This window comes from Melopsittacus undulatus, chromosome 2, assembly GCF_012275295.1.
Source record: "Melopsittacus undulatus isolate bMelUnd1 chromosome 2, bMelUnd1.mat.Z, whole genome shotgun sequence".
Taxonomy (NCBI): Eukaryota; Metazoa; Chordata; class Aves; order Psittaciformes; family Psittaculidae; genus Melopsittacus; species Melopsittacus undulatus.
In genome coordinates this window covers 90,999,572-91,287,929 of record NC_047528.1, presented here as the reverse complement: position 1 = coordinate 91,287,929, position 288,358 = coordinate 90,999,572, and the positions used below count along the sequence as shown (strand labels likewise).

The 288,358-nt window shown below is 40.8% G+C and overlaps 2 protein-coding genes and 1 long non-coding RNA gene across 6 annotated transcripts; 1 reads left to right on the top strand and 2 right to left on the bottom strand.

Annotated features, from left to right (window-relative positions):
* Nucleotides 1-60,113: 60,113 nt before the first annotated feature.
* On the top strand, nt 60,114-62,641 carry KCNJ15 (potassium inwardly rectifying channel subfamily J member 15). The gene is made up of 2 exons (XM_005151681.4): nt 60,114-60,248; nt 60,591-62,641. The coding sequence occupies exons 1-2, from the start codon at nt 60,181-60,183 to the stop codon at nt 61,735-61,737; spliced, it is 1,215 nt and encodes a 404-aa protein (XP_005151738.3). The 5' UTR covers nt 60,114-60,180; the 3' UTR covers nt 61,738-62,641.
* A 35,207-nt stretch (nt 62,642-97,848) lies between these two features.
* ERG (ETS transcription factor ERG) lies at nt 97,849-241,758 on the bottom strand. Of its 4 annotated transcripts, XM_034074582.1 has the most exons (11): nt 240,702-240,763; nt 202,984-203,071; nt 128,453-128,670; nt 114,512-114,663; nt 111,741-111,944; nt 110,709-110,789; nt 108,530-108,601; nt 103,667-103,735; nt 103,247-103,303; nt 101,309-101,356; nt 97,849-98,516 (listed from the first exon to the last, which is right to left on the bottom strand). In XM_034074582.1, exons 2-11 carry the CDS (start codon nt 203,020-203,022, stop codon nt 97,996-97,998), a joined length of 1,461 nt encoding a protein of 486 aa, XP_033930473.1. In that variant the 5' UTR covers nt 203,023-203,071; nt 240,702-240,763; the 3' UTR covers nt 97,849-97,995. The 4 variants fall into 4 exon arrangements, with proteins under 4 accessions (XP_033930473.1, XP_033930476.1, XP_033930474.1 ...); XM_034074585.1 differs by lacking the exons at nt 202,984-203,071; nt 240,702-240,763 and adding an exon at nt 241,607-241,758; XM_034074583.1 differs by lacking the exons at nt 202,984-203,071; nt 240,702-240,763 and adding an exon at nt 159,019-159,186.
* A 2,827-nt stretch (nt 241,759-244,585) lies between these two features.
* Nucleotides 244,586-271,923, bottom strand: LOC115946941 (uncharacterized). Its single transcript, XR_004080951.2, has 3 exons — nt 271,864-271,923; nt 248,384-248,556; nt 244,586-245,014 (listed from the first exon to the last, which is right to left on the bottom strand). It is a non-coding gene; the product is annotated as an uncharacterized lncRNA (long non-coding RNA).
* Nucleotides 271,924-288,358: the final 16,435 nt, after the last annotated feature.

Genomic DNA, 288,358 nt, shown 5'->3' with positions numbered 1-288,358 from the left:
TTTCAGACAGATGGTGACATTTTCATTCATTATATTTCTAATTTTTCTAAGGAGTTGACTACACAATTAAAAAAGTCAAACCAATCACAGTGGGCTTGGGGCACAAATATTTCTGATAAAAAGAACATACCTAAAAGCTCCTGACTTTAGAAGAAATATGCATATAAATATTTAGAAAACATTTGGAAGAAATATGGAAATATGGAGCAAAATATGAAATTAGAAAATATTTAGGAGAAACATGCATATGAAGAGTGATTATGCTTTTAAGTGTATAAAGCCAATATTACCATCATAATAGAGATCACAGAATCATTTACGTTAGAAAAGGCCTTTAAAATCATTGAGTCCAACCGTTAACCTAGCACTGTCAAGTCCATCACTAATCCATGTCCCTCAGTGCCACATCTACACATCTTGTAAATACCTGCAGGGATGGTGATTCCACCCCTTCCTGGGGAGCTTGTTCCAATGCTTGACAACCCTTTCAGTGAAGACATTTTTTCAAATACCCAACCTAAACCTCCCCTGGCACAACTTGTGACTGTTTCACCTCATCCTACTGCTTTTTACCTGGGAAAGGAGTCTGACACCCATCTCTCTACTAGCTCCTTTCAGGTAGTGGTAGAGAATTAAAGGTCTCCCTGAGCCTCCTTTTCTCCAAGCTAAATAATCCCAACTTTGTTGTCCTTCTCTGGACCTGCTGCAGCACGTTGATGTCTTTCTTGTAGTGAGGGTCCCAGAACTGAGCACAGTATCGAAGCTGCAGCCTCACCAGTGCCAAGTACAGTGGGACAATCGCTTTGTTAGTCCTGTTGGCCGCACTATTTCTGATAAAAGCCAGGATGCCATTTGCTCTTCTTGGTCACCTGGGCATGTTGTCAGCTTTTATTCAGTCAGCTGCCGACAAACAAACACTCCCAGGTCCTTTTCTGCAGGGCACAGCCCCAGATTCCCGCAGAAGAAAGAGTTTTTTTAAAGCAGATGTTCTTTGAGCAATGATGTTAGTGATATACTAGCTGTCATGGTTTAAACCAAGCCGCAAAGCTAGTGCACTCACTCCCCCCCCTTGTTCCCCCAACTCCCAGAGAGTTAGGAAGGAGAATCCAAAGAATGTAGCTCTCATGGGTTGAGATAAGAACGTGTCCTGTCTCTCCTTCCTCCTGGCCTCCCCTCCTCCCTGGCAGAGCATGAGGCTCAGAAAGTCCTTGGCCAGAGTAAATATTTGACCAGTCTGAAAGTCAAAACACAGCACAGCACCAGCTACCAAGAAGGAGAAAAAATGACTGCTACTGCTGAACCCAGGACACTAGCACAGAGTAGATTTGCCAGGATTTCAAATTCAGATAGCCCCTCAAGGTTGTAATCTCAATGGGTATATATTTCTCTTCATACCAAATCCATTGGATCCCTGCTGGAGTCAGTAGAAGTGATGAAAAATTTTAACACTAAGCTGGCAGAATAACCTTCCACCTCTCCCAGGGGTGTGAGCCTGTGGGAACATCATGCTGACAACATGCTCCATATCTGTTGTGGCCTTGAGATTACAACTGGAAAATGACTTGCTGCTGTGTGAGCTTTTTCTCCTCTGCACTTGAAAACATGTAAGCCTCACATGTGAGAAATTGCAGGAGGACAACCTCATTTGTGTGGGAGATGCGCATCAGAGTCACACAAAGCCACAGGGCCCTGGATGTGCTTGACATCCCAGGTGCTGGTGGAAACAATAGCACAGAGGTGTAGGAAGAACATGCCTGAGGAAAGAGGATCTGCCAAGCGGCACATGAAAAAATTAAACACAGGCCCTGAGGCTTTCAGCCTGATGTTTCAGCAACTCACCTGTGGCTTTTCATTAAGCTGTCTGCAGACATCTGAGCTTTGGATAGTGCTTGTTTGTCATCACGATATTTTTGTTGTAACTCTCAACACTCAATCTGCAAGAACAGAGTCTGGGGGTACTAGGGTTCTGCATAGTATGCACTCCTTAAATTAGTGGTAATACTATGATACCAAAATACTTTTATCCAGTATTTCAGTTCAATATTTTGCATCTATCTTGCTTCTCTGTCATTCTAGCCATGTAATGGTCATGAGGAAAATTACAGTATAAAATTGCATTTGATTAACATTATTATGGCATCTGTATTATTCCTTGTGTTCATTTTATTAGGGACAATTGGTCTAACTCAAATACTGTTAAGGTTAATTTCAATGGGTATGATGTATTGACTTGTTATCATCTTATTCACCTTCCAGTGCAAGAGCTATCTTCCACTGTAAACCAACCTAATCTCATCTCTGACACATTTTCCCAATTAGAGCAGCTGCAGTGATTCCAGAAAAGTGCTGCAGAAACAGATGAGTTCCCTAGGAACAAATCTGGCTGTCTTTCACCAGCTATTGGGCTGATGCCTGGTGTTTCTTCTGGTGCATTTGCCTCAAAAAAAGTTCAGATATTTTATTCTGCTACTTAAGAAGTGCCCAGGGAGTGAATCAGGGTGAGTAATTTAGGAACAGTACCAAAATCCATTGAATAAGATGAGGTCTGTGTGTGTATCTATCTTCTATCTGTCTGTCTGTCTCTCTCACATCAGAACCCCTTCACTCTCCTGAGAAGGACTGCTATTGAAGAGTAGTCTAGTGTGGCAGCACTAGGGATTTGTTTCTATATATGTTATCCTACTTGACGGTAATTTCAATTCTGTTTCAAGTATTTTGCACCATCTTCTTTTCTGTTAGTAGAGCTGTACTTCACTGATACCCAAAGCATGTAAATAATATGGTAGAGAGTTAGGCACACAGTGCATTGGTTCCTAAGAATGTCCTCCAAAACATATCCATTGGCTCTAGGATAGTGCTGTCTACCAGTCACAGCTGAGCTGCAGGTACTTTAACAAACCTGGTTAAGTAAAGGAAGGTTCCTTAGCCCTCCTGGCAATAAGCAAACAGACTAGCTGCTGCAGACCCAGTTTTGACAAGCTACTCTTGTTGCTCCAAACACATCAGATTGGACATTTATTTCAAAATTCAGATAGTACAGCTTCTAGTAAGTTGTAGCACAGGAGACTTGGAGAGATCTGTTGCAACTGATATTTTGTTCATTACACTAATCACAATCTAAACTATATATCTTGCACATGTTAAAATGTGATTAGCAGATGGAATTTTTTGGAGTCTATAAATACCTTGTTTTGCTACTGTTTGACTTGATGATTTAACCCATAAGTATGAGAAATCTTAAGAAAATTGCTATTAGGATTGAAAAGATTGCCCTAATCAGGAAGTACAACTGAAAATAAATGTGCCGAAATACTGTGAGAACAACACTGTCCCTGGGTGATCATTTACAGCAGTAAAAGTGTTTTGGAAGGGATGTTTGCAGGGAAGATACTCCAATTCAGCTAGTCTTTTGATTTTGTGTTTTGGGTTGTTTTTTTTTTTTTTTTGTGGTATCCTGGAGCAGAAATTTATGTTGGCCAATTAAATATTTGCTGTCTTTAGTTGTTAGATGCTAGAACGATGGTCTAGGAGCCGTGCAAGTCCAGGAGGGTTAGATAACGCCACGGGAGCCGGAGATGTCTGCGGGACGGAGATGCCATCTAGTGGAAACAGCTGCTGGATCTCCGCAGGAGGAGGGTGCGGGCAGTCATCGGCCACCTTCTACGACCGTCGGGATGTGCCGACCGCTGAGCCTCAGTGACACGCACCCCTGGGATGGGGACACATCGCGACACCGGACTGGGTCCCCCAAGTACCAAAGCCTTTGATAAGCTAGTAAAAAATGAGTGATTTGTGCTTTCCTTGATTCCTGAACTGCTGACAGTTGTACTGGAAGCCGGTTCTACTCAGGGTGCTTGAAACCTGGGGCTGAGAGGGAAATCCTGCTGTGGAAAATGCTTGGTAAGCCGAACCTCAGACACAAGGAAGTCCTTCTTTCCATCCCTCTCCTCCGTTGTCCCTCTAGGCTCATCATAAGAAAACAGGTTCAACAGGAACCTACAAGTACCCCGTTTGCACAGGAAAGGTTATAGGCAGCACATGTCTGTATCATCCAATGGATTGACGTATGGAGATGATCAAGCTGACTGTGAAGGAGCCATATTCTGACCCTAAAGTGGGGGAGATGAGGGGCAGATTTTAGCTTTACATCAATATCTCAGTATGGCACTTTCTTTCTTTTTTTTTTTTTTTTTTTTTTATTCTTAGCAAAGCAAGTTAAGAGCTGATGATTTGAGACCTGCAAGATTAAATTAATCCACATACAACACAGAAAGTACTGAGGATATAGCTCCTTATTCTGCTGCACTGGTCAGGGTGCAGGAGGAGATGCTGCAGTACCCCAGTGGGCAGCAGAGATGTGGAAGTGGTGAGATGAGATAGGAGGTGCCACTGGATGGCTCCAAAGCTAGGATGAAGTGCCTTGGAGTTCAGCTTTTCCCTTGCCATTCCCTAACCAGATCAATCTCTGGGAGGCTGCTTTTTCAACTTCGGTTTAGAGCAACACAGTTTTGCTCTGGATTACTCATGAGCACCTTGACAATGCCTGGAGATGCAAGATGTGAGAGTTGGTCTTGATGACAGGATCATTTTCATGTGTTTTTTGACCATTAAACAGGACCAATGTTCACTCCCAATAGCAAAAGACAATACCGAGGGTCACTGCACCAGAAGTCATCGAGGGCTTTGAAAATCCAGAGCATCATGTATAGATTTAGTCTTTATTCTTAATGCACAACTATGAATGAAGGGATTATCATGTCCTTAAAACTTCTTGATGAAACCACATATTTGGAGAACAGAATGTGAGTTGCTAGCTCCTGAGATCACTTTGCAGATGTATAATTTAAGAATGAAAAATCTTGCTCACCCATCCAGCCAGTTCCTTTTCTTTTTTTTTTTTTTTTTCCCTTCCTTTTCCCTGTTGCTGCTCTTCTCTCATCTATAGCTACTCGAGTGCCTGGTCCCAAAGCAGTGCTAGAGCAGCTCTTGTTATTGGCGAAGCCTGATCGTTTTGTCTATCGAGAGCTTAAATGTGCTGACTTGAGTTGCAGAAACACCTGGATTCAGGGAAACTGGCCTGGCTCTGTTGTTTAATGCAAGAGGCAGATCTACAAGATCCTTGTGTGGCACTGGGGGCCCCATGTGACTTCTTCTGTGAGGCCGTTACACTGGAAACAGTCCGTTTCAGCAGGACTGTACCTCCCTATGCTGTATAGGGAGGGCCTTGGTACCAAGCTACTCACCTGTGGGAGTCAGAAACTAAAAATATTAATAGCATTTTGTGTCTTCGGGATGGCAAAGTTACTTGTAGATCTTGGCCTTTTTGTTCTCAGGTTGATCAAAACTACCTCTGCAATTGAATATATTTGGATGATGGAAGATCTTTCAGCTCCTTGGAGTGCCATTTGTACTAACAAAATTTTGCAAAAGTCATCCATCGCTGTACATACCAGAACATCTCCATTGTGGTAAAACCATAGCCCGTAAGGTGCGGGAACTGCTTCTTCCATGGTTGTGCTCCAAAGATTCCTGGTGTTTCATATGATGCTGATAATGTCTGTTGAGCATGAATAAGATGCCCTGTTGCATGAGACAGTGGTTGCAGCCTAAGATCTCTTTGCTCTGTTTTCTGCTATAGCTGAGCCTATATTACCAATGGTACAAGCAAAACTCCAGAAACCAGCTGCACCACAGAATGATGTGTGGCTGACATGGGTTGTCAGCAACTGGCTTCTTCACAGTTGGCACAGAAGAAATGTTTAACTGTTAGCATGAGGGAGACTGAAAAGTAGTAATGGCACTAAGTACTGTTCTGATAGGCAAGTCTGCAGAAGTGGTGAAAATTATTTCCATCCCACTGATTCAAGCAACCGAGTCACTGTCAACACTAGTTGAAAACAAAATGCCTGGGAGATATTCAAACTGGGCAGAAAAGGGGATTTCTGATGCTGACCTCCTTGTCAACAACCTGCTGGTTGTTTTCCTAGAGCCTAGACATTGTGGGGTTTTTCCAGTTCTCAGTTAAGAGCTTTGTTTTGTTCAGTGCCTGCTGCAGTTCACTCTGCAGCAGACTCCTTCTGTGTAAGAGGTATTATTTACACTTCACTCTTTGTCTGGACAGCAGGGACTGTTTCTCTCAGCTGCTTTGTTTGTTTTTGCAATATCACAGCTCTTCTTTATTCCTTCTGTGGCCATTTCTTTGGTCGTCTTCCTTCTCTGCTGAAAACATACCGATGCTTGGCCTGGCCATAAACTTGCCAAGATGTTTTTCAGGTCATTTAAGAGACAATCATTAGCACTTTGTGTACAGAGGGAGAAAAAGATAACAAAAAAAAGAAATTAATGTTGCCTCTTCTTCTCCTTTCTAGAAACATTAGAGTATAAATAGAAGAAAGGAATTTTCATTATTATTATTGTTAATACTATTATTTTTGTTGTTATTGTTATTACTACTCAAAAAATACAGCAATAAATTCTAAGGTGATGCTGACAAAAAACAGAAAAGTCTTCAAAATTATTGCAAAGCCAAAATGCTCTGAAGCCTAAGTCATGTGTATGATTCTGTCCAGTATGTCCAGCTGGGCCAGTAGAAGAGCTATATAAGAGAGGTAGAAGGTAGAAGAGCTGTCATGAGATAGTCTTTTGAATCCTTAGGAAAAGACCCTGAGAGCAAAGTAGTAGTAATAATAACACCACCCATAAGACACTGTCAAATTCTCTGTCAAAACAGGCTGTTTTGAACCAGAAGATGCACATGGACGCTTAGATTTTCATGAATCTGGATGTTTTCAGCAGCAGCTGTTTTGCTCTTATTGCACTGCACTCCATGATGTTGACACAGACTAATGCTCTTCACCAACTGGTGGCCCATACATTTCTACACCCACTGCTGATTAGTTAAGTCTTGTTTTACTGTCACCATGGCTTATATAAACTTCAAAAACTACCAAATTCTTTTTCTCAGTATCACAGCTTGCTCTCATACTTTGAATCTTTCTCATAGAGGTGAACAGTGCTATCTCAGCACTCTGGGTAGATTGTCTTACCTTACAGACTTTGCTTTGATAAAAGTAACTTCCTCTCTGACAAGAGCTCTGTCAGTGGTTACAACAGCAATTCAGATTCTGCCAGCCCTAAAATAGCAAGAAAAGCGGTTTGGTGGTGCACATAATATTTTCATCATCACTCTGTTTCATGTACATTAACAAGTAGGGAAAGAAAACATGGTAAACTGATTTTATTTATCAGATAGAAAAGCAATTTGTGATTAGCAGAGAATTCCTGGGGAGAGGGGGGAGGGAATGTGAAACTTTATTGAAAACAACAGCGAGTTTTGCTTTGCTTGCTTCAGATTTGTTAATGATGCTGTTAGTACTACCAGAGCCAAATGCCACTGACTTGAAAACCATGGACGGGTGTAATCCACAGTGGAAAGAAACAGCAGTACTCCCCCATTTGGGGTACAACAACTTTTCATACCTCTGCTTTGTATAACTGTGGAAAGTCACTTAACTGCATCTAGATAGACTGGTGTTTTGGGGGAACCACTTCAGGCTGCAGTGAGAAATAACTGTTCTGAGATTTGAAAACCATCCTGTTGGTACTTCTGTATCCTCTCTGATCATTGTAGAGTGTGTTTATGCATGAAGGATGTACATTATGTGTATGTCTATGTGTACATGTGTTTTTTCCATTATAAATTCTTAAGAATGGATGCAAGAAATAATCTTATCCTCCAGCTACTAGTCAATGCAGAAGGAGGGAATGTTTATGGAAATAGTGGGTTCTTCAGTTTCCAGATATTTTGACTAAAAAGGTAAGGAAAAAAGTGCTTTTGTTAAAATAGGAATCTTTCAGCTCTCCACAAGATTACACAAACTTTTATGCTTGCTATAGAAAGATGAATCAGTAGCTAGCTTTTAAAAAGAAAAATAATAGGAATACTTCATTCATCTGACTCGTTCTTATTTCTGCTTTGTCATCAGAGCTAATAGAGGAGGATGTTGGGAGGTCCAAGTGCTGCTTTTGGTTCCCTGTTCTGCATAGAGTGTGTAATTTCTAGCATAGTTTGCCACCTCAGAAATGGAATAGCAGTGCTTTAAGAGCCTCTCCTCACAAGAATTCCTTAGTAGCCTTAGCCGTAGCTGCTAAACAGGATTTTCTCTGGTTCTTACCCAGTAGTTGAAGGTCTTAATAAAACCTCAACTCTGCATGTATATATATGCATGCTGCATTATAAGTCTTTCCTCATAAAACATACCACTCTTTTTCTGTGACTGTATAGAAGTCTGCCTCTGATAGGAGACACAGCAGACTTTTTTTGTTGTTGCAGGACTTGTTCCAAATCTCAGTAAACCAGTGGAAACTTAGGCTGGGATCTATATATCTGGGAGAAGAGCAGATCCAGGTAGTTAATTACTCCATCTCTGCTGGGTTAACCAAGAGAGACAGCCATTTTAAACACAATGTTTACAGCATGGATGGCCAGCTAGCCAGGTTTGCAAATATTGGAGGGACATATACTGGAATCTGCTAAGTTGCATGGAATCTACCTCTTTTTATCTATACTGAAAAGTCAAAGAGTTTCAGTATGCTGAAGCATGTAAAATTCATTTCCAGTTACAACAGACTTCTCTTCAGAAACTTATCTTTCATGTGAAGAAAAAATCACTGAAATTAAACTAGATGTTCAAGCTAAAAAGACGCAAAAACAATCCCTTCAAATCTAGTTTGAGTGTCACTCCTGGTATGTAATTCACTCTTGTTGTAAACCCTTCTGTAGCATTAAATTTGTGGGGTGTATTTTTGCATTAGTTCACTACCCATGTCTTTCTATAGAGTCCTCATTTCTACCAGTAAATTGAAAAGTGCCATGGAGCAGTCTCAGATGCTGCAAATTTGTCTCCTATTCAGTATGACTTTTAGAGCAGTCTCCAATACGGTTTTAGTTTAGACAGATAAGGCTTTCCCAAATGTCTCTTGGTCCTCTTTTGGAAGTTAGCATGTCCCAGAGGCAATTTCTGATAAATAGTTTGCATATAGCTGAGTTGGCAGAGAGGCTGAAATTTCATTTAAACGCATGTAGCTTTTCCTTGCCTTTTACCTTTGGTTCCGGAGAATGGTCCTGAGCACTTTCAATTTATCAGCATCCATATAGCAAGTGTTCTACATATACTTATGTTCACCTTCTTGAAATAAGAGCAGTATGACTGTTGACTTTAAATTCTACATTTGCTACTAAAATTGGCCATTTTTGACTAAACTTGCTCTGTGTAGAATTGCCCTTGCCATTTGGATTCACACATGAAGATAAAGACTTGTTTGCTAATCAGGATGGCTTGAAGTTAACACTGGGTCAGCTTCTGTCTAGTGCATTTGCTTAATGCAGTGTATTTTTATAGAAAGCAGGCAGGACCACACAAACTGTATGCCTCAATAGAAATGGTTCTCTGAGGAACAAAGCAATGATGACCCTGATTCAGGAACTGTCTTCCTGCACCACACCCAAACCTTCCCTTCCCACCAATGCAAGAAACCCCTTTATGCATCTGGGTTTCTTAGAGAAGAGTGGTTGCTTACTGTAGCTTTGATCTCTTTGGTTAACCAGACACGAATGCAGACCTTTCCATGAGGGGAATATCTGCTTCTCACTCATAAATATTTCTCATTTTCTCTCTCTCATAGTCTGCTAGTGCTCTGGGCATTTTAAGCTAAGGGAAAGATTAAATTGGGTTGAGCCTTTGCTTAAGCATAACTCATGCTTTATTTGACTGCAGTGCATGTGAAGGCATGCCTGCCTCTTCACAGGATCAAGCTCTTAGCATGGGAATATGGGCAAGACACTTGATTCTCTGTGTTTAGTCAACTGTGACCAGACTGATGCCTGCTTCATGGGTCTTAAAAATGAATGTTTACAGTCCTCCTTCCAGAAGTTTACTACTAATTTTGGAGAGAGGTGGATTATAGCTACACTTAGAACAACACAAATAATAATGGTGGATTACTAACTAGGACCATTTCACTTTAGGTAGAGACATTATATAATTCACAGAAGGAGGATTCCCATTCTTTTAAGGTGGTACAGTCAGCTTGGTTTTATAATCTTCTTCACAGGGGAGAAGATGGGAGTTCTCTCTCTTTGCCTGCCTTTGAGTTCTCCAAACTGCTTTGAAAGGGTAATAACTTACTTGATTTGCCCCAACATTTATTCCTCTATTTTTGCAATTTAATCTTTGCAAAGCTTTAAAATTTCAAGGTGAAATTTTTACAAGGTGAGTCCCATTCCACCTCGCTTTTGCCAACTACCATTCAAGCTTCTAGACGAGGCTTGTAAACTGGCAATGAGGCAGAGGTCTAAATTAGGAAGAGTCAATTGCCCCTTGGAGCTTCCTGTCTTCACAGAATCTGGAGAGAGCAAAGATCACCAGTTTGAGCAGTTAATTAGATATTTTAGGTAATATGAATCCTAGCCTGGTAGGAACTGTGAGGGGAAATTTTTAGGTGTACTCATTTACTCATTGCTAGGATGGTGATACATACCCATGCTTCAACTTTCGTAAATGTTCATAGAACTGTCTGCTCTTCAGAGATGCTAAATAATGGTACTCTTCTCTGTAAATAAAGACTGGATCACAGTTTGAAGACTAGCTGTCTGATTTACTGAATTCTACTTTTCAGTTTAGGTTCCTAGCAAGTGAAAGGAAGGTTTGGGATTTTGGTTGAAATAACAGCAAGCTTGGCAACAGCAGGATCATTATGAGTGCCCTGAGCTTTGTAGTTGTCCACCCTTGAACATGAGATCTAGGACTTGGGCCAGGAGCGTTTTATGTCCACATCTTTACCTTCATCTGTGGAGCAGAATAAGTAGGATGCAGAACTCTGAGTCCTTGCAGGTGAACATGAGCTCGGGTATGAATCTTTCTCATTTCTGGAATCTGTTCTTATTGAAGAATTTCAACACTTTCATTCCTGTCTGTAATCTGAATCTATGATGGAGTGAAAATGATTTTTTTTTTCCAGCTGATTGTAATATCAGTCTATGAAAGTACCATTCAACAATAAGTTACTGTAATTGCTTGCTGGCAATGAAAGCTTGATTTCCTTAGATATCTATTTTTAATATCTGAGATAGCCAACTTACTTAAGAAGTCTCAGTTTGTGCTAATTATGGTATTAATTTCAAAACAAAAATTGTTTAGTGTTTGCCTTTGAAATCAAGGAATTATACAGCACCACAGCCTCATTGATCAAGATAGAACTGCCCAGTTGAATACAGCATTTAAAATAACAAAATAGCCTACTGTTTCTCTGGTTTTCCTATGAATTATTTGTGCTTCTGGAGGAGATTAAGTGGAAACCTTAAGTAATTAGTATTATTCATTCCCTGTCTAAAGCTGAAATTATCTCTCTGAGTTTGCTACCCAGGCTGTGATTTAGCAAGTCATTTAAGAATGTTGCTAACATTTAGATATGCAAGAAAGAAGTTGTTTATTGACTGAAGTCCTCACTAATTCTGGACTTTATACCATAGAGACTACTGAAGAATTCTAGCTAGTTTTCATCAAAGAAAGCCACAGTATTATTTTATTTCAATTTAGGTATATATAATAGCAGGATAATGACCAAAATGAAGATGTTCCTTCATCATCTAGGGAAATCATAAATTGTACATCATTCAGATACAGTTCTAGCTAAAACAGTTGAAAGAAAGTGAGCTATAGGTCTTCAAGAAATAGTGACATGAAACCGGGACAAAAAAAGATGAGAAAATACTGGAAAGGAAATTTTAACTTAAACATATCGTAGACAAAAAAAACCAAACCTGAGAAAATTCTAAACAGGTGCACACTGCATTAAAAAAGCACTTGATAAATGCTTAACTGAGGGAAATTAGCTTTGCTATTAAAAAGGAATTTTTTGCCAAATTCAGTAACTATTCTTAGCGTGGAAGTGACAGTTCTCTGAGCAGCAGAGCAATCACTTTTCCTAATATACAGACAGTAAACAAAGGAAACACATCTGAATCTGTGACCCTGGCCCTAAAACTTTGTCCCTCTCCCAATATCATTAATCTGCCCTTTACTAATTTCAGGAAGTGGTAACATTTGGTAAAGAGTTTTACACGTTAGTCAGAACATGCAACTGCCAGACATGCTCCGGGATAAACATGATTCACTGAACATCCAGAAGGTGGCACAGATGTAGCAAGCCTGGTGTGGGGAAGCCTTTAAATGCCATTACACAGGACATTGTATGCTTGTACTCGGCAGGGCCACACTAGCAAATACCAATACACAGAAAGAAAGGATAGAGTAACCAGTTAGTGAGGAAAAGTGTAAGGACTTTGACTTGCACGGCTACCGGCAGACTCAGTGAGGGGATGGAGCCTATAGAAAGCAAAGGGCAGCCAGGTGGCTGGAGGAGGCTGCAAGGGGTGGAAGGGGATGAGGCAAAATTTAGGTTGACTGTAAGGAAAACAGAAGTTTTTCTTTAAAAAGTAGCAAAGGTTTCTGTCCTTCATGGTTTTTTTGTACACCCACAAATGTAGTTCTTTAACTTATGGGGCAAACAAGGGAATAGGAGATAGTTTTGTGGCAAAAGACTGGCTACATGTCTATAAAACTGCTTTCTGCTCTGACTGTGGAAGCAGGGATAAGTCACCCAGGGTTAGTCATACGGTAGGACAAATACCACAGCCTAGGTTGCCCCCAAAGACTCTCTCCATTGAAGCCTGTTCTTGGAAATGCCGTTATTTCTTACAAAAACGTTCCCTTTGTGCTTAGAGGTCCTGTGCAGTCTTGACAGGTCTGAGCACTTATCCCATGGCTAAGCCCTGCTGGCATTCACAGGTGGGCTGTTTCCAAACTCAACTCACCTGTGATCTGCTTGATCCAACAGGCCTTCCTATTACATCCCTCTCACATTGGGATTCAGCCAAAACCTGGCTGCCAGGAAGCTGCTCATTTTGTATCTAATACCTCAAAGCCAACCACAATGAGACATTTGATTTGGAATGGTCTGCTGGGATATAGGAAAACATCAGGAAAATGAAGCTTTCTCCACAGAAATACAATGTTAGTAAAAAATTATTGACCAGCTCTCCTGATACATGGTGTCAAAGACCCCAACCTTTGTTATGACCTGTAACACTTCTTGTGGTAAATAGTTAAAAATACCTAGTGATTGAAGGGGAGCCAGTTTAGTTTAAGGTGATAATTATAATTCTTGTGAAGAATAAAACAGAAAGAAGAAAGCAGATAGTTTCTTCTCCAGTCCTTTAGCAGCAAATCTCCTGTTCTGAAAAACTATTTCCTTGTTGGTGACTCGAGCATCACCTTAAAGCACAGTAGGAGTATTTCTAAAAAGCATAGTTTCATTTTCAATCTAGGATACCACTGTCAGATTCCCCTTCTAAAATCAAAGTGTATAGTGTCTTTCTCTAATACTAATACTGAAGTTTTCAGTATGGGATCAATCTATCTGTTAGTGACGCTACTTCTTGTTACAGAAGAGATTATAGATTCTGAACTGAGAATAAAGAATTGTTTATAATTAGGGTTGCAAAACCTGTTTCTATATTCAGGAGGCATAAATGCAGTGTTTGTTTCATGGAAGAGGAAACAAATTTCCACTTCTTTGTCCAAATGGCACAGAGCTGGCAGTTCTGGAGATAATTAACCACAAGTAATGAATAAAGTCTTTCTAATTCTAAGGTTACATTGTACTTCTTGCTTTTTTGTTTCTTTGTCCAGGATTCTTATGCATAAAAGACTCTTCAGTTCATTATCTTGGAGCTAGCATAAAACTAAATGCCAGTAAGTTATTTTAAAGATGTAATTATGAAATAAAACGTAATTAATGGCCATGTTCCAGCAAATCATATAGCTTCTTCCATGTAAATATAAACATCTGGCCTTATAAACATCTTGGGCTGATATATAGCATTCCCATCATATTCTGGCTTAGACCAAATGCTTTGAGTTTACTTTGGTGTTTACTGCTTGAATGACTGGGAGGAGCATGGTTCCCTCTCCTGTCTTTACAAGCTTTTCCCCTAATGTTTATTGACTTGTTATATTAAGGTTTAATCATAACTAAGTGTTGGTTTAGAGTTCTCCTGAATCATGCCTTCAACCAACCTATGGATAAATTGCATATGTGCAAAATGTCTCCATAACTACTCATTCAGGTAGTTAACTGAATCCTCAGCATGGTAGGATTCACATAGCTTCAGGACAAGAAGAACCACGTTTGCTCTACTGCTCATGGATAACTGACTTGGGATAGCTTGAAAAAAGCTAGTCAGAAATAACATGACAAAAAACTATCTATAATCTTTAGCAAAGTCACAATCTCTATCTAGCCAGATCTGCCTCACTCTTCCCATAAGTAAAGGAATGAGGATGTGTTAAGTAGTAAGGAAAAGAAGCCATGAGGAAAAAATTAAAGCTAACTTTTTCCACAGCCTCTAAAAGATGTTATCGAAGTAAGTGCTAAATGTCAGCAAAGTGATGTCAGCATCACTGCTAATATAGTTACCATTCAACTGTAAACCCCGAAAGCTTTCAGTTTCTGCAATAACTAGAACACACAGAGAAATAAATGGAAATACAAGGTAACAGGATTAATTTCAGACAGATAGTTGGCTGTCTAGGCCCCTCCCCACCTTCCAGTAAGGTAGAAGGTAATACAGCCAGCCCCTTTCTCACCCTCCTTAGAAACAGAGATTTAGCACAGGATAGGGAATAATGAGTTTCTAAAGCCAGTCCTACATCCCTCTGAGGTCGTGCATGTGAGGGGACATGGCACTATACAGGAACTCCAGCAGATTGGGTTGTCCAGTCATTAACTGCCTATTCCCATGCTAAGTTTTGGAGCTGTGAGGATAAGCTTGTTGAAGCTTAGACAGCACTTTATGCAGCAAATAATTATCTCTGCTATCCATTAGCTTTGTGAAAACAGAAATAACTCTGCCAACAGAGACCTGTTTTATAATCACAACTTTTTGACTGAGTTTGCATGCCTCGGTGCTCAGTTAACCACAAACCTCCAGTAAACTCATTTTTTTTACTAACATTAACAAAGTATTTAATTTTAGCTTTCTGCCTTTCTGTAGGCTAATCTTTTCTGTCTGAAAAGTCACTTCATAAAGCTAAACTCCCTTGCTTTGCAAGTCTCTTTTCTTTTGGTTTGTTTTCTAAATCTCCTATTGCTCGTAGGACTTACCAGTATGTAGTCTATACAAAAACTCCTAAAACACAGGATCTGAATTTTAACCTGCATGAAAATTAAACACAGTCTCCTCCTCAAACAGTCTTTAAGACTAAAACAGAGTATTAACTTGCTGCAGAGTTTAGAAACACATGCTCTTTTCCAATCACTTAATTCAGAGATGGCTTGATATATTTTAAACTTTGGCAAAACTTTATGTTTACTGCTTGCCAAAATGCTACAAATACTCTCCTGATAGTGAGTGGAATGTTGCTCACCCTTTGAAGTAATTTATTGTTATAAATTGTTATAAATAAACCACTGACTCAGCATTTCTAAAGAAAGAAGGAATCCCCAAAATTTAACCATTTCAAGTGGAACATTTGCAATGGCAAATAACTACCTTGGGAGCTTGGGTACATACCTGAGGAGTCAATGGCTGGAGAAGACAGCTAAACAGATGAAACTGCAACTTCAAAGGCTAACAAGAAGTGGAAAGCCCAGAGATGACCCCAGGACTAATTCAAAAGGGTAATTCTCTTATGAAAATTGTCATAGTGGAAAAGGACTATTGGTGGGTGCTCTGAGCTGTATGGGCATTTTAGATCATCTCAGGAGCATGCTGAGGGTGTTGCACATTGAGGGTGGTGCACAAAGATAAACAAAAGTAGAACAAATTAGCCATAGACACCCTGTCAATTAAAGAAATTGCTGCCACAGTTAAACCAAATAAAAGAGAGCTGCAGGCAGGTCAAGATGCTGTTCAGGAGGAGCCAGATGAAGAGACATCAGTCTTGAGGATTTGCAGACTGCAGACTTGCAGACTCTTATAGCCTGTGACTTGCAGTGGCAATACTATATAGTACAGGACTACATGGTTACAGTTCAGGGAGAGTCAGGTTTGCCCAGGTCCTGTTAGAAGTGCTCAGCACCATCTAAGCTCAGAGGTGGGGAAAGGAAAATTCCCCAAAGGTGGTAGGTACACAGTCATCCTCTTTCATGCAGCAGTAGGAAGAAGCAGAGTGTATGTCAATGTACTGGTTTCTTGAACACAAAATAAAGGGCTTTTAAAACTTCTTGGAGCAGCATTCTGAAAGCAGAGAAAGAAGGGCTTTGGTAGCCCCTTGTTTATTAAACACTACTGGCTTTTGGCTTACAAGGATCACTGGGAGCATGCTTTTGTTGTGCTGAGCAGCCTCAATCTCTTCAGACCCAGCACACAGAGGAGGTGCTGATATCACATCTTCACTGCAAAGTCTGTTCCCAGATGTCATCAGCCACCTTCCAACATTTTTATTTCCCTTTCCTTCCACCAGGATCTGAGTACCACAGCTACCTCCCCACAGATTTCTTTTTAGATTCCCACATGCACCTCTAACACATTCAAATTAATTTGTTTTCTACAGCTTGGGAGGCCCAGATATGGATAAATATGTAACGATGAATTGATGCCCACATAGCATTTAGGCATATATTGCTATAGAGTTAGCTTCTGTGGAGAGGGTCACAGGCTTCTGTGTATTGTTGAACAAGACGATACATTAAGTACACATGAAGTACCTGCTCAGATCTGATGCTGAACCAAGACCTTAATTGGCTTAAAATCTACATCTCAGTCTTGAACCTTTTTATCTACAAGAAAACCCTTTGGCTGTAATGAGACGAATCATTGCACCCGGAGTTCAATTGTGCTTACTGCAGTCAAATAATATAACAATCACCAGTCATGAGGGCACAGTTGCCTCTGGTTAAACCAGTAACAGTTGTGAATGATCATGCATATCCAAGCAGTTATACTAAAATAGAACAGAATCTGGTTCAAATTCAGCTCCTTTGGGGAAAATATAAACAGGAGAGAGAGCTGGGAGCTGAACCTATGGACTAGAAGGGCCAGAAGAGGGTTCCTGGGTAGGAAATATGGCTGAAGGGACATTGCCAGATGAGTGGCTAGCTTTCACACACTTATGCAGTCCCAGAAATTAGGGGACCCTTCAGGAAAAAAACTCCTGAAAATCTATTTCTTGGCTGTCAAGAATGAACTGACAGAGACTAAAAAGTGGGGCTGCAGAATCAGTGTCTTCTGAGTACTAAAGTACTTCTGAGATAGCATTCAGGATTCAAGGTTATTTGACTTTTTATATAAATGCATATTTTGGTACAGCAAGTGTATTTGACAAAATTTAGATTAAGATATAATGGATTTGGGTAGTATTAAAATGCATCAGTATCAGGAAGATTAATAAAGTTTTAAAAAGCAAAAGAGGCTGAATTTTGCCAGGGTCGTATATACCTATGCATACAATTATAAATGCAGAAACTCTTATCCCATAGAATGGATGATAGAAGAGGTAGCAGATGTCTGTCTTGCAAAGTTTATTTTCAACCTGGCAATGATGCTTTTCACTTCATGAATTATTGCAGTGTGGAGTTTTCTTTTGTTGTTAGAGCACTGTCCTGGTTCTTCCCAGAAGAAATGTTGTATCAGGAGTATTAAACAAATGTTGTGCACCTATAGAGGAAATTATCTGTAGTCTGTTAACTTCTGTTCTCAGGCATGGCATAAGGGCAGTCAGGCCCTTATATGACTTCTTTCTTCACACTCCTCTTTGTCAACTGTACACTAAGGAAAGGGAAATAACTTTCAAGCACAAACTGAATTTAAGAATACTTTAAAAACTGTAGTGCAGTCCAGTTAAGGAAAGCTTTCTGAGCATGCACAACTATTAGGGAAGAAAGTTCCTGAAATGAAGCACTATTGCAGATTGCAGGAAACTAAATGTGAAATGTAAACTCTAAATGGAACTGAAAAGAACCCAAACCTGTGAAAACACCCAGTCAAAGCACTCAGACAACTTTATCTGGGCTCCCTCTGGTGCTACTTTAAGCAAGAAAACAGAGCCCTTGGGCAACTTTATCCAGGCATCACTACAAAGTCTTGTTTCATTAGTAATGGTCTAGTGTCAATACTGCAGCATGGGGAAAGCATCCCCTGGGAAAAGGCATAGGGCTCTTTTAAGATTTGCTGTGTGGTATTTTCACCCTGAGTCTCCCACAGCCTTAGCTTCATTAAATCTACTGAAATGTTTGTTTCATTGGGGTCTGCACAGGGCACCTGAGGTTTCTTCATACTGCCTTGGCATACAATATATATATATAGTAGCCATATCCTGGGATATAATAGGTTGGAAGGAGCTGAAGTGCAGCTGCTGTCCAACACTCCCTCTTTGGAGGTAGACAACTATTATTGTGAACAGAGGGAAAAGTAATCTTAGTTCCCGAGCCCTTCCTCCTCTCTTCTCACAGTTCACAGCCTTACTGGCCTCTCCAACTTTTCAGTGAGATGAATTCACTGCTTTTCTATTTAGCTTCAGATAGGGGTCTCAGTTGCCTGCCTTCTGTCTATTTCCTCCTGCCAGTTTCCTTTCTCTCCAGTATGCCATTGGATTAACCCTCTTTTAGTTTCTAATACCTTCTGTAAAAGAAAAGGAACATGAGTTGCATTTGTCCCTCTCACATACTCATAGTGTTCAATACTGGCATTAAGTTTACAGCTCCACACTCATTGTCCAAATAAAGAGGGCCCACCAGCCTTGAATTCCTTATGAGTTAGCTCCTGGAAAATTAAGCTGCAGGAAGTTTATAATCAAAAAGCACAAAATTCTCTTTACTTTCCATATACTAAAGAGGAAAAAAGGGGGGGGATTTTTCCTTCTGTTTTGTTTTAAATGTCCCAGTGTGTGAACACATCAGTTACTCCAGGCACAAGTTGAAAGGGGGGTTGAAAACACAAAAGCTATAATGGATGTCTAGACTTAGAATCACTCCCAACACCTTAATGTTACTGCCCATTTATGGGAAAAAAATGGGTATGTCCTCATTCATTCAGCAGCACATTCCTCCACATTTTCTCTTATTTGTTTTACTCCACACAAATGAAGCTCTCTAGCCACTTTACAGACATATAATTAGACAGTTCCCTTCCTTTAAAACATTTTCATTGAGGTGTCTCAAAAGGCATAGGACTAGGTCATGATTTTTATAGAAAGAAAAAAGGATTGACCACAAGGAGCAAATTAAAGCAATAGTTAAAAAATGAACTGCTAATTCAACCACATCTTCAATGGAAAATTCATATTACAATGAAAACACCAGCATATTTCTTTCCCCTTTGTGAGTTTAACTTGGAAAGCCACCACAGCTTTAAAACTGGATGAAAAGCAAAGAGTTTTGGAGTGAGAATTTCTAGCATCTGTTTTACTATGGCAGCACTACAAGGAAAAAAGCCCTTCTGTTAAAGATAACTGAGGATGTTTGTCTCAGTTTTCTGACCTTGATCTTCATGTTGACACTGAGAAAATCTGATCACTATAGCCTAATTTAGTTTTACTTAGTACAAATTATACTTTTACACTTTCTAATTATTTCTGGTGTTATTTGAGAGACATTTCCAGGACCATGGTATGACAGTCAGGTCTTGCTTTTTTTTGCAAAATGTTACAGGATGTATGGCTTGAAAGCTGTCAAATTAAATAAAAATTATGCTGCAGTTTAAACTGGCAATTACATTCCCCAACTCTCTTGCCTGGTGCTAATTTATTCTGAGATAAAGGTCTGATTCAGCACCTTCTGCTGCAGCAGAGCTTGCTCACCACTGAGTTGAAAGGCCATTCATTCGGCCCCTATGATGATGGGTAGATCCCAATGTCTTTATTCATTCCGGCATGTCAGTGAATGAGCCACTGAACAGAATTTGTCCCTATGCATTTATAAGAAGCTGGTTAGGTCCTCAGTTAACCTCCGGTCCTCTAATTGCTGACGAATGATGTAGGAACTGTCAGGGCAACTACTTAAGGGTAGGAATTAATTCTCTGATTATTGAACAACTGACTTAGTGTACATTTTCAGGATTTTTCTCACTAGGAATGGTTAAAAAGTAGCAGAATACAGTTCATACATAGTAGAAACCTTACTGATGTGTTAAACTTTATGGCAGATTCTGTTCTTGAACCAAAGATGTAACACGCAGTGGTTCCCTCTGCATTGCAGGCAGCTTTTATAATCGGAGATTGCTGGTGTTCTGACAAAGAAGGTCTGAATCTCAGCCCTTGTGATATCAGAAGTGATTTGTTATGTGCTTTCATTTGTGATTTTTACCATTAGCACAACGTCTTCCAGAAAATGAGCATAGATTTTGCTCTTTGGAAAGCATAGTGTAGTTGTATCAGTAAAAATATTGTAAGAAAATTTCAGTATACTGAAGCCTCCTTTGGGTTCTCAAGTTTGCCTGCTACAGTCTCACAATGGCACTGAGTTCTTGTTTTCACAAGAAGCAGAAGGAAGGGACTTTATAGCAGCCACTGGAGTTGATTGATCAGAGTGTCTTTATACTATAGCTGTAGTCTCATTAAATGTAATTATAGCTGATAACAATTGCCCAGTGACAGTGACAAGGAGAAGACAAGCAAATAGAGTTTTATTTGATAAAGGAGTCAACTGAGTAATCAATTTTAAATGGAAGTTATCTATTGAAAAAGCAATGACAGTTGTTTAAATACAAATAAGAAAGAATCAATTTCTCTACATATAAAACCCATCTTGATCAACTGAGACTCACCAACCACTCATGAATCTGACCATCACAAAATAAGTACCAGCAAATCAATTCCCTGGCAATCCATTTCCCTTCGCCAGTACAGGTGCCTTAACAAAAAGACTCATATTTGAAGTGACAGGGTTGTAAACACTGGTTTAGTGATTCTTAATCTCAACTAGGCTGGTAATTCTGGTCAGACACACATCTTATTAGAAACATAGCTCTGGTTCTGCACAGCATTTTCCTGCTGTAACCAGTTCAGTCCTGAGTTCCCGTCTAGGCTAATGGGGGATTAGGTAATTACTTTACATATGCTGCCACAAGGTAAATATTCACATCTGTGTTAAGATCAGAACATTTGTGACACACTGACAATCAGCCCCCCTCACAAGATGCACCTGTGCGACATTATGTTAGCACATGACAGTTTGCTTTCCAACAGCCAGATTGTATAGAACTAGGGAAATACATAGGTTCAGTGTTCAGCCTGCTTCTGTGTGGTCTAGGATTACTACTTCTGTGACTAAGGAGAACCGTTCAGCTATCCCACTTCTTGGGGGAGAATAAAAATCATCCCATAGCTGTATAAACCTTGTGCACCATCTCTAACCACTGCAAAAGCCTGGCCTAGTTCCCATGAAAATAGTACGTGACTGTGCACAGAAGAGATCCACAAAAGGTTCCTTCTGAGTGTCTGTGGTCCCAAGGGTTAAATGTGGGATGCTTCATAAGCTATCCAATAAATCAGGGGAAAGCAACGAAGTAGGAAGCCCTGCCCCCAGCTGAACTTCAGCAGTTTCTAATGCTACTCAAGTACTTCAGTAAAGGATGTAGATGGCATCAGACTTCCAGATTTTAGGCGATTTGTCCAAGAAGAATATAAAAGACTAGGGCCTCCTACTTTCTCCTGTTGCTTTATCCTTGGTTTATCAGAGAGCATGTGAAAGTATGCTTATGGGGACTCTTCCGAGCTGTCTAACATCAGTAACAAGCACGATCTGAGTTTTGCTTATACACAGAAAGCCAGGTTGCTATCTGCAAACTAGGTGAATGACCTGCTTCAAGCTCCCTTTTACAACTGTTTGCCAAGCAGAACAGTGCAAAGGTAGATCTTGCCCCACCTTGTACTGTGGGAAGTGTGAGACACTTTCCTTTTCACTTCTTTACCCATTCAGACAGTTTTCACAAAAATCAGGCAAAACAGCAACTGAGTCATCTAAGTCCTATGCAGAAGATCTAACAGGACCACAAGGATCAGTCAGTGGGCCTGCATTATGGTGTGAGAATCTGCCACCATCCCCTCCCCTTACCATGCTGTTACTCCAGCCTGGAACCCCAGATGCAGTGATTGCCAGGATGTCTGTGGCATCTTGCTTGGATCTGCCTGGGAGAGACATCACAAGTGCCAAAGGAGGCAGAAGGAGATGAAAACCTGTACAAACATGTAGTGTATGAAATTCTACAGTTGCCGTGCTTTGACCTTATCTCTTTCTTCCACTCACATCTCCCTAACCATGACTGAAGACAGCTTTGCTGCCAAACCATTTTTGTTGTAACTTTAATTTTTATGTTACTGAGACAAAAAATCAGCATACATCAATGTAGACAGTGATATGCTTCATACTCATATTCTGCTTAATATACTTGAGGCACAAAATCTTGAAACTTCAACAAATTCCAAATTCTGCTGGCCCTGGCAGACCACAAACTCCCTGCTTGTCTGTTTCCTAAGAGAAGACTGTTTAGGTAGATCTAAAAAGTCATAAAGGTCTCCCTTTTGTTAGCTTTGACACCTGAAAATCACAGGCGTTTGTCATTTGATTTTCCAAGTTATGGTACTCTGTACCTTGTTGTGTTTCCATAGAACTGTAAACAGCGATCAGATGTTTCCAATAAAATGATTAGTTTTTGTCTCAGAGGTTGTAGAGTCAGGTTTGACTATTGCACTGCAGTAAAACAAAGATAAGTGTTCATCTCGGTTCTGCTAACTAGATAGCAAAATGCATCAGTGTTTGTTGAGGAGCCTGCAAGCTCTGAGAAAAGCAGCATGCTGGAATAGTTTGAGTCCAGCATTTAGTCCATGTACCTGTACTCTTGTGTGTGAATGTTTATGCAGATATGTGTTGGGAGTGGTTTACTTCAGTGTATTGAAGTTATGCATGTTGGACATAGAGAAAAATTGCATAGAAATGTAAATGACAGTGGAGAAATGCAGGCTGGAAAATCTGTGTATTTTCTACAGGTGTAAAAGCAGAATTCAGGTTTATTTTCCCCTTACTATAATTTCTGTGGTAAATTGTTAGTCCATTTAATTTACAATACTCTAAAGAAATGCCAGTGGCCTATTTCCCTAATCAAAGTGAATCAAAAATAAAGTGATACAATATACTTGGAGTTCTAATATCAAGGATAAAACCACTAAAACTTTACAAAGGATCAACCTTGTAAACAACCCGTGCTTTAAGTATTTAATTTGTCTGCTTAGTACAGAGGCAACATCTGTTTTCAGTGAGATGCAGCTTTTTTGTTGTGGGTTTTTTTTTCTTTTCCCTAACTCAGCAGCTGGGATAAATGAAATAGTAGTCAAAGACCAAATTAACAGTTTGAGGGCCACGAGTCTGCTGGAATAAGGGGGACAGTGACAGGATGAATTGTAACCTCCAGATGTCCTGATAATAACTCCCAGGCATATGGTCTCATAATGTGGTATGTATTATGCTTATGTTCCACAGTAGACTGCTCCATCTCAGACAAGGTTCTTGCAGGGCTGCTAATTCTTGTGTTATCCCTTTACTCTCACAGTACTGCAAAAAGGAGATGAGCGAAGGAAAGGTTCCTCTGAAGCTACCGCACATTACCAGTGCTGGCAGCTTCTGACAATACATGGGCCACAGTATTGCGATAGGAATAAACCTGCCTTACTCCACTCTGTAACTGGAGAGCCAAGCATTTTGGCCTCAAGTCACGTTCTTAAGCTTCTCCCTGGATTCCAGCTTCCAAAATACCAAAGTATAAATTCTCTTCTTTCTTCTTTGCTCTCCAGCTCTCTAGCTCACCACCTCAACCTTCTCCAGCAGCTGAGAGCAAGGAAGCTGCAGAAGCAATCAGGAACAGGTCTGACAAGAAGAAATGACAAACCCTCAGTAACGGCAGGGTGGAATAGAGGTGAGAGGAGCTTCTCAATCCCAACTGACTGCTGACACACTCAGGAGATGCCATTGAGGAGTCCCTGTCTGATGAGGAAGGTGAGGAGGAGGGACCAGGAATAAATGGACTGGTGTGGAAAGGTATTTTTGGGTGCATGGATGAGTGGAGAGACTGAGAGGCTGGCATGACTGACAACAAGGAATAGTGTAATGAGTTTAAATTGTCTTTATTGTAAAAAAAAAATAATCAGGTTTTTAATCATCTCAATTGAAATATTCAAGCTTTTACCACAACAGATAGACCTGACTAGAAACAGGGCTTTGTCACAGCTGGAATAACCAAGTCTCTCTGTTTAAGTTCCCTTTCTAGTGCTGCATTTTCTGCTAGAGGGTCTGAACATTTCTTACACTTAGGTCTTAGTTGTAAAAAAAAAACAACTGAATGGAATCAAAAATAATGCCTGGAATAGTCTTCATTTCCCAATCTCAATGGCTCTGTGCCACTGCAGAGTACTTGTTGCTGGTTTTCACCTCAGGGAGGGTAATTTGCTTTAACAGTGGCACACTGAAATGCAGTTGAAGTGCATCATTCCCACCCCCCATACTCCCACTTGCCCTACAGTTTGCAATACGTCATACAGAACCCACAGGATGAGCCCATCCATGCAGAGTGCAGCCTGGTTCGAAGTGAAAGGATCAGCCTGAAAGGAGCTAGAACATTTTGGATGAGAAGTCCTGTATAAATGCAAGATGATAGTGCTGATAGTATTAACTACCTTTTAGTTATGCATTGGAGGGGTAGAGATGGCTGAATGACAGTATCTGCAGTAATAGCTTTGCACAGAGGTCACTTAGAGATAAAGTGGGAGTTAATTCAAAACAGAATTTTAGACTTTGCCTTTTTCCCCCTCTTTGAAGGAAATGAGAGGTGACACAATTGGATTAGATACACATTCTAGTCTTTTTTCAGAAACCAGGATATTATTTACTGAAAAGATTGTAATAGTTCCAAGCTGATAAATGTAGTACATTGTTTTTGGCATGAATATCAATTCTTAAACCAAATACTATTTACCAGAAATCATGTAGAAGCTCCTCTGGACTCCCAACAGTCTATTAGGTAAATATGGGTTTTGTAGTACTGTAGGAAAATGTACATTTTTACAGAAGCTTTTCAAAGTTTGGCAACACCATCCAGTCCAACCTTCTTTATTCTATGATAAAGCTCTTGAGATTCATTTTCTAAGACTCAGTTGCCAAAGTCCACAATACTCCACCTACACTTAACATGATGGCAGGAGAGTGAGGGAGATAGAGATGTACTTTGATTGGCAAACTTATTAGAAATGGAAATACAAAAATATGAGTCTAGAGTGACGTAGTTCCAGAAACCAGGGAGAATCAAAAGACACTTTTCTTCTCCAATACCATAGTATATGGGATCACAGGAGATGAAAGTGGCCTGGTCTGCCAAAGAAAGCGTGAAAAGCTCTGTTCCAGAAAGTACTTCTGCTCCTGTGTGCACACATGCACGCAAGAAACCTATGCTATTTAGTACAAGTGTCTGTATACAAATTCAGGTTTCATTTGCACTCAGGTATCAGTGTAGATATAGATAGAGGGTACAATTATTTTAATTTAATTGGCTTTCATTTCAAAAACTGCTGGCAACAGGTACAGAAGCTTTTTTGAGATGGACCACTTCTCTTAAACCTCTTTCTAGCAGTCAGCTAGTTTCATCTTTGCTAGAGATCTGTGAAATATTTTACTTGTTGTGAAACTAGAAATAAGGAAGGATTCACCTGCTTTGGAGTGTGTGCCCAAAATCAAAACTGGCAGGACATCTTGTAATGTGTTGCATCCAAATGCTGTCTCGCCAATGCTGGAATTAAATTGTCTCAGTTTTGATAGCTCCAGATTCCTGGAGGTTCAATTTATTGGAAATCCAGAGCCCTTTCCATGGCCTAGGCCTGATGGCCTAGCTCCAGAAAAAAAATCAGTGTGTCTCAATTTATTCTTCAGGACAGAGTATGAGTCTTTTTGGCCAGCTTACTTTGTCCAGCAGGAAGGAGAGCCACATCAGGGCCTACAGGACCAGATGCTGCCCTCTTGCCGTTCAAAGCAAGTCTGTCTCCACCATCCAGATGGGAACCTGGGGCTGTTCTCTGAGAAAGACACACCTGTGTAGATCTGTAAGCTTCTTGCATGGAGTCTATGTCATCACCTCCACCAAGCCCCTGGCTCTGTATCATCTATCTATGTTATTCATGTTATCCATGTTATTCACTGGAAGCCTTATGGCTTCAGTCAAGGTAGAGTGCTTTCCTGCTTCTGTTCACCTGTGGAAAGCACCTCAAACTCCCTGTGTCCAAGTACAGGACTGTGTTAAAGGATAGCTCTTGAATGAAGCTCTCTCAAGTTGTTTTTTGGTGACTTTTCAGGCCACTGACTTGCAAGGATGAAGGAATCTCACTACACATCAGCTGGGATATCTTCAAGAAAGTGATATAAAACAAACCAAAGGAAGGTATTGAAAAGTACACATAGTTAATGGCAGTCTAGATGAGCAATAAAATAAGGCAATATGGGGAAAATGTAAACAAGCCTAGGCTGAACGGTAACAAAAAAAGTAAAAGTATCTTGCAGAAAATTGAGCAAATCACTCTGAGGCTGGACAAGGAGGGAAAGATCTGAGGGAAGATAAGCAAGGCACAGAAGCAATGTGCTAAAGGTTAATTTCTGTGGAAATGCAGTTGGACCAAGAATACCAGCAATTGCGGGGCGATGGAGGGAGAAAGAAGAGTGGTGAGCTACATACGACACACCACAAAGGTGAAGTAAATAGGAAGGAAATATTTTTAACCCTGCAATACAAACACAGTAGACATGTTTGAAAGGGCTCAGCTCCTTAATCAGAAACTCTGCTCCAAGAAAAGAGTTAAAAGCAGGTGTCCTCCAAGAAGAGATAAATAGCACAGTTGCCCTTTTAGGGCCAAATATTTTCCAAAGCAGAAAAAAAATCTGAAAAGGTATATTAGAACAAGTGGAGGTTCAAGGTAGCTGAATGACAAAAATAGCTGAATGAACCCTGAGGAAAAGAGTTCCTTTCATTCCAAGCAATCCAGAGGCTCATTGTCCCGATGAAATCAATTGTCAACAGGCTGCAGTTAGCTGCAGAGTAGAGGGAAGAGACAGTGTGACTTCAAATCAGGCTATGTTGTATGGTCAAGGTATCAGTACTCAGGCAGTACATGGAAAATTAAGGAAGAGTGGAGGCATTCCACTGTGGTTCCACTGTCAACTGTTTCTGGTGGATTCATTTTAACATTCAGCTGAGAAATATTGTGGAAAGTAGAAGAAACATAGGAGCTCCGCATAAATACACTGGTAAAAGCTATGCTTGAACTCCTAAACAGCATTGCCATAAGGATTTATAGAGGTTAAGCAACTACTTTGCATAAATTTTTATGGAATGACAAAAGACTGTGAATTCACCATCACTCTTTTTGCCTTTAATTGGGTATTATATGTATTAGAGAACAAAGCCACCAATGGTCTGATGTTAGGGTCCATATGCAGGTGCAGTTGTGTATCTGACAGGTATTCTTACATAGCATATAAAACTGGAGGAAGTATTTAACAGTAATTGTCGTGTATTAGCTGCAGCTAGATAAAACGAAGCTATAAAACAAACAGATTATCTTGTACACCTTGCAAACTTAATTTTTATTAGTCATTCTATTGTGTTTCAGATTAAAAGTATTGCAATAAAGTGTAATATTTAATGACAACTACAAATGTATCAAGACAGTGCACAAACAGTATTTTTTTGCGGACTGAACAATGTAGTCAACAAAAGTATATAATCAGGCACTCAAAAGTTGAAGTTGAAACAATTGTAGATGTAAAGTGCAATCATTTGAAGACAAATGAGGAAACTGGAAGGAGGGTGGGAGGTGAAATCAAGGCATGGGAACAACTGAACTTGAAAAGATTATGATGGTGGGAATACTGCAGAAATCAAACAGATAACAGAACACCAGAGATTGTAATGCAAATACAGCCTAGGTCAGTTCAATAAAAAGCAGACTGAACGGGTTGGCCCGCATGGGTTCAGTTAAGTGGGCTGGCGTCCTATGCAGGGAGGTAGCCAAACTGAACTCAGAGGAACAAGTCCTCTGACAAGGACAAGAGGCAGTACTGCTCTCTGTTCCTGGTGTCTGCTGAAAGCCTAGGAGATGCAAAGAAAGAAGGCATTTAAAGAGATCATTAATGGTTGCCTGCAAAGGTTTTGATGCATAAATTAAGATTTAAATATAACTTATCTTTGGTATTCTGTACACCGGTTGTGATGCTTTACTGTAGTTGTCCTATCCGTAGAAAGCTTATCTCAGATTTTCATACAGCTTGTACCTTAAAATCTCTGCTTGAAAGCCCTGTAAGATCAAACCATGGGAGATTAACTTACAGCTGAATATTAATCAACAGTTCAGCAGTATTAAAGACCATATTGCAACCAAATTCCTTCTGCCTGCAATTTGGCACCAAATGAAACTATAATCAGAGGGTGTGCATCCTCACAAAGTAAACCTGCATTTGTACTCCCAGGGACCTTTGGACAGCTCTAGTCTTTATGGTGGCCTTTAGGGAGACTGGCTTTTCCTGTCTGCATGGTATCTTTCAGACATATTTTCCGTGAATGATAAAATCAGGAGAATGCAAGAGGCTATATGAGGCCACCTGGGTGCTTTGTCTTACTAGCAGAATCGTTTTTTGTCTTGGGACTCTTTTTGGCTTTGAGCGCTGTTAGTCTCTACCTTAATGCATTGTCTTGGGTCTTAAAATTTGGGAGTGTTTTCAACCATGAGTACCTGTAGTTTAGTCTATATCCATGTTGCAAGTCTCCTTCAAGTGTCCTGCTTTTGAAAAATGCAGAGCATCTGATGCCCTTGGCACTGACTTATCAAGCCTTTTAGAAAACCAGTTGACATGACAATGGATGGAAATGAACAACTTTTTGCTTTTAGTGAACTGCTTAAGAAAAACAAATGTCCCATCTAAGAGACACTCAAAGGGAGGAAACAAACCCAATCTGTTAAGTGGCTTGCCACTTTCCCTTGTCTTGAAGACTGTTTAACACCACTTTTCAATAGCTGTCTCTGAAAAACAAGCTACAAATAGGTTAATGTTGGCAATTGTCATTGAACAAGACCTGCTCAGTTCAGTCTCCCAGTTAAAGCTCTTCTCATACCTGCTGCCATCTGCAAGCCTGAGCAGCCCTTGCAAACATTAAAATCAGGAAAGCTCTGATTTTTTTTCATGCTTTTAATTTTCTGTTTTACATGATGGATGGTAGGATTTATTATAGCTCAGAGGAGCAAAGCAGTTGTTATAAAATCTGCCTCAGACAACCTGTACTGTCAATGGCCGAAAGCTAATAGCCATGATCCCTGAAAAGATTTTGCTCAGACTTTCTGAAAGAATTCACCTTTGGGGCAGGGAGCAAGGATGGAAAAATGTAGTCCCAAAGGTCAACATTTTGCAATGCTTAGGGCATATGAAAATAGGAGGTTGCGATGGAAACGATGGTGCAATCACAGTCACAATAGGTGCGGCCAGCACCCCTCTGCCATCTTCTCACGAAACAATAATTTTCTTCTTCTGTAACACCATGGGTTATATTTTACTTTTTCTCAAAGCTGAATTCCATAGATAAATGATGACAACTATGCTTTCTACAGAATTTGATCTTAAAGTTGAGTCTTTTTAGTACTGTGTGGACAAATGTTTGCACTTTGCTTCTGGAAGACCATTATCCTAATCTTTTTGTAGTAGAGATGCCATGATCTATGTTAGTGATAGTAAAGCCTCAGGATAGTGTTCGTGCATATGCTCTGTATTGCAAACTCTGTCCCCTTCCCTTTATTGCTCACTTTTTTTCAGACTTTCAATAGTAACATTCTATCAACCTCAATAGCTGTCTGTAGGCTCACTTCATAATCCTCTTTGATAGTTTGGCAAAAGTACACACTTCAGTACCTTTTCTTCAATGTAGAAGTTATTTTCCAGGAAGACACATTTAAAATGCACAAAGGAACTTGTTTAATTTGTTCTGATTTTTTTAGTACTGATACCTGAGAAGCTAGCTACTCTGGGCATTTGAAACAGGTAATGGTAATGCCACATTTTTATCCCAAATTGTCACAAGCTCGTACAATTCAAACAAATCCTGTGAAGAAAGTCCAGAATGGGCTTTTATTGCTGCTCATGAAAATAATTTTCCAAGTAAATGAATCCATTATTTATCAAATTACTCCAAAGCAGAGCTGCATTAAAATATCACTGTTTTAAGGGTAAGAAAAAAAGCTAACCTACCTGCTGGAGATTACTAAGAAATGTATTTGAGAATTAGAGACTGTGGTCTTTTGGTAGAGAATTCAGAGTAGACCCTGCAGGTTCAGTGACCACAGTAAACTGAAATCTGACTGAAAGAAATTTCCCTTCCCCTTGCTGTCTTCCAAAGTGTGTTATTGAAGATATGTGACAGGATATAGCTAGGAGGTACTGAATATACAAGCTTCTCTTGGACTGAGTAATGTTCTTTGTGCCACAGAAAACACATCAATAGAAGGAGAGATCCAATGGCTGAGAAGCTGGGGCTTTTCTGCATTTCCCAGAACAGTTTCTGGTCATCCTGGCTTTAACTAGGGAATTTTACACTTGAGAAGAAGCCACAGGAACACCAAGGGGACTGATAATCATGGCTCAAGTGGAGGAAAAGGTTAGATCAGAGAAAGCTGCCTCCCTTTCTCATGGTGGTTCTCATATCCGATTCTTTCAGCCCTGCTTCTCACAGCATTCCCTGGAACAGCTGTTCTGGACCATAACCGTTGGCCATTTCTTAGGCCAGATATTCTGCTCGTACCTGAGAGCAATTTTCAGGATTGGGTCCTGCAGAGCATGGTTCCATGTCTGTGGGTTCTATCTTACTGCAGCAAAACCAGTGTTAACGCTATGACCTGAGAAACCTGGAGAGCTGTCTGCTCATTTTCTCATAAGAATGAGCATGGAAGTGCTCTTGCCTGCTGGGGTTTTATGAGCAATATGAGCCAATTGTCCCCATGTTGAGATTTAAGCACCCTGGTGGCTCATGATGTAGCAAACTGAGCATGCACCCAGTGCAGAGTTTCAGAAAGCAAGGACATCTGGCCTAGTTCCAGGAATCTGAGGTGAATTTTGGCTTCTCTGGACATTTTGACCAGATTGGCAGGGGAGGGGAAATTAAAATCCCTCTTGGATCTGAAGCCCATTGTCATTTTCTCTCTGGTGTGGAAAGTCAGATTGGATTTGAAGTCCTGCTTGTGAACCTGCTCCCACTCTGGGCTAGAATCAAACTGGACAATGCTCATTTCCACAGCTGGGGAAAAGACAGCCAAATGTGCCTGGGAATTCGATGCTTTTCTCAGGAGGCTTTTTTTTCTCCAGAGGTTACTGCTAATACTTTTGTCGTCATAGAATAGTTAGGGTTGGAAAGGACCTTAGATCACCTAGTTCCAACCCCCTTACCATGGGCAGGGACACCTCACAATAAACTGTATCACCCAAGACTCCCTCCAGCATGGCCTTGAGCACTGCCAGGGATGGAGCACTCACAACTTCCTTGGGCAACCCATTCCACTACCTCACCACCCTCACAGTAAAGAACTTCACCCTTAGATCCAATCTAAACTTCCCCTGTTTAAGTTTCAACCCATTACCCCTTGTCCTGTCACTACAGTCCCTAATGAATAGTCCCTCACCAGCATCTCTGTAGGCCCCCTTCAGATACTGGAAGGCTGCTATGAGGTCTCCACGCAGCCTTCTTTTCTCCAGCCTGAACAGCCCCAACTTTCTCAGCCTATCTTCATACAGGAGGTGCTCCAGTCCTTGATCATCCTCATGGCCCTCCTCTGGACTTGTTCCAACAGCTCCATGTCCTTTTTTAAGTTGAAGACACCAGAACTGCACACAATACTCCAAGTGAGGTGTCACAAGAGCAGAGGGGCAGGATCATGTCCTTGGACCTGCTGGTCACGCTCCTTTTGATGCAGCCCAGGATACGGTTGGCTTTCTGGGCTGTGAGTTCACACTGAAGCCGGCTCATGTTCATTTTCTCATCGACCAACACCCCCAAGTCTTTCTCTGCAGGGCTGCTCTGAATCTCTTCTTTACCCAACCTGTAGCTGTGCCTGGGATTGCTCTGACGCAGGTGTAGGACGTTGTACTTGGCATGGTTAAACTACATGAAGCTGGCATCAGCCCACCTCACAAGCGTGTCAAGGTCCCTCTGGATGGCATTCCTTCCCTCCAGTGTATCAACTGAACCACACAGCTTGGTGTCATTGGCAAACTTGCTGAGGGCACACTCAATCCCACTGTCCATGTCACTGACAAAGATGTTGAGCATCTTGGGTAACATGCAGTATCTTGATACTTCTGTCATCAAGAAGAAACACCTCTGGGCAGGAGCTTAAATTTGGAAACTGAGGTTTGCCATCATAGTACTTCCATCCTTAGCAGGACAGCAGCCTAGCTGAGGCTCTGACACCTTGAGCCATTCCAATAAAGTACAACCATCTTCCCTAATGTGAACAGATAAGGCACATCTTGGCAACTGCAGTCTTCTCGAATACAAATTACTTGGGATGATGTTGAAGCTTTTGAAAACACTAACTACTGTGGTAACAGGGTTTCCACAAAGGTCACTGCTTGCTTCACTGAGAGCAAAGCTGACTGCTCCTCAGCCAGATTCTTCTGTGTGAGGGTCGTCAAGTGGAGTAAAATGCTGTTCCAATTATATGCTTTTCATGTGCACAAATCTCCCTTAGAATGACAGTGCCAGCCACAACCTCTCATAATGCAAAGAACATATGGTGGACACCTTGTATACAAACCACATCTTTAAATCACAACAGGGTAGGTAGTGTGTTGTGAATTCCTTGGTGAGACCACTGTTGCAGTGTAAATTAAAACGTGAAAAAAAGAAAGAAAATGAAAAAATGTCCATCAACTGCCTTAAGAGCATAGGCAGTGAGAGCATGGTTTCTGATTTCTTTGGAGTGAGAAGGCTCCCGTGTCCATTAGCACTCACCTGTTTGGAGAATGGCATTTCCTACAACACCTTCAGGTCCAATGTTTTTCCTGATCTCATGGGAATGTGTGTAACAAATTTTAGCCCTTCAATTCTTTTTTCACCCAGAACTTCATAAATAAGAAGTAGCTGAACTGTTTGCTTTACAGTTTAGATTAATATTGTAATGCACAGGAGAAAATACAAAAAAAAAAAAAAAGAAGGGGGACTATTTTAAGACAAATAAAACATACAGTCAAGAAAGTGCAAAGTATAATGTCTCTTATTTAAGGTTTGGAAAGTATGTATTTAAATTGCACTTCAGAAATCTTCTAGTAATCTTATGAACAAGAATATAATTTTTAGTTAGTTTCTTACTTTTAAAACAGAATTATTTTATGTGCACAGCATTATGGGTATTTTACCATTTTTAATGAATGGAATTTTAATCCTGGAAGTGCCTCATTCTGAATGACTAGGTATAATTCAAATAATGCTTGACAAAATGGTATTTGAGCTTAGTTCTGCACTGATTGTAATATTTTGTTATTGTTAGTACAAAGTGGGTACTTCTCTTGCCCTGGTTTTATAGTATTCACTTTCAAATCAAGACGCCTTTTGAAGTAAGGAGTCCATGGGCAACTTAGACAACATTCTTACTAGCTTTCCACTAACACTTCTACTAACTGAAGGCCTTATTATTGATGCAATTTTTCTAAAGCCTACAATAAAACAAAAAAAAAAATAGATTGTGTATATTAAGGTGGAAAGCCAGCTGGTACATGCAGAAAGAAGTGTTTGGGCTTCAGGACTGAAATGGTTGCAGAATCCAGAGCACCATGAATCATGGCAGAATAGTTCTGGCCTCCAGCCAGCAGAACTGAACACTTTACCAAACTGTTTTGACTTGGAGGGTGCACTAAAAATACATGCCCTATTACAAGAGATAAATTTTTGTGCTTTTCCTTCCCACCTTTATTGTATTTGTCATGAAATGCTTCTAAGGTTTGGCTGTGCTAATATCACAGTGTTACAGAGTGAGCCTGTGTCCTGAGAGACATGTATGCAACAGTGCTTAGGCACCAGTGTGATTTCTCTGGGAGCTGTGCTCCTCACTGCATCCAAGGATCTGGGCATGAGTAGACAAAGTTCACCTTTACACAGATATCTAGGTGCATAAAATAGGTGTTTAGTCCATAAAATAGCAGTTCACAGGAGACAACTCTGTTGAGAACATCTTGAACATATTTTGTGCAAGGTCCATTTCTAGTCTTGCATCTGGTTTTATATAACAATCCTAATTTATTTATAACCTCTTTCTGATTTTTAACTCATCAATTTGGGGTTCACAGGAATGGAGAAAGAGAGGTAAGGCTCGAAGTGTCACTGTGGCTTTCCTCATTCCCACTGCACACATCCTAATGAGCTGAGGGTCACATTACACATGAGAAGCCCAAAGCAGTTTTACAGTAAAAGAATTGATTTTTGGATCTAGGATAAGCTGGAGGTACAGATCTGACTAACTTTTCTGCCAGGGATTCTTGTTTTATTATCTTTTCTCCTAACAACTCTATCCAGAACCAACATAAGAACTGAAAATACCCTGAGAAAGCCCCTTACCATCATGTGATTTCCTGCTCAGCTTTGTTGATTTGAAGAAGTTTGGGTAAGTATTTCAATTCATCTAGCCCAAACTTTTGATCTTTTACCTGTTGTCACTGTAAAGACACAGATTTATGAGCTTTGGTACTAAGATGAAGCTGAAGAAACACTTGAGGTTATGCTTTTTGGAGGGCATAAACTAATAAATTAGTTTCTCCTTTTATCCTGCCTCAGCAGCAGTGTGGGAACAGTCCGGGAGCATGTGTGCACCCACCAGAAAATGGTGTTTAAATACTTTACTTGTAGTAGAGAAGAAGTAAGAGCTGAGCATAGAGGCTGATTACCTGTGGGCTCTGCTAAATGGATGAATGTAAAACTGTGGTCAAATAAAGCTGGGAAATGCTTATACAATTTAAATTCCACCCTCAGCTATGATGATCTGTCTTCTGGAATGGGATAGGGATCCACAGGGTATGAGTAAATCAGCACAGGAATCAAAAATGGAACTGCAGTGTGTTTTACACAGTGTGAAATGCATAATTTAGAGCACATCCTTGTATTGCACTCTCCCAACAGCCCCTTACACTATAGCTGAGTCTATGGGCACCAAGTTGCCACAAGTGCTGATTTAGGGGATGTGTGGGACTAGCACATTAGAATATTCATATTCAGTTATGAATATGAATATTTCCCAAACTTTGACAGAAGAAGAAAGGCATAATTGAAGATTTTTAATAATGCGTATTTCTGTTACAGGGAAACATAATTGAACTGGATAGTGATAAAGAATTTCTAATATAGGTGCTTCATCCCCTGACCTGGCAGAGGGTTCTGCAAAGAAAGAGCTTGTCTGAAAGCAGAAAAAGACGTTCACAATCATTTTTTATATATGTGCATAACATATATATATAATGAAAACTGAGAGGAGCTGTTGTCACCTCCTTCATTGTAAATATAGAGAGATACCAGTGCAACAGGTTCATGGATTTGGTGAACAATCCAAGAAGTGTGAAATTCTTTAGTCTCTGACAAAGAGAAAAAAAATCACATCTAACTGCTGTCCTTTTCAATGTAAAACAGCTGCTACCTACTGGCTCTCATTGAATGCCTACATACTTGACCACTTGACAGCAGAATTCCAGCCTCTAGTTTCTTATGGTCACATATCACAATATTATTAATGACTGTTAATGGCATTTAAATGTCTGTTTACCAGTACTGCAAAGGAAAGATTTTGCTTTTGCTAGTGTGCTCTCCATGAATGTGAGCTGGGCAGAATTTTGTTAGTAAACCCCTCCCCATGTGTTGGTCTCCTCTTTCTCCCAAGTAAAAGAGAATGAATTTCACCTGGCATCAGTTAGACCATGGCATGTCCCTGCAGGTGATGCTGAACTAGAGGTGTACTGGACTAGCTTGCTGAGATATGCAATTCCTGGAAGCAGATTCCTTGGGAATGTGGACACAGAATAATGATACCCAAGGGCTATTACCTTAGTCTTTCTAATGTTGCAGTGACTTCTTTTTCACTGCTGCTGTTTGTGCTCAGTTCTGGGAATCCCATCAAATACCATAGTGGTACTGATGGCAGTGTACATGCTTTCCAGATAGCAAACATCCATACCTCTTCCTCACTGTGTTCAAAGTACCAGGCTTCTCCCAGTTCACATCACCACTATCTGTGATTTCTGCATCTAGGAAATAACAGCAGAAAGGCACTGAATAAAACTCAGAATAAGTCATCAAAGGAAAAGCATTTTGTGGTTAAACAGACTGGAAGCTCTGGTGGTCAGGGATTTCAGCTGTGTCCGTGGCTGCTACAGTTCAGTGTGGTACAATCATCGCAAGAACTTATTTCAGACGAATTTCAGCCTTCCTTTGCCAACAGGAAAGGAGTAATCTATAGTGTTGACTTTTTATTCTTCTTTTTTTCTTAACATTATACAACCACAAGGTAACCTTATTTATTCAGGCAATAAGGCCTTTAAGGACTTTGATCAGCCTGGCTAAAGTTTCTTCAAAGATTAACTGACATTCTTTAAAAGTACATCAGTTTCCTCTTAGGCAGGTATTTGCTTACCACGTAACTGGGTGTCGAGTGCTATGTAGCTATAAAGTTTGCTGGGCTCAGCTGTAGATTTCCTTAACACATACTGCTGACATCACTGAGTCTCCTCTCAGACTATTTTTTTTACTCTCTCTCTTTCCCCCTCCCTCCTTCTCCTCCCTCCCTCCCTTCCTCCAGTTTCTTTATTCAGGTAATTCCAACTCAGGCTTATTCCAACTTGTTTTTTGCTGACAGTGACGGAAGGGAGACTCTCTGAGGGTTGTGTTTTGTTGTGTTTTGGTTTGTTTTTTTTTTCTTAAACCATGCACACATGCCTTATTGAAAAGACATTCAACCTTTTGTGAAAAAGATTGTTTGACTTGTCATGACGATAACATCTAGTAAGGAATCTGAACATTGCTCTTTTACAGGTAAGAGGTATTTGTCAAAAAATGCATACATGCTTAACAGTGCTTTGGAAACTGTGTAGAACTGATAACTAATGAGTTGGGATTTTTCCTATTTTTCTCTTATTTTAGTAATTTAAGAATTTAGAAACTGCTGTAAAAGAATGGTGTTTATGTCTTCTTGTGAACCTTAAGATACAGGAGTTCAGTTGTGGATAAAGAAAAAGCTGTCATGGTTTGGTCTTTCCACTGATGCAAGCTACTAAATGTGAGGTTTATAATGTATGTGGCTGATATTTTTCTAAGTTGGGAAAGGGGGCAGATACTGAACCTGTCTTTGTAAATGTCTGCCAGACAGAAACTGTTTCTTCTAGAAAGCATATCTTTCAGTCAGCTCGTGTTCTTTTTTTTTCAAATCAGTAATCAGTTTTCATTGACATAGTGGGAAAACTTGCCTAAAACTTTATCCAGTCCCTGTTACCTATCTGTATAAGACAATATTATGTAAGTTTTCTGTGGTAGATGTAAAGAATGTAAACATGTCTGAGTTGGAGAACATTATGCATTTTCTTCCAACTTTTGCATGTGTCTTCATATTACTTGTTTACAACAGGTTTGGCTTATCCTCAGTAATCAGTCTGAGTCTGTAGTGCAAATTTCCCTCTACTTCAGTGTAGCTCATTTTTGCCTTCCTTTTCTATTTTCACATAGGAATCATGCTGTAAGGAGATTTACAGATAAGTTCCTTTTTATTCCATGACGTGCTGTTCATAAAAAAGGAATGAAGCTGGCTTGCCTTTGTGAACCAGGAGTATCCACATTACTTTTTAACTAACCTTGTTTCCTCACTTGCCTTTGGCTATATTGTATTTAGAGACGTTTCTAGGGTCTTTCTGTTCCCAGTGCCTATGATCAGCACCTATTTGCCAAGCATACTATCTGTGTTCTCCTGTGATATTATTACCTGTGATTTCTTTCTTTTTTTTTTTTTTTTAAATTGGGGAGGAAAGGGGGCAATTTGCTATTACAGAAATGTCTTCTTTATTTCCTTGGTTGTAAAATGTCACCATGCTCTCTGCACTCTCTAACAATCAGCTTATAGGAGGGGGGAAACAAGCCTGGAATGTAACATAGTGCTGGTTGTACAGTACAGACTGGCATTGCTTTTGTAAAGCAGAGTGTAGACGAGACCAAAAACTTCCCCAAGAATTTCATCCAGTAAATGAGGCATGGCCTAGAGACAAAAACAGCAGCAGATGACTTGGGCTTCAGTCTTCCAACATACACACAATACTTCAGTCCTGTTACTTTTTATAGAATTTCAAATGAAAACAAATAATTCTTTTTTATCCTGGCTTCTCATGCAACGAAACAAACAAGCCATCATCCCGCAGTCGTGTTTCGAGCTGAAATTTTTGTTTGTCTAGGTTTCATTCAAGCATTTTGGAATATTATTCCCTCTTCCTCTGCTGTTTCTCTCTCCTAAGACACATAGTTCACATGGACAGGCTGTATTCTTTGGGAACAGGTAGAGACCAAAGCTGTGAAGTACCATGCAGTACTTGAGGAAACTGGCCAAGAAAAACAGAAACTTAACTGTTTTGGATGCAGAACCCCAGGACATTTTAAAATAAATTTTGATTCACTTTGCTTCCAGGAAAAACAAAGCAGACTATGGGATGGGTTTTTTCCTTGGATTATTTTTCCCCCCCTTTCTGATGGAGGGAAAAGTCATTGCCTTATTGGCTGTATTGTGAAAATTAGAAACAAAAATATTGGTTGGAGTGTCAAAGACTTAAAGTCAACCTTTTTAGTCCAAATGAATTCACTAAATGTTAAATATCTGAAAGCTGCCATCCTGCTGAGCTGTCCATAACCCCTTCCTATGGGAGAACAGTCATGACTTACTTGAATGAGTTACTAAAGCCTTGAGGATATTTTAGCAGTCCATGTGTTTGTGCCATTAATATGGTAAATAGCTTGATGTTAAGCATGTGCATGCTCTTGAGGTAAATGGTACAGCTGAAAAAATAGCTCCCTTGTATTGGTTGGGCATGAATTGAAATGCCTGCTCATTCTATAACTTAGCTAGCCTGAATGGTGTGAAATACACATGGAAAGCAGCCAAAACCAGTGGATACATTACTAATTGGGATGGAGAAAGGAAGAAAAATGGCAAATAAGAACCATAGCATCTTTCCCTCTTCCTAAGCATATAAAATTCTTTTTGTATTACCAGCACACTCTGAGGTTCACAGCAAGTTAGAGGTCACGGTCAGGAGGAAAAAGAACAAGCAATGACATGAATGCTCTAAGTATTATTATCCTTTACTGGACAAAATAAATGCCTGGACATAAAGAGAGTAGACATATTTTTGGGTTAAAGCATCTACAGTCATTTTTACCCATGGGGGAGAAAGGTGGCAAATTTCATCAGCCAGTAGAACCCTTTGTGAACCCTGGCCTGCCTTTGGTTAAAGGTTGAAACTGAACTGCTGGGTCATAGTTTGGACCCAGAATGTGTCTCAGGGAAGTTCCATGGACTGTTCAGATTCCCTGTGTTTGCAGGGCACCCTTGGAGATAATGGGAAACATTGTAAGCTTTTGGTCATCCATGCTTGAGAATCTCCTTGGCCTCCTTGCTGAGGAGATATGGCTCACTTTGCAGGTGCTGGTGGCGATAATTTGATAATTTTGATCTAGGCATTTTGTTACTTGCAAAGTCCTTTCCTTCCCTGCACTTTGTCTGCTGAAGTACAAGGGCCAGCTGCCTTTCTGTTTTGTCCCAGGGGGGCTTCTTTAAGTAATGCCTTTCTTTCATTTGGTTCAAACTAACCCCTGCAATTTGACCTTCAGGGCAGACTGCATTTTAGCTACCTTTAAAGGTAGAGGGAAAGTCTAAGGCTTGGGAACTGCAGCTTGGTACTTTTAGAACCACACTTGACTCCTTTCTGGTTTGTTTTTCTCATGGAGATTGTCAGCTACGTTTGTCCATGCTTAGACAGCCTAAGTAAGCCACCTTCTCTTTGTAAATCAAAAGTGATAAAGTTTTGACTGGAACAATAGTGTGGCCTGATTAGATTAATTTAATCTCTAGTGCTTTAACTAAGGTGATTCACTTTTGGTTAGATCATAGCTTGCAGGATACCTATCTGGTTTTACATTATGAACATTTTCTTATCTACAGTTAGCATTCTTGCATTGAGGCTACATGATAAAAATATTAATCTGTTTAATAAATTACTGTAATCTGTGATGAAGAAATGCATATAACAGTACACCTACTTAGATGACTTAAAAGGTTTATTCTTAGCATGAACTCATCAGGAAATAAAGGAAAAATATATTATGATCAAAATGTCTCCTTATCCTCACTAGAACTACAAAGCCTGACAAAACCATATAATAAAATAGATATTCACAACACTTTAACCATTTGATAAATTCATCCTGCTTAAATTATTATTTCAGTCAATATTTTCCAAGGAAAATGTCAACCAGAAAAGTGTTTCTGAATTTTTCTGACCTTATCTGTAAAGATCCCTTTAAGTGCCCTCTTGGTTTCTGCTCAGCAGTGATCCCACTCAAAGCTGCCTACCCTTACCCCGGAAACTTCCATGCTAGCTGTCCTCTTCTGAACCCCCTCCATCCTCTCACTGAAGCAAACAGGCTTCAGTTTCCTGCTGCCTTATCCAGAAATAATGTTTCCTGAAAGTTTCCTTCCTCAAACACTTCAACACCAAACCTATCAACAGGCCCCTCTCTGCAATAAACAGCCAAACCACAACTCTGTGCACTACAGCAATGAATAGAAGGACTGAGGGAACAGAAATAAGGATGTGCTTTCTGTGACTTTCACAGCATTTAAGCAAGGTTGGGCTTCATTCACACACCAAATGTACATCAGCATAGGGGAGGAGGTGTTCAGAGTGATACAGAGCACTTGAAATTCTGATTTTTTTTTTTAAGCAAATGACAAAATGTTCTCACAACAATGCAAAAGGTTAAAAAGAAAAAAATAAACTTTTAAGGTAACACTTTATTTTATTTTCCACATTGAGTTTCATTAACTGGTACACCGGGTGGCCTCTATAGTCCATGCTGGTTGGTCTCCTCTCTGTTCCTACATTAACGGTTTTAGATCACAACTTCTCTTTCCCTAAGATTAGGCAGAAAGTCATCTGTTACAAGGGATTCCATTTATGAGTTATGAATTAACACAGTGAACATCAGCTCATGTGTGCTGGCCTTCAATATGTTCATTACCTGTTGTGAAATATGCTATGGTAAAAGGTGCTGAAAGCCCTTGTCAAGGCACAGAAAAAAAGCCAAAGACTGAGATGGCCTTCTTCCATTAGACTAGAAGTGAATGAATGCAACTCAGGCGAGTGTGGGAAAGCTAACAGTGCAATTTTTATCTATGTATAATGGGCAAATAAAAGGCTTCAGGTCTGGTTCATATTCCCACTGTTGCCTTTTTATACTGCCATGGGAACTGTAGAAGCCTGAAAGAGCTCTTCAGCTGGTGGCATCACACCATGAACTCCAAGTTGAAGTCCATTTGGTTTCATCTGTGAGAACAGATTTTAACAAGCAAAATACATAGTATTATGCCATAATTCAGTTAGTTTTGCAGCGGTCTAAAGGGCTGCTATCCTGCCAGAAATCCTAAAAATGTATGCTATTTTAATTGATAAATTTGCTATGCCTTTGCTAACTATGCCAACACACTTAAGACTATGAGTCTTACTCCTGGTCCTCAGTACAGATGACAACATTATCAGTACTTCAGCTCAAGTCTTGAGGATTTTCTGGTTCTGGAAGTTTGTTCCTACTCTGTTCTATTGTTGCAGTTTAAAAAAATCCAAGAACCCCCAAAACCAAACCAACAAAAAGCAAACCCCTAAAATATGTACTGAACCTTAAATATATACTTCTAGAACAGAAAATGTCTAAAATTTAGTGTAATATTTATTGTTAGCAAATTTCCCTTCGCTTTGTAAGGTCTCAGGTGATAAGGAACAGAAAAACCTATTTTAAAACCATTTCTTAGTGTTTATATACAGAAATCCAAGTAATTAGTAAAGCAATCCCAGTGATGTATCTTCTATTGCCCCTTTGGTGTGGGGTTCTGCCTTTGCAGATATATTTTTGGTTTAAAAGCAGTGCAAATGTAAGAGGGGTCACCATGCCTTTAAATGGTACATTGCTTCTTTAGATCTTAAAAATAATGATTACATAATCAAGGAAAAGTTTTTGTTTCTGACTGGTTTTTATGACCTTGTGAAACCACCCAAGCTGTCTCATAAAGACTGACTGTCATAGAAATCAATGACCTTTGTGTTCTCACTACAAACTTTGATTTAAGCATGTTTTTAATAATACATGCTATATGAGCTCAAACATTAACACTGAAATCTGCAAAAAAGCTGGGAGAAGGACCAGATCCTCATTCCCCAACCTCAGAAGAAAACAATGATCAAAGTTTCAGAATTTGTTGAGTTTCTAAAACCCCAGGTGCTATTAATAGAAACTACTTTTGATCTTCAGCTTTGCTCAGCTTAAAACAACACATGCTATTGAATGGCTCTGGTTTAGCTTTCTTTTTTGACTTATTATTAGCTCCATCTCACTGAATGTCAGGTTAGGCATGGTGAAAAGCAGAGGTAGATTTGCACTGTACTGTGAAAAGGGGAACTTTCTAAAGAAGTGGAGGTGACAAAGATGTAAGATGAGGGTTGTTTGCAAGCAGGTGCAGATGTAATTTTTTTTTATATGTGCATAGGTAAAAACATCACAAATAAGGAAGCCTTTCATAGCACAGGCATGATGCATCCATGCTTTGGTAAGGGGCATGGTGGCAGTATATGTGTTGATGACACACACAAACAAGGTGAGCTCTGGCAGGTAATGTCATAGGCAAGAACATGTAAAACAGGGAAACAGAGCAGACTTATCTTGTATCTTGTTTTATGTTCCTAGATAACTTACTTTTTCATAACAACCTTATTCATCTGCTTCAGTGCATAATTTACATTCTTTTACAGTAACCAAATTATCCTTACGATGGAAAGAGTACATCATGTTGTGTAATCTTACCTTGGATTCCACACTGCATAACATCTTCTATGGGTTTTAACCTGAAAGGCTTAATCAGTACAGGTCAGGCTGACATATTTATTTAAGATATTCCAACTTAGAATACACATATGTACTAGATAATTTACATGTGTAAACCTCATGTTTCCAGGAAGAGTGGGGGTCCCTTCATCACATACACTGGAACAGCTGATTACCATGCAAGCAATAAACATGGCACCTCTCAGAAGAACTGGTGTTGTTATACAGGTGCAAGAATAAGATAATCTCAGCTGTCTAAAAGTTAAAGATCTGGTCTCAGTCCATCAGGCACTGCAAGGAGATAGGCACCAAAAGGCATCAGAAGAAGAAGAGGCAAACTTAGTATGTGGAGGTGTCTAGCTCTCTCCACTGACTTTGATGCCTTAGAAGACTAGCTCAGACTAGACAGAAACCTTTTAGAGAACTAATGTGAACAGAGAGGAATTTTAACCTAATGAATCTAATTGGCCTTGCAGTGCATGTACCTTTAGAAATTGCTCAGTTTTGGTAAATGCGTGGCAGCCAAGTCAGAACTACTATCTTACAGGGAGGTTTCCAGATGTCTAGCATTCCCATGCAAATTTTAAGAAAAGCCTCTCCAAATTTCTGTCAGACAAAACTCACGGTTACATTAAAGAAGCATCATTCAAGGTATATAAGGTATGTAGTAGGTTTGCCTAGTAGGTAGACTTTGGCCGTGCTGGGAAAGGAGTGACTCCAAGAAAACAGATCAATTGTTATCAAAGCTGATATTGAACATAGCTTATAATCAGAACGAATTATTTCTCACCATGCTGCAGGTCCCCAACACACTTTGCAGTCAGATGAATAAACAAAATCATTTTAGATCTGTTTTAAATGATTTCAGATATAACAGCAAGTGAGACAATATGCAACATAGAGGAACTTGCTAGGTGAACACAGAAACGAGCAGATGTCTGTTGAAGTTGTAATGTATCTCAAAACAGGTGTATTTTCCATATTTGATTGAAAGCTTGTGCAGGGGAGAATTAAATGTATGTCAAATGGAAGCTAATTTGGAATGGCATAAGAGAAGTCTTAAACATGAAGGGAGCAAAAAATCAGGGGGAATAAGCATTGATGAGAAAGAGGAACGAGATGGAACAGAGAGCAAACTAAAGAAAAGCTATGGAGGCCAGGCACTAGCTGTGGAAAGGTTAGGCTCTGAGCTTTGTGGGTATGAAGTAATGAAAGTAAAGAAATTTGCATTAATGAAGAAGAAAATTATGGTCAAAATAGTAAAAAGGAAATAAGATTTTAACCCTAGAAGTTTGAGTAATTTGTCCATGGCATGTAAGAAGAGGGCTGTGAACAAAAGACACATTGGGAAACAATGAAATTCTCGATATGAAGAAAAGATTAATTTTGGACAATGCTGTGGGATCAAGCTGACTGCAGACAAGAAGTCTGAACTATAGAGCAAGTGGAGCAGAGGAAATCCCTTCATAAAGGATATTTCTTTTTGGGAAAGACAGGGTTTGACAGCATGTCACCAGAGCAGTGAATGAAGAATTTTTCTGCATTGCCATTAAACTGTCATCTGACTGGTGGAGTCACAGTCTCTGGGACTTTCAGCAATGGCATTATCTTAACCCCAATTTGAAATTTGCTGCAGCAATTTGATATATTCATAGTCCTGCTTAGCTACTTTTTGCAACCACTTCTCTTTAGCAACTGTCTACAAAATATTAATTATGTTCAATAGCACTAAAATAGCATATAACCAGCACTAAAATAACATAAGCATCTACTAGGTCTAGTTTCACATTTCCCATCACGTGTGTTTTTCAATGAAAATGGTAGCTTTATTAAATTAAATATTACAGGAAAAGTACAGAGGGTTAGAGATCAAAAAGGTTGATTTTTCCACTGGAAGAATGATCTTTTGTGGGATATGCAGCTGATTTCTTCATACCCCAGTTTCTTTTTATGCCTGGACTTCTCAGGCAGACTATATTTCCATTTATGTATCAAGCATTATAACAAGGCGACAGAAAGTAATTGGGGAATGGTGGTATTTTTTTGTTCTCATAAATCAGGCTGCTTGGAAAACATCAAAGCAACTTCAGAAATTCACGGCATCTGTAAAACTTACAAAAAACAAGGTACAAAGTTGCTGAATATTGTAGAATATTAAAAATAAGTTTGCGGTACTCTGAATGGAGTTGGAAACTATTCTCAGCAGAACATGAACAATGTTCTATTCAGTCTAATTACCTCCAGTGATCAAAGCTAGACCTTCCCAAGTTCCCAACTGTAAAAGATTGTGGAGCTTTTGAGACGACATGGAATCATGAAGGAACAGTCATAAAGATAAGGTATGTGTAAATAAACAAGCAAAATTACCTCCTTTGAGTATAAGGAAATGTAGTAACTTTGAAAAACAGCATGAGCTTTTTTTCTTGTTTGGGCACATTCTCACTGCTTTTTTTTTACAGCCTGTCGCAGCATAAAACCACAAAGCTTTTATGGAGGTTCCCAAGAAACTATAGGACAAAGAGAAAAATGACTAGTGATGAAAATCACAGTTATGTCCCCAGAGTCCACCAATGGGGACAGGCACCACTTCTGCTGTATTCTCTTAGAGGAGCAGTAGCTCTTTGCACAAGCTTCACTTGTCACCAAACCAGCCAGGAAACTTGTGTGGTCTTTAGTTACAGAAGGCTGAGATTTTTCAGCCAAAAGTCTTATGGGCTGAAAATGCAGGTTTAAGTCAGATAAAAATGAAATGTATTAACATGAACAAGACAGAACAGCTTTGACTGAAAAGTCTGAAAACAATTTTGAAAAGTAAAAAATATTATTTAGACTTTCTGGAAGCATGTTGCTGTGATCTGTCACTGCAAGCACTGTTGTGTTCCTCACTTGATTTAAATTAGACACACACACACATGTCTATGCAAACCTCAAAGCAAAATGAAAGGTTTAGTTTTGGTTTGAACAAACAGCATTGTCAGTCCAGAATGATTACTTTTTCCTAATATTGCCAGAAAATTTGAATCTTTTTTTCTTTTTTTTTGTTTGTTTTGATATTTTTGGTTTGGCAAGAGAATCAAAAAACATTGATGTGCACCAGTACATTCATGCTATTTCCTCCCTTTCAGAAGCCACAGTCTTTGCAGCAGACTGAGGGGTCTGTGTCATGGAAATTGGCAGGGACTGAGTAATTTGGGAAAGCCATGAGGAAAACAAATATTCTTTTCCCCCTTATTCCTTGGGAGTTTATCTGGAAGACATATAATCCTGGGCTGTGTAACCTTCCAGTCAAGAACTCAGGAAACAGCTTTTTCTTAAAAAAAGTATTTTTTTATTCCAATTTTTGCAATATAAGTTTCTGTGCAACAATAATATTTTGTTGATAAAAATGATAAATAATTAACGTAGCATATTTTTATTTCCATCCCCTCACAAAGAATGGATACAAAACAGCCCACATGTTTAAATCCATGGGCTAATTTCAGCTTAACTTGGCAGGTGAACAGAGGCTTCAGAAATTACGTTCCAACAAGCCTCATGAAACCAGGTGGCTCTGTAAGTCAGAAAGACTTTATTAATGCCTTCACTGAGAAGAGGAAATCAAGGGGGACCAGCCTTAACCAGGCATCAGAGAATCCCCACAGAGGCAAGTGCATTGGAAAAGGCTTTTCACAGAGCTTGTATGTTGTTACAGCCCTGAGATTCAACCTGGAGATGCAACAGCATGAGGGAACAGAGCTTTACTATTTTCTTCCCCATGGCCTGGGGGCTCCTGCTACCCCATGAGCTATAGTGGCAGCCCTTGTAGGAGGGAGGATGCAAAAAGGGGTGGAAATGGGTTGTCCTGCAGCCTTCCCTCTGCCAGGTTGATGCAGGTGGCAACAGAGGAGCCCTTTGCTCTCAGTCCACCACCTTTCACCAAGATGCTTATAGCCTGAAATAACTTATTAGAGGGAGCATAAAATGACACAGCTGAAAGCCATCATTTCCATTAAAACTCCCCAAAGTTTCTATCCATTAAGCTTTGAATTTTTTTATCCCTCTCATAAAATATCAATGCATTCAAGAGTGGTTATAAAGCACTTCATATAAACAGAATGGAAACACATAACAGCCAGAAGCTTTTGCTACTTTTAGTTTATAGTTGTTAATTTTTAAATCTCCTTAGCAGTCCATAAATACAGCTGAGTCCCAAGCAAGCAGTGAGGCTTGGATCCCATGTATCTCCACCCATGGACAGAAACAGAGTATTGCCATAGACAGCTCTGTTCCCATAGACTCTCTCCCATTTCTGCTCTGAAATAACAGGTATAACTAAATTCCTCTGGATGTTTTTCCTCCCTCTCCTCTGCACGCTTTCCCCCTCCTCCCCCCCAAAATGTGCAGAAGTGGAAAAAAGGGCATTTTTCCATTCATTGCACGAAGAGTATGAAAGCTTGGCACATAAGGGAGCTATGTACTGGAATTTGGGTGGGTCTAGGAAAAAGCACAGACTTCAGTGGAAAACATATATGGGTGTGTGTATATGTGTGAGAAAAAGCCTTTTAAACCTTAAATTAACCACATCCATGGACTGGTCAAGAAAAAAAAAAAAAAAAGTTGCCCTGAAATAAAACTGATGGGCAGTACTGAGAATCACAGAATCCCAAGGGTTGGAAGGGACCTCAAAAGATCATCTAGTCCAACCCCCCTGCAAGAGCAGGGTAACCTACAGTACATCACACAGGAGCTTGTCCAGGCAGGCCTTGAATATCTCCAATGTAGGAGACTCCACAAGCCCCCTGGGCAACCTGTTCCAGTGCTCTGTCACTCTTACAGTAAAGAAGTTCTTCCTGATGTTAACGTGGAACCTCCTCTGCTCCAGTTTACACCCATTGTCCCTGGTCCTGTCACTGGATATCACTGAAAAAAGCCTAGCTCCATCATCCTGACACCCACCCTTTAAATATTTGTAAACACTGATGAGGTCACCCCTCAGTCTCCTCTTCTCCAAGCTAAAGAGACCCAGCTCCCTCAGCCTCTCCTCATAAGGGAGGTGTTCCACTCCCTTCATCATCTTTGTGGCTCTGCGCTGGACTCTTTCAAGCGATTCCTTGTCCTTCTTGAACTGAGGGGCCCAGAACTGGATGCAATATTCCAGATGCAGCCTCACCAAGGCAGAGTAGAGGGGGAGGAGAACCTCTTTTGCCCTACTAACCACACCCTTTCTAATGCACCCTAGGATGCCATTTGCCTTCTTGGCCACAAGGGCACATTGCTGGCTCATGGTCATCCTCCTATCCACCAGGACCCCCAGGTCCCTTTCCCCTTCACTCCTTTCCAGCAGGTCAACCCCCAACCTGTACTGGTACATGGGGTTCTTCCCCAGATGCAAGACTCTACACTTGCCCTTGTTGAATTTCATCAAGTTTCTCCCCTCCCAACTCTCCAGCCTGTCCAGGTCTCGCTGAATGGCAACACAGCCTTCTGGTGTGTCAGCCACTCCTCCCAGTTTAGTGTCATCAGTGAACTTACTGAGGGTACACTCAGTTCCCTCATCCAGGTTGTTGATGAAAATATTAAACAGCACTGGTCCCAGCACCGACCCCTGAGGGACTCCACTAGTCACAGACCTCCAGCTAGATTCTGTGCCATTGACCACAACTCTCTGCCTTCTTTCTTTCAATCAGTTCTTGATCCACCTCACTACCTGATCATCAAGCCCACACTTCCTTAGCTTATCTATGAGAACGCTGTGGGAGACAGTATCAAATGCCTTACTGAAATCAAGAAAAACCACATCTACTGCTCTACCATCATCCCTCCACCTAGTTACTTCCTCATAGAAGGCTATAAGGTTGATCAAACATGAGTTCCCCCTGGTAAAACCATGTTGGCTGTTCTTAATGACCCCTCATCCTTGATATGCCTAGAGATGGCATCAAGAATAAGTTGTTCCATCACCTTTCCAGGGACAGAGGTAAGGCTGACCAGTCTAGAATTACCTGGGTCCTCCTTCTTGCCCTTCTTATAGACTGGTGTGACATTTGCCTTCCTCTAATCCTCAGGCACCTCTCCCGTTTCCCACGACTTACCAAAGATGATGGAGAGTGGCCTAGCAATGACCTCTGCCAGCTCCCTCAGCACCCGTGGGTGTATTCCATCTGGATCCATCAATTTATAGATGTCCAGATTGCATAGCTGATCCCTAACCCAATCCTCATCTACCAAAGCAAACTCCTCCTTTGTCCTGACTCCTTCTGGGGCTACAGGAATCTGGGGCCCCCGGGGAGAGTCTGCAGGAGTAAAGACAGAGGCAAAGAAGGCATTCAGCACCTCTGCCTTCTTTATATCCTCTGTCTCCAGGGCACCCACCTCATTCAGCAGTGGGGTATATAGCAACAGAATAAAGCAACCCTACCTACACCACTATGAAAGCATCCCTAGTGCTTTTAATTTGTCCCTGACTGCTTAAGAAAGGCAGGTGGAATGCCCTGGTTTATACACCAGTGCAGCATTTTAATGGTTTACAGCACCTCTGTGACCATTTCTATCCCCCTGGGAGATGTGGACACCCGCTGCAAGGCTGATGAGAAGACAGTGCTTGATAAGTGTCCGCAACAGAGCTGGGCCTGGAATGGGGCCAGGGATGGATAGGAGATAAGGATAGGGACAGGGGGTGTAAGCGCCAGGATGACACAAGGGTCTTCCTGGGGATTGTGTTGTGACCATTTTGGCAGTGCTTTGTCAAAGCTCAAGGGGAGTCTTGACTGGGCAAGGACTTTACTCTGAGACCATAGCCACAGGTTGTGGTTACTGGTCATTGTGGATGTGTCCAAGACTCGTTGTTTGAGAAAAGTGTCTTGTGTCATGATCTAGAGCCTTTTTTAAGGGTAACAGTGGAACAAAGGGAAACATATGTAAATGAAGATGCATTCACAACTGACTAGATACACAAAAATTTCTCACATTGATACTTGATATTTGCAGCTGCTTGACCATTACAGAATAAGCAACATATCATTTATGAAAATACACATACCATAAAGTAACACTTTTAGTAGTAAAAATGGACCTATGATACATATATGTTTGCCTGCAAAATATCATGTTCTGATTTTATTGGTCGCTATTGATTTTTCCTTCCAGCATTTACAAGTTTAAACATTTTGTTTCTGTCAAGTATCTACAAAATATTTGCTTGATAGGAAGAAGAACTTGCTCTCTGTTTATCAGACCTGGACAATCAAGGGAAATAGGTGCTTGGTGCAGTTTGAAATCTTTGTAGTGCAGAGAAAATGGAGTAGGAATGAACATTTTAAGGGCTGTTGTTGCCCTTAAAGAGAATACTGGCCATACTCTGTCACTCACAATAAATTAATTCATTATTAAAAAGTAAGTAAAAAAATCTATATACTGTGCCAGTAGCATCCTCTGTGTTTTGCCTAAGAGATAAAGACATCAAATTTAAAAGTCATTAGGTTCGGGGGGAGAGAAGACACAGGCTGCATTTTGTCAGCAAGGAAGAAGACTCCCTCTTTGAAAACATTTTGCATGGTATGAACTTGTTCACACAGGTAGGGCAATTCTTCATAACCAAATAACTTCCTGAGAAAATCACCTTGTAACAAGTTTTAAGATGAAACCGTGACAAACCTATCCTTCTTTCTTGGAAATGAGCTTTGTGGAATTGCAAATATCACAAAGCCAAGCTCACTGCTATGTCTTGGCCATGCAGAAAAGCTATAAATTTGGCTTATTTAGCAGATGACTCTGCATTTATTGTTACTCTGCATTAATGAAGCAGCACTAAGCAGCTACACTAGATAGGTAATACAGAACCAAAAACTGTCATAGAGAAGAGAGCTACTATTGTAAGAGGGTCCATATTCCTGCTGGGTTAAGGTGTGCTGTTTCCTCAGTTAGATTTGATTCTGTCTGCATTAAGCACTAAAGGTGCTTAATGTACAAAAGGTTACCGATATAAAGACATTTAAATAAAATGCTTTTTTCCCTTGCCTGTTTCCTGGCCTTTTGCAGCCCTTCCATTATTTTCAATGCTATTGAGGCTTTTATATATTTAAAAGGTGCATTTTTTTTAATGGAAAATTCTTTTCACAGACAGGTATTTCAGTTTTGAGAATTAGTGACTGCATAGAGATAGAAAACTATAAATAGAGATAGAAAACTATAAAAACTATATTTTAGCAGTGTTTGGGAATGTGTACATACAGTGGGATATTTCTGGGATACTGTCACTCCTCCACCAGGATAGTATCTTGTGGCATGGGCTAAAGGAGTGTGTGACTTACAGGAAATGCAGCTTTCGTATGGAGAGAGCACATTAAAAAGTCTGCCACAGCAGAAGCCTGACACCCTGCAGGGAGCCTCAACTCACAGCCACACCTACTCTGAGCTGTGAGAGCCCCAGTGTGCAATGACTAATTAAAAAACAAAACCCAGCTTGACTGAGTTACAGTGTATGCATCATGCAATGAATTGGCATCACAAATGGTAATTAACAAGACAGCCGCTAGCCACTGGATGTATTCATACTGTATGCTTGGCATACAGGTAGGAGATGATGTCCCTGCTCATCAGTGAGACAAGGCTGGAGTTGGGACTTGGTATCCAATGTTGGGTTTGAGGCTCAGAGTATCTGTAGTCTAAGAAAGAAAAGAGAGGCACAAACCACTCTAAATGATGATTTGAATGATTTGAAGCATCACACTGCTGCCTGATAAATACCTTCCATGTACCAGCCACAGTTGCTGAGAAACAATGAGAAGAAGAGGCCCTGGGGAAGGCAGACTGCAGATGTTTTAGCTGGCTTTTGTGAACTATCAGCAAAGGGCTAACTTTTCTCCCTGCCTCTTGCATAACCCTGACTAGGCACACTACTATTCATTTTAAGCCACCTGCTGACAATTCAAATTAAAAATCTAGCGGAAGTGTCTGCTTCTGGTTTTGTTTGCTTGTTTATTTTTAAATTAAACCAGATTTTTATTAGACCAAGAAATGAGCAAAAAGCAAACAAACACTAAAAGAATCCAGACAAGCTTTTTGTTCCACTAACCCTTCTTCAGGTCTGAAACAAAAGCAGCAGATTTCAAATGAATTGCAGATTAGCAAACCAGTTGCAATAAGTTTAGCATTATTATTATTATTATTATTACTATTATTCAGTGGTACAGTGGGTGTCTGGCTGCTTGTGAAATGATGGGTGAGTACTGGGGAGGTTAAAAACAAGGTTCTGTCCTTTACCTGCTGTGAAAGAAAGGAAAATAAGGATACAGCCAACCTATACTGAGCAGGCAACAACTGTCTCAGTAAATTTAGGCAGCAGCTCACTACAGTATGTTTATGCTCTCCTTCCTTCCCTATGAGTCCCTTCCCTATGAACTTTGTTGGGCTTAACCTGAGCAGAAGATGGGTTCAGAATCATTACTTTCTATATTGTTATAAAAGCTGCCACCATCTGACTAAAATGCTAGAAGGAAATGCAGCCACCCTTTGGTTGTGTATAGAAACACGAAACTGTCTTGGAACATGACCCCAAGAGGTCAGATTATAACCAGGTGATTTATATGAGGCAGTATATAAATAAGCATAAAGAGAGGTAAAATATGCCTCTGGGCAAACGACTCAATCCATTTGAGCCCCAGCCCTGAAATTAGAGACAGGAGCAGTGCAGCCTCTTTGAGTGCTTTTGCCCAGCTGGTGCTTCCCTGGAAGCAGTGCTCCCACAGGGCAGCCTCTCCTCACACCGGGCGGTGTGGGGAAGGTGGTGGGAGCTGTGAGAAAGCACACTCTCACAGCAGCCGCAGCAGCCGGCTGGCAAAAGACCCATTCCCAAAAAGGGAATTAAGTACTTAAGTAGGACTTAGGTAAGCCTTAGTTGACTAAATGGAAAACTATTTTGCAGAAAATTCCTGCCCAGCTTCTGTTTTGAGCTGGAAATGCTCCATGTGTACATGTGTCTCCGTTTCTGACCCTCATGTTGCTGGGGCACCCAACAGTTCTGCTTTTGGCCATGCCGCAAAGCACCCTGAAAGACACCAAAAGGATTGTGCCTAAGCATTCCTTGGCTTCTCTTCAACCTTCTCCCAATAAACCCCCTTCTCTAACTTCTCTACCTCCTTCCTCCTTCTTGAACTCTGTGGCTGCTACCACTTCTGTTCCCAAATCTGACCACTGAAGGTGGAGGTGAGACTTCTCCCTGTATTTGAGGCAATTTGTTCACATATTTTCACCCCTCAGGGGAGTTCACTAATAAGGAACTGGGGAGATAGGGAAGTGAGACTCTTCACTTCACACTGAAGCTAAATCAGTGTATGGACAAGGATTTATAAGACCAGAAAGCAAGAAAGAGTTGATATTACCATATAGCCAAGCTATTAGGGTTTTCATCTGACCATGGAGAGTATGCCTCTGCACCAAAAATCCTTTATGTGTTTATACTCACTTGCTGAAGGAAAAGACACAAAAACTGTCTTAACATGGATGCAGAAACATCCCAAAACATATTTTAGTAACTTTGATTTTGGAAATTGCTATTTTGTTTGCTATTAGGTAAACAAATAAAGTATATTCACTTGTGACCAGTCTTGAGGAAAAAGCTCAGCCCAAAGGTTTTAAGCCTTGCAAAATCATTGGGAACAAGAGTCATATAATGAAGAGGTCAGGAATATCACATCCCTGGAAACAGTCATATAACAAAGAGGTCAGGAATAGGTGCTGCGAACCTATGTAAGATACTTGCAGCACATAAAAGAGTGTGCAGTCTTGTGAGAAACAACTTTGCTGCCACAGCTACACATTCTGATGGTGGTGGTGTAAGCACAACTAGTTTGTGATTCACACAAGTAAGCACAACTAGATCTTGTGATTCACAGAGAATGGGGAAGAGGAGAACCTTGGGATACTAAGCAAAATGGGGGAAAACAGATGAATGAAATATACCCCTGTAGGAAAAAGAAATACCTCCAGAAGAAAGACAGGATGTAGCTTCTGAAAGCCCCTAAAGGCATCCTAGAATGGAAGAGTGAAGAATTAGTGGCAATGACTACAAAACAGGACAACGGTGGATGTTTAGCTCTAATGGCCTTAACATTGAGTGCTAAAGTTGATTGGGATAGGACACCACTCCCGTCATCCCTTAGCTCAGTTCCTTCTCTTTGGTGCTGCTGAGATGTTTGCTTGTGCCAGAGGCCTACTATGAGGGGTCACCAATGTTCCTACAACAGGTCAAAGCTGTAAATGAAAGTGGAAGTGCGGCATATGAGCTTGATAAGCATAATGCAACAATAATGTCCCTTTCAGCCTTGCAGAGTAGTTCTGGCACCCAGCTTCCCAGAAACAGAAAGGACAGGCTCTCAAGCATCTGTTTAGACTTGCCCATGTAGAAAGAGCCAGAAAAGGTGTGCACTGCAAGAACAAGGAAAGGGTTAGTGAGTGGGAAAAGCATCACAGCAGAGGCAGGTTTTAAATGCTTAACTGTGCTAATGAAGTGTTTGAGAGACTGAAAAGAGTTTGAAACAACGATATGCCAGAAAGAGAGGCATTCAAAAGTACTGAATGTTGCACTGCTGAAGAAAAAGAACAGATTTCTGGGGAATCTTTCTCTCTTTTCCAGCAGCACTGTATATATCCTATTACTGTATATACCCTATTACTGTATATATCCTATTACTGTATATACCCTATTACTGTATATACCCTATATACCCTATTGCTGAAGGGAAGTTTCAGAAACTGATCCATTTACTTACTCCTTTCTGAAGGAAGACTTTGGGGTACATAGAAGTTCCCAAACTGAAGGCTCTGCACAGCCAAGTCCCCTGTTCATCTACATAGCCCAGGACAGAGACTGGCTGGCATGTTTTTGAGAGGATGAATGTCACATTTGCAGTGTGCTAGCTGTCCAGACACTGTGCTTTTTGTCCACTTGGAGGCCTGATCCAGAGAACTGTGAAATCACTGGCAGCTTACCCGTTAACCTCAGTAAGCTTTGAGTCATCTTTTGCCTTCTCTGCCTGCTTGGTTGTTTTTCTACTTGCTTGCATCAGTGTAGTTTCCAAGGCTCATCTACACAAATCAATAGTTACTGCAAAGCCTTACCCTTGGAAATAACAAGATTGCTGTACAACTCTCCCTCAGAAACAGTGCACCATGAGACTTCTTCAGCTTTAATTTATCTTCCATGGCCAGATATCAGGCAAGCAGCCTAAGAGACATAAATATGGATTTGGGTTTTCACTTCCTTAACACTGGTCTGTAAATGGCTGTTGCGCTGGCTCAGCTGTGAGTGATGACAAAGACACAGCTGGCTCCCACGCTGCACCACACTGCTTGCCCCCACCTCTGGTGCAGTCAGTTCAGCAGCTCCTGGGCACTACCTTGCCTGAAGGCTCACCCATGCCCCTGCCTTCACCTGTTCCTGGGTGCCCAAGCCCAGAGAGAGTCACCATTCACAGGGCTACCCTGCCTTGACTGGTAGCTCTGTGATGAGATGGGGAGATAAAGGCACAGCCTTGGGAGCTGGTTTTGATTTGAGGGGTTATTTACAGCTCTGTTGGCTCAGTCCTTTTGTGAAAGAAAATAAAAAGGTGTTAATTTAGTTTTTAAAGGCAGCATATTTCACAATATGACTGACTGCCAGACTGCCTATCAGCACTCTGAACGCTGATCAGTCCTAGTGCTTGCTTGAGGACTTTTTAAGTCCTGGGTAGTAGTGTCCGGCTGTATGGCTGTAAGCTGCAGCTGGTGGCAGAAGTGAAGCACCCTTTTGCAACCACTGCTTCCCTCCCTCTATCTCTGCTCTCTCCTTTTGTATTCCATAACCCAGCTACAGAAGATGATTTTGCTGGTTGACAATTGCTCGGCATAACCTGGTGTGTAGCCCAGAGGGAGGACGATGTTCATGCTAGGCAGAGTACTGAGAATTCAGGAGGTACTTTTATAACCTACTGAACCACATCAGACCTAAGAAAGATGTGAAGATTATGTACTCCTTTTCAATGTTTTTTTTCCTCAACCTGTGTTATATTTTTAATGCCAAGCCTGCTAGTGGCTTATGCTGGTTGAAAAACAGTTCAAGTTTTGCCCCTGTGTCAGAGTGCCAGTGAAGCGTGCATGAGGGTTTGCTCAAGTGGCAAAGCATATCTGATCTGAAAAAAAACAAACAGCTGAGGCCATTTGAACAAGTCATGCTCCTGTACACTTTTAATCAGTTGTGTCTGCCAAAAGAGGACTTGCACAGGCAAATCTGGCTTCATGCAACAGGAACATTTTTGTGTGAAAGCAAGCTGGCTTTAACTTCTTGATAATGTAGTCTCTGGAAACAGTGTTAATGTGCTTGTTATATCCCTGGCTGCTGGAATTACCTTAATACCAAGATACTCATGGTTGGTGGTGTGGTATGTAGCTCTACATTTTGTTGACTTTGTCTGCACTAAACTTCCTTACCAGTGTGTGCTCTGATGGGGAGTCTCCTTTGACTGTTTCAGAGGCTGGTGAGGAAGGGAGGTAATTTGTAGTACATTAAAGTGATACACAAGTCTGAGACAATTTGATTTTCTTCTTTCTTGAAGTACCTGCTTCCTTAACTGTATTTCAGTTCACTTTTATTTGCAGTTACAGTTTGAGCAGGGCTTTTTTTTACAGTACTAAAAATTACTTTGTCACTATAAAATCAGTTAGCTAATGGACAGTAGATTTTTTTTTTATTAAAAAAGATGTATACTACTATTATTATTCAGGCTTGTTTGCTTCTACTAATTTACTGTGGTAGACATTCTTTCTGATTTAGAGGGAGAGGAGTAGAAATCAAACCAACCAAAATCTTTTGTCTGGGGAGCTGGGGATAGTTGTCAGAGCACAGAGCATCTGAGGTGCCTATATAAGGTATAAGATGGGAAATAGTAATGAAGGTGTTATAATACGGATTTTATACACACGGACACCCACAAATCATTAGTGTGGGATATTGTACTGTTCACAGGAAGCAGTGGGGCAGTGGAGGGCAGGGGAGATCCCTTCTTTGAAGGGTTCCACTGCTAGTTTCATGAGAGTTTCTTCCCCAAAGATGACTGCTGCTGGCTGCTGCCAGTGATAAGGGGTGGGAGCAAAAGCAATGCTGCTCCAAGATGGAGTGACAGATCCTGTCTTCCCATATCAATGTGGCAGACAAGAAGGGAAGTATTTCTGCAGGGAAAGGAAACAAAGATTAATTTCCCTGGAGAGGAAAAGAGCACTAGAGGAATTTGGGATCACACGGGAAAAAGTGATGTAAGAAAAAAAAATAGGAAGCAAATCAACACAAAAAATACCCTACCACCAAAAAAAGCATCAGAAATTGGCTGTGATCCATTTCAGGAAATCACTGTAAAGCTGAGTAACGTTGTCACATACAGAAATACAAATCAGGGGAGGACACAAAAGATGACAGCAGAGCTCTGATGCAGCTTCTTCCATCTATGGCAGACTCCAAAACTAGCAGCTCTGCCATGCTGACCTCACACGTGGAGATCCACTTTACACAAGGGGACAATTAAAAGGCACAGTGAGAAATGGCTTTGGTTGTGAGCTGAAACACAGCCTGGAGCATGCCAGACATTGCCTAGGGCTGCAGCAGGACTTTATTTCTCAGGTTAAGCCTGAAATGGCAAATTTTGCAGCTATCCCTCTGTTGGTGTAGCCCAGGGAAGACACTGTGCCTTGCAACTACCTTCCTACCTCCCATCTGGTGGGGTGAACTCTTCTGCTATGGCATTTCAGTATGTCTGTGATAAGTATCCTCTACCAGGTATGGAAATTTGGCTTGCTGCAGTGTCAGGATTTTCTCATTTCAGGGCTCCTGGACAGGGAATAACGTATTTCAGGACAGAGCAGAGGCAGGGGCAAGAACTCTTATAAGACCCCTGTGTGGGTTGAAACTGTGAACCTGGCTGGTGCTGTAGATTAGCGGTGTAGTGTATGCATACCAAGTCCAGCATATAAAAGAAGTATCAGTGCCACAGTGCATTTGGGCCAGAGCTGCTGTGCACAGCATGTGTATCCCAAATATGCCAAATTTTTTACACATATGTTGACCACTTGTGCAGAAGCTAAGGTTTCTTGGGCATCGTAGAGCTATGGTGAACATGGTGTGCAGTGTCCATGTGCCCCTCATCTTAGGCCACCCCTGACCCTGACCAGGTAAGTCTGCTCTTTGCCAAGCCAGTGAGCCTTGTCCCTGCCCCACCAGCTTAAGCCCACCAGCTGGAGCACTGAGGAGGGAAGGTGGAGCCTTGGCTGTCTCCATCCTCGTTGCCTCCAGAGGAGGAGGAGTCAGCAGCCCTGGGGAGCTGCTCCCAGGAGCAGGCGTCCAGGTAGGCTGCACAGGGGGATGGGATGGGGATGTGTCCCCGGTGCTGGAATGGAGAAGTCAGCTATCTCCTGGCCTAGCAATTTGTGGCAGGGAAATTTATTCTGACAACATAATGTTTTGTGCCTGGAAGTAATGGCTAAAAGGAAGTGTGCTTGAGAGGAAGGAGTGTAGTTATTTTGGGACAGATTTTTGCACACATTTTGTACCCATGGCTTATCCAGGGTGAAGTTCAGTGTGGGGAATAGAGCCTCTTCACTGAGTGGCATGGATTTTCCTAAGAGAGTTCCCATTAGAAGTTGCATGTATTTACCACTCACTGACAGTAGCGCTTGATTTTGTATTTGCCTGAAGAGCAGTTGCATGTATGCTCCTTCCCATCCCTACCCCTCCCACCCCCCCATTTCCTCCCGTTGTTCTTTTTCAGATCACTTGAAGGTTTTTTCCTGTTTATTATCCGGACATGCTGTGCACTGTGTGTTGATTTGACTGTCACATAAGGAATCTCCTACTGGGATCACTGATGCATTCCTTTCTTTTATATATATACATATATATAGATGACACTGGCTCCTAGGCTGTGGAAGAGAAATGTTGGTGATTAAATCAAAATTAGAATGAGCTTCAGGTGTTAACTGGAGTTGAGTTTAATTACTCTTTCCCAGAAAACCAGCAACAGTGTGATGGGTATAGTCATAAACAAAAATTCTCCTTAATTGACATAACAGGAAAAGTACTTTAGTGAGCAATTATGCTGATGTCCTGGATTGGCACATGTGTGTACCACAAATATATCTTGTACTTCCTGCAAAATTCTTTTAAGTAGCTATAAGGAAGACATTCTTTTTTTTTTTTTCCTTTTTTTTTTCAGTGGTTCATGAAAACGAATCACTTACTTAAGGCTCTTTTTGAGGAAAACAATGGAACAAAACAATGCTTTTTGTGCAACCTGCCAAAGCACAAAGGATGCATGGGATTTTTTTTTCTTTGTTGTTTTTGTCAGCAGGAAGTTTTGTTGTTGGAAACGATTATAACATGTACTGTCCTTGTGCTATGTAATCACTGTCTGGTCCTACAAGCTGAGTCCTGTTACTTGCCTCATCAAACTGGCAGAGGCACCATTCTGCTTCACTCCATGGGCTTTGTTCAATCCTGAGTGTCCGCACACTTAGTCTCCATCTGGACTGATGCACAGTAAACAAACTTCAGGAATCGGGTGGTTCAATGATTGCTGGGTTTGTGCAGGTCAGGGCCCACGGCTAGAATGCTGACTTTGTGAATTGCCTCCTTTTTTTTTTTTTTCTTTAGACAGCTTAAAATAGTATTTTGTACTGTAGAGTTCAAACAGCTTCAAAGCGTTTTCAGGTGTAAATATTCCTTTCCAAAACTCGACTTTGATATGTTCAGGTCTGCTTTGTTTCCCTCTAGGTTAGTTGTAGATTTGTAACAAAGAGCCAGATCCGATTGAGTAAATCACTTGTGGAAGTTAATTGTTCACAGTGAAAGCTGGTCTGGCTCATTTTGCCTCCGTCGCAGGAAGAGACAGAGGTGGTGTGCTGGATCTGCGTTTTAAACCAAGCATTGAAGCGACTTTAATTTTGATCAGATGTCTCTCTTCAGGGCATTAAAGAAAACCTGCTCAGTAATCAAAAAGAAACTCTTCTCCAGAGAAATGTAAGAAAAAGATTTAATTCATTTTACAGAAATAAAGTACTAACATAAAATTTCAACTTTGTCAAATTTCCTTTGCAGGCTATCATAAAAGAAATCTATTTCTCTGTATTTGGCAGTCATCAGAATCAAAGATTTTTTTTTTCCTGGAAAAATGAACATAAAATTATTTGTAATGTCAGATATTGTATGATAGTAACTTCATATTCCAGCTGGTTTTATTAATTGCTGCTGTGTTTAGATTATGTTTGTGCCTTCTCTCCATTGACATTTTCAAATGCTTTTCAGAATGAGTTATGTGCTTTGGTTTCAGTAAGTAACAGTTTTCTTTTATTCTCTCCTTAGGACTGAAGCAGTGAGAATGGAAACCACAAAGATTAATATGTCCTGTGTCCCACTGGTTAATGGAGGTATTGATACTGCCATGCTCAAAGCGCACAAACCCCGTGTGATGTCCAAAAGTGGTCACAGCAACGTGCGGATAGACAAAGTTGATGGCATTTACCTACTCTACCTTCAAGATTTGTGGACTACAGTTATAGACATGAAGTGGAGGTACAAACTCACCTTATTTGCTGCTACTTTTGTTATGACCTGGTTCCTCTTTGGAGTTATCTACTATGCTATTGCATTCCTTCATGGTGATTTAGAAATAAACAAGTTCACACCAAAGCATGAGCCGTGTGTCAAGAATGTAGATTCTCTAACTGGGGCATTCCTCTTCTCCTTGGAGTCACAGACAACCATTGGCTACGGATTTCGTTTCATTACAGAGGAGTGTCCTCATGCCATTTTCTTACTTGTGGCCCAACTGGTCATCACCACCTTGATAGAAATCTTCATCACAGGTACCTTTCTGGCCAAAATTGCAAGACCTAAAAAAAGGGCAGAGACCATTAAATTCAGCCACTGTGCTGTCATTACTAAACACAATGGAGACCTTTGTCTGGTGATCAGAGTAGCAAATATGAGGAAGAGCCTTCTGATACAGTGTCAGCTGTCTGGGAAGCTTCTTCAGACATATGAAACCAAAGAAGGGGAACGGATCCTGCTGAATCAAGCCAGTGTCAAGTTCAATGTTGACTCCTCTTCAGAGAGTCCATTTCTCATTTTGCCTTTAACTTTCTACCATATTTTGGATGAAAGCAGCCCTCTGAGAGATCTCACACCTCAAAATCTCAAGGATAAGGACTTTGAGCTTGTGGTGCTCCTCAATGCCACAGTGGAATCCACCAGCGCTGTCTGCCAAAGCAGAACTTCCTATATCCCTGAGGAGATTCACTGGGGCTACGAGTTCGTGCCTGTGGTTTCTCTCTCTCCAAATGGAAAGTATGTTGCGGATTTCAGTCAGTTTGAGAAGATTAGGAGAAGCACAGATTCCACTTTTTATAGTATGGACTCTGAAAAACAAAAACTAGAGGAGAAGTACAGACAGGAGGATCAAAGAGAGAGGCAACTGAGAACAATGTTGTTACAGCAGAGCAATGTTTAATTGAATAGACAAGCTATTCTGATTAATCCTTCTTGCAAACTGAAAATACATACTCTCTGTGCTGTATGGCTGCTATGAAACCAGCAGTGAAGTCCTTTTCAGCAAATAGCTTTGGTGTATAGTAAACCTATCTCTTTGTTTGGTCCAGTTGTTAATCAAGTATTTTGTAATTAGGCAGGATTTCTTTGTTCATGATTGTGACTTGGCAAAGTTGGGTTTGTATTATGTCTCTGCCTTATACCACCACTATAAGCAGACACACCACTTTCTCTTTGGAAAGTGAAACTGGATGCACTGTGCTGATTCCTTCAAATATTTATTTGACATGGTTTTAATGTGAACATGCATTCGCAGAGGCAGCACACAGTACTGCTAGAAGAAAACATACTCCTTTGAAATATGTATATTTAAAATGTATATTCTTGTACCAGGTATTGCCTTCACAAGGATTACCTGGAAAATAAGTTGATCGGAGAGACAAATGGTTGGATGTGGGAAAAGCCTGCAGGAAGTTGATAAACTCCTTAAATCTTGAAAGAAGGTGACAGAGTAGTTGTGCTGGGTGGTGAGGAATAGAGCTTATACTCTGTCTTGGTACCCAGAGTTTATTTTGTGATTACTCATTCTTTTAACCTTGTTAATGTCTGATTTATATGTAATAGCAAAAAAGAGAAGATTGAGGGCAAGATACACAGAATCATTAAGAGTAATCAAGTAAGATTAAAGCTGGCTTTGAGACACCTGTTTTTCATCCAGTGTAAATAGTTTGTAATAGCAGCATAACAACACATTTCTACAGATTGCTTGCTTTGCTATGGACCGTATTTAATTTTGGTTAAAAGAAAGCTGTATAATGTCTGTAGACAGTATTTACTTTTTCTGGCAACCATAAAGGACAAGCATTCTTTTCATCCATTTCATTTCTGGTCAATCAAAACCATTCCATTAATAAAAGAATTTAATTTGAGCAGCTTCTGATCTCTTTGTGGCATGGAAGAGGGTGTGATACCTCAGAGATAAAGAGCTGGGTGCTTAGTGTAGGCAGCTGCATCCAGCACACAACCTAGGGACTCAGCAGACCACTAAAGCAGTCAGATTGTGGATGGCAAACCAGGTAGCAGTGGTGTCCATGTAGCATGCTTATTATACTTACATCAGCTTTTCTAATGTGACTTAGAAATCATTTCTGACTTACATAACTTTTGCAGCTTTCTGAGTTCTAGAGATTTTGCTCCTCTAAAGCTCTGGCAAAGAAAAGCTGTATTAAGTATGAATTTTGGGTTTGTGGGCCATGACTTGGTCTGAGAGCCCCCAAGGTCTGCAGTGAGGAAAGGACTTCTTGTGTCATTATGCTTATTGTTACTGTTCTTAGCTTCCCAGCATCATGTGGCCTAGTGAATGCAGCTCTGGAGTCTGCCTACAATATTTTATACAATAAATGAATCTAGCTTTGTGCCTAAAGAAGCACAGAACAAATTGATCAGAGATGCCTGTGGAACCAAAAGTCAATGTCCAGAAGAAGGGAGGGCATACTATAGGGGGTGATAACAAAGGGAAAAGGGTCAAGAGAGGCTTACACTGGCTCATTTATATAAATGGTTAGCTCTTCCATGTGAGAAATCACAGATCCAAGTATTTGTCCAAAGAGAGAGGCTTAACTTAATCCAAGAAAGTTCCCTAGCCGCTGCATTGTAAAAATTTCTTCCTCACGTCTAGCCTTAATCTTCACTCTTTTAGTTTGAAACCATTACCACTCATCCTACTGCAACAGGTCCTGCTAAAAAGTCTCTCCCCATCTTTCTTAAGGCTCTTTTTAAGAACTGAAAAGCTGCAATAAGGTCTCCTCAGGCTGAATAACCCCAACTCTTTCAGCCTTTCCTCATAGGATGGAGAACCAGAAAACAAAAATTCCATGTCCATCTCAAATCTGTCTTACCCATGAGTAGGGCCTGTCCTGCCCACATGGTGCTGGAGGGTGTGAGAGCCTTCTTGCCTGCCAGCTACTTGTCCTGAGAGTTTTGGGACAGAGCATCCACAGCTCCAGCAGGTCAGTTTGCTACACAGCCAACAGAAGCATCTCCTCACTCCTCTCCCTACCCCACAAGTGGAAGATACGACTTTGGGTACCACTGAATTGGATGATTAAACTTGTCCCCAAGATGTTCTAACTTTATGAATAAATTTAAATTAAATTTAAATCTAAAATTTCAGGGACTAAAGAAAATTATAGATCCCCATGTTCCTGTGTGCAGTAAGTGTATGAGTATGTCCGTTGAATAAATTCTCCATTCCAATCACTAGATCACTCAGAAGAAAAAGGTCACAGTAAATTAAAATTTACTTTTTTAAATTTAATGAGGAATAAGACATATTCATCTTTCTTTCAATTGTGAGCTAAGAGTGAGCAGAACATTTTTAGGGTCTTTTTAATTATTTGGACTTGTACAACTGAATGGGAACTTATTTCAGTTCAGATTGTTTCTGAGCTATTTGCTTTGGCTTTTGGCTTCAATGCATCATTGCTCATTTCTTTTCCCCTCTTTTTTTTTATCTTTTTTCTGTGGAAGTATGTGACTGAAAAAACACAATTTCATTTCTTTTGCTTCCTTACTATGACTGAGGAAGGGAAGAAATGAACCCCAGAGATTGCAGGCTGACTGTGCCAAAGTCAGACCCACCACCCTTCACAAATGTTTCACTTCATCTTCCAAACTGACGACAATATTTGTGGAAAGCCAAGAATTTGACAGGGGAGCATAGTGGTCCCCAGAAAAATGTGGTTCTCTAATTTTCTGAATAGAGGTAGTAAGGCAAATAGCCATTAGGTCTAAAAGATACTGGGGGAGGTTTTGCAGAATGGAAAAACAGAGAGAAACCCCCCCCTAATCATGCACACTCATATTCATCCATATGACTGAACATTTGCCAATTCTATAGGATGCCAGGCTAAAAAAAAAACCACAACTCTCAAATTTGTTGAGATGACTCAAAGGACTGGGAAAAGTGAACGCAAATTCCTGATGACTTCCAAATGTGTTTGTTCAGTGTTAGTCTGATGACAGCTTGATCTTGAAAGAGAACAAGTAAGACTGTGATGACACCATCATATCCATGAAGGAGAGAAGCTTAAAAAAGTATAGTGTATGCTCTAGTTCTTGCTAATTCGTTGCTAATACATTGTTTGGCTGCAAAACAGTCATGTCCTGGTCACCCTTATGTTATTGAGATTACATGAGTAAAGAAATGCTACCCTGACGTGCCTGCTCAGCCTTCAGCAGACACTTTCTGCAAATATTAGATTACCATAACAGAGCCATTTAAATGCAGTAGGTACTGGTTGAACATCCTGTATCTAAATGGCTTAAACGAACTTTTGGGACATTTCCAGGACATCAAATATTCCCTTGGCAGGGACCTTTGAGTTGCCTGTCCTGCATTAGCACATAATATACACAGCAAAACAGCATGATTCCACAAGTAGCACAACATACATATGCTTTTTGCATCTCCTTTTAAAAATAAATTCATAATGGTCACTGTAAACCTCACCATATCGCACAACTGTTAAATTAATTCCTTTTTTACTATCCCTGTAAATGTTTATCCAGACAAAATTTGATATTATGACTGACATTAGTGATACTGAAAGGAGAAAAGTGTTTAAGGACATGCGATTTATAGCTCTGACAGACCCATTGTCATGAATCTTTCACAAGGGACAAAGACTTTACCTGCCTGCTACTCTCCTTTCCCCAAGACCAGCATTCTCAGGACCAACAGCAGAATGGAGTAGTGCCTGGCAGTACCAAGGTTCCTGCTGAGATTCAAACGTATGGCAACTTGAATAAAATCAAAACCAGCTCATAGAGGTAAGTTGGTGCCCAGATTCTGCAATGTGGAAGTGCAAGACTTGTGTTTTGTTCTGCTTTCATGTAGAGCAGAAGTGTCCAATGGGTGCAGCAACTTAAGCTGTCTTCAGCCATCCTTACTGTATGTCTGCTCTCTCTTGGGAACATGACAGCTTCAAATAGACTGTAAAGTGAGTCTGAGTAGCTGTACACTGAAAAGGGCTGAGATGTCTGAGAAAAAGACTTAACAAAGGTCATATGTCTCTAGTACTCATTAATAGCTTTTGTGGTACAAATTGTTCACCTCCCATAGACTTTTTTCAACTTCTTTTCCCTTCTACTGCTCATGTTAAGCATCTAATTATCTAATATGGTAAGGATCATTATTTATCTTTCCTTTGCAACAAAGACATATACTTGAATCATAAGAAGAGTAAGATTTCACTTAACAGCAGTGGTTAAACAACAATTTTCAAGTTAGGGAATTGTTATTCATTCTTTACCCAATTAAATTGGTAAAATGGTCTGTGAAATGTACTATTCACTGTGCTCCAAAATAAGAAATATCTCAAAACAAATATCAAAGTCCAAGGTCTGGAATGAATTAGGTGATTCATACTAAATGGCCAATCTTGCTAGTTATCAGAAAAAAAAACAGATTGTTATTTTCAGGAAAAAAAGTATCATAAATTCTACCCTGATGGTAGACATAATTTGGAAAGAACAGTATATGCAATAGTAGCCTATGAAAGATGCTTATTATAAGAATGGACGTTGAAAGATGCTTCATTGTAAAGACAGACATATAGCTGCTTTTCTCTGAGAAACAAAGATTTAAATGATGTTTATTTCTCAAAGTGTGTCCAACTGATATTTGTGTGACAGAATCACTCCAGTCTCAGTGCAGTGCCACCAGGTGCCTGGGGAAGGTCAGGATGAAGGTTAAGCTTAATTTCCGATGAGATCCCCATGGTTTTCCTCCTTTCCTTTCTCCTCTGCTCTCTTCCATGAGTTCATTTTGAGAGTATCCATTCTGTACCAGCACCCTGAAAGAGCAGTGAATAACAGACGGTATCCCTACAAGTTCTGTATGAACATTCTGTAAGAATCATTAAAAGCTGCTGACTTTGGCATATATTATGATAGTTTATGGCTGGCAAAAAAATAGAGAAGATGTTTATCAAAAAAGAGGCAATATAAATAGCTTCTCTAAGTGTGTAGCATTTCAGAACTGACTTGGTTTCCTCTTCAAATAAGTTGCACCTAAGTATAAGGTAAGTTATTTGGTTATTTGGGTTTTTTTTCCACAAAATTGTCCTAAACCCATATTTTTACTTCTATCTGGGTGAATAAGATAGCAGATCTTTTTGTTTTTCCTTCAAACAAAGTGCTTGAAAGCTAGAAGAGACATTCAAAATTCATATTTTAAAAACATGAATGGTTGAGTCTTCCAGCTGATCTGTTGAAAAAAGTTTACTCAGCTGTGAAATGTCTATTAATGGAACACTGATTGCTTTACCCTGGCAATTTTATTTATACTAACCTCACAAACCTGGGCAATTCTTTTGTTCTGAGAGGAAATAAGCAAGCTGAATTTATTCCCTGATAGACTTCTGCAGTTCCCCACTTCTACAGAAAAAACGAGAGTTTGTCTGCACATGGAGTCATTCCAGTGCAAATATTTAACAACTCCAAGCAACTCAGTCTGGAGTGATAGTACACGTGGACACTGAGACTGGAATGCAGGTGTCTTTCCCTGTATTAACTTCACTAACTTTCATAACCAATTCTATCAGAAATAAAAAGAAATAATCACATTGCCACATGACTTACTACATTTTACCACTCTCCTACTTTAAATTTACAGCTTCTCTTGTTCCAGATGCATTTATTCACATGTGCAGACAAGCCCCAGACTGCAAGGAATGGCTCCAGTTTTGCTCATGGAAGTGGTCCTTCCCAGGAATTCTTTCTGGGTGTTAATGTCACTGAAATCCAGAGGCCAAATTCTTGGCTCCATGGGTCTCCTTTCTACAGCAGCCTGGCATTGTGAAGAGGCTGTAAAGCTGATCCAAGAAGCCAGCTGAACCTTTTCTCTGGCACAGAGAAAAGCATCATCAAGACCAGGCTATTTCCACTGGAAAAATGAGCCTTATTCTGCTCAAGAAATGAATGTGCTGTAATGAAATTTTACAACCTTCATAATAAGCCCATTATCGAGATTGTGACAAAACATGAAAAGGCTTTAAACTTCCAGTAGTTTCATGCTAACCCAGAAGAATTTTAGCCAGCTCTAAGCCTGTTTTGTGATGACCAGCTGGTGTCAGATACAGGTTTGTTTAAACATTATATTTTACAACCATAAATTTGGCATTTTAGCTGGAATTTGAACTTAGACTTTATTGCTAAGCCACACTCAGTGATTGAACTGGTATTTCACAAGTTCCTCTGTGGACTTTCATATTCTGAAAGTGCCTATTTTAAACCTGCAATCTGATATCACCATCCCATTACTAAGTATCCATCTCACACCTGAATACATAACTGCTAAATAACAGTAAATCTGCCTGTTTTGCTTTTGCTTCTCTTTAGAGCAGGAGGTTCTTTAGTGCCTTATCTAAGCAGTTATCGTGTTTTACTGTCATTCCTCTTCATAGCTGGGAAACTGGGAATATGTGGAACAGAGCAGCAAAACAGCAAGGGTAACCCAGCAGGGGGTGTCAATATCAGATGTCATAGTAGGAAACCTGAGTTTTAGTTCAGTGAGGTTGCAATTAGATAACATTAAGCATGTAAACATTTTTTAATACATGTGATGCTACCTGAGAGGTGGTATGTGTCAGATACTCTATTTCATCCTCCTGTCATCCAGGAGACAGTTCAAATTCAAGATTCATTATCCATCAAGATAAACACCACTGTTACTGGCACAATTTTTGTTCTCTTCCTCAGTTCTCTCGGTCAGCTCATGCTGCCATTCCTTCCTGTTAGGACAGACTCCCATTATTTTTCTGTAGAGTATGTATTTTTGCTTCCTCTCTCCTTGGCTTCCTTCTCTCATAAGTTTTTGTTGTGCTGAGATGTACAAGTGACAATCCATTTACTTCCTCAGCCTGTCAATAGGAAAGGTAGATTGTTGCTGCTGAGACCTGTGGCTTCATCTCCAAGTCCAGGATGGACAGAACACAGGTCTGAGACCCACCCAGGTGATGCATCCTGGACCTGTCCAGAGATACCATCTGAGGTACCCCACGAAGTCATTGTCCCAGCAAAGCAGAGCTTCATGTTTCATTGGACTTTTTCTGTGTTTCTTAGTTACATGGTGACTAGGGTCACTGCATTACTCGCATGTACCTTTTCTACCCAGGCCGGACAGTATTTGACAAGGGCAGTTTCTGCAACTTACCACTACTAACTGGAGATTAAAATGCATGATATTGCTCTCTACCATCCTTCTCTTACCTAACTTCTGCCAGAAAGCTTTCTTGGGAAAATTATTTTCACAGCTAGGTTTAGAGAACAGACAGCTGGTGCAGGGCAAGAATATGTTAGTTTATAACCACATCTTTTCCAATGAAGCTTCATCTAAAATAGCTTCAATTTTCAGGCAGTTACTGAGTGATTTGAGGGGGTGATGGAATAACATGCTAGAAGGGATTAAATTCCAAACAGAGGGGCTGGGCACTGAGTGGAAATGTTCTAAATGTGAAGAGACCATCTCCAAATGCAGACTTGGGTTACAGAAATAGAGTATTTGCTGCTAGGGACGCATTTCCAGTCCCACTCCTGGGTCAGTATGTGTCACAACACTGAATATGTATATACGTGGTGATCTGCAGTATAACTAATTCAGCTGCTGTCAAAACACCTGGTACACCAGACATGGTCCAAAGTCCTTTGAAGTCAAGGGCCCTTTCCATTGATTTCAAAGGACTCTAGATCCATGCTGTAGGAATGGCAAGCCAAGCTTATTGCTGAAACAAATGATGACAACTCCATGGAAAATAGTGTAATTTTTTGCTGTGCCAGCAGTGAATCTGGCCTAAAAACTTTGTTCAGCAGCGATCAGAGGCTGCATAGTTTATTCAGTGGCTTAGAAGGTAAATAAATTTTCATGGCCACCAGGGTATCAGCCATGTTATGCACCCAATTACATTTTGACTGTATGAAATAGTTCTTTTCTGCAATCATTTATTTAACTGCTCTTTCTTTGTTGTTGAAACAGTCACCAATTGCTTACTCTCCTTATCTAAAATGCTGCCTAATATTTGTAGCTTTACTTTTCACACAGTAGCAATGTAGTAAAATTGTTTGAATAATTATGAGTCTGGTTTTCATTTGCTAAAGTATTGATATAGGAGAAATGAAATCACACGACTTGTAAAAGAACAGAGCGGAAATAACTCTGGACATTACTAGCTCCAGTAAATGTAGCAGTAATTCTGAGCTAGCTCAGTGCTGGTCATTTTCAATTCAGGCATTTGAATTCAGAGGAGACCTTCAAAGCATTGCATCTTCTCTTTACTAGAAGATCTTGGTGTTAAATCCCTTCCTCAGGAATACATGCAAGAAAGTCTTATAGACTGTACTAGAAACATTTATGATTACAAGACCACACAGACAAAAATAATAAATAGGAAAGTGTTATGGAAGATGGCCTGGTATTTCTTCCCCTTGTTGATGTTTTATTGAAGTTCATAGTATGATTGCTTGTTCTGTTAGATTTGTTCATATCATCAACCTGACAAATGAGCATTGCATGTGGATCATAGCAAATTAAATGCTCCATAGATTTCCATCCCTTTTTGGCCAGCAGAATAAATAGCCTTAATCCAGACAGCAGATGTCAAGTGGGGTATAGCTTTTTAGGAACACATAAAACATACAGGAAAAAAACCCACAACATTACGTGCTGGCAACAAGAGGCAGTGAATGTGATAAGGGCCCCAAAAGCACTTAGAAGCTTTATGTTAATATCAGTCCAGGCAGGAGGAGTTTTGTGGCAACGCAGGAAAATTAAATATATGGGGAAGCTAAGGACTATTGCAGTATTTCATTCTTGTTTGTCCATTTGTCACCATCAGCGACCTATGAGGAAGAAAAACATATTAAAAATTATTATTGCACCTGCCTCCTTCTTCAGCTTGGAGATTTCTTCCCCTTCAGGCAGACAGCAGCCCCCTAAATAGTTAATCCAGCACTTGGCACCTCTAAGGGGTCTGTGGTGGAGGAAGGAACAAGTTAGTGATGGGTGGAAATCTCTGATAATGCCAAAAAGAAGGTAGCCCAATTACTTTTCGTAAATGCAATCATCAGTAAGCTGGTAACAATTTAACAGCTGTATATGAAGCTATGCTAGAGTGATTAGGTTTAATTAATACAGAGTCATTTATCAGAAAGAAATGATTCAGCTGGGTAAGTTCTCATTCATGTCTTCATGAAGGGGAAGGTACACACTCCAACATGGCTTTGCATCATTTCCTCTGCTTCCCATTGTTTGTGCAGTAGCAAGGGCATGATTGTGTCCTGGGTATTGTACTGCCTGGAACTGAGCTCGCTGGAACATCAGAATGCTAATGTTTATCTTTCAAAAATTAAAATGCTTTCAGCCTATTAAGAGTCTTCACAACTGCTTTTGTAGTAGTATCGGTCTATCCTGGAAAGGTTTTAGATCTGGGAGGTTTGTAATTTAGGGTAAAACCTGTCTCACATTTCACCGATGCAGTGAACCGTGCCATCAACATTCCTGTCACCCATGAGTTAGGCACCTACATGCATAATCTACTATGAAGCAGGTTTTGTGTGATGGTCACTTCTTCAGCAGTGTAAAGCACGGGATCCAATGGCTGAGGGTGGTTCTGACATTGTACTGAAAGTCATATGTAATTTAAAACATGGTAGTAAAGGTGGACACTGACTCCCCCTGAATATAGGTTGGGATAGCAGTGACATAATCCTACCTGCAGTCTTCTGCTGGTTGACATCATATGGCATAAGCCCTAAAAGCACTTTTTGGCAAGAGTGACCTGCTGGCTAGGTGCATATGTGGTGGGCTTTTGCTTCTGGACCCTCCATTTCTCAACCCAGTGATGACATTAAGCAACCAGCTCAAGCCTATGCATTTTCAAACTCAATCAGTTCTCCACTAGTTATTATTCTGCTCCAAGGGCAATTGTTAGATCACAAGGGCTTTGACAACAGGAGTAATCAGGTTTGGGGATAAATGCATCTCTCACAAGCCTTTCTAACCACAGGTTGATGAGACTACTGAAGTCTCATCTGCTTAAGAAAGGCCCCCAGAGCATAGAGGGGCGTTGGGAAATATTTTTCGTGCCTGTGATGAGTCGGTTGGAATTTCTAATCTGCAGCTTCCCCACAGCTGCAGGCACCCCTCCAAAATGGGTCTGTCTTGAGGTATTTATAACGTGTCTGTCACCAGGGTAGCCAAGCACCACATGGAAATGCGGCACCCAGGTTTGCAGCTGATGCAGCTCATCATCGTTTTGTCTCTCCCTCAGGTTACCCCCTGGCACGCTTCTCATGTCATTTGCTCCAAAAGAAAGCTCCCTCATGGGAACAGAGGGCAAGCCTGGCACCTGCTTCCCAGCAGTGTGGCATCCCCTCCACAGGAAAGGCTTTTAGACAGGGCTTTAATTTTTCTGTTCAAGAGTTTGGGGTACCATGAAACAGACTTCAGGTGCTACAATGAGCAGCCACATATAGAGCATTGCACTTGGTCCCACAAAGCCATGAACTATTTCCCCCTCTAATCTCCTTTCCAACTGATTCTGAGGGTACTTCAACCTGAACTATCTGACAGCCTGATGAGCAGTTTCCTTTCCATTTTGTCTGCAGTTTTCATCCCTTCCTTGTGTTCTGCCCGATATTTACTCATAGGAGAGTAATCTTATCTGAAAGATGAAGTTTTTGCTCTTCAAAGTAAATATGCAGCTCGGACTGCTAGTAAATTATCTGCAAAGTAGCTGATAAAGGAAAATCACTCCCAAGCAGTTCTGGTCTGATCCAGCTCTGAAGCCAAGGTAAAGACCTGGGACTCCAGAAAGCAGCCAAGGAATTTAAATGTTTATGCTGCCTAACCGGAATATATGTCTGAAACTGTTGCTAGGCAAACTCACCCAGTGTTTCCCAAACCAACTGCACTGCTGGGTTTCCTACACACTTGCATGTCTGAAGTTCAACAGTTTTGCAAAGTATATTCAGGAAAAAAACACTTGAAGTGGCATTTAGGTTACAAGCAGCTGAGAATTCACAGGCTAACAGGCATTCCTGGGCAATGAGGCAGCCATGTGCCCACTCAACCAGTAACTCAGACCACCTAATAGGGTTCAAGTATGGGTATCTGCTGAGTTTCAGTGGATGGGTAAGCCTTTTGTATAAGCCCTCTAAACAGAGCATAGTTTTTACCTACTTTGAATAGTTTGATCCACTGTGGTGGATGTTCACAGGGCAAATTCTCTTAAGGGGTGGGTAATCCAAAGGATGGAAATCTCAGACAGAAATTGCTAACATTCCCTTTCTTTTTTCATACTAAGGTTTCAAACCTGGAGAAAACAGGTCAGCAGTGGGCTAGAAGCAGCCCCCTAGTGCTTCTCGTCAATTGTAGCCCCTGCGCATTTCCTGAACATTATAGTTGCAGAAGTTTACAGATACAGAGCCAGATTCTGCCATTGATTTTTCCATGTTTTCCCCAAAGAGCTGCCTGATTTACTTCCAAGGTATTACCCGCAAAGCAAACAACTGCTTCCACTCATCTGGCCCTCAATAGCCATCTTACGTACTTGCTGCCCACACTCTGCTCCAAAGAGACTATCACAAACCATGGAAAATTCAAAAATTCGCCTTTGGAATTCCTGCGTGTTTTGAACAGGGGAAGGGGCTGCGTCTGCATCCAGATTAAGTTTAGATTTGGTCTGTGGCTCAAAGCTGACCCAAGGCTAGAGTTTATATTCATAACTGAGGAGTGGAAAACTTATGGATTTGTCTGATGAAGCTTCTTACCAAAACAGCTGCTGTCATTGGATTTGGAGCACATATGAAGCAGAGCAGGATACAGAATATCCCTTCAGCATTCACTCATTTCCATGCTATAACCAAATGATCTTTCAGTCAACCCCTAAAACCAGAAGCCTTACGGTCTTCTAATTCTTATGGTGAACAGTGTCCATTGAAGCAGGTTTGCTTGTGGGTTTCAAAGCCCTGGATATTCAAAAGATATTGTGACTTTTAGCCTCCATGTGATACCTATGCTAGGCCTAGGGCTGCACTTTGTCCTAATCTAGCTGGAGGGTATGCACTTCCACTGCTATAGTTTATAGAAGTGAGCACGCTTGCTGCACTGGCCAGAGCACTGAGATTAGCCTAAGAGACTTGTGCCAGCTGGCATATTTGTACCATTGAGATGCATTGCTGCTTACTCTTTGAACTTGATTCTGCAGTAGCAGGGCTAAATGGAGGATGCTTATCAGAGCTCTTTATTTACTGCTGAGAGATCTCCTTTCCCAATATCTTACACTATGTCCGACAACACACTCAATCTGGGGTCTTCAAAACTACTGAGGGTCTTAACTTCTAGAGGAAACACACTTTTTGGCAGGAGCAACACAAGAAGTCTGTAAACCTGCATAGTCAGATGAAATATGCATCAGGTCCTCCCAGCTGATGTGCTCCAGCATCGCTAGAAACAAATTTGTTTGCTCTTTTATCAGTGCAGCACACAGCACCAGTTTTCCATTCATTCCACTGTTGATCCAAAAGGGAAAAAAGCCAAACCTTTCACTTTTCCACTGTTGTTAAAGCACAAGCATTTTATTTGGAGACTCTGAGAACATAATTGTTTAAAGTCTTAAATGAGATTTCTGTGCTGCCAAAGATAATCCATTCAGAAACCACAAATCAGGCCACTAGACAATTTAAGACTGGCATAAACACCACAAGACCTTAAAAAACAAGAAATGGGTTCTTTCTTTCTATCTGTATGTGTCCCTCTTTCTTTCTTCTTTTCTCTCTTTCTCCTCTCCCCATTTTTCTCTTGTTCTCCACCTTTCCCTCTTCCTCCAAGATATTTCAAAGCTTTTCTCTGGACCATATTAAGCAGAGAAACTTGGTTTTCAGTGGAAGCTGAGACTCAGCTGTAACCACCTGACTCTAGGACATGAAATCTTCAGGAAAAACTCCAAAACTGGGAGACTTTTAGTGCCATTACAAGAACCTGCTACATTGACCTGTCATAGGAGCTCTACATTGCCAAGAGAACTAGCAAAGTTTCCACTGGCAAAGAAGCTCAGCTACATGTTGTTTATGTCAGTTCTTTTTAGTTCATACCTGCTGACAACAACATCATTGCTACTTTTATCACTATTTATTGTCTCTATTAGAGTAATACCGACAGACTCTGACAAAACTTAGGGTACCGCACATGCTGTGAGAAACAGCCATTAAACTCAGAAGTTACACTCTTAAAGGACAAGATGAAGAAAGAGAGGAAGAAATGAGAGATTATCTCTCCCTCTCCCCTTCATAGATAGACACTGTGCAGTTTTGGCGGAGTCACTTTCACATGGACCTCAGGAAGTCCATGGCAGAGCTCAAAACTGAACCTAGGTGCTGATATCAAAGGGACTTCTGTACTTGCAAAGCCTTCCTTTTAACTAAAAGCCAAAGAAATGAGAGCAGTAACACTCAGTCAGCAACCTGAGGTGACCTGCCACTAGATAAGCTGTCATCAGCCTCTGCTCTGTCCCCCACCCCCAGCCTCCACTGCCTGTGCAGGGGAGATACCCAGGTTGGTCAGAGTTCCTGTTGGGGAAAGGGGGTGTCCCTGGGCACCAAAGGGCATGGTTCTTGCAGCAGACACCATGACAGGTGAACTGTGACCGAAGGGTGACTTGGGGACTTGTCCGGACACACAGCATGGGGAGGCACCATGGTGTCAATGCACAACATGAACTGCAGAGCTCAGTCACCCCTATCCTTCCAAGGGCTCCTTGTACCATCCAGCATGATGGTTGGCTGATGGCTCTCAGGTGGTTTGTTTTGGTCTAAGAGGAAAGAAAAACATGAATAACTTCACTTACTGTAGCATGACAAGAACAAAGGAACAAAGTACACAGTTCTTGAAAGTCAACACATTACGGAGAAATAGAGCTGGCAGGAATATTGCTTTGATTAAAAAAATATAATGGTTTGCCAGTGAGCTTCCTGTATTTTAAGGAATCCATCTGACCTTATCACAGCACAGGCTGGGGGTGCTGATTTGCCTTTCATATACTTGGAAAACTATCTAATGTAAATACATTTTATGACTTCCAACTATATATTATTAGGTAATAAACATAATGACTTTATGAAGGCTATTAAAAGAAACTGTATAAACTGTGTAAGGATCCAGGAACAGGTATTGTATGTTTTAATTTCAATGAGTCTGTGGAAAACAAACAGGGAAGTAACCCGCCAGTTTTCTGGATAAGGTGATTTACGGTTATATGAAAAGATAACCAGCAGTGCTCTTGAGTTGCGAGGTCTTGTCTCCAGTGCATTGAAAACTATATATTGGTGCAACTTAGGATCAAAAGGAGATTAGAGAAATAAAAACTCTTTCTGGTGTGAGGTAAGAGGTAAGCACATGCAAGCGACAGTTTGCTTTTGCAAAAGAAGAGGAAGGGATGGACCTCCCGCAGGAGAAGGGACCAGTCAAACCTCAGGAAGGGGCTATAGTCAGGTCTTCTCTTTTTCATTTTCTCTGAAGTGGATTTGATCTAAGTAAAAGTCACTGTCTGTTGGTTGTGCCTGCTACTGAAGAGCATTGTCACTGCCCTGGTGGGTCTGAAGTTAGAGCAGCTGACATAAAAAAGCCCAGCTGGCTGGGGTGATGTGGACAATGCAGAAAGTGCTTTGAACTGCAGCTGGCAATGCCTAAGGACCAGGGGAACTTGGGGGCACTGGGGAGGTCTGGGTGATGTCTTCCCCAGCACACAGAGGGCTGGGTTTCAGGGTGTGGAACAGGGATTCAGAGAACATGTGGGTATCTCTGGGTCAGAGAGTTTTCCTTTGCCAGTGCTGGTAGTGTTTGGGCTGTATACTGAAAATTAGTCCTCTATGAGATGCATCTCATGGGCCAAAGTGTGCTCCTTGTTGCCCTGTGTCCCAACTTGGACCTGCCCTTTCCACAGCAGCTCTGGGTCTATGCTGCTCCCTGTCAGCTTGGCAGCCACAGCAGGGCCTTGGCAGCCACACAGCTTTACCTGCTGCCCCTCTCCCCACCCCCATCCCAGGCATGAGCTGCTGCCACCACTAGTCACGCAGCTCTGTGTCTTGAAAGGAGAGAAGTTTACTGTTTACTTTGGAAGGAATTTACACCCCTGTTGTTATTGCAGATCACACACAAAGGACAAGTCTTTGTCAGTTTTTCTCTGATCCCTACTCAGTTATTTTTCCAGGGCTGATACCAATCTTGCTGGCTGTAAATGCAGGTACCCTTTCTTTCCTGCTCTTCTCTCTCCTTTCCCATGGTTACACAAGTGAAATAAATTATTTACAACAGACTTTGTCTTTGCAGTATTGTTCAGTTTAGTAAAAGGGCTCCTGTTTAAATGCCAAATCATGCTGCTCTATGGACGTCCTCCATGGATTTTGATAGGACCTACACCAATGTAATCTGGTTTTACTACGTAAATGGGCAGATACTTTAAGAGCCTGTTTTCATTCTCCTAGAAAGCCTCTGTAGGAGTCAGCATAGGGCAGCTGATAGAGGGCAACACATCTTGTATGCACACATGAAGAAAAAGATCTCTGATGCAGGGCTCGTCTGAGATGTACACAGCTCATGGGTGAGCTGCCCGTTAACTGTGCTGGGTAGTAGTTCATCCCCATACAAGGCTGTAATGCACAGGCTGTTTTCATGGGCTTTTTTTAGCTGTGCTGAAGGTATCGATGCACCTTCAGTTTGAGGACTGGGTGCACATCACACACGATCCCAGTCTGAGCTTAGTGGTCACAACATCTATGCTGTTGCATGTGTTTCAAAGACTGGGATGGCCCAGGAAAAAAGAAACACAAGTATATCTGCAACAATGTGATGATGCATCCTAGGCCTTCAGTATCACAGGGGCTTTATCATTCTAGTTCCCTATTTAACAGGAAGGTAATCATCCCCCATACACTTACCCTTTCTGTCCTCACAGAGTGCTGACATTTCCCAGATGGGAATTAGGCCATCAAAAGACCCCATATCGTTGTCTTTCTTTAACATTTACATTTTATTTAAGAGGTCTTTGAGGTGTCCCAGTGATAGGTAAGCATTGTTATTCTTCAGACCAGATGGGCAGGTATAACCAGGGAAAAGCACAGTTTTTGACTCAGAGCCAAAGTAGAGGGTGAAGGCATTGTTGTCTGGCCAACGGCAGCAGTTGGAAGACTTTGCAGCTCTACTGCAGCCGCTGAGGGATCTGCTGCAGAACTGCGGCAGAACCCTTTAGTCCACAGCCTGGATCTTCCGTTTGTGTTAAGTAATGCATGATGGTACAGTTCAACAACACTTCTGTTCAAATCCCATTGTCTAGGAACTGATAGTCTTTTCTGACATGGCCATTCACATTCACTCAGCTTCCTCACTTGCCATGTAGCCCACAGCAAAACCATGAAGCCATCAGCCCATGGGAGCAATGACTGCAAGAGAAAGCTGTGGCTTCTCTGCTTTATGATACTGGCAGTCACAGACATGCCAAAGGCCTGAACCCAGCAGTTTTAAAAACCTGCCTCAAGTTCTGAGGTGGAGAAGGACTTCACCGCTGCCAGTAACTTCCTCCCATAAATTTAATATCCCTCTGTCCAGGGGAACAGGTTGTTTTGGAAGTGGTCTTGGACCATGAAATTATCTACCCACAGAAACCATGGGCTATCTCAGCCCTTGTCATCCTCTAATACATGCATATAGAGGAATAAAGATATTAAAATTATGCATCCTAAAAATCCTGAAAGCACTAAATCAAAACACAAGGTTGCACAAGTATTTTTTCCTCTGGGAAAAGGAAACCAAACCACATGCACCATATACTAACCATGTGATATAATGTACTTCTGAAATCATGTAAAGCTTCTGGGAAGATAAAAGCAGCATAATTTAAAATAACCCAACACAACCTACAGGTAGTAGAACAGCCTGACCATCACTGTTGACTAAATTCAAAGAGCCGTTTCTATTAAGTTGAAGTAGGGGATGGGTGAGATGAACAGAGAGGTATATCTGGTAGTTTTATGTTGTTTGTTTTTTTTTTCTCCAGAGTGGAATCAAACCTTTGGTCAACAGGAAAAGCTAAATAAGAGGGCTGCAGAGGGCATGGATGAGAAGCAAGTCTCACATATACACAAACACACACAGAGAAAAGCACATGGTCTTTGAAACAGAGGGTAAAATAAAAAAGCCCATGGGGCTCATGAACCCCCTGAGGCTCAGTGTAGAGTGGGCACTGGCAGGATGGAGGGCTTAGGGTTGATAGCTTCCTGCTCCACCAAGGCAACAGGATGAGAGTCCTAGCACAGCCCTGTGCATGCCCCATGTTCAAATAATGTCACTGCTGCAGGCGCTGAGCCCTCCCATTTCCTTCGGTGAATAAACACCTCTGCTTCCTCTTGATTCTCTCAACAGATATTTGGCGACAGAGCTTCTTAATTTCCTTGTGATGAAGAAAAGCCTAGGTTTTTCCCAGTTGCGCAAATCACCCCAGTTATAACCTTGGCATGCATCAATAAATGATGTCCTCTTCCATCAGTGAAACCTTCGCACAAGTCTCCCTTGGCTTCTGAGCTGGCAGGAAAGACATCATTAACATTTACCTTTACTCAAGATAGGGCAAAACCAGCTGCAGTCCAATGCTGCCTCATCAGTAACTAAACATAAGCAGCAGGAGGAGAGTTCTCAGCATTTATGCCATTCAAAGCCTTGATGGCTCAAGAGCAATTTGTTGCATCCCACCTTCAGTCACCTCTACTCCCTTCTCCAAAAGGGTTGGACAGCAGAGACATAGCCAGTGCCTGTGCCATACCAAACCTGGAGAGCCATGCAGGTAAAGCTGCTTGCACACTACAGGGCAAGTGTGATTATTTTTCTGAAGGTAGGCAAGGAAATGGTGGCAATCTGCTAGTAGAAATCTTTATAACTCATCAGCACCTTTCTTCACTTCAGCTTAGCAGATTGTGCAGTCCTTGTGCAAGGAAATAGTTCAGCGTCCCATTTCCCTCTCTCTACAGGCAGTGACAGACATGGCAGCTCTCTAACCGTTGCTCTGTTTTCAGTGTGCTCACCTTTGTTATAGGACCCAGCCTTCAGGGATGTGACTCTGCTATGACAACAGTGTACTGGGTCAGGCACCTGTGGTTTTCTTTTTTCTCCTCACTGCGCTGCAGAGTGAGAGAAATACTCCACTTTATGAATAGCAAGAACAGGATGCTGTGCAGTTTTTAGCCTTTTGTGTACTGAATCCATGCTCTGTACAATGACATGTTTCAGAGCTGGCAGTTTCTCAGGAGGAAAGCACACCGGAGGAAGCATTTCCTGCTGAGGGCAGTTGACAGATGCTTTTAAAAAAGGGCTTCTCAAGTGATGAAGAGGAGGCTATTCTGGGGAAGTTTTGGTAACATTATTTTACTCTTCTTGTCAACAACATCAGTGGTTACCAAAACACAAGTAAAGTGACAGATCAAAGGGAAAATACGATCATAGTTAATGGCCTCAGGTCAGTATGTTTGTCCCACCACGCAAACACAAGTATCTCTATGCAGCTCTTGTCATCCTCAGATAGGGCCAGCTGTTCCTTACCTGACAATCATGTTTTATTGACAAGGATGGAGATTATGAGTACAGAGATGTCACAAATCCTCACGGATATAATGGCATGCATGGAATATGTCTCTGAAGAGCTGTGGTAGCAGAAGAAAGAGTAGGGGGTGAAGTCAGTGCTCAGTCAAGTATTAACCAAACAGGGATTTCATGGGACATATTTTCTGCAATAAGACAAGGACAAGTGGGAATATAACAGTTAAGATGAGGATGATTCTGGTGAAGCTCTGTTTCAGCAGTTACTGGGGGTCTGAGATAAAGAAACAAAGTAGGGGGTAAGGAAACTCAGCTTCTGAGCTCTGAGGCCAGCAGAATGGCAGCAGCCATGGTCACAAGGGCCAGTTACCTGGGAATTCTGATAGATGTAAAAAAAAAATACTAATTTCTTAATACTGGTAGCAAAATGTTTCATTACACTGAGAAAACAAAAAAAAGAATGCATCTAGTGCAATTACATGTTTCTAGCCAGTCACTACCTCCACAAATTCTGTGGCACAGCTTAGCTTGGCAGTATATCACTGGTTTAGGGAGAAGAAACTTGAAATAAAGTTGGTATAAATAAATAAAAAAATAATCAGTTTAGGCAATTGCACAGTTTCTATGGGTGAAACTAGATGAATCCATTTTTAACAAAATTTTAAAATTTAAACCATTTAACAAAATGGTTTAAATCAGAAAAATACTAATTTTAATTGACCAAAAATTTTGGTGAATTCCCACCAAATTTGTTGAACTAATTCAACTGGGAAGGACTAAGAAGACAATGGTTAACTAACAAAATATTCAAGATTCCATAAAAAGAATATTTGATTTTCCACTTTGAAACCGAGTGTAGCTTTCCAAAATAAAACTCAGCATAAATATATCTTTAAGATTGAGGCAGGTGGACAAGTGTTTCTCTCTGAAGTAATTTATTTGCTGTTTGGAGCAGCTTTACTGGAGATGCAAAAGGAGGTTGCAGAGCTCCTACTCAAACCGCTTGGCATGTCACGCACCACATATTACAGGACAGCTGCACAGTCTTCTTTTGTCCATTCCTCCCCTGGCATCGTGACTGTCATCACTTCTCATAGCTCCAGCTGACACAATGAACTTGATAACACAGATGAGTTTGTCCTCTGTGTTGCTGTTTGTTCTCGTTCATGACTACTCCAATATGTCCCTCATGTTAGACTACCATTTCCCATGTACATCATTTCCCCGTAGCGCTATTGCTGAAGAAAGGCTGGTTGTCTTTTCTCCTTGTCTTCATAACACTTCCTTTATTATGAAAGAACTGTGCAGCTTTGGGGGAAATAAAAAAAAAAGGCAGCAAGCTGAATGTTTACTTAATTGTTGGTCAAGAGCTGGCTCCTGTGGAAATGTTGGCTGAAGGCAATGCTGTAAAGCACACTCCCTCCTACAAGTGTGCCAGAAAACCAAGGGGCAGGTGGTAGTTCTTGAACAATAGTCAATTACACTTTTTAGGCAAATATTTGCTCATGTGTCCAGACAATAATGTCTTGTGGAAATGTGTTTGCACAATGTCCTTGACGAAGGCTCATCTGTTAACCTGGACACGATCGGGTACAGCTCTGGAACAGTATTTAACACAGGAGCTTCTCTGTTCAAGCAACAACAAAACATCATGAATCCAACTCTGAACAAAGCATTCACCCCAGATTACCTTTGTGTGGTTGGGAGAAAAAAAATCCTCTTGGAGAGGATTTGCTTTTAACCTATAAAAGTGTCCAATGCAAATGTGTGTGCTGGGATCTGTGACTCAGTTCCTATAATTCCAGTGTTCTTCCAGTATAGCTTTGGCCAAGTCACTCAAGAATGGAGTTTCAAAAGCCCCTGCAGGGTGCCTATGTTGTTCCGTGCTGTGCCATGATGTCACAAGTGACTTTTGTCTGTGCTCAGTACTGCTGGGGACCCAGTGGTTGTCTCACCATGACTCTACCTCCAAGCATTGACACTGAGACCCATGTGAGTAGCTGGATCTGGTTGGCATCATGATGACCACATGCACACAGATTCCACCTGCCCCATATCCAGGCAGTGGATGAGTCTGCCTGAGAGCTATGGAGGATCATCCTTGTTCCTCCTTAACTTGGATATGGGTGAACACTCTGAAGGAGGAGGCTCATAACACCTCTGCAGCATCTTCCACTGGGGAGACAGTGCCACACATTCCAGATCTCTTCTGGGGAAGGCAGGGACAACAGAGACCCATTTTCAGCCCACAAAGGGAGTTTTGGGTGGCATATGGTGTATGATAGTGTGCTAGTATTTATAGGAATAAGAAAATAATAATTTAGCCCAACTGTATTCAAACTTGGAGTGGGGACTGCTGAGGAGGTGTTGTGGACTATAGTTAGACAAAGTTCATCTGAACCTTCTATATTTCTTTCTGGTTTTGGGGTCACACAAAATGAATTGTCTGTAACAGGGGTGAGAGCCGGAGGCATTTGGGAATTGTTAGTTTAGCCCTTTGAGTTGTAAATAATCATTCACAAGCTGTTCCTCTTCCCCTCCTGTGAATTCCTTAATGCGTACCAGTGTTTTCTGAATGTTTTGGCTGAAAATGTTCCAGCCTCTGCTTTGCACACCACGTGTTCACCTCATCTTAATGGTGATTCAGTATCCACGAGGTGTGTGAGTCACCTCAGGGATGTGGGATTGTTTCTTATTCCCTGACTGACGTGTGGGCACTTCTACAGGGGAGAACATAATATTTGCTATAGACAGTAAACAAATAAAGGAACTAAAGAGCAACAGACAGAAGTGGCTGAAGGTTTGGCAGAAACACACATTTGTGCTAAAACTGGTGAAAGTGACAGAATTCCTGTAGTTCTTCCTGGATATTAATGAAAAATTAAGACCTTTTTTCCCTAGTGTCAAATTCATTGTGGGACTTCTCCTAATGAAGGATATCAGACAAGACAAGAAACTGGTGTTTGCTGATCCCAGAATTGAACCCAGGAGTCACAGCAAACTACACTTGCCTTGTTTGTTCATGAAAAAGTATTCCTGAGAAAATTGTTTAGGTTTTGTCCCTCTCGATGAACGATAAAAATTCTCAAATTCCTGCTGTAGCATTCCTAACAGTGACATCATGCTCATAACCATTTTATTGTGATGGTTATCTTATACCTCTTTCCCTCACAAAGCTTATTATTTTCCTTTGTTATTTCAATGCCTACTTTTCTGTAGGTTTTAAATGCTTAAGCTTTGAAAACCTCTTTCATGTGTTAAAAGAAACTTCATTCTTCTGGGAAGCTAAGCTCAGGTTTTCATCTCAAGAACCACAGAAAGAGACACTTACTTAAGGAACAAAAGTTATGATGGATTGTGCTGAAAGCCTCAGTTATTATAAGGAATTATGTTTTCTTCCTTTTCAGCTCTTCATGAGATATAGAGCAATGCCTCAACTAGAGGCACCTTTTGCTTTCTTATGATGCCCCAGTTTTGACCACTAATGCATGTAACTGATGAAAGGTCTAACAAGTAGGTAAGTATCAAACACCATGACAGGTCTAAAATTGCATTCAGAATATTTCTTGGGGTAAAGGGAGGGTGACCAAAACTGCTGAAGACCAAACAGTTCAGCACAGGTCAGTCAGATTCCATGCTCCTAACCCATGGCATCACAAAGGAAATCCTACCACAAGTCATTGCTCTGACCCCCAGTATGCTGCCAGTACATGTGCTGATGCAAAGCAAATCAGCTATTCAGAAAAGGGAAAAAAAATTGCACTTTGAATAACCTTACTCAATGGCTTCTGAAGAAGTAACTAAAATATATCCTCTGTTAATAACCACTCTCCAGAAAACATATTTAACAGCATGATTAAAAAAATCAGGGCATATACAAAGGGAAAAAAATATTAATTCCTCTGGGCCAAAAGCTGCTTTCAGCTACACCCAAGAAACCACATTAAAGCCTCCTGCCTTCGAGGTGACAAGACATCCTCAAAGCACTGAATCCTATTTGCTGCTGTTGACATCAGTGAGTGTTGCAGGCACCCACGGCTCCCTGTGGCAGCTCAGCACTTGCCAGAAAAAGTGCAGATGCCCTGGTACAGCCACGCACACACACACGTGCTGACTTCTGCACCCATGGACAGCCCTGCCAGTGCTGGTATGAGCTGGACTTGTGCTTAAAGGCTGCAGGGAAATAGTCCCTGCAGCAGAGCTAGACTCGATTCAGTGCCTGTTTGGCTCCTATCATCTTGGGGATGATTAATTTCAGCAATTAGCTTTGCTTTTTCTGTTAATTTCTGGGCAATGATGCTCTAAAAGAAAGTGTGTGAAAAAGAAGTGGAACTGGAGTCGGAGTGGGCTGGCATAGCTGCAAGCAACTGAGCACCTCTCTGTGTCCTGACCCAAAACCACGCGGCTCCTGCAGAGCCTGGGGCCTCTCGAGCAGAGGCTGACAAACATGATAATTCCTTCCAAGCCCCAGGACTGGCCTGGAGTGTGTTCCTAACGGGGTCTCCAGCAAAGAGGGCATTGCTCTAACCCACCACACCATCTAGTGTCAGGACATTTTAAAGCACCCAGGTCCCCCATGCCCACGCAGAGTTCCAAAGCATTCTTTTTACAGCGGCGTGCAGTGATAGGACAAGGGGGAATGGCTTTAAACTGGAAGAGGGTAGATTTAGATTAGATACTAGAAAGAAATGCTTCACTGTGAGGGTGGTGGGGCACTGCAACAGGTTGCCTAAAGAAGCTGCGGATGCCCCATCTGTGGAAATGTTCAAGGCCAGGTTGGACGGGGCTCTGAGCAAGCCTGTGTAGTGGAAGGGGTTCCTGCATGTTACAGGGGGATTGGAACGATATGAGCTTTAAGGTCCCTTTCAACCCAAACCGTTCTATGATTATGATTCTGTGATTCTATGATCCTATGATCCTAGATGTGTACTCTTTACACAGCGCATTTCCACAATAAAAGCTGCTTTGTAGTCTTTTTGCTGTTGTTACTGGGTTTTGCTTGTTTTCTTTCTGGGATCTCCTGAGTTTACAAAAGGCAGAAACTACTGCCCTCCAGAAGGGCTATGGGTGAATTCAGGCCAGAGCAGTTCTCTTCTGTGAGGCTGCCACTTCATTATTTCATGCATAGTTGTGCTGTAAAGGTGCATGACAATCTGTAAACCACTGAAAAGAACATCATCCTGCTCAAAGACATGAGTAGCAAAAGTGTACTGCTAAGCACAACAGAAAGAGTGGGCAATGCAATAAGCCAGGACATACAGATTACACTTTACACTGTTAAAACAAGGTAATGCTCAGGGATGGCAACATGCTCAACAGACACCTCCAAGCTTATGTACTTGGAAGAACATCTGCATTGCAAGATGTGGGGTCTTCAGCTGGGATAAGCACAGTCTTCAGACTGCCTTTCACATTTACATTTTTAGTCTCACTTTAGGGACAGTAACACACAGAAGAAAAAGGAATCTTTCTGGCTGCTAGCAGTGGGAATTACTGTATGATAACTTCTGGTCCAGAAAAATTGGAAGCACATGGGAATCAGACATCTATCTTTCAGGAGACACCTGCAAGATCTTATTGCAAGAAGTGTGGGTGCTGAACTTGTAATGCTAACGAATACTGTTTGCTTGGGAAATTGTGGGACCCAACAGTCCTTGAGGCTGATGAGCTGCCCAGGAAGGTGAGTCGCTTTGACAAAGCACTCTCTTCATTTTGAAAAGCACTACGGAAGCACTTTCATCCTTGGAGTTCTGATTTCTTTAGAAACCCTTCATCGGCACACTTTAACTTCTTTTCGTTTGTAGAGCTATGATTTTATAACTTTTTTTTAATGAAAATAAAAATTCCAACTATTCAGGTGATAGCTCCATTAGAGATGTTAATGTATACAGAAAGCCCATTATCTTGGAATGGGGATTGTATTTCAGGCAAAAAAACCCAATTTGTTCACTGACAGATAAAAAGCTTTTTTCAACATGATATAAAAACTGCAAGGAAAAACAATCTCACCAAAAGTTATTTTCATTAGTTTTACTCTTTTAATCATGAAAATATTTCTATAATTATCATTATGTAGAAACATTTGCACTCAAAAAAATCTTAAAATGTGGCCTAAATTACCAAACAGATTCTCTATTCATAGCTTTATGGGCTGTTTTGCATCAAATGAAAAAATAATTAACTTCTCAGTAAAAATCCTAATGATGTAAATTTTGCTACAGCAGATAATGTCAGCATATAAGAAGATTAATTCCAATATTGCATATTTGTTTTTTTCATTGCCTTAGAAATAAACCAGAGGATGTATGGAGGGGGGAGAGTATTTTCATCCTACCAAAAGACATCCCCTCCTGCTCCATACTCTCAGCCCAGGTGGCAACCAGTTTTTCACTCTCTTGTTGTTGTCCACATGCTAGAGGTCCATTAGGTTCTGTCCTGGGGAGGTAGTGTCTCCATGCTGTGGAGGGGCCATCCTTTGGTTAGTGGGAGCAAGGAGTGGACACTGTAGTGGAAGGTCCTGCTGGCATTTTTCACAGATGTAAAAATACTCAGGGTGCCGAGTGGTTCACTTTTGGTGAATCCTAGTGCCATCTTTTGGGGGAAATAGGAATATGCCTTGACCAGCGAATATGCCCTGACACACTCCAGCAGCTGTTGTTCTGCTGCTGGCACCTGGCTCCCAGGGGAGCAGGAGGTCACTGGGGCTGATGTGCACAGAAGGCAGGGATGGAGGTGCAGGGTTTCCTGGGTCCCTTGCTGTTGCAGTCTTGAGGAAACTAACCAGGGCTGGCTTTCATAAGCAGGACTGCATCTCAGGCCAAGTAAGACAGTGTGCATCCAACTATGGCTACTGCTCAGAGGGTGAGCACTGGGCTGGTATCCACTTTTCCCTGGAATGAACACTCTCACCCACACCACAGAGGCCTGCTGAGGGGTCGGGAATCATACAGGCATGTTCACAGATGCCCAGTCTTCCTTCCATGGCTGTAGAGAAAGGGGTGACAGGAAGAAAGCACACACTGCTGCTTGGCAGATCACTGCCTGCAAAAGCCCAACAGTTTGTGCCCCAAGATGAACCTCACCATAGCAGGAGCACAGTGGCCATGCAGGGTAACAAAACGGGATTTTGCCTTGATGTCCCTCCTCCCCAGTGCTCCTTGGCACAGACTGCACTGGCACCCTGTGAAGATTTTGTCCGCAGCATAGAGATCCTGAATGCTGGGGTCACTGGCCTGGCTATGGCACTGGGTTTGTTCCCAGCCTAACATCCCACCTTGACCCATGCTTGGCAGGAGCACAGCCAAAGGAGCCCTGCTCCAGTAGTCCAGCCTGTGCACACTGCCACTGGTAACACAAGATTCAAATAAGTTTACCAGTTCTTGTACTGTTTAAAACAGATTTTTTTTCTTGCCTAAGAGAAAAATGCCCCGTGCCTTGCACCCCCACAGCTCTATGAGCATCCTTGCCTGTAGGGACTGATCCATTGGGTGTCCTGCTGACACCAGAGCTGTGGTTTTTGGGTATCAAAGCCTGAGCTCAGTGACAGGGAAAATTTCAGGAGCTGAATCAGTCAGTCACTGTGTAACATGACAGAAGCTCAAAGGGGAGGCATGAAGCATTTGAAGGCTAAGCCCAGCATGCACTCCTGTACTATATCTCATAAAACATGTTCACGTTACCTCTTTCTATGTGCAGGTGCAGGGGACTAAGCCCGAGAGTTTCCAGGAGCATCATTATAAGGCTTATTGTATAAACAGTGCATGGCCCAACAGATGTATGGGAGCTCTGCATCTTCTCTGAAGGCCTGTCAATTCTCCATATGGTTCACAATCAATCACAGCCCTGCCCAGATCACTTGATGGTCAGCAATGCCATGAGCACCCAGACCTTCCTCAGTGTCTCATACTACACTATGGTTCAGAAAACTCTTAGCACCTTCACAGTCTCTGAGAGTGCTTCTCCCCACCAACGCTCAGTAGCCTTGAAATGGATAACTGCCCAGACTCATGTTTGCTGCTACTACCCTGAAGGCCATCAGAGGCCCCAGCAGCCCCACAGAATGGGCTAGAAAACACATGGGCATTTTTTATTTAGGTCCAAGAGCCTCAAGGCTTCTATTTCCATCTGTGTGGAAGAACTTGCCTGCGAAGAGGTCACATTTGCACATAAACATGGAAGTGTCAGACCTACACTAAAATTCACAGTCAAGAGTACTCAAACACTATCCCAAATCTACATTGTTGTTTGACTCTTTTTCTTTGGAAGCTCACTCCAAATCCCACCTTGGGAAATAAGGCTATCAACCACAGTTTTGAAAAGTGCTTTGGTGAACTATTTTCTCTTTAACTGCAAGCATTTTGTACGATGGCATTTTACCTCCTGATGGCTGCCTTTGCTGGAGGGTGGGTCACCCCCAGGGCCCTGCACTCAGCTCAAGTCCTTCCAAACAAATGTGACTTTGTTAAATGACAAAGGGAAGGACTTCTGGAACTTTTGAGGGACTGAGAGACCCAAAGCCCATCACAAATCCATGGGATTTGAGAGCCTAAACTACTCTGGGTCATTTGGAAGTTACCATCAGTCAACTAACTACATTTTACCAGGTATTCTGACTAAATAAAGCTGTTCTACCTCTTCCAATTTACACTGTATTGTGCCAAAAAAAAGGGGGGGTGGGGGGGGGGAAAGGCATGTTAGGCCCCACTGACTCTCTGTAATGTAATTATAATTGCAGTAAAGCCTATGAGACATTTTTGAGAAATAGATGACTGAGCCACACACCAAATGTCTCAGCTTTTAGCCAAAGTAACAATGCAACAGTAACGAAGCGCATCTACCATGTCTCAGCTCAAGAGCTGTTCCGGTAGTTAAGAGTGGAACATCAAAAACGTTAATGACTGGTTTCCCACCTCATAGGCTGCTGTGCTAAAACCTTTCACTGTGATCTGCATCTAGTAGGAAGAGCAGAGCATATTAGATTTGGCACATAGCTGGAGACACACACTGTATGCAAGAAGCTTTACTGGGGTTTGTTATGCAATTAAAATAACAAGAATGAACAAAGCCATTTACAGAGTGCTAAGCCAGCATTTTATACAGCTTATGACAAAACAACAGAGATGTATCATCTGATGTTTTGTGCAGTCTGGAATGATTTATTATGTACTATACATTTATCATTGCAATACATTTAATTGTTGAGGTAAGTGGTTAAAGAAATGAAAAATGCTGGTTAGTTCATTTTGCACAGCACTCATCAGTGATTGGAACTGGATATTACATTCCCGGTGCAAATTACCAGCATTGGCAAGGCTATTTTACAGCTGTTCAGTGTGCAGTCTACATTGTAATGAAGTCTTGACATGAAATGTTTGTGGAAATTGTGATGAAATGTTAGCTGAAAATATACTGAAGTGGTAAATATAGAAAGAGAAATGAAGTATAACATTTACAAACTCCTCAGCTCAGGAGTCTCCTCAGCTCAGGTGGTTTCAGCTGTTACTTTAGCCCAGATGTTCTAACCTGCCTCCTCCTACCAAACTGTACATCATGGTTGCTCTCCAGCATCTCTTTTTGGCTCAGTACTTTCAATTAAACCTGACCTTATAATCTATTTAAGCCTTTTCTGGTTCTCTACATTCCCCAGGATCTATGGTCTCTGTTTTCTCCACTCCCACCTCTCTTTCTGTTAACCTCTTAATATCCATTTGTTACTTTCTTTGCCATTTTCTTCAGATCCATCTTTCACTTTCCATGCCTATAACAGGAAAATAACCTGTTTGGTTTCCTCATCTATTGTAGCCTCCCTGGGATCCTCTGATCCCATGCAATTCCCATTTCCCTAAGGAGCAGGGGAGGCTGAGCTAAATCAACCTCCTTCATTACAGTCTGGACATCCTCAGTCCATATTTTGGTCCTCTGGTTGGCTATCTGTTTACTGACAACTCAGATTTGATCACATGTCACCATCACTTAACACTGAGTAATCCTTGCAAGAATGTCCTAAATGTACACTTACATCGCCTTCCACAAATTCCTATTAAGGGGACCAATGTCATCACACTTTGCTACCACCTCTGACAGCACTTCATAATTCCCTTTCTTCTTCTTTTCTTCTTGATTTTGAGCTCCTTCTGCTATTTTACTTCCCCTTTCCAAGCCCAACTGATAATACCTCTGTAATTTCCAGGTATCCTTGGTTGCATTCCTACGTTCCTGCCACCTCCTTCATTTCAATCTTCCAGGAACAGACGAGATAACAATCAGCATTTTCACACCTGTTTTGAGAATCAAGCACTGCTGTGTTCCAAAAGCTTTGTGACACTTGCTTCATTCCTGATTTTCTGCCTTGTCCTTGGAAATTCATGGTGGGAGGTTTACAACTTGCTTACAGCCATACAGAGCTACTTACAACTTTTCCATAGTTGTACCCAACAGTCATTCAGGGCAACAGCAGACACTTCAGTCCCTCAGGGAGTCAGGCTGTGAGCTGTCTATCTGCGTCAGGATATGATCCCATTGCAATGTCCAAGCACCTTATACACGTTTCCTGGATTTACCCTCAGAACATATTAGAAGAAAAAATACAATCCTACCCTCCCTCCTTGAAGAAAGAGATGAAATGGAAAATGTTCATCTAGTCTTGGTAGAAAATACAGCCTCTTCCAGCATTTATTGGTCTTGTGTATTTAAAGATATGAGCACTTCAAAGCAACATCTGTTAGTCATGATCTCTATTTACCATATCCAGCACAACAGGATCCGACTCATGGCTGGGTCATATGAATGCCATTCTCATCACAGGAAACTGAAATATATTGATGTGTCAGACTAGTGTTTCTGGGAACCAGACAGCATAGAGTAATTTTTCAGCCATAAAACAAATTAATATTTTGACTTTCCCTCTCTTATTTTTTCTTCCTCTTGTATTTTGACTACAGCAACTCAGAGGAACATACCCCCCAAACTGCAAGGGAAAAGGAATATTTTTAACCACCATTTCAGTGGTCAGCGCTGTTGCAAATGCACTGGAGGGCTTCACAAGCTCTCTAGCACTCCTTCAGGAGGATGTAGGAAGGTGGACTTTGAAGCCCTATATGATTCCTGGAAGTCCTGAGCTCATGTCTTAGGTGACTACGGGTCTACGTGGCTTGTTTGCCGATACAAACAGTTAATTTTGCAAAAATTGTATGAAAGAATTGAGTGAAAGACATGTCTAAATACTTGTCTTTCATTTCCCTTTAGGGCTGCTTTGAAGCCTAAAAATGCCATTGTAATCTTTCACTCAAGTGCCTGTGCCTGTTTTAAGAACCCTGTATCTGTTTTCTACTGAGCAGTTTTCAATTTTCTATAATGAAGAAAACTGGAAAAGCATAGGCATTGTTTTTGACACTATTCCTCATTATTATCTAGTATTAAGAGCATCACACTACTGGGTGCCCTGCGGATGTGCATTTTCTGTCTGAAGCAGCTTTCAGCCTGCCTGGGACACAGACAGAACAAGTTCCAAATAAACAATGCACGTTTGGGTGAGATGAGCTGGTAGAATTAGCACACCCAGTTCAAACCAGTAGTTTGGAAAAACCTCCCCAGTGGAAAAGATCTGGGGAAGGGATGGTTTTCAGGTCATTAGAAAGATGCTGCTCCAAAGGACATGGATGTCGGTTCAGAGCTGAAGAGATTAAAGTTTTTTTTTAGCTGCTCAAGGAAGACCTTTCAGCCAGGTGAGGCTACAAGCACATTAGGTTCTTGAGTGGGGAGAGTGGCAGACTTCAGTGGGAAGGAAGTGGCAGGCAGAGAAATCGGAGATGGAATTTGTTTAGACAGCAGGAGACATCTGGGCTGTCCATGTGCACAGAGAAAAAAAAATAAAAGAAAAAGAAAAAAAGAAAAAAAAGAAGGGCCCATTAACAATTATCAGAGAAGAAGAGGGGTAAGTTTGTGAAGTGGAATACGTCTAAGCTTGGCTAACATCCAGTCAAAGGGAGCGTGATAACTACAAATATTTGGAAAGCTGTAAACATTGAGGCAGGCTGGAAACTCCGGACTGTGATGGATGGGGAGCGTAATCAGAAGAAATTGCAAAATGCAAAAATAGCAGGAACACAAAAAAGCTTTGATGATGACACATATTAACCTCTGTGTTAAGGGAATGGGTGGGAATACCCTAGAGTTGAGACCTTTTCAAATGAGAAGAAGGTTAAAGAAACATCAGTAACTATACAATAGAAAATAATTCCGTAATAGTGAGGGGCATGGATGAGGTTTCTCAAGTAGCCTTCCTCACTGCTTCTCCTAGGATTGTACATAGAAAACCATTCTGTCCCTTATTTTTTTATAAAATATATATGGCCCAATATTCTGGCACACAAACCAAGAAATTTTCCAGGCCTTGTTTTGAGAAGTCCTCACTCCACTGATTTGAAAGTACATCTCAGGGCAATTCCTAGCCTAAACCATCCTGTCTTTTTAATTCAGACTTCTTGAAAATACATGCATTTTTAAACAATGAAAGCCATTACATTTTGAAACAATTTTCCACATTCCAATTGGCTTAATATCCTCATTCACCAGCTCACCAAGTAGTCCCCCTTCTTCACAAGGTCTCACTGGGTCATGCCTCTGATGTAATCTCAGCTGCCAGTGTCATTAAGGAGTGTTCACAGCACCCTGAGGGCAGTAGCAGAGCAAAGCTACTTCAGAGGTTACAGCTGAAGGCTGGAATCAAGTAGGGAGCCAGGACGGCCTTCTGAGCAGCCTCATCTGCTTGATGAAAATGGTGTGGCTCACCCAGACTTCATTTTCATATTTTCTCTTGCCAAATTCCTGGTGTGACACTCTCGTGTGGTCTGCACAGAGGTCAAGACATAACCAGAGGGTGAGAGGAGTGAGTGAGTGCACAGCCAAGAGCTTCATACCTTGACCTGGTGTGCGTATATGCAGTCCTTATGGAGGGAGGGCCACAGTGCTAATTAACCAAGGGGAAGGCTTCATGGACTTTTTAGCCCTTGCCTCCCTTGGTGTAATGCCAAGTGATACAGGGTAGCCTCTTCTGAACCCTAAGGTCTCTGAGCTCTTAGCAGAGGTCTGAGGAGGAAGGTCTGATGAGGGAACAGCCCAGCACAATGAGGGATGTGACAATTCCAGTGAGCCCCCACGGTAGCACCTCATCTCCTTAAGTAAGGACGCAAGAGCATGCAGTTTCTGCTGTGAAGATATTCAAAGGCTCCCTCCATAGACCAGATAGGGAATGAAGCTCTTGTGTTGCATCAGGAGTCAGTTTAAATTTAGTTACCTGAATCCTTTGGATGGATGAGGCACACAATCTGACTTACTAGTGATTTAGGTAAGCAGCGACTATTCTCAGGGCCATTCCCCTGATGTGACCAAAACTTGAAAAGATGGCACAGGAAAACATCATGGGATCATTAAGCATATAGCATAAGGTAGAGTGTTTTTTTTTACCTTCCTTTTATGCATCTGTAAATAACAATCCTGGTGTAAGAAACAGTCTGAGCAAGAAGAGTTTGCAGGAAAAAGAAAGTCCAAATCACTGCTGATCCCCGTGTTTCTGTGGGTGGCTTGAAAAGCGTGTTGTGTTTGAGGTACCTGATCTGGAGTCTTCTGAATGTGGAAAGTGTGGGGTATGAAGGAGCTCAGTACAGTTGCTGCTTTGCTGTTCTAATCTCTCTCTGAGTCCCTTGAGACTCACAATACAAGTATTGTAAAATACATCTTTCAAAAGCATTTTGTGTATACTTAACAAAACCAGTTTTACATCCTGGGAAATATTGAGAACAGTGAAATTTGAGCTTCCTAATTTAACTTTTAAAACTTTTCTCACCTTTGCTTCCCATGTTAGCATAGTTTCTCAGACAGATGTGCATTTCTTGTTGAAAGATAAGCACCCACGTATATTTCTAAATTTCAGGGAAAATAAAGCTACTTTCAAAGCAGTCCTCAATGTACTGTAATAAGGTATGAGACTTATGACCAACTTGTGCAAATGTGCACTCATCAAGGCCATGTTGTCCATGCATCCAGGTGTTTAAATGGTGAATAGATGCCATGCTCAGCTGAGCTCTTGGGGCCTGGCTGAGCCTTACATGAATGTCTCTCATGGTATGGACACAGAGTTGCTCATCTTCCTTGAGCATTTCTTCTGTACGGGTCCATCCCTTGTCATGATCTGCACCAGGAACCAGCCCTAAATTTATGGCCTCACTCTGCCCTTCCTAGCTTATAGTGGCAGGGCCAGATTGGGTAGCAGGCAGTGAGCAGCAGAAACACTACCATGGGCCCACTGCCTGTTTTAACTCTGCCAGTGTCCTGAGACACTGGGCCAGTCCTTGCCCTCCAGCAGGAAGACCCCGTAGGGTAACTGCTGCCCATGGGGTAAGGAAGGCCCTGCAAGTAGCAGAGCAACCCATTTCAATGCAGCAGCAGTAGAGTCTCTTCATCTTTCACCCTCCTCTTCATCCTTAGGATTGCAAAATCCAGGTTTTCCAAGGCTGCTGTAAAACTATGAGCTGGTCCTAGGGAAAGATGTAGTTCTATGATAGGTGTCCTGGGCTGGTTCGCCTGTGAGCTACACATGGGCTAGTGTAGGATTTTGCTCTTCATCATGAGGGGTCTGCATCACACCATCTGCTGTGATGTCATCTCAGTCCCAGGATTCGGACCCTTTCTTTTAATGTCAGGATGTTGTTCATTGCACATGATAGCAGCCAGGCAACACAATCTGGAAATCCTGCAGTCAGCTCAGTGAGCACTGGGGATGCTTTGGAGGCCTCCAGACATGTCCTTGCCAATCTAAATAAAGATGGTTGTTTTATCTGGATATTTAAGTGTTTGATTAAAAGGCAGTTCAACAATATACTTACCGTTTTTGAGTTGGAAGTGCACATGAAGTAGATAGCAAGCGTGTGTAGAGGTATTTCCACTGAAAGGCAGACTATTATTCTGATAGTCAGCACGTAGGTGTGCCTGCCATAACTTTCTAAAATAGTGACTAACCTTGTCCAAGAGTTCAGTTTTTTTAACCTTTCCGTAAGTTCTTATTTTTTAAGAGATATAGACCCTACAGTGCTTATTTCTCAAACTATCACAAGGCTTATGATGCCACTGCTCAGGTCTCAAACATTAGTAATATAATCCTGTGTTTATAAACTGCCACCAAGACACCCATAACACAGGAGTCTGGCAAGTAGGCTCCCATTACACTGATTAATGCTTCACAGAATGGATATGCAGAACATTTGCAATAAAACTTGAAGCTACACCCATTTTGTCTGAAGAAAAGAGACAAAGGAACAAGCAAAAAAGCAGGATACAGTTGGAGGTCTGATCCGTATGGTGTCTCTGCAGTAAAATGCTGTCTGCTGTGGAGAGCCACTCATAAATGTCAGTGCTGATTTTCCAGACCAGTTCTTCAGCTGGTGTTGCAAAAAAAATGGAGTCATGCCATTAGGCACCAGATGTAGTTTTGGGGCCCTGGGTACAGAATGGGAAGCCTCTAAATCTAGAAGAGAAAGAAAACATCCTGCCCTTTGTAAACACCCAGGATGGACTACAGTGACAAACTAGCAATCTACCATACACTCCATTCTAAAGTGAGGAATAATGGAAGTTATTCGTTATTCACTTTATTTACTAGTAATTATACAGTATGTATTAATAGCAAGGGGGCATGGTAATTGAACATATGATTCAGTATGAAAATACATCTCAGGCTGAGACTATACTGCATAATCGAATGGCAACAAAAGATGATTTCTGGGTATCAGTGTTCTTCCTAGAGGCCTCCTTTAGTCTTCATTTTCAAACTTGGCCATGAAGTTATCAAAGAATTGGGCATGGTTGCAATCTCTGGACAAAAGAAGCTCAGGACAGGAATGGCAAGGCACTGTTAGAGAAGGGTGGCAAGTATTTCAGCAGAACTGTCTGGAAAAGAAGATACACAGCACCTGTCCACTTCGAACTTAGGCTTAGCATTGCTATTTGGTCCTACATTTTAATGATTGAAAGATTTAGTAAAACAGATTTTTAAAACAAAATGTTTAGCATATTTTAACATGTTGTGTAGGAGATCTGATAGGCATGTCAGGAGCTAAAAACGGAAATGCAAATGCAAACTACAGTGTCAATCTGAATTGCCATGCTAGGCCAAGCTTATTTTATTACATACATTCTGCATTCTAAGTACTAATATGTTCATAATGTAAACATTAAGCATACAGAGTTAAAATTCAAGGCCACAATATTTTTGATTGTCCCTTTTTTGTGTCTTTGGTTGGCCGAGATCAACTCGTAGTGTATAAATGCATAAGTTATATAATAATTATATAAAAAGGAAAAAATAACATTGACTTGTATACTTCATTCTGACAAACGCACAGCGTTCGCGACTCAACAAAGAAAAACTGGCGCCCGCCTAACAAAAATACTTTGATGATTTCTGATTTTGGCAATCAGGGGTTGTCTCTTGCGTTAACCAATAGAAAACAAACTCCCTTAATAGCAATGAGGTTCTAACTGGTAACTTTTTAAATATCAGACACAATTCCAGTTTTACTTTTTTTAAAAAAAGAGATGCATATTTTGATTTCTGAATTCCTCTGCTTTTCCCTTTTTCCACCTTTTTTTTTATTACTATAAAATCAGGTTTGTTCCTTCTGTAATACTGGGAATGGTACAATACTGAGCAATATGTTTCACAAGTCCAAACAAGTGTTTCTTCATAGTCCCAACGATACTAAGTTTTCAGTCTTTTCAGTCTCAACTGATACAGAAGTTTCTTTTCTTGCATTGTTACCACCTTTGTCCTCCTCTTTCTCCTTTCTCCTTCCTCTGTCAGGTGCAGGCCTCTGATCTACAATCATACACTTGCCTTCAGCACATTCGCATTTCCAATGTTTGGCTCAGGGTTCCTGTAATACTGTCAAGAAATCTTAAAGCTTGTGTTGTCTTCACAGTTTGAGTAGCTGATAACACTCTCATGAATGGAACTCATTTTATTTTAACTAAACAATGCCATTATATCCCAAATCAGCTTCCACACTAAACCAATCTCTTTTGTTGATATGTTTCAATTTTTTAAATACAGGTAGGTTTTTTTTCCCCTTGTTTTTACTTTCCCCCTCCCTGTTTTGTAATGTTCCATATATTGTATGTTAGGTCACTATAGACTTATATTGCTGTAGTATTGTCCCAGTTTTGCACTAGCAAGATATCAAACTTTACACATAAGCTTATCAACTTTTTAAGACCACTAGCTTTCGTAGGTTTACCTCATCATTTCATGCTTTTACCTACAATAGTCTATTGTTTTTTGGTCCACAGAGTCGATGCCCATATACATTACATTTTAGTATCTTAATACTTCTTGAATATCTCCTTTAAATTTCTACTACAAAGAGTCTTCTTTTTTTAATGTTTTTTTTTTCCCAGCCAAACCTTCACTTGTCTCTTTAGGCACTTTTAATTCATGGACTCCAATAGAGTTCATTGCAATTCAGCAGGGACTGCATCCCAGCAAGAAGTGTCTTTGTTTGCTTTTTCTGTTGTTTCTCTTTTCTCCACTTAGTAGTAGGTGCCAAGATGAGAAGGCATATGAGCAGCTGGCAGCCTGGTATTGGGATAGATGCCTCCAGTTGGTGAATTCCAGTATGGATTAGGGGCAGCAAAAAAGCTGGATGATGTTACAGGCAAAGCAGGGGGGTGGGGAGCTACAAAGTTCATCTTCTGAGGATGTGCATGGTAAGAGCTCATGTAGGGCAGGTCTGATGGGTATTTGTACATGGATGACTCTGGGGGGTGAGGCTGGAGAGCCTGAGCAATTCCGTGGAAGTCAAATTTGTAGGCGTAGCGCTTACCATGAACCTTAGTCATAATATTTTTATCATAATAGTAGCGAAGTGCCCGGCTGAGTTTGTCATAGTTCATGTTAGGCTTGCTTTTCCGCTCCCCCCAGCGCCGAGCCACTTCATCCGGGTCAGTCATCTTGAACTCCCCATTGGTGCCCTCCCAGGTGATGCAGTTGGAGTTGGAGCTGTCTGAGAGGAGCTCCAGCAGGAACTGCCACAGCTGTATCTGCCCACTCCCTGGGGGGGGGGGGGGAAACAAAAAGGAAATGTCAGGACTATTGACTAATAATGTTAATACTTCAGTTCTTCCAGGCTCTTATATAGGACTCTATTAGGAAATGTCATTCTGACTTCTTACTCTGAAATAGTTGTCCCCTTTCCTCCAGCCCTGTCTCATGAAATCCTGAAGAGCAGAGATAATGGTGACGTGTCATGTTTTCCCTCATCTGAGTGGCAGAATGCCATTACATGGAGATTTGATAGTTACCTAATGTCATTCCGTGTAGACAACTGATGGGGAAATAATACAGCGCTTATTTAGGAAACTAATCTCTAAAGTTCAGGACAAACAGCTTTCACTTGCGTAACATTTTGCTTGTTCTCACAGCATTATGTTGCAACTGAATGTCCTCTGCTATGGAATAAGCCTACACAAAATGGAGAAGTTTAGAGAAAGCTGGGCTCATGCCAAACCATATCATCCATTTGCAGCATTTGGGGAAATGCAGAACGGAAACTTATTAGCTTGCTGTTGCACTGCATACAACCATAAGGCAAAACATTTGCAAGAACAGTGAAAAGGTCCATAAAATACATTCTTGTCATCATTTTGTGTCAAGTAAGTTTAAATTATTATTGAAGTTAAGACTTAAAACTTTTTTTTTCCCATTCTTCTGCCAATTTAATCTTGAAAAGAAGATAATTAGTTTGCTGTCAACTTTGCAGAAGTGTGTTGCCCAGAGTTATAGGAATGAAATGTGACCATTTTAGGCAATTGAAAGTAGATTTCAAAGGGCCTTGCCACTGATATTCGTGCTAAAAGCTTAGCATTTCTTAATAAAGAAGCACTGAAATGATGCAAAATACAGCTGAAGCAGCTTGCAAGGCAATCTGTTTCACAAGCACAATGTCAGCAGAATTTGCCAACCAGTTTGTATGTGCTAACTTCTAAGTACATCTCTGACCAGGAATAGGTTGGGTTTCTTTTTCTTTTCCAAACCAGATATGTGGGTATAATAAACAAGCTTTCCTTTAGAAAGCTTATAGTAGCGAATTATAATATCAAGCTAGAGTAGCATCTGAAATCCATTAGCAGTTTATACTTCAGTGCAACTGAAACCCATATTCTTTTAAATTATATTTATCCAAACTATCCTTAATGAATTTCTTCTGTTCCATTAACATGCATTAAGTAAACAAACAAACAAAAGAATCCGTGGTATGAGCAAGGCATGCAAGTTTTAATCCACAAAGCATAACAAGAGGATTAGCCTTTGAAAATCAATAAACAGTTCAGCACTGGACGAAACACAACTTTTTGAATAAGCAATCCAACATATGTTCTAACATAAACACTTGCCTTCCAAATGTAATATATAGTCCTATGAAAATAAATGGTTGCTGTCAATTTCCTTTTAATGAGAGAGTAATTCCACCAATTTATAAACACAGAAAACATGTTAAAGCACAGGAATGATGGTGTGTAAGAGTTCTGTGTCTAAATGTTAAAAGAGTATCCTCATCCAGATCATGCTAGTATCTTCCACAGTAATAAAGTCTACCAAATAGATGCTTGACAAAATTGTAAAAGCTGGGGTTTATGAACACATTAAAGGGAGGGAGGCCCCTACTTCCAGTTAAGATCAGCCTCACCTGGAAACCCACTGCCTTATGCCATTTGGAAAATTTTATTCTTAATACTTAATTGCTTTCCTATGCCATGCAAAACTGTTTGTTTTATCTTACAAATAAGCTAATCTAGAATTGTACTTGATATCATTTGGGAAAAAGTGAAAGGAAATGTCTGAGTACTTTACTTTGTCTATTTCATGCCATGAAAAAACATATATAATGGTTGTAAGAAGACACGTTGTTATTGGGGGTTGGGGAGACCTGCAGTGTGGAACAAGGAACATGGTGCCTTGTGGCTGTTAAACCAGGGAAAATAGGAAGTGGATTTACAGTGTCAAGCCATTATGGCAGATTATTATGTTGATTATGGTGATGTAGGGCCACAGTGTGTCCTCTGGGTTCAGAGCAGAAACAGTGAAATATGCACAGCTCACAATCAGTGTTATTAACTCACCAACAAGGTCCATCATCTTTAGCTAAAATGTTCTACAAGCCCCTGTCCAGAATGTACCCCGTTGCCTTCTTCTTAAAGTGGGAGAATATTTTTTAAATGTTTAACCCAGTTGTTCTTTGCAAATAGATTATGCTTTCCTTTTTTTCTCCCTATATAATTTATTAATATAAATATTTTTTATCGTCAAGGTCATTATGGCATTGTATTGTATATTAACAAAATCTGGGACACATGATACAGATTGGTAAAAAACTCATGCCCTTCTGGAGGGGTAGCTGGAGGCCAGATGGGGTATCTTACAGCACTTAACAAAATCCTGATGTTCAGGCAACTGAAGTGAATTCTTACTGATCTGAGACGTTCAAATACCTCTAATAAGGTATTTGAGTGACTGAATGTAACCATCTACTTGAGAATTATTTGAATAGCTCTCTACAGAAAGTTATATTAACTATGTCTCCAATGAAGACAATGAGAAATAAGACACCTAGCTTATATGTAGGCACAGTAAGATACATGACCTTCTGTGTCTTAATCTGTGACCTCAGTTCCACCATTGTTTAATTTAGAAACCTAATCCTGCAACACACTGGGTATAATCAACTTTCACTAAGTCATACAGAAGAGTGGTAAAATCTGTCACATCATCTTCCAGGTCTGGCTTAAAACTGGAGATACCAGAAGTGACAACAAAATCTCCTAAATCAGCGAAATCTCTTCTCACCTGGATTTGCAAGTCGGCTGCTGGTTGGTCCAAGAATCTGATATGGATCTACAAAATTGTAAAAGAAAGATTTAAAATCATGTAGCAATGATGTCAAATATTTTAGGTGATACTTTTTACTTTTTAACCTTTTAAGGGGCAGTGTATACTGCCTGATGGGACAGCAGGTCCAACGCTGGAGAAAGCAGTTCCTGTCTCAGCATTGCAATATTTGCATGTTTTGCCTTGAAATTGGGCATGCAAGTGAACAATTGCAAGGATAAACATTTGCCTTTTATACTGTATTAGTGTGCACAAGCATATAGTCAGATGTACCAACAGGCACCCTTTAATACTACCGACCCTTGCGGTGTGCCAGGGCGCACAGGCAGATCAGTAATGGGGTAAAAGTCCCCTCCAGAAAGGACAGTGGCCTCTCTTCTTGCGAGGCCACAGTTATTTTCTCACACCATTGCTAACTCTTTCTGTGATGAAACAACCTCAAGAAGAAGGCTGAGAATGCATGGCGAACCCAGGCAATGTGGCTGGGTCAGTTCTTTGTCACTGTAGTCCAGTAAGAGATCCCTGTATTAACTCTGCAACCAGGATTTTCAGAAGAGCCTTTATCGGCCACACAATGCCTACAGCATCTCAATGTTTTCCTCAAAGGATTCCATCCAGAAGTGAAAACTTAATTTCCTTAAGTAAAACAGGAAAAAGCAGAAGCTGTGACAGAAGTATAAAAACCAAAGTGATGGGCTGCAAGCACAGCCTGGAGTGCCTCTCTGAACAGCCCTATCACTGGGCTGCCTCATCTCTGGACAGATGCTCTCAAATGGTTGCCCATTTTACAGCCAAGAAGATAATCAGGTTACATTCTTTATACATGTAAAAGGTTACATTCTTTATACATTTAAATAATATGTGCAGCTCACACACAGTCATTAAATGGTCCTAAGGATTTACATAAATCATCAGTATATTTCTTGAAAGATTCTCATGGCTGGAAGGCCAGATTAGATAAAATGCTGTTTGGGCAAAAAGTAGTGCAATACTTCCCAGGCAGCATGCATATGAGTTAATGAGATGTAGGCATGCACACAGTCTTATTTAGATATGACAAAAAAATAGAATAATGATTTGAAATCCATGTGATAAAAACAGGCTCAGAGCCTTCTGAGCTAAGAATATCTTCCAAATCTCTTTTATTCCCCACTTTTACCCTCCTGCTGCTAACAAAAGCCATAATAGACTCAGAATCTCTGTAGTGCTTTCTAGCTACCTGTCCAAAACACAGTCAAATTCACAATAAAGGACGTGATCCTACCCCATGGATTAGCTGCTTTGAAAACAGAAAATGCACCCATTTGGCAAAACCGCTAGTCTACAAACTCATAAACTTCTACTTTCTCCTCAGTTTCCCGATAAGACTGAGAATCCTAATTTTCCTGTTTAATACCCCAAAACACAGTCCAAATAAATTTCTCTATGCTGTAATCCATTTTCATTTCTTTGCTCATGCACGTTTTCCAATTGCTAGCCTTCAGCTACTGTAGAGTAGATGGTCTTTTGACATCCTTACCTTCTACCTTTTATAGACTCATAGAATGGTTAGGGTTGGGAAAGGACCTTAAGATCATCTAGTTCTAACCCCCCTGCCATGGGCAGGGATGCCTCACACTAGACTATTGTGCAGTTTTTTCATCCTGCAAAGTCATCAGTGCCATTAAACATCACTAGAAGCATTTGTCAGTGGTGATGGAAGACTTCATCTCAGATCCAGCTGTAGAGCTGACTCATACACATCATAGTACTTAGGGGCCACCAGCTGGAGATACCATCTGTGGTCTGAATCAGACATTGCAATTTGCTTCTGGTTGGTAGATGGTAGCTGTCCTTCTCATCACGCTCAGCAAACTCCATCAGACCCAGGCATAATTCAAACAAAATAAAACCCACCTAACTGGGGACGCTGGTCTTCTGTTTTGGGAACTGTTGAGGGTGATGGCTGAGTAGCTGAAAATGGAAAAACCATGTAGTTATTTTTCCAGTTTGGAAGTTGGTCACAAAACCTGTGACAGATCCCAGGCAGGGGCTCCTGCTGCTCATCACTCAATGATGGTCACAATAGGATTTAGCTTTATAAGACTATAGGGTCAGGGACTCGATGAAGCCTGAGTTCAAGGAAGAACGTGGCTGCCCCAGTGACTCTACCCAGTATTGTCTATACAGAGCCAACAGGCTTTCCAGCCAAGGCACAGGTAAAAAACCTTCAGAGCTGAATGCTGAGGTAGCTTCTATCACTTTACTTCAGAGTCTATCCAGGTTGCACCAGATGTGCATTAGACCCACCAGCTAGACATCTACAGATGCTTTTACCTTTTGACTGAGGACTGGGGTGGGTGTGACTCGTCCATGCTGATCTCCTGGCTTGCTCATAAGGTAAGTCTACAAGGGAAAGATGCACTGGTTAATGCAGATATGGAATAAAGTTTTTACATCTGTGAGAGAGAGGCACATTTCTAGGGGACTCACAGGATTGAAAAGATACTGAAATAAGAAGGATATTCCTTGTTAAGGACCTTTATTGTCTTTATTCTCTCTAAAAATAACAGCATCACATTGTCCTCTGCATTGCTCTTTAGAGAAGCCCGTTCTTGTTAGATGTCTGAACTGAACTGAAATAGCTGGTAAAAATACTCATAGAGTCCATAATTTCCAAAGGCCCAGAGTGCTCCCTTTGGCCACTTTTCTCAGACTGGAGCACCAAGGAATTACACACTCTGTACATCATGGACAATTTACACTAGAGTCTTGCAAGCAAAAGTCTCCAAGAGGTCAGAGCTCAGATTAAGCATAAACTGTGTACCACTGCCACCCAATATCAGCATGTAACAGTATTTTCTTTTAAGATAGATTTTAGTTTTAGAAACATAACATGTGAAAATATCTTAAATCTTAAACATGCTTAAATGTTAAACATGTATCTGCACACATATATTTCTTCCAAAAAGTGGACCACTTTTTCCCTGCTTCATCTATTTAAATATTCCTTTCTGCTTCCTGGGACAAGCTCCTTAACTTTATGTATTTAAATTTTTGTTTGTCTTTTCTTTCAGCTGCTCATTACTTCTATTTCATTTCAATGTTTTAGCACATAAAAATTACAAGCTAAAACAAAAGCTTTCTTCATAAAGTATATGTAATAAATTCAAATGTTTGTTCTACCTTTTGAAATCTTCTGCAATTGCCTGTGCTTTTCTATGGCCAGCTTTAATACATTAGCTAAAATTGCTGCCAAAATCGGAGACTTCTGTAGAGTGCCCAGGATCTCAGGAAGGCAGCAGTATCCACCTGGTACTAAGTTGTAGATGACTTTATTCTTAACAGTGCTTGTGCTTTATTTTAGAAATGATGTCTGGAAATTAAACCACTTACGAAGCAAAGAGTCACAGACCGGCTCTGTGAAAATAGATGTGTCTCTGCCCATTCCCAAGTGCTATGAGCAAAAATATAAATGGAAATAAAGTGTAATGTGAAATTCACAACCAAATTGCCTTTAATTTATTCAGTCTGTTTGGCTTGTGGAGCAGACTGGCACTACCAGTGCTGTCAACTCATGGAATCTTACACTTTGAAAACTTTCATTTTGCTGAGGTATGCAATTTATATTTGCATTGCATTTGAGTAACTTGTGATCTTTTATCCCTAGTTTCCTGAGAACTATACCACAGTCTTGTCCTTCAGAAACTTGGCAAAAAATAAAGTGGACTGTACAAGTGCCCGTCTCTGAGCAGAATACTGGTATGCAGGTGAATCACTGTAACACGCAGCTGTCCTGACCAGGCTGAGATTGGCATTGTTATTAACCATTGCAGTTAGAGATAACTCATGGTCTGAGGAATTTATCTTCTGGAAAAAAAGTACAGAGGGGCACAGGGCTTGGCTGTAGGATGCTTGCATGTGTCTTGTCCCATTCTGCCATGCCTGGCCAGTATTCTACCTCCATGGCAGCCTTGCCAGGGAAATTTTGGTGACATAAGGAATGTATTTTCTACACACCCCCCCTCCCCTCCCCCCCCCCCCCCCCCCCCCCCCCCCCCCCAAAAAAGTTTCCTTTGCTCTGCTCTGCATTGTAGGTCTCCAAATTATCAGACACCTGTACATGGAGAGGGCTGTGATGTGTGCTTGTACTTGGTGGCACTTGCAGTCTTGAAATGTATTTGGTACAAATTTAGGACTGTGAGAAAACTTTTGCCTTTCAACTCAACACATATTCTGGTTTTCTGACTACACCCTCTTCACAGAAAGAAAAATCCAGCTATCAGCCTTTCTTGAAATAGCACCAAATTCCAACTTCATTCTTAGTTCAGTATTGTGTCTTGATAAACATGTTGCTAGCCTAGATAAGCAGACCTGTCCTTATTCACATGATATTAGTACAACATGTCCTTATCTTGGACAGATCTTTGATGGAATGCTCCTGTTTGATGAGACATATAGACAAACCCATATTAGGTCTTCCTGAGCTCCAGGTAGCTTCATTGTATTACAGCTTGCTGAAACCTCATGTTCTGTTGTAAAGGTGACTGAAGAAATACGCCTTTGTCATTGTAGTTGATTATGAGCCCTGCTCACTTCCTATTTTATATTGTAGTGCCTTAACAATGGCAATGCTTAAATACTTTCTCCAGAGTTGCTTACCAGTATTTGGCTAATTCCCATTTAACATTATGTATTCCCACCCCTCATTTTTGACCTTTTTCATGTCATCAAGTGATTGTCCCTGGGGTCTGCCATTGCTTGTCCATGAAGGAAACTTCATAATGGAAAAGCTGCCCTGCAGTCTAGTTGAAATATGATATTTAACTAAAAGGAAAGCCACCAAACAAGCCAACAAAACAGCTTCTTGGGAGAAAACTGAAAATCTGCAAAAAAAGATCTTATTTCCTTATGAATGAAAATTCTGAGTTTAGAGATGTTTGTCAACTTTCAATTGTAAAAGATAAAATATTACTTTCAAAATCACATGATAGTTGCTGTAAGAAATGTGTAGTTAGGATATACCCTTTTACACAGAAGAATAGAGACACCCGACATTCAAATTACAACTCTTACAAGTAATTGTGTAAACACAGGAAGATGTTGACATAAAACAGTTTTGTAAGTGTCACTGTAAATGTGATTTAGATAAAAATAATGAAATTAAGGAATTCACCATGTCTGATATGTGGTTTAGAAATTTTTACTTCAAAGAAAACTACCTTAATATTTCATGAAAATGTCTAACTTCTTTTTGAATATCCTTATTTCTAATACTGAGACTAAGCAGCTATTCTGTGACACACTTAATTTTGATAATTATATCCTGTTTCCTCATCCTCAGGCCCTGACTTGAACAATTCTAAACTTATTCTATCTTTCAACATGCTCAAAAGATTTTCCATGTTTTCATGGCTTGCTCTAAGCACCTTCTAATTCTGCAAATGGCTTTTTTGACAAGGAATAATTCACACAGTTTTCTGTACAAGGCCACACTGCTGATTTGTTTAATGGTCAGATTTCCCACATGATCTTCCACTGTGTTTCTTTATCTGTTTACATTTTTTTATACTTTGTCAATCAACTATAGCAATGGCTTTCACTGTGCCACAAAGAAAGATGCCTATGTTAAGTTTTTCTTTCTTAAGTGAAAATGGTTAATTTGAAATCAGTAAGATAGGCAAGTAACACATGTCTTTTTATCAACTTGTATTTTCAGCTGTTAACATATTGCCAGCTCCTTTCCTTATTAAAGTTTCTGGGCACTTGCACAACAATCCTTCAGAGGAACCTCTGGTTCTAAGTAATGACAAAATCACATGACATCTCTATGTGTTATACCAAATATATTGTCTCCTTTTCCCAATTAATAATAGCTACAAATCTTGGCAGAGAATGCTAAAGCACTCATGACTTAAGATGTCCATTTTTTAATCTTGGTAATGGGTTAATTACCCAGCTCTTAATCTTTTTCTTATGATATGCTGATTTAACTTTTATTGTAAATAGTTGCTGGGGCACTTTGGTAAATGCCTTATGAAAACCAAATGTCAAATGTGTGCACTGGATCAGCGGTTTCTTTTTAATTCACTATTATAGACAAATAAATGTAGGAGAAGTTTTTTTTCCTAGAAGCTAAACAGGGTGGATTTGGTCATGTAATAGCCTGGTAGGTTTCCCTACCTATCTTTTTAAAATTGTTAATTAAGAAATCTACAGAGAAGTATATACAAGTGCATATAAAATAGTTACTTATATGAAGTACATATAAAAAAGTTACTTATATGTTTTGTCCTGGATTATACCCTAGAGCATTGACAAAAGATATATATAATATTTGCTGTCCAAAACCCCCTCTTTTTTTAATGAGATAATGTACCTTTTCGCAAGAGCTCAGTTAATTCAAGTGTCCTCTTAGTACACTTGGATGTATGACTCTGGCTTAGTAATTGATTTCCTTTAAATTTAGGATTTTGCTGAAAATCCTTTTGATGTCTCACAGTATTTTGCACTTCTTAATGGAAAAGTGAATGTCTGCATGAGTAACTTTTCCATCATCCTTAGAGGTGAAGTGTGATATTAAGAAAATCTTTAGCTTCATAGCAATGTCTTCATCTTCTTTATTCCCTTTAGCCTTTCACATACCAGCACACCCACGATACTTCCATGGGCTTCAAGTTTCTGAACAATAAGAATTTTCTTATGTTTTGATTTTACTTTAACTTTTTAAAGTCACAGGCAGATGTTGTGGCATTTGTTTGCTTCTATCATAAATAAAACCTAGATAGCATTTTTAGAGAACTTTTCCCCAGTGCATGTCAAATAGCATGATAAAAGAGGGCATCCTTGCCTCAGTTTACAGACAGAGAGCTGAAGCACATTGAAAAGTGACTGTGCTGGGACAGTGCTACCGTACCAGTGAATAGAACTCAGGACTTCTGATTCTCTGGTGCTTTAAATAGTAGACAGCATTGCTTCAAATACAGAGATGATACACAGAAGAAACAGATTTATTATATTTAATTATATCACTCTACACAATGAAACATAGACACATATATACAATATATGTATATGTGTGTGCATTCAAAACACAGTCTAATATTTATGAAAAGAGAGTTGAATGAGAAAAAGAATGAGATATTTCAAGGGATGCAATAAGCAAGATCACAGCATACAAAAGGTGGTCATTGTTCATACCTGGCCTGGTTGTGATTCTCTGTGCTGCTTCTGGATAAACTGATGTATTTGGAAAAATAAAAGTGGCACCTCCTAAAGAGAAAAAAGACGACATAACACCTAAAGATTCATATTCACAACCCCTAAGTCAACTGATATTTTCCTTCTTGTAGTGTGTCTGAATGAAGACTATGAATGACTAATTTTTATCTTAGGACTATTATATACAAACGGTAATTCCAATAGCTCTTGCACATGTATAAATCAATTCAAATCACTGGATAAAAGTCTGCAAAATCTATGTTAAGGGAGGAGACAGTCAAGTTCAAGAAATCCCTTCTACCTTAATCACAATCACCCTCACCTGGGCAAGCAGATTCGTATTTTCTGAAATAAAACTTCTTTGCCTTCTTTTCATTAGTGCATGCACTTCCCAAACAACTTTATATTTTCAACAGACTGCAGGCCTGGGCCAAAGCCTATTGGTGTCTTTGGGAATCTTCTCAAAGACTTTGGTGGGCTTTGGGTCAGACCCTCAGAAATCCCATCCTCTTCACAGAGTGAAAAAAAATAAAAATATTGAGGTTGATATAGAAAATGGTATCTCATCTCACACACTGAAACTGCTCTCACTACATCAGCAGACTTCTAATGACCATCTCTAAGAACATGAAAAGGCTCATATGGATTTGTCCAGTTACTGCTGAGTTCAAAAACTTTTTCCTAACTCTTTTTGGGTCCTTTGAAAACCCCATTCCAAAGATCTTATGCCAAAGGAACAACTAATTTTCCTCATGCTGATGAACAGCATCATATCATTTACACTCCCAATGAAAACTTCCAACAGAAATGCAGACAATCTCATTTAGTTGAAATGAATTTCAAATTATCATTTTCAGTGCACATAGAAAAAGATAACACATAGAACTGCTGAACAACACTTGGATAATTGTATATCGAAACTGATTGGCAAATTAGAATCTGGAAAGCCAGAGATGGAAAACACCATCAAGTCCATCTGTTTTTAAAAAGAGCTTAAAGCTTATTTCAAACATCATCAAAGTCAATGGAAAAAAAGTCCTGTTGTTTTTTGGTGGGGTTTGCAGCAGGCCTACAACTTGCAGCAGAACTTTGTGTCAAGTGGCAAATATATAGGAGGATGGATCTTCTAATCTAGCTAATTTTGATGGGATACTCACTGCTATTTACCACAGTGAAAGACTAAATTAAAAATGAAAGAGGCATCACAGTGTACAGTTTTTTTGGGGTTTTTTTTATTGTTCTGCATTTTTGTTTGGGTTTTGTTGGGTTTTTTGCTTGGTTTTGTTTTTTTTTTTTTTAATTATCCTTTGTATTATCTTTTTCATTTCTAATAAAGAATTGTTATTTCTGGTCACTGTTGGTAACTAATACCCTTAGGCATGATCATGAAATATTCCAAACATCTTTAATTAGTATGTATACTATATTATGTATACAATTTCATGCCATCTTTGGTTGCACAACTGTGAGAGTAAGATCAAATGAATTCTGAATTATTTTAATAAATATTTTCAGTCATATTCTGAAAGAAAGGTGCTTTAGAGGCATGTATTTTATCATTCTCCTACCTACACTCAATACTTTCCTGGGCCAAATTAACAGAAGGGTGAATATTCAGTTCAGACTTAGTAGAGATTACAACTAATTTAGTGGAGTTTACAGCTCAAGTCCCATATAGCTGACAAAGGAAATGAGCTAACTGCCTGAATAGCAATTTTACTGAATTATACAATATACGGCATGGGAGGGAAGACAGTCACCATTCAACAGAGCCCACAACACTTAAGCAAGTGCTAAAGCACTTTTGAGCTCCACAAACCTTCTATGGATTTATGGACTAGGTCTGACATTACAATGAGACAGAATGAGAAAAAAAGTCCTCAGAAACAAAGGCTAAAAGCCTGCAACTTATCTTGGCTTAGGGACCCCTTTCTCTTGTAGAACACAAGAAAATACCAGTAAGGAGACCATTTTTGCACCATCTGGCCCTGCACATTTCCTGTGTGTCTGTTCATAAAACTCACACACACACATCAAGGAGAGGATATACTTGTCTCCCTCCTGATTTACCATTTCCATTTTTAGCAAGTAACCCATAAAAAGGAATTCTGTGCTTTTAAAAGATGACCTGTAGCAATGGGAGCAGTGCCAGTATTACCTGTGTTTCTAGCATGCATTAACCGTGGAGAGTTTTGTAAGGCCTTATCAACATCATCTGAAGTCAAATGTGGAAGAGGAGCTACAAAACAAAACAAAAAGCAACACCAAAATGAAAAAAAAATTGTGAATTATCTTTTTAAACAATATTTTCCCCTGACAGGATTGTGTGAATGCGAGTCTACTGACAGTTTCAGCCTGCAGTTTGGAGGGAGGAGTATGTGCTACAACATAAAACTGGGGCATTCATGTATTCAACATTATGAATGCATAATATTTCTGACTGATATCAACAGTGTGCGTGTGGAGAAGACTGCACCGCACTGGTGTTGCAATGCTTGCTTTTCTTTTCTTTGAAAAACCATGTTTGCTTTAACTTCGTTAAACTGAGGCAAACCTGCAAAATTTCCTCAAGCTTAAATGAAAGCCCTCAAGCCAGGAATCTGTTAGCCCCCTCTTTCCCTCTGAAATACTAGCCATGCACTATAAGTAATTTGCATTTGGACTTCAGGGACTGTTCTTTTTTTTTTTCATGAATTTACAGAAATTTAATTAAATTCAGTGAAATCTTTCTGATCCTATTCAGAGTAGAGCAAACTGCTGTCAGTCCTTACAATCATGCCTGGAATTCACTTTATGAATCACTGTTTGCACTCTCATTTACCATTCTCATTATTAAAATGGAAAGAAATGAGTATGTGACCAGAAAAAACATTAGCACTGAATCCCATATGATTTTCTTCCTATAGTATGCTGGGTTTTAATTTCATTTTTCTCTGAGATGGACATAAAGAAATATTCCCTAACTGTTTTCTTCAATTAATGTGAGTGAAAGTCAACTGAAATGAATTGGTATCTTTCCATCAAACTCAAAAGGCTTTGGATCAGCATTCTTAGGAATGGCAAATTTTGCAACAGACATTTGAAAACCGAGCGGAGTGTACCCACACTGTTAAGTCTAAGGCTGATATCCTCAGACAACAATCCACAGACTGATTGTAGCCACTACCATGACGACAGAAAACTAGCTTACTTTCTCTGAGGTAGTGTAGGTGTGACAGGAGGATATCTGCATTATAGCTTGGGGTGAGTCTCTGGAAGTCGTCTTTGGTCATTTTACACAGCTCCTTCCCATCGATGTTCTGGAACAACAATATGTCCACATCCGGGAGACCATACTCCTTCACTGCCCATTCCAGCCACTGGCGTACATGGTCTGTGCTCCATAACGTAGGATCTGGTGGCATCACAAAGCATAAAATTAGGCAGAGAGGGGAGAGCGCTGATGCGCTGGACCAGTATAAAATAAATGTAGACCACACCTGAACTGGAAAGAACCTAATCCCTTGTTTACTGACTGCTGGAAGTACAGGACAAATTAATTTGGTCTGTTGAGTGCAAAGGAGAATAACTGTCTGTGAAAACCTATTAAGGAAGAGCTGTGAGCTCTGATTATTAATAACAAACCCTCTGCTGTTGAGTTCCTTCTACCATTTAGCTCTTTTGTCTTGTTATTTTTTGTCTCTGTCCTCATGCAGAGAATCCCTTTTAGAAAAGTATTTAAGAAATCTCACTAACAGAACTGTAACATATATCTGGACAATTTTCAAAGCTCTTTGTTGAATTTTTATCTTTATTCAAGTGAAATTTCCAACTCGTCAGAAGTACTGTTCCTTGGGCACAGGCTAAGTAAGCACTCACAGATCTGGCTAGTTATTTCACAAACTAGAATGGGTCATATTAAAATATTCTTCACTTCCTTTGCTAGACTTCCAACCTAAATGACTCTGTGGTTCTGTGATATCCTGAAGACTGAGAACTGAGCACACAGAGGTCAAATGGCTATAGTCCATCATGTGAAAGTCAGTAGAAGGGCTGGGACTTGAATGACAGCCTAAATAGCTTTTCTGTGATGTAACTTCAGCACCATTCCCCCTCTTTTGTCTGTCCTTCAGGCTGGTCTGAAAGAGGTGGGAACCTCTTTCCATAGGCTTTTAGAGACTGTCATGCTCTTGCTCACTCCCAATCCTTCACCCAATAGTGCCTTCACATTTCTGATGCTTATCTTGACATTTTAAGCCCTGGGAAATCAGAATATTTATCTTCTGGAGCTTCAGAGATCTTCTCTGTTCTCTGAAGTGTACCAAAAAACACTTAAAAGAACACCTCAACCTGTCATGAAATATGTAGCAAACTAGAGGGATGCAAGTCTGGTGGTAAGCCTAGGGTCTGTATGAGATTTCCCACACCTACAACAGAGAACTCCAATGACTACATTCAGTTTGGTTTGAAGTAAACCAGCAAACACCAGGAATTTTAAAAAAACATTTTGATTATGCTTATAATTTTAAATTATTCTTATTTATGATAACTAGAAAATTAGCACAGCTGGAAATGTGAATTTTGCTTTTTTTTTACTCCTAAACATAGCCACTTGAGCTGCACAGTGCTACACGGTAGTCAAAGAAAACCAAGCAATTTTTACTGGTACATTTCTCCTAGGAACCTCAAAATAGAAAGGCTGGGACTGTGACAATCTTGTTCCTTGAATGTCACTCAAGTCCACCTCAAAATGTGTTACTCAAATCCACCTAAAAAATGTTACTCTAAACACACCTCCAGGAATACACTGAAAGATCTGTGTGAACTAACCAAGCTAAGGGTTACTAAAAGACTAAAAAAAGTGCCAAACACCAAAAAGACAAATGTTTTAGAGGAACATTCAAATGTCATGAATGTCAGTGTGATCTGCTTCCAGTTGGTGGGATACTTCATTATTCAGTGCATCCCTCTTCTGTCTTCAGAACAGAACTGTCAATACCATTGCAGAGGATACTGCAACATATTTGTCCACACATATCTTGACAAATAACTGAAATAATCATATCTTGCAAAATGTGGCCACAGTTAGTACTCTTGCATGTCTTAGCAACTGAAAAACTGTAAGAATATTAGGCAACACAGCAGTAGCAGAAATGTTTCAGATAGGCACATCTCTGTTGGAAATGAACTAGCAGCAAAACATTCCTTTCTGTTTGCAGGTTATAGGTGGTGTGTCTATGCTGTGTACAGCCAGTGGTTTATAAACTCACATAGGTCATGATGATGGCCTAATGCTTTGACTTCAGAAATAGGCTTTCTAATTACTCTGCAAACCAAAGCAACAAACCATTCAGCAGAGGTTTATTTGGAGGACAAGGCACACAAGAGTGAATTCCTTCTTGTTCACTTAACTGCTGAATTCCACAACCAAGCTTGCCAAGACTAACCAAGAATTTCTCAATTGTGATCTTACATTGCTGAAGAGTTGTCAGCTTGCTTATTAAAATATTTTACACCATCCAAACTCAGGGTATAACCTACATAAATGCTTTTCACGCACTGTTTGATTTTACAGAAGCAATTGTGGTTTTAGCATGCTGAGTGCCAGACTGCACTTGGTATTTGCAGGAATATCGTGCGGTACAGTGAGCCTTCTCTTCCCACACACTTTGAACCCAGCTAGTCCATAGTGTTAGGAAATGGGAATGACTCTTCATTTTGCCCACTTAAGGACCAGAGAATTCAGATAACATCTGAGTGCCTGTAATCTGCCAGTTACGCTGCTGAAATGGGAGGAACAGGCTGGAGAGATGGTTTCACTATGATATTTCTCAGCTCTTTCTCTTAATAACCATGGGAAATTACTGCTCTTTTCTTCCTGATAACTTGCATTGTCACTGTTCTCCAAATCCTCTTAAATAATGTTAGTAGACTTAGGGAAATGTAGTTTTTTGCTTTGAATCCTTGCGTAGAGGGTCTAACCTGCTGGCACAATGACTCTTCGTTCATTGGTAGTCATATTTGGGGGTGGAACATGCTTCTCTTCCATGTAGTTTCCATAGTTCATTCCAACATTGTCTGAGCCGCTAACCATCTTCCCGCCTTTTGCCACGCTGCAGTCATCCGGAGAATTCCTAGAAAGAGAAGAGAGGTGTGGTTCTATTATTATTTCAGTCCCTACTAATATCCTCAGCAAAGAATCACACTGAATGAAATGGAAAAAACAAGACTCAAGTACCAGGTTTGGGCTATTGCTGGAAAACTCAGCACCTACCACCCAATGACTGCTAATGTCTTCAGCTGCCTCAGAAAAAATGACCAGCCAGTGGACCATATATTTGTTTTCAAAGGATAGGGCTTTTATATATCTCCAAACATATAAACACTAACGATTTATTTCCAGTGACCAAACGAGAATAAAGGCTTGCTCATGAGCTTGCCAAGCCTGCTGGCTGCAAGTGCTTGCACTTCTCTCTCCAAACATCTCACAGACAACTCAGCGAACATAAAGATATACTTAATGCAAATTCTCTGAAGGAAAACTATTACTAGCTGTCATTGTCCAAGCCTTGGACAAGGCTTGTCTAAGCCTTGGGCAGCTGCACTGCTGTCATTTTTTCATGTGGGCCATTCTCAGTTGCTCTTTAAGTCATGCATTGTAGATATACTTCTATGTATGGCTTAAAGAAAAGGAACATTTGCCAAAGCCATGATTCAAAATACCACACGCATGACTGGAAAAACCTTTCAGATCCTCACTAGCACAGTCTCCATGGTACTGTAGTCAAGAAATGGAAATCTGCAGAGGATCTGCAACCAGACACCTCTTTAATTTTGGCTTTGCTTTCTGAATAGAGTCTTTTGGTTTAACATCCCACAGGGGGTTCCCTAATGGCATTTTAATTGCATCACAGTTTTCTTTCTGGCAGACACAGACATATTTGTCCCTTAATTTAATGTCTACAACGTGTTTCATCAGATAGAGAAAAATTGTTACAAAAATCAAAATAAAGAACAGAACTACAGGGAATACCTTTAAATTTAAAGAGGCTGTTTGGCAAGGGAAAGAGGGTGTTAGTTGGGTTTTGGTTTCTCTAGTGAAACTAAATTACTAACAAGTTTTCTTTTTGTCCTGCCATTTAACTCCTGAAACTGTACTGTGGTCTTACTAAACAGGCAAGCAGTCAGGTTGCAATGCTTCATTTAGGTTCCTTGCAAACTGACTAATTTGCAGTCTGGAGAACTGAGACATCCTCCAAGAACCAGACTCTGGACCTATCCCATGCCCTCTAACATGTGTTTCACCTATAGCCTCTTGCTCTCTGCAGCTTGGAAATACCAGCTTCTGCTGCAAGCCTTGGGCAGCAGTGTCACTGTAAGTACACCAGTGGTCAGAATACAGACGCTTCCCGACAAGAGTTCTGCTATTGTTTAAGGACAAAAGAGGAAAAATAACACACAGTTTGGATCACTGTCTGCTCAGCACATGTCAAAAACATGTGGCAGATACTTTATCCAATGTCCAAGTGCCTCAGTTGAGTTGAATCCTCAGCACTACCACGGGTCAGGAACTAAACCAATTACCAATTATAATTCTCACATGTGTTTTGAAAAATAACTAACACTTGGAAAGCTGTGAAGATTTCGAATACATATTAAATACTAGAAGTACATATTATCGTTTTTTTTTCCACGCAGTGTTACTACTCATTTTACCATGCTGTGTTAATGTATGTATTAAAAACAAAATTAACTACTGATGGCTTTCAGTTTAAAAACAAAACATATCACAGAAACCACTCAATGGGTACTGTCATCTGCTTTAGAAGAAGGAACAGGGCTTTAAATGTTGCCTGGGAAATGTTGGCTTCACATACCTTTTTCAGGTATAAAATATCTTGGGTGCTGCATAACATATTGCATATGAAATCTACATTGTGTAAAGATCCTACAGCTCCTTGTTAGCCACAGGACTGAATAATAACCACAAGGGAAGATGCAGTCACCACCTGGTCTTGCCTGTCATTGAGTGGTGGTGAATTCAGCCTTTCTTCTCAGAACTAGAGTACTTGGACATTCTCTCAGGTTTAGCTTTTCTAACCCACTACATATCCCCCAAATATAATTCTTGGATGCACTTTTTTCTTGTCTACACAGAGCTAAGCAAAAAAAAGTAACTTTTTCTTTCAGACATAGAAAAGAGCTTTTGTGATGATTGCTTGTGACTAGAATGTTGTCTTTTTCCATTTACCCTTAACAAATACAAATGGCATATATGTAAAAGTGAGTCTGCATACTAAATCACATATATTTGGAAACATCATCAAACTCCTGACCTTACACCTATGCAGATGCTCACCCTGACTCTTAAGGTCAGTTGTATTACAAAGACAAAAGAAAGAAACATTTGTCCCATTCGCTGACTTTTGAGAGGTATGTTTGGGAAACAGAGCTAGCAGCATCCTTTGGCCTAACTGGCACAAGTTACTTTATTTTGTTTTTCTGTGAAAAGGAACTTGGCATGTAGGGACATGAAGGTCTTGCCGCTGACATGAAATATTACATCAGTATTAGCCTTCACCACTGTTATGGGCAATTGTGCATTAAAACCATTCTTGTAAACAATGAACAGTAAATGACGTGAAAGATCCAGTAGCACACTGCTTTTGGCAATCTGACAGGACTTCTGAGCTGGTTTTCTGATCTGAATATACACAGATGGGGGTGGAAAAGAAGATCATAAATAAGTAATAAGTTTTTATTAAAACCCAGAAGCAGACGGTCAAGGGTTTTGTCCTGTTAATTTACCGGGTGGACAAGCAAATCCCCAGTTCAGCAAATCTTCTAAGACCATGCTTAACCTCAAGCATGTGTAGAAGCAGCTCCATGGCAGCTAACAGGACTACTCAGGTACTTCAAATTAAGCGTGTGCTTATGCATTCCACTGAAGCAAGGCTTAATTCAAATGGCTGTAACCAACTTCTACGGTATAGAAAGCAAAGCTGAAAATGCAAGCAGACACTAGGAAATGGTAATTTTAGTGCCCAGAACAAGAGACGGATTGTCTGCAAAGGCTTTTTTTTAGGATTTACTGTGTGTCTGCTTTATTTCTGAACCACCAGGGGAAGAGGGGCAGTGGAAAAGCAGCTTTCAGAAAGTGTGCCCAGCATAAAGGGTGCAGCTTTGCAGTGATTCATCCTCCGGTCTGAAATGAAACCCAAGATGTTTGTCTTCACAGCTGCATGTTATTTTTACCCTTTGTAAATATACTGTATTACACCTGGAATTTACACAAAAAAGAAAAACAGCCCCCAGAATGTGGAAATACTACAATCATGCTACTACCCAAGAGCACTTTGTCCAGTCCTGATCTGATTCTGCTTTGATTGCTGATAAATGACTGTTGAAGAAAATATTTCTGCATGGGTCCTTGGACCTGGAAGCCTTGCCTTTGCTCAGGGTTATTTAGAATCAACCTGATTTGATGGTTGAATTTAGCGCCCATTCCTACTGAAGTCCACTGGAGTTTTGCCAACCATTGCCTGTGATGAAAGCAGATGTAAGTTAATAAATAAGCGTATGAAACACATTTTTTCTTCTTCACTATGCTACTATTTTCCCCATGTGATATAAAACACCTGTGTTCTCTTAAAATGCAAGGTGTCAGAGAAACGCAGATTAGTAATCAGCAAAATTCCCATAATGTAACCCCCTTGATTTGATGTTTCTGAATTTCAGAGAGAAATAAATGAAAAAAATTGTATTTTCCAAATATTTACATATATTTATAAGTTTATGTAATAAGCACAGCTTGTAAACTTGGATAACTTCCTTACGGAGGCTACTTATAGAAAAGGGGTCTCAGGAGAGTAAAATGGTGTAAGGATATCTTTGGAGTTTTCCATGCATGGTCCCCATACAGTCCATGGCTGGTTAGATCAGAGGACACGCTGAGCTACCAGAACTTTTCTTCTGTGAGGCTTTGGCAAACAAAACATGACACTGTCCTAGAGGACACAGATTTCTCTCCCACTTCATAATGTGGGTGATCTGAGAAAGAGGGGAGCAAGCCTGCAATGTCCCATCTTGTCCTTATGTACAAGGGGGAGAGCTCTGCAAAGCCAGCACCTTCAGCTAATTTGGGCCAAGATACGTAAATTTATATTTAACCAGTACAACATCATGTAAAGGTCAGTCCATAGTGAGTATACGGCAAAACATACTCATGTTAATCTCCATTCACTGCAGCTACTCAAGTTGTGGTGGATTTGGTCAGCACTTCCTTCCCAGGATGGTTTGTCACTGAAAAAAGTGGTCCATGAAGGAAAAAATATAAAACCCCTGAGAGCTGGAAGTACACTGCTGTTTCCTATAGCACACCTGACGTACTTTACTTCACAGTATCAGTTCCAAGGGCTACACAGCCGCAGCCCTAAATTATCTTCCTTGCCCCTCTCCACACCTTCTTCTTCATGAATGAGTGGGATTCACATCTGCTGAGACCTGCTGCAGAAGTGACATGCAATGAGGGGTCCTGCAGGTACCCCTTTGGGTTCCCCCCTGGCACCAATCACTGGGGACAGCCCAACCCTCCTTGGTGAGAAGAAGCCCAGGCTTTCCAGCTGCCAGAGCAGGACTGTGGCTGCACCAGCAGCCTTGCAGGCCCCCAGGGGCTGCTTCCTTGGCACCAGTAGGGATCCCCAGGGGTGCTAAGTGAGACTCAGAAAAGTGCTTTCAGCAGTGGTATCAGAGGCCCCAACACTTGCTTTGACAGGGCTCTGTTTCCACCAAACACACTCATCACCCAGCACCATAGCTGAATGCAGTTGCCCAGCTTCTTCTGTGCCTACACCAGGCCAAGCCCTAAAGTGCCTCAAGCCCTCTGCTTCTGTGAAGGCACCTGCCTTTAAATCTGTCGAGTGAGCACTACCACACTTAACCTGCTGAAAGGAAAACATGGGGTTTATTTTCCCTTCCAAGGCTTCTTGTGAAAGCAGTGCAAGTCCACAGAGGGCTTCAGCATAACAGAGGCATTAAAATGCCAGAAAATGCACAGAGGTTGAAATATCCCTGGAGTGCTCATACAGGTTTTCATACAACTGCTTAGCAAATTGGACAGGGAAGCCATTTCCCTAGCAAGTACAATCACAGAATCATGAAGTATACAAATAAGTAAACAGATGGCTGGGTGGGTAAGTAACTCAGCGCTTAGGTACAACCTGAGTCATTTCCCCACCCATGTGGGACAGCTGTGTGAAGGTGATGTTAGCCCACAGGAAAGGGGATAGCCAGGGTAGAAGTGAGCTGATGAGGTCTGTGGAAGGGAGGGAAGCTCCTCAGGACCTGTGCCATCAATTAAAGCTGACTTAAGTTGATGCTGAAGCCACAGTGACAGTCTGTTTATCTTTGCTGTAAGGTGAACGTCAAAAGCAGTCCTAAGAAGACAAAAGAAAAGGAAAAAAGGAAAACTCAAGTCCTCACTGGGTCATGCAGTCATAGAAGTGACTTCATGGGGGGTTAAGCAGGGGCAACCAAAATGGCCTTCAACAGCCCCAATGGACCAGGGCTATGGGATTGGAGCAGTCCCATGCTAATACACCCAGCAGCATCCAAAACAGGGGCAGCCCACCCCATGGTGCCCTGGGCTCAGTAGGTGCTCAGGGTGGCATGGGGCTGTCCCAGGGGTCACTCAGACATGTTACAGTGTGGCACTTAGAAGCCCATCCAGTTTCTTCCTCCAGCAAAAGGAAAAAGCAAACACCACATGCCAACAACAGTGTTGTTGGCTTTCTGTAAGCAAAATAAAAGATGCTTGTTTATTCAGTTGTATACACAGCAGCCGTTCATTTTCAATCAAACAATAACTTTTGCTAATTGAAACAATCTTTTCCATTTTTTCTTTTTGGTTTTGCTAACTTTCCCTGGCTATCTTGCAGTCCACAGCTGCTTCAAGCCTTAAGGCCAACATGGCAAATTAAAGCAGTCAGCATCTGGCTCACTAGAGGCCAGTCAAGCTATAAATATTACCAGCCTGGCTCTTTGTGTTCACAGTGCAGGGAAACAGCTGGTTTAAGTTTGACTGCACGTTGTCATTTCTCCATTAGTGCAAACACTTCAATATTTCTTATGTGTCAGGTTAGAGTGAAGAAAGGCAAAGAAGGGAAGGGGGTCACTAAAAGCCAAAGCTAAGAAATGATGTTCTGTATATACATAACTTACAATTAGATTGCTGCCTAGGAGAAGGCTGAAGTCTGACATGGTGATAGCTAGGCCAAAGCCACAATGACTTCCCAGTTGGCCTATAACTTTCAGGACCTATTTTCTCTTATTTTTCTTTTATTATTTTTATAGAAATTCTATTATAATGGCAATTGATTACATTTCTCAACTTGTATTTTATTTCAAGAGTTTGTAAGACTGTTGTATTTGTGGTTTCATAAAATATGAAATACCAGCAGACAGAGCCCTTCCCAAACCAGATATGCCTTATTTTATGGACAGGGATTATACAGAAAGTTAGCAAAGTAGAGCATGCCAGGCATAAACAAAAATGACATCTTGCATGGAAACCATAATCCCCATGTCTACGGAATGTCTGCTGAGTTTTGTGATTAGCATTATTGGGCTGTGAGGCTGATGGATGCCAAATGGCAAAGCAAATGATGAGCCACTCTTCTTTTTCTTACACACTTTCTGCTTTGTCTTAAAATACTATTCCCAAGCTTTAAATACTGAACACTCCACTGATATCACCCTGATCAAAATAAAACTTCTAATAAAGGGGGAGAGGAGAAGACTCATCTTCAAATGTGCTGGGTTAGAGACAGCCTACCTACTGACAGTGCCTGTGCCATGCCAGCCCAAGGAAACACCACAGCCAGTGAATCTAAATGCTCTAGACATAGTAAATACTGTACTGGCAATAAAATAGTAATAATAGCGATAGTCAGAAATAATGACAGTGATCATTACTCTTGTGGGGGCCTATGTTATTATTTGGAAACTGATTTTATATTTCACTACCCATGTGCAAGCTTTTGGCTGCTCAGCCTTTCGAAACTGGCTGTCCTCATCTCCGTCTTAAACTCTTGAAGCTAAGCACACAATGTAAGCATCGGTGGTCAATCCAAAATGTAACCATGCCAATTATGAATGAAGCCATTATCCCAGAGTGGAAAGCTTCTTAGCTGGTAGTTGCCAGTCCAGCAGCCTTAAAAAAAAAGCTGCAAAAAAGGTGGGTTTTTGACTTTGGCAACATGTTTGCCTCAAAAATAGAGCCAAACCATGCCCACACACACAAACACAAACACACATGCACTGGTGTTAAGCTGGTGTATTTTCAGAGCAAAAAGGGACTTCTTGAGGTAGTCACACATAAAACCTTACACAGACAAGATCCTGAATTTGCAGTTTTTCCAGTTTGGTAAGCAGCCACTTCACCAGCCACCCAGTCAGTGGGAAAAAAGATTATGAGTCTCAGATAACTAACATCATGACTTTTTACCCAAGATTAATGTCACTTTATAAAGGCAGCACTGATATGTGTATTGGGAAAGTCATTCTCTTAAGATCTCCCAGCTTTGCCAAGGACTGGTGCAGGGGCTGATTCAAACCCTTTGGAGACAGAGGAGAGAGTCTCATTGATTGTGGTGGGTTTTGGACCATGCTTGTTGTTTAGTCTGAGCTGAGGTTTACCAAGAATACCAGGGCTGCATGCCAGTGGTACACCACTAGAAGTGGAAGGGATGGCACTGTGCTTCAGCTGTGGGGTTGTGCACCAGGGATGGAAAAAGCCATGCCCCTGAAAAACAAGTGATGTCAGGGTGATTACTGCAAATCAATCCTGTCTCTGCATGTGCTAGACACACACACGGTGTGCAAATGCTCTAAGTAGGTCCACCAGTATCAGAGGTGCTTCATGTAGCTTAAAGCATGCCAGCCCGGATTCTGGGAGCAGGATGGTTCTGTCATGGTGGCAATACAGAGACACATATGAATGAATGCACCCTCCTTAGAGGCTGCACATCAACTGGCACATGGATAGACTGTGCAAGGTACCTCAAGTGCTACCCATTCAAATTTGCTGGTTTGTATAGCAAAAAACAGTTGCCACTTAGGAGGTGTACAATAAGGGGAAAATTAAACAAAAAAAAGAGACAAAAACTTGAGATCACTTGGGACTCTGAAAAGTCCTCCTGTGTGTCAGAAGCACTGAACGCAGTTAGTACAGAGGCTCTTTGATGAGAACTTAGAACAGTAACATGCAAAGAAAAACGGTATTTCCCAAAAGAGCCAGCACAAAAGATGTATTAAGTGGTAATTTCATTCTCAAATGGTTTTGAGCAAGAATTGGTAGCACTTAAATCAACATTTTTCACATGATTAAATCTTAATGACAACTAATTATTTCTGGCAATTCTTTAAAACGCGGTATCAGCCAAGCTGATGTTGGAAAAATTCTGCTGTGCTTTCACTGCAGCTTTCAAAATGATTTTTCAATGAAATCATCACACTGCTCATGGCGAGCAAAATTTATCTGTGGCCTGAATAAGATTCTGTGTTCTACTTCAGCCTCCCTTAAAAAGATTGATTACCTACTAGTAAATGTAGTTCTTCCAAGCTACCTTTTTTTAGTCCCACCCATGGGCATGATGGAGTCACATGGGTGAGTGTATTCAGAGACCACTGAGAAATCCAAGGATTTAAATGTTGTTCAAAAAGTACCTAGGGCCTCATGAGAGTATCTTCACAGGAGTGAATTCCACTGTAACTGCATAACATGACTTGAACTCCTTCATTGTAATAGAATTGCTCGTACTTAATTTGATAATATATGTAAAGAACAATAAACAGAAAAGTAAGTAACAGCATGACATATGCAATCTCTAGATTTATATTATAGCACCTTACTATAACAGGGTGAATCTTTTGGTCTGACTCAAGAGCAATAAATAGCAGGAAATAATATTATTACATTCAGGTGAAAGATTGACAATATGGTGGCACAAAGGGCTCATTAGATTTATGTACCTGGAAGAAATACAATGGCTGCACCAACGTAATGGATTTAAAGAAACTCAATTTGATACCATCTGTGACAATCTGCATTACATATACAACAACAGCAAGGTAAATGACAGCTTGAATTTAAACTTTTCTTGCTTTATTTAATTTAAGGTAGGCCCTTAGGCTGTATTTTCTGGTGCTGTGCAACAGGGTCTACCTTTAAAAATACTGTTATTGTTAAACAAACCCTTGTAGCTAATCCCTCTGCAGCCCACTGAAACTAACCCTTTAATTTCATTCTAATGTTATTGCCTTAGTATTCATAGGAATGCCAGTTCTGAGACTGTTATGTTTTGAGATTTAATGCAGGGCAATTACAGCCAAAGTGTATCTGGGGAAAGACCTAGCAGAGTGAGTCCATTTCTGCTTTGAGTGGGTACTTAATTGTTGATGTGTAAGGGGTTCAGTAGGCTCCTAAAATTTTATACGCCTTTCCAGACAGCAGAATATATGGTCAGGAAGTAGCCTAACATACTGAGAAGGGAGAGCTGGACAGCAAAAAATTGCAGTGTTAACTATTCTCTGGTTGCTATTTTGTTGGGTCTGTTACCCTGCTTTGTATCCTTTTTACACAGACCTAGGCTCCACACAGGAAGATGATTACAGAGGATACTCTAGAGATCCTAGAGGTAGCACTTCTGTGGCTCTGCAACGTGGCTGTGGTATTTCAGACTCCTTTGGGACAACCCAGATTTTAAAATAGATGTAAACATATCAGGTACAGTTTTACTAAAAATGAAAAGCAGCTCTAGCTACTGCATGTGTTAACTTGTAACATATGAAACATTTTTAAGAACTGAGCATTTCATTCACGGAAATAAATTTATGAACTGCAAATAAGCAAGGTGAAGAAGGCTTCTGCAGAAAAGTAACCTTCGGAATGGCAGGGAACCTCTAGTCTGTGCACAGAAAATGTGACCAATACTATGTACGTGATGAACAGCGCGTAATCTGTCAGGAAACCAGTGAAACACCAACATCAAATGGCAAACACCTAGCAGGACTTGAGGACGGAATAAATGGTTTTAGATTTGTAATAGATGTATAAATTGCATTGACCTGTAGTGACATCCATATTGACAGTACTCATCAGTATCATATCAGAATATTTTACATGATTAAGAATAATATATTTCTGATAAATATTTTTTAATGGAATGTTTGAATCATACACAAGTTTTTCTGCAACTAGCAGGAATATTACATACTAGGAAGCCTTCCAGCTCCTGAAGTACAATAGCACTGTGCATATTACATGCACATATGTGTGTGAGTTTTAGAAATGCCACAACATATTTACGTTTGCTACCTGGTAATGTTAGTTCTCCATTAAAAGTGTAATATCTAGATCTATTTTTTAGGCATGTGTTAGGCCTTATAAAATAATAGTTATTTGATTCAATAAATAGTGTATCTTAATTAATTTTTTAAATTTTTTGTTATGTACAAGCATGCAATATATGCATTTTTTTGTTATTCTGTTAATCTATTCTTTTTTTTGGTAGTCTGCAAGTGATTTTTTTTATGTTGGGTTTTTTTCAGTCTTAAGAATTATAGTGAAGTATTAATTTTCCTTGTTTTCTCCATTTAACAACTCTGCATTGATCTGTCAATAGTGGAGGCTGTGAAATCTGAGATTAATAAACAAACCTCTGCTTCCAATGCTGCAGGTTATTTTAAATTCAATATAGAAAGAATTACATTTCTTCCCATTATATTTTCAGCCAGAACATGCCTTTTAGAAAACCAGTGCTCTGATCAAAACCATTTTGCATTTCAGAGCACTAACTTGTATAGCCTCTTCCAGCAGCGCAGCTCATGTGCCAGCTCATGTACTTGTTTATATCAGGAAAGAATGGCCACCCCTGGGCTGTTCATTTTCTAGTGATGGACACATAAAGTATCTCTGAGTGACACTGTCCAGAGAAAAATTAAGAACTTTCAGTCTTCATGTGCTGCTCAGCTGATTTGCACTAAACTCCAAGTCCAAATGATGGAGTAGATAGACCTAATGCTGTTTTTTCAGAGAAGAGGCACACAAGATTGCTTCTCTTCATCCCTTTACTTCTGTAATGGTGGTAAAAGTGGTCAGGATAGTGCAAAACCATGTTACTGGGGTTCCAGATGCCTTGGCAACTCTTGGGTATCACGTCTTTATAAAATTAACAGCTCTGCTGGAAAAGTGAGAATTAAAATTATGCCTCATGACTTATCAAAATAGACAATTTCCCAATGCTCAGATTATACATCCTTGCAAAAGTATATGCCTGTTCTGCTAGTAACAGATAGTGTGAAGACCAGGATACCTCTGTAGGAAAGGCAGATATTTCTCTTCACAAAGGGCAACTCAGGCATTCTAAACCAGGAGCCATTTCCTGTCTATTGACTGTGAAGGTAGCCAGAGTGTCAGCCTAAGGTGATATTAATAGAAACTAGGATACACTAATCAAAAATAGCACAAAGGAAGGAGAAATTATAGGCATTAGAAGATATGTCCAAACAGCCTGTTTAATTCAAGGCTTCTGAATGCTTATCCATTCATGAAAAGTTCACATATAGAAGGTGAATATATCTTAGGCTGGGGAGATGAGTGGCAAATCCCCCTCATCGCCTCCCAGATCCATGACCCCAGCCAGCAGGTTGTAAAATATGTTGAACACAAGCCTGCCCTGTCCTGCCTGCTGAGATCGAGCTGCCAGGCAGGCAGCAAAATGCAAGCTGAGGGTTCAGATGAGAGATGGGGAGCCTAACTCCAGCCCTGCAGAGCTGGGATACACTGCTCTTGTGGCTCCACTGCAGCTCCTCACTCTCTGGGTTACTTCTGGTTTTTTTTCAACAATGGCACAGCCCCCAGGAGAGAAGCAAAGGCCCTAAACACAGGATCTCTTCCAGCTGCACACTCAAACACATATCTATCCACAACAATGCTTTCAGGCCTCTCTGGATAGCAAGGCAGGGCTTGTATGAGTTCCTAATCAGAGTATAAACCTTAGCAGTGTTGCTACCAAGGATTAGACAGGACACAGTTTCAGCTAATAAAAGACAAAATTATTCACGCAGTTTTGTCCCTAAACTACTACAGAAACAGCCAAATACTTGTGATTCATGAACTGAGCATTAATATTCAGGTTAGGTATGTATTTCAGGAATCCAAGACAGCAAATTCAAGATTCTGGCTTGATGATTTAAAAAATGTGATTGCAACAATTGCAAATGAATCTGTATAATCTAGACTCTTCCTTAATATCTGGCAGTATGCCAAAATAGGAGTATGTGAATGACTGACTTTAGTTAAGTATAACATTACAAATTATTACCCCTAATCTCAGTAGCAATTAACATTATCTACTCTCATGCATTTTATGACATTTACACTGTGAAAAACTATGATTAGTTCTCTTAAAGAAATGCCAGCACAGATACTTAGAGGTAAGCTTTAGGAAGCAGGCGATCCTGGTTTTGAATTAATACTCCATTTGTGATTATATCTGTGCATTTGCTCAGCACAAAAAAAAAAAAAAGAAAAAAACCCACTCACTGAAGCTGTGAATAAATTCTGAATAAGAAGAGTTACAAGAAGACTTCTCTAATTCTCTGTAACTTCAGATCACCATTTATTTCTTCGTATCTCAAATCTTTGACTATTCACTAGAAATTCTTATTTGACTTCAGCACAATTTCCACCTTTACTGGCAGAAAGTGTAGATGTGATAAGCTGCCAACCACTTTGCCCTGCTTGTGATGCTCATCACCTTAGCACAGCAAGTGTGAACAGTAACCACAGTGCTCATGGTTGAGGTTTTTCTAAACAACTGATCCTGGAAGATGAGATCTGTAGACAGGTGTTTGTGCCAGAGAGGTGTGAAGCACAGCCTTCACTGGTACATCACCAACAACTGAGAGCAACTGACTCTCTGGACCTCTGCCCTTCAGCAACACCAAAGGAAAACTGTTTTGACAGTCAGACATTTGAAACAGGAAAGCACTTGTTTGGATAATTTCCTTGGAAAAAAAAAAAAATCTTCATTGTGCTTTTCAGATGGAAGAAATCCATAGAGTGTTCCTATGCTTGGGGGAGTTACCAGTCAATATACACAACTTCACTGCATTACTTTCCACTTAATTGATTCAGTTCTCCTTCATAGAGAAATTGGTAAAGAAACCATCCCAAGGTAACTGTTAAAGCACTGACATGCTGTGGCTGCTGCCTGTTGAACTGACTAATTTCTTTCCTTATTCCTTTCTACTCCCCTGCTTGTCTCCATGCATATTCTTTTTCTTAAATCCAGCTCCACAGTTATGTTTTTTGGCACTGTTCACATCAAATATAAAAGTAAAGATACATAGTTCACTCTCTCTGCCACTACAAGAATTTACTTCCTGTGCTTCTCTGCTGATTCTATTTAGAGCAAAAGGCAACTGCCCAAGTTACTGTATTTTCAGAGCTTCCATTGAGTGTTATTTCACATACACCACACCCTTACATGGATCAGTGCTGCTGGGACAGATTACAGCAAACTCACATTTTGCTAACTTGAATAAATACTCTTTCACTTAGCATGCAATACAAATTCACATCCAAAATTATCCTCAGTAAGAAGAAACACGGTAAAGTGTTGCACAAGCTCATGAAAAGACTGTGTCTGTAGCACCATTTGAAACCTTCACAACACCTGAATAGGGCTGGCAGGTATGACCCACAACATGCAGCAGACCTGTAGGCTTAGGACAGTAGCTGGTGGTTAGATGGAGCACCTTAGGGCATCTAAAATGCTTCTAGATTTGGATTTAGACAACTGAGTTAGACACATCTTTGGAAAAAGTAAACTTGAGCCACGCTAACACTGGCCTTGTTACCTTGACCCATTAACTTGGTTTGGGTTACACTCCATCTTGATGGTGACTCTGGCTGGGGGCTGTGATAACCAGTCTTGCTGCGGAACACGCGGACTCATCTTTGATGTCTGCCCATATTCACTGGAGGAGGAGGCCGTCATCTCTGTCTTCGCAAGGTGGGGTGATCCGTAGGCACACTCAAACAAGGACTGGTCTTCACTCACCACTGATAGCGCTTCCTGCAAACCAGAGAGGAGAAGTCAGCATGACCATGTTTCAGAGTAAAGGGCTTGTCTATCTCATGAGAAGATAAACAGCTGGTCATCTGCTTAAATGTCCATTACTTTTTAGGCATGGTACTGCTGTCAGTGGAGGTGAGGATTCATGGTGCCAGACATGCCATCAGTGTATGTCAGGAAGACAACCTCTCCCCTTTGGAGACCCTTCCCACCAGAAGCTGAGAAGATGCACAAACACACACTACCAAACACTTAGGAATAGTGGCCCTAGGATAGGAGCTGGGAGGAAAGAGAGGGCAGGACAGGAAATCTGAGACCTCTGGCATCCCAGGTAGAAGGTCAGATACACTGGAGTAGCAAGCAAGCTGCCATCTCTGCTTTAACTGCCCCTGCAAGGAGCAACCCAAGCCAGGCCTTGCTTACTCACTGGGAGCTCCTCTTCCTTCCTCTGGGACCCAGGCCAAGTCCCTTCTGGACAGGGAGCCAAGACAGCTGGGTGCAACCTCCAGTCCAGGGACCCTGCTCTTTCTGCCAGCATCTGCTGCCAGCTTTAGCAGAGGTTCCTGCCACCAGTCCACCTTACCCACCATTCACCTCCCTCTCTCTCATGGCAAACCTTCCTGGTGCACCTCCTGGCTGGGCATCCCTCTCTGGCACTGTGGGAAGGGCTTCTCTAGCCACTCTCCCATGGCAGCACTGCAGTTATGACCCTCAAGGGTGGCAGGTTTCACCAGGCCTGTCAGTGGCAGGGTGGCTGCCATCATGGCTACATGGCAGAGGGAGAAAAGGCCACCTTCTCTCCCCACCACCATGCATTTGTATTGGCACCAATTCCTTCCCCATGTTATCTGGAGCCAAGTGAAGTCAGTGAGGCAGTGCTTGGGCCTGGCTCAGGCAGCCAGCATGCCATTGGGAAGCTACGGGAAGGGCTGATGCTGCCAGAGGGACCCTCCTGCCTGAGCCAAGGCTCCCTAGCCATGCAACTGGTCTGGGTTCCTATCCTCCTGCTGGTCCCCAGCACAACACAGGCTGAGGGGTCACCCTTCCAAAAGCATCCTTCCAAGGTAAAGTCTCTCTCTCCAGGAGCTACTTATGGTGAACATAGGACATAGGGAGGTCTAAACAGACAGTAACCCAAACAGCAACTCCCTCTTCCCACCCTAGTGCTATGGCTTTGCCCTATGATGAAGTGAAACATGAGTGCAGCCTGACACCTCCCTCTCCACCAAATGTGGCCCCTGCCAGCACTCTGGTGCAAGCCCCAGCACCAGGCCGGTGGAGGAGGCCTGGTGTGCAGTACACCAGATGACAGCTGCCATGGAGGCAGCCAGCTGGCCATGGCTGGAGGTGCAGGGGCCAAGAACAGGGGTGTGAACCGAAGCTAGATTTGGGGTAGGATGCTCGCAAGGCAGCCTGTGTGGGCCTGTGCTGCTGCCAGACCTGAGCTGACTGCCGATGGGAGGACAATAAAACTGTGTGGCTCTGGCAGCAGAGGAGGACGTGGTGGAGAAGGGAGAGGGGAAAGAGAGAGTGATGGGAAGCTGGGCGGCTGCCTGCAGGCTCCTGCCTTCCTTGGCTATCAGAAAAGGATTTGCACAAGCTCCAGCAGTTGCACGCTGCCCTAAAAATCAGCAGTTATATTTGTTCATTTTAAGGGGGTATGCATTTATCATTCCTTTTACTTGGCTGGTTTATGAGCCCTTGGGCCACACTATGTTAATATGACCCATGAAGTTTTCTCTGCAACCTCTTCTTATTACTTCTGATGAAAACTGAGATCACCCCTTAACCTCTGGACTCGAGGAATGGGATCTCAAGCAGTCATTCAAATGCCACAAGACTTGTGACTGAATCACTAACACTAACACTTTTCGCTACAGAGCAGGATGCAAAATTCAGGCAGCTATCTGCACCATTTCATTAGTGCTTTTCAGATATCATCCAAGTGCAAAGGACACCCACCAGGCTGTCACCATTAACTCCCCAGTTAACACCCCTGCTTTGCACGCTCTTCTGCCAGCCTGTGCCCAGCTACTGAAATGCTGCCTCTTGGGTCTCTGATGGCATGAATGTGCTTCTGCAAGACAGAAGGGATGCCAGAATAACACTTCTCCTTTTTCCCATGCCTCTCAGACTCTTGTGTGTCTCTGGCCTGCTAAAAACTGTTGCTGGTGGTGTTCTGAAGCTTTTATGATAAGCTATTTCTGGGAAAGCCTGCAGACAGCTCTTGCTTTTCAAGGAGGAGCAGGATGAGATAGCTGCTGGTCCCTTGCTCCCCAAAGATGGCTCCCTGGCTAAACTGCTCTGAGAGACAGCAGGAGGACTTGATGAGCTTGGGTAGTAAAGCAGCATGGATCGTATCACGAGAACTATGAAGAGAAAATGTTACACTAGAAGGAAAATAGAAATTTCTTTCTTAGCAGTCCATAACTGTTTTCCCAGGTAACCACCAATGCATCCCATGCCTGAGACTATTTACTGCACAGTTCCCTCTTTTCTGCCCCACTGTAGAGCTAATACGTGAGCCAAACCCCATGAAATAAAATGTTAATTTTGGAAGAGCTAGCTCCAATACATGCATGAATGTGTGAATTATACAGGACAAAGTAGATACAAGGTTGCAAATACAACAGGCAGAATGCTATTTTACTCTGTAAATCATTTACTAATAGACCTTTTCAAAACAGGCTTCAATCACTATATAATGGATATTATTTCTCATTGTCCCACATGTATGTGAAACAAAGGAAATTTATTCTGGTTCCTATTAAACTTGACTCCACCTAATGTAACAATTTATGAATATCTAGGGTAAGTATAACTGTAAACAACAACAAAAAAAGGTTTTTCTATTTATTTGCATTACTAATGACAGTATATATTGCTTGTGCTATGGATGCCTATTATGTTGCACAAATAGGTACACACATTTTAACTTCTTCAGGAGGACAACAAATGCTGCAAATATGATCCCAATTAATAATGGTTATATGAATATCTAAAGACTATGACAAAAACAAGACAAACATAAATTAACCCAAGAGACAGACTCAGACTTCATTCACATTTCAGTAAAAAAAAAAAAAAGCCTCATTATTCATGGAGAAATAAAAAAAAGCTCATTTTGCTAGCTGGAGTTTTGTTCTGATTTAATAGCAAGCACTCATCTGTACTCCATCCTGCTAGTTATCAGTTAGTGCACGCTGACAGGTCTGTAAAAGCTCTGTAGGAACAACTGAGTTTCTGCCAACTTTGCACACGGTTGGGTCGATCCTTATGTGAAAGACTTATTAATGTGTACTCTACAATAGTGAGTATCTCTGATAATTTACTCCAAGTCCTTACTGATCTTTGCTGGCCAGCCTTGAAGGACAGCAGGACATGCATCACCCCTCCCTTGAGAACATTACAAAAGCTGAACTGGCCATCTAAGCTTTTGCACAATTTTGAGGAGTCAGCATAACCGAAGAACATTGTCTAAACTAGAATTAGCTTTATTTCCTCTTTAACCATCTTTCCTCTCTCACATAAATGAGATTGAGGTTTCAATGTGGGAAACATGGAAACTATGTGTAACATCTGCTCTGCTATTCATCTTGCCAGCCAGGACTCAGACATACCAACTGTCCTGTCCTTCAAATGCAGCTAGGACCACTGATGTCAATTTACCAACAACCCCTACAGGTGATATATGTGGTCTTTGAATATTCAAGGAAAACATTTTCTGCAACAGACAGGTGGGAGCCGTGTGTCCACGGTTGGCAGCTGCTGGCTGTCTTCCTCGTAGTGATCTTAAAAGCTGAGGATTTCTGGCCCAGGCTTTTCTGAATCCAATGATCTTGCAAGACATGGTGATGCTGAACCATCAGACTTCATACAAACCAATACAACCTCATGTGAAATTTGTATTGTGGAAAGCATAAAAATAGCATTAAGAAGTACAAAACATTTCTCAGCTATATAAGAATATGACATAATATGATATCCTCTAAAACAGACAGAAAATGTCCTTCAGCTACTCCTTCCATGCATTGTTTCATCTTGTCTTTCCTTGATTTCACCTTAATAATTAAAGCCTTCAAGCCTTAACCCTACATAAGCCATGAAAGAAAAGCAGTAACAGCAAACTACTTTACTGAATAGCTGACAGAAAGCAGTATGGGTATTTATTTCTTAAACACAGGGACTTAAAAATGTTACTTTTCCAATAATTCTAAATCCAAGCTTTTGGACCAAATGTAATATAAATACCGTCAGCATTCACTGTTATAAAGAATAGTCACATGGTCTGGCCATATATAAACGTAGACAAAACTATCAATACTGACAATTTTTTTGGCAAGGTTTTTTTAAATATGGATACCAGTTCTATTTCTAGTAGTATTTCTAGTACTTTTCATTACTCATTTGCTTTTTTTTAATAATCCATTATAATGCTGTTTCTGGAGCAGTTTGGCAACATTAAGCAGTAAGTGGGCTAAAACAAGGTAAACTTTTATAAATATTATAAAATAGATGCTGCTTTTAATCTCACCAAGTTTTGTACCTTTATGATAATAATTTTAGTAGTGGATGGGTGATCTTGGATTTCACATGACAACAATATATTCTTATGACAGCTCAGAAATGAAGCCTTTCATTTCTTGTAGTTAGTGTCTAGGATAATATTGTATGAACAAAGCAACACATATAACTTATAGTGGCAGCTGGGGAAGGTCTTTCATGCAAGTCAGTAAAGTAGAGCTGTTGGCATTATCTGAGCTCAATATTGGACGTGGATTTTCTTTATTTCATCTTCCTTTCTGCACATACTCTTACGACATCACCAGCAAAACATAAAAATCTTTTCCTTCATTAAGGGTTTTTTTCTTTTCATCACTTGTACTTCTTACTTGGACTTTCCATACTAATGATAAAAAGAACAAAATGACTTCTCTATTTGGTTTTGACCTATACTTCACTGATTAATAAAACTGAAAGAATAACGGACCGACAATTTGTAGAACAATAGGTACAGCAACGCCTTTAAAGTAGGCATAAAGTCATGAGGACAAAGGTGTTTACTTAATCAAATGCAAGATTACTTGGCCTACAAACATGAAATTACAGGAAATGTGAGTGAAGTAGCTCTCATCAGTACATGAACACTGGCCTGTCTTTTAAATGCAATGTCAGGATTTAAAGGCAAAGACTTTTTTTTCCTAAAGTTTGATTAAACTTAAGAAATGATTAAAGGTGGCAATAAGGTGTGCAGTTGTCTCACATAATTTGTTTGTGCTGATGGTTACTGGGTTAAGAATACTTCAGCAGTATTCTAAAAGATTTTGGAGGCCATTCTAACCTGAAGGTGTTTTTTCTCAAATTACTTCCAGTTAGGGAACATGCCATTCTGTGCATGACATACATTTGTTCGTTGTCCCTCCATGTCATCAACCCAGCTTCCACTTTAAACATGATAGCATTTCCACTTGTTTGTACCGCAATCAAATGGAATCATATCTCCAGGAGGTACACTCGTTTTATGTGTGTGTATATGTATATCTCAAAATAGTAAACTCTGGGTTTTGTTTTTTTTTCTTTTTTTCATTTCTTATAATATTTACATGGTTTACTGCTTAATCTCTGTAACAGAAAAGGTTTAGTAGATCTTTGTTTGTGCCAATTGTCTGCCTAAAATCTATCATACGATTTGCTGCTCAAAAAAATGTTTCTAGAACTTTGACAATCAGGAGCATACTGGCCAGAACTGTCAAAATGGTAGCAGACAATAGCACAGTAGTAGGATGAAAAATATTGACTGCAAACCAGTTGGACACTGGGCATGAACTACACATAAAGAGGAGGATGCATGAGGAGAAACAAATAAAGCAACAACCCTCATTGTGCACTGAGAGATGCTGCAGACAGTAAAACATATTTATTACTTGTAGAGTCATCTTGTTGGAGTCAGCAATCCCACACACCAAAACAGGACTGTTACCCTTGACTCAGAGGGGCTCGCAATAACAATGGAATTGAGAAATTTTAATTAGCTTTGCCATATGTCATTGCATTTATATAACCTATTTTTTGTCATTTTTTTTTTAAACACAATAGATTTATGATATTTTTCCTCATTAATGTAATCAGCTTCTAGTTCTTCTCTAATCTGACTTCATGATAATATATACAGAAGCACAAACTTAGACCTCCACACAGCCACAATCCATTCAGACACAGGCTGTCTCCTATCACTTGTCGGATGTCTATGGTCGGTCAGAAAAAATAATTCTCTATTCTATGAAGAACTCTGATATACTGGGAATTATTTTCATTTTAACTTAGACACAAACCTGTTATACAAAAACTTTTACCAAAACATTTATTAAAAGAAAGAATTGTAACACACTGGCGTGTGTTCTGCAGATGTCAAAATATTCTAATAGACAATTATACTTGGAGAGGACCTGCACTTTCTGAAGGAAGATTGTTCTGATTAAGATCAGGCAACTAGCTCTATTAAGCGTTTCCATGCTTTTTTGCACTCAATATTGCTTGTGTACTTGTTGAAATTGTGTGCGATCCAATTACATACAATTGTAACTGAAAGAAAGAACAGGCAAAAGTGCAAGTGAGCACATGGTATGCACCTTGGTACACAGCCACTCCACACTTTACCAAGTCACTCTTCTGGCTTGCTCATCTTCTTTCTATTCTTCCCCAGATTGCATCTTCTGATGCTCTAGGAAGCTGTTATCTGGAGTGAAAGCCTAATTTCAAACAGGCCAGGAATGTCATTTCCATGCTGGGACAGAGACCATACGTGAGGATGGACACCAGAACCTCACAGAGCAGGCAGTCTTCCAGTCTGAAACTCTGCTCATGTCTGCCACAGGCATCACATGATAAAGCAAGCTGTGGTTGAACTGCTTAAAGAGCTTCTAGCTGAAATTTGCAGTCCTGCTTTAAAGCCAAGTCTTTAAGCCTTGGATTCATTGCATCTAGCAATAATCAGTGAAACAACAGGCAAATGATTGCTGTTTCAGCCTTACTATACCTTATTAATCATGATGCTCTTACAACTCTCTTCTGACCATTCACTAAAGAAGTGGTTTTGTAAGATATTCAATATGGTGTGTGGAACATACTGGAAAAGGTTACTACTTAAAATGCAGTCACCTGAGTCAGGAATTGTAGCACACATCTGGAATACATTTTCCTTCTAAATTTCTGAGTCTTGGATTCATTAGATCATACAAAAATCCACATATTATATTCATGAGAGAGTTCAGGAACAACAAAAAGCCTTGGCAAGTACAAGATAGGAAAGACAGATGTTGTCCTCACCTCCACTCATGAGAATCTTATTGCCAGCTCAGCTAACATCCTTCACGTATTTGCAAAGAGCACTTGGGTAGTCAGTGTTAATCCAAACACAGGCCCAGTGCTGCCACTTATCTGATTATCTTCACCTCTTGCTGAGAAAAATACAAAGGATGTTTGGAAGCAAAGGAGAGACACTGCCACAGTCCCTCTTGAAAAAAGGAATAACCAAGCATCCATCAAAATCATGTTATGAAATTGCAGGCTAGATTCATTTCTGGAAAACAACAGCAGATGTTTAAGGACTGATCCTACAGGCCTCTGTGTAAGTCATCCTCCTGGCTTCACCAGGACTGGTAATGTGAATAGAGGTCTCACAGCTAAGCCCAAAGGTTTAACATTTTGTGTCTTAAAGAACAAATTCTGAAACATTATAAATTCAAATGTAGACTGTGGTGCTTTATCATCAGTTCTAATATACAGTCATTACTGAAATGTCAGCAAACCCTATTTTTGCCCAAGTTATTTTAGATACCTCCTTTCATCATAGGGTAATATCTGTAGCATGAGGCATTCACTCCAGTTGCTCAAGTGCTGCATAAAATAAGAAAAAAATCATCATTCCACTAATGCAGATGGGGAACCTTTTGTAAGAATGGATAAAATTGGTTTTTTGCTTAGAAAGCATATCCCCTTCATTCCAAGCTCCACGCCATACTTGGGACTACCCTGCATCTGACACATTAAAATTATCACACCAAGTACAGCTGATGAAACACTAACTTCCAGAGATCAGGAAGTGTCCATGAGTGTCTGATTTAAAGAGCTGCCATTTCATAACTATTTCATCTGCAGTCTTTAACTAGCAGTAAAATGCAAATGAATAGTTTAACCCCTAACCAAGAGTTAACAAATGGAAATAGGAAACTTTCATATATGTCACATGCCCTGGGCACCATCAAAGCAATGCAGTGGGCTTGTTCAAATGCAGTGATGAAAGCCTCCACCCTGCATCTGCTTCAGTGTATGTTCAATGCCCAAGCTGACTTCAAGAGGAGTATGCCTGAAAACAGCTCTGCCCATGCACAACCACCAAAGAACTGCATGAGGCTTCTGAATGAAAGTGGACCTCAAAATTCACAAGACTGTATCAAAAAGCCTAGGAAATGAAGCAGATAAGATAGTGCTACACAGTGATGAATCTGATTCTGATTTTCCTTCTGCCATGGCAGGGGGTTTGGAACTAGATGATCTTGAGATCCTTTCCAATCCTAAGTATCCTATGATTCTATGATTCTATGTGCAGAGTGCTGGCAAGCTACTCAGAGGCTGAAGCAACACCATGTTTTATCTGCTGTACCAGCAGCTGAACGAACAGAGTTAGGTGGCTGTAGGGCTGGAGCAGCACAATGATCAGTTGGGCTCAGAATACATATTCCTGAATAATTATGTCAACTTTAATTCACCAGTGGTAAAAACAATACACTTGTATCCTGCAGGTTATATATTGTATACACATTTTTCAGAAACTGTAGCTTTGTATGCTTATTTTAGCACTTCCACCTACATAAAGAGTTGTAACACTGAAGTTTGAATGACTTTTTTTCAGTCAATACAATAGACTTTTCTTCCTTTTAGTTTTGGTAGTATTGGCAATTATGAACTTGAAGTTTTTTCCTTCTTGCCTGTTAAACTCTAGGGTTTCAAAATGCCTAGAAAACTGGGAAAACTTGGATATAAAGTTCCATTTCCGCGTCAGCCCAGGGCTAGCCTGTTGCTTCCACCTTGCTTTTCTAGTACAGGCCTTTATTACTCTGAAGGAACAGGTAACATTCTGCTTTGTTAAAAAATATAAATATCTGGAGGCTTTTTCAGAAATTTTTCAAGCAAAGATTTCTTTGGCAAAACAGGTGGCAGGTTTCTAAAGAGGCCAGCAGCCCAATTGGAAGTGAACAGGGGCTGCATGCCACACCCTCTATGAACTTTTGCTATTAGATCAAAATAATATTGGGAAAGAGTCTTGGAACCACAGCGGCTGCCCAAAACTAGACACCGATCCCACACTAGGCATGCAAGCCTATCCTTTCCTTGGTTGCTGTTAAATTCTTTGGCATCATGGGCAGCTTGAATGGGATGTCTTCAAGGACTACTATGCATTTACTGGAGTTAGTCATTTGTCCAGAACTAAAGGCTTTGCTTGAACATGGTAACTCCTCTGGTACTTTGGTTTTGGGAACTTTATTGAGAAAACTCTTAACATAAAGATACTACATGATTATTTTCTGCCTCATTCAAAAGACTTGTCCAGTACTATCACAAAAGGGTAACATTTGCAGTTCTTTTTCCTGCCACTTAGCCCAAACTTCAAGATTATACATTACATTTATACTAAGTTCAATATTTGTTAACTGTGGTGGGTTGACCTGCCACATATTTATTTCTATACATAATTATATATGCCTATTTTGTATATATATATACACATAAGTATATATACACACACATTTTTAGATAATCCCTCCTCAATTTCTGAACAAATTTTAAAGTAAAATTAATGCAGGTATTAAAATACTTTTCTATGAGGCATACTATGTACCAAAGATAAACTCATCAGCAGAGTGATGAGAAATGTATAGAAGGAATGAAGAGATCATTACAGCTGTTGAATTGATGAAATAATTAAATATTGGGTAAAACTGAAAAGAGCATCCAAATTAGTTTCCTTTGCAGTGAACCTTTGGTTTTTACAAATGTCTAACAGCATTAAGGAAATAACAATTGGATTATGGCCATGAACTGAGCTTTCTAGGTGACCCATCACTTCCCTGTAGTGCCTCTGTGTGTGGTGGTTTTGCACGTGCGCACACACGTGTGTGTGTGTGTGTGTGTGATGAGTCACATTCTGCTTGGAAAGACCACATTTTCTGGGGACCTTAGCTCCAAATGTACCTTTAGCTACCCCAAAGAAATAGTGGGAAAGCAAACTGGGCATGTTGTCCATTAAACCTGGCTGGTCCTCTCAAATGAGCAGCCAGGCTCATCGTCAGCCTAGGGAGAACGAGGAGGAGCCCTTCTTGGGCACCTGCAGGGGTACTTCCCTGCAACTCAACTTCCTCTTCAGGGACCTCCTGGAGCTGGAGATCCTCTTGCCAGCTGCATCAGGCTGACAAGGTCTCAGATGCTCCCCCGTGTTCACTTTCACACATATTTAAAATTCTTACCTTCCTATTTAAAGAACAGTTATTGCATCCAACACTTACTAATTTCTTGTTTGATAGCTTTTGCAAACTGCTTAAGCCATCTTTATTTGTACGGATGCTTCTATTTACTTCCAAGTGTATTTGTCTTGATATTTTTTGCTGACTTCTCTGCATTAGATAACTGGAATTAAAATGAAAACTGCTATTGCTTTTTCAAAAATCACTACATTAAGGAGTGCTCTCCATTTTTGCATAACACTAAGAGAAAGTGGGTTTGTTTACATTATTCTTCCTTTTCCTCGGCCACCTTTTATTCTGGATCTTCCATGTATACATTGAACATATACATATATAGTATTATAAGTTTCTCATGGTAATCTCCATTTTATGAACACATAGAATATTGCTTAGATGGGCAATCTTTCTGAATTCAGAATGAACTTTCCAAGTATGCCCACTGTGTATGTAAAATATGACTTCCTGTCACGATAACCTTTACAGTGTATAGCCTCACATACCTTCCTGTAATTGTTTATAATGAATATCTTGCTTCATACTCCAGCATACGTTATTTTAGTCATTTGCCACAAAGCATGACTAATGAAATTAATATGGGGTTGAATGTCACACACAGTATTATGTCATTCCTGTGTATGCAAAGATTAACAGAGGAGAGGGCTTAGTAAAATAACAATAAAGTGCGTGCTTATGTTTAAGCACATTTAACCTGCTCTGCTGAACCAGTATAAGGTAAAGATATTGTTATGTTTAGCTCAAACATTAACTACGAGATCAGTCAAAGAGACTGGCATGGTTTTCAATATATCGCAGTTAGACAGGTAGCCAAACCAATGGATCAGAAGAAGAAAGTTGTTTCATATCTCTGACAGACAAAGGTTGGAGTGAATGTTCTTTGTTTGTCCCAAAACAAATAAAACAGAACAACCACAACAGGAAAACCTCACATACAAATTAAAAATTGCTTTGTGACAGTAAAAACAAAATTAATCCCAAATACACTTGTGATTTTCCTTTTAAACTTGTTACTTCATTTAAGCAATTTTAAGCAATGTCTTTCTAAACAAAATCACCAATCCAAAATCACAGAATATTAATTATTGCAGTAAATCAACTTTTATCATTCTTTTTCCCTTTTTTATGAGAACTACCTCACAAATTCAACCTTCATCTTTACTGTACAACTTCAGGCTCTGCAACCATGTTTTCTGTTGAATCTCATATACAGCAGAAACAGGTTGTGGCCAATTTTTAATGGTACATGTGAAGAAGAAAAGGAAAACACACATGGCAATATCTTTGATGGGCAACAAGAAAAATCCTGCAATTATTCCCTGTAGCACTATCTTTTCTTAACTAGTGATTACCAACATTACCACTCTTACGAAAACCATGCCCTGTAGCTCTGATATTGACTGTATTTTTCAGTGACACCATCTTTAGCTCCAGAAGGAAAAGACCATCTGCTGCCATTGATTAAAAGCGAGCAGAGAAATTGATGAAATTAAGACAATTTCAAGTCCAGAACCCTGAGAGATGCATTTACTACAGCAGTAGAAAATATTAAGATGCTTTTCTCCATACCTCGATAGTAAGACCAAGCATCTAATAAGCATTATTAGATGAAGTGAAGCTGTGTGAATGCAAAACTTAAGATATGCTAAAAGATTTTGATTTGTTTTTCTTTGGTTTGCATTAAAAATGATCCTTGAAATGCATTTATATACTGTATGCTATGCCTTCAAACATACAGGAGAGGTATGTAGGCTGTTTCTCTTTTATCATTTCCCCAAACAAAATCATTTCCTATAAGCTATTCCCGTATCTTTCGTGCCACATCCAGCTTCCAGAAAAACAGCAGGAAAACAAAGTGTGAACTCAAAACAACCCATTTCCACAGAACAATGTGCCATACTAAGGAGAGAGAGAGCTAGAACGGGGAGGGCTGAGGAGGGGGGAAAGAGAGAGAGGGAGAGATGTTTTGATGCTGCCAGAGGACTTAAAGGAGAAAGGAAGGAGGAACTTTTAAAAGTCACAGAGAGGAAGAGTTGTGTAACTGTAAATATGCAATAGGCAAGTTGCCAATTATTTCAAAGGATTTGAGGTTTCAAAATCATCGAGAAGACTAACTGATTTGCACTCTGGGTTTTGAGCTTCCAGGAACACCTTTATATGTCTGAGAGCCACAAACTACCATATCTTTTTATAGGCTACTCAAGCCATACTTGGTCATAATTTCAAGTTGAATCAGTAAGGAATGTAAACAGACACCGTTTATGCTTCTCTGAAATCTAATAAAATGAAAGCATGGACTAAATAAAGCAAAATTATGCATGTCGTTCTGTAAGAAGGGAAGACCAGAAGATCATGTTGATTTAGTTGTTGTCTGACCTGAGCAATCTCCAAAGTTCCCAGTGTTCAGTAAACCAAGCAAACCCATACACTAAACTCCCACAGGTGTAGTGCATAATGCTCATTTAAACACACGTGGTAGAAGTCAATGATAAATGTCACCATGCCATTTTAGAATCCTGCTTCCATATTGGGCTTGTCAAGGATATAAAAGCAGAAAAAAAGGAATAAAAGTAAGACAGGAACAAATTATTTCAGCTTTGCTGTCTACAATTACACAAGTAAGAAAGAAACATTGTACACAAGTTCTTACACAAGTAAGAAAGAACCAATACAACAACTAGAATGTTTTTCCCAAAATCAAGAATCTACCAGCTTTGAAATCTTTGGGTAGGGAGACACTGCTTTTGCAGTGAAAAAAAAAAAAAGGAGTTAATTTCTTTTTTCTGTTGGTAAAAGACACAAAACTACAGACTTTGCAGTCACTTGTAATTAAAACCCACAATCCAAAACACTACCATGTGTCAGAAAGACCTGGTATTACTATGAAAGGTATACTCTACAGAGAAGGAGACATGCGGCAACACTCATATCATGTTATAAGGACTTCCTACTACAGACTTATAAACTGCCATAGTACTGCAGCAAAAAGGATCTTTCAAAGGCCTCAGTAATGTTTAATAACCATGACTGTTATGCAGTGCTAGATGCAAGAAATAAATGAACTGCTATCTTAGGCACAGAACTAAGGCAAAGCAGTAGTTAGAGTTTGTCACAGAACACTTGCAGCTAACACAGAAGGGACACAAGTTGAGGGCAATAAATACAAAGCACAAGTTAAGTGCATGGTGTGACCAGTGTGACTGTCACAGTTGTGCCAGAAGTTATTTTTCAATTAGAATGAGCTACACAGAAGATACCAAGAAATGAAAGGCTACTATGTTTGTCAGGCAAAAAGTGGAGTCAAGGTGAAGAGACTGAGGAAGGGGGAGGGAAAAGCAAAGAGCTATTCAGTCTGAAGGAAACCCAGCTAAAACCATACAAATGACTTATACTTGTCCTGTCTCCCTCTGCAGCTGTTTTCTCTGGCTCTGCTCTAGCTGATCTACCTCTCTGTGCCGGCATCATGGTGGCAAAGGGGGAACTGGATGGATCTCTCCATGTTTAAATGCTTTTCAATGCCTCAAGACCACTCCTGGACCTCACAGTGGAGAGAACATGCAGGAGCGCAATATGCAATGTGCAATAGTGATGGTGCCCTCCTGCTCGCCCCTGTCAGCTGCAAACCCTCCCTGCTATAGATACCTGTACAGGGTGGGAGGGAATATCCCTGCAGGCTCCTTCCCTAAGGAGCAAATTCCCTAATGCAGCACATCCCACCACAGGGAAGATGGATCTCATCCCTCTTGTGCAGAATCCTCCTGCCCTAATGCAGCACTGGGGCTTGGCTTTTGATAATGTCAGGAGCTGCCAACAGCTGAGGTAAGCCAAAGGCAACAGTAAGCTGGTAATAGCACTTGACATGAGCACAGGAAGGTGGTCTTTTATTCCTTATTTTCCCTCTGAGAGCTTGACAGACTGAAGATTGGAATTTGAGCAAGGAAATTCTCATATATTTCTTATATATTCTTAATATATCATTCAATTTGCCTGGAACACATCCAGTTAATGAGGCTTTTGTAGTGATGGGTGTTCAATACATTTGCAAGTCAAGCAAATAATTATACACATAAGCGCCCAGCCTCAAGCATCCATGTTTGCACTAGGCATCTGTTTAAAACATGAATTTCTGAAGATTTTAATTCTGCAGCCAGCCAAATACAAACTGATTTCTGAGGATTTCAAACACTAATTTTACCAAACAAAATTATTATTCAAGGCAAACTAATTTTGTTCCATCAGGGTTAACAGAAACACATAATTGGTTTTAGTAAGAGAACCCTGGCTCTTCTGAATGTTTTATAAATACACAAAATCTTTCTTATAAGACACTTCCAGAAAGATAAAAATCTAAACCAGATCTTCAGAAACCAATTCTTTTGTAAGGATATGGAAAACAGATCTAAGGCTTCAGGAAGATTTTTGCTTCCTCATGTTGAGTATTTCATCACTGACCTGGCATGTTTTAAAGCTGTTTATTACCCTCTGAAGCTTCAGACTTCAGTCACGACTATGGAAAAAATGTTTGCTAGAAACAGCTAAAATTCCTGCTGCATCTTTTTGTATTCTACTTTTTCTACAAATAGGCTTTGTATGTTAAGTACACTAAATATTACATTTGTCACATGCACAAATAATTTTTTAATCAGTTCTCAAATTCCAGAGTTTCTGATTCATTATTTCTAGTAAGAACCCTGAGGATATTTTTCTAACTCTTACAATACTTTTTAGGTTTCAGTGAAATTGCCAATTCTTGCACTAAAAAGTACAATTCTTGCACCAAAAATTGTTAGCTAAAAATTTTGCCTTCCACGATGATCTGTAATACGAGCACTTCTATTGACATAAATAGAACTATTTGCAAGTAAGTGCTAATAGCCTTTAATTTATAGATGTTCCTGTAAGCACTAGAATAACTTCAGCATTAACTGAGCTTTCTGGCAGCCTATGAAATTTTAGCAACTGAGTATTATAAAGTCCTATTTCATGCCAGATTAAAAGTGCAGAGAGGTTAGTAATGACACCAATTCTGTGGGAAATGGAAAAGCTCTGAAAATCACAGTGAGTGTCTCAGATGGGAACCTGAAAAAAAAAAGCAGCTGTTTCTGAAAATAGAAACTTTCAAGGTATACTGTGGATTTTTGAATATAATTGAGAAGCCTCCTTTCTAGTGCTCTGCCCAAGTCATTAGCAATAGGATCATGCACGAACAAAGCTTGCTGTGATTCGTTGGTGGCACATAATTTTCTGTTCCCACTGGGCTTACAACATGAGAATTAAAAAAGGTAAAATGTCCTGTACTTAGCCAGCAACAACAGGAATAATTATCAGATTACTGATTATACTTTATTATCATTATTTAGAGGGAAAGATACTCAAGCAAGCCACTTTTACAAGCATTTCAACAAGACCTGAATTTGCAGTCAGGTAACTGCATTTCTGGTGGAAAGGGGTGTAAGATATTTCTGTGAAAATCAAATCAGTGTGAAACCAGTGCTGCCCTTCAGAAAAATGTGTTTAGAAGTTGAAGGCAACTGAGGATTACATAAATCAGAGAAATTGCAATCTGAGTGAAAAAGAAAAGAGAGGAAGAGATGGAGTATTACTAAAGAAGATCAAAAATCTAGAGAAGAAAAGAATATGGATGATTAAAATAAGTCTGAAGTCTGAGACTGGAGGATTTTGCTGTTGGCTGGAGTAAAACAAAGTCAACCAGAGAAAATGAGAAAGTCAGTCAATCAAGGTAATGGTCATGAGGACTTTGGTATGCTGAAGATATCCACAGTGGTTACCATTTTTATGACAGAGCATCCATCATTTAGCTTCGTAAGACTTCAATATATGGAGACAAATGAGGTGCGATTTTTTTTTGAGCAGTGTACAAAACTAACCTTAAACAAATTCTGATTTTATTTTTAGTTCAGAGATATGTTTTGACATTTGATCAGCAAACCCACAGGTTGTAGGAAGCCTAGAAAGTGAAACAGAAAGGAATACTCAAAGAGAAAGGAGAAATAAAAAGATACTGAAGGTCAGGGAACTGAACGCTTTTATTGCAAGCTTCTGCATTAAATTTCCTGTGTCACCTAAAAGAAGATAGATAGAATCAGTTTTCTATTTAGGGGACATGTTGGGTAACAGGCTGGAATACAAAGTATGGATATTAACACATTCATACTACAGCAAATACAGAAGACATAGCTTAGGAAAAACACAGTGGCTGGTTGAACACATTATTCATGCCAGCTCTGCTGGGGCTCTTTAGAAGTAGCACAGACCAGGGAATCACAATGGTTTCTTTCTGAGCCAGCTGAGTTTACAAATAGTCTTACATAAATCTCTGACATGTTATCTAAGCCTTTTGCAAAATGACCTCTCTGTAAACAATATGTGTGATAAGGAGAATGCATTCGCATGTATCAGCTGAGGACTACTTGTGTACTATTTCCACGGTTGTGCTGGGACCACCACAGGCATCATATCCCTTACTTGCTTTGACATTTTCTAATGACAAGGCAGGTAGGGAAGTGCTTGCCTTTGTCCTGACACAATGTGCCTGGGAAGAAAGGCATTTTGTCGTTGCAGAGGGCAGCGCTGCTGGCAGTGATGGTCTCCTATAGCATGATAGTGGCCTTTGCACAGCGTCTGTGGCTGAAGAGTGCAAAACTCTCTGCTTCAGCTCCAGCGTGTTAACTAAGAGAAGGTTAGGGTCTTTGCACAAAAAAAGTCTTCTCTAACAGCCAACTATTCTGTAAAAGCAAATGCAAATTTATAGCTTTACTTTGGGCTTTAGATTCTCTGTGCATTTGCCTCTCTTCTTTGCTTGGCCACATTCTCATTTATTTATACAAGTCTGGTGCTTGGAAATGGTCTCTGAAGTACTGGAGATTACAGTTTATACTTACCATCATGAAAATACAGAGTATAATGACTGTTTTTTCTGCTACTGTCCCTTGTATACTAAATGGATAGTTTCAATAAGCCTAAAACTTTGTCTTCCTTAGGATACTTCATGATGCAAAGTACTTCCTTGACAGATTTTGTTTTCCCACCTTTCACTTTGCTTTTTTCAGCACTGACTGACACTGACTATTATTGCTCCAGCTGCTTATGCTGTAGTGTGTAAATTGTTTTGAAGCCAATTGCATTGTTCCTGCTTCTGCTCAGCTTAGTTTTAGTGTCATTATCAGACTTAGAAATTTCATTTATAACATCATCCCAATCCTATTTACATTATCTTATGTAACTAAGATTTTAAGAGAGTTAATTCTAAGGATTTATCAAGCTTCCTTTTTAACAACAGTAGCTGCCAGCTTTCATGATCTTGCTGAACCTTAGTTCCTTTTGACCTAAATTCTAGAGTCAGCTAAAAACCTAAGGCTGTTATCATTTTAGAAAAAAAAAAAAATTGTAAATTTCAAGGTTTGGAAGGTAGATAAGACAAACAGTATAAAATACATTATTCCCTGAAATTCCTGAAATTATTTTTAAGCTATCATCTCCTGAATTCTGAATATCTTTACTGAAAAAAAAACATAAAATACTCCTTATTGTCACCTTAATTTCATTATCATGCCCCCTTCTCTCTACTTCCACCTTGAAACTTTCATAGAGAACATTTTGTAATATTTTGTCTTCTTATTGAAACTTCTGAATTTCTCTGAGTTTTCCTCTTTTCACTAAAGAAAGGAACAGAAGAGAAGCTAGGGAAAAAAAATGAAAGCAATGCCTTGGGGCTCACAGACACCACATGTAACACTGACCTTTCTCAAACAACATACCAGCCTCCTTAATTGATCCTTTACAGTGTTATAAAAGCCTTCAAGCCCCCTAAACTGCAATATTTGTACAGAAAATTGCTACTAAGATATATAGATGTGAATTTTTACTTGTGATATTACAAACATTGCATATTTTCATCTTTTAAAAAATGAGCTGAGGCTTTTGTCAGTTACTATACAGAAAATACATTTCTCACTTTTATTTATGTACAGCTTCAGGATTAAGACTTAATATTGGACATCTGATGACAAGAATCCATCTGAATCCCAGCTTACAAACCAGAAACATGTGTAGATGAGGTCCTCAGTGATATGGCTTAGTGGTGGTCTTGGAAGTCCTGCAGTAATGGTTGGACTTGATCTTAAAGGTCTTTTCCAACCTAGTTGATTCTACAATTCTATGACGAGAAGGCATTGATACATTATTTTTATTAATTAAAAGCACACCCTAAAATGCCAAGTTACTGACTATTTATCTTCATCAGACCCTTTGGCAAGGTGCTCATTATGTGTGACATCTACCTCTGCACACAGGATGAGGTCAAGACCTAAGTGGTACTAATGGGTCACGCAGGCCCTTAAGAAGCATATAATCAATGTCCAGGCAGCATGTGTAGTTCTGCAGGATCTCTCTACCCTGTGCTGAGTTAAGCCCTATTACATAAAATGTTCCAAGTCTTTAAGTCAGGCCTCAGAAATACAGAGCACTTAAAAGCAGTGCACTTTGGGTCTGCCTCCTGGCTTTTAAGCCTTTAGTGTAGATTCTTTAGTACTAGAGAGTCTTTTGTCAATGAAAACTGAAGTCCTCATGCATTCACATAATTTAAGAGACTGCCCTTTAAGAAAATCACTAAATATCATGAGATTCCTGATAAAAATTGTGAGAGTTGGCAAGAACTGTATCCTCCAAAAAGCAGCTGAGACTGACAGATATTGAGGCCAAACAAAAGGAAAGGAAAGAGGAAAACAGCCCTATGAAAGCCCAAGCTTAGAAGGCAAACATTCTTCAGATTGAATTTGGTCTCATCTGGCTTCTAAAAAGTTAGATTAAGTATGTGATGAAGATGTGAGTGAAAAAAGTGAATCTGAAGTCAGGCAAGATTTAACATTCACATTAATTGGAAAGAACCTGAGCACCATTACGAAGAAAGCATTTATGCAAAATGAGTTAAAAGTGAATAATTTACACATATATTTTGTAGACCATGCTTTACTTCAACAGATTTGTGACATCTATTTTAACGCACTTTTCAAAAAAGATTTTATAGTTGTCAAGTCTGCAACACATTTGCCCACCAAGCAGTTTTGCAATTCATTGTTCATCAGTATCCCATTTTTGAACGCTTGGACCTAAAGCTTCCCACTCTAAGCAAGCAAACAAAATGCAAAAGCATTGCATGAGCAGCAATTGCTATAGGCAATTTTTTGTCCAAAAGTATGCCATTGATAAACGTGTAAATAAAAACCTAACACAACATCATCAAACAAAAGGTCTAAAGAGTTTAAAAGGGGATAGTTGCTACTTTGCAAAACAAAACCAACCCTTGTTTTGTATATTAAAGGTGGGAGGGAAAATAAAGAAGAGGTTTTGTAAAACTGCAGTTTTCTACCATTTTAGCTGGTTAAAACTACAGGTTGGGAGGAGTAAGAAGAAATATAAGTACAGCAAAGCCACTTTGCCCAAACTCATCTCCTGTATGTCTTCAACTTTCAATTACATTACTTTACTAAACAAACACTTTTCCTAAGACAAAAAAAAATCTAACCACTTTAAATTTTCCTTAATTTTCTAGAAAGGTAGCATTGACAAGTAGCTTTTTTTTAAAAAATCAGATCCATCCAAAGTCTCTGTTTTCTTTCAGCAAAAACAGTGGGAACTCTCAAGTTGATCAGCACCTTGGAAAATCAAGATCTTTATTCAGGGCTCTAAACAGAGATTTAACAACCTACTTCAGATACTTTCCTGGGCTCCCCCCTCCCCTCCCACCCTGTAAAGTTCAACCTGGTCCACTTAAAGACTTTCTGCTAAACTTGCCTCCTTTGGCATAAAACACTAATGATTTAGTTGGGATTGTAAAGATTTACTATGCACTTTTCCTATCTTATTAGAACCAGTAATGGAATCCACTTACTTGAGTTTCTTTGGCTCTGAATGCATACTGCTGAAGAGTATGACATCCAGAGGTTACATTCCTGTCTATCTTTCACTTCAGCTTTATAACTGTAGTGAGTACATTTCCTTAAAACCTGGGGATTCTAAATTAAAGGAGAATCTATTTTTAGTCTCACCAGTATTTAAAAACCCCTATGAATTCAGGAGTAAGGTTATTAGACTACTTTGATGATTAAAAGAAAACAAAAAAGAAAATTAAGAAATTGTCAGAAGCTTGTAGAGGATAGGCATTTTCTAACAAAACACCATTTCTTATATAACTTGTTAGTTTTGTAAAATGTTTATAAAGCAGAAATAAAAAAATAAACAGTTTCAGTTAAGTCCTTCACTGGAAAAATTTTAGGAGAATAACTGTTTCTTGACCAGTATTGTGAATACAGACCTGTTCTTTTCATTATGTAGGAGCCCCATGTATGGGAACAATGACAGTTTTTTAGCCGTGCATTTATCAGATAAAGGTGATGATCTCCCTCTTTGTATCTTTTCCCTATATTCTCATTATAAAGCCAGAAGAAATAACATGATTTTCTGGTGTCTCCTTAGACAAAAATCTCCTCAGTATTTAAACTAATGCTGTACATATGCAGACACCTTTGTCCTTACAGGTGTATGAAATGTGCTGGATTTGTATCATTAGTTCAACAAAAAGATGGGTGACATCACCTCACCATTGCAGAGCCCATCACAATAAGGCACATTTGCACACTCTTAATCTAAACCATCAGTGGAATAGCTCAGACAATTTCAGTTTAGCATGCGTTTTTGCAGTTTGATGGATCACATCTACAACGACCATTCAGTGAATACTGTGCTGCCTGCCACCCTCCACAGAGCTTCATTTTTTGGCTGAGGCAACCCAGCCCGATTCAAAGTTCACTGAAGGCAACGGAGAGACTCAGCACCATCAACAGAATTGTGCTGATCCAAAGCCAGGACAGGAAACTCTGAGGAAACATAAGAGCTACCCTGTTTGTTGCCTTGAATATTTGTTTAGTGTTTTGGAATTTACTGACTAAAGCTGCATGGAAGAAACCTGGCAGCCAGAGACTTCTGCCAAGTTGTGTTATTTTGGTTAAATCAGAACTCCTGAAATAAACCCAGAACTCCAGTGAGACATTTGTGTTCATGCTGTAGCTTCCTTGAACTCAGTCCATCCAACTGTTTAGGATCAGAATAGACCAGACTGGCAGATCTGCTTCAATCTTGACTAGCAAGGCAATATTATGCTAAGAACATGATGTGCCTGGTTCTCCTCTCACTTTACATCCATCTTATACCTCTGTAGCCCGTTGCATATAGTGGATCCAGTTCTGATTTACTCCAGCTTAGAGAAAGAGGAAATTTCAACAGGTTTACTAAGAGTCTAAAAGAAAACTCCCAAAGTCTGAAATTTCTTCAAGTTTTCACCATGATAGAATTCCTCTCATTGAAAAAAGCATTAACCGAAGTGGCCATATCTATCAGTTAATCAACTGAACAGAAGTGTCCTGGATTCCACATTCACAAGTGGCTACTTTTTCAACAGAAATTACACCTTTGGAACTAAAAAAATACCACATTTAGAAGAAAACGCGCATGAAAAGTAATCCTGCAGATGGTTGCTGGAGTTTGTGTTCATTAATAGGGTTAATACAAATGTTCCTGATTGTTTCTTGTTGTTTATGAATCTCGACCTTCAGAACAGCACTGAAATGTGCTGTCTCCTAAAGATGTTCCCTACCGATATGACACACACTTTGTATTGTTTCACTGCACATAAGCATTAATATCCCAGAGGTAACCCACCCTTCTTTTAACGGCTGGTGACAGGTCCAATGGCTGAGCAAAAATCAGTTGAAGGAAAGGGAAGTCTTGTCGGAAATGAGATTAATCTTGTAACGAGTGTTCAGCCCTGATAACCCATCTGTGCAGAGAACTGCTTTAACTGGAGAGCAATTAACCTTCACCTGACAAGCTCTGTCCAACCGTTATAAACAACATTAAAGGCACAGGATCCCCCTCTTTTTTCCCTCTTTACATAGACTAAACAATCAGATTCTGAATTCCATGAAAATGGTACGTGTAACGGTGCCTTGATGACAAATTGCAGGGAAATTTTTTAAAAGGTAATGGCTGTATGGAAATAATGTGAAAAATGTCTCTGGCCACCACTTTAGTGAGTTGATCTGATTAATAAAAAGCAACAAGTTTGAGCACTTCCAAGGGAATACCTTACGCATGAGGGAAACTGATGTGAATAAGCCAAAGATTAACAATAATAAAAATGTATGCAAGTAGATAAGAGTTGACTAACCACATCCGAGGAACATTGCTTTCAGAACAAAGAGTATGTTTCCCCAACACTTCTGTGAACCCAAAGCCAAGGGGCTACTTCCTAGAGCTTCTTCATCCATGGCCTTGTGGAAGTTACTTGTCAAAACTAACATCAACTTGCAGAAACAATCTGCAGTAACTGGCTTTTGGGTCCAGTCCCCACCTGACCTGCTCTCCCATTTGACAGCCAGTGCTCCAAGTGATGTATTCAGTACTGTCTCTGGAAGGGTCTATAAATCCAGCCTCAGATTCCCAGCCTGTAGTAACACAGCTCTAGCAGAGTAGTCTGGGAAGATAACTGAACATGGGTCTCTTCTTCAAATATGAAAAGGTGCAACATATATGAAGCCAGAATAGCAAAGGACTATTCAACTCTATGCAGAAGGGCCAAGATAGCAATCTCAGTCACGGTGGCAGAAAACTGGAATGGCTCCAAAGGAATCAGTGGCAAAACAACACAAAATTTGGGAGAAGCTCCTGAATAATTTGGGTGAACGCCTGGCTCCAGTCAGGCCATTGGCCAAATACTTTTAACTTCATTTTGGCCAGTTTCACTTAAATTTTGTAAATTCTCATTCATTCTTTTCATGTGCCTGAAAGCAATTACCCTGAAGTTATGAATAGCAGTGGAAGCTTTCTGTCTTTGTTTACTTTTCTCTTGCTCTAGGTTTCTCTTTTTCCTAGCAGAAGTTCAAACATACAGGTTAGTCATGGTTTTATTTCCCTGTAGAGCAAGGCAAAATTTCCATTTCAGTCATTTTGGTTGAATATACATGTCACTGTGGATTGCAAGAGATGGCTGTGACTCTTAAACATACCTAGAATATGCTCTCAACTATTTGTTGGAGTAGGCTTCCTCAAGGGCTAGTGAAACGTATTTTCTTCGGTGATACATACAGATAAGGAAAGGACACAGACAACAAGGTTTTGGAGGGAGGTTGCTTGCTTTTCATCTGACAGTATTTTGAAGCATTCTGGTTTGCAGCAGTGGAAAATGTGACAAAAAAAAACCCCAGCCTGGCTATTTCATAGTTCAGTGTAACAGCTTTGGCCTTAAAGTTTTACACCAACAGATGTGTTGTACTGTGGCTGTTTAATGTTTATATAGTAACAGGTAGAACATTACCTTTATATCAAACAAGAGGGCTTAGATCTTTTCAGTGAATTAGATATTAACAGATAGGAAGTTCCTATTGAAAGCATTTCCTGTATTGGTAGTCCCTGATTTTGGCGACTTATCTGGGCAGGAAATGAACACAGGAAGTATCTGTCTACAGACTCTTTATCATCAAGGTAATTGCTGTGGCAGCATTTTACTGTTTATCAAGGTAATAAACATAAAGCCTAAAAAAAGATGTTTTTCAACTCTAAAGAATGAGGTTTAAAAAATATTATAGACTCTCATTGCAGTTATGCAAAATCTTTCATGTAGAATTAATCTGTTGCTACCCTTTTCTCTCAGCATAACTGTAATTAGGGATTTGTCAAACAAAACATTTCCAGTTTCCTGTGGCTTTTTTCTTAGTCACATCACTGTTTCTCTGTACCTTGCTTTCTCATCTCTCTTCAGTCAGGTAGGTCATTTTAGAGTCCTGCCACTTCCCATAAGCAGTGAACCACCCCTTCCTGCAGGTATTTGCATACACCCAGGCCTTGTAAATTGTTGTATTTCCTTCCCATCTATCAGACACTGCTTAACCTGCTACACACACAACTAAGCAAGTCAGACCTTTTCCTAGTGTGAAAAGGTTACGCCAGCTAGTGGCACCATTTCCCACACATCAGCTGAGATATACACTCCAAATAAATATTCATGGTAAGTGAAGGGAGGCACATCACATGCATTCCTTCCACTCATTAATTTCCAAAATCCACTATTCCAAAAGACCATTGGCCTAGTCCACTGCATATGGACAACTGCTTGGTGTGTCCTTCAGCCTAGCCTTAAAAATGTGCTGTTAGTCATTATTCTTTTTTACCTTTTAATGTTCAATGATATTTTTCATAACAATAATTGTAATCTTATTCCTTTTACTTTGCATCAAATTTGACTTATGACATAGTGATTAACAGAAGTGGTAATCACTGGTTTGTGCACAGTAGTTATTAAAACCTACTACTAATACTACTTGTGCATCAGCCACTAACATCCCTTTCCTGAACGCAATGTCTAATCTTTCTAATAGGATGAATACGTGCATAGTAAAAATTAACAACTCAGTGCCTAAGGATGCATGCCAAGGAGAGAGGTAACTTCCCTATGATACAGGCTTGCAACCTGAATCTCACCAGATTTCCTGACACAACTGCTCCCTCTATTCACTGTGACAAGTTGTTTATAGGGTTACACAGCCCTTCTTTTAAGGGGAGCTGGGAGGGGGGGAGCAATGAACTGAGGGACACAGCACTACCCAGCCTCAGGCAGGGTTGTTTACAACATTTAAAATAAACCCCTTTGACCATAAAAACACATCCACCTTTTAAAGAAAGGATTGATACCATTTTCATATGAGTGCTTCAAAGTTTGCATTTTGCTGTTGTATTTTGAACACAGTCAACATTTCTTCTGTAATATGCAAATATATGCTAAGGACAGCAAAACGACTTGCAGAACACATGCCATTTTGTCCAACCAATTTTTTTTTTAACCAAATTTGTTTCTTACTGACAATTTGAAAAGCTGCTAGTATTTTTCTACTGTATGATTATCTATCAAAATGAATTATTTATAACTAATGAATAGTTAATGATGAATCTCATAGAAACCACACTGCAGTCAGTGAAATTTTTGTTAATTTGACATGGTTCAGTACTGCATGTGATATTTTCTACAGGATCACCTTTACTTTGTTAAAATTGGTAATACAAGTAATGAAAACTCAATTTTTCTTTGCTGATTTTCAAAATAATTGTCTTGGCTTGACTTAGAAACTTGCATTATGAAGCCTCCATTTTTTTGAGTGAACAGCATTATATATTTTCACTGGATTCTAAATTGCCATTTGGAAAATAAATATCTTCTTTTGGAATCCACATTTCTCAAAACTACTTTTGTATTTATCCTTCAGCAAGTCATTCTCCAAGAGCACTTGATTCTTTAAACATTATTTCTGAAAGGCCTTTTGTAACTCATGGAACTTGCTGAAAAACATTTTGTTAAGAGATAATACAGTTCTTGGTAAGAAAAAACAAACAAACCGATTCAGTCAAACATATGCATTTTCCAGCTGTTGTTCCTTGCCTGGGGACTTAATCTAGAAAGCAAAATCCTTATATTTGACTTCATTTTGGCATATGTAGCCACAAACCAGATTGAGTTAAATGACTGCTGATTAAAAGCAAGAGCAAACAATACAAAAATCACTCAAATGTCTTCTGTTCTTATATGACTATTTCTTCCTTGAAATTGTACGTTTGTATTTGAGTCAGAAATACTATTTTACCTGGAAATAATTATAGGTCTGATAATGCTGCCTTTATTGGAACAAGATCTTCATGAAATTGCTGGAAACTTTGAATTACAAAGTGCAAGATCAGGCTAAGTGGTTTAAGGCACTCTTGCTGTTCTTATTTCTGATTCAACAGAGCACTCAGGTGTGTGCTTAGCTTTAAGAGGCTTGTGTCATATCACTAAAGCCAATGGAAGCATTTACAGGCTTAAAGTTAAATACACCACTGGATCATTTGCTAACTAAGATGAGAACAAAAAGGGAATAATCTTTATAATATTTTTAATGCAAGGAACAGAAGTACAAATTACTGTATTAGTTCTGTTGGATTCAATGCAGATGCAGTCCTCTAAACAAAGACTTAAACATTTCCATATGCCAAGAACAGATTTTTTCTAACTGTCTCCAGCTTTCTTTCACTTTAGGAGTATTGAGTGAGCGCTTAGATTTTCTAAAAGAAAGTGAGAGGAAAGTAACACTGTAGAGAGAAGCATAGACTAAGATTCTTCACAGAAGAAAAATATCTTGCCACTATACACTGCTTTAATCAGTACATCCATACTATTTCAAACCTCAGAAACCGCAAGGATTCTCCTGTCCTTTATCAGTTACATAGACTTTTTCTCACAGAAATCATGGCTTTCATGCAAACAGCACTTTAGAAATCAATAATAAAAAGTGGACATGCACATATTTAGAAGTAAATTAGAGTAAAAAAATAACAACAAGTGTAATCAATAAGCCATTGTCAAGATAACTTCAGAGCTTTTCTAAGAAGTGTAATTGCATTCGCAGGCAGGGAGAGAAATGTAACAAGGCTTGCTACATGCCAAGAAAGTATGATTCTAGTTGTGTTTTTCTATTTAATGTTATTTCCTCCACTATAGGATAATGGGAAAACAAACAAAATGACCTTCAGGATAAGTATTTTTACTTCATCCCAAGGTAACAATTAAGTAATTTTTCTCCATTCAATTAAAAAAAACCCCAGCAACCAAAAACCAACACAAAAAAAAGACAGATGCTTAATTCAGATGCTTTTGATATTTTCTAAAATTGTATTTACAGTAAATAGCGGGATGCTTATAATTAGCAGTGCTGTTTTGATTTGATATTTTCAGCTTCAGTGCTCTGCACCATTGTGCTACTGCATATAGCTGTCCTGATCCTGATCCTGATCCTGATCCTGATCCTGAGGAGACTTTTCCACTAGAAAATAACATTTTATCCTTCAAACACCCAAAAACATAGCAGTGAGGTCAGCCTGGTGCATAGCAGGTATAGGGAAGTGAATGCATTAGAAGCATCAGATGCCTGACTGCATACCAAAACCAAAATTCTGACTGTGGAGGCACACACCTTCTCCCACCACTCTCACCAGTTTCCTATGCTGCCTTCCACAGCAGCCGGCCCTGCTCCTGGTCAGAGGGAAAGGTCCCCGGCCTGAGTGAGAGAGGCCTCTCCTACAGCATGAAGGTCAGAATTAAAGTAAGCCATTCATGTTAGAGCCTAGGAAAAAGGCACTGCTGTGTCCTTCTTAGAAAAGACCTTCCACTGCAGTGCTTTCCTCAGCATGCGGAAAAAAAGGGGGAAGGGGGCAGCAGAAGGAGGGAATGGGACAAGAAGAGACATATCTTCCAGTAAAGCCACATTTGTGGTGTCAAACCCAGCAGCATAAAACTTATCAATTAGCCTCAGTTAAGCCAGCCTGGTTTCTCATGACCCCAGAGTCCCATGGGTCTGTCTGCAGGTTTGTGAGAGGAAAATGGATATATCAAATAGTTGTACTGTAAGTAAACTTATACCTTTGCATGACTGTAAGTTTACAGTAATTTCTACCTGGTTATCAACAGATATATAGCCATTTGCAACTCAATTTTGACATTATATGACTCCAGAGTTTCCCTAAAGAAGAAAGTGAATTCCTGGCACACAGACCCTAGATAAGGCTCTCCACCTTCCTTGGCTAGTGTCTCTTGTCACCTGCACCGGGATAGCTAGGCTATCCATTGCCAGCAGACAACACAGGCCATTATACTGAAACTGTAAAAAAACATTTGCATGTTTAGCAAAAGCTCAAACACCCCTTTGGCCTTCAAATACAATTTCTTTATTTCAGTAACCTCCAGAATAAATTAATTCCTTATATATTCATTATAGAAGACGAATTGAACCTCTTTGGACTAGCTTAGCTTCATGGAGGAGCACATTTTCTGCATCTAGAGTGCAAAGCACCTGCCATTTCTTTCCAGTCATTTAACATTTTGTCCTTTCATAAATAAAATCCTTCCTTCAGCATATAAAGCCTTCCCAGCACCTTGGGCACCAAAATCCCCAATATTTTGGGGTGCTTATTCCTCCCTGTAAGTTTTACACTCCCAGATAAGGAAACAATAACGTACATTTTTCCACTTTGGAGGCTTTGCTGACCTTCTCCCTTTGCTGACTGCCTTACATCTCTGGGCTGTACAATACACAGCTGTACATAGTCTCTTCTCACCTTTGCAAGTGTAAGGTGGAGGTATAATAATAACAACGATAAAATATTGTTTACAATAATTTTCCCTATTATAATTCAGTAAATAAATCAACATCAAAAAATAAGTAAGAGCTACTCAAAATGCATGCAACATCTAATCTCATTGTACCATCATTTCTGGAAAAAAAAATCCCATAAACATCAATAGTTCATTTTCATCGATAAAGACAAGAACCAGCATTACTATCAGCACATAGCCCTACTTTTAGCAATGCAAAACTTGGCTCCCTGAACCTCAAGATTTTCATAGAATGCCTGTTATATCATGCATACTCTGAAATGTGCAGCAAAACCAAGAGGAATTCAGCTACTTCAGGAGCTACTTAGCATATAATACATACTGGTCAGCAATGCAGATGCAATTGAGATCTTTGTCTCTATAGATAGCCTTTAGAAAGCATCAAAAAGAGAAGGTCTATTAATCTTTTTAATACCACTGTCTTCAGGTAAGACTTTCAGATTCCAAAAACCATAACAAAAAGCATCAAATGATCTTTCAAATGTAAACAGTTAAGCAGAAGTTACTGAGAAATCAAACTGCAACTCCACTTAGCTAATGGCCAGGCATTGCTGCTATTCCGTATCTCTTACTAAATCTCTGGCATAATTAGAAAAGTACAGAAATACACAATACCATGAAGAAAACAAATACCTTGATCCCAAATCTGGTAATACAACACCACAGAGTCCTCACTGTACATGCTGTTTTGCTTTTTATGTAAAATTAGTTTCACTCTCACAAAGTGTTTAGTTACAGTTACACTTCTGCAATTAATCACAGCTATTGCTATATCTGTAACTGCTATCTATTGCAACATACAGTGAAGCAAAAACTGGACAGATAGACATATAGATTTATTCAACATTCTAAGTGACACAACCTGAAAAACTCAGCAAAGCCATTCTTGAAAAAACAAAACCATGCACTGAGATCAATTTATAAGCCAGTAAGAGAATTTTATTGTCCAAAAAATTAAAACAAAAAAGAACACACCCATGAGATCTTGCCGCCACCATTAAAATAACATTCAGAAAGGTCCCGAGTATAAGGATAAGAGTTTATAGAAAAACACATAATTAACACCTGTACAAAAGAGAAACAAGAGCTGGTGCCTCTCAATCCCGCTTGCTAATATTTGTGTCCCCATCAGCAAGAGAAACGTTTAAAAGTATCCAAAAGGTTAGTGCTCTTAGGAACCGGGTTTTTTCCTTCCAGTGCACACCCTCTCCCCTTATGGCAGTCCACAAACACATCCAAGTTGTCAGAATGATACCTACAAGAAATTTCAGAAGCTCTCATAAAGGGCTTCGCATATGCAATCCACAGCACTGAACAGTGAATTTAAAAAACCCAATTTTTTTTCCGAGTTTGAAGTTTTTAAGCCTTGCGGATGGTTGGAGTAGGAAAAAGGAAATTTACTAGGCAGTACAAAGGAAATCTTGTTGTCCTCTATTGTGGCAGTGGGGGTGTTGCCCAATTCTAACTTATCTAGGTTGATAAAGGAAACCAAAGAACACGCCACTGAAAAAAAATTCCAACAAAAAGGTACCCCTTTCTTACCTTAATAGTGCTTGCCATAATGTGATCAAGATTATTGATCGCTAATAATTGCTAATAATAATTATTGCTTCGCTCTGACCAGAAAGAAGTTTTGATGAGGTTGTTTAGAGCGGATGAGATTGTGCTAACTCTGGGAAATGAAGTCAGCCAATGGCAGGAAGAGGTTTCTATTGGTCCTGGCCACTGCAGCTCGAAGAAACAGGATATTTGGGAGTGAAGAGATAAGAGTCCTAAAACAATGTTGTTTTTCTTGATGATATGTGACTAAATTTATTTTATTTTTTTTTTTTTTTAAAAAGTCAATTGCCTGTGACTGCCTGGGCAGGTGTGATCTGATGTGCAGTAAGTGTGACATGCCACTTTGAGGCAGGATGCAGATGTCAGATGAAATGGGCCAAATTCAGCACTAGTTTCATGCAGTCTATTCACCAGGGAATTGCTGATTCAGGGCTGAAGCCAGACTTGGTATAAGAGGGTGTAACTCCAAATATGTTAATGAAGCCTAGCCCCACTTATACCACATCTATATTTGTCTACTAACCTCATTCCTGAATTCTTGAGCTATTGACACTTTCTCGCCTATGGGATCTAGCACATTTTTTTTCTTAAAGAAGAAGCAAGTGGATTTGGGATAATAAATTCTTCTTGATGCCTCTTTCTTACTGAGGAAAGGAAGTCACAAAAAACTATACATTTCAAAAGCAAATGCCTGAATGCCATAAAGAGTCTTAAATTTTCCACACTATTGCTCTACTTCACAGCTCTATCCATGCATAACAATGAGATGGTTTCACTGGCGATTCCCCTCCTGGCTGGAGTGTGATAGTAATTTTTATTCAGTGTTATATTTTTATTTGTCCTTTTGTAGCACTTGGCAGTCACAGGGTACCTCAAAACTACCAGCTGTGCAAACAAAATACCGTCCCTGTCCCATCCCCTTGCTTAGGAGTGCTGAACTAAAAAAATCCCAAAGGATGGGAATAAGAAAGGCAGTTTTTCCACAGTTTCAGCCAGTGTAAAAATCCATATGCAAAGAACCACTCAGGATCCAATGCTGGCACAACCCTCTCGCTCTTATGAGGCTCACAACATTTTATTTTTTTTGTGAAATACATATTTCTTGGTGTCAAGAGATTCTGAGCTGTTAGCTAGAAGAGAAGAACTTGAAAATAGGACCTCCAAAAACTGAAGGAAAAAATAAAAGTCAGAATGCATTAATTTTTTTATAACCTTGTAATTACAGTTGATTTCTCAATGCTTCCTATAACAACATCAAACCACGGACATGTTGCTTGAAAGCACTGCAGCACTGGGTAGATAATTCCCACTCCAATAAGGCCCTGGTCTCTGACCAGGACTCTAGTATGATAAAAAGAACAAGAAATAGTGATGGCTTGTTGTAGTATTATTTAGTGGAAGCAGATGACCTCACCCTCTCCTAATGCCTTCCTCTCCTGCTCCTTAGGAAAAGAAAGGAAATGGAGCACTGTTCTGTAACTGGTGATGACTGCTGGCATTTGGCATGCATTTTTTTCCAAATGGTACACAATGACAGCAGTAAGTCCCAGTTCACTCTGCCCCTCCTACCCTGACCCAAAAAAGGCGAAAAGTGGCCACACACTCTTCCAGAGGTGCACCCTGGGGCATTCATCCTGTAGGTGCTGATCTATTTCACCCAAGGCAGGGTGGAGGAAAGGGTCACCCACCCAGCCGCCCTTGCTCACATGAATGGCTCTGCCATCCACCAGGTCCTGCCAAATCCTTATTTTAAAGTTCCCCACAGGGACTTCAGAGCTGGAAATACCTGGACACAACAGAACAACACAGAACAAGTGCAATCGGGATCCAATAGGGCTGCCCCTGGGAAGACGCTGTTTCAAGTTTGGTGATGTGTCACCGAGCTGAACCGGTGTCTCAACTAATCTCCAGCTGCCTCACAAGCAGATCACACACTGGGAAGGGCAGAGCAAACATCCTGCTTTTCCTCCCTGCTCTGGATCCTAAAGTGCTACAGAATCAACTCCCTGTATAAATTTAGCTTGACTTTATAGTTCATTTTAAGGACATCTGGTTTCTTCCACTGTAAAGATGACTTCTGGACACTTCAGGGCAATCCACACTCAGCACTGCTGTACAATACTTTATATCGTCCATTAGTTGGCTCATTTAGAAATCTGGTGTTCCACTGGTGAATGTCTTGTTGCAGTCTGCATCCACCAAATTACTGTGCTTCTGCAGAGCAGGTAACTTCTAGTAACTTTCCTATTTTCATTACAAACTGTATGAAAAGAAAGCAATTTACAGTAATTGTACTTCATGGGGATGTTGATTTCCTCCCTTTTCATCTCCAAACAATGAGCAAGACAGCCAAAAGATTAGAACCTTTTTCTTGAAATTTCAAAGCTTTGTATAATGTTTCAGTTGGGTGACTTCCACTCCAGCTAAGCCCATGATATTTTAGGTTTTTTATCTCAAATATATTGAGAGGCTTGAAGTATCAGTTCCAGCTCTCCAATGGATGGGATCTAACAAATTCATTCACAAGCAGGTTTTAGTAATGATTCTTCTCCAGCCTACCTCCATACAGACATACCTCCTCTTGATTTATACCAGGCTTTTGGAAGCATAACGCAGGCAGTATCAGACTCTGCAGAGCTCTGTTATCTTTATTATATAAGTCTTAGAGAGCCCACAGCCCAGTAAGGGTTTTGCCATTTTAAACTGGCACATATTCTGTGCCAAAGAATTCAATGAAGTTTATTTGACTTTCAAACTAATACCCACAGGCAGATTTTTGAGCGCTTATGCTTCTGTTGCTCTAATTCCAAGACAGAGCCTTAGTATTGTAAGGAAAGGAAAATATTGGGTTATCAAATCACCATCATCCAGTTGCAAAAGAAAAATAGTACAAACACTTCTACTGTTTTTCTCTTTTCTGCATTTTGGTTAGGTTAAATAGAAAGAAAGTAAGTTTTTGTTATGTTAGGCACCTATCTGCTATTGTCTGCAATAATGCTGTGTGAGCTTGAAAAAATGTGGCTTGGTCAAAAAAACAGAATGAAAACACAAAAAAGTATTAAAAATCCACACAAGTCACCTAACACTCCCTTCCCCTTAATCTCTCTTTCAAGCTTGTAACCCCAATTTGTCTAGGCTCCTTTCTGTTGGAATTTTCCTCTACATTCAAGCCTGCATCTTGAAATAACAGAATGATAAAACACTACTGAGTGTGTTAACTTTACACATGGACTGAAGTTTCTTGATGAAAACAGGGGGTTTGCACATGCTTTAGAATTACAGCTGTGCTTAAGTTCTTTCCTGAATACAGACAGGCTTAAAGATTGTTTTAAGTACCTTCTACTTTTGGGACTAAAAAGCTCCTTTTTTAGAAAAGAGCCTTCTAAACTGGAGAGGAAGGATCCAATCTATGCTGATCTAAGCCTGCTTAAACCAACAGGGCCCTGTACAGACCTAAAGATTTGGTCTGACCATGCAAAAGAAGTGATTAGACTAGGTCCTAAACAAAAAAGAACTGCCAAAGTTGTTTTGCTTGTTGCACCCTTTCTAGGATGTATTAGAAATATTTCCAAAGAGACCGTTTCTCATGCTATTTGAAATACCACTAACTCTAAAAAGCAATCCTGTCCTCAGATATTTCATATCATATCCACTAGGGTGTTAGGCTGTAAGAAATATATTGCAATATTCCGCAAAGCAAACCAAGAGCACTGCTCTCAGCCTAGGCTGACCAGGAGACTAGAGGTGCATTTTGCTATCCTCACTAGCGCCACTATGTCTTTTACTTTCACAATCCTTGTTCAGCAGTCTGCTTGGATAGCTTCTTTCCTTTTTGCTTTCAAAATGTTGACAGTATTGCTAACAATGTGGGCTGCATCCCTTTAACTGTACAAATTTCTTTACATTATAAATAACTCAGAATAAATAATTCGGGAAGCTGGAGACATTCACCTTGTGTGTTTTGCTTAGTATGTGTACATACAGTATTTGAATATGAGGGTATTAAAAGAAAAGAAGAGAGAAAAGGTGAGCTCTGCTCCAGCATTGCAGGTAAAAAGGAGGTTCTCCTCCAGGTAGAATTAGGCTACAAGTCAAAGAACTTGAGAACAATATATGACTTTACATTGCAGTTTTTGGAAGCAGATTTTAGGAAATTCAGGCGAATTAAAGCAGCTTTATGGAGCATGAAGATACATGTGTAAAGGTCTTAATCATAAAAAAAAAAGATGCAGCATTTAGCTTAAATATAGCTCCAAACATCAGTTTGGCCATACTTGGCTCAGTGTGAGGGCCAAATACACTCTTAAAAGTTGTCAGCAAGCCCTTCAGCAGGACTTCCTCCCTTTAATTCACAGCTTTCAGCTGGCTTTGAGGAAAACATCAGTAAATATGCTCACAGAGAGGGAAACTCTCCCCTCAAAACAAAGAAAGCTCTCAAAAATAGGCTTTTAGAGTGGAACCAAAGGGTGTGCTCAGAAAAGAATGGAGTTTCACAACCTGGCCCAAGGGCTGTGAGGCCAACAACTCAGGCACTGCCCTCCGGGATGAGGGGCTCTTACTATCTATCCCCAGGACTGCTGGGCATTCAGAGCTGCTGAAGGGACCTCTTTCTTCCACACCACCACAGTGGGTTTGACACCACACCAGGTCTGAGGGCACAGGACAGATTCCATCCTGGGAAAAATGTGGTCCAATTCCGGGCTTGGCTCTGCCCATTGACCCATGGCTGCAATGGCAGGAGTAAAGTGCTGTTCTCAGTGAAGTGGAGCATTTGCTGATGTAACACTCCAATTACTATATCAAAGCAAGCAGCCCATGTAAAGCAACATAATTAATACTTATTACCACTACCTGGCCACTGGCACAATGCAGCATGCATCTCATGAAAGGCACCCTTTCCTCCAGCACTGTTTCCAAGATTTGGTGATTCTTTTATCCTTTACTACCAGGTCTTGCACCACAGTGGCTGTAGCAGGACCATGTCCTCATCCCTTTGACGTTCCCCAGTTGGTGCTGAGCACTGGGAGCACCCCCGGGAGCCAGGGGCACCTTGGCACCATTGGTCACTAGAGGGTGCTCCGTGCACCTATAAAGAAGAGCTGCTGGCTCGCCGGGATGCATTGTTTACTCCAACAAGACGCAATGAACAGCTCATTCCAAAACCAGAAATTACTTATTTTCATTTAAAAAAGTAATTTAACAGAAGCAGATAAAAGAGATTTCCTCCTGCTGCGGTGGCACCCACCGGCGGCTTTGCCCTCAGGGCTTGTTATGTCTTCCCACTCTCCTGTCTTTGCTTTCTTTCAATCATCCCGTATGCTATCTTCAGCTGCTCCAAGCTGTTTGGCCAGTTAGTCTCTGCATCTCTTTCCCCTATCCCCACCTTCCTTCCTGTCATAGCAATGAATTCATTTCACTTGCTAACAGAGCTGAAAAGTTGGGAGAGGGCCTGATTCAATGGCAACACTTTTTCATTTAAACTTTATTTCATGGACCAACAGTAATCAAGAATTGATTGTTTCCCAACGGACAAAGTTTAACAGAAATTAAATGCTGGAAATTTTCAAAGTGAAAGTCAAAGTATTTCATTTACTGACTGAGTCCCTGTTATTCAAAAGCTGTTTAAGCTTTTATCAGCAAAACTATTTTTGGTGCCACTGTATCCCCATCTTTTCTGTTCTGATCATCTTTGGAGACCAGCTATATTCTCTACATAAACAAAATACCACAGAAATTGGTAATTAAATGGGAGCTCTGTTGCCATGAATTACATAGGCACCGTCACAATTCTATTGACAGTGGATTTATTTGCAATAGCAGTAACAGGTAAGTGCTGACACACTTACTTGCAGACAGGGAACCAAATCATTGTCTGCTGAAGTAACATTTACTTATCAGGCTTCAATGATTTTAAATGTAAGTATCAAGACTAAGCTAACTCTTCAAGACTTCTTCTGCAGTTCAAAAATACAACTATCTTCATCATGTCAATCAGTCTCACCTATAACAGCTACTTAGAAAAGGTGAGATAAATGGCACCTTTAAAGTACTTCACTCTATTACTTACAATGGGAACCTGTACAATTACCTGACATACCCAGCTTTTAGATTAACTCCACTTATGTCAGATGAATCTCACCTAAACATTCCTTTCATTCTTCCTTAGTTTTCCCATCTGCAACACATTAACAGTAGTACCACCAAATGTCAAAGAAGTGCTGCATGGACTAATAATTAAAGTGCACCAAAACCTTTGGCTGAAAGTTGCCAATGATATGACAGCTATTTGTTTTAAATTTGATGCTAATTTGAAGCTGGGTCAGTGCCAACGAAACCACAGGACACACAAAAAAAAAAAAAACCCAAGCCAACAAAACAACCAAAACCAAAATCCAAAACAACAAAGCAAAACACTTCAAAAAAGCAACTTCTCTGCAAGGAAAAAATAAGTAACTGTGACGGCATAAGCCAACATTTTTCATCACTTTTTTCCAAATGTCTTAGGTAATTGTAACTGAACACAACAGTTTGAACTGGTTATTAGAGAACACTATCCTTCAAGATCCTACCATTCCTAGATTGATGGCCATTGCACACAGCAAGCATGTCTGGCATATTGGATTTCTATACCATATTAGTGAGACTGTTTCAAGATTTTCATCAAGAATGGAACCTATTAAAGTGTCTCTCACACTCTTCTGGCTTTTATAGCATGCTCTGGAGGACTGCACAGTATTTTTTTCCCCTCCATGACCAGGAAGTCTATAGAAAATGCTTTCAACTGTTTTATTTGACCTTTCACCTTGGGGCTTGTGCCTAATCTGCAAATTTGAATAAGAGGTATAGCTGTGCCTTCCTCCCCCCCCCCTTTAAGTAACTAGCTGAATTCCTTAAGGGACCAGACATCTAAAACTGGGACCCTTTTGGTATTGTACTTCTTTGTTAGTGGCTGTGAACACGAAACAGATGTGAAATATCTGTGTTTGAAACTCACTGACCCAGAAAGACCAGGGCTAATCCAGATCATTCTTAATAACTGAAATCTGCCACCCTTTGACCACCTTGAGATACATGCACACACTCAGAAATATTCCCCCCCAGCAGACAGACAGACACAAATAGAAACCCTCACTACTTTTCTACATCCTTATGCTAATTATGAACTCAGCTGTAGTTCAAGATTTGAACAAAAAAAGGATTGACCATTGATCATTTTCCCTAGTTTCAATCAGCCTCCTTCTGTTTAAGTAGCTATCTTCCACTGAAGGTGAATTCTTCAACAGTAGGGAAAAGAGGAAATGTAAAAGAAATTATAGATATACAAACAAAACTGCCAATTCATGTCCCGTATTTCACAGTATCTAATACTAAAACTGAAAAAAATTGCCCTGTCTGGAGTAGGCAACAGTTGCCTACTCCAGACACCCTTGGCTGTGTGTAACAGGGCACAGTCAGAAGAGCAGTGGGGTGGGGGTTGATGGAGCAATGCACTATTTAGACTCCTCCAAGAACACCCTTGTAAGTTGTGAAGAAGAAATTCAGGTTGCAGAACATGTAATTTCTGTCATTGTTTCTATATACTAAATGCACACCGCATACATATGTAGTAAAAGCAAACTACTTCCGCAGGTAACTTGCTTTTCTTTTATTTTCTTTATTTCTGTCCACAACAGAAGAATAAATTTAGCTGTTTCTTTTAAATACTGAAAACATGAAAAGAATAATAAGTGAAAAAGTATTTTGCAATAAGATTTAAACAAAAAAAATAAATAGAAATCAAACACTTGGAAAATGGGATAGTACATCTTGCAGGAGTACTCCAAAGGCTAGGCTGTGTGGTCCAAAAAGGGTAAGATTCACTCATTTCTGTAACTGTCTGATCTTTCTGTCTCTCTCTAAGACCCAGCAACACCATATGCCTTGTGAGGAAAAAAAAAAAATCACCGTTAACTAACGCTGGTCTTGAATCTCATCTATACAATTAAGCAAAAAAAATATTTATCACCTTTTTGAAGAGCAGAACGAATAGGTTGAGAGGAAATAATTACCAAAATGCGTGTAGAGACTGCAGTTTTCTTGGGGCTTTCTGAAGAGCAGAGAGGGTAAGTCTCAAATCACAGCATGATGATGTGCTACAAATAGCTCACTTATTTCTCAGGCAGTGAAAGCACTCATTCCTCTCTTCTGCTAAATCCCATGTCTGGAGCTTTATCTGCAGTGCTGGTCATGCAGGATTGTCTGAGTAGGAGAAAGTACCTTTGTTTGGAAACCAGGTGATACCAGGAGCTGCCTATTGGCAACTCTCTACCTTTGGTGTTATTCAAGCAGTTTATAAACTAAATTTTTACTACCAGAATGAAACGTGCCTCAGAACTCTTCTAAAAAGTAACAGTGTACTTTGGACCTCAAAAAAGTAACAGTGTACTTTGGATCTCTAAAGCTTGATGACAAATAACAAGTATTTCCAACAACCAAGAAATATCAAGTTGATAAAGTCCTACCTTATCCGATTTCCTTTTGACCACATTTCTAAAGCTCAGTACATTTAGGGAAATGCATTTCCAACAACATATGAGAAAATTAGATTATTATCTTAAAAGTACTACACTGAAATCACAGGACTTGGCAATGATAAACCAAATATTTTCTCTCGAGGACTAAACACACTGGCAAGAAAGAAAGCAAAGGAGTTCTCAACTACTTTAATGGATAAAAACTGCAGGCATAAAATGCTTACCACATTGCAAAAAAAGCTTTGAATGTAATTAATTGCCATTATAATTCTAACTCAGATTTTTTACAAACCTGGAATTTGTCATCATCATCACCACAATCTTTTTACCATTATCTAAAGGCACTTTGTAGGTTTCACAGTGTTTTAAGAAGGATAAAGAATGTGCTGCTTCTACCAACATGGATGGCAAAACTCATTTTGCTTCAATGGGAGTAAGGTTTCAACTCATTGAGAATTAAACAAAATTACACATTATCACAGTTTCCTGCAAACTGGAAATTCTGAGTTTCAAAGGGCCCTAAGTAGGTCATATTACAAGACACAAAAGTTACTGTCCAATAACAAAATATCAGCAGAAGTGGAAAGAGGGAAGGAACCAATAATTGGTAGGATTTAATGCATGATTTAAGGTCCAGGAAAGAATCCCTAAAACCTTTCCCTGCCATGAAAGGCTTGCCAGACATGTGTGAAAAACTTGCTAGAACATGTGTGTTGAATTACCTTGGTGGCATGTAACTTACCCAGCAACCATTCACAATTAGCTGGGATCCAGTAAAACAGAAATTAAGTTCTATATGCAGCAGTAGTCTGGTAGCACGGGGCACTTATTTTAAGATGAGCTGTATTTTGGGCTCGGCCCTAGAAGATGCCAGACGTTTCCAGTTCATGGCACTCAACTGCATGAAGTGTCTACTTCATCTCTATCTTCTCAAAAGACTGTGCCAACTGAAAGATAAATATTTAAACTATCGCTTTTTGTATTGGGCTGGATCTGACTTTGAGTGACTTGATCTTGCTCTAGAATTAGCCTGGTACTTCCCACAATGTACTGTGACTGGTCAACAGAAGCTTCTTGTTAAAACATTTCTATGTAAATGCTACTGCATTTCTCAAGAAGCTGAGGCATTAAGGCAGTTTGGTTTCCTTTTCATGTTAGTATCATAGAATAGTTAGGGTTGGAAAGCACCTTACGATCATCTATTTCTAACCCCCCTGCCATGGGCAGGGACACTTCACACTAAATCATATCACCCAAGACTCCCTCCAGCATGGCCTTGAACACTGCCAGGGATGGAGCATTCACAACTTCCTTGGGCAACCCATTCCAGTACCTCACCACCCTAAGAGCAAAGAATTTCCTTGTATCTAACCTGAACTTTCCCAATTAAAGTTTGAACATGCTAGCCCTTTTCCTGTCGCTACAGTCCCTAGTGAATAGTCTCTCACCAGCATCCTTATAGGCCCCCTTCAGATACTGGAAGGCTGCTATGAGGTCTCCACGCAGCCTTCTCTTCTTCAGGCTGAACAGCCCCAACTTTCTCAGCCTGTCTTCATACGGGAGGTGCTCCAGTCCCCTGATCATCCTCATGGCCCTCCTCTGGACTTGTTCCAACAGTTCCATGTCCTTTTTATGTTGAGGACACCAGAACTGCACACAGTACTCCAAGTGAGGTCTCACAAGAGCAGAGTAGAGGGGCAGGATCACCTCCTTCGACCTGCTGGTCACGCTCCTTTTGATGCAGCGCAGAATACGGTTGGCTTTCTGGGCTGTGAGCACACACTGAAGCCAGCTCATGTTCAGTTTCTCATTGACCAACACCCCCAAGTCCTTCTCCACAGGGCTGCTCTGAATCTCTTCTCTGCCCAACCTGTAGCTGTGCCTGGGATTGCTCTGACCCAGATATAGGACCCTGCACTTGGCTTGGTTAAACTTCATGAGGTTGAAATCAGCCCACCTCACAAGTGTGTCAAGGTCCCTCTGGATGGCATTCCTTCCCTCCAGTGTCTCAACCGAACCACAGAGCTTGGTGTCATTGGCAAGCTTGCTGAGAGCACACTCAATCCTGTCCATGTTGCTGACGAAGATGTTGAACAAGACCGGTCCCAGCACCGACCCCTGAGAGACGCCACTCATTACTGACTCCAGCTGGACACTAAGCCATTGACCACAACTCTTTGTGTGTGGCCATCCAGCCAGTTCTTTATCCACCAAGCGGTCCATCCATCAAATTGATGTCTCTCCAATTTAGAGACAAGGATGTCGTGCGGGACAGTGTTGAATGCTTTGCACAAGTCCAGGTAGATGACATCAGCTGCTCTACCCCTGTCCACCAGTTCCATAGCCCCACCATAGAAGGCCACCAAATTGGTCAGGTAGGGTTTCCCCCTAGTGAAGCCATGCTGGCTGTCACCAACCACCTTGTTGTTTTTCATGTGCCTTAGCATTCCTTCTAGGAGAATCTGCTCCAAGATTTTGCCAGGCACAGAGGTGAGACCAACTGGTCTGTAGTTCCCTGGATCATCCATTTTCCCCTTCTTGAAAGTGGGGGTTATATTTCCCTTTTTCCATTCATCGGGAACTTCGCCTGACTGCCATGACTTTTCATGTATGTGACAGTGGCTTAGCAACTTCATTCACCAGCTCCTTCAGGACCCATGGATGGATTTCATCAGGTCCCATGGACTTGTGCACATTCAGGTTCTTAAGATGATCTTGAACCAGGTTGTCTCGTACAGTGGGCCCAAGGTCTTTATTCTCACAGTCCCTGCATCTGCCTTCCAAGACTTGGGTGGTGTGGTCATAGCACTTACTAGTGAAGATTGAAGCAAAGGAGTCATTGAGAGCCTCAGCCTTCCCCAAATCCAGGGCTGTTGCCACTTGGCAACTAGAACTGTTGGATTTCTTTTAATGATCTCATTTTGGGTTTAAACCATAGATGTGAACTTCAGACCCGCAAATACTTATGTATGAGCTGATTTTTACACAGTTGAACCCTGCATTCTCACTGACTTCAACAAATACTACATAATATGTAAGAAACAAATTTATGAATGTGGTTTTGCAGGCTTGAGACTTCATTTTTTTCATTTTTACTTTTTCTGAGAAGTTTAATTCAATCTGTAACTATGCCTTTATTCATGCCTTCGCATACTGTAGGTACAAATCCTTGAAGCCACTGGTATGCATGTCAAATGTAGGTCAGTCAACTGCAAGACTTACCAGTGTAGTCAAATATCCAGAGTTTTAGGAGACCTAAGCAGCAGGTGAAAAAAATGCAGGCAATTTTTAGAAAACCTGGACTTTCCTGTCTGATGTGGAAAATAGTCTTCAACAGACTTCTTATAGACATGATATTGACAATGGTCTTACCAAGAGTATAGAAAAATGTTACTTGAAAAGCAGTCCTGTATAGATGGATTGACCTTCCCACTGACAGTGGGAGCAGCTGGCACTACTATTAGTGCCAATACTCCATGAGGAGTTATTTAGCATATCAATCTACTTCACCACCTAACCAGAGGTATTTAAGACAGCCAGGTGGTTTAACACCCGAGCACTCAAGCACAGGGCTTGCTCCCTGCAAGGCCAAGCTGCAGTTTCAGTCTTGGAAAGATCTCTTCCCATATGCTTAATTTCCATGTCAGTTCAGTGAAACTGTATTTATTTATGGGCAATGCAGTTATTTGCCAAAGAATGTGGTTGGGGGACAGCTGAAGCCATTTGCTACTTCAGGACAAACTTGCTGAGTAGTTTTGACGTGAACAAAAAAAAGTAGCAGGCTTTGAAAACATTGGACATTCCCTTGAGCAGGTATTTCAAGTAGTTTCAATGCTTTGTTTTCAGGCACTTTCATGTCATGAAAGCAAAGGAAGGAAAAAGCACAGTTCTTGACATTTTCAAGGAGGGAAAGCTCTCCCTCTTTTCTCCATGGGAGCCCAGCACGTGCTCAGACACAGGACTCAGATCACCTCCATCCCTCACCAGTGGGATTTGCTACTTGCCAAGGCAGCTGCTTCATCATTCAGTCACTCACATCATTTCCCAGTTCAGCCTCTTGCCTGCTCTTTAATTGTCCTGTGCAAACTGGGACAGAAGTAATTACAAGCAACTGAACTGCGATATAACACGTGGTCAGATGCTTTCTTGGATCGGGACCTTCAATCATAAACCCCTCCCAGGTCCAGCACAATGGCAGTCCCATATCTGTGGGTTGGGGAAGCTTTGTTTGCTATTGGAGTACAACTAACACATAAGAATAATGTTAGAAAAGAGTGCATTTCTCTCAAAGTTATGTTTGTGTAGACTTTATTCAAGCCAAGCATATGCAGAATGAAAGCTGTGTATCTGCCAATATCACAAGTATGATCCAGGCAAGTCCATCGAGATACTGACAGCCATGCAGCGTCCTCCATGAGGAAAGAATTTGGAATGTATTCTTTAACACAGAACCATATAATTGCAGTATCAAAATTTATAGTAAATGGTTCTAATCAACTGCCAAGAAGTGGGATATTTTTCTGGCTTGAGCTTCTAATAGAAATGCAAATGTTACAGCAAGTCTTACGTTACTAAGATGTCATTCTAGAACTAGTCCTTTGAAACAAAATTAATAACAAATAAAATGATATGTTAGTTCAAGTAAGGTTGGAAAACAAACAGTTTGCTTTTGCAAGCTTCCTATACCAAACAACATAACTTTGTGCGGTATGGGTAGCCAGGCTCATACATGGTAAATTATGTTTTTAATTTTGAAGACTGTACAAAAGAAGTCAAAACAGTTGACTTTTCAATTACAATGGCAATTTTTGTGTGGTCAGCTCTAACAAAATATTTTTTAGTTCATTCAGCTCTGAACAAAATATTCAGCTGCTATGGGTGAGGTTTCATTCAAGGGGTTTTGTTTTAATTGTGGTTTTGTTGTTTTTCTGGGGTTTTTTACACTTGTTTTTTGTTTGTGGGGTGTTTGCTTTGTTTTGGGGTTACTTTAATTTTTTTTTTTTTTATTTTAAGTTATGCTGCCATTTTCAAGCTGGAACACCTAGAGGTTAAAAGAAATCTCATGCATTAAAGTGTACTATTTTGGGCTTCAACCTCATTCATTGCATGGTGATTCACTCGGCAAGACATCGAAACAACCCTCTTCTCCAAATATTTAGATGTACTAAGGAAATGCAAAGGATACAGTATGGTGATAAACATGCTTATGAACTAGATAAATTAAGCGAGGTAAAGCAGATAGCTAGGGAGTAGTACTTTACTGTGTTAATATTTTTTGATGAGAACTGAAAATGTCTCATAATGGGGATATTGTTCCCACATTTGAGGAAGAAGTGAATAACATATCCTTCATAAAATACAATTCTGAGCCATCTGAAATATTTGCAAATTTGCATTTAATTCCATTAATTGCTTTCGATTATTAATTACAAAAGAGGGAAAAATAGGAAAAGTCAAAATATTGCACATTTCTAAACCAAAATGATTTTATATAGTTAGAAAGCTGCATCCCATTTACAATAATGTGCCACAAGCAGAAATAACAGTGCATATTTCCCATATTATATATATATGGTGCTCTGCTGCACTGCTTACTGACACTATTTCTTCCCTTTTCGAAGTTTTCAGTATGTTGCTTGCCCAAGGAAGAAGAGTCATGGCAATGTATGTGTCCCTTGCCCTTCTTGTCCTCTTTCTGTTTTACAGTATTTGTGGATTACTGTCTTGTGCCTGTTTCTTGAGTCTTGGGCTTCATCTGACAACTTCCACTTTCAAAAAGGTAACACACAAGCCCAGCCTGTATTCACAAAGGGGGTTATCTGCATGGAGTCACACATGGTGTGAGCAGTTGGGTAGATCTCTTACCTATACAACCCAAAGACTATGAAAAAAGACACAAATGCTCTTGCAGCACAAGCAGCTGACCAACAATATCAAAGCAGCAGGCTGAAAGTGAAGGAAACTTGTGGTTTCTTTATGACTCTGAGATGAATTCTTTCATCAGATTAACCACTTCTGAAAACATCCGGCATGTCTAACATACTCGAGGGACAGCCAGGATCTACTCTAAAGCAATGTATGCAGGGTCTGACTCAGGGGAACATCCTTATTCAGGAAGGACATTTAATTTTAAGTTTCACTTTAAGCACATGCTTAAATCCCATTAAAATCGGTAAAATTTAAACTTATCCTCAAAGTTAAGCATGCACTTAGGCAATTTCCTGAATCCAAGGTCAGTAGGCAAATCCAGGTAGAAATGTAGGTTGCTACTGGTAAATGAAGAAACTAGTGGAAGAAAAAACAACAGCTCAGATGGGGAACTAATAAAATGTCAGTTTTTAATGAGAAAGCTTCTAAAAAAACAAGAAAGAAAACCCCAGTGAGCAGGACTGAAAGTGGTCTCCTACCCAAAGTTACAAATACCATGTGATATTCACATGCCATTAAAAGAATAGCAAAACAGAGATGTACTGTGCTGCCACAAGCTGATTTGTAGGAGATATCTGATCACACCCATCAATCAGCTGGTGCTTATTCCCTCTTTCACCTTTGAGAAGAGATAAAAGGGCTGTGCTGAGAATGCCATCTCTGAAATCAGGTTGTATCCTGAGGTCTTAGCACCTCTCTAGGTCTGACCCTGAGAGAGTTACAGCTGGAGGCCTTCATAAATGAAAAGTACATCTCTTCTTTATGAAAGTTACGCTTATATACACAGACATTTTGCTGGAAAATGCTCAAATCTGAGACAGGCTTGGACATTCTGCAGTGCTTATAGAACAACGAATCAGGTATTAAATGCAAGTAAGTCAGAAGAAAAATAGCTTTGCCAAACTCTGACCATACCAGATTTGGTGATCAACATTAGTTAGACTTGTAGAAGTATTTGGGTAAAAGGGAAAATTCACCAAAAAATGTCTGGTTATGAAAAGAGTCAAATTATTTTGGTATCATTAAAAAATTATTTATTTAGGGAAACTATTGTTTATCTGGTTGTGCTAAAGAAGCAATGCTGATCATGCTAAAGTATAGCACTATGTCTGGAGAAGAAAGGCTCCATTTGAAACATTCTTAACTAAGCACGACTTCATGTAACTGATCAGGGCCCTGTGCTGCCCATGTGTGAGAGCAGCTGAAAGAACCAGTCCTGAGCATTGCTGTCAAGCTCTAAATTCAGGCTTTCCAGCCTTCTAAGATGGAGTGGGCATTTATTTGCTTCTGGAGACCAACCATAACTCTGTTTTCAATCCCATGGTTTTAAAAACTTGGTTTAATTGCAGATTTTGAATGTTTTTCTGGGCAATGGACAAGCAAATATGGTCAGTAACTTGCCAACAAGGAAACATCTCATAGGCAAATGAAGTAACCGAAAACAAAATAATACAGTGTGAATGTGCACTGTTATTAAACAGTGTGAAACTATACACCTGAGGCAGCAGCATTCGCTCAGCCCAGCAGTGCTATGCATATGCTCCCTGCATGTCTCGGGGTCGCATGTGGCTCTCAGGAGTGGTGCTCCACAAGCAAGATTTCCACCCAGACCTTCCTAAGCAGACAACTGATGCAACCTGGATACCAAGACAGAACCATTAAACTCTCTGGCTAAAATTCTTTCCCTGCAGTACACTGAAGGAGGGTGCTGCCCCTTGGGTCTGCCCCAGTGGTGCACTCCTATTAGCTGCAGAAGATGATTGCATGGGGATTTCAGAAAAGGTACCACAGGCTAAAGGTGGGAGAAGGGAACTTCTTCATGTTTTAGGGCAGCAGAGCTATTACAATGGAAATAATATTAGCTAATATTTCCATTAGCAATTTTCATACCCTCTGTGGATAGAGGAGGAGATGTTGTCTTAAAGCAAGTTGCTGTCACCTTTCACCCTGAAGAATTTTGTTGTTTCCTGTGAGTAGCACAGAATTGCTCACCAACATTTTAGAAACTGCAGCGCAATCTAACATGTGATGCAAAAGGGATGGGAGAAATGTTATTAGAAGATTGTTTTCTTAACTGATTTATATCAGAATTGCTTTAATTCTTATGGCTCCAAAATTGTGGAAAGCATGTTGGGAAAAACAGTAGACTGTTTTCTGAAGTATATAGCAAAAGCTTGTTTTCTGTTCTAAAATAATCTTTGCATTATAAGTATAGAGACAGACTGTAAGATCCTGGTCAGGTCATTCATAATGTATCAAATAGGCACAGGCCAAAAAAAACCCTTCCTTAAAGGGTTCACTGAAGATTTCTTTTGCTGTAGAAGACAACTTGGGTTGCTGAGAATCAGTGTCCACCCCAGACAGCATGAGAAGAAGTTCTCAGAACACTTCAGGCTGTGTCAGGGCTATCTGTAGGCTGCCCCACACCCAAGTGAAAATGAGGACACCCAGGTAAGCAGGAAAGCAATCTTATTCCTCCATCAGCTCTGCACGGTAGCTGTTATTGTCTGTGCCTTTTGGTGAAATTTACAGTTGCTTTGTAGGAAGCCTAATCTAGTAACAGGTAGCCTACTATCACACAAGTTGCTGATCTCTTTGTGGGACTCAATTTTCATTAATATCAACTGATGGAGAGGATGTTACATGCTGTTCTCAGGTTCAGTGGGTTCCCAGAGCTCTGCTTCATGGAATAATAAAGTGCAAAGGTATTTTCCAGGATAAGATGATACCATTTTCTTACCAAGTAAAATCAAGACAGAATATTTTTTAAGAAGTGATCACACTTATTCTTCTCCACTTCAGAGGGAAAATGTCACCAATTTGCTAAGTGGGAAGAGATGCAATTAGCTGAAGGAAACAGATTTTGACGAAGCACAACACAGTATGACCACAATAATGACCAAGTTTGCAAGAGTAAACAGCAGCCAGTAGTCTTATCTGGCAAATAATAGAAATTGGTGGTTGGCAAGCCATTTGGGGAAGTAGTTGTGGAAATGACTAAAATTTATTAAAAGGATTTGCTAATGGAAAGGATATGAATATTTGTGAAAAAGTTAGGGTAAAGGAGGAGAGCTTAGAGTAAATATTTTGAAGAAAACCCTGTTTGGAGGAGGTAGCTTTTTGTATTACAATCTTCATTTCATTCAACCTCCAGGAAAGGTCATTGATTTAATCAAAAGCTTTTTTCCTTTGGTTAGACTCCCAAATGTACATACCATCAAGATCTGGTGCACAGAAATAATTCGAAGCAAATCTTCTAAAAAAGGTTTTGAAGATGCTTGCCAGTAGAACATTGTGCCTCACAGCTATAATATCAGAAAAAGCCATTCAATTTAAATTAATATATTTGGCCAGACAGCTATATTAAAATTCTTGTTGTTTTTTCTGTTATAATGGTAGCCTGTGGTATGACTAGCCCTCTTCAAAAATCTGTATAGTTATTGCCTTTCTTTTGCCTAGGGTGCATCATATGTTTTTGATTTTGATGAGCTGCATTGCACTACCTCATTAAAACAAACACTTATGCAAAACAAAAGGCTGTGTATCACAGCACAGGGCATGTAAGCCAGCTTTGAAGGCTGCAGTGTTTCAAAAGCATGTTTCAAAGGAGAACATCCGTCGACCCAGCTACACTTGTGTTTAACATTTGTGGATGATGTCAGACACATTTAGTACTTTCTTAGCCCCTGCAAACAAGGAGGCTTCAAAAGCAATGTTGGCTGCAGCTGTAAAGCATGCAAGTGCAGTGCTCACTTGAGGGTGGAAAGGAAAGGTAGGACTTTTCCTCATATGTCTGTCTTCTCTGAAGCTCAGTGTGCAGTGCTGGCACTGCTGGACAGCTCCACTTCTTTGGGGACATGGGCTTGAGGACAACCCTTCCCTCCTCCCAAAAGCCTCCACCTTTTGCAGATGTCTCCTATTTCAGTGAGACAATATTCTAGAGCATCTTGTGGGAGTCATGAGGACTGTAATCCATATGAATATTTTTCTGTTTAATTTTCAGCAACTGCTTTCATCTGAGATTATTTTTGCCTGTAAAAATGTCTGGTCCCCTCCTACTGAAGAGTAAAGGGAGCTTAAATACAGACATACAAATGGCTGAAGTTAGGTGAGATGAAGCCCATCAAAAAAGCTGAAATATGTAACTTAGCTGTGTGTACCTTTTTTAGTGGCTTTTTCAAAATACTCGAGTGCCAACGTTGATGCTTTTCTTCCAAACCTCTTAATCTGTTTACAAGGCAAATTACATCAGTGCTACTCCTAGTTTAAAGTTTACATCAGCTAGATTTTGAAAGGTCATCAAGATGTCATAGAACCTCAGTGATTATTGTGGTTTTGTATAATGTGTTCCTCATGCTAATGCTTTCTTCATTATGTGTCAAAATACTTAGATTAATGCAAGCATTGATCCAAATATTTGCATACTTCTAAAAATATTCACTGTTTGGCATTTCTGACACACCACAAGCTCATTTGTAATCACTTCTCCTTGAGATTCAATAACAACTGCTAGTAGAATTCAACAGGATTTTCTATGAACTCCCTTAAAATGCAACACCGTTTGTTGTTGTAGTTGTAACTCAACACAGTAAAGGAATTATCCAGCTGTGTACTAGATCAACCTTCCAAAATAACTATTGCTAATCCATATATTCTACAGTTGTGAAGTTGTAAAGCTACTGACATGAAATTATGACAAGATTGTGGTGCTTTGTAAGCTAAGGATACAAGTGTCTTTCCAATGTGTATTCCTGAAGGTTCTGTACTGAAGGATGAGTGCAGTGAAAGACAATTGAGCATTGCCAGATTTGTTCCTGGCCGTGCAGCTTAGACAATTTTGATTATCCATTCAGAAAATGTACTGCAGGAAATACACGGAGCAGACTGGTCATACAGTTCCAGTATAGGTTTTTAAATCAACATAGTAAATTCAGAGCTTATGAGCAAGCCACAGCCCAGGTGCATTGATGCAATGTGTGAATTGCTTCAAAGGGCATGCAGATGCATGGAAAACAATTCTCTTCTCATGGACAGCTATCAAATAAAAACAAACAAACAAAAACCAGACAAAAAAAACCAACCCAAACAAACAAACACAAAAAAAGAAGCCCCAAATAGTATTTAGAATCTGAATAGTTTGTGGATAGCCCTACTTAACAGTTTATCTTGCCATCTCCCTCTGGATGGCTCTACTGTCCCCTGTTTCTAATACCTCAATACAGCAATTTTTTAAAACACACTAATTTTCTATAAAAGTCAGTATTTAATTTCCTTTTACAAAGCTAGCAACTTCAAAAAATGCATACTATCATTTAACATTAGAATCTGGTAAAATAAAATAGCAAAAAATCATACATTTCATAACCAATACAAGTATATATATATATATATAGCTTAAACAATGGGAAAAAAAAAAAACAAACAAAAAGGTGAGGGTTAAATCTTGTCTCCATTGAAACCAGGGGAGTTTTGTCACTGTCTTCCTCAGAGCCTGCACTTCATCCTAGCTACTCATAACACTTTTCATATTTGATAGGGAACAATTTAAAGTGATAAATTGCAGTCAAACTGCATATGTGTAAGGGGAGAGATTTAAAAAAAGCCTCAGTGCTGAAAGTAAACTTCTGGCAGTGTTGAGATTTTTTAGCCTACCAGGCTAAATCTACATTTAAGTAGGGGATACATTTCTGCTTATGCTAGCTATCTGAAAGCTCTAGGCTAGTCAGACTGGCTCCCTCTGAAGACAGCAGAGTCCTTCTGGAATAATCTTCTAAGATGTGAAGTTCAGGCTGCCCAGATGTAAAAAAATGACAAGCGCTACCAAACCACATAAGAGACCTTCACTGAGAAAATGATTTCTATTTATGTGCATATATATTGTTAAAGATCTAGCTTCGCATGATTCTGAAAAAACTTTATGCCACAAACCAGGAACTTTTTCCTCATTTCCTATTGGTAGAAGCTTTACTGGGACATCCTGAACCTGTAGTCACATCCGCAATGACTGTATCTCTGTAAGATCTGTCTGCAAGTGTTATCTTTGAGACTTAGTACCCACTGATGTTGATCATTGCCACAAAGTGCAGTGAGAACGGTTAAATCATAGAATCACAGAATGGTTAGGTTTGGAAAGGACCTTAAGATCACCTAATTCCAACCCCCTGACATGGCAGGAACGCCTCACACTAGACTATGTCACCCAGGGCTCTGTCCAACCTGGCCTTGAACATTGCCAGGGATAAACCCTCCATGAGAGGAGGGGGTCAACCTCACTGGGAAGGAAAGCATTTCTCTTGCCATCCTGCCTTCCTCTCCACCACATCCTAAGCTTTCCTGTGACTCCATGGTTTGAACAATATTATGGGGAGGGTAACAGACACCATTTAAATGCCCTAGTGTTAAAGAAGGACAAGCAATCCAGGCCTGCTAGGAGAATACTTTTCCCACCCTGAAACAGTATGAGAGAGCAGGACCTGTTTAAGGTTAGGCAGCTTCTCCCAGAAGAAACATTTCTGTTTAGACTAGCCTGAGTGCAGAGTCTTCTGCTCTGGAATGGGGCAGCACTCCCACCTCCCTCCCCCCAGTGCCACTGCTTCCCTGCTCTTCTGCAACAGGACTGTTACATGCCCAGCTCCACTTTTGCATGTTAGGTCTTTGCATCCAAGAGGGTGGCCTTTAGAGTTAAAAATCTTTGGTTAGAGGCAGCTTTGGGATGGTTTCCCTGGGCTGTGGCCACACACTATGGTTCAAGACATATTAGTGCTGAGCTCCCCTGTGGGTGCATGGAGGTGATGCTTATGTGGGTTGCACCTCACCAGCAACCCTGTTCCTTACCTAGGGCAGGTGAAGGCTTGGCAGCCTCTCTAGGGTGCCTCTTTTCTGTTTTTTGTCATTTTGTGGTTGCATCTCAGAAGTATGAAGCCAGTGTGTAAGAAAGAAGACTGTGTGTATTACAGTAGATTGCATGTGACTGTATTTTCTTGTGAAATGTCTTAAATTAAGAATCGTGAAGTTATTCTGCATCTTTTTTTATTTCCTTGATAGGCTTCCAAGGTATTTCTTCTACATTACTGCAGTTTTATTCTGTTCAGACAGCAGAACTCCCCAAAGCAAGGAAGGATAATATTTTGTATTGCTCTCCTGTGCTCAATGTGTTCAGTGATATATAGCTTAAAATGGTAATATTCATATACTCTGTTTCTTCCAAATGATATGTAATTTTTTTCTTAAAAAAACAACAAACTCCCTAAAAAACAACAACAAAAAACCCCATCAAACCCCCCAAACCACAAAACCCCAACCCTAATGTAAAGATATTTCTTATAGGGTTTTGTTTTCAAATGTAAATACAAATGGACACAGAAACATTTTAATGCTTCAGAGTAATGCAGCCAACAGACTATTTGAAAATGGATTGTTGATTTGCTACCTGAATATGAAAATCATTAAAAATGGATGTTGGCATAAATGAAAGTCATGTAATTACAGATTCCTTCCTTTCTTCTAAGCAGCTCTTCTTACAGAATTAAAGTTTCTCATGCTCCTGTCAGTGAAATATTTCAGGAAACTCCCTCACAACTTTTCTCTGGAAGAGGAAGGAATGTGATGTGCAATAACTTATGCCTACATGTGCGAAGCCGATCTTTGTCTCCCCCATCCAAGTCAATTTTAAGCCCAAATTGTTTGCCTGTCACAGAGGAAATAATGGTTTCAAGTTATAGCCACATGCAGAGCAAGACAGATAGAAAAGATGCTACCCCCTCTCAAGCCTGTCAGATGTCTGGCTCTAGAAACACTTTTCCTGTGTCGGCCATGCCAAAACCAGTAATATTAACAGTGCTGCTATTACAGCCAGCACTTCCAAAACTGCCTTCTCATTAAAGTCTATCTCGTTCAAAACAATAAAAATGTTCTTTATCTAAACCACATGAGAGTATGTAACAGGGGGCTAGGCGTTATCTGAACCTCACCCAGCAGAAAGGCAGCCTGGTTTGCTCATCAAGATCACCAGCCATATCTAGTAGAGTATCTGAAATCACAAGCCCTCTGCCCAGTTCCCTGGAAAAAACACTGTCAGACACACGCTTTCTCCCACACAACTCCACCCATAACGTCATGGCCCTCATTTTTATCGTATTTATCAGAAAAGCCCAGCTGATGCCATGGGAAGCCCTGCACTACCAGATCCCAGGGTTCACACTGAACCTGTCTTGGATAGCCTCTACTTAAGGCATGTACTCTTAAGATCATGAGAATCTGCACATCTTAAAGACAAAATCTGTTATTTTGGAGCTACTGTTTTCATATCTTCAGTGTGAGATTTTGCTTTGACAAAGCCTGCTCCACTTGCAAGAGCCATGCATGCTAGGACAGACCCTATGACTCTGACTCAAGAAAGCACCCCACAGATTTTAAGAGGGGCTTTTGACTGCATGAGAAGATAATTTCCTTTCAAAACCTCTCATAGAGGAAATCTCTAATTTTATTTGTCTGAAGTGATGGCAGAAAGCTACCATATCTAGCTTTAGGCATCTGAGATGGACTTGTATTGTTTAACTCAGGAACTTTACCTGATGTTTGCTTGGTTTTAACTTACATATTCACCTTGTGGCTCTCTGCCTGTGTTATTTCATTAATTTACCCTCATTACAGATGAGTGAAGTAGGAAAATACTGCTGCCTCCTTTGTTGCTGGTGAGATGCTATCTTCCCACTGCAGAGCAGGAGACTGAAGCAGGGAGAGACTTCATGCTACCCTTCGGACTGAGCAAGCAACTGGCAGAACTGCTGCACCTATCAGAAGACTAACAACCACAGGAACCACAGGACACCTAGGTGGTTACCTCCACCTGGTGATGGCTATAAGGACAAGCCAAGGATAAGGCTGTTTTTAATTCCCACCACCCTGAAGTGAGAAGGTTGCAGGGCCTGCACCAACTGCAGTTGATTGCTCTGCAAAGGGATTATGGAGGTCAGCAAGCAGCAGGACCATGGAAGGGCAGTGCTGGTGTGCCCTCTGGATGATGCTGGACATTTCCTCTGACAGCTGCTGGTTCAAGATTTGAAAAGTGGGAAATCACATAAAAGTGGCTTCTGTATAATCAAGGATTCGGAGAGTGAAAAGTGCATAGACAGGGCCAGGTTTGCCATAGGTAGAAATTGTGGCAACTCTGCAAACACCAGCGAAGCCAAAACATTAGTTTTTGTACTGAGGACCTGGTCTTCCATGTCCAACATCATACAAAATACTGTCATTTTGCAAAATGGTCCCCAGTTTTTCACAAGTGCTGCAGTGGTAACTCCAGTTACCACTGAATGGTTGCTGTCTTTTACCCCAGCACTGGCTCCACCTCAGTGATGAGTGAAGTGACTCCTACAAAAATCGTCTGAAAAGCACACAGGACTCCTTCATGCTAGAAGCCACAGGTTGGACTAGATGACCTTCTGTGCTCCCTTCCAGCCTCAAAGTATCCTGTGGTTCTCAAGCATTTTGTGATTTACCATATGGTGCAGATAGACAGGAATGCTGTGCTTCCTTGTCAGTGAAAGAGAAAACCTGCAAGAAGCTAGGAATTATAGCATCAACTAGGATAATAGTTGTGTTGTGGTCTAAGCCCAGTTGGCAACTCAGCCACGCAGCCACTTGCTCCTTTCCCCCCTATTTCCTCCCCCCGGCTCCCAGAGGGATGGAGATGAGAATCAAAAGAATGTAACTCCTATGGGTTGAAATAAGAACAGTCCAGTAACTAAGGTATAACATAAACCCACTACTGCTACCACCAATAATAATAATGATAAGGAAAATAACAAGGGAAGAGAATACAACCAGTCACCACCCACTGACTGATACCCAGCTCTACCTAAGCAGTGATCTAACCTTTCTGGGTAACTGCCCCCAGTTTATATACTGGGCATGATGTGCTGTGGTATGTGGAATACCTCTTTGGTTAGTTTGGGTCAGGTGTCCTGTCTCTGCTTCCTGCCGGCTTCCCCTCCTCCCTGGCAGAGCATGAGACTCAGAAAGCCTTTGGTCACAGTAAACATTACTGAGCAGCAACTAAACACATCAGTGTTATCAGCACTGTTCCCAGACTGAAAGTCAAAACCACAACACTGCAGGAGAAGGAGAAAAATGACTGCTACTGCTGAACCCAGGACAGGTCATCAGTCTAAACCTGTTTTAAAAGAACCTCTTGTTGAGGCAGGGGAAAATAAAGATTAGCATGTGTTTAATTTTTAGGCAGAGCCAAGCAGACACAAAGCAATCAGGCAAAGTATTTCACCATACTCCTGAAGAGATAGGATTAAATATACTCTTTAAATTATGCGTAATCCCGTGAAACAACAACTAACAGACAAAAGTGAACTATGAAACGTCCATAAAGTCACAGTCTTACAAGGCCATGAACTGCTTTTGCCCTCCCACCCCCAAAAGAAACCATAAAAAAATCCAAATTGCTAATCCTTGCAACTCTGGTGCCTTTAACTGGGTACTAAAACTACCTAAAATAGCAGTTTGAAACATATTTTGTATAAGGTTTTTTTTATCTGATCCATTATTATTAAGTCGGTGCAAGATTTTTATTTTAAGTTTGAGGAGACTTTTCAAGCCTGTGAATGCACCATTTCACTACAGAATCAAAAAGCAGCAATCCTTTAGCAAGATTATCTTTACCTTACATTACCTTCCCAAAAGTTTGACATCTAGACTAAATATTTGCCAAGGCTCCTTTGAAATCTATTTTAAAATGGGATTAAATACCCTCAGGATATGCCTCTATTTTCATTAGCCCTGAAGAAAGGTTTAGCTTTCAGACAAGTACAGTGAGGTGAGATGAATTTTGACCCTAGTGACATAAAGTAATGAAGACGTGGTATTAACATCAGAGGAGGATTTCATAGACTATACATACAGGACATCAGGAAGATAGAAAGAATGGAAGATGGTAAGGCAGAAACACTTCCTGCAGAATACACAGAACTGGGCAAACAGTGCCAGCCACACCAGCTCCCTGATCTAAGGCAACTCAAAGAGCACCGGGATCTCACTGACATAAGCAAGAACTGGACTTGGCATGCTTTGCACGAACTGATACTAACGGAAACTCTGAAAGAGGTATGTGGCAACTGCTTTATGTAGTTCCCCAAGTAAAGATATGTCTGGGAGCATGGGAGAGCTAAGGAAACTGTAAATAGAAACTGGGTCATCCACATTTCCATCTTGAATCCAGCTCAGCTCAGGAACAACCAGAAGTCGTCACCACCAGACAGGTGATTATTTAGTGGTGGTTTTAATCCAGGTCCCAAAAAATAAGACATTGACCACACCTCAGGTTACACCCATGCATGGCTATTAATCTTGGCAGTCTCCTGTGGAAAGGAGAAGGCTTCCTGGAGGACAGAGACCAAATTATTCTCTCATCTTGCAAGTGAATATTTGATGCCGTGCCTGAAGGGCATAATGGGGAGGATGCTCACCCAGCTTCCTCCTGCTCTGCACTGTTCTCCTGGGCAAAAAGGGACACTAGCCATCAGGACCCACAGTCCCTTTACGGTGCCTAATCCTCACACAAATACAGACATGATGCCCAAGTAGAAACTTCACAGAATAACAAAACAACTTGAAGGGGCCACAGACAACCCTGAGCCTCGCTAAAAGCATTTTCCCAAGGACATCACTCAACAATATCGGTAGGGGCCTCAGAACCAGTGAGATTTCCTCTGCCAGAGAAGAGTTAGAGTGTTTCTAGTATGTCACTAAGCACCTACTCTTCTGTATTTCTTTTTCATATTCCATTTCTGTATTCCTGAAGTCACAGAATTTCTCATTTCTTTTAATGGAAGTTGAAAAATTAACACATTATTCTGCAAGAGACAGTAAATGTAAGCCAGCTAAAAATGTTTTATACAGGTATTGCAAAAAACATACAGATACCAAATTCTCTACCAATAAACAGTAGCAACACTAAGGATAATTCTGTGGAGAAGCAGTACCAGGACACACATTAATCCTGTATCAACTATAGCCACCATGCTCAGTCACAAGAGCAGAGGCCCATCATAGTAGCATCAACAGCTGATTATGGTATTAATTACAGTCACTACCATTTGTCAGCCACTGCACCACATGGATTACTTGTTAGTCCAGGCAGAATACAAATGTACCAGAGCTCAGGACTTTCTGCAGAATAACTTTAAGAAAGTTATCAAAGAGTAACAGTTGTCATAGGATGTAGGTTCATATTTCAGCATAAATTAGAAACTGATAAGCAAAGAGTAGGAGGCCAGTTTTCAGCATGGAAGAAGATTAATGCAGTGCGTCTCAAAAGTGGTAATCAGCATATTTAATCACAGTGCTAGTCAACGGCGTATGTTTTTTCCTACCTACATTGCTTTTTCATACGCATTTTCATACTGATTTGTCATAGCACAGTATTTTCCACTTGGATTGGTGAAACATTCCATATTTCCTTAGGCTTGTCTTGAGTAACCTAAAAAACACACGAACATAAATATCATCTCTAATCTGACTGGGGACTCACTTCCTGTTTTCCAGCTCATTACTAAATGTATTAAACAATGCCAGATTTAGGATGCATTTTGAGACAGGCACCCTGCTGCTGATCTGGGGTGTCAGGATGAAAACTGAATATTTACTATTATCTTCTTACTTTCTTATTTTTTTTCCATTTTTAATGGGTGACTGAATGTCACTTCTTCCCTTGACAAGAAAACTCCTTCAGCCTTTTTTCTTTTTTAATTAACCTGTTCTTCCAAATCTACTTTTTTGTGCATTCTAAAAATTGTGGTACAACTGTGACTTGCAATTTTCCTTTAGAAAATACATCACACTTCATCTCTTTCATATCACTGATGTAGGAGGTGTATTTGTAACTTTGCCATTGTTTATTATTGCAACTAGGTAGGTGTTACTTTGCCCCGCAGTAAGGCTTGGAAGTGCTTCCCAGCATCGCTCTCATGTTTGTTTTTAAAAGTAAAAAGACTGTCACTCCTAAGTTCTCTGCTTTCCCTGAGTTCCTACTTTTCTGTTGTGAGCAGCTCAGGCACATAATTCTTCAGGCCCTTCACAACTCCTGGATTAATACCATCAGGTCTGGGTAACTTGTTGCTATTTAATTTATCAGTTTGTTCCAGCACCTCGTCTGTTGATCCTGGAATAGAAGCAAAATGCTTTAAGGGCGCCTCTACAGCAGATATCTAAAGCAACTCACACACACATCCCTTAAAAAAGCATCATTCTAGCAGCCAGAATTACAGATTACATCCTGGTTCATGGACACAAGCCACACCAGACCAAATGGAGAATTCAAATAACCTGGTCTTTTTGCTGATGCTGAACATATGGTACCACAGCAAACCTCTTTATAATTAGCACAATCTATAAGAGACATTCCTCCCACCACCAATATTTTATTCAGCCAAGGTGGCTGCTGGTATTCTCCCAGCTGTGTGAGCTCTGTCTGTGTGTGTGTACACAGATGCACATGTATTGCAGACGAACCTGACCCACAGTGCAGATGAACACTTGGTGACATCATTACTGTCACTATGTATAATCCCAAAAGTGCCTACCTACCTCAGATAACACACACATTAATTCAACCACACTGGAATGCAGACCAGCCAGCCATGCATGCTGCTTCCTTGCCCGAAAACCACACCAGTGAGAGCAAACCGAGGCACCAGCCATGCTTGGGCACCTCTCTGTTTACACGAAGACCAAGAGCTGCCTGGAGACAGATGAACCCGAGGGAGCTGACCTGCTGGCAGCCCCCTTGCCCTTTTCCCCCCACCACAGAGTTATTAGGGCTGCAATGGGATCCATGTGTGAATGCCGGCCGGCCCACATGTGCACGCGCTTCCTGCGCTCCCAGCCCTGCCGGGGCTGGGGTTTTAAATGACAGCATTATATTTATATATCTGCCGCCAGAGGCCCGCAAAGGCTTGGCTAATTCTGGACACCTGCAAGGTCCGTGAAGCGGGCGGCCTGCCGACACCAGGGCAAGAAGCAGCTCCAGGGAGGAAAAGTGTCGGGAGGAGGGAAGAGCAGTGCCAGCCCCAGGACCCAAGTGCTTTGGAGCACACCCTGATGTTTTCCAAGACCAGACCCAAACCTCATTAAATCTGGAGTCTGAGTTAGCCATGGCTGCATGAACAGGTCCTCACTCCTGCTGCTGGGGGCTGCGGGTCACCGCAGCACAAGGCAGAGCCCAGGAACACAACCTGGTGTTAGTAACCAGGCTGTACAAAAGCTCTGGGCTTTGGCTCCCTTCCACCTTGGACATAAAACCGACCACAGCCAAACAAAGGTGGGGGAGGATCAAATCTGTGCTGAGCAAACAAACAAAAACGCTTTCTCCAAAGCTTGCCTGATAGATTTAATATGACTGGTTTTTGAAGGCTATATGTCACTTTCATTTGGCATTAATATAAATCAAATAATCCCTTGATCCCAGTAAGGCACTGAGGAGAGGCAGTCAAACCTCCAGAAGGGATGTGCTCCTTAACTTGGAAAGTTGGCAGATGATTTAATTTTGTTAGCAAATTTGACAGTGCCATAGGAATTTTCCAAAATCAAAGAGCTCTTTCATAGGCTTCTCTACCCAATACTCAATCCAGTGTCTAAGAATAACATTCAGCCCTCATTAATTAATGATATCAGTCCGAATAATGTCAGATTGCCTCAGAGACCTTGCCGGGACTGATGAATCACACCCTGCCGGCTCCAAGGCTCTCACTCTGACAAACTGCAGTGTGCAATGACAGGCTGCTTAGCCTGGAAAACTCTCACCCACGGAGCCCCAGCAGCTCTCAACCCACCCCGTTTGAGGCGTGCGCTCAATGCAGGGGCAGACTGTGAGGTTAATGGGTGTCTGAGATAGCACTCGGCTCTAGAGGACCTGCAGGGCAGGGGCTGGCAGCCATGGGCCCCTTCTTGCCCTGTCCCAGGGCAAGAGGGGGTGCTGAATGCAGAGTGTGACTGCCAAGCAGGGTGAGCTAGCAAGCCGGCAGCATTGCAACAGTGTGCCTCTGCTGTTGGGCAGCACCACGGCTGGCCCATCCTTGCCTGGCTTGGTTATCTCTGCTGGGCACACAGAGCTACACCCTGCCTGTATCAGGAAGGAAAATATTATGTCTTTTCACTGTGGTTAAGTGGTGCATGCAGTGCACGTCCCCATGTACTTTGTGTGACAGATGCAAGAATGAACTGCAGAGGTCTGCTAACTTTTGAGATTCACAGCAGAGTCAAGATACTATCCAATGGTGAAATGCCACAAAGAAATCTACATCTGTGAGTCTGGCTTTTACCAAAACTACAAACTGAGATTTCTCACAAGACCTACTCAGCTGATACTACTCCAACATGGGAAAAGACACACCAGCTGTCTCCATAAATTTACTATTTCACTGAACCTATAATTATGTATGAAAACATCCAGACTGCTTCCAAAGTGCACTGTACTAATACTGATACAAAATTGCCTTGTTTCTATTTGCAACATAATCACAAATCCACGCTTCAAGTTTTCACATATCCACATTCTGCTTTCTGTGACAGCTGAAAAAAGTGACTCCTTATCAGTCATGAATATGAGGTTTAGTAACATTTGCATATCACCATCTTTTTATGTAAATGTTGCACTCCTGAGGCTTCATGAAACATTTCTAAGGAAGAACAACAACTGCATTGTTTAAAACATTCAAGCAAATGTTTGTTCACAGATGCTCTGCCTTTCCCCTTGTGATGACCCTGGCTGGTCAGGCATGCGCATTGTCTCCTATCACTGCACCCCAGTTTCTCATCGGACACCCTGATCCTGCCATGTGTGGGCAAGATCAACACAGAGCTGAGCCAAGCCCAACGTAAACACGAGCTCAGCAGAAACACACATGTGGCGTTCATTGTGGGATCCCGGTCACAGAGGCAAAGTGTCAGAAAGACAAAGCTGGGACTTGTCTTTTTGTGCGGTGTTTGTTTATATGCCGCACACGTTATACCCAGTAACATGAAGCCATCAGTTTCAAGTTACAAATATACCATAAATGCCATAAGCAATTTATTTTTCTGCTCTGCCTAGGAAAGTAAATTTGGTATTTTTAAAAATTCTTATTTGATGCTGATGTATTCTGATGGCCACTGCAAATATATATGCTTTTATTATGCACAAGCACAGTTCTGATGTGATTTCTAAAGATCTCTCAGGGTTTGATGCGAAGGAGTGGTACCTTCAGAAAGTCCCCATTGGACTTCGGGATCCCCTCTACAAACAATTTTCAGCTCAGTAGGACTGGTTTAAGAACAATTTTAATGTGCTGTTTACTCTAAGGCATCTTGGTTCTAAAAGCAATTGACAAGTTTTGCACATGGTTTGTTTTTTTTTTTTGCACAGGTTTTGCACATTTTGCACACTTGTGTGTGGAAGAGGTACTGCCAAAGAAGCCTGTAAAAAGCATTACATCTAGAGCTTGTTATATTACTAAAGCATTCTGAAAAATTACACTAGTGATTGCATTTGAAAAATCTGGTAACTTTAATTTCACCACTGAAATATGATTTCTTTTAAAAGCCTTCTCCTTCATGGTCCCTGCCATAGGATCAACCCCAACATCTGGATAACAGAATCCAGGCTGACAGACTAATGCACATGTGGAGGAGTGTGTCTGCTACTTTGCTGCTTCTCAGGACAGACACATTGTCTCCCTCTCCTTCTGCCTGTCCCCTCCTTTTCTTTTCCTTTCACATTTCTTTTTTTTTTCCTTCCTTTAATAAGACTGTACATGTCTTACAGCTCTCTGCTGAGAATGTGACCAGTATGCGATATTGCCTTGCACCGACCAACACAGAACGTCTGGCTTAGGTGATACCAAGTGGTTACTGCCCTGGCTTCGAATGCTTGCTAGGTTATTAACCAGTACATCTGGCTCTCTCCCTAGGAGGGTGAGTTCTGCAGTGCCCCAGGAATTTCTTTCATACACCATTTTTATTAGCTTTTCAAAAGAATACGGATTACCACTGGAAAGGCCATTTGCAAGCATATTGGTCCCCAACCTGTTTAGCATGTTTAAAAAGCAACAATAACCAAAACCCATTATTTGATATTCAGAATTAATCTCTCCTCATTTTAGCACAGTCCTATTGTTCTTGTATTTGAAAGATCTGCTTTACTGCGAAAAGGTGGCTGGTGATTTGTGATAGAATTTTAAAAGAAAAAACAGTTTCAGAAAGACACAAAAATAACTTAGTTTAGAAATAAGGCTCCCAAACCATTAACTGCTAATTCTGCTCTTCCTGAAGACTTCAGTCCATCAGCACAGGGGGAAGAGAAAAGTTTTTGAGGCTTAACCAAAAGAAAGAAGCGCATGTGTAGCTTCAGAGAGCAAATTTATCTCCTTTGCCCACACATGGAAGTTACACAGGACGTGAAGTTTGAATGCAAGAATTGTATTACTATAATTTCCCATCTGGACATCCCTATTTCAGTAATGTCAGAGTGGCCTTTTCTGGTTTTGTTTATGTCACTTCCAAAGCAATTTAAGACAAATGGGAAAACTGCTTTTGTTTTCTTACTGAAAAAAGATCCAAGCGGAGGAGTTACAGAGGTAGCTCTCCAGGGCTTTCCTTCTACCTGCTTAGCAAAGTTCAACATGCCAGACCAAAGCTCTCCTGAAGCAAACCTGGCAAAAAGCTGCCTGCCCACCTACTGACCCCCTAGAACTCCACCTTCCCAGGAGAAACCTTCCTCTTAGAGCATCACCTGCAACTGCTGAGAACACTTCAAATGCAGATAATATTCTCCATGCAGAGCTAAGTAAGTACAGAAAAAACACACGGTTTGCTAGACTTGCTAATCAATCTCTTTTGAAGCCGTGTGAGGCCAGATTTTCAGAAGCTGTCAGCACGCCCCAGCTTCCATTGTTCTAAGTGGGAGTTGTTTGGCACTCACAACTTTTGAAGGGCCGATATTTCATGTAGGTGTCTAAGTGAGAGCTCTTCACTAACCTTTTGCAATTGCTTTTGGCTAGACTGATCATCCAGAAATACCACACTGCAAAGAGCAATGAAAGCACTCACAGAAAGCGTATTTTAAAAGTACATATAAATAGCCCATACTCCTCCAGCCAGGAAAAAAAAAAGCCAGCCTTCTGTGATTTCCCCAACCAAGGGAGACAGCCAGGCAAAAAGTTCAAACTTCAGTAAGTTCATACAATGAAAACAAAAACAAAACAAAAGTTCCTAATTATGTAAATGAAAACAGTGAATGTTTTCAAGAATGTCACACTCTTACTTGGAGATTTCTGCCAAGCAGAACAAGAGTTTAAGTCCGTCAGATAAAATCCTGATTCCTTTAGTTCAATATCAAAATAAATATCAAAACAAAAGGGGTGTCTAGTCAAACCTCTAAGCCATACATCGATACACAATAATATCAGATAAATTACAGCCAACAGAACATAAAGATCTTCTCACCTCCTCAGGTTTGAATCTTCTGAAAAGCCCACCTTGGCAGCATTAGACTTGGCATTGTTCAGTCAGCTCCAATCTTAAAAATAACCACTAGTCATTTGGTCCACTAAAGTTCATGGAAATCCTTACAGCGGTTTTTGCTGCACTTGCCTATAAACTGCATTGTCTTCTTAAGGCTTCCTGTCCTGCAAACAGAGGCACTAGCACAGAGATTCAACTGAAATTGTTTTCCCCCTCTTCTGCTGCTTTTATTTAACCAAAAAAAAAAAAAAGGAGAGAGAGAACTGGTAGAAGTTCCTTACAGGAGTTGGAAGAGGACATCTGCAGGCAATTTAACATGAGGGCTTGTTTCTGTGTCAGCTGGCAACCCCTGGATAACTCTGTCATGTAACTTATATGCTAAAACATGATGTAGGACAACCAGTAAGATTGGGTAAATATGGCAGCACACCAGTTTTATTTGATTAAGATTTACACTTTTTCAAAGCCCTGCCCTAAACTACAAAAACAAATACAGCCCTGCCATCGAGAGAATGTCTCACCCCGCCCCGGCAGCACTGAGCTTCATCAAACCCACCTTCTGCTGCAGCCCAGGACAGTCTCTCCCTTTCCTCCCCTGCAATTTGAAGAGTAACAGAAAACAGGGCTTTTTTAGATGAGGACAGGTATCTCTCCATTCCTTCACAGCGGCTCTCTTGATTCAGTAAGGACCCAGCTTACCCTCCTTTGCAGGCAACAGCAGCAGAATGTGGAAGGGCCCATGCAAGCATGAGGCCGAGCCTGCAATCTGTGCCTCAGTTCCCTGCTTCCTGTGAACTCCAAAAGGCTTTTCAGGAACATAGACTGATATCTAAAGGGAGCTCTGGAGATAACCCAGCTCAGAAACTTTCCCTGCTCCATGTGTTTAACTTCCTCCCAATTAGAAGAATCTGGTCAAGTGAGGAATGCTCATCCATTCTGGTTCCACTTCTGTTCTTGCATGAGATCTTACATGTTTTGACATTTATAGCTACTCATTTGAACCAAGGCACTGATTAGATTCAATTGTTACAATTACCTTTCTCCCCTTTCCTCTTTCTGTGCATGCTTTGGTTTGAATTATTAGCAATTTAAAAATCAATCTTGCAGTTAAATGCTTAATGATATAATTGCTTCTGTTGCCTAAATTTGTTTAGTTTGTGCTTTTTTAGTATGTAATAACTGGAAGTATATTTTCCTCTGTCCAAGTTAATAACTTTTCTGCAATGGCTGACATGCTGTTAGCCGACTGGCTGCTGCTCTGGGACAACTCAGAACTGGAAAGATTTTCTGAACCTATAACTAAGGAATAAGTGGCTTCCCTTAACTGAATGAATCTGAATTCTCAGATGGCCTCCACTTAAGTTTTAAACATTTTTTTGTTCATTCTGTGTTCATTTTGAGGGCCTCTTAGTCTAAATGTTGGGCAGAGAATCTCTCCTGTCCCAGACCTGGACATGTGTGCCAGCTAGGTCTGCACCATGTAGCACACTGTGCTCTAAAGCCCTTCTCCCCAGATCTCCATAGAGGAATCCTACAGGAGCCACCTGCTCACCTAAACAGGTTCCTTTGCAAGGAAGCTTGGAGGCTGGGAGGAAGGCAGCTTAGACCATCTCCTGTCGACAAGAAAGCAAGGACTGTGCCCCAAATGTCTTCAGACATCACCTGAGGTCCTGCCACACAAATCTCTCCCACCCTGACATCCAGAGATATTAACTCAGGTTTGGGGCATGGCTGCTCCTGCATGGCCTGCCATCTGCTCCCTGCATTACGAAGGATTACTACACTTGTGTAAAATGTCATCTTGATATAATTATATTCCTTTTGGATTTTGAGCTGGCTTATTTTGAAAAAGCCTGAGTGTACCCCTAGTCCTCTGTTACATTTTGAAGATACAGCATGTGGATGGGATTCAGTCCGTATAATGAAGAGCTACCTACAAGTCCCCCTGTGCTTAATGTGTTCTGAGTCCCATGTAAGCAGTGGAAAGGTACCGGTGCTCACCAAGGACAATTCACCCCTTCCCAACATAGGTCTCACCTATTTTTTAAACAGGGGATCCAGAAACTGCTTAAACTAAATACCAACCAAAAAGCATGTAAAGTTAGGTGAGTGTTTCATCCAGCATATCCTCAGGCTCTCCTATTAAAATCTTCCATTTTAATGTTATCCCACCTTATCCTACTTTTTCTCCCCATATGCCATGAAGCAAGTGTTACCATTCACAACGCCAGGCCTCATGGCAGAGCAGAAAACACAAAAAAACAGAGGTCAAAAGGGTTTCACAAAGCTGCCTTTCCTCTTCCCAGCTGTTCTCTTAAGGACAGCAGCAACAATGTTGGGTGCATGTTCGTATTTCTTCTGCAGTGAGACTGCCATTGATTTAAGCCAATATACCACATTGCTCCTTCTGACACCTACCCAAGAAGCGCAGGCAGCACTTGGGCCATGGTCTGGCCATGCTGGACACAGGATTTCTCATGTTTGCAGGATTCCTCCTGCGTTATTCACAGCCCTGATATGCCAGGTTTCTGGGTTCTTGGAAAATCTCTATATATGACCAAGGCAGTATGGACAAATAATTATGTCAGCTCAACCTGGAAGGCTCACAGCACATTGCAGACTCATCTACCTCCTTTTGAATGCTACTTTGCTGAATGTGAAGTAGCAGGTTACAGTATCCTACCAAACCTTTACTGCTCTGCAAGGGTGTGATAATGCCTGCCATCCATCAAGTTTCTATTTGGGAGGTAATCACATATATATATGGAATATACAATGCACATGCCAAACACTCTTTGCAGGCCTCAGCAGCAGAATAAATTGATCCCTTTCATGTCACCAAAAAAGTACTAGAAGCAACATAAGTACTGGCCTAGAGATGCAGGGGATGTAATGCAGTAAACCTCAACCACATTGAATTCAGCCACGTGGTAAATATGGAAGGTAACACTTGGGTTTTGCAGGCCATTAGGCAGCAAAACCCCTGTATTTCAGAGAACAACCTGCTAGTGAATGGAGCACACTGTAGAGCCTATTGGGAACAGAGCTTGCTAGTAAGTCAGATGTGGGAATTTAGGGGAACAGCAGTCGTCCTGTCATCCTTTCTGTTCTTTTAGGGCAAAAAAGGACAGGCTGGACTTTCAGATAAATAAACAAAATTGCACCAAGAACATACATATGGTATAGGATCAGTTTCCTTTTCTAATGAAACATGTCTGGAAGTACCCAAATATTAGCTACTGACTTGAGCCAAAGAAGAAATATTTTTCACAACAGGAACTGGAATTGTCTTGGGAAAGAAGACTAAGAGTCTGAAAATGTCCTACAGAATAACGAGCAAAGACTTACAGCAAATGATAAAACAGCAAGTTCGTAGAAAGTATCTAATCAAATGCCCATAACTGTTTATGAGGTAACGTCTGTATTAAAAAACTAAAGAAGGGAATTAAACAACACATCAGCAAAAGATATTATACCCTAAAGTCAACTTTGGGACACCAACGGAATTAGTGAAATAATCCAAAAGGGACTTGAGGAGACTAGAACATAGGCTGGAAATAATGAAATAAGATTTCAGATTTAAGGAGATGGGTTGTCAGTACAAGTATTTGATATGAGATTTTTAACTGGGGGAGAGGAAGGGGGTAGGCAAGGGAGGAAGAGCGAGAGAGGTAAGAGACCCCTTCTGGAGCACACAAAACACACACCAAGCCCAGGAGAAGCCTCTCTCCCTGTCTGTAGTCTGCTGGAACAAGAGCCCCTGGAGTATGCCTTTTAGCTCTAGAAGGCATTATCAGAAGGAAAACAATATGGTGATTCGTGACCAGACAACAAGTACAGCTGAAAGCTGGGCTGAACACAGCTACAGTGCTGAGGTGGGGAAGGCTGCCTGGCCCCCATCACCTGAAACAGACTGTGACCAGAACTAATGAGGACAGGATGTAGGATGCTTGGCAACCTCCTGTGAGCTCTCCCTATAAATCTCCCTCTTCAGGAAGGTGAGGAAGAACAAAAGTACTGTGAAATTAAGGAGTTTGGATCTGTACAGAGCAGGAAAAAAAAATCTGGTTAAAGAGGGGAACAGGGTGGCTGAATATGAAAAGATTCTTCACAATAATGAGTCATGGGGAATAATGTCTCAAGAAAGGTTAAACATGACCCATTGATTGGGATATTTGTGGCCAGATCAAGGGAAAATGAAAATGTGCATTAAACAGTAATCTCTGACTCACTGGGAGATAATCTCTACACATCTTTAGCATTTGCGCTGTAGATTTGTGTGAGGATATTCCTGGGCAGGTTGTTTCTGTAACCACTTGTCAAAGAAGGAGGATACTGCCGTTACAGCCTCCCAGAGTTCCAAGGCTGCCCAAGTACCACACTGGTAGAGCTCCCAAGGCAGACTTTCTTGCACCCCTCCCCTTCATCACTCTCACTGGGGCCACATGCAAAATACACAGCCTTGGAGGCATGTAACGTAACATGGACACAGATACATGGAGTTGCTGGCCCTGTCTATTGGGATATCCAGGACCTAAGGACCATCTACTTTGGCAGTGGCTTGAGAGAGATTTAGAGGCAGCAAAACAAGCCTGAGATCTGTGTGCCCTCAGTCCCAACACAGACTCTTTAGCAGAGGAAGAGGAAGTGGAGAAATCTTGTTTTGCAGTTTCTCTGAAGCCTAACTCTTGTTGTTCTGTACCTGTCTTGCCTGCTCTTCCCAACTTCTTGTAACTTCTCCCCACCCTCATCTTGCCACCCTGGCTCTAGTTTCCATGACCACCAATTTTATGATTTCTACCCATCAGCAGTAGTAATGTCCAGACTTTTAATGATCTGGCAGACTGCAGAAATGAGATTTAAACACATCTGACTCCACATAACAAAGGGTTAGTATAAAGCATATATATCAGCTGAAGCATTGAAAATGCATTTGGTACTCTTTAGTTTGCTCTTTTCCTGCTTATGGAAAAAGATAATTTTTGTTTAAAAATGGCTTCACTTAAGGAATTATCCATGCCATTAGTCCCCAGAACAATAGAGATTAAAGTCTCTAAACCATCCCCTATCAAAACAACATACTTTTCTTTGAACACGTCATTAACACTGTTTTCCATCTGGCTGTTGGCAGCAATCTTGGATTTGCTCCGAATTGCTGTAAGTTCATTAATTATAGTACACAGAAGCCATTATCTCTCTTTTCCTTTAGCAAGGAGGTATTTGCTCAGGCAGAGAGAAGTAAAGTTCAAGAGAAAATGAAAAAAAGCCTTTACTCATATAAGCTCGATTACAATCATTTGGTTGCAGTCCAGAATTCTAAATTTCTGAAAAGTAAATCACAAGTTCTGCTTATCAGGAGATTCTATCATTCAAATACAGTAGTGATTCTGGAATTGTTACAGGTAACTGATGTATGTTGACAGGGGATGGAAATAATGCATCAGATTTTTAGGCCTGCTGGTTTGGGGCCATGGTGAATGAGTGCTAGCATGGAGGAGTGTCAGCCACATTCATGATAAACTCAGTTCCTTTAGTTTATGAGGAACCCAAAGTAAACCATGGCTATCATTCAAACCAGACTTAGCAACTATGATTCAGCTAGCATAATTAGTAAGAAATTGAAACAGTGGTGTTACCCTGTCAGTACAAAAGCAGAGGAAGAGCTTTTAAAGTTTTGCCAGAATAATGAATGAAGTACACAGTGAGGGGTAAGCAAAGGGGATGGGACTTACTGCTACTCAGCTTTGGGGTATGCTGATACTGATGCTTTTCATATCTGTCACAGGGGGACATTTGTAACCCATGAGATGACAGCCTGCATGCAGCAGTTATACCAGAGCAGCTGTCAGGCAGCAAGCAGCAAGTATGCAGCCCAGATAACTCACAGTAGCTTGTTCACCTCTGTGCATTGGCGCTAAAGGCACTTTCTCATGCTGAAAGGACTTTGCAGGCAATACGTCCATGGGGTGATCACCAGTTCCTAGCTGTAGGAGGTTTGGCTCATTAGCCAACAACTATCAGGAGGAGTTATTCCATATTTTTTGGAGGGGATGGGAGTATGTTATCAAATTGACTCCAGTGGTGACGTACAGTGATACAGTAGCATTACATACTCCATATGGATCGCCTCCTAAACTGTGCTGCAATGTGTCTGCCATTAGCTTATTTCATATGTGACTTCAGGCAAAGCCCTTTGCATCTTTGGCTTAGATTTCCATGCTCTCACTCTTAGCTGAGCTGCCCAAATATAATTTTATAAGCAATGAAAGAAGTGCTTTAGCAATGCAAAGAATCCACAAAGACTAGGTTCCTAGCTTAGTTGGGATTCTAAAAAGAGGTGGGAGGAAAAGCCTGGCTTTATTCTCCTTATCCTAGGGGATAATAGTAATTCTATCCTCCTTCCCTTCTTGTCCCCCTTGCCTATTCAGGCAGAGACTGTATTGTGCATACAAAACTCAAACTCACAGCATAATGAAGTCTTGGATCCTATTTAGAGGCTCTACAATTCCAGGAAAAATAACAGATTATATCAGACCCAGACTATGCTCCTTAATGAATAATACCAGTTAAAAAAAAAAACAAAACAAAAAACCAAAAAAACAACAAACCAAACCAAATAAAAACAAAAACCAAACAGATTTAACCATAACGCAACAGATTAGGCACATCCATCAGCATCTTTAAACTGCCACAATTTGAAATCCACCATACTCTTTGCCAACAAAGGAGCTCTAGGATCAGGTTTTGTAGTACTTCCAACGACAATATAGGATGCTGTGCATGGAAACGTTCATATGCCACCCAATTAACAGGCCAGGCACATAAGTGCTAAATATAGGAGTACTTTTCAGAAACAGCTATGGAGTAATTCTTCTGTTTCTTCTGAGAAACCAGGTTTTTCTTCACTGAAATATTAGGTATAGCTTTCAGACTTGGTACCCCTATTTTATAGATTCAGAGGCAACAATCTCTAGTTACATTCACAGAACAAATAAGGTTTTACAAATACAAACCAGCTGAATTTGGCTCACAGTGCTTGATGCCCTTTTGTAAAAATTGTCCTGTTTGCTTAAGCTCTCTGGGACATAAAGTATCCCTATTCTTCAGCTTCCAGAAGGCAAAGTCATCTATGGAATTCACAAGCATCGCTGTTCAGCCGCTGCCATTCACCTGTCTCTTCAGTCTCCCCGTATCTCAAAACCATTATGAAGGAACAGAAAAATCAGACCATCTACATATAAACAGACCAAATCTTCCAGGTTAGACACCATTTCTGATAAATACAGTCATTTCTTAAAAGCAGTACCCTGGACTCTTTTTTCCCGTCCCAGTGAGGGGCAAAGGAATTGTGGTAACTCATATTTTCCTGAGAAATGGTTCCACAAGATCTCCATACAGTGATGGCAAAAGACAAATAAAGTCATACAACCCTTTGATCTTTGCAAGTAAGGCTGCTGAAAGCAGATTTTAACCCTTTAAAAAAATTAAAAGTCTTACTGAATAGTCAGTATTCACAAAGCATAAATCACTAAAAAAATCATGCAAAGCTCTGGTAGAATTTGCAGTGTTTCTGTGACTGCTGTTGTAAGAACTACTTTGATGAGTAACAGAACAACAAAACTAACACATTAAAACCTGTATAAATGGCAGCCAGTCTTGCCCATACAAAGGTGCATTTCTAGAAGTGACCCTTGCTGTATGTAGGATGGAGATCAACTTTGTCATGAAAACAATGTTTGAAAACTTCTGTGGTGACAAAAGGACCTTCATCCCCTGGCACAATAAACAAAATTCTTATTATTATGCTTAATATTGAATTCTTTTTTAGCTCCCAATTCAAACAATAGCCCCTTTCAGTGGCATGGGCAGGGTGAGAGGTGGAGGACAGAGTTGGTTGCGAAGTCCTGTCTACAAACTCCTCTCCAGTGTGCAGACTCTTTAGAGAAAACCCATTCTGGAAGAGTGAGGGAGTACACAAAGATCAGTATAAACATGAGCATCTTGTACCCAAGTCCTTTCAACTACCAAAAACTGCTCCAAAATAATTTCTTCATTCTAATTAGGGATACTGGATAGCAAGAATTAATTTTTCTTGCTTTAAATCAAGTTAACTCTTTTTTTCTTAACAGTTTGCCACTAATTCAAACTAATGAAACTATTTTGAGCCTTAGGAGTAGCAAATCTTACTAAACTAAGGTGCTGATCTCACAAACCATTGGGTGCACACTGAACCTTATTAATGTGAGTTGTCTTGCTCAGCCCTCCCACAGGCACTAAATGTGTAAAACTGATCAAAAATGAGGGTCAAAATTCCCCACATTTTGCTGAACTGGAACTAAGTCTTTTTTTTTCTCATCCACAATCAAATGTTTCTTTCCTTCACACTTGGGCAAAACGTGAGACTGTGACTGAAGTGAAAACTGTACATTAGGGAGCAACAGGAACACGAGTTCACTGTATCAATTATGGATGCTTCATTCAAGCTGAAGAATGTAAAGTTTAATTTTTAGTAGCTATGGAATGAAGCTGCCCAACCAGAATGAGGACATACACATTGAGACTTTCAAAACATTTTCCCAAAATTGGACAGGATCTGCCTGGGAGTTGGAATTTGGCTCTTATCATTTCTCATTCAGGAAAGGAGAGCAAAACCTGTGAGTGATTACATTTTCTTCTGATAGTGGGAAAGGCTGATTTCAGAACAGCACATACAAAAATTCACATAAATGCAAATGAAATCACCCTTTCTGCAAGGAAGATGTCTCTGAATATTCATTTTGCCATATTCATGTCTCTTTCACATAATTTTCTGCACATATTCAGGCAGAAAACTGAAATCTTCAAATCTGTCAAATCTTAATAATTCAGACACTTCCTAGAAAGCAGTCATCAATGTTACAGCTCTAAATGTGCATGAATGAGGCTATGTCTGCTTATTTGAGAAAACACAAGAGACAATACCATATGACTACCTGATGCAGTACAGTTAATTGAAACCATACCAAGGATGACTGTAATGAACCCAGTCTGTCCCTTCTATATCACCACAGCAATGAGAGAAAGAAAAGGCCATCACACCGAATAGTCTTTCCCACATCCTATGCACTATACTTTTTCATTACTTATTTTTAAGACCATAGTTATGTCCACTCTTAAAGTCAGAACAGAGCATCCATGGTGGCTTTCTGAAGAATGTGTTTAGACTGAAGTGGACCCTAATGACATAAACAGAAATGTGACGGATTTGATATCTAGTTGGCTAGCTTTCCTATCCCAAACACAGTATTAAAGTAATTGCCTTCCTCACACCCTTCTGTGTGATGATCTGCTGAAAATAGGCTTCTGCAAGTTCCCTTGAACAAAGTATTACAGAGATTTTTATGAGGCTCTCTTTTACATGCTGCAATAAGATTCATGCATACCCAGCCCTGCCCTCTCAAACTCTTATCTCCTATGGTTAAAAGCCCCAGCTATTTCAGACACTAGTTTTGGCAGAAAGCATGAAAGTGAGTTCTTCTTAATGTTATTTCTGGTACTGCAGACATGCAGCATGAAGAGGTACTAAATCCCTTTCAGTTTTTTGAAGTCTTACTGGTTGAAATCCAGATGATGAGACATACTGAAGCAAGACTGCTTATGGGGGGAGTGTGTGTGTTTTTCTGCTCTTTCCATGAAAACTGAGGACCAGAAGGCTGTAAAAGTGCTGGGTTTTGGAGAGAGGGAAGGGATGAGCTCTCCAACTGCTGCCAATCATCTTAGTATCTAAACACAATCCAAAAATGTTGCAGGAAGATATACAGAGTAGTTATTTCATTCACTACCCTTTCATAGGAAAAATGAGTTGTTTAAAATAATATTTCTTTTTTTTCAGTTAAATATAAGTTGTAAAATTAAGGTTCTCTGTAGGGAGCTGGTAGATAGAAATCAACTGAAAAGAAACTCCATGAAAAGAGATGAGAAATTGGAGAAAATCTAACCTCAAGAAAAGACAGAAAGATAGAAAAAAAGGCAGTCAGAAAGAATAAAAGAAAAGTTTTCACTTGCAGCCCACTTAACATGGCTGCTCTATTTATTTGATTACAGAAATCTTATTACACCAGGAGTATCTTCAGATGGCAAAATCCATGTGAATGAGAACCTTGCAGTTTGTATATAAGGATCAGATGGCTCTTCCCACCTAAGACATTGCTATATGAGTGTCTTTTTACTTTGCAAAAGAGAATTACTGTTCTTCTCTAGAAACAGTCAGGAAACTGTTTCCAAACAAAACCTCTGGATGATGAAATAGTGAGTCAGGAATATTGACCCCCAAATCAGTCACTTTGAGAGGCTCAGATGTTGTTTATGTACAATACCCCAAAATGTCTTGTTCTTAGCAGCACAACATTAGCTGCACCTGCTAAGGCTAGCAGGTTCCTAAGCTTCACTGAAGAATGATAGGAAAAACACAGTAACATAATAGTAATAATAATAGCAACAATACCGGAAAAACAGTATGCCACCTTCTGAAATGTGGCAGAACAATGTGGTTTTTAAGGCAACACCACAGTCCAATATCTATTCTCCTCTGACTTACATAAAACGATGCACTGAATCTTTTCAAAGGGATTTGAATTGTTGCATTATGCTAATTTTCATTCTCCAGTTCAAGTTAATGTTTGCCTCTGGCTTCCATGGCACAGAACTGGGGATATATGAATTTAGTATTTTTCAGGTGGGTGTATTTTATCAAGCATACTAAATATTAAAGGACCATCAAAGGGTTTTAATGTTAGAAGAAGTTATCCTTAAAATCTCCACATGCTTCAGAGCACATCAGTACAGGTGTTAGCAACAAAGTCTGCAGGACTGACTCAGACAATAACATATAAATATTGAGCAAAGAAAGAGCCAGTTTTGTGCAGTAGCACAGTTTATAAACATGCAAGAAAATCTACAGTATGTATACATATCCTTTAATCTTATGACTCTGAGGACTCACAATAAACAGGAAACTAACCTTGATGTGAGCTGCTGGATCTGGGACAGTCTGAATCATGTCCTTTAACAGGCCAATGTGTTTACCAGGAGCTCAGATCCCAAGGCAGCTGCATAAGCAAAGAAACAGAAGTCATATGATTATATTTTAAAAGCTTATTTTCAATAGAAATCTCTTATCTTTTTATAGACTGATAAGCATCTTTCCTTCCCCAGACCTACTTGAGGACCAGTACAGTTGAAACTCTAAGGTGTTTCTGTTTCTACATCATCTGTTTAGCATTTATTTCCCACAGGAGAAAACAGTTGGCCCTGAAATTCTCCTGGAAAATTGGTCTTTTTCTGTAATTCAGGAATTTCCCAAAATAAGAACTTTGGGATGTGCTCTGCCCTGCACAGCCCCATTATTCACTCAAGATACCAGGAATTTCTACAATCCCTTCTTCTGAACTTTGAAATATACAGCAGGATTGGAACAGATCTGGAACTGATATAAATAAATATAATTTCACTGAAGTTGTGCCCATTTACAAGAGCTGCAAATCTCATCCATCCGCACAATTAACAGAACTTCAGAGCATGGGAATCCATCCTTCTGGGATCCCTTATCCATGTCCGGTCATAAAACACCAAGGGGTTTGGGCAGGCAGGGTGCATTTGTCTGTATGTGCAAGGGTGGGTGACCATTAAAACAATTTAATAACAATATACACTACAAGTAGAGTACTGCTGAGTAACTAGAACATCAAATAACTGCTAAAACTAGAGACTGATAAGTCAGGGAACTAGAAAGCATGGAAAAATGTAGGAACGTGAATATCACTTGGACTAATCTGGCTCTTTCTTCATTCTCCCTAAAAGCCTGGAAATTCCTATTTCTCATGCAAGAGGTTTCCTTTTGCCCATGACCCTGAACTTCTTTCATGTTTTAAAGCAGTAAGCCACTATGAGAAAAAAAAATCTCTTTCCTCAGCATTGGCTATTTTATTTCATTATCTGTCCTCACATCTACACTAGCTTACAAATCAAATTGCAGATAGCTTTTACCTATTTACTCAGGAGAAATATTTATAAGATGACTAACACTGAGCTGCAGCTTGCCCCAGAAGCAGTCTTCATGATACAAGGGAACCATCTATAAACTATGGCACTACACAGTGCAGTTAAAGGTATCGCCATTTAGATCTTGGTACACTTCCCCCATACTACTTAGAAAAGCCAGCTTTTTGTATCCCCTTCAAATCCATGAAAACTAAGAACTTAATTTGATGGCCTATTACAGAAACCCCAAAACAGGCCAAATTCCCATTTTGCTCAGCTACCTGTATCAAATGCAATACTGATGTAATGGTTTTAATAGAAGATTTTTCTTTCCATAGACTTAAATACCTTCAAAAGCAATAGACGCTTGTTTTGGTAAAAGCAAACTTTCAACAGCAATGTTGTTCAGATTTAAGTCATATAGAAACACTAATAGCACTGACAGGCCTTTCAGCTCCTTTCCTCCCTTCTCTAGTAAATCCACGCCTGCCATGTTATTCATTGGATTTATGGGATTCGTATTTTAAGCTTTCAAAACATCATGCACAGGATCTGGAAACTACTAAATTTCATTTAAACTGAACAGAAAAATATTTTGAACCCAGTGTTAGATCATGTTTTCACAGTTTGCATACTTTCATCATTGTGTTGCCATAACGGTACCTCACCCCCAGCAAAGAAGCTTACCCAGGGAACTGGGCACTTGTACCTCATCAGTGTCTATTTCTGTCTCTCTAAGTCTTTGCTCAGCGTGCAAGTATGCACTGTGTCTCTTCTCCCTACTGATGTATTTTACTCCATTAACCCAGGTCTCAGAAGAGAGGTGGGTTTAGATACAATTCAGGAAACAACTTCTCACAACAATTAGACGCAGAGAAGTGGCTCCGATGCTTCTTGCAGAGCTGGTTACCCCCACCCCTATTTGTCCCCCCAAAATGCTGCTTGTACCCTGTCCTGAAGCCTGCCCCCTTAATAGGACCAACTACGTGCCACCTTGCATTGTGGTGAAGATGGAGAATGCAAGACTCCTAGCCTTCTACAGTGGCTGAGCTGGGATTTCTGCCCCTCTTGAGCTCTCCCTGCCCAGGTGGTTCACCCAACAAAAGTACGGTTTTGTGCTTAGGAAGCTATTTGTGTGTAAGAGAAGTTGTTTGAGCTACATGAGGCCCATTCTTATCGCATCTTTTCCCCAAGAAGATGGATACTTTATAGAAGAGAAAATGACGGACAACATTTGCAAAACAGTTGCCAACTCTACACCACATGGTATGGGAATCGAAGACAAGCAAATGTTAGTCAATATGAGTTGGAAAGATGCATATGCAACTGTTCTGGCTACTTGACTTTTCCCCATACTGCTGTGTAGCAGTGATCCTAAAAGGCGGAATTTTGCTTTAAACACAACTTTTGGCAGTGTATTCTTTCTCACCTGGATATTCATCTATAACTACACTAAAGTAGGACATGTTCTAGTTTGCAAAAAGCACGACTTTTGCCCTTTTGCTTCTGGAAATCATTGTTAAAAATGCTTTTCTTGCCTTTTCCAAGCAGAAATATAATTTTAATTATTTCAGCTCCACCTTTACTGGCTGGAATTGGAAGCTTCCAGACATCTGGTACTAACTTGCTGAACCAGATGGTATTTATTGCCAGAACCTCCCCCACCCCCAGCCCAAATTTCATGCTGGTCATGCTTGTGCTTGACAGTTTGTCACAGAGTCTACACGTTGCTGTAGATTTTGCCATGCATCCACTGGCTAGCATGACTCTAATGCAAGAGCTAAAATGACACTAAAGCCTGGTTTATGAAGACATCTCTTTTCAGGAAATCGAAGCAAGGAAATGATAACACAAACTGAAAGTAAAGCACTTCATTAAGTGCCTTTCTGATTTAGGGTTTAGCCCTGGAAGGATATATTTGTAGCCATAGAGAGCAGAGAGATAGCAGCAGTCCTCCTGGCAGCACCCAAAGCATGGACCCTTCTGCTGTTCCTTCTGGTATGTAGCCAGATGCAAGTCCATCATATGATTGCAAAGGAAACAGGCCCTGTCACATAACAGGAAACCTGCCCACCACGTAAAACAAATAATAGGTCATTAGGTCAGTATAACCAGCGGGACTGTGCATACCTGGTCACCTAACCAGAGCTGCAGAGCTGCTGTGGGCTGCAGAGCAGCATGGGCAGGCAAGAAATGGCTTCTTGGTGGAGTTGGTGTGTACGTGCTCTCCCACCAAGTGAAAAGAAGCTGTGTTTTAGTTATATGTGGGGACAGAGCATGAACTGAGCATGCCCCAAGGGCACTGGGAGGGAAGGCACCAGAAGAAAGGCAGGAGACTTCTGGGACTGTAGACCAGGCTCACATGCCCTGCCAATATCCTCAGGAGAAGAGGGTAGCTGGCATCAGGTTGTGGACAGCACTAATTGCTCACATCAGGATGTAGCTTTTGTTACTGGTTTCCATCCCCTAACCCATTGAAAGTATAATACAAGAACAACAGCAAGAGTAGCAATGTTGCTCATGAGACGGGAGACACAAAATCCCTTCTGATGCTTAGGACAGATTGAAATATCAAGATAAACCCATGTTATTTTATGAGACCAGCCAGAACTGGGTATGCCTGTGCTACCCCACACAGGAGGACACAGATAAGCAATGGAGTCTGTTGTCTTTCTGTGCACGCATGCATGCAACCCAAGTTTTTGGCATTATGTAAATACATCAAAGGGTCACAGAATTATGTACAGCTTTGGAGTTCACCAGATGTGATTACATTGTTTTTCCTTTTCATAGTCGTATCCAAAGGATTAGACTTTTTAGTGTACACATAGACTGCTAAATTACTCAGAGGCTGAATATCCCCTCTTATATGGGGGGCAGCACACACACCTCTCTCATATATTTTCACACTCATGTCACCTTGCAGACAGCTATGTGGTTCCATTTTCCATTATTTGGCATTCTGTGTTCACCTAAATAAATAAACCAGATTCCTCGTGATATGTTCTACACCCTGCATTAAAGCCCTGTGAGTGAGCATGACTGGGCAGTCAGCATTGGAAAAAGGCTCCAGGCAAAGCTCCCAGCAATGCAATGCCCACATGGAGCACAGCTTGGCTGCAGCAGAGAAACATGGTCCATGCTGCTGCTCTGTCAGGGATGAATGCAACCCAAGGTACTTAGCCACAAACAGAATGCTTTTCAAAATATACCCACAGTGTGTATTTGATATCAGAAAATGAAGGGCTAATTAATCAATGGCAAATGAGCCAGATACCTGGTGCAGCAAAAACAAGGACAATATGAAATGGTTACCCAAGCACCGGCTGCATGAGAGACAGCAGCACCAATGTTCTACCTGCAGGACAGTGGCTGTCTCCAAAGAGCCCTGTGTCACTACTGCTGTGACGCTAAGGGCCTGCACTTCACAAATATGTGAATGTTAGACAGCATGAAAAGCTATGAATGGCAGACAGCACTAGAGAGTTACACACACACACACACACACACACACACACACACACACTGCTACAATGACTAATACAGAGTGGCATTGTGGTGAATTTCTACCAGCGTGACTTTCGGATATTTACCATTACTCACAGGAGGTGAATCCCTGAACAGTTATGCAGACTATCCCAAGTGAGTGCCAGCAGGACTTTCAGATCCCTCACACTGTCATGCAACTGTACTTGTCACATACTTTATAAGAACTGATGCTTTTCAGCTGTTGGAGAACTTTTGAGACATCCATTTCTTGATTGATTTTTCAGAAAATCTCTTTTTGTGCATCTGGGTCCTACCAGCACTGATGATAGTGTGTAAGAGAGAGAAAGGTTGTGATAAAAAGAAGAAGGGCTATAGGCCTGCTCTCAGAGGTGTGTAAAAACAGTGTAAGCTCTTACTTCTGTAGCTCAGGGCTGCACTTCTTTGGTAGATGAATGGCCCAGATGTGATTTTCAGATTTCTGTGATTTGTGGACACCTAAAATCACTCCAGTTATGGTGGGAGCCTTTGTATAGCAAATTTAAGCCAAACTTTGGCTTACTGCACTTTAGAAGTAGTCTACAAACCTGAGGAGCTGCAAGACTATCAACTGAAAACCAGTGTGCAATCATTCATTTCCCTGGCGCTGTTACTGTTTTATTCCTATCATACGGCTTTACTGAAATGAAGCCATTAAGTTATTAAGTTCTTTAAATTAAGTCTTTAACAGGACTAAGAAGAGAAGAGGTGAAATCCTCATCCACTGATTATCCACAGTTTATTAACTGGACTTTTGCCACTGTCTGAAGCAGGCCAGTAATTCACACACTCTGCCTTAGCTATCTGTATGAAACTCAGGAGCACAAGATTGTTACAACTGTGCAATTTGGACACTGCTGAACCAACAAACAAACGAAGAAGCTTCTTGCACAGCATGGTACTCCCCTTCTATAGTACTTTCATGTTTAGAAGAAGTTACTGTAGAGGCAGCTCCTACCGGTACCTAAGCTTTGCCGTGGACCTTGAGGGGAGCCCTGCCAGGAGCTGGGGCAGACCATGCCCCACTCTGCACTGCAGATGTGGGGGAAATGTCTCAAAGAGCAAAACCCAGTAGTACCTACAGTAGAAGAACTGAAGTGCCCAGAACTGAAGTCACCTGAGTGCTTATAATTCAGCATTAACAAACCAAAGATCCCATGAGCAGACTGTGAAATAACAACTCTTCCGACCCAGAGCCAATACTGACAGCAAGCTGTTACATAGCAGAGCTGCTTGACATGGGCTTAAAGCTTTTGTGTATAACTTGTGGTTGGGTATAACCACTTCAGGTTTTGTTTGGGGTTGGTTTTTTTTTCCCTTCTTTCGTTGTAACCTTTCTGCATTTTAACAGCCTCAACAATAAAACCCTGAGGAAAGATCCTGCTGCACTCACAAAATGCTGCTTACTGCCAAGGCAGTTCACCTGAAGTCAGTGTGTATTTGCTGTTTGGGTAAAACTTAATGACTGCAGGTGGATAACATGAATAAAATAACAGTAAAGGGCAAGAAAACCAAAATAGGAAAACATGTGTCAATCAACCTCTACAACTTTCCATTCTCAATGAAAACTTTTTGTACTTATCCTGTCCTTGCAAGACTGAAATAAATGGATGTGTTGTGCACTATCCAATGTGCTTAGCTGCAGGAGTGAAGTGATGGAAAGCTGCATTGGTTGGTAGAGTAGTAAATTAGGATTAATAGATCTGGGATAGGAGAGGTTCCTAACCTGTGAATCTAGTACACTTCTGTACCTAAGAACACTTTAAATAAATGGTAACTTCTCTAGAAGCAATTTACATAGAAGAATAACTCACTGATAATTTTCCAGTTGTATCTCCATAATAGTTTTTAATAACATGCCATTATTTGCTTAAAAAAAAATCAGTGGGAAAAACAACAGCTGAGTGGGGCTGCTTGGTTGATGGGTTTGAATTCTGGCAGCTAGAAAAGTAAAGACTTTCACTTTTCTTTTTCTGGAAATAAAGAAAACTCCACTGCCCAGCCCCCCTCCTGAAAAGCCTCCTGAGGTTTTGGTTTTACGACCGGCTCACGCTGATAAGTTCTCCCTCACACAGTGTTAACGCTATTTCTGTCAGTCAGATCAGAGTGCTGGTCTAACTGGCAGCAAATCACCTTTATGATGGGACTCCCTTCCAACAGCCCAGGTTCTCCAATGCAGCAAGTCATGGTGCTCTGGAGCAACACACAGCAGGAGGGAACCTGTACCAGCTCGGGGTGGTGGGTGCATAAGGCTTGCCTCTGTCGGCAGCGGACGTGGGCTTGGTGTGGTTCAAGCTGACCGTGAAACCACAACTTGAATAATATCATAAGCAAGTCAGTAACTGAAGAATAAGCCATGCGTCACCACCTGTTTGTTAAGGCACAGATGTCTGGGGTTTACAGTTAGCTCTATACTAATAGCAGTACTCCAGGTCTGTGGGGGCAAAGGGGTGCATCTATCTTAAGATACATCTATGCCCTCTGTGTCTTTGTCTCTCCTGGAGTTCATCAAAACTGAAGCTGGAAGAAGGATATTCTTTTAGGATACCGATCTAACCTGCATTCATTTTTCTTGAAGGCATCAATCCTCCTACAGGGAAAAGACACAAAATGTTCCCCCCCCCTCCTTCCCTTTGGATGGGGACCTGGTGGAGAAGGCACATTTCCCTGCTACCACCCAAAAGTGCACAGCTACTGCTTATCTCACATTCCAGCCCATGATCTCATGGGAGGATACAGCCCTAAATTAGCTCATTTACAGTAGGAACTTTAGACTACAGCCAAAAATATTTGTTTTTATTAGTACTCCCTATATAGTACGCCTCTGACCAATAACTTTTATAATTTTTTTTTTTGGCAAATTACCATGTTCTTATTCAAAGCAATAATGAGGATTATATATCATTGTGGAATGCAGAGCAGCTATTCCTGAAACTCCCAAATGCATATAAAAGAGTTTGGAATTCCCCAAACACTATCTCTTCAGTCCAGGCCACTTACAAATGTGGTTAACATGAATGAAGTAATATCTTCAAGAAAGGAAAGAGACTTTTGAGTCACGTCTGACACATTTAACTACACCGACCACTTTCCATAGCTCATGGTTTTGACTGTCTTAATACCATGCAGGGGTGTTTGATAATGATTACTCCCTGATGCTTATCCTGTTACAGGATACTAATACACATGCACAGGGTAAAAAGAGGAGAGCAAATGAATGAATTCAAGACTTTGTGCTCTCCAAATGTAAAACCACAGAGGTCACCAGAAAAGGTCTCATATCAAGCCAGATTGCTGCTTGATGTACTTTGCTGCCTTTTGGTTTCATGCTAGAGCTGCCTTGTTGGATTTATGCATTTAACTATTCAAACTCAGTTCAACTCCATGCTTAACTGTAGGTGTCCACCAGTCAGCTCTGCAAGAGCAAAGCACACGGCCACAAAGTAACTACCGCATAATTTCTGCCTGGAGATTATAATTGTGGACCCTAGTGTTTTACAGAAATATGGCTTTCTGAAGAAAAACAGGATGATATCAGGAGAGATATATGGTGACGAATAGTAGTTTCTAATTTACATTCATTCCACTGTTAAAGCCCAAGCCTCTTTCAAACATTTTAACTTGATGCACTTAAAACTACATCTGTGGAAAGATACGCTCACTGTTATTGAAAGAATTAATAACAAATTATTCTGAGGATGAAGTCACAAACTAAGGAAAACTAGTATCTCTTTCTGAAACATAAAAGCAAATGAAAGCATCTTCGAAAGTAAAACAACAAAATCCAGTTCAGTAATAACAAATTACATATCAATCTCCCTTGGTGCATGTTACCAGCTCCTTCAGCCCTTCCTTGGCCATTGCCTCTTGGACTTTAAGACCATTTGTTTGAGAAAGATTTGCAGATTACCCAATGCTGGCATTCTACACTCAGTTCAGGTGCCTGAGCTTTCTAGGTCAGAATTAGCTGTGAGAACCGTAAGGACAGATGATGTACTGGAGATTAGACTAGATGCTCTAGCTGCCCTCTAGCTGTCAAAAATGCCTCTATTTTTAATCTTGCTCACAAGAGATCTGTTTCTAGTAAGCCCATGGATTTTTGCTAGGCAAGGATCAGTATAAGTTTTGCACCACACACAGCATTCGGGAGAGACATTCATATTTTCAAACACATGTAAGCATCTAGTACAAACTGATGGAATATACATAATAAGCAGAAAGCAGTAGTATTTCTAAAAATGCACAAATAATTGTGTGAGCACCTCACAGGTCTTTCAAGGATAACTGCTTGATTAAATCTGCAGAACAGAAATTGCATACACCATGTGCTTTCAATAATTAGTGAGTACATTAGACTAATATATTATTTACTGTAGATTATCCAACAGTTCTGCCAAGCCTAGAAAAGTCCAGAATTGTTACAGTTAAAAACAATATTTAAAATCTGAAGAATCTTAAATTAGATTTTTGGGAGAACTGAAGTGTAATGCCACTTAGCTTAGAAATTTACAAGCAAGAAATGAAAAATAGTTAACATTTTCTCTGCTTTCAATAAATTTCTTCGGTTGTCATATTCAAGAAACATATATGCTGTTCAGGAACAGAATGTACTGGCAACAAATCTGTTGCATGCAAGCGCTTACTTTGGGGATGCAAGAAATGTTTCTGTAATATGTCCTGGGAAGTTGTCCTCCTTTTTTTCACTCTAGGTTTCTCAGAGGCGGCTTCTTGTTCTAATTGAGGAAAATCTTTGCTTTAATTCACATTAAAAGCATGTTAATGTGCATTTTAAACAGTAAAATGCACATTTTACTGTCTTTTTCCTGTGTGTATGGACTCTTGTTGGTCCAGGGTGCTGCAAGAGGAGAGACAACTATGTGTCCTGGGGAACTCACCCATGAGACAGCTCAATAGAATGCTCTCTTTGAAGCTGCCTCTGAGCATCAGTGGGAAGAAACTGCTGTAGTTGCCCAGCCTCCTCCTGCACACCCCAGTCATGACCCATCAACCCTTTTCCTGTGGCACTGCACTGTGGGGCTCCCAGTGCCAAATTCGCTCAGCTACCCACTGTCTGCTTCCACCCACGAAGCGGGAAATGCTGGGCCTGCAGGGAGAGCAAAGATCACATCAAGCCCTAAGGTGGGCTTGATAAGAACTCTTCTGAAGAAAGATAAATCAAAAGCAGACTGAATGTAAACTATGTGGCACAGCCACTCACTGAAGTCTACTGACCATCTTTATCACAGAGAAAATACCCACGGAGATTTGGGCACATCCAAGCCATTAGCTTTTTAGACCTAAGGTGTTCCAGGGAATGTGAAATATGGTCCCATATGTGGAAACTTTCCACAAGGAGGCCTGACCTAGCCATCGATACTCACTGAAAGTGAAACAACACTTGCCCAAAAAGTCAGGTAAGGTGCCCGAACCGTATTTCTTCAGCACAGCTTTGTTTTCAAAGACATTTATGATGCCTGCTTCCCTTCTACAGCCATGTATGGGCAACCCCTACATCAGCAAAAAAGTGGGGATAAGCTCATGGGATGTCAGCATCAGAAAGAATAGGTAAGCACTCTATTTAGGGATAAGCAAAACATGATAGAGAGGGTGATGGTGGATGACCGTAAATAACCCCCTGCGGGATTTCCCTTGCTTTGAAACTCCACCCTAAGAATGGTAAAGGGGCTTCACGAGGAACAATATTAACCCAACCAACATGACCAGCAACACCATTTTTATGCTAGAGTATACTTATGACAAAATGTAAACACATCTAGTGATCCTTCTGCAGCATATTAGTAAATTAGTAAATTCCACCAGCTTCCAGTGGAAATGATCATTTGACTACAGAACAAAACTAAGGAGTCTTTGAAGTTCTTCTGACCAATTTTCCTTTATGTTACTAAATGCTTTTTATTCCTTTTGTATGTCCTTGGCATAAAATCTTTTTTTTTTTTTTTTGTTGGTTTAATGTCTCTTTTTACTTGTGGCACTTTCATTTCAGATGTTGTGAAGTAAAAGAAAAAAAATAGGAACAGCTGTATAAACACGAGGTATTTAAGAAATAAAGTGACTTCCATTAAGCGTTGACTTGCCCTACAAAAAGGGCTTCAAAAGAACATATCAGAAAGGCTGGCACTTCCACTACAACTTGAATCTTGCTTTATCAATAAAAAATGATAAAGCATTATAAAAATAGAAATACAACATATCCTTAGCAAGAAAGTATCTTGGAACGATATAAGTCATCTTCAATAATGCTTTGATTTGTGACCTTCACAGCTTTGTTTTTCTTTTTATTTCAAATGCATTTGAAGAATGTCTATAAATAGCTAATACTGACTGAATGTATAATTTTAGGTTCTTTTTTTCAGCATCTGGATTTGGCAGTAGTTTGCTAGATGAAACACAGACCTGTCACTTGTGAAACTATAAAGTCTAAAGTTAAGTGTTTAGAAAAATAATATTTGGTGGATCTAAATGTGTTTTCTAATAGTAAGTGTAAAGCTGTAACATAAAATTTACAACACATTATTGAACCTATTCTAAGCAAAGATGAAAGTTTGACTTAGAAATGTAAAGAAATAAATTTCACAGAGAAAAGACACTCATTAAGGTCAATCGAAAACCCATAGAATGTTTATTTCTCTACATTGCAAAGGAAATGTTTGTATTCCTCCTCACACACTATTTAAAAACAGAGTGAAGAGGAACGCATTTAGCTCATCAGTTCTGATTACACAGAGGCAAAAAGTGCGGCAAAAGTAGCACACGGGGTTTTGCATGTGAATGAAAGAAATATTAACAATTACAATGCATTTTCTTTGGAGCTGGAAAACAGAAAGGATTGCAGGGTTAAAGAAGGCTTCATACACCTGGTGTGCTTTTCCAGCAGAACTTTGGAAATCCCCAGTGTAATTACAGATGCAACCACCTCTGCACCTTGGAAGTAGTTCCACCAAACAAAACAGCACTAGTTTTAAAGACATGAATAGGCCTTTGCAAGGATAAGGCTGCAGTTACGTTCTTGCTTAGATTCAAAATCAGGACTTAATGCAACAAATACAGCTTATCGACCAGATTTTCCATAGATGTAATAGGAAGTTTGGGAATGGGATACAGGAGGATTTTCTTAAGCAGTGGGGCCCTTCATACTTAGTTATTCTGTAATCAGTTGGTTTTATTGACATACGGTGTACAGATGGGCTTATACATAGCTGTAGGAATATGGCCAAAGTTTATTATCTTACTACATTTATTGCCATGCTTTCTATCAAGACGTTTCACAAAAGCACACAACTAGCACAGGACCCAATTCCATTTACGTTAAACAGCAAAACTATCACAGATTTCAGCCATGCAGGATCAGACTCCCACCACTATATGGGCACACACATGTGTTTCACCCACTTCTGAAGGGGTTTATACCAGGAAGGAAGCAGCAACTCTGATAGCAGAGAATGCTGCTGCAGAAACCAGCTAATTCCCAGAACCAGCAGAAATAGATGGCAATTTTAAGAGATAGGAATAATTCAGATTGTTTCTTTAGGAAGGGAAGACCAAATAATGCCTTGCCCCTATGAAACTGGTACATTTTGGGTGGTATTTGAGGGCTGCTACTTTTGCATGGGAATTTAACACACATTGCCTGCACCCCAGGCTGGGCATCACTCTTTATTTCGGTTCAGCCATACATAAGATACCTTGTCAACGCAGACCTACCCTGAAATGGTTTAGCTCTCAAGAAAAGGTTCTTCCAGTATTTTTATAATCAAAGCTTTTCCTTTGTCCTCTTTCTCTAAAGCAACAGATCCCATCTCAAATTCTCCTGCTAAAAATTGATGAGACATAGACACGTAACAACTGTGAGATTTTATGGTGTTCGAAACCTGACTAGAATCCAAATTTGGAATACATTTTACATTCCTCTACACACTTGTTTGGATTTCAGTGACTCTTCCTCAAAAGTGCAACCTTAAGCAAGACCCATCAGTATGTTTGAATACAACAAATAATTCCCTTTCTTTTTTTCCTCCTGCCCTCATCACCACTCTATGCATTTTCCCAGCTCCTACAACACCTAGGAACTGCTCGTATTTTTTTGCAGTGTTTATGTCTAAAATACTCCTAATTTCCAGGTCTCAGTCCCATTCCTGTATCCAGTGAGAGCAAACAAGTATTGCATTCAAAATTTATTCAACCTTTTCCAATACTTTTTTCTTCCAAATCCCTGCTGATTCACCTGTGTTCATTCTGACCAGTTCCAAAACCAATCAACAGTACTGATGGTGATGTGAGCATGTGGCTTTTGTGTCAGCTATAGAGATGCTGTCAACAGAGACAGCATATCCAGTGGGACTCCAAACACAGTGCTGCCCTGAGGTCTCCAGTATGGTGAACTCCAGACCCACCATGGAGATCTAGCAAAGGAGAACTAATTTAGATGGCAGAGACTACCAAAATAACTGTGGTGTTGAATTGTGACCCTTTAAACTGCTTTCTGTTTGACAAAAAGTGTAGGCTGAGTTTTACCTCTCCTTGTATCTTCCTAGTATGGTCCTCCAGAAACCCTTCCTACTCCACAAGAATGGAAACTCGCCACAAGATAACACAAATGCACAAGACAGCAAACAGTACCAAGTTCATCTCCACCTGCCAGAGCACACAAGAAAATCCCACCTCATGCTGGGAGAAGATGCTGTACTCAGTTGTCAATGTCTCCTGACTCTACTACATGCTTCCTGCAGCACCTCCATGTTCATATGGTGGAGGTAACCTCTGCAGCAGGAGAGCCACAGAACAACTGCAGTTGGATGGGATATGTTTAGTCATTGGGATCAACTTCTGTCCAAATCAGGACCAATCATAGTAGGTTTCTCAGGAGCCTGCCTGGTTGAGCTCTGAATATATCCCAGGCCAGAACTGCACCATTGCTCTGGCCACCCATTCCAGTGCATGGACACCCTTCCAGCAATTATTCTTTTCTTTTTTTTCCAGCCACACTTTCCACTGTTGCAACTTAACAGCAATCCCTTGGACTTTTGCTGCACACCTCTGAGCATAGTGTACCTCCATCTTCTCTATACCTTCCCATTACACAGCCAAAGACTGCAATGGTATTATTTTTGTCTGTCCTGCAAATTTTGGACCTTTTTCATCCATGCTTTTGATCTCTTGCTCAGTGTTACGCTGGCTTGCTACAATAGCATGGTACTAGGGAAGCTCCGTTAGGTGAAGCAAGAGATTTCATGTCCATCCCTGTGGATGTGCCTGTAGCTGTGTGTAGTGCTACAAGTGAAAGCATTATTTCAAGAGCATATGCACCTTTATAAAGGGAAGTTAGGAGCTGTTTCATTTTTGAGGGTCAAATAGGCATTCCAGGTATCTCATACTAACTACATGTCAAAATTCCTCTTGGCCATCCACCAGTAAAGTAAAAAGAATAGGCATGTGGCCTCATGTTCTTCAAACCATTGGCTTGCCATGTCACAACCAATGTATAATCATAGCTTCAGTAAGTATTGAAAGCCCTGGTGTGGCTCTAAAAGTTCATTTTGTGTTCTCTAAAATTATCAACCATTACAAAAAGTCATATATGTCAGTATTAAAGAACTGGTTTAGACATGTTAGCATGTAGATTAAGATTTATGTTTTCTGTAACATCAGTCTTGCATTTCCTTTAAACAAATGTACTCCTAAAAGAAAAAATAAATAAAAAAAGGCAAACTGCAAGTTCAAAGAATTTAACTGAGTGATGCAAAATATTTCCCTTAAATGTAGATCAAATTTCTCCCACCTTTTTATGTGCCAGGTGTGTATGAATATCAACTACAAGATCTATAACAGCAACAACTCTGCTTTGTCTGTAGAATTTAAAAAGTAAAGCACTGTTCTTTACACCCCAAGCTTTGACTCATCTTTGCACAACCTGCTAATGACATATAGTTGGGAAGAAAAGGAAACAAATCAGCACTGTCACTTCCACTGTCTTTGATGCTTGAAGTTGCAGTGTGCCGTAATTTTAAACACAGCAACTTGGAAGTTTACTTTTTGCGTGTTTGCAGGACTGGTTGTATATTATTCATGTGCTTCATCTTCAAGCAGCTCATACCTTGCAGAGGAACCCCTTGAGTGGCTATCTGACTCAGTCGCAGATATGAACTACAAAGATCAAAGGCCCAGATCCTGCTCAGCTCCCATTCGTGTCAGTGGGCTGCGGATTTGACCTGAGCTAATGTGGAAATAACAATGAAGGAGAGGGCACTCCAAGACTGGCCAATACACAAAAATGAGGAAATCAAAAAAAAGGAAACAAATTCCATTGTCACAGAAGTATGTGCATGGCAGGGAATGTTAACTAGGATGGTATTAGTAATGGGTAGGATGCTCTTCCTTTATGGTATACAGAAGTTGTACGTATTTCCTAAGGACTCAGTGGTACACATGAATTTGTTGTAAAGAGCTGGGTTTTGAGTGGCAGATAACTTAAAAATTACTCAGGATTTCCCCCACACAATGTCACAACACCTCTGATCATATAACATTAATTCCATTTGCCTCAGTTAACTGGCCCCAAAATCCTTTTTCTCCTCTCCTTGAAGAAAAGCAGGAGACAAGAACTGGAGTTTTCACAAGTGAACAATGATTTGAAAATCTTCATCCCACTTTGTGAGGTCTGTAGGGCAGCTGGGGACTCACATAATACCATCTAGGGGACATCATTGTCACCACCAATGGAAAAATAACATGTTCTAAATATCTCCCCTTTTCCAGTAGCTACAGATTGTAGTTCTGATGGACTTTAATGGAGACAAAACACCCTTCACAGGGGTTCTGCTTAGCTGGGACTAAGCAGGGCACTGTAGTCAGAAGGCAAGGAATAATTAGGCCTACTTTATATTTGTGAAACAATTAGTCATTAATTAGGCCAGTTTCACATTTGGAAAAGGGGAATAGCTTTAATTAGAGTGGAATTATATCCCTCAGAGAGACTTCAGAGAGAACTCTAATGGCAGGATGCAAACTATAAAGTCTGCCAGGCTTTTACAGCATTTAATAGCTTATGGAGCATATTGTAAGTATACAGGCCTTTCAGCATGTATAACAACCATCTGCAACAAAACCCCAGGTCTCTGCCAGGATCAGAGCTACTAAATGGGGGGGAAAAAAAAAAGTATTTTAAAACAGTAACCAAATCCCCAGCTGGGATCCAGCATCTTCGTAACTACATTTGGGCAGCTTCCCTCCCTGATCTACAAACTTATTTTTTCCCCATGGAATTCTTGCCACAGAATATCAAGAAAACATGAAGTGCCACTTCAGGAGATAAATATTTAATGCCTAGCTACAAAGTATAGTTTTCCCTCTCAGTCATACTTTTGTTTTGCTATTAACTAGAGAAAGGGTCTGCACATGAACTTGCATCTAAATAAGTAAAATTAATTTAATTGATGCCTTCTGTTACTCATACTGGGGCTGAAAATGGGTGTTGGTCTCAACATGAAAGTTTCTCTGAGCTGCAATTGTTCTACAACTAAGTTCCAGTGATTTAGCTTAAAACCCCTTATACAGGGATAAACATCAAATCTTCCATTGCAAGCTGTGGGATCACTCCAATAGAGTACAAAAAGAGCTGTCTTTGAGACAGGACAATACAATGAAAGATATTTACTTCAAAATATAAGCATATTCCCATCCCAGTAGGTTCTTCTCTGCCTTGTCCTACAGCCCAGAATTCGTGGGAGCACACTCCAAAGGACGTGCAACAGGATAGTCAAAAGCACAATGAGCCTTTTAACTGCTCCTTTTGGCAACATTTTGCTTTACATAAATAATTAGACATTTGCTGTAGCAGGGATTAGCATGGCTGTGTCCTACTTTCCATATGTTTCAACCATGGGGCTACAGTTTTTTTCAAACTATGCCTAAACATTTTACACAAGAAAGGACCCATTCCTACAGAGGGGAGGGAAACTGATCTGACAGCACCCTTTAATATTATAACAAGGATATCCCAAACAGGAATATCCCATTTTACATATGCACTCTACTTAAATCACAGTAGGGACCTGAACTGAGGTTTGGGTGTTTCAGAACACCCTGAAAAATGCACTTCCATGGACCAGCAAGGGAATGAAATTCATAAACTTTTAAGGATGAAACAGGAAGAACTTGGGGGCAACACTTCTAACAGTCAGATTCACAGCAGTGCCGAGGAAGCATGGAGAAGAAAACACTATTATCCTAACTGCTTTAAAACATGATTATGGACACCCACCCAGTGCTGTGCAAGTCTGTGAAACAAATGAAAGGGATTTAAAAATAATAATTTGGGCTTAGGAACAAGAACTATTTACAGAGAATTTCCTGCCTCTATAAATGCTCCTTCTTCTCATATCAACTGTGAAAAATGTGATACTTCTTGTAACTGGATCTCAAATTATTCAGGACTACAGATTTAAACCAACACATTAGTTACCAGTTACAAGCTTATTGGAAACTAACACGGGTGATACCGCAGCCCCCCCAACCAGCAACCTCTTCCTGCAAGCACTCATACGAATTACAGGTAAACAGTGCACCCACAGTGCATAGTTGTTATTTTCCACAATCACTGGAAAAAAACCTCATTCTGGGGGTAATTTCATAGGCAGATTCCCTGCTCAACTAACTTGCCCTCAGGATACAGGCTGCCTCTAACAGAGTCATCAGGTGAAAGGTAAATAATGGAAAAGAGTGTAACATGTACGCAAAGAGCATAACAGGAACACAGGGGCAAGTAAGAAGACAATTGGTTGCCTAAAAGAAGATGTTGCTTTCCACAGGAAAGAAGAGATAACAGCCAAGGGAGAGCAGAGTAACACATTGGCCAGCTGTCATGTTAGACGATATAGGAGGATAACCAATATCCTATTTTGTACCAGTTTCCTTTTTACTATACCCCTTAGAGTAAAGTAACAACAGCACACACTGTCCTGTATATCCAGGTTGCCAAAGGGTTGCCAAAGGGTTATTATGGTCACCATGACCTTTTAAATCCTCTCCCACTTTGGAAAACAACTTTTACTTTATGGCAGGCTCGTAGAAAAGAAACATAGCAGAGGGCATGACAGAAGTCACCATATAGTTCAATACAATAGAAAAGTAGCTCTGCACTACCAGCACATAGGAGGAAGTTCCCTGTTGCATTAAAATGGGGTGGACAGACAGCTATGACCATGCAGACCCTTTGCAAGAAAAGATAAAGTTCACTCACATTTACCTACAGACATGGATGTATTCAGGTTGTTTTATTATCATTTTGATCCAAATCATTTTTTTTTCATTTTTTATATTGTCACTGTATTTTTCACCCTTATGTACAATATTCTTCATCTTTATCACCATCGCCTGCATGTCTTGATGCATCATCTTCATTTGCTTGTGGAAAATGTATCATTTCATTGAAAAATGTATAATTTCATTCATTATTCAGAGTGTTCTTAATTCTCACTTCATTATTATTAAAGTTGAAAGAAATGCTATAGGAGTATTCCCTAATTACCTTTAGTTTTCAGAAAAACAATGCCTGCCTGTCATTCCAATTCAGTAGTGGTGATACTGCAAGGAAAGACAAAGATAACATCACTAGAGATATTTTCTGAGGATACCGTTTCTTCCTATGACAGCAAGAAGCACAGGCAACTGTTTTTCAAATAGACTAATGATTTTGTCAGCCCTATCAAAACAAGGAAGAGACGAGAACTTCAGAAACTGCTCAGTGTCCATCTGCTAAAAGTAAGACTCAAAAGGAAACAAGGAACACCTAAGCTCATTAATTATTTAGAATAGCTCAATTACATTTCATGAAAGAAAAATTATTCTAATACTATGATCTACTTAATATTTACCCACTTGATTTACATAATTTTGTGTTTTAATGTAGCTGCATTTTTCTTGCACTTTGCATGAAACAATCATAGAATCATGGAATGGTTTGGATTGGATGGGACCTTAAACATCATCTATTTCCAACCCCTTCTTGCCACAAGCAGGACACCTTCCAGTAGACCAGGTTGCTCAAAGTGCTATCTAACATGACCTTGAACACTGCCAGGATGGGGCACCCAGAATCATGAACAAATCATGAAATAAAATAATTTAGTAGAGAAGCACACAAACTCAGGCTGACAGATACACCCTTAAACATGCAGGCTTCATATCCGTAGGGTAAACAACTTGAAAGAGGTGAAAGACTGAGAGAATGTAGACCACCATCTGGTCCTAACTTCTTTCTCCAATTCATGCTATGTATTTCTTCCAGTTCTGGTTTGATACATATACATATCAATATATATTATATATAATACTAAGGCTTATATATCTAAGTTCTTCTCCTTGATATAAAAAGCAGTAAGTCCTCAACAATATCAGTAAATTGGACATTCCTTCTGAGCCTTTTATTTTTAATGGCTATGCTGCCACTCAATTTTCCAGGCTTTCTCTCACTGTGTGGAGCATGAGGTCTTGCATTGGTGAGATCTGCCTGGATGGTTTCTGGACGGTATGAAAACAGAAAGTTCTTATAAAGTCCAGACAAATTTATGTTGGGGCAAGGAGTTTTTTTCCCTTGAAATTCCTGTTCTTACATTTGCCTTCACCTGAGACTTTATCTCTTCTGCTCATCATGGGAAGCCACAGTAATGAAAAAAAAAACAACCTAGGAGACTTTGTCAAGAGCAGGACTGGACTGTTAATCAGCAAAATAAATGAATCTATAAAATTCATATAACCTTGCAGTACATAAAGTAAAACTCCCTGGTGGTGACAGTTTAATTCTATCTACTCTGCCAAGGTTTCATTCTGGGTATGAATACACAGGTTGTCCAAAGAAGTAGCATATGCCCCTTCTTTCCTGATTTTGAGACACTTCTTTCAATGCACATACTTCAAGATAAATCAGATGTTAAAGGAGATATTTATGATCTCCATAACTCAATAAACTGCATTTACACTTACAGTACCTTGGCTCTTTCTGGGCTGAAAAGACCATAAGACCTCACGTATAGTTGTATAAATAAATGAGTATATGAAATACAGTAACAGGAGCTCTTGTGACCCATAGGGGGCTTTGGAAAAATCCTCACTAATCTATTAATAATAAAGAATCTGTAATGCTAAAATTGCAAACCCTAGCACGTCCCCTCTTCATAGCATACCAGAGAGACTTTTTTTCTGGTAACAGTAGCATATTGAAGACTGCACAGGATTGACACAAGCCTAGTTCAAATATGGAAGCCGGATACCTAGAATTAAGAGCATTCCCATGAAAGATATTGGATATGCAGTGAAATTCTCAGCTCAATGTAAAAGTTAATATTTTTAAATGAGATAAGTATGAAAGCACTCAGAACAACGAACCAGTGTAGAACTCCTATCGTTACTGGACTGGGTATCAAATTGTCTCCACCTCTTGCTGCTCCTAAGTTAGAAATTCAGAGTACAACAAACATGTATTTAAATGCAGATGATGATGATACAGTGGGGAGCTGGAATCTCTGGCACAGATGAAGGTGTCGCTGGTAGTCCTGTTACCAAACATTCAACTAGGATATAATTTACAGTACTGACTTTTTACACACTAGGATTAGGTTTCAGAATTACACCCCAAGGATAAATCAAGTGCTTTCTGCTTCGAAGAATTTTCTTCCAAACCTGTCTACAGATATACAGATGTGACTGAGTCAGACGAATTAAATTTCAAGGGTTCCTTTATTGGCACTTTGTCTAGGGACCTAAAGTTCTGATTGTGCAGCACAGTTTCTCCTACAAGAGGTGATTTCTGGAGCCAGCTACACATCCAAGAAATTCAGCAGCAGCTCATAGAGCTCTGTATCCCAAAGGGCAGTGTCTGTCACTCTTGCACTGAACTTCAGTACAGAAAACACATAGATTGTTTCTTACTTTCTGTCAGTTCTGTTTCTGAGCACCAATATGACCACCCCTTCTCATATTTCCAGGTTCCTAAATTGGACAAATAACATGACTGTAAAAACACATTCAACAACCATTAAAGGAACAGCACTGTGACTGGGAGGCCTAAATTCCTTTCTTCTCTTCTTTGTTAGTCTTTGTGTATGTTTTATTTTTTATACAGTACTTCAGGCATCACTCAACAAATGATAATCTCCCCACATAGAACCACAGTACAATAAACAAAGCTAGGTGGAGAAGATCCATTTAGCAAGGAGACCACAGTTATTCCATTTTTAGCTTAGTTCTTTGAGTAACAAGACTTTAGATATCATACTGTGTGTGTACATGAATGTTTCTTTACTTTTTCTGCCATCAGCCTAGGAGTCATTGCCTGGTTTTCCCCAAAGTTAACGGGGTTAATAGCCTTGAAAATACTACGTTGCATAAAGAGTGAGGGAAGCAAACAGCTGCGTGAAGCAGGGAAATGTTGTTAGTGCCTCCACTGAGGGGAAAGATAAAAAGGAGCAGCCTTAATTAGACTTCAGAGAACCCACACAGGACAGCACTGCCAAGGGGGGATGATTCACTTCACAGCTCAATGACTGCTGGCATCTGTGGATCAGGATCACTAAACACATGAATTTGCCCATCTGTGCCCACGGTCCTGCCCGCCAGCAAGGGCAGATGCTTCCTAAGTGACAAGTTCATGCCGTCATCTGAGCACTACCAGCACATGCTATGGTTGTCACCAATTGGTTCAGCTGATGACTACTTATGAAAGCCAGCTGATGGATCATCAAAGCTGGATCTCAGAGGAAAGTCCAGCACATGTGTCAGTCTGAGAAGAAATGCTTGCTCCTTCAACATGCCATCGCTTAGCAGAATTTTTCCTCTTTTTGCAAATGGCTGTAAGATTATATAAACCAGTGGGTGTCAGGATGATGGAGCTAGGTTTTTTTCAGTGATATCCAGTGATAGGACAAGGGGCAATGGGTGTAAACTGGAGCATAGGAGGTTCCATGTTAACATCAGGAAGAACTTCTTTACTGTGAGAGTGACAGAGCACTGGAACAGGTTGCCCAGGGAGGTTGTGGAGTCTCCTACGTTGGGGATATTCAAGGCCCGCCTGGACAAGTTCCTGTGTGATGTACTCTAGGTTACCCTGCTCTTGCAGGGGGGTTGGACTAGATGATCTTTCGAGGTCCTTTCCAACCCTTGGGATTCTGTGATTCTGTATCTTGAATTAAACTTCCTGTCACTGTACTCTGGAGATGAAAAAGTCCCTTGTCAACTGCCACGTACCTTCCTGATTTGACACAGAGCCATTAAAACATTACCAATTCATTGAGGCAGGAAATACAGTCAGAAAGACGGTGCTTTGTGGAGGTACAAGATACACTCAGGCACCTCTACAGTATCCAAATCAGTGATTTGGATGGGTCAAGAATTTTGCCAGGTTAACAACAAACACAAGAAATCTAGCAGAGAGCCAAAGAAAGCTGTAAATTTCTCATAGTATTTTAGGCTCCAGTTTTTCCTTACATACACATTTTTGAATGCTACATAAATCTCAGAGACAGAAGTGCTCCATGCTGAATGCACATATCCTTTTGTTCAAAGACCAATGCCCTTCTGCACCAGTACTTGCACCTTATTCACATGATAAACCCACTTTTTGTGACAATTCTATCTGTCCTTGGTAAAGTTTATAAAGAAAAAAGCCAACCTAGGGGTCATTTATGCTCAGAATAATATAGGATCCTTTAATGATACTGTATGCGAAACAAATGCTCCTCCATGAGAATATGGCTAACAGAAGTTGCCCTTAAGAAAATTAGCACTGCTTGCAGCTAAATAACGTATTTGAACAAGAAGGGGAAGAAAACATTTATATACAGATAACTTGAAATATTTTCAGCTTGCACAGAAATGTGTTCGCTCCATTTATTCAGGGATTTTCTTTTAAACATGAATTGTATAAAACCTGATTTTAAACTATTAACGTTTTAGTGGTGGCAGACAGGTTAACATTTTTCCTAATCCAAAGAGTAACAACCTTTTCTCTAACAAAAATTTTGACAAAAGAATAAATTACAGATGTCTACTTTACAGCCTTCAAAAAAAAGACCAAAAACGTTTGAGCAACTGAAAGCTCGAAAATCAGCAGAGAGAATTATGACCAAATGCCACATATTAAAAAGTTCTCCACATGTGGCACAGAAAGAAACAGTCAATTCACTGCAATTGTCTGCTTAACAGGTTGAGCCTCTATCCAACTGGTAGCAATCAGGCAGGACACTAGAGTGGGCAGGAAATCTAAAATTAGGTTTTACTACCTATAATGGAGGATTTATGGGATAATTTAATTGGCAGTCTTGGGACTGAAACCCAAGGTGGGGGAACAAAAACATTTTTCTGGATATACCCTATGAACCCTTACTGTAGTGGGCTGAAAAATAAAAGTACTGAGGAAATAACCTAGAGATGAAATATCCCTTTTCTAGTGATAAGTAGGAGACGCATGAATACATTTGTGGGTATATAGGAGGTGGGGGTAAACCAGAGATAGTAGGAAGTCATGCACTGATATAAACTGACTTTTCTTCTTTTTAGGAGAATTCCATGTGAATTGCTTCTTGTAGTGAAACATGTCTCTAACTACACAAGGGATGATAAACAGTCCCGGAGTAAACAGAAGGCTGCAATTCACTCCAGTGCTCTTCTGACATCGCAGAGCATGAAAGCGCAGAACAAAGTTTATTGACTGCAGCAGACTGAACCCAGCCTTGTATTCACTCACCCCAGGACAGCCATTGACATCCACAATACTTGCTGAGCCACTTGTGCTTTTATTTCCCTGTGGCACTTCTATGCTTATACAGACTTTTTTTAAGTCAAACCTCGGTGAAGTAAGTAGCTCTTTATTGCCTTCTCCCTGTTCACCAGGAGAGCTTGGAAAGGGTTAACAATTAGTTCTCTGCTTGCTGAAAGGCTGTGCAGCTGAACAGGGTCCCCTTCTCCATCCTCATATGTGTTCCACCCATGTCAGCACGTGCTACCAATGCATTTTCAATGGCTTATTGCATTTATTAGATGGGCTTCGTGCCAGCTTGTGAGGTTCAGAGGGAGGAGCACGGACACTGACCACTGTCACCTAGAAAGGGGGATGCACTCCTACATGCCACTGGCAGGCAATTCCCGGTCACTTCTCCATGGCTACTTGCTGTAAGGTCCTCAAACAGCATGGATCCCCAACTTCATAACTGACTGGAATTCAGAGATTCAGAATTCTCCCACACTGATGTATCCGTATGGGGGAGCAACACACCTACCTACCCCTTTCAGAGCACATCTCCTAACTCAATACCATGACCAAATCTGCTTGCAGTTTTCAAAATTTCCTGCAGGGACTCCATTTTTTTTTTTTTTTCTTTTTGGCAAACCTACTACTATTTAAAAATGGCAGTCACTCATCTCTACTCCCAGCTACCAGAGCCAAGGACTACCCATTCCAACATTTTTCAGTAATGGGATCTCCATTGCAGACCTTTGTGAAAACATTGTAGCATTTGGCAAATGCCTTTACCTTTAAGCCCCACGCACAGTCACATGTCTATTCAAGGGTGACAAGTTTTGAGAGGATGACAGAACATGCCTAGTATTATTACCTCTAGTTTATCACTGGCAGTGTCAAAAGGAAATGTAAACGATCAAGTCAGCATAGAAGTTCTTGGTTATTATTCTTAGAATAGCAATGACATTAAGTTATAAGCTAACATAAATGAAAAAAAGAAACCCACAAAAAAACAACCAAAAAAGTATTCCCATTTATTTCAGAAAGAGACATAAATAAATAGGCTGAAAAATTCCAAGTCGGCCTCAAAAATGTCTCTCAACACATTTCAAACTTGATTGGTATGACACAAAAAAGTCCCAGAAACAAGAGAAAATCAACAGATTCCAAAAGTCAACCTTTGCAAGAGCTCTGCTGATAGGCAGTAAGTCTACAGCAGAATCAGTCAGGCCATTTGGAAACCAGCCCATTGAGAAGGCTACAACATCTCCAAAGAAGGTGTTTATGTAGATCTAAGTGTGGCATTTCAACTATGGGCTGATGTTTTTCCCATTTGTTTTTTTCTGAACACTAACATCAATCATCCTTTATTTCTTGCTTTTTAAATTGTTCTCCTAATCTTGATTCTACAAACGTGAATGAGAAAAATCCCACTGCCATCAACAGAGAAAAGGTTTTGCAGTTTTAAAGACAGTCTTGCTCCTCCACCACACAGCCTGACACACATGGACTCACAAGTCATTGTTATGGCTAGGATGCTGTTGAAAGGCCATGTCAGTATTCTTCATGATACTGAAAATTTCCTTTTTCATAGATCAATTTACTTTATATCTCAAATTATATTTGAGGTTTACTTTATATTTGAAATGTCTCTTCCATAAACCTTCTTTTTTATTTTCCCCTGGCTTACATTTTCCACCTTTGGGGATAACATAGTTACACTGAAGTAAAGAAAACCTTTGTGTGTTAAATATGGCCTCTCTGTTGCCTAAACTAAAATCCCTGAAAAGTTTACAGACCTTGACAGATTCAGGGTGTGGTACATCACACTCCTTCATGCAAACACAGCCTACATCTGCGAGTACGTTGCCTTTTCATGGAAATACTATTCAGAGAGCATTTCCATAAAAATTCACCCTGGCACCGTTCTGTTTGTCTTGACATTCACCCAGCTGTGCTCCTTCCTTGATTGATTTTTCATTTTGAATAAGGCACAACAGTCATTTTCATGGGGGGAACTGGGGAAATTTTCCATTTTTACATAAGAGTGAACGCTGTAGTCAATGTAATAGGGCTGCATGAAGCACCAATAAAACCCAGTGTAGCTGTATTTACAATCAAACACAGTCTGAGAAAACATTTCAACCTCCAGCTGCCCTTACTAAAGATGAAGCTAGAATGCTATGATTTTATGATTCTAATACAGCGTGCTGAGACCCAAACTTAACTTTCCCAGGAGAAAACACCAGGTCTTCTTGAGAGTTTGAGTCAGGCCTGACTGAGGTCAACACAAGTCGTTCCACTAACCTGAGCAGGGGACAGGGTCTAGCCTAGTTTGTCCAGGGCACAGAACAGGAACGGGCCATTTCCAAAGAAAAGAGCCGTTGGCCCAGATGGACAAATTAAGTGAGGTCATACCACTGCCACTGATGCTGCTTTTCAGACACCAAGTCCCAGTGATGCCCTGAGGCACCACGCACCTCCCAGACACAGTATCTTATTTCCTCCACCAGCACACTGAAATTTAACCATTTCTGGAAACTTTAACTATTCTGGCAGCAGGACATGCCAGGGTCAATGCAGAAAGGACCCCAGTATGTCCTCACATACCCGCTGAGCCCTGCACCATCACCAAGCAAAGGCAAGAAAGACTTCCTCACACAGGCAAGGATCCCAAAAGCAAGTTGGGAGGCAGAGGCTGTGTCTATACTGATCCCATTGGGAGAATAAGCCAGTGTTCTATCTATCTTGGTGCCTGGGCAAGGACACTCAGTGCTGGGCTTCCCGTGCCACACCAGAGCCAGCCGCAACCCTCCCCTTCAGCTGCAGCCACCTTGCCCCATATCACTGTGTTCTCGTGCGTTCAAAGGGTATTTTGACCATGTTTCCCAAACACAAATAGTAAATTCTTATTTTAAATTATGGGTTTCGTATTTTCTAAAGGATTTGTCCTATACTGAGGCTGAAAACGGACAGTCTGTGGTCTCTTTTATGAAGTTGTTTTTATACTTTCAGAACCAAAGTGGTAAACCACTAATGGCATGAGCATTTTTCTCATTATCAGTTACAATGTTAATGACTCTTATTTAATAAAGCAGTATTTTAAAACCTTTCAGACTTGCATGTTCAGTTACTAGACCTCAGACTGTTTATTGTGTCTTCTCATAAGAAAGTTCTTTTATGGTGTTAAATGGAAGAGGCCATTTCAAGATCAGACAGCAATTTGCATCAGTAAACACTTTTAGGAACTTGTTGCTCCAGTGTCTCACATCTGACTCATTTTCAAAATCTCTTGCCTGAAGGTTCAGTGCACTCCAGTGCTCAGGTCTTCTTGTAAATAGCTAAATGTTCAATTAAAATTGTGGTCTAGCAGCTGAAGCAAAGTCAGACTTTAACCCCAATGCTAGTATCAAGCTCTGCTTTGTAGTCTTGTGCAAATTACTCAGCCCAGTCTTAGAAAACATTCACAGAAGCAAAGGGTTTCAAATTTGTTTGTCTTAACCCTCCATCTCCAGGAGTCCAAAGCTACCCAGACATCAGAGACCATAGAGGTTACTTTCACACACGGAGCACAAGGGACTTTTGCTGGCTTCTCTTTTTCTTCAAGTCCCATCCCAATGGAGAAAAACAAATGCACCATCACAGCTACCAAATGGCACTAGGGGAGAAATGTCCAGGGTTGGAATGGGAATGAGCAAGTTTAGGAAGGGTAGAATGCCAAGCATAAAGGCTCTGACACCAGAAAAATCAAAGCACATTCGTGAAACAACAGCCCAACGCTTTGAAAAGTATGAAGCACGTATTACAAAGTGGTTGCCAAAGGGTTGCTGTCATCTCCAGGAAAAGCAAGCATGCCACAGATATTTCCTGTGCACACTGATCCTGGGGGAACACTAAAATTTGGTTATTACACAGACCTACTCTAAATGTTCTCACTTTCATAATATACAAGAGTGTTTTCTCACTGCATCCATTTTTGCTCCAATCCATTGGTGGGCAGCATACCTAACTCAGCTTTTGTTTAAGTTCTTATGTTCTTCCAGGATAATTGGCCCTATGGGACTTTAATCTAAATGGAGTGTATCTTTGTAGGGACCTTGTAGAGGTATTTCTAACGTTTAATGGTCTCCTGAATTACTACTTTCCTCCCACTGTGAAGGAAATGGGCTCACTGCCATCCGTTTCCCTGCAGCATTCATTACCTCTAGCAGTATGGATGTTGAAGCAGCATCCCTCAGTCCATCCCGTGCTTCAAAAAACACAAAAAAAGAAGAGGCAAAGTGTTCACCCTCCTTCACAGAGGAAGACTTGCTCCACATTGATGTGATCAAGCAAAGGTTCCCCTCACATGCAATTACTCAATATCCATCCATCTGGACTCATGCCAGAGGGCTAAGGCAATTGTATCCCAGCACAGTTTGCTGACTGAGGGTGACTTGCTGACATGGGCCCATACCTGCCAGCGATGTGGGAATGCAAATCAGTCTATGTGGGGCTATTTCTGCCTTTCTTGTGCAGCCATTTCTCAGACCACTTTCTAATGCCTTCCAGACCACCAGCATCCCGCAGACCATATGTGGAGTAACACCACCATAGACTAACTGGTTAATGAGTTATTCTCACAGCCTGCAATAAGGCTCCCCTTAGGAGCTGGTAGACATCTCATTGCCTGCCAGCAGGCATAGTCGAGAACTGGTTCTCAGCTGCTGTCAATACCTAATTTAAAATGCTTGTAATTATAGCAGTACAACAGTAACATTTTGTTTACCTAAAAGCTAAGCTCCTCATTCATTCCCTCTGCCCCTGGCAAACAACTGCCAGACATGCACACACAAAAAAAAGGAGGGGGGGGGGTTATATCTTTAAAAACTGCAGGTAGCCCTTCAGTTCATTGTGGTTACAAAATGCCGGTGTACCAAACCCCACGGCTAACCCTGGCACAGCCCCAGATGCACCCCTCTAGGGCAGGCTGTGCTCAGAGCATTGGGACCCTCAGCACCCAAGTGCTACCTCCAAACCCAGTCTGACAGCAGGTGAATGAACGTGCTTCATTACACCCTGTGTTTTGTCATGCTGCCTCTTCCTTGGGTGAGTTTGTCTTTTGGAACTGTTTTAGCACTGGGAAGAGAAGACACACAGGTTTTCTGAAGTCAGAAAGCTTCTAAACCATCGCTATTTCAAAACTGGTGTTTAAGGTTTCCCGGTAGTGGTCTCAGCTCCCTGCTAGACAATGCAAACAGGGCCGAGAGCCATTTCACAGCCATTCGGTGTTTGGTTAGTGACAATCCTGTGTGTCCCCCACGCCTGCTGGGCTTTTTCTCCCCATCCTGGGCCATTGAAATCACCTGTTTCACTGCAAGAGAAGGAGCTGATATGTAAAAGGTGATGTACTTCGGCTGTAAATGTCATCATATCCAAAACACCTTTCAAATTTAAAACAGAAAAGATAGGATTTCACTGCCATAAGAAGCTACTGGGCCCTGTGCGGAACTAAAACAGGAGACCTTGACAGCAAATCTTCACTGACTTCTTGCTGCCAAGGGACTGGGAGGAGGTGAGAGATGGAGCAGAAGGGAGCCATAAGACCTGCAGGTATATGACCCACATCTCTTCCCCTATGAAAGATGAGCCCACACAGAGAAAGTGGAAATTCTCTGAGTTCCTCCAAGGGAAATTTTATCAAGAGAAAAAGTAGTGCCTGTTTCCTATGCTAAAAAGGCAGTGCCTTTAAATGCCATAGTAACTGGGGAAATTAAGGCTTTAGGAAATCACCACAGTGAAAACACTTCCAGGGCTTTCCAGGCCCAATGGAAACATGAGGAATAAACACTTAAACTGTAGAGCTCTGCCCTCTCAGAAGCCAATGGAGAAGCTTCAACCACTTCAGCAAGGTCAAGATTTCATCCACTGAACAGCAACTTAGAGGTTTCAAACCCTTTCATGGGTTATTCTGGAATGGAGGAGGAAAAGGAATTTATGGGTTGGTGTTTTTTTTCCATGTAAAACCAACTGAAGGTGGTAAAGATGTTAAAATGGATTTCTTGTTTTCCATTTCAAGAGACCAATGGTCCAGGTGAGGACATCAGGACTGACAAACACCCATAAGCACATGTGGTGGAGTTCACCACTGGTTCTGAGTTTCTGTGCATTAGCCAAGCTCTAACTTCCTACCAAACCATAAAAAATCCCCCAACAAAACTCTCATCCCATCAGCAAGGGGGGTACTTGCCTCTCACATGAGTGTCAACACTGCCACTTCAGGATGCTGGTTGCCAGGGATTATTTGTTTCCTCACAGGTCCATAAACACAGCTTCTGTCAGTGTGGTTTCAGGCTCACTTTTAGCTTAGACCACTCACCTCGCATAGTCCAATTGGAACCCAGAGTCAAGGGTCAAAAGGAGCCTCACTGTGCTTTGGACGAGTCTACTGATCTGAACTGTACCTCTGCAGGGACACGAGGATGCCAGAAATCAGCACAGAGAGCTACCCAGAATTCATCCAACCGTTAACAGGCAGGAAGTAGAAATCACACTTTTCCACTACAAATGGTAAAGTTATCCACGTTCAAATCCCCTCCCCACAAAATTCAAATGCCTCATTTTTATTTTTCCTGGTGTTAAACATATGCTACATATGCCTTACAAAACTGATGCACAATCAGCCCAGTTGCAAAGCCAGGGCTGAAGTGCTGCAAACATCCTTGCTCTCACTCCCATTTCTGCTTTCCAAGAGAAGTGCCAGAGAAAGAATTCTATTTTTGTAAGAGTTTAAAGGGCATGGTCAGAAAAGTGACTATGTAAAAATGGCACCTTTTCATCCAGCAGATCTGTTCCCAGTGAGTATTCTGAGTCATGTCTGCTTACTTTAGTGACCAAAAATAGATTTTTACTACTTCTCACTCCTCTTTAGTCCTGTGGAACCAACACAGCAAAGAGGGAGTTATATAAATCCTATCCTAGACCAAAACCCATCGGGGCTCATTAACTAAATATGAGAGGCAGAAACAAGGGCTGCATGTGCCTTTGTGAGTGGCTAAGTGACCACTGGGTCCCCTGTCCCATTCCAGGCACATCACATCACACAAGGTGGTGTTAACCGAGAGGGAGAGGAGAGGAGGAGAGCTGTATTTCCCTTCACCCTGACTCTTAAACCCTTCAGCAAACCGAACCTCCCATTCCATGTTACTGCTCTGCAGACCAACCACAGCCTGAGCTCCCTGGGCCCACATTTAGTTACTACTGTCTTTACTGTAAAGTGTCATGGAAATCACAAGCAAATAACAAACACAAACCTGCCCCTTCCCTCCCTCCTGATGGCTCTTGCAGACTGCAGCCTCAGAAGTCAGCTGCACCATTTGCAGCGACAACTTTCACGTCCAGATACCAAGTAGGGTGAAAAAACTGCTCCTGAGCCCAGCCACAAAGCTTATGGGCTCTCCAAAGCAACCTTTCCACAGTTGTGCTTTGAGAACACCTATATCCGGGGGTACTGTCTGTGTGGTTAGCAAAACCTTTTTACGCAGGATGAGATAGTGGACCAGTTAAAAACAACAACTTACATTACAGTTTCCTTTATGAGCAGAACAGAATATTAACAGAAAGACAGCAGTATTAACCATCCCTATCTTGCCCTAATGATAAAAAATGATGGTTAATGTTTTCATTTTTTAATTTTTTTAATGAAGTTAGCAGTGCAGAAAGCATAAAAGGCTTTCTGTTTCTATTCCTAATGTTTCTATTGCTGGTGATAAAACTGGACAGCTAAAACATAGTTTGACAGTAAAACTGAAACTATTATGTACTGAGTCAACTTTAAAATGAAAATAATAAACAACATAATTCCTTCCCAGTCAGCCTGTAAAACATTCACCTGGTCTCTCTGCTGTACTTTTACTTACGTTTTTTTTTCCTTTAGCTCCATAAGATAAGCTTCAGGGGCATGGGTTGGTCCCTGGATACAGAATTCAGTGCACTCAATGCCAGCCATCTGAAAGCCAAGATACCAAGTCCTGCAACCCATGATTCTACCCAATTTGATGGTCAGAGTCTGCATTTTCAGTGACATTCCCAAACCAACATAATTGTCTCAGACTGTCAAGATAAAACTGTCCTCCGACTAGGGATGGAACTCACACAATTACTGTAAACTAGATGCTTGATTTTTAGATGGCTACAGGTAGGTGAGGTGAATCCTACCCTCCTAAACCCATTTTTCAGTCTCATCACATAGAACTGGCATCTTCACATAGAAGAACCAAGATGTCAGGTTCAGATTTCTCCACCTTCTCTCTTCATTTCCAGAGGGTGATAAATTACTTTGCTGACATGAAGCCTTGGTTGTGCCTACTAGGAAGGTGCTCTTTGTGGTTTCAGGATGTTGACATACATATTGGTGACAGATGATTTGGCTTGTCTTGATTGCAAGAGATACAGAGCATGTTACAGATTGTTTGCTATAAATACATGAAAGTACTAAAGAGCTTATAAATGTAGCAAAGGAATAAAAAGCACTAGCCCAAATTCTCAAATTCCCACTCTGGGCAAACTTAATGAAATTCAAGAAAAGACACAAGATACCTCCAGAACCAAACTAGATCTTAATTTGATGTTAAATCTTTATCTTAAATTGATATTAAATCTTTTATTTTTCTTTTTTCCTTTTCAAATCTGCTTTTAATGCCATGGACACAAGCCTGTGCAAATAACCCCCCCCCAAAAAACTTCTCTAAGCCTTTGAAGAACAATCCATGTAACAGCAGTTCTTTGGAGAAATTATGAAGAACTTTTACCATGTCTGCTTTGCAAGTGTCCTGCAAATCAGCTGCTTTTTCAAGGTTCCGCAGTTTAGTCTCAGTGCACGTTGTGATGCAACCTATTAATGTTATTTTAGTAGTTTACTATAAATCCTTAGTGTATAATTTGTGAACTCTATAGAGAGCAGTCCATTTTATAAACAGAATTTTAAAACACCAGGTTTAAATTTATTGCAGGGTTTATTCAGAACTGACAAAGCCTCCTTAGAAAGTTAAATTTTGCTCAGAAGACTTTCCTTCTGCATAGCTACTGGACTTCTTTCTTTATAAAGCCCTTTTTAGCTACACAGTAAAATGTAAACCCTGAGATAAATACAATTTGTCTAAAGTGAACTGTTTGATCGCCATAATTCATTTTTTGTTCTCATTTAATGAAAGTAATTTATAGAAAAAAGATCCATTGTGCAATTTCCTAAATCCACATGATTTTCAGATATGTGCTTAATTGCACCAAAACAAATCACTGCATGTAGTATAGCTACTGAGTATCAAAATTATGAGACTTCTTGAAAGAGTCTGCTTCTGTCAAATCAGGTCAAATACACTGTATGTAGCCATACTTAATAAGCTAAAAATAAAGGAATAAACTCAATGCAAGGCCAGAAGGTCTGAAAAGCTCCAACTGGTAAGCCTACATGACTTACAAATTAGAAGAAATCAATCAGATTCCGCAAACCATTTTGTTGTAAGTAGTTTACAGGGCAGCAAGCTGCTACTCCTAAGCCACCACTAGAAAAATGAAAAAGACCTGAAAACTTAACAAAGCAATGCATATTTGCTAACAGCATAACACTAGCAAAGAAAAAAAGACTCTTACTGACTGTTTGTAGCAGACAGTTAAAAGCAGATGGAAAAGCTGCTAGTTCAGCAGGCAATATATTTGGGATGGAGAGAGGTTAAGAAGGAATGGACCCTACTCCTGACCCCCTCACACCTGCAGAGTCTTAATCAGGCTTGCCTCTATCACCCCACTGCACCCCAGCTAGCAGCCCAGGTGCTGCAGCAATGGCTGTGACCCGCTCACCTCTCATTAGGGACCTAGTTGTGTGTTAGTCATAGACAGCATTCCCAGTCAAACTCCTTTACACTGCCTCATCCAGTCTCGCACCCCGAATTGCTCTCCTGCAGCCGCCAGCTATTCAGCCAGTGTGAGCTCAATCAGAATTCTCCTGTTGCTATGTCTTTGCGAGGTGAAAAGAAAACAAGCCTGTTTCATTATGGACCTCCTGGAGAAAGCTGAAAACTTGGGTGTCTAAATGGAGCTGATTGAAACCACGTTTAAGCTTGGATTTGTTTAACTTGCCCCTTGCAGTATTGGGCCTGCCGGTGCTCATCATCTCCTACAAGCCAGCCTTTCTTTTTCAAATCAGCAGCTAATTAGGCACGTGTAGTTCAAAGCTGCAGACTACCTGACAAATTCAGAAGATCTGAAATACAACAGAAGTCAATGCTTGTTTGCATGAGCAGTATCTAAAGCAGCAGCAGCTTCTTAATATCCTACCAATCCTACAGAGTGTCTAAGCGTCCAGGCAGCTTCTGCCTTCATCCTGAAAGGACCAACATAAGCCTGGTGTCTTTTAGCAGACAGTGAGAAGGCTGGAAGTATTACTACTGCCAAGGTGCCCTATTAAGCACCTGGATATCATATCAGTTAGCGTCCATATTAAAATGAATCAAAACAGAAGACCTCAATTCAAAACCAAGACCCCAGCTTTCCAGTCACTGGTACACAACAGCAATCTCTCAGACACAGGTGGTCACTCCGAGTTCTGCTAAACAGCTTGTGCAGCTACAATTCGATGCCCTCAGTTTTAAACTATCCTCTATCAAAGCCTGTTGTATCTCCAGCTCAAATGAAAACATATGTTTATTGTTTTCTCTTTGGGCAGAAAATTAATATTTATATGATGCTTTATCAAACAAAAATAACTATGTATTTTGTTCCTGGAATTTTTTTTCTTATTGGAATGAAGTTGTGCCAAGAAGGGATTTCGTCTCATGCAAGCAGCATGCAAGGACAATCCACTTACCAGGGCAGCTTTCTAAATTAAAAAGCAGCATTTCAGAATGGGCCATGGCAAAGGTAAGTCGATGAAAACAAGCCCTGCAGTGCAGCCTCATGCTCCACACAAGAAAAAGTGCCACAGAAGTCAGGAGGAGACACGATTCTGACAGCAGTATGGGAAGCAGGCTTTTGTAAATTCATTCATGCTTACTTTAGATCAAATACCACTCTTCCTCTTGTACAACATAAAAAATGTCTCACTGCATACATTTCAGTTTTGATATATACACCGATTAACGAGGACATGAACTACATCCACAGCAGAATACACTCTTTGGTTTTCATTGGGAAATTACTATTTCTTGAATTCAATCAAGCCCTCCAGATTACGCACATACCACTAAATATAAATAGAAGAGGCTAAAATGCAGTTTAAATATAACAGATACGTCCACAACTCCATATTTAGATATACCCTTTAATTTTTTCCTTTTGCCTACTTCTTACTTACATTTAAATTTAGCAAAGTAATTTTAGAATGCCAGTTTTCTACCTACACTAGTTAACTATGCTGTGAAGGAAATACATAAGATTTTCGCCACTTATATCATTACCTTCCAAAACGCCAATGCGATACAAATTCTCGTGACTCAAACCTCCAACTGAAAGACAAATGATGCTTGACTTTACTGGGAAACCTGCCTGCCAAACAGTGCATGGCTAGAAATAAAAAGTATTCTAGTGGCTGTGAAAGTGGCCAGTTGTGGGTATAATAACAAACAGTGCGGTGTTGCTGCACAAAAGGTAATTATTTCAACCCAAGACAAACATCATTATAATTCAGGTTGAAAATATCTTACCCACACAAACTTTTTTTTTTAACAGAAGCATTTTAAATCAACTGTATGGGAAAGCTGACATACAAAGTATAAACTAGTCCCCGGCCTTCCCAGCTGTACAGCACAAAACCAGTGGGCACCATCAGACACTCAGGGCTAAGCCTGTACCGCTGACCTCAGCTGATATGGATCAGGCCCAAAGGGGCTTTTCTCACAATACCCCTGTCAACAGCTTCCACCTCGATTTCAGGACACCCATTTCCACAGAGCTACTTGTATGATTAAAAGAAGTATGGTTTGCACTTACGGCTGCTTTTTCCTGAAATAATAATAATAATACTACTAATAAAAAGACTTGAAATAAAATGACAAACTTCCCGATAGTGGGAAAAAATCCAACACAATTGATATTTCAGGGAAAGGGTTAACTTCAACCCAAACATTTGATGTTATTTTGTTGTTACCTGCTAGTAACTCCTGGAGCATTCAGTAAGGCAGAGGCAAGGAAAGGAAGGAAACGAAACATGTAACGTTTCAGAGCTACCAGATGCCAACAGCACTGCAAAAGCTTGTTATGGTTTTTGATCCTCACTGGAGTGCACTTAACCAAGAGTTAAAAACTGCTGTGTACAGGAACCTCAGTGAAGTAGTCCCATGCAGTATTCTGCAGAGAGAGAACCAATGCTGTGAGTCTCACCTTTTGGTAGCGAAGCACTGGGGTTTTGGAGAAAGCACAATGGGGGAGGATTTGCTTCATTCACTAGCCAGCTATTTTGCCCATGTGGCATTGTTCAAACCAACTGGATTACAACAGGCATCCCAGGGGCTTGTATTCATTTACACAACTCTATGCACACACAGAAAATGAACTTTCCATGGAAGAGCAGGTAGCAAAGATGCATCTATACTGTGAAGGTGAAAACACCAGCCTTAGGTGGAATCATCATTTGAATGTTAACAACTGTGGGGTGTAGCCTGGTATTTCAGATAGGAAAGGTCTAACGTATTAACATACAAAGTGTACTTGAGGTAAGAGACACTACCGTCAAGTAACAATCTGTGTTTTAAGCTCATAGTTCCTATCATGGCAACTCCTCAATGGATTCATACACCCAGATTTCTTTGGTACCTGACAAAGAACTCAAACTTGCTTAAAAGAAAAAGAGAGAAGCCACAGTCACTACCACTTATAACTATCAGAAGGAAAATATGCTAAGTATATATCTATTAGAACATATCTTTAAGAACCAAATGCTACATAAATTACAATGCAAATCAGTAACACCTTAGGAGCAAAAAGTCTTGACCAATCACACCTAGGAATTATACTGACAGATCATTTATAAAATTCCTGTAATGTGTAACTCTATCCAGTACTATATGATTTGTTTAACTTTAGGACTAAATTGTGGGAGGTGGGGACAGACACTGGTCAAAGCTCTAAACCCTGAAATGCTTTTGGAGGTAGTGATTTTTTTCCTTTCAGTTTTTCAAAGAATCACATGGCAGGTTTGCCATCGTTTGTCTATGTATGTGTACGAAAGAGAAAAGAAAAACTAATTATTGGACTAATCCAATATATCACATCTTTGGTTTTACAAATGTCATTTAAGCAATGGATAAAATTATCAAAATTAAAATATATTTGTCCCATATGATGTACAGCTTAGTTTATTTTTGCCTATACTTATTTCTTTTTAATTGGAAAGCTGTCAAACAATCCATTTGTCATCCTTATTTTTCCTACCAGTTCAGGTGTGCTTGAAATCACATACCTGGTACATACAACCTGATGAAAGTGCACATTTCATACCCTAGTGAGAAGCTGTCTTTGTCTACTTCACTTGCTTCAGTGAAACCAGGGAAGTGGTTAAAGGGTTAAACCAAAGGAATGTGACATTTCTCCATGTGCAGTTCATAGACCTATCCTGGTTTTCCTAATGGACTCAAAATTACATGGGCAGAATGCAATTTCCAAACTATTACTTCAGAACTAAAGCACAGCGTTAATTCACAGAATGACACTCTCAGTACAAATAAAAACTTCCTCAGAGAAAGAGCCAGTTTACTTGTACCCTGGCTTCTCAGCAATGGCAGCAATGAATGGAAGTTTATGTTAGCCAGAACTTGCTACTTCAGCTTTTGTAAATATCATTATGTATACTCTAAACTCCACAGCAAAGTAACCTGGTCACCAAAACCAATCTCTGTGTTATTGTATCACAGCGCTTACTCTGGAAAGTACCACAACCACCTCTAACTCTCCTCCGATCAACTCAGGTAACTGAAGGTTTTCCTACACACAAGAGGTAGTCAGCTTTCGTGCAGGTGATGGAGAAACTAGCTAATTGAACGATGAATTGCTGAAGAACTACAAACACACTACCGCTGTTATTACGAACCAGGGAAAAAAAAGAAGGCGGGGGTGTGGGGATGATGATACAATTCCAGAGGCTGATGCCCGAAAAGAGAGCAGCCATCCTTAAAACAAACAGCGTTAATGCTTAAAAACCATAGAAAGTCGGACAAGGCCAGTCTGGCAAAGAGCGCTTGCAGTAGATATGCAGCTCCAACTGCAGCCCCGCGACCCGGCCGAGCCCTCGGGGCTGTCCTCCTCCGGCCGCTGACGTGCCGCGGTGAGGGGCGCCCGCCCCGCTGCCCCGCTCTCCCCGTCGCTCCAAGACCCGACGGCTGCGCCTCGCCCCCTCCGCGCCCGGCTCTCCTCTTGTCCCCCCAGCCCTATCGCTGTCCCCGAGGGAAAGGACTTACCGGGCGAGGCCTGGGAAGCGGGCGAGTCCGGAGTCCCTGAGGAGGCGGGAGGGACGGGAGGGAACGGGAGGGGACGGGGTCGGGGCGCGGAGGGCGCCGCCGGGGGAAGTCAGCGGCCGCCGGCGGCTGGAGCGAGGGCGGGAGTGAGAGAGCGGGCGAGGGGACGGCGGCGTTGCCGACTGCAGTGAGTCACTTCAGTCGGGACGGGCTCAGCCCATCGCTCTGGCCTCGGGCTCCGTGCGCCTCTTCCTCTCGCCAATCGCCGAGTGGGGCAGCCGCCGCTCCTCAGCGCTCCTCTGCTCCCCCGCCGCCGTCGGGGAGGCCTCGCACCGCCTGCCGGGCACCGGCACCCCCCCGGGGAGCACCGGACCCCCGCCCCCCTGCTTCCCGCGTCCTCCCCCGGGCACCGCCGCTCCGCATGGGGAGGCGGGAGGGGCCGGGCGGAACTGGAGGTGAGCGGGACCAGCTCGGGCAAGACACGGGGCTACCGGGGGCTCGGCTCGGTGGGTCGCTTCTCCTCCCGGCGCCGGGAACAAAAACGCGCTTTAAGGGGCAGAACAAACGTGCGGTTGTTGCGAGGACCCGACGTGAAGTCAAAGCCTGGCCCCCAACCAGGTGGCAGCGGGGCTCCGGCGGACAGCGAGATGAATAACGGAATGCACGGAAATAAAGGGACGGGGGAGGGTCGGGGGAGACTGGTTCAGCCAAAACTCGGTCCATTGCCCGGCGGTTCGGGATAAGGGAGAGAGGGGATGTGTCCCCACCGTGACACCGGCACTCACCTCGCTCAAGCTCTCCCACGTACCCGCGGGAGCCGGGCGAGCCGCGCACGTAGGGGAGAAGCGGGCGGTGCGCCCCGTCCCGTCCGTCCCGTCCCTCCCTCCCGCGGGCTCGGGGCTCCTTACCGGGGCGCCGCTCCTGCCCGCTGCCGCCTCCGCCGCGCTGCCCCGGCCTTCCCTGGGCACGCCTCGGCCCCGCCGCACTGCCGGGCATCGCCCGCCGATATCCCCGGCGCTTCTCAGCCCGCGGTCAGCGCCGAGAGCGAGCGTACGAAGCAGGAAAGCCAGTAGTCCCTTAATTAAAAATAATAATAATAAAATTTAAAAAAATAATTAAAAGCGTCTCATTTTTTAAAGCAGAACTACATAATGTATTAATTGGTTGCTATTAGCATGCAGTTTTATTGAGCATAGCACACAGAAGTCTGATTGTGAACGAGGAGTGTTTTCAATGAAAGTGGAGTTATTTTAGCTGCAGACATGTTTACATTTCTGTGGTTTAGTCTATAACTTTCTCTTTTTCTTGCTTCAGAATTCTGCTCCATGAAGCAAAGCCCTTAGCTCCCAGACATTCCAAAAAGTCTGCCAAAATAATAGGGGGAAAAAAAAAAGAGAAGAAATAAAAAAAACACACACAGAGACCCCCAAGTCTGGGTCAGGCTCAGGGCTGGGTATGGGCAGAGTGAGTATACCCCCTCCTCACTCTCTCTCCAGTTAAAAAGCCTTCAGGGCTCCATTTCCTGTTTTTAAGGAAAAAATAAAGCGGGTCTAGGACGGATTTTAGACACTGCCTGTACCAGGGCTGGTGGGTGCCGAGGACCTTTAACTCTCTCGATGCCAAAGGGTACCCGATAATGCACCAGTCCAAGTAATCACACACCCACCTCCCTCCCTCTGGGAATGGCCATAGCAGCGGGATGTCTCTTATTCCCACTGTTCATTGCTGGGGGACTAAGAATCTGAGCAACAACCTGGGGCACTTCCACCACAAATTAGCAGCACAAAGGGACAAAAATACCCCAAAAGTGGGGTGGACCTGCCACAGCAGCACCTACCTATGGAGACCTCCTGGGGACCCCTGTGGTCCTCCCACAGGCCATGGTGCAGAGGGGGGACCCTGTTGCTGCCCACCCCATCTTCCCTGCAGCCATGACCTCCACTGCTGTGGATGGGCAGCGTCACTTGTGTGGACCTCACTGAGTGGGTGCGAAAACAACTGGAGCTTTTGGGCAGTCAATCCACAGCTTAGGAAAATCAAAACAGAGCACTTTGGTTAAAATTAGGAACACACACTAGTGAATGAAGCAAGAAGTTAGTGGACACCTCCCCACAAAAATACCAACTCGAATTTTCCACTCCAAGGCTTGGTAGGTTTACGATATGAATAGAAACAGAGTGATCAGAATAAAGCACCCTTGTAATGAAGGGTTGTGTCTCCAGGGAGTTAGGAAAATGACAAGAGGAGGTGGTGGGAGAGAGGGTGCTGCTGCAGGTCCGAGAGGAGCAGACCCAGCTGAGGCACCCGGCAGGGAGGGATCCCACATCCCAGTCCTGAACCTCTGCCCTGAGCAACCTGCCCTGGGACAGATGCAAAGCCTCAAGTGAGGCAGGGAAGGAAGAACCACAACTGGGTTTCTTGGCCAAGGTATTTGGTCATAGCACCCCTGCTGCCCAGCACTCACCTCCCAACCTCATCCCAAGCATTTTTAGGTGTCTCTCTCCACTTTCCGCCCCTCCTTTTTATTTTACATGCCAGATGACTCCTGTATATTTGGACCTTTCGCTTTTGAAGAAGCCAGAAAACGTTATGATTTCCTAATGCTAAAAAAAGAAAAGAAAACACCTTTCCCCCAAGATGTTTTATATTAATTTAAGTATCGGTTCCTGGTTCATGTCAGCTCCTTTCACAATGAAATGTCCTGCGTGGGCTGTCACACCTGCTAAATATAATCCTCTCTTTCTTTTGATATTCTGCAAAGGGCCTTTAAAGGTTCACATCCTCCAGTCTGGAGATTTAATTGCTTCATCTCAGATTTTAAAAAGCCTTGTAAACTGCTGAATTTTGTTGATTTCAAAGCAGAAGGGGGGGGACGCGATAGGGATGCCAGGGCAAGGGAGAGGCGATGCCGAGCTCACTGCGCTGATGCTGCCAGGCCTCGTAAAAGTTCCAACCCACCGTCCCGTCCCACAGCTTCTCCTCTTTGGGCAGACAACTTGAGCTGGTTTTATGACTTACCAATGAGTTAAATATGAAAATAGTAGCCTATTTCACTATGGTAAATGCTCACCAGGGAGGAAATCACAGATTCAGTTTTATAGAAGGTAATGGTGTGAGATTACCCACACTAATGTACTTAACTCTTCAGAGAACATAAATCTAGCAGGGAGACATCCCCCAAACCAGTTTCTCCCCAAAACAAACCATGGCCAGCAGTGGTTTTGTCCTTACGATGTGCTGGTAGCAGCAGGCTTGAGCAGCAGTGCTGTGTTGAGATGCCCCAGGCCGAGGAGCAGGGCAGTTAGATATCACTAAAGATGTGTGGGCTGAGCTGCCCCTCACCTGGGGACAGAAAACGCTTGGCAGGATGGCAGCAGACAGGGCAGTTGGGTTGCTGGGGGTCCTGCAGCCCCTATCATGCACCACTTTGCAATAGTGTACATGCAGCAGCTCTCAGTAACGTCATGGCCACAGACTGCTCTCTGAAACTTTGTGATGCCTAATTCCTGTTAACTTGAATAGCATAACAGTGAGGGGGATGCTGAGCATGCTGTCAGCTTCTTGCTGCACCCTGGGGAATGTGGGTGCAGGAACAATACCCATGGCCAGGCCTACAGGTCCTGTATCTTCCTTGAGGAGATGCAGCATGGGTGTCATATGCTGATGCAGCCACATCTCTCCTGCATCACCTTCAGATGTGAAGTCCTGTGCAGTCGCTCTCAGGCTGAGGGGCAAGCAGTCCCAGCACCAACAGGCCACCACCACAGAGGGCAAGATGTGATCTGGCGTACTTCATCATGCAAAGCTGTTCTGTGTTGTCATTTCAAGCTGCACTTGGGGACTGAGGTTTAATATAAATAAATTTTAATATAAAAATAATCCAATCTTCTGCTGATGCTTTCAACCCTACATGTGTAACCTAAAATCTTCAGCTGATGTTTCTGCAGAAAGTAAGACACTCCTTCTGTAATGGGAGCACAAGTTAGGAAAGGGATGGAGGAAGGGGCCAGCCATCTGGAAGGCAGGAGTATCCCTTGCTGCACCACCAATTTGCATGGCAAAGGTGGCATCAAGAAACCCCCTCCTGCAGCCAGCCCCAGTTCATATTGCGCTGCAGCTGTTCACTCACAACCAGCTGCTCTGTCCCAGTGGTTGTCCCCAGAGCTGGCCCTGGTGCCCTGTGCAGAAACAGGATCCTCTGCAGACCCATCCCTGGAGCTTTCTCTCATGAAGAAGGAGGAAACTTGCAGATAGTAGCAGATGAAGAGTGGGTCTTCGAGCACTTCATCTTCTTCGAGCACTTCGAGCACTTCAAGCTTCCCATTCACCAGGGTCATGCAAAAAGAAAAAAGTGTTGACATCATTTTCCACCTCCTTAAACACAGTTTTCAAAATACAACTTTGAAACACACCATCAAAAATTCTAAATTCATATCTGGGAAAATAAAAAAAAACCCCACCCATAACCAGCTTTTTTCCCATTTTTATTTCAGAGCAGTGAGACTGTGGAAATACATTCAACATGTAACATGTAGCACAGTTTCAGATAACTTGCTATCTCTTAATGGGAGAACACCTTCTCACTGGGGACTGAACCACTTCAGGGTTGCAAAGCTTGCCATGGTTTAGTCTGGTTGCTGCAAGCTCTAGTGAAGGCAATGGCAATTGCTGTAGGATTTCAAAATTGGAGGAGGGGTCCACCTAGACCTCATTTTTCACCAACATGCCTCTGTTTCCATTACTCTTGGGCATTAACCATGTCATTATTTGAGGTTCATGGAAATTTGAACTTTCTGTTTTAAAAAAACCCAGGAGGAATGATCTTTGACTTCCTGTAAATATATATGCCAAAGCCCAGTGCTTTGTCACTAGTGCTTTCAGTCTGTTAAGTCTGGGTTGCCCATACACAGACAGATGAGAGGTGTTTGCTGTGTTTAAAAGCCAGCAGGATGGGCTGTGAGCTGTAGCACAGAAAAGATGAAGCACGGAAACTGTGCTCTAGGCAGGTCACAAACTCATGAGGGTTTGAACAAAACAGTTGCACTCTATGGGCTGCAGTTCTAGCACTTATTTATCTTAGAGGTGTTTCAACTCCAGTTCATGAAACAGAGCTGAAGAAAGTAGGGTCTTAGTGAAAACAGTGAAAACTTGTAACAGCTATTATCATAGTTATTATCAATGCAATAGGATATTTATTTCTTATGATACAAAGGAGGATGAGTAGAGGGGAAGCTATTTTATTTTTTCCACTGTGTAACATTTTTGTTCTGCAAAATGCAATTCTAGCACCCCGTTTTCACGGTAAAATCAGAAAGGATTAACACTGTACCGATGAAAATACCATTTAAGATGAACTAGCCTAGCAACAGAAAGGGTACACCTTTGCAAATATTACCTCTCACAGGTGTGGATGACATTCACTAATAAAGGTTCTCTTATGTAAAAATGACATTTAAACCAAGAGAGATAGACAGTTATATAGACACATCCTATTGCCTAGATATGAACAGGCAACTATTTTTCAAGTACCAGAAAGAATGACTTTATAATGGCATTCATGGATATCTTTTAGTCACTGACTGGACACCAACAGTATTTTGTCAGTCTCTGAGAAGACCACTGGAGTCCCTTCTATGAGAGAAACACTTTTAATTAGGGAAGGACAAGGCACCAAAAGAAAAGATTTCATTTGGAGAGCCACTGGAATTTAGCTGGTTAAATATGTGGTTAGGTGAAGTATTTGGATCAGTGGGATATTCGTCACTAGGATATTCATCACCAATATTTGGAACTGCTGTACTGATCTAAAACAATCCACACTGTTTTCCAAACAATTGGCAAAAAAGGAAGGGAAATTGTTGTTTGCTCAGGTTTTTTATTTTTAGGGTTTTGTTGTATTTTTTTTTTCTTTTTTGTGTTTAAACAGCCAAAATTAAAAACCAAACACCATGTTGGCAGGAAAGGTGCAGGGAACACTTGAGACTCCCATGAATTTCAGCAGGGTTTTTAGGAGGCCACAAGTGATGATGGAAGAAATTAAAACATGTCAAAGGTCTGATCTGAGTGACAGGAGAGCCTGGATGCTTGACTGAGTCCCTCCTGATCATCATGACTCTCCAAAGTAAGGCAGGGCCCTTTTCCCTGTATTTTGGCAGGTAAGTTCCGAACTAGATAAAGCTGAAGAGCAGCCTGCAAGACAAATCAGAGTAATGATGAAATAAACTGGAAATTTCCATTTCGAGAGCTGAACTTCTGATTCATTCTCAGTTTGAGATAAGGGGCAGAATTTGTGCCTTTTCCTGTTTTATCCCCTCCCCTCTCCAAATGGGCATTTTTCTGTGTCACTGCCTAAACTCAAGGAATAATAACTCATCCAGCGAATCAACACAGAATCGCTGAGCAGTGCATCTTTGCAAGGACTGCAAAATTCTTCAGCCCCATGGTGAAAATTGCAAATAAGAAAGCTAAAAGTTTACATGTTTTTAAAACCAGAAAGATAAAGTTAGGGTTCGTGACAAAATATTTTAAGTTCTGAAGTGTGCATTTATTTACTGGTGAAGAATTCAGCTGGCATACGTAAATGACTCGAGTCAGAATGGGAGTTTAAGTATAAAAGGCTGTAGATAAAATAACACATGAAGACAAGATCAGCTAAAGATAAAAAGCTTACACTGCTCAATAGAGAGCAATTAATAAGTTTAAATACCATAAAGTTACTTGCTTATTATTTACTCATGCCTTTACAGTTTTGCATTCCCTTTGATTATCTGGTGTGTAGCGATCTCTGAGGAGACTATTGCTTAATATAAATGTAACCAAATAGAGAATCATTATCCAGATAAGTAAAATTTTTGTAGGATTTAAATTTGTGAACTATCTTAATTGTCTCTTTTCTTTACATTAGTCTGCTCCTCCACTTCCTGCATTTGTCTTGATACTGGGAAAACTCTAAATTTTGCCTTCAGGTCTGTGGAATTGGTCCTATGTTCATACACAAGTATCTGTATAGCTGTACACATGGCTTTGACTAGCAGACCTGCATATATACATGATTCTAAGAAATATGAAGTTAGTATATGGACTTGGGTCTTCCTCTATACCTATCTCTGTGCAGCTATCCTCATATATAACCATCTCATTTTACACCTTTCTTTTATTTTGATAATTCTGCACAAGTTTTCCTTAGCATCTCTTCACTGGCTGTGTCATAAAACAGAGTAATATCTGAAATTATAGTCAGTGGCAGAAAAGCAGACTCCCCTGGAACCTGAAGCTCAGCAATATACAAATAATAGATACTTGATTTTCCACAGCTACAATTATGTGCACACATAGACATGCATGGACACACACACACTTCTTTTTACACCTACCTTGTGGCTGCAGTGCAAGCAAGTTAGATGCATACCCTAGAAATTATATGTATGTAAGCTGCAGGCAGGTCAGAGCTCTCTCTGCTGAATTGCCTGACATTGACGCAGGTGCCCAAGCAAAGCCTCCCTCTCTGCTGGCTGGAGAGGAAGGGAGAGGCTGCTGCAGAAGGTGACTCAACGATGGATGTGACACTGAATCACCCTCTGGATGAGACAGCAAAGGGAGAGACCCACCCCCTACTTTAGGCTGCTAAAGCTACACTTCTAAAATAGCTGCTGGAGTTGGAGCAGATGGTAATGAAGGTAACTCACCTGTGCGTGGGGATGGGCATGCCACTGCAGATGCTACTCAGACAGCACCTTGACTGAGGTTCCCATCACTGGCTGGTTGGTGGCACATCCCTTCTGTGTGTCCCAACACCACATCTCTCAGTGTTGTTCAGCACAAACAATTTATGTTTCATATTTCTTTCAGATGTGATCTTCTGAAATAATGAAAAATGAAGAACATGTTTCGTTCAGAACAGCCATTTGGACTGGATTAAGTGAAGTCTATTTGTTCTGTCACAGACAAAAAAAAATACATGCTGGAGCCCCATCAATTTTTGCCTTGCAGCCTCAGAAAACTTTGGATTATCCTACAAAGGGACATGATTTCCTTGATTTTGTATAGGAGCCCTTGAATTAACTAGTGAACACTGAAAGATGCTTGTAGGTCAAGAGGGCACAGGTCTCACATGCTTGGTTCATTGCAAAAAGCAAAGTATTCAAAAACATATCTCACTGCTGAAATATGCTTCTGACACTGAGGTTTTAGAGCAAAATATGAGAATAGGTTCTTCAGACCAAAAACTGATTTATTTTGTCAATCTACACACATAGTATAGGTGTGCTGGACATAATGATCTGTCATAATGGGGCTCCTAAAGGATGTCAGTTTCCCAGGGCAAAGATGGTTTTACATGAAGGCTGAAGAAAGCCTTTGCTGCTCACCTTACACATATATATTTGGTGACACTTGTGAGCAGAATGAAAATCAGGACAAGACCCTCCATATTCTTGAAAATATTAAGAGAAATGTCCAGAAATGTGCAACAGATAGTAACAAGACAGCGACAAAAAACAACTGTAAGAAATCCTACAGTCTTTACTACCATTCAGCAGAATAGATTATCGTAATTGGTCCCATCTGGCATTAAGATTTATGAAATCAATACAGTCTAGGATAGAAACTATAAAAAAGCTGTTACCAATGTGAAGTTGCAAACACTCACTTTAGCCCCTGTGTCAAAATTCTGACCTGATTTACAGCTCAGAAAATCCCATTTCAGTGAAGAGAGTCCTTACTGTATGAACAGTGGCAAATGCCATACCACTACCGTGCTGAAAGGAAAAGGAAAAACTGAGAGAAGATGATTGCTAACAGGGAGCCAGGCAGCTGGGTTCGGCAGTAGCAGCGCATAGCTGCCTGGGGTGATTCTACCACAGCAGCAGCCTCTGCGTGTCACTCTGTTTCACAGGGCAGCTATCCCATGGGGATCAACAGGTACGTATTGGCCCACCCTGCATCCTAAAGGAAGGGCTGTTCATTCCTAAGCTTCATTTTCCCCTTTTCCCAAACACAGTAGTATTACTTAGCATTATTTCTGCAAAGCTCCCTTTGAACCAGAAGGATGAAAACCACTTCCCATGATCATTTTAGATGTCAGACACATGAACAAAAAAGTTTCATTTTGCTTAAAATGAAATTTAAAAAGCTTAACAATCATCAAATTATTGCACTTATTGCTGCTATCATTTGGAATTTCACAGGAAGCTTCATTTTGAACAGGTAGTTTTTCAGTTCAGTTTTCCTTTGCACGTATGATAAAGTATTTGCACAATTATTTCAAACATTTCAAGCACTACATATTTCACTGTAATGAGAAAATTGGCCAATGTATTGAAAAGTTTGCTAAAGTAGGAGGATTGGTTTTTAATGAAAAGAACAGTTCGCTCTGCAGAAGCATGGGCATTTTTGCAAGCACCGCGTGGTTCCTTTCAGAAAGGAGTGTAAATGTTCTTGTTTTTTCAACCAATCTGCCATTTATATGAAAGGTGGACAGAAGGACATGTTTTTAATAGGTCAATAGCCATCTACTTGAAAGCAAAAGGAAAACTTAAGGTGTAATGTTACAATAATATGGATGAAAATATAAGGTGGGGGGTTTATTAAAAATTAAAAATAAAATAAAAAACCAACAACAACAACAAAAAAACTCAAACGAAAACAGTGGAGAAAAATTTGCACAACTCTTTTTCTTGACTAAAACAAGAGCCTTTTCTGCTTTGGGTAGAAATAGCCATTGCAGTGTATGCAAACTGCAGCAAATCCCAGGACAAGGCACTAGAAATGCAAGCCAGGGAAAGCCTTTTTACTTATATAGCACAAAAGCATCTTTCTGAGGAAGCAATCACTCTCTGATCTTTTTCATTTCTTGACGCAGAAATAAAATAACTTGGAGTCAAATAAAAAGCTGCAAACACAATCAGCAGTCTAAAACCGTATCACACTAGATAAAATTCCCTGGAATTATCTGTGAATTCATTGAAACTGTATTTTACTTTTTTTGTTTGAGACAACTACTTTGTTGAAGAGGTAATGTATAGATTAAGACAGTACACTTAAACTCCAAAGTCCCTGTGGAGAGTTCATTCTGGTATAAATCTGCTATCCTTTAACTTGGATTATAAACAATCTACATGATATGCACCTGGTTCTGGCAGAGTCTATATTATTTCACTCCCAAAAGCAGCTTTATAAAGAGAACACACTGCATTTCAACAGCAATATAAATAATGTTGCAGTTGGGGATCTTTTGTGCCGCTTTCATTTTTCTTTCTTTCCTTTTCATCTGAACTGAACCACACCTCTCTAAAAATACTCACTTTCTTAATGAAAACCATATTTTTGGGCATTTTTTTCCCCTGCGTGTGCATGACCTGTTGAAATGCCTGCACAATCTTTAATGTCAGATTCAGACGACACATGTCTTATGAAAGTCTGGGACCCAGCTCTCGGCGGGGCCTCCCAGATCTGTCCCACGTCTTTATGAGAAAGAGGGACAAAACCTTCTGGTTTTGGCATTTTATATTGGAGTCTGCTTTAGGCTAGGCGAAAAAAAAAAAAAAAGAAAAAAAGAAAAAAAAATAGCAACGTAGAGTCTAGACAGAAGAGATTGGGTTGAAATCTGGAAGCTATTCAGTGAGGCTACGGCACATGGCAGCTTGACTGCAGCAAGAGATCACATTACGCTGCCTAATTACACATGAAAAATGTACACATCACTTTTCTTAAATGCTTGGAAAAATAGATGTTCAGATGGCAACTGCGAACTAGAAGCTGAGCCAGTCATACATAGTTGGAACTCTTCACAAATGGCATTTCAAAAGTCTGCGTGTTTTTTTTTTTTACAATGTAATTATTTTGTGTGTGTGTGTGTGTGTGTTCATAAAACAACTTCCAAAAAAGGTATTCTAAATTTAGCAGGCAGTTGCACTGAAGGAGCATGAAAGGCAAAAATCCAGTACGAAAGCATGAAGAACGAAGGCCTAATCCTGACTCCATGTGAGCCAAAAGGCAAATTCAACCAGGCTTCCTCGGAAGTGTGATTCGGTCTGCAGGCTCACCTGTTTCATTTTGCTTATGCATCCACCAACATTTACGTGGTTGCTGTAAGCAAAGTATATGGTGTGTTCTCCATCTTTAATGGGAACTGCCTCTGGGAGTAAAGATAAGCAGAGGCCTGAATATTTGCAGGACCCATGGCCCTGAGATTGTGTGTTTATATTCTTGTGTCTATGAAATGTTCAGAATGGACAAGGCGAGGTTAAAAAAAAAAGAAAAAAACAAAACAAAACAAAAAGATGTAATTTTCTGCATGGCTTAAGGATGAAGCTCTTGTCATCGTCATCAGCTCCTCTTGACCTTCTCTCCCCAGGCACTACTATTGGCGCCTTTTCTGCCCCACTCCTGCAATGTGCTCACCACTTTCAGTGTTGGACTAAAATAGTTCAGAAGGAAATTTAGTTGAGTTGTTCTTTTGTTTCCGCCAGCTTGAGTGACATCTGCTCTTCTTTTTATCTTAAAGACAACCGCTCCAAGGGAGAAAATAATTTTCCAAGCTATTTCCAAAGATTTGCTATTTCAAATCCTCCGATGCTAAAGAGACATATAGAAGTGGATTTGCAGGGGAAAATGTCTGTCTGCCTTCCGGACTTTGCTTTTCCTATCAGACTCCTCAAGCAAGTTCCTCCAACAGCAAGAGAGCCCAGTTCAGTACTATGGGCTGTGGTCGGTGCCACTCTGAGTGAGCACAGAGGAAAAAGCAAACCCCAAAGCCCACTTCAGTAACAAGGCTATGTGACTGCTCCCTCCAAGTGCCTTTGAGTCCTTTACTTCTGGAGCCAGGGGCCAGTCAGACCTTGGCTGAACTACTAATCCTGCCAGACAAAGAGGAAAGAACATCTTGTAAAGTTTTGTTGCTGTTGTTATTATTAAAATGGACTAAGCACAGAGTAACTGGCCAAGCTATCTGGCAAAGATGACCTGCAGAAAAGTCTTTTAGAACAAAAATGATAATTTCTGGATGAGAGGAAGCTTCCCCAGTTTAGGGAGATGAACTGCACTGAACCAGCCACTTTTAGTCACAATATATGGCTTGTTGTGCTGATTATTTTACCACCATACACCACAGAACCTTCCTTGGCTTCACCCCTTCATTGCATGGCTGCAAAAAGAAGAGGCTTTGCTGTTTGCACAGCCTGTGCCTGCTGGAACCCTGCATGAGAAATATTGGGCACAAGAATTAAAAAGATGTCCGAATGCCTCAGGCAGAATACAAAATTGAAAGCACTCTGCTCTTGCCAGGGACAGCTTTGCTGCTTTCCCTCCTGGGAGGGAACAACAGGGACTCTGCAGCATCTACCCAAGGCAGGCAGGGCAGGAAACTCTCCCAGGGGAGCACACTGGAGCTACCATGGAGGATTGGGATGCCTGTAAAAGTGGGAGCCATGACCACATTAAGGCACAAGCTGTTCCCCTTCTGAACAGGCAGGAACTGTTGTGGGCAAGGGCTTCCTTCCTGAGTTAGCCTCTGCAGAGGTTTGAAGCAGATGGACAGTCCTGGGCTTGAGCACCGAGCAAACGGCTTGGCCCCCACCTTCCTCTGGGTATCTCCCCACTGTATATTTTGTGTGCCACTGCGGTCAGAGGGAGCAGCACCAAACTCTGGAAGTCCTTCAGCAAAGTAAGGTCTCATCTTCCAGAAGGTCAGGCTTGCGTGTAATTTATGAGAGTTGTGGTAGCCCTGCTACCCTCTCGCTGTTTGCAATGAATTTTAAATAAAGTGACTATTTTCCCCTCTGCTTGTGTTTGGAAAGGTCACTGGTAAAGGAGAAGGAATGATTGCAGGAAACAAATCACTTCCTTTGGTCATTCCTCTCGCCACAAAAAAGCTATTTTTAACAAATCTTATTAAAAATTATGTAACACTGTCTTTTCTGGAATCTATTTTATTGAACAAGTACAAAATAAACCAAGACAGGAAAAACACACCATTTAGAGTAGCTCTTTTTGCTGCAACTGATTTAGCAAAACAAGCCACAAGGGAATGCAAATGGCTTTCTAGAACTGCTTCCTGCGGCCATCTCTCTGTCCATGTGGAAGAGAGGAGTATTTTAAGCTAACCAGCTGCATCACTTCATACAATAGTAAATTATTCTAACTGCTCCAATCATCAGAAAACACACTGTCTCTGAGGTTATTCCCACTATCAGTGTTATATGTTTAATTCCTTGCTGCGGCCAGCTTTAAACAGTGCCTTTTCAGAATGTTGTCAAACCCATGGGTGTCCATTTAGCAGAAGGAGCTAAAACTGGTCTACCAGATTTGGGCGTGTTAGACCTTCATTTGACAGAGCGAAATTCTTCTCACAGATGATTTTCAAGATCCCCAATCTCTTGTGTTTACTGTCTTACCATCTAGAAATAATTAATATATTTGGAAATCATATGAACAAATGTGAAAAATGTATCTTCTTGCAGCAGTTTCTGTTCTGGTGGCAAGAGGTGAGGCTGATGATTAGATGGTCTTAATACAACTCTAAGCTTTCTGTTCACTCACGCATCTTTCACTGTCATTGAGTTACCACCATTCGTTATCAGCCACTACTGACTTTCATTAGGGCCAAGATGTGGCCCTACCTGTATAAAGACTGAGAGGTTACGTATGAATCGAGAAGACAGAGTTGCAAGCAAACAGAAGTTTGGGCCCCAATTATTCAAAAGGTTTATATGCCCAACTTGAAATTACTTCCATGGGTATTAGGTGCCTAAAGAGCCTGATGGAGCTCTTCTGCATCAGAAGTGAAAATACGAGGTATCATTACGATAAGCAAAGTATTACTATTTACCATGAACAGATATTCTCACTACAAGAAAAAAGAAAAAAAAAGGATGTCCTTTAGGCTGTAGCCCAGCCACAATTTTTGTGTCCATTTGCAAAAGAACACTTAATTGAATCTACCTCTCCTAAGATGCATAAGGAAAACATCTCTGTAGTATGGACTCAGGCACTGCTCCACAGAGCAAGGGGAGTTTCAATATGTGAGCTTAGTCTGGAGAAATCTCATTATAGGCTTGGGGCAAGGAGCAGGGAATTTTCCATATGTCACCTCTATCGATAAGGGTTACTTATGATGGTTAAGTACTAAAGGCACTTGCCCTATGCATCTTGTTTAGGCTTCAAGAAAATAAAATTGCCTGTCCAGAAGCTAATCTGTTATTGAACTGGATCAGATTAATTTAGAAAGACTCTATATTCCTTGAGGTCCACCAGCATAGGTCTTGATGTACCGCAGTGTTTCTTCTCTACTGTGAATACATATGTGCATTTGTGTAAAAACATGGGTCAGTGACATTTTTAAAAGTCATTGTAATTGTTATAGAAGATGCCAATCATGTCCCACTGTCCTCTGAAGCCCAGCAAGTATTCAGCTGGGGATGACTCTATACCTGGCTGTAATTTTGTGCATTGCAATTGCCATCTAGTTCGGTAGCTGGAAGCAAAAGCACTGAAACACCAGAAATGAAGACCTTAAAGTAGCCAAATCCAGTCTAGCAGCTGACCCTTGTTCTGCTAACTCTACAACCTATTACATATGAATGCCTTAAGACAGGTATTTTAAAAGATTTTGCAAGATTTTAGAAAAATTTCACTGATAATAGAATAACTGCAGAGGTACATATCTCCTCATAACAAAAATATTTAGAACAACTTACTCTTACATGTCTGTGAAGAGACATCCCAGGAATCTCACCATGATACCTGAACATATTTCAGTCATGTGTAACAAATGCAGGAAGAAGCAATCCCATATTTCTCTCCTCAGGAGAATCGCGATTCTCAAGGCTTTTACTAGCTAAGGCTCATTTCTTCTTTTGTTAGGGATCAGAGATCAGAGACAGCTCAGATTCTCAACCATGTATTTAATCCAGAATTTGTTCCTTGCTCCTCTTTCCTACAGACTGCCATAGGTCACTCACAGATATGAAACAGGCTCTTCCTCCTTCGGAGCTGTTTGCAATCTACAGTGACTTCAAGAGATAATTAGGTTTGGTTTATTAGGATATTAAGCTTAATTATCATCTTTGTTGCTTCCAGGTCACATTCCCAGAAGATTACCTCTTCCCTAAGCCAACCCATATTGGTCCAAAATTTGAGAGAGTAGCCAAGCAGACAGCTTTCTTGAACATGGAACCTATGATGCTGCAGCTATCATTGACACTCACCTCCATGCTCCCAGCGACTATGTAACAAGGGTGTTTCCCTAGAAACAAGTACCACTGAGCTATGGTCATCAAGCTTTAGAACAGAACTATCAACTTGTGCTCCATTCCAGGTGCACCAGCATGCTCCAGTTTCATTAATGAACCATTTGTAGCTCTGAGGGTAATGCAAAGATGACAGTGTCCCTGTCAACACCACTAGGTAAAAGCTCTTCCCCTGAAAATGTCACTTCACATCCCGGTTCTCTGTGATTTAGAAGTTCTGTAAACAGGCATGCTGCACTAGTGATCAGTGGTTCCCCAGAACAGTGCCTACAGTCTGTAAGATCCTGGATCTAAGATAAGCACCACGGATTAATCCTGAAGGAAATCCTGTAGGTCTTGGAATAACAAGCTCCCATATGAAGACTTCCACAAAATCTGAAATGCATTTAGACACTAACAGTAAGGGGCCCAGCATCTGCTGGGAGAGATCTATCCAAAGAATAAGGAAATACTTGAATCCAGATGATCTCAAGGTCATATTTGGTTCAGAATTTTAATCCTGTTTTCTTTTTCTAGCTTCATAACAGCAATAGAGCTCTCTTCTGAAAGATCAGGAGGTAACAAGGAGAAATTACTGCCACAGAGCAGCTAGAGTGGGGCTGCTCCATGCAGAAGGGAGGACCCAGGAGCTAACTCCAGCACAGGTTGTGTCCTTACTAACAGAGCACCATCCCATGGCAACTGAACATGGCAGGCAGAGCGTTTATGAACAGGGTCCACCAACAATCTGAAAGAAGGCAAGTAACATACCAGCTTCAGGGTTCACTCAAGAGGTCAGTGAGGAGCAGCAGGAGAGGGGACTCTCCAGGCTGAGCTTAAATGGAGCTGCTGGCCCGTGGGCAGAGGGTGCATCGGTGGGGGTACCATGTGAGGGTGGTTTGAGTAATCGAGGCCTCTTTGCTCTCAGGGTCCTGACACTGACCTAGCAGCAGACTTAAAAAAAAGGCAAAACCACAGAAGTAACATCACACAGAGCTTCAAGAATGAAGCAAAAGGGAAAGGCAGGGAGCATTTCAACAGGAAAACCAACTTAATCTCCAACTGAGTGTTAGTTAAGGATATCTGAGGGTTAAGAAGCGAACACTACCCTTTGCAGAGCACAGTGACATGTGTACAGAGAGCCCAGACCAAAGAGAGCTGTACTGCACGTGGCACACAGCCCACTGAAGTAAGTGAGCAGATCATCAGTCAAAGGAAGAGCAGCAGCAGTTTAAGGACCTAAATCCATTTGGCTGGGAAAGCTGCCTGCTGCTAGTGAAGTCAAAAGAAAGTTCAATGCTTGCCGTGACTGCCATTTTTGGATGACAGAAACCCTTGCTTAAACCTTTGCAAGCTATTCACACCAAAACTTCTCAGAAGAAAGTCCCCTTTTCACTAACGCCACCTCAGGAAGTGCTCTGCGATTTGGGATGAAATTTCCCATCCAGCCCAGAGAAGCACTGGTTTCATAGCACTTTGTTGCCAGGGTGGACAGGGGAGACCCCTGCTCCTATTCCACTAATATTCCAGCTCCAGAATGGGGAAAATCTTTCGATAACATTTATTGAAACTGGAAGGCTTTTGCTACCGTCTTCCATGTGGGATATCACAGGAGTGCTCCATATCACACAGATGAGTCCTAACAGGATACAGGAAAGGTAAACAGACAGAAAATGAAGAATAGATTATTTAGCTGAAGAATGGCTGTAGGTCAGAAGGAAAAATCACACAAGCTGGAATACAGACAACTTCTTCTCTTTTCCCCCTGCACTCCTGGATACCTCTCTGCACAACCTATGGCACCTCCGCAACCATGGAAAAGAAAGACTGTGGACCTCTGAATTGCCATGGCACACTTCCTAAAATACACAGATGCCTGCGGGATTACATTTGTGCATCCACTGTGAGAGGTAACAGCACTGAGGTGTGAGGCAGGCTGGGGCTTGAATACAAATAGGGTCTTTCTTATGAATCCTTTCCAAAAGCTCTAAGTGAATATACCCTGAAGGAACACACAATTTCCCCCTGGCAGTAGCTATGTCTGAAAGCCTAATACATTTAATTCTAGAAGGAGGTGTCTTTGGGTTCAATAAATAAAAAACCATCCCACCTCAAAATCTTAGTTCTGGGATATATAGAAAACTGTGTAAACCCCTTTAAAAAGTGTCACAGTATGAAGTTTGTGCAATTTGGCTTCCTTCTAATTTCTGTGTTCTTTTTGTCACAATTTAAAGAAGAGAATGTTTCTCAAACCAGTATTATGCTGACATTCAACAATTCACAGTGTATGTCCTCGGAATTTTTATAAAGTGCAATTTTTAAATATTATTTTTCCAAAATACTGCCCAAAGGAACCATTCTGTCTGATCAAACAGCCCTTGTAACTGCTTTAAATGCTCACGCAGCATTTCTCCAAATAAGGCCTTGTATGAAAACGAAACACCACAGGGGCACCATGAAACACCAGTTAGCACCTTTATAAAACTCTGCTTCTAAGATTAACTATGCTACAACCCTGGCAGATCACAGAATTCTAAGTCTTGTACGAGCATAGAGAGGAATTGTGTTAATTTGTCTCAGAGGATGCTATTGCAATAGTCCTTTCTCGTCTTAAGAGAAATCCAGCTCGGAGCACTGAGATGGTGCACACCAGGAGACATTTTACAGGAACATGCTTTCAGAAGGGGTGGTTTCTTATTCACACAGCTTTCCTTATGCCCTTCAAGTTCCACCAGTCTGTCTGAGGAGAAAAAAGGTCTACATTGAAATTTGCTCCTTGTGTCCAAGCAATGTTTCATCCTTATGTTCCTTTGGGTCTTTGGCATTGCAAGATTTCTTTGCATGTTTGGGAAGAGATGAGGAAAACACAGAAGGGCTGAAAAGCAATCAATGCTGCTTCCTTCCTTTCTTGTGTTTTCTTTTGCCAGCTACACAGTATTCTTTGAGAGAAATCTGCAAGCCATCAAGTGCATCAGAGTCCAGGCTGTGTTTGCTAGGAGCTGAGCCGAATGTTCAGCAGGAGCCCACTTCCCAGCTGGGAGTGTGACCCCGTTTCAGTGCTGCACATGCAAAAAACCTCCTGCTCCTCTTGTGCCTCACAGGGCAGGTTAACACAATACTTGGACTAACCCAGAAGCTCCAGTCTGTTGAAAAGAGTGATTCTCCTTCTAAACCTGCTCTGCACTGGGGCCTCAACACTGTGTTGGAGAGTATGCTTCTTTTTTGTCTTCAAAGCAGGATAGGCGGATCTTCATGACAGCAAGCATGCAATAGTTTGACCTGCTGCTCAGTGGTGACAGCCTTCAGGATGGTCACACTACCTTTGCTTCAGAATTCACTCATTCCCTGTGATTTGTGCATTGGGTCCCTGTGCAATGATTGTAGTCCAGCAAAAGTGCACCAACAGAGCTCATGAAGGCTGAGGTAAAACAAGTAGCTGACCCCAATTTTTACAGTGTAAAGAATGTATCTCAACCCATGGAGCATTTTTGGTTTTGAGACAGAAACTCTTGGCTTCACCTCACCATCCTCTCTTTACCTTTGTGCTCCCTCACCTTTGCAGGCTTTCAGGATTTTTTTCTTGAAAAGGAATCGTGGAGTAATTCTGGCCATCAGTAAATAACACAAAAACTGACAAACTGTTAAAAAACCAAAGAGACCTTGCCAACACACTTAGATGAGACATTTGTTTTTGGGAAACCCTCTGCACAGTACAGTCCACATGCACACTTAATCATGCAGAGAAACATTCACTGTAGGATATATTTTTAGGCAATTTTTCAAGTGGCAAATTTCCACTGGGGTACAGCACTTGTCCTGTCATAATTAACTGTACAGAAAATATTAGTCTAGATCTGGCCTGCCTGATGGTGGAGGGAACGTGCTACGCCCAAGTTCAAGAGAGGAGCAGGGTCTCTCTCTGTGTGGGCTAATGAAGACTAAGCACATTACACACATATTTGGCCATCATCACCAAGAAAGGCCACGAGCTTCCCTTGCAGTGTGTGCTTGGTCCTGGAGCTGAATAGCTTTCAGCTGTGCAGAATGCTGTTTGGCTGCTCTGAGAGATGAAAAAAAGATGTAGGAGTCAATCACTGGAGAAGGGAGGTTTGATTTAAAAGGGTATTAATGTAACAACCAGGGATCTGAAGGGTGGTGGAAAACCCAGCAGGCCACACAGCTCCTGTCGAGCTGGTGCTTGCCAAGTCACACAGATCTGCAGTGTGACACATCTCCCATCCTGGATCTCGTGGCTGCACCAATAATTCATGTGCTCTCATGGCTCTGGCTGGCTGCCACCCCCAACTCCACGAAGGGCCACTGCTACATGCTGAGTATTCCTGCATGGCCCATCTTCCCCTTTTGCTTTAGGTGTCTCCGGGTTTTAAGAAGAAGACCAAGGGGCAGGACTGACCTTGAGGTGAGTCCTCCAGCACATAAGTGCTGTCCTTCAGACTTCTCTCACTCCCCTGGCCTCATGGCTGTGATGTCTGAGTATGCTGAACGTGCAGACAGCACTGATCACTGACTTGAATATAGGACAACTTTAAAGCACACACTTTGAGTCAACAGTGATAGGTTTAAGTGTGTACCGGTGGTCTTTGCTGAGTGAGAGTTTTAACAGGATGGCAAGTCATCCACAGTAAAGTTATGTGTGTTTTGTTGTTTAATGTTGGCTTGGAAAGATACTTTCCACACATCTTCAAGACACATAACAGTTGAAGTAGGCATTTTAAAGGCAAAACAAATGGAAGTCAGCTTTTAAAATTTATAATTCCTTGAAGAATTCCTGCCATTTTTTTTTAATCTCCCTGACTAGTATATCCCTAACAGATGCAGGTTTAGCACTCTTCCAGGAGCTTTACTAAGTTACTGGTGTGGCACTTGCCTGCCTCACCTACCAAAACCCGGTATATCTCCTATCATGTAGCCATGCTACCCAGCCACAGGAACAATACATGTAATGCACTAGGATGCTGAGAGAAGTTTCAAGGTGATTTCTTGACCAATTGAGTCCATTTACATGAGAAGTATTTATGAAGTAGAGGATGGTGAGACCTGCTGAAACCTTCACCTTGCTCTAACCAGATATGTCCACTTTTGGCTTACTTTATCTGAGGTCACATAGAAACAGACCAGGAGCGAGAAACACATTTGTGAAACGAAAGCTGAGCTTTGACTCCACTTCTCCTTCAAAATGGAACAAAAGCCAATGAAATCCTGTCTATAAGTTTATGGTAACCCCTAATAAATAGGCAATATTTGTTTTGCAGGTGAATTCACCCTCTGCTAATCTACAGAAAAAGTAAAATAACACTGTGAGCAAGCATGTAGGGTTCAGCCAGCCCTGGCGGCTGACTAATGGGCTACCTGTACAGTAGTGAACTGCACTGTTGTACCCTAGCATAGAAACGTCACTTAGATCTGGGCTTATTTAACTCCAAACACCAAAAGCTTATACCACAGAGTGAGGATGGTGTAAAACTCTACCTTGTATAGCTAAGACAAGTATTCCTATGTCTCCAGTTTTGGTCTTGAAAGGTCCTTTCATCACAGATTTTTGTGTATTGTGTGTCACATGTAAGTCCTTAGGCTAGACTATGGCTGGTCACCAGTGTGTATCTCTTCCTACTGCAGCAGTGTAAAGTGCTGACCCTCCTCCAGTCAGTCCTTTAGAGGAGAATTGTGAGCAGCAGCTGATGATATGTGGGCTTCTCTCCTCTATCCTTTTTCTATCCTCTGCTGCCCAAACAAATGTGTGTCTGACTGAGGGGTTTTCTATTTTTGGATGCTTCATAAGATTTCTTTCCTGTGCCAATTGTCTGATATCTAACATGGAATAAGGCAACGCTTAAGCCTCTCCTTCAGCTGCAGCATCAACTAGGTCTCCCTTCTCTATCTACTTACTTTAGCAAACCTTATAACAAACTTCAACAAAAAGTAGAGTTGAATCTCACTGAGAATGTACAGTAAGTTAAAAAGTTATTCTTGTGTTAATAAGATTAACACAAGAACTAAAACGAAAAATGACAAAAATAAATATGCAAGTCCATTGACACCCACAAGCTATATCTCCATTAAAACTCAGATTAGAAGTTCATGTAACTTCTCCTTTCATTGATCTTCAGTGAGATATGTTCAACTATTCAATCTTTTTTCAAACCATAAGGCAGAACAAGCACACTGTGAAGAATGCTTAATGCACATTTTGTAAGACATTGCCCTGGCTTACTTTCATTTCTTATATTCTATATAAAAAAACATATGCATACAAAATATTCAGCTCATTGTGTAAATGGCTTTCCCAGGCATAAACATCTCCTTATTTGATATTTTAGTCATGCTCAAGTATAAACACTCATTATTGTTTCTTCTGTATTCCTCCTCCTCAGACAAGTATTGTTTGAGATGAAGTATTTTCCTTCCTTATTCTTTATATTTTTATGTTTGCTGATTATTTTTCTTTTTTATTTTGACTGACTCATTAACACATTTTACAAAGATGTCGTGAAGTGTCTGAAAACTATATAATTTACTCTGCTGTGCTTCAGTTTCATTATACGTTGAACATGCTTATCAGATTTGACAGCTCCTCAGGTTGAATCTGCCTGTCAAAACCAACAAATGCTCTTCATGTTTCATTTCTGACTTGCATTTTTAGTATTTTAAACACATACTACTATAATGATATTGTAGAAAAAATAAAACCTATCAAGCTGTGTGACCCATCAAGATTTGCATAAATAGAAAATGTTTTTTAATTTCTTTAAATTACAGTGTTCAAATTTCTGAAGCTGAACTAAGAATAACTGTTTTAATGGGTCCATGAATAAGAATAAATCCTACACAGACAGCAAATTCAGGATTACCTTCTCTAGCTGGTGTTGATGATTCCACTGAGAAATAGTAGGGGTCCTTTACTGTATTCCTAAATTTTGAGTATCAAAACACTATTCCACTGCAGACTATTCCCATAACATTATTTGATAGATGTTAAAATAAAAATTCAGTCTGTAAAAACCTCATATGTAAAAACATAAAGATAAAATTAACAGATCAGTATTATTCTTTAATTATAGCCCTTATGAAATAATGCAAGATCCACAGTCCTGCATACCAGACCAGCTGCTGTGAGAGTATTCTGTTGCAGAAAATATCCAGCATACTGAAGAAACCAAGGAGAACAAATCTCCAGTTCCTGTTCTGCAGATCTATCAGATCACAAGTTGCCAGGGCAGGGAGAGAATGCAGCCTAGAATAAAGCTGCAGAAACTGCCTCTTTCACCTCTGTACACTACCAGAAAGGATTTTTGCCCAGTTTCTAGTTGTTAGACAATGCTGCATAACTCATCACTGCCTGCCGCCCCACTTCTCAGAACTGCCATTCTAGATGTCTTGGGGATCCCTGAATGATTCTTCCAGAGCTGCAACAGAGAAGACGTAGCCAGCAGATTGAGGAGAAATTCATGAAAACTAGCCATGCTGTTATGCAGCATTTGCCCTTTGTGTGCTACTTTACACAGTCACTGCACAGTCATTTGTACAGCCACACTCACTTGGGTTGTGTGACATCTAGTTTACAACTCATCTTGACTAACTAGAAATCTTGGCAACTATAGACTTCTAGCATTTCCAAGGCTAGACATCTATCTCATGATGTTTCTTATTTCAGTTCATTTTTTTCCCTTTACTACTTCTTACACGATTAAGCTGCTAAGAAATTCCTTATCCCTTGGATTATTTAATTTTCCATTCTTTACCAAGCCCTTGCAACAGGATGCAAAACATCAGCACTGATTCTATCTGTGTCTGAAGTGCTCCTCTATCATACTAGTGAAGAGAATAATCACTTTACTGTTGGCATTTTTTATAGCGAAGCTATGATTTATTTTGCTTACATTTCTTTCTGACAAATTTTCTTCGCAGTGTACGAATGGGATAGGTAAGATTTTCTTTTTTTCAGAGTTGCTCAGATACTCTCCAATCCTGTGTCATACCTAGTCTAGACTCCACCTGATTTATGTCAGTCTTCAGAAATAACAGGACTTTTTTCGGCTGTGCTGATATCCGAACAACTCTTTTTGGGAAGAACCATGAACATTTAAGTATTAGCTAAAGGCCAAAGCACTGAATAGTTAAGGATAAGCATTCCAAAAACAGTCATGACAAATATAACTGTCAATAATATTTAAGAGGCTTTTAAAATAATAGTTCTGAGTTGTGTCACTTGAATGACTATGTTTAAATGCTAAAGTATTTCACATAAAAGATGCCCATAATTGCTGAGATATTTTTAAGTGCCTAACTGAATACACGCCTATAGAGCATGAAGCACAAAGGATTCACAAGTTGGCTTCAACCTTGATCCCATTTGGCTGTTCTTACATCAGATATAAGGGCACCTCCGAACTCATATTGGCTCAAATAAAGACCACAATGTAGGAAAACAAGTCCCACATTTTCCCAGTCCCTCAAATAACCAAGAAATATCCACAGAAATAGCATGCATGCTGAACAGCTCTCAGTTGAAAAAGTGGGAAGCAAGAAATAGACCCAGGTGTGTTAAGTTCACAAAAACCAACACTGTGATACAGCTCAGAAACAGACGAATTCAAACAGAAGGTCCTGCCAGTATAGGGTGAAGTGTTAATGCTCCCATGTTTATATTAAGATCTCATCTTCAGTATTGCAAACACTGCTGTACAAGTACTCCTATAAGGATAACATCCAAATAAGAGCAGATGTGAAGAATGGCTACTAGGATGACAAAGCTAAAAGACCTGGGTTTATTTAGTCTAACAAAGTCAGATCTAAGGGGGAAAAGGTATAAGTGCTTTCTGCAAGGAAATTAGGGAGATATTTGAGCTACTGAGGCAAAGGATAGACTTGACAAAAGGCAAAATAAATATGAACTGGCTACAAGTAAATTTAAACAGGGAATGAGATCGCTGACCATTAGAAGAGTCAAGTTCTCAAATGGCTTTTGGATAGAAGCAAAGTGGGTAGCTGAGCTGGAAATTGAGCTCACAGTTGTCTAAGAAAGCGACTGCCCACAACATTAGGCAAAACCTCATGATTCAATTAAGTCCCATTGGGCCCTATTTCATACAGCCTGAAACCAGGCAAATAAAATGAGAAAAAAAAGGTTGCAAAATGGAAACCTCAAAACATTTTGAGCAGATATTTTACTGAAGTCAAAGTACAGCATCACAAAAGCAAGACGCTGTGAAGCAGGCTGAGGCTGCTACTGATGAGTGGGGTAGGAAGAAGGGTTTCTATTTTCTACAGTGAAAATCTTTATCAGCAGTAATTGTGGAAAGGAGACAGGGACAGGGAACAAGAGTGACTAGGACATGGTAACTGTTCAGGCTCTACCTTAATAACAAAGAAGTCTTTAAGAATTCTTCTGCATGGATTAAGATTTCTGCACAAAATATGCTACATGTTTAAATAAACAGTCTTTTATTTTATACATGTTTTTTTCTCTCCTGTACCTTAAAATAAATAGGGGCGGTGGTGGTGGAATCTAATCTGGATTGAATGAGAGTGTTGCATTAGGAAAAACACTGAATGTTCTCATTCTTGCAGACTGCAATTATTAATAGATGGAGGTAATAAGAAAAAAGGAATTAACTGCTTGATGTAGCTGCTCTGAGACTGGAAATTCTGGGACAGAAAATACCAAACACATAGAAATATTCTGTCATTTAGCACACAAGCAAAGGCTGGGATCTCAAGTGGCTGAAGGCTAGACTGCAAGGGAAGGGGAGGAGGAAAGGTCACCAAACCCTAATATATGGAACTGTTGCAACTAAGGTATCACATGAACTAAAGCCTGAGGGAAAGAGCATTAAAAAACAGACTACATCTGTGTATGCTTTAAGAGTGATGAGCTCTGTCAGCCATGGTTTCCTGCAGGTATGTCCACTGTGGCAGGTAATATGGAAGCTTTGCCAGTGACTATATGCCTGATGTGTGACCAAAGCACAGAAAGTGCAGAGCGTGTCCCAGTACACTGCACAGGCTCACAACTGTGTGACAGTAATCTATTCACAGGGGCAGAATAAGAGAAACAGGAGTCAAAAGCTTTTCCTCTCTGTTAAATGGACCTAGTGGAAAAAAAGTGTTCTGTGCAAAGGTGGATGAAGTAGTCTGAGTAAAGGTAACAGTGCATCTACCCCTAGAAACCACTTGGGAGAATCACTGTTCCCCACAGGAGTAGGGCAAGTAAAAGAGTGCCTGTCTTGCCTGGTCTCTCTGTTTCCCCTAACTAAGAAGAAGGTTTCTGTAGTGCAGGGTCCCCTGCCTCAGCAAAGGCTTTCCACAGCATGGTTCTCCTCTCACTCATGTAGCCCTCAACAAGACCAAAACAGCCATACAGCGTGTTCAGAGGGGACACTGCATATGTTCATTCTCTGAAATCCTCACAAGTTTGACCTTCGTGACCTCTAGGTACAGTATTCTCTATTAATAATGTGAAACACAGAACCACAAGACAGCTGTGGTTGGAAGTCATTTCTGGACATTGTCAAATCCAAGTCTGTGCTCAAAGCAGGGTCAGTCAGCGCAGGTCCTGTTTGAGTCTGAGCATCTCCAAGCAAGGAGAGTCCACAACCTCTCCAGACAACCTGTTCCCAGTGTTTTTTCATCCTAACGGTAAAAATGGTTTAATTCCCTTTATTTCAGATTGTGCCCATGGCCTCTTGTCCTTTCATTGGGCACCACTGAAAAGAGTCAGACTCCATCCTCTTTATTCACCTTCCATCACTATCCATACACATGGATAAGACCCACTCTGGGCTTTCCTTTCTCCAGGCTGAACAGTCCCAGCTCCCTCAGTCTCTCCTTGCATGTCAGATGCTCTAAGCCCCTAACCATCTTGGTGGCCCCAAAGAACAGGCTTGTTCATCTATTTAGTGAAAGTTTTAAAATGGGATAATAGGTATTACTTTATTTTCTACTCCGTTTAAATTAGAAGATATATCTCCTTATCCACTTTCCATTGTGATTATTGTTAAATATTGCAAACAGGTTTAGTACTTTGAAGAGACAGCATATATTTATGATTAAATTCTTTCTGAGTGTTAACTTGACATTGAAGGCGTACATGTGCTTATCAATATTTGAGTCCAAAACAGAAAGGAACATTGTATTTAAACTATTATTTTCAGAAGGTTTCCCCTCCATGATCTCATACAATTGCCATTACTAAGAACAGGGTCTACAATTAAGACATGTTAATAAATCTCTACTAAATGCAGTCTATAAAGAAACAGTGCTTTCATTCTTTGAAGTTACTTGAACAGGATTAAGAGCACGTGTGCAGACATCACAGGGTTTGCAGATAATATGCAATAATTTCATAAAGAAGTATGCTCACGTTTGTGAATGGAATACATCGATTTCTGCCATCTGTGGGAATACACTTAAGGGAATCAAAGACTGCATTCTTCATGCTTCCTGAGTAGTTTAGTGAATGCATAAGGAAATTAGTACACAACAAAGCACAATGTTTTTGAGAGAGCAAAATTACCAGATTTTGAGGCATACTAAGCACCTACTGAGAACAGCTGATGAATTTCTCATACTTGTGAACTCTAATCACAGCAATTAAAGGTTAGTTAGTTTAAAGAAAAAGGTGAGTTGTAAAGCATGTACATTCAGGATAATAAGTCTTAGATGGATCTATTTGAAATGTCACCTTGTATTTCATGAGATTGTAGCTTAATAACTTTAAACTTGATTAAAGGTCGTTCAAGTCAGTGCCGCTGTGGTGATATAAATGGATATATATATAATATATATATATAATGGTATAAAAGACTGCCTGAACACCCACTGTGTCTGTCACAATCTCTCATGGCTTAGTATCCCAGATCCGAGTGCTCCACCATAAAAAAAAAATTGAGTCCTGGAAACCAAGACCTTACTTTATATTAATGAGAATATAAAAAGAAACCCCACTCCTTCTGAGTCAGTGTGCAGATTTCAGAGGCTCACCAGAGGACAGTTTGTGGCAGGAGGGGGATAAAAATGAAGCAGCAGGTCTTGCTCAGTGGTTCCCTGACAGTTTGTTCCCCTTGCAGGCAGCCAGTGCCCATGTCACAAGCAGCCCTAATAGATGTTCTGGAGAGCTCATGGGCAATTATCACGGGGAACCCTGGCATCCAGTTTCACCCTGAGGTCACCAGTGTTACTGTGAAAGCTTGCACATTTCTTCCTGATGGGCAATTCTGTATGAAAGCGTCCCATCTGGCTGTGCTCCGTTCCCTTATCCTACTTGTTTCAGCTTATTTCCACACCCAAGCAACCCCACATGGCAGTTTGAGGTAAGCATGTCTTAAATAATGTTGAAGCTCTGCCTCAGGAGTGCTTTACTGCCAAAACCTGTGCTTTAATTGTGAAGTCAGAGAATCCTGGTTGATGATCCTGATTGACTGATAGTACTATACCACATTCTAAGAATGGTACAGCATGGTTCCATGCAAATTATTGCACTTAATGTATATAGCGTATGAAGAGCAGAAGAAAGTACTGCTCTTGTAAATTCAGGATTTTGGGGTGTACGCCTTTAAGGGAGACTTTAGCTGAAATAAATGGGGCAACCTAAAAGAGAATGATTAGAAAATCTGAAACTCCCCTATTAGTCAGAAGAAGTAACAGAATTTCCTGTTCAGAAGAATTCTGAGCACCTTGTCTCTGTGCTGCAGGGACTCTGTCACCTACCGAGAAACCTGATGAAGCGAAACCAAATAGGGTCATGTTAAAAGGTGAGAAACATGTCCTATTCAGAAAGTAGTTTATGAAAACAGAGAAGCTAAGCTTTTTCTTTTGCTGTAATTTACATGTATGGAAGTCTGATCAATATAATCACCAACTTATTTATGAAGAGAAGCAAACCTTTACATCTTTCATGAGTGGCAATCACAGAAATCAGGCAGTTATTATTATTCCTATAAAATAAACCTGAAAGTTTAGTTTTTTGAACTTATATCTGGTAGCCTAATAGATAGGCAGCCTAATTCGGAATTTTACACAGTGACATCTGGAAATGAATTTCGGTTTAATAAGAAGAAACCAGAAAGATTAGTTTGGAAAATTAACTACTGAGTTTCTTGTGCACAAGCGCACACTCACATTCAGATTCACTGTGACTTTGAAAAATCACATATCTGAGAAAGAGCATAACTTCATATCCATGTACAGACAGCATCATATTCTTCACTAAACTTGCCATTGGATATTTTAAGAAATACCAAATAATACTGCACTTCCTGTGAAGAACTGCTGTCTGCCCACCAGTAGTTAAAACAAGACTAGGACCTTATCACTGTTAAGCAGGACACTTACTGGAATAAGTCAAGAGACCCAAGGGGTTTCCCTTTCTGACACTGAGTCTATGCTCTGTAGTTCCCTGTTTATTGGGCTGCTGTATTCCCCACTACAACCTGTTTTCCAACATCTATAAGGGACTTTCTTCACAATAGATGGAAACTGTGAGCTGAGGGCTATGAGTTTTTATTCCACAGTGTATTTAATTCTACAATAAACACCTACTGAACAGTAAGAACTAAACTATTGCTAATTCTGTAACTGATGTATAAAGATGAAAGCTCAATTTCCAACCCACGGAAAACTTATTAAGTAAACTATAAGGGATTGCAAACTGGCAGTGACTCTGTGGTAAAAGGTTAAACCATCAACAATTTCAAACCTAGCCTACCTTGATTTTTACTTGTCCCTTTTACTGCCAGTCTGGTAACTTAAAGAGAAATTGTATATGCTTAATGGTTCTTTCTACATATTCAGAACAATTGTTCCTCAGTGCCTTCAGTGCTGTATAATTGTATTCCCTGGCAGCTTTCTTATTTCTGTTTCTTCTTCTGTAAAGAAAAGAAATTTGACGTTGTCCCAGCAATTACACAATTAATGATGACAATACGCACACAAACCCCCTTATACCTCAGGCTCCTTTATCCTTGAGTTCCTTTACCAGGAACCCCTGCAAGAAACATTAACAGAACAACAGAAAATATTTTGTCATGAATATAAAGTGGATACAGCCTCTTTCCATGAACACATGTTCTGCCTCTTTGTTGCAGTACCCTCACATTTAATTTATTCAATATTTAGCAAACATACTCATTTTTATTTCCTTTCTCTGCTTTGATCACAGAACGTCTTCAAAGAATATTTCATGTGCATGGTTCACACAAGTGCCTTCATTTAATTGCTCAGGTAATTCACCACATGTGCTCACCAGGCTGGGGGAGCACAAGAAGTTTTCTGGCATGAATGCTCTCATGAATGGAAAGCTGGGAAATGATGAAGGAAGCATTTTCTATTGAGTTTGTACAACCACAGACACTGTGGGCACAACCAGGAACAACAACAACAACACATGCAGCTTAGAAGTCTGATTTCCACAGAATTGTGCCAGTGGAAATCAGTCATTTAAAAAAGTCTCCAAAAAAGCACAAAAAAAGAAAAGTATAAAGAAGGGGAAAATTAAATCATTTGGAAACCACAAAAGAGCATAAGAGGTAATTGCTGACTTCTGTAACACCTATTCCAACATCTATTATTCTATTCAATTATGTCCTTTGCCAACATTAAATATCAAAATTCCTCTAGGAATCATGGCTTACCATAACATGAACAGTGTTCAGATGATCTTAATATAGGGTTGGAAAGGAACATACTGCAAAAGAACGTACTGCAATGTATAATAGCAGAGCTGCACTCAAGAGGCAAACTGAGAAGACTCTTCCCTGCAACAGCCCAGAACGGTTTCCAACATGCCATTGCTATTTAGATAACATAGTGACAGGCATTTTACAAATTACCCAGAATTTATAGGCCAGATCGTGACACCATTACTCATGCTGAAACCCAGCATATAACGGCAGCAGCCCCACTGAAGTCAGCAGACTACCAGACCTGAAGTCACGAGCCTGGGTTTCACAGTCTAGCTCAACTCTGTCCCTAGGCAGATAACCTATGGACCCACAGACGTGTAGTCAGGTTTTGCAGCAAAGGTACACAGCAAATCTGAAGAAATGTTTTCCAGGAGCAAACTGGGGAAGGGGAGGAGGAGCAGGGAGAGAAGCTGTAGGCTCCTCTAATGCTTTGTAAGGTTTCCTGGCTCCAATCTTAAATAAATAAGCATCTCAGGGATCCAGGATTTTAATTCTCTTTTTCCCCATCCCTTTTTTTAATGCAAGATCAACTACAGTTTTCTTAAGGAACAAAAAAGGTGGCAATGCTGAAGTTAAAAATATTGCCTTATCAGTCAGCTACACACAAGAAATAGAAGAGTTGTCAAGACAATATTAAAGGTTTTAATGATATGCCTGAACTCCTTTGGGAGGGTACAATCTTTTTTAGATGAGATACCAAGTAACAAATTGCCCACATCTCATTTCTGTGTTCTCCTTTATCTCTTCCCCCACTCTTCCTCTATGACTGCTGTAGTGTTTGTATTTTTATTTCCTTTGTGGAGCTAAGCTGCAGTCATACTTGATCTCAGCCATATTAGCTTTTTTTTTTCCTAATGAAGGGGGAAGAGTTTTATAACCACAGCAACAAACTTCTTTGTGACATGATTTATCTCATTCCTTTTTATGGTGGTGAGGCTTTTTCCCCCTTTAATTACCCAACAGAAGCAAAGTTTCTCATCCTTTCCTCATCTTAATATACTTTGCTTTCAACCAGTTCCAGATGACAGCATGGAAGAACGTTTTCCAGCTTACATGGCCACCTTCTCCTATATATCTGGGCTGACTTGCACTATGGAGAACAGGCTTCAGGGTTTGTACTGACCTGTTACTGTACCATAAAAGTATCTTTTGCTGTAAGCACTTCTTGCAGCAATATTGCTTTACCCCATATTAAATTGCCTCTTCCTCACAGGCCCTGTGAAGACCCCAGCCCTTCCATACCTTATCTGTGGAGTGAGGTCTCATTCTCTCAGATCTCCTCTGTTTGTCTGCTAATTTCCTTGCACACTCTGCATCATTTATCAGCTGACTCCTCTGCCCTTTATCCCCACAGCCCTCAGGCTTGCTGCGCACTCCCAGCTCTGTCCTCTGTCTTTGCCTTCCTTGATTCTGCACTGTGGTGTCCACAAACACATGCCTTGTAACTCAAACATCCTGGCAGCGTGCCACAGGAATACACTTTGATGAAATGGTCACAAGACAAATTCAGCCATTTCTTTTCCCTCCCCTCATGCCCCATCTTTTGATGTTTATCACTGCTTCCATGGGTATTGCCTTTCATTCAAGACCAAGGTTTAATATTCATAATTTGAAGGGGTCAAGGTTTACCTGGCAAGTAGATGGCTATAGTCACAACATGACAACAGGAAGGTCTTCTGAGCCGGGTCACCCACAGATGAACACCTGTGCAGTGATGGCAAAACCTGCTTTCAAGGACTTTCATGATTCCCAGGCTGTAACCAGTCCTGGGGCTACTCTGGCACTGGAGAGTAAGCAGTTTGGTGTGCTCAACTGCTCTGTTGCTTTCCGTCCTTGCCTGCAAGAAGCTGCTGGTCCTGCAGCCACAGCACACTGCCCTGCTGTCTCTCTGCAGCACTGCCAGCTCCAGCACAGCTGCTGCCTGTGGCAGGGGGGTGGGAAGCCTGAGCAGCTGCCCACCTTCTGCTGGACGTGGCAGCTTCCCTACAGTGACACTGGTAGTTATGCAGTGCCCAGGAGAGGACAGCATGTGGAAGAGGGAGCAGTCTTGGTCTTACAGTGGAGCTCCATTTCCCTTTTATTCCTTGGAGAATCATGGCCAGGGAAATCCAGGCACCCCAAAACCTCCTTAAAAGCTGTAAAGGCAATGGCAGATGAACTGCAACCCCTGGTGGCACCAGCTCTGGCAGGTTTTGAGTGCTGTGAGTGGTGTTTCTTCAACCCCAGCCCACAGCAGCTCTTGCCTGAGGTGGGGAACTCCTGCACGAGCACAGAGAGCTCTGCCAGGGGCCTGGGCAGGACCTGGGAGAACATTACTGCAGTGAATAACTGACTGATACTTAGCAGTACAAAGCCTTTTGTGCAGCTAGGGCAATGTCATGTTGCCTTTTCTTTTAGAGGAAACATGTGGGCCACACTTTATAAATGGATATTTGCAAAGGGGAATGGGATGCTGGAAAAGAGACCTTCACTTTGCAGCAAATGGCAGCAAAACTCCACTTTTTTAGGTGAAGGCAAATATGTTAAACCACTGACATTAGGGGGGAAACCCCCTCCTTCCACACCGCTTCACATAGCTTGTACTGCTTTAGCAAAGCCAAAGGTTGCTAAAAAACACATGGAATGAAAAATAAAATAGCCCATAACTCTGTGAAAGTTGGAAGGGAATTTTAGCTCGTTCTTCATCTCTTTCACATGTTGTGTTGAAATATGAGGCCAAGAAGGAGGCCAAAAGACTTAAAAAGCCTATCATGAGGTAATTCAGCCACAAGCCCTGAGCAGGGGAACACAATGATAGCAGTGTGCTTGCTGTTTGCACAGAACTAGAAATATCAGAGCCCCATAGACCCTAAAATGCACAATTAAAAATGAAACAACTCCTCGGGGCCTGGAGATTACCCACATCTCCCTCTCTAAACATGTTTCATTCAAATATCCTATAAAGTTGGTAATTGCTTATGTCACCTGCACAACGTAGCCGTTTAGAAGAAACCCATAAAAGAACTCAGATTACGTACCCATATGGAGGACCCACTGTGTCCTCCAGTTACTGTCACATGTACCTGTGCTTTGTGCAAAGGGCAGAAGATTCAAGTGGCAGAAATAAGTGGAATTGCAAACCAGGCCAGGCTGTTAGAACACTTACGTGCCAAGAGGGCTACCTGCCCCACCAGTATTTGTTGCAGGGCTTCCAAGTTAAGCCATCTGACTGAAGAGGGGAGGGTGTCACAAGCACTGTATACTGTTTTTTGTATGCTTGATTCCATTATCACTGTTCATGTGGCATTTACAGCTGCAGGACTGGACTGCAGAAAAGCAAAAGTAATTCTAGTTAGTAATGTCACTGCCCAGCTCAACCAATGCAGTGAAGCAAAGGAAAAGAGACCCTTTTTTGAATTGCTAAATACAAACAGAAGAATTTTATATTAAATAAGCATTAGAACACATACCAAATTTAAAACCTGAGAACTCCATCTTAAATGATAGCTTTAAATATTAACAAAGATTGATATTCACAGTTTACCAAGTGGATAAATTAAGTTATTCATACCCTGTACAGATGGTGTAAGTCCCTCTCAATCGCCAGTCATTTTAGCTGCTGTCCTCAAATTACCCTTCTCCACCGCTAAAAACCGCAAAAACAAAAAGCCGAGAAGAGGAAGGGGTGTTAGCAATCCCACAAGACTGGCTCGTATTTTCTTGTAGTAACAGCAAAACCTTCATTTCAAGACTAGAAACCTGACGGCACAGACAGTGGCTGACTCAGCCAGGTGGTGGCACTATAAGCACTTGCTATCATAAGAGCTTTATAAATAGGAAAAAACAAACCCCAACTATAACAGCCCAAACCAGCGTAGTGACTCCAGTATCGTTTTACAACCCTGCATCTTTTAATTTATGAGACCTTCACAGATGGCTAAACATACATGAGCTGCCTGTGTTACTGAGCCCGAACCATTACCTTAACAAACAGCAAGCTGAAAAGCAATAGCGTCTCATGACATTTTTTAAAATGCTTTCAGAAGAAAACCAAACCCTCTCTTTCCTCACTGCCCTCCTAGACCAAGTTTTTCAAACCACTCTCAAATAGCAGGGAGGAATCCCAGTGGGCTGCCGGATGACCTCTCTCACCGCACCACTAGCATCAGCGCATGGATATCAAAATATATGGAAGACAGAAAGTACAGGGCACTGAACTTGAAACTGCAGATTGAGTTGCAGGGTGTACAGGACAGCAATCAGTTATCCAATACAGCAGCTGCAGCAATTTGTGAAACATTACATATTTGTTATGGGGCATAAGGCAGGAAGATAAAAAACCTGGAGGAAAACCTGGCTCCTCCGGTGGCAGTGGCACTTCTGCCATTGGCTTCTGTATGGCTAGGATTTCCCCTTAAGGGTCACACCAAAATATACAGGGCCTGACTTTTCCACAGAAGGGTGAATCCATGTGCATCAACAGAGCTGTTCCTGGTTTACAGGAGGAAGAGTGGCGGGAGAATCAACAAGAAAATGTATCTGAAAGTATAATGGATGCGCTCTGTCTGTTGGAGGGAAAGAAAAGCAAGCAGCCCTCCAGGCATCATACTAACCAAGTTCCCCTGCTAAGAATAAACTTACTTAACATTTTTCTCCTGCTTTAATTGCATTTTCTGCTATTTCTCTAGAGGCTTGCCTTTCCTCATGCATCACTTTTATGGGATTATTTGTTTTTAAGAACTATTTATTGCTTTTCCAGGTTAATCTCTCAACTACTGTTCTTTGTCATTCTTTCCTGTGAAAGTGGAAAATACCCGTTTTCTTGGTCAGTATTGCTTCTCGAACATTAATAAGTGACACATTCATATATACTGCTTTAAATTAATTGATTTCAAAGTGTTTACCAAGTGAAGCCTGCAATATTTACAGATGGGGAGACATGCAAGAACTCAGAACTAGAACAATGATTTAGATACTGATCATGCAAACATTTGATCATATGAATAACTTTACAAGAACATTTGATGTGGCTACTTAGATCCGTCATGTTACTATTGTGCAAAAGTGTTTGAGGACCAAGTCCTTATTCGCTAACAGCAGCCACAACTGGTTTCTATTCTCCTTCTTCAACTACCTTGAAAGAGACTGTGATTCTCAACTAAAAGATTGTTTTTAACAGTAGCTCCTCAGAATGGGAAGAGGGAGGAAAGTACTAAAACACACAGATGGGGTAAAAAAAATAATTCTGATTTGCGAAAGAGTCCAGGTTAAAAATAAAGTGTTTCCTTTTTAACCATGGGAAAAACATACAGTAAAAATTTCCCTGGTCTTTTTTACCTTGAAAAGTAAAAAATCGTATTGCCAAAAACTTCTGAAGTTTGGTGGCAGTAACAGCATGTTTGATGTTACACAGAAGGTTGGAGATATTCAAGGCCTGCCTGGACAAGTTCCTGTGTGATGTACTGTAGGTTACCCTGCTCTTGCAGGGGGGTTGGACTAGATGATCTTTTGAGGTCCTTTCCAACACTTGGGATTCTGTGACATTCCAGCTGTAGAGAGTTGTGGATTTGTCTCGATTACATAAAGATATTTTGCTCATAGCAAAATCACTATTATTCACTGCATTGCAAATGAGAAACACTGTATAACCAAACTACAGAAGGCCAACAGCCATACTGTCAAAGCAACAACCATATTTTATAGATACACAGCACACACAGAAAAAGGCTGAATATTTCAATTCTTCTGAAGAAAGATTTTTACGTTTATGATAAAAAGGCAAATGGCAAACAAGAGGGAGGCAATAATTTGCCAAAGCCTGATCAGTGTAAAAAATGTTCCTCTCATTCCTGGACTTCCTCCAGACAGGTCTATTGCTCCAGACCTTCTGAGACTCCATCTTCTGTGAATAGCATAGGAAATGACCCATCCCACCTACCATGGAAAATAATCAGTGACATCTCTAAAGAGATTCCTTAATAGTGATAACATTACTATGCATATTCACTGAACCAAATCCTGCTTTTAGGAGGGATCTTCCATTATTCTGATTGGCAATTCGGTCTGTCCTACCTTGCATGATTTTTCCACACTCGGTCAAACAAAACCTAACAACAAATGAAACAGAGCTCTAGAGTTCCACAGAAGAAAATGACTGGACAACCTGAAGCATTCACACCATTAAACTGCCTGGACAAAACCATTCTGAAATCAGAGAAATTTCCTCCATAAAGCTTGAATCACTTCTACAGGGAATAACCTTCTACAAGAACCTTTTTTTAGTCCTGGACTAATGAAAAAGTGGCAGTTACCTTGCCTTAGATTTACAAGAGGTTAATTATTACTTTGATCAGTTCCCTCACTGAAATGAAAGTGTTCTGGATCAGAAAGAGCTATCATTCCACAAACAGGTATCAGTCCACAAACATAGCCTGTAGATACATATATATGCTTTGTGTATACATACACTCTCTTTTTTCTTTTTAGTTTTTGTGATTTTCTTCCTAGAATGCAAAGAAAGCGAAGGGCAAGTCTCAGAGTGAATGATCAGGCTGACTAAACACTTCCTTGAGGAAACAGAAAATGAGGAAATATCACCATGATTTGCTTCTTGTTTTGCTCAGAAAAAAAAAAATAATTTTTACTTCTGTTTTCCCAGTGGAAAAAAAAAAAAACAAAACCCAAACAACCAAAACCCAAACCAAACAACCAAAACCACACACACAGAGTATCCTCACGGGGACATGAGCTCACTTCTGCACACTCCAGCATGTTAGTCATTCCCACTTGGTTCCTCTTGTTCAACAGCTTATCCTTTCTCAACGTATGGAAAAAAAATTCAGTGGGACTTTATCAGGCTGCTAGAGCAGTAGGCAAATAGCTTACTTTCCCTCTGATATTGTACTGCTCTACTAGTTGAAGACAAACCATTCAACAGAAATCCTTCAGCAGTCTTACAGGAGATCCTCAGTCACGACACTGGGGGCAAAATTGTGACACATTAATATACAGCTCTAAACTCAATGATATCTTATTAGCCAACCTCTTTTAAGGTCTTTGTGCAGAAATGTACTGCACATAAAAGCTTTGATTCAACATACACTTTAGCATCCTTCTTAATGTCAGAGCCATTTCTCCCACTCCTTAGCTTCTCTGCTGGATCTTTTATCTTTCCCAGCAGTGATTAGATGAAGAAGACCAGAAGAAAGACTTACATAAGACTCTGGCCTATTCGCTTGTATTGCAATGAGGATCACTCAGTAGCAAAATTAAATCATGGTTTGCTCCGTGAGTCCAGTCTGCTCACATTGTGTGTACTTTCCTGAGGATTCAACATGTTCTCACTGCTGGTCAGAGACACGATTGCCACTCCTGCAAGCAGGAGATGGATCCAGCCCCAAGTGACATCACTGGCTTCAGTGGGAAGCTGTTTCATGTGAAAGAGCTCAAAATCACTCTTTTAGACCCACTTCACCTGCTAATTTTGGCATACCAGTAACACAAAAAAGTAATTTATTTTCCCAGATTTGGTCATTGCCTTCCTCCTTTTACCACAATTTATAGTTCAGGATAATCCACATAGTGTCATATAAAGAGGAACAGCAAACTCAACAGTTTCCACTTACAGTGCTTCCTCTGACTTAAGATTTCAACTCTTGTCAGAGCAAGTTCTCTTCCTATGCAAAGCCCCAACCAGAGCAGATGAAGTATAAACACTGTCTAGTTGTCTGCTTGATGATACATGATTTATACAGCAAGCTTGTATAAGGGATGCTTCTCCATCACACACTCTGCTGGGTAGGGAGCGGAGTTCCTACTGCAGAGAGCTCAGGAGGATGGCAGAATAACCTTGCCTGGAGCCAAAGTGAGCATGTGAGAGTCGCCTGTCTCCTAGGAAAACATTGCAATGCACAAGCTCCATGGGCTAATTTTTTAAACAGAGTGTCTGTAAAGCCTCAGAAAGTGCCCAGAGACAGCCCCAAAATCCCTGGTGCTTCATTCCAGAGCACTGCTGACAAACACACCCAGCAGTAAACTGCTTCAAAATCAGGCAATCTGGGGGCTCCAGAAGTTCACAACATAAGAAGCCCAAGACATGACTTTCTTCAGGCTTTATTTCACTACATCTGCCTGGAGTGCACTCTTAGCACTAAATTCTGCTACTAAGTAGGGCCAAAGTTACCCTTGTGCTTCTTCAGAGAAGTACTACAATATAAAGGGACTCTCAGAAAAGGCTGGTTTGCTCAGCCTGAAACAGGGTGTTTGTTCAGCTGCTGGTTCCAAAAGTTTTCAGCAGCATCATGACTCCTGTCTTCCTTAGAGTCAGGAACCCCTCAAATTACAGAGCTCCCTGGCTACTGGGGAGCAAGGACTCCTTGGTGGTCAATGACTCCCTGGAGCCCTTACAATGCTGGGCAGCTTTGCCAAAGTGACATCCTTGTCGAACTGTACCAGGGTAAGAGCCATGCAACTGCATGTGGCACCTATCTCACAAGTGTATCAGAGACTTCAGGGAGGGAAGGGGGTTGATTCTGCCCACTCCAGATGCAAACCTAACTTTAGGGTTTTTTTTTTTGTGAATTAGGAAAGATGACTGTTTTTTTGCTTGCTTTGTACATAAATACTAAAACCTCTCTAAGCAACAACTCTAAAACAGAACTGGGATAATTCACTGCAATCATCAACACTCAGGAAGTCATCCACGTCTTGTAGTGGCACCTCAGACACAGAAACAGACTCTCCCTGGTGCTGTAAAACACAGAAACTGAATCTAGATTAAAAATACATACTGCTATTATGTGCTACCATCACCAGGCTTCAGCAGAACTAAATAATCTTTCTGCTAACAGAGAAAACAACCTCAGCTAAAACCAACCAGAATAACTAAAGCAAAAATCAAAAGTAGTGGTACAGAATTGATTGCAGAGGGGAGACAAGAGCTGCTGACAAGAATGAGCCAGGCTGTGATACAGTCTTTCACAATCTGGCTGCCTCATTACAGGAAAGCCTGCAAAACCCAGGCAGGCTCTCAGTGTCAACAAATTAGAAGCAAAAATGGAAAGATAAAGCCCACTATGAAGCTGAAGGGGAACAAGTACATGTCTGTGGTGAGTGAGCAGAGACTGCTCCGAAGAGCTGCTTTCTGACTGAATGCTGAAACTATGAAGGAGGCCAAGACAAAATCATTTCTTCGAGATGTCTGGGAAAAAATGACAGACCTTTAATTAAAAAGTTTGTGTGTGGGAAAGCTGTATGTGGTCCTGGAAAGAGGGGAAGGCAGCACATAAACTTCTTGCTAGATGGGCAGCCTTGTGCCGAATGAAGACTCGGGAACTGACAAGCAGACATAAAGGATACAATCCCAGCATGAATGGATGTGTTTGAAACCCTGCTAGCGAAGTCTGGCTGCTACTCAAGGATCTCTGCCTTTTGCACTTAGGCAACACATGTAGTACTGAACCAAGCTGAACCCCTCGCAGCACAGAGTGGGTCTGCACAGCCTGGGCCCACAATCCTGCATCCACTGTAGCTTTTACAGACTACAGTGGCTCCTGAAGCCAAAAGTCTCCTTAATTGTCATGGGACATTCCCTTTTTCTTCCATATATAGGTCATTAATGTCACAGGAGGCCTGATAAGCAAGTCTGGATTTTATAATATTGTTCCAACTTGCATTTTCACTCTGATGCTGCTGATTTCAACAGCGAGACATTTCCAAGGCACCCTGATGGCCATGATGTCTCTTGGAAGAAAAGAACCTTGCCCTACCATGGCAGAGAGCATTAAGGACTCACACTGCTCTCATCCTAGTCTTGGAGCTGCAAGGGAAGGTTGGCACATCACATCAACAACTGAGGACATCCCAGGAAAGCCCGGGAAAAAGACTTGCTAGAGTCAATCTAAACTGAGGCAGGCAGAGGATGCAAAGATGTTTTCTTTTGAAAAGATGAATCAAATAATGACAATTCTTACTGCTCTTCAAAGGGAGCCTACTTCCAGGGGTAAAACCCTGAGGTCCTTTCCAACCCTAACTGTTCTATGATTCTATGATTATGAAAGAATGAGACTCATCTAGATAGAATGATAGCTGGAATGAGAAGTGATTATTTTATTCTGCACTTGTCTGACTGACTTTTGAACAGCTGTAAATAAAAAAATCTTCATTTCAAAACTTCCTGAGGCAGGACACACACCTTCCACCAAAGATAAAATCTTCCAGGTAATACCATCAAAGCCAGATACTGCTTAGCTTGTTTGCTATGCAGAGAACCACTGATTCCAAACCACTATTTCCCTCTTCAATTCCTCACCTTTCAGGAAGGAAATATTCTTCTGGAATGCATATGTGGTTACTGTCCCCACACAAACCTATTTCTAAGGCATACAAGTCCCCCAAGCCTTGCTCTACTACCTATGGCAGCAATTGAAACCTCATCTAATATAATGGCAACATTGCATATTTGCAGTAAGTAGCCAGCAGAAGCTTCAAGCAAGAGTAAAAGTTGTGGTGTAATTTACTGACTGTCAGAAAGCTCCTGGTAGCTGAGAGTGACTGAGTTGGAAAACCTCTCTATCACGTAGAGGAGGCACAGTTAACAGGCAAAGGTCAAGAGTAGCTGGAGTTTGCTTGCCTCCTCCACAGACTCATAACTACTCATATAGAGATTTAGGAAGACAGTAAAAGAGACCTGCTGGGAACAGCTCAAAGCCAAGGGAGAATTTCTGTAAGTATAATTCTCCCTAGATCCTTCCTAAGCCAAGAGGAACTGTAAGACAGAAGGTGGAGGAGATAGAATTAACATCTGTGTATTAAAAACACAAATGTATCGAGACATATGAGATGCTAAGATATGGGAATAGGACTATGTAGCCACCTCTTAGAGGACCTGTATAAAAAGATCTGTGTGCATCACGACATCATGTGTAGCAGCATGTTGCTGTCACACACTGTATTGAGCGGTAGAAAGCCAGATTTGATGAGAGAGATTGATAAGGAAAATTATGGATATGGTTTGTCTAGAAGATCGCACAATAAGACACAGCATGAATAGAGAATTTACATTTTGAAAACACCACGTCAGAGCTTTGTTTATTTGGTCCTACAAGTGTGTTACACATTTCCTAAACGGCTAGCTTCCAGAACAAAGGCAGAGTTTTCACGTGACCTACCCTTACATGCCAACAGGTAAGACACCTGCATAGGTAGCATGTCACACAGAGCTCCTTCCACAGCCAATGGAGAGCAGCTAGCAGGAGGCCATTCATCTGACCTGATTCATACATGCAGTAGAAGAAGATGAATCATACCTTACAGGTGTCTGAACCTCCCCACTGTCTGTAGGTGGAGCCTAGATGACTAACTCTGACACAGATATTGAGGACACCTACTTTTGGTCAGATTAATCTCTTCCTATTCCCCACCACGACCTCCCAAGCACCAACGTACCTCAGTACTGAAGGTACGGTTAGTACTTTAACTCTTTTCAACAGTACAAATCACAGTTGCTGGTCATGGCCCTGTAGTCCAATCCACAGACACACCTAGGTCTTTTGGTGTTCCAAAGATATCAAGGCTTTCATCTGCCTTTACCTTCCAGAGGTTAGCGCTGCCTGGTCATGCCATGTGACATGGGGACATGACTCTATCATGCAGGTCAGGTCACCCTCCCTTCTCATAGCATCGCTCCTCAGCCCAGGACATGCTATCTCAAGTGGAGTTCACTGACGTGAAGGAGGCCCTGTAGAAGGCTGCCCCTTCTAGGCAGGGGAATGGGCACCCAAACAGGCAAGCTCAGTTTAAATAAAAAAAGCCTGTTGTACATTAGTGATCCAAACTTTTCTAAAACGTCAGTCTAGTCATCAACCTCAGAGCCAGGTTCAGCAGAGCACAGAAGTGCACGCTTAGTTTTAAGCAGACATTGGCCAAGGAAGGACTTGAAGAGGCAATCTGCTCATACGCGACCTCCACAAGGCATCAGAGCTCTGTGCAGCTCTCCAGCTATAAATACCTGCCCCTACTGAAGTCAGCAGCAGAGCTGCCACATATTCGGCTGTGACCAGAGCTTCACCTCAGTCAGTGAGTTGTTTCTGTGCACAACCAATGGGCAAATATTAGAGACTGAAGTCAGAGAATTTATTATCCTGTAAACAATATTTTGATAAGCCATCCCCTTGCCCTTCCCTGTTCTTAGTTGAAAGACTAATCTTCTTTTACTGCGCAGTAAAAATAACCCTCTCCTTTCAGGTTCAATTTCTTTCTTACTGCTCCATCAGAATGTTTGTTCTTCTTTATCACTGAGATCAATATTTGTCCATGTGGGTGGAAACTGTTCTCTCTGCTCGCTGCGCTGTTATCGTGTTAAAGTTTAACATCACCAAAGCAGTAGTAAATGACAACTAAGCCTACATAACCAAAAAGGTTCTATTTATGTAATTAAATAACTTGTTTTACTAAGAAAGCCAACCACATTGTTCCTTGGCAGAATCCTAAACACATTTTTCACAGTAGTGAGCCTCTATTGACTGCCCGTCTTTTTATAATATAACTCCACCTTTTAAAGTGTGGTTTAGCACACTCTGATCTTGCACAATACTGGATTCACACCACTACGGCATGTAACTTCACAGTATTACTATGACATAAGAAGATGTACAAGAACTGGAATGAGATCTGTTGCCTCTCTATTTATAAAGTAGGGTTTTTATCAGCTTGATAATTCCCCAACAATTTTAAAGCAGAGGAGAATTAGTAAGGTTTTTTTTTTTTCTTCAAAGGTTTTTCTAGACTGTCTGCTGAGACAAATGTCTGTTCCAAACTTCTGGGCAAGCACAATTTAAATAAGGGATATTGTTTGTGTTTTTTTTGCCAATTAAGTCATTATTGAGATTACTTTCCAATTTTAACAAGCATTCTAGTAATTATTCGCTGCTGCTAGGTAAACTCTGAAATGGCTTGGAGTTCGAGTTTAGTTCAGATAAACATACAAAAGTTCAGATGCTTATCAACTACTTGCACTTCTTGAGTCTGCAGAACATGTCTGGAAGCCTATCAGGTTCCCCATCTCCCTGCTCCCACATGCCAAGTCATGCCAAGAATGCTCTAGTTGTATTTTTTCATGGTGCTTTTGCATGTCTGGTTTTGGTCCTGTGCAGAACCAAGAAACAATGAACACGAACAAAGGATGAGGCTTTGAAGGACGTTCTCTTCCTCAGAAAACAGCCAAAAGCTGCAGGGTAAACCATTACTTGACAAAGGACTGTCTTCAAAAAGAATTGAAGACTATCTATAACTTGTATCCCAATAATACCTTCCTACACACCTCCCCTCCCTCTCCCAGATAGGATGCCTGTCCCTCAAATCAGTCTGAATTTTCCAGGTGCCTTCTGCTTCAAGCACTACCCCATGCTGGTGCCTTTAGCTTCCACTAAAACTCCACTGGTCTCCAACCACTGTGCTTAAATCCCCTGGAGTGCCCCTCCTGCAAAGGGTGCTCAGAGCACATCTCAGACAGGTCCAGGTCTCTCACAAAGGTACCTGCTATAGCAGGTAAAGGTGCCCAGTTGATTAGTTTCTGACTGCTACAGCAATGAAAGAGCTGGACTATAGCCTGTGGGGAGTCAAGCACTTTCCACAGAAGCACATTAATCTGCAGGATGGGTCATCTTGGGTGAGGAACACCATGCTTGCCTGTTCACATTTTGCCCCTGTGAACCCAAGAAGGTACAAGCAATCAGCATTGAGACATGAGAGCAAACAATAATGCAGCACTCAGGGACAGAATAAAGTGAGGGCCTAGGGCCACAGCCTCTTCTAAGCCCTCAGGCCCTTCAATAACTTATTAAGAAAAAAATATATTCTACCTGCAGCAGAATTTGGGCATTTTCCAAAATGGTCTCATTTAGGCTTTCTTTACATTTTGGGTAATACTGAGGTAATACAAGTGTTTTAATTACTCTTCAAAAGTTTATCCTGGGTCAGTAGTGACTAGCTTGTTAGCAGTACAGGCACTGAAGGCAGAAAATGGAGGGGGAAAGCAATAGTTTTTCTGTCATTTGATTAGTCATTTGAGCATCAAGCTGCAGTGTGAATGGATGTTGCTAAACTGGGCACATCACAGGCTCAGCAATGTAAGTACAACTGGATTATTCAGCCTCAGGGCAGCCCTACACAGTTTCCACCATGAGCTGGAGAGGCAAAGTAACTGGAACACAGACTGAATGCTGACTGTGACACCCTCACCACTTCACCTGCACTATTTTGTTTATTGCACTAATTTATCTCTGAAAAGTTCCATATGTTTTGGGAAGAAGCTGTCACAGAGCATGCTTAGGTGTGCATTAATAGGATTATGCTTCACAAGGCCACATAATGAAATAATGAATTGGTCAAAATTGTTTTGTATGTATACTTAGTGTGCTCAGGTATCAGTAGCATCACTACAAAATTTGGGTTTCACCTTTATGTTTCAAAACTCAAACAGGAGCACTTGAGGTCATGGTATCTGCAGGAGCAGAAAGAGCAAACATTTGAAAACACATATAGGCCAATAAACCTTGCATATATTAATGGCAATAAAATCTTCCAGGAGGACCACATAGATAAATATGAACTGCATAGGCTAGGCACACCTGCTCTTTCAACTGCTGCAGAAACAGAGATGAACAAGGAATAGTTTAGATTGGTTTGTGGAAGGTGCTTACCCACACTAACACCCCCTCCTGCCATGCACTGAAGAGCACTGCCAATATTTGCACCCTCATTGCAGCTATGCCAGTGTTTGTCCTCTCCCTTAGTCCCCTTCAAACTCCAGTTACAGAAACCAATAGACCACATGAGGAGTTTCATTTTTGCATTTTGTTTTGAAGACCTGGGGTTTAGAGCTCTCATGGTTTCAAAGAACAGCTTGAAAAGATAGAACAAATTCATCCCACTGGATCTAAATGAAAACTCGAGAATCCTTAGCTTACATAAGAAAAAAATCAGAATTTTAAGCCCACCTGTACTTCTATGTAGCTATGCACTGTGTTTTCTCTTTTTTTTAACATATCACATGGCCGTTTTTGTTCAAATGAATTATCACATTCACCTCTTCAAAATATGCTGAAATATTTCCCAAAAGCTGCTAAGTGAAGTCTGTTCTTTTGTTACAGTGAATTGCTAGCCACAACTCCATATGGGAACAGAAGAAAATGCTGTCTTTAGAGACTTGCTCATGTGAGATGGTCCCTCCTTTACTCATGGGATGGAGAGAACAGACTGTACACCTTGATGCAGGTAACTCTTCTTTCCTTCTCAGTGGCATGAAGCCTGTGCAAGGCAGACCAGCCTGTTTTCAAGCATGTCCCTTGCATCACATCTCATTTGACAAAGTAACTCATGTGCAGCCCTGGGGTTGAACCACAGAATGGTTTGGGTTGGAAGGGACCTTAAAGACTATCTGGTTCCAGCCCCCCTGCCATAGGCAGGGACACTTTCCACCAGACCAGGTTGCTCAAAGCCCCATCCAGCCCGGCCTTCAACACTGCCAAGGATGGGGCAGCCACAGCTTCTCTGGGCAACCTGTGCCAGTGCCTCATAAGCTGAGAATTAAATAAATTTTGGAAGAAAACAAAACAGAGACCCTTAAAAAATAGTATCAGGACATGCCATATTGTTTTAGCACAACTTCTGTCTTTGCATTTAACCATTTGGTTAAAACTATTAAAATAACACAACTCCCAAAAAACCCCAACACCTATGTCCTGAACAGAAAAGTCTTCTTCTAACATGGGTGAGTTGATTTAATTATGCCAAATACAGCTGTGTGGTGCCTCTTGGATGAAAACATTGGACTGGATCTCAGTGCTGGCCTCAGCCATGGATGCTGGTGTATGCCTTGATCCACCAAAATCCATTACCAGGGTGTACCGCTGGTGCTGTGAGGAGCAAGACAATTAAAACCAGGAAAAAGGAGGTGTGGGGGAAATGGGAAGATTAGTCCCATTGCATTACACCTTTTCTTATTTAGTGAAAAGGAAACACAATTAGGCAGAACATATTAAACACACCTACACAGATATCTAAACATCTCCCTGATGCACTCAGATTCCTGCCTGTAGATGAAACAGGCAGGCACCATTTCCTTAATCAAATTAGAAAACTAAACTTAAAATTATCCCCCTCCAGAGAGATATTTTCACCTCCAAACATATTCAGGAAAATAGAATAAGAAGCTGAAAGGAAATCAGTGAATTATTTATTATGGCTTTCTAATGGTCTAAGCTTACAATTTCAGACAGTAAAATGTACAGTAGAAAATGACTGATTACAGTGTACACCGGAAATTTTGGGGAATTAAAAGAAAGCTGCTTTGCATAATAACTGCACACTTCCATTTCTGGTGGAAAATTAAAAAGCCATTGCTCCTCACTAAAGATGACTATAATTGCAAATAAGGGAGTTTGGGGACGGGGAAGGGAAAGAGGAAGGATAGGAGGAGAGGAAGAACGATGGCCAAGATTCGTGATGAGTTTTTGGAGGTTAACATACTAAATTAAGTGATGATCCAGAATACAGCTGAAGGCAGGAGTAACGAAAATCACACTTCTCCCCAATGTGTCAGACAGTGGGCCACTATCACTCAAGAAAGTGAGAGAGCACTTTGGTAAGCTCATATATGACCAAGTACCTCCCATGTAGTGGGGCTGTCTCCTTGTAGTCTCACGGGAGTGCTTAGCACTGCACAGCACAAACCCTGCAAGGCAGAAGGAAAACTGGGGATGGTCAGGCAAGCGTGCATCCTGCATGGGGAGAAGGACAAGGCTGCAGCTCTGCTGGCATCCCCATAAAAGCTGTCTGACATAGGACTCTCATGAGAAGACCCCTTGGACAAAGTGCCGATGAGGGCTAGGGGAGCTGGACATCATGATTCCACTGCAAGGTACACAACATAGTGTGATGAGGGTTAAAACTGGTGTGCGAGGAACCGTTAGCTCTACATGCAGGGACACAGGGAGTTTACATAAGCAACTCACGCTCCTGAAGCAGAGAATTACTATAATAATACAATAATTTATAATATATAAAATATATTGATATAATTTGTATATTAAATATTGGATATAAAAATTGGATATAAGTATCCAGTCTAAACTTCCCCTGTTTAAGTTTTAACCTGTTACCCCTTGTCCTATCAATACAGTCCCTAATGAATAGTCCCTCACCAGCATCCTTGTAGGCCCCCTTCAGATACTGGAAGGCTGCTAGGAGGTCTCCACGCAGCCTTCTCTTCTTCAGGCTGAATAGCCCCCACTTTCTCAGCCTGCCTTCATATGGGAGGTGCTCCAGTCCCCTGATCATCCTCGTGGCCCTCCTCTGGACTTGTTCCAACAGTTCCATGTCCTTTTTATGTTGAGGACACCAGAACTGCACACAATACTCCAAGTGAGGTCTCACGAGAGCAGAGTAGAGGGGCAGGATCACCTCCTTGGACCTGCTGGTCACGCTCCTTTTGATGCAGCCCAGGATACAGTTGGCTTTCTGGGCTGCGAGTGCACACTGAAGATGGCTCATGTTCACTTTCTCATTGACCAACACCCCCAAGTCCTTCTCCACAGGGCTGCTCTGAATCTCTTCTCTGCTCAACCTGTAGCTGTGCCTGCGATTGCTCTGGCCCAGATATAGGACCTTGCACTTGTCATGGTTAAACTTCATGAAGTTGGCATCAGCCCACCTCACAAGCGTGTCAAGATCCCTCTGGATGGCATTCCTTCCCTCCAGT

What these genes read in the sequence shown, in the direction of transcription:
- KCNJ15 (XM_005151681.4), top strand. Translation starts at nt 60,181, where the DNA reads ATGTCTCTCTTCAGGGCATTAAAGAAAACCTGCTCAGTAATCAAAAAG. An exon ending in AAACTCTTCTCCAGAGAAAT is followed by an intron (nt 60,249 to 60,590) that starts GTAAGAAAAAGA and finishes TTCTCTCCTTAG; the next exon opens with GACTGAAGCAGTGAGAATGG.
- ERG (XM_034074582.1), bottom strand. Translation starts at nt 203,022, where the DNA reads ATGATTCAGACTGTCCCAGATCCAGCAGCTCACATCAAG. An exon ending in AACCAAGTTAATGGGTCAAG is followed by an intron (nt 114,664 to 128,452) that starts GTAACAAGGCCA and finishes TTCTCTTTCTAG; the next exon opens with GAATTCTCCGGATGACTGCA. An exon ending in AATGCATGCTAGAAACACAG is followed by an intron (nt 108,602 to 110,708) that starts GTAATACTGGCA and finishes TTTTCTCTTTAG; the next exon opens with GAGGTGCCACTTTTATTTTT.